The sequence below is a fragment of the Onychomys torridus genome, chromosome 8 (assembly GCF_903995425.1).
Source record: "Onychomys torridus chromosome 8, mOncTor1.1, whole genome shotgun sequence".
Taxonomy (NCBI): Eukaryota; Metazoa; Chordata; class Mammalia; order Rodentia; family Cricetidae; genus Onychomys; species Onychomys torridus.
In genome coordinates this window covers 56,867,193-57,155,550 of record NC_050450.1, presented here as the reverse complement: position 1 = coordinate 57,155,550, position 288,358 = coordinate 56,867,193, and the positions used below count along the sequence as shown (strand labels likewise).

The window sequence follows — 288,358 nt, the reverse complement described above, 5'->3', positions numbered from 1 at the left end:
TAAGTTTTTATTTTTATACATGAGTATTTTGCCTGCATGTATGTAAGTGCACTATGTCCCCACAGAGGCCAGAGGATGGCATCAGGACCCCTGAGAAACTGGAGTTCAGACAGTTGTGAGCTGTCAAGTGATGTTGGGAACTGAAGCTGGGTCCTCTGCAAAGAAATGTTCCCAAGTGCTGAATCATCTCTCTAGTCCCCACGTCCAACTTTTCACAAGTGTGTTGGGGACTTGAACTCAGGTCCAAACGCTTACATTGCAAGCACCTTACTTTAACTGAGCCCAGCCCCAGGGTTTTAAATTAAGTACTTTACTTACAACTGATGCCCAGCCCCAGGGTTTTAAATTAAGTGTGTTTTCTTAAGGTTTTCGTTTTTTGAGACAGGATTTCTCTATGCAATACCTCTGGCAGCCCTGGGACTCACTCTGTAGACCAGGCTTGCCTTGAGCTCACAGAGCTCCACCAGTGCTGGGATTAAAGGTGTACACCACCATTGCCTGGTCCTGTTTTCTTATGCTCTGGGAAGTCAGCTTTTCTGAGTTATCTATCTGTGCTGGTGGGGTCGGCGATCAAAGAACTGGTTCTCAAGTCCCTTCCTCCCTCCTCCCCATTTTTGGCTTTGACTCTTCCTGTCTTGGAATGTTATTCCACAGAGCTTCCAAGTCAGCCACTTTCTGAAGCTCTAACAACTCCAGCTCACCACCACCTCTCCTTCACTGAACAGCCTGCACCACTTGTCGAAGCCCTCTGGTTTTACATTCTCAACTGGCTGAGGAGTCTCTCTATCTGCACCCCCTCATGGCTAGGGTGCTGAGTACAAAAGGTGTTCAAGTCATGGTCAAAGGCATAGCTAAAGCATTTGGTAATGACGCAGCACACCCATGTCTACATTTGAGAATCCACTGCTTACTGGGGTGAAGCTACTGACGCTTGTGCTCTTACAAAAACGTAAAATACAACCAGGCATGGAGACCTGAGTCTGAGGTCAGCCTGAGTAGTTAGTACCAGGACAGCCAGAGCTACATAGTAAGACCCTGTTTCAAACTGAGGAAATGCTAGCAATTCTTCACAACCAGGTTTTGATAAAGCACTTAATGCAGCATCCTGCAAAGAAAGCCAACTTATTCCTGAGGTTTAGGTATGGTCTCAACTACCCTCTGCAGCCTGTTTATTCCAGAGTGGGTTTGGGCTATCTCCTTATGCTAACCCACCTGTCCCAGGGTTCCAGGCTACCAGATTTACTTTTGGTTTTTCAAGACAGGGTTTCTCTAACAGCCCTAGCTGTCCTCGAACTTGCTCTGTAGACTAGGCTGTCCTCAAACTCAAGAGACCTGCCTACCTCTGCCTCCCCAGGGCTGGGATTTAAAGGTGTAGGTCACCATGCCTGGTCAAGGCTGCCAGCTTTCAAATGCTGGCAAAACAGCAGGACTTGGGAATTGGACACACAGCCATCTCACTGCTGGACCCTGCCCACCTCTGCTGCAGCTATGGACATCAGTGTACTTAATGTTCCAGTCACTATTCCTCAAGATGCCTGGCACAAACTCTCCAGACTTGGTTCAAGAACCATGATTTGGGAGCTGGAGGACATCTTGCTAATATGACCCAGGCTAACCTCAAAATCCTTTTGCCTCCAGCTCAGCTGGAATTTCTGATGTACCCTGTTTGCTATTTAGACATTGTTATTTCATACCACAACCCACACGTTAGCTAGGTCATCTAACAGCACAGATGCAACACTACTTCAGGAAAACGATCATTTCTCACTGTAGTGAGCTCACAGCAGCCACTGTCTAAAGCTAGACTTTCTATCCAGTTGCAAATGTTTCTCCAAGCCAGGAGAAAAGGCTTAATGGTTAGAGTGCCAGCTGCTCCTCCAGAGGACGTTCCATTCTGGGCACTCACATTTGGCTAAAGAGGATCTGATGCCCTCTTCTGGCCACCAAGGCAAGCGGTGCGCATACATGCACAGACAAGAGCCACAAGGGTACATCTTGGTTTTTTCCTCCAGTGAATTTCAAGTAGTTTAGGCCTGCGAGAGATAGAATCCACCCACAAGACTGACCACCTCTAGACTCACAAGATGCGAGAACTACACTGACCTCCATCCATGCACCATGAAGTCTGTCCTTACCCCAAAGTAAAATGTACTTTATTCAGACACCAGCCCATTGGCAGTGCTCTCAACTGGCCATTCCTGCAAACCTGCTCAATAAGCTACCTCAGGATACAATCCATCTACCCCTTACTAACAAATACAAAACCCCCTCCCGTAGTAGATGTTTGGGGTCAAGCCGTGAGTGGCTGTCCTTTCCAGATCCAAAGACTGACGGACAGGAGCAGAATAAGCCACGGGCAACAAGGTACCTTTCAAAACACCACACAAACCAGGACTTTTAAGCAGTCTTTAATGAAAGCTGTGCAGGACACACCCCTACTCTTGCATCTTCTCAATCGTTTCTTCCTTGTATTTGCCCTTCTCCTTTCCGACTTGTCGAGACTTGGCTTTCCTTTCCAGGATCTTTTTGCGGTCTTTGTCCAGCTTTAGCCTGGTGATAACCACCTGCAGAAAAAGAAACCACCCGATGCTTTGAGCAATTACCTAGGCCCAACTAGAGGTGCTATCCATTTCCAGTCCAATGAGGCGGGGATGCTTTTGAAAATTCTACAAGCGATCAGTTTTGGAACAGAGGCCCATTAGCCTGTGTCTCCAGTCCAGAGCGGAATGAGAGAAGCCAAAGACCCACTGTACCAACACTGCACTCAGGACCAAAGACCCAAAACTGGCCACTGTGCTTGTAACCCTGAAAACCAAGTTTGTGGGAGGCAAAAAATATGATTGGAGTCTGTTACAAACAAGAATGTTCTTGCTGGTAAGAGACACCTCCCCAAGAGGTGATGTGCTGGGCTGGAGAAATGACTAACAAACTCAAGTGCATATATGTGGTAAATAGACACACAGAGCAAAACACTCATACATAGAAGAAATTTCAAAAGGTGATGGGTCATGACAGTGCAGTGCACTATGTGGTGGGGAAGGGAAAACGCAGCACAACTTTAATACTGACATGGAGGTCTTAATTACATCTTTGCACTAAAGCCTAAGCCCTAATACTCGGTATTAAGTGGCCACTGTGTTCATTACCTATACATTAAAGACTCAATCACAAATTTGTGATAATTGACATGAAGTCTAGGACAAGTATCTATTATGGAATGCTCTATCTTGACTTAGACACAACCAGTTTGAGATCACAACCTCAGCTTTAGGTTGCTTTCCAACACCGGTGGCTTAACCCACCTCATAAGGGTGTTAGAAACCGGCTTCTGCTCACTCAGTACTACTGGACATGGGCAATCAACCAGGGCTGAAGCTCTACTCATCCCATTTCTCAGACTTCAAGGACACTGATTTCTGAAGGCCTCAGCAACCTCAAATTTCAGAACTTCAGTATTGCTCTAAGACACATTCTAGCACACCTAGCACAGGGCCACTCCCAGGGAGCCCCATAAATAAGCACCCCAAGTGCTGTGGTTTCCTTTCCTCAAAAACACCCACCTTGCTGGGGTGGATGCCCACATGGACAGTTGTGCCATTAGCCTTTTCTCGCTGGACTCGCTCAATGTAGATGACGTACTTCTTCCTGTACACTTGGACCACTTTGCCAATCTGCTGGCCTTTGTAGTGTCCTCGGACAACCTGAATGCAAATTAAAAAAATGTGATATGATAAAGAGCTAGAGTTTCACGGTATAAACCAAAACATCTGAATCCATTTGCTCACCCCCCCCTTTTTGCTTTTTTGAGATGGGGTTTCTCTGTGTAACAGCCCTAGATGTCTTGAAACCCGCTCTGTAGACCAGGCTGGCCTTGAACTCACAAAGATCCGCCGCTCACCTTTAACAGATCCACGTATTTTCCTTTTGGGAAGTGTGTGTGGGGGGGTGTCATTAGGGCTCAAATCCAGGAACTGCATATACTAGGTAAACACTATTAACTAAATCTCCAACCCTAAACCCTTTGGCCTTGAAAGATGAAAACACACCAGGCCACCTGGCTTTAGCAAAGGCAGGCTGTTGAAAGGTAAGAGCCCACTCTGGCTTTTTGCACACTTAGTCCAGACTGTTTCCAAGGTCTATTGGCAAGTCCGGAATTACCAAGGCAGAGACCCATGGCTGTTTTCAGCCCATACTGATCATATCTGGGAAACTGTCATTTTATTTGAATGGGCATTAACCTCATGAACAGTACTATGGAAAAGTTTTAGGGACTGTCAAAATTTACCAGTCACTAGTTGAAATGACACCTACAGAAATGTTCACACAAACAACTTTCCAATTTACCAGAGAACAGAAACCCCTCACATAGATTAGGGCATTAGCTGCCAGAACAGTTACAGCAAGAGTTGAGGTGGGGACCAAAAAGCAAATCTTCCAAACCTAAATGCAGACATGATTAAATAAAAGATAGGAAATCGTTCTTGTGGCCTTATATTTGCTCACTGAAGACAGTGACTAGTAAAGAGACTTGTCGGGAATTCTTCTCCTATCAATAATTGGAAAGTTCTACTAATACTCAGCAAGGATTCATACCTGAACTTCATCATCCTTTCGAATGGGCATAGACCGAACATTGTACTTCTGCCTCAGCTCTTTGGAAAGGGGGGAAGACATGATCTTCCTCCGAATGTGAGAAGGTGCATTGAAATGCCGTTTGCGGTTCTTGCTTCGGTCGGAAGTCACAAAGGGATTGAACTTCATTTTGGCTAAATCAACAACAACAAAACCCCAGAGACCCGTTAATGCCTCAAGTCTCAACCGGTTCCCCAAGCAGCAGCAATTCCACTCCGAAAGTAGAAAACGTCCCCTGGAAGATGCCACGTTCGGCTACTCCATCAGACCTCGCCATCGGGAGCACAGCTGTCTTAGACCTAAAGTGTCTTGTGAGGGTGGAACTTTAAAAAAAAACCTCTTCATTAGGACAAAGCACGCCGACAACTGAACTCTGCATACAGCTGACGTTTCCACACGAGTCTGCCTTCTACCTTCACATGGGCGGACGGCATTTTGCACGTCCAAAGCGAACCAACGCCGGGGCTCCCCGCTTGAGCCTGGGAACTGGGGCAGATCGCGCATTCGCGAACCCTCCCCACCGGCGAGAGGACTAACAAGCACATGACTCGGGACGATTTCACTAACTCCGTCTCCCCTGGCCCCCGGCGGCCTTCGGGCCCACGGGTCCGTTCCCCGCCCCTCTCCAGCCCCGCGGTCCCCGGCTAGGACACAGGCTGAGCTCATCCCGGCATGGCTCTCCGGCTGATGTCGGGCCAGCAAGGCGGGCTCGGGGCCCCGGGACAGAAAGCCACGTCGCCTAAGCGCGGATGGCACCGGATGACCCGCAACAACCCGCCATACACTCACCGGCTGCGATCCAGCGATGGCCGCAGAAGGAAAGAGGTCTCTACCCGACTTCCGGTTCTGTAAGTTGACGAGAGATCTCGCGAGAGTCTCGGGAGGAGAAGGGAGAGGAGGTTGAGCGAGAAGAGGAGACTAGGAATGGAAGGTCGGCGTCCCCTAGCGGCTCGGAGGGGAACTGCGAGGGGCCCTGGTGTCCTCTCTTCGAGGTGTGGGTGCTAGGCTGAGTCTCTGGCGAAGGGAGTGCCGGGGGCATGGAGAGGGCTGCTTAGGGTTCGTAGGCCGGGAAGATGGGGAAGATAGAGGACCTGGGCGACCCCAACCTTACACTCCTGGGCGCCGCGCGTCCCCCTAATCGGGAAAGCGCAAGTCCTAGTTAGCCGCCAAGTGGCTCTGGGACCTTGGCCAGACGGTTCCCTAGGTGACTTGGCACTCACCGTCCCAAAGGCGTGGGCTCGGCAAGGAGTTAGACCTTATAATTAGCTCCAGCCCTCCGTCCCCAGATCTGGGTAGGTGCTGACTGCTCTGGGTCTTTCTCCGAGATTGCGATCGTCCCCCACCTGGGTGGTCGGAACTAGAGCTTGGCTCGCTAATGATGCCAAGGTGTTGGTTCAGATCACGCTTAAGGAAACAGACATGGGGAGGGCTGTCAGTGCAGACTAGTGTACTCTCTAAAACTACAAGTACAAAACACTTCCGCCTGCTCTCACTTCCAGATCGGGTGGAGGCAGGGCAAGGGGGTCTGCTTCCTTGCAAATGGATTTTGAGGCATCGGTTTCTGTTGAATGAATAATATAGGTGTCATACTGACAGGAGGTACACATTTCACTCTTCTACGCCCTTTACATTACGAACGTCTTTATGCTGATGCGGGTGTATTGTCCTCAGTGTACAGATTAGGTAACTGAGCCACAGAGCCATGAGAGGAAGGACCTATGATTTACAGCAGAACCTATAGGCTGGTTCTCCGGGCATCCCTGGAAACTATATGGCTTCGTTTGCAGGAACCTCCTGTCAAGTTGAAGACAGAGAAACCATACCTTTGAGGGTTCAAAGTAGAGTCATGTATTTTCATAATTTTAAAATAGTTGTGCAGGGTTGGGGATTCAGCTCAGTGGTAGAGCGCTTGCCTAGCAAGCGCAAGGCCCTGGGTTCGATCCTCAGCTAAAAAAAAAAATAGTTGTGCTATCAAATATTCTGTAAATAAAGGAGCACCAATTTTATATGTAATTGAAAATTTGAAAACTGGGCGGTGGTGGAGAACATCTTTGATCCCAGCACTTGGGAGGCAGAGGCAGGTGGATCTCTGAGTTTGAGACCACCCTGGTCTACAGAGTGAATTCCAGGATGGTCAGGGCTACACAGAGAAACCCTGTCTTGAAAACAAAACAAAACAAAACAAAACAAAAACAAAAAAAAAAAAAGAAAGAAAGAAAGAAAAGAAAAGGAAAAAAATTGAACAAAACCAGCAATTCTAGTCAACAAATGCTGATTGCACGCCCTTCATGGGCCAGCCTTGAGCCATGGAGTGACAAGATAATTCTGGATTTGTTCTAGCAGGAAGTCATGATCCAAGAGGTAGATAGATATGGGAAGCAGCAAGTTCAGGATCACAGGAAACTGGAGCCAGCTGCCCTTAGCTCTAGGGTCAGGCAGACTTCCAGGGTGAGGTCAGCCCTGACTGAGTTTTGAAAAATGTTAAAATTAGCTCCACGAGTCCAGGTGGTGGTGGCACACGCCTTTAATCCCAGCACTCGGGAGGCAGAGACAGGCAGATCTCTGTGATCCGCACAGAGATGCAAGTTGCCAGGAGCCCGGTCTTATAGTCTGCTTATCACAGCCAGTGCCTACTGGGTGTCCTGGCTCCACCTTCTGTCTTTTCATCCTTCTTCCCAGACCAAAAAGATCCTTTAAACTGATGCTGTAGGATCATTTTGAAGCAGGTCTTTGTAAAGCTGAGATGCATCGAAGCGGGTTTTTTATCCAGATTTCACACCTAAATTGAACTATATATGTTTTTCTAGACACCAAGGCACCATATTCATTCTGTAGGTATGCATTACACAAATTTTATTTTTTATGTCGCTCATCTTCTTTATGTAAGCACTCACTATTTATTAAATTCTTTTTTTTTCCTTCTGAGACAGGATTTCTCTGTAACTTTAGAGCCTGTCCTGGAACTCACTTTGTAGACCAGGCTGGCCTCGAACTCACAGAGATCCACCTGCCTCTGCCTCCCGAGTGCTGGGATTACAGGCCTGAGCCACCACTGCCCGGCTTACTATTTACTAAATTCTGTGCCCAATTCTGTAAGCCCTAGCCTCCACTGAAGGAGCACTTTGCCCAGAAGGAGGAGACACAAGGCAACAAAGAGACATAATACAATGGTGCCAGGAAGAAGATGGGATGAGTGTGTGTAGGAAATACAGCAACAGTCAGTTCACCCGAGGTAGGGTGCAGGAAAGTCTCTGGAGGTCACCTTTTCATTGTTTCTGGAGAGTCAAGCCAGGGAAGTAAGTTCTATGGCCTATCTATCTGTCAAATTTTATCTTCCTATGCCTTAAGCAGCTACCTTTCCCAAGATAGTTGCTTAAGTGATACAATTTTAGGAAAATAAAGGAAAAGAAGAGAAAGGGGAACCAAAGCAAACACATTGAAGCTGGGGTGGGGGGTTGTTGCTGTTGTTGTTGTTGGTGGTGGTGGTGGGCGGCAGTGGCCCTTAATCCCAGCACTCGGGAGGCAGGGGCAGGTCGATCTCTGTGAGTTGGAGTCCAGCTTGGTCTACAGAGCGAGATACAGGACAGCCAAGGCTACACAAAGAAACTCTGTCTGGAAAAACCAAACCAACCAACCAAACAAACAAAACATATTGAATGATGGAACCTAAAGAGATCCACAAGAATTTAGGATCGTCAGCAGGATGAAACATTTCTTGTATTTCTTGGTACCTGTTATGAGAAGACATCGTGTGTCTAAATCAGACGAAATGTTCCTACAGAGCCAATCCCCGACACTCTTAGACCACAGGACCAGTGCTTCGGCAGGTCTCAATGATCTTTTTAAAGGTATTTGTAACTTTAAATATTTATTTTATGTGTATATGTTTTGCCTGCACATATATGTTTATGCAACATGTCCATGCCTGGTGCCTGTGGAGACCCGAGGAGGGTGTTGGATGCCCCGGGACTGGAGTTCTAGATGGTTGTGAGCAGCCTTGTGGGGGCTGGGAGTCGAATCTGGGTCTTCCAGAAGAGGAACCGTCGCTCTTAACTGCTGGGCTGTCTCTCCGGCTCCACTTGAAAATTTTGTTAATGTAGTGTAAGAGTGTTTGGCCTGCATGTGTACAGTGTACATCACATCGTATGTCTAGTGCCCATGGAGATCAGAGGGCTGGAGAGATGGCTCAGTGGTTAAGAGCATTGGCTGTTCTTCCAGAGGTCCTGAGTTCAATTCCCAGCAACCACATGGTGGCTCACAACCATCCGTAATGAGATCTGGCGCCCTCCTCTGGCATGTAGACAGAATACTGTATGTGTAATAAATCTTTAAAAGAAAAAAGAAGAGGGCATCAAATCCCCTGGAGTTGGACTTACTGATGATTGGGAGCCACTGTGTGGGTGCTGGGGATGGAACACATGGGTTCTAGAAGAACAGTAAGAGCCATTTCTCCCATCCGGGAAAGAGGAGTGTTCACTAAAGACTATTATTTTTCAATTGTATTTTATCTATTTTTCTTTCTTTTTGGTGCTGGGAATTGAACCCAGGGTCTATCTCCTGCTAAACACTTTCTCTACCACTGAGCTATCCTCTCTGCCCTCCAATCAGGTTCTGAATAAACATTTGCTTGACTGAAAAGTCTGAAAACACGGACTGGAGGGTAAGAGCACTGGCTGCTCTTCCAGAGGTCCTGAGTTCAATTCCCAGCAACTACATGGTGGCTCACAACCATCTATAATGAGATCTGGCGCCCTCTTCTGGCCTGCAGTCATACATGCTGCATACATAATAAAAAAAACTTAAAAAAAAAAAAAAGTCCAAAAACATAAAAGACAAAAAGAGGTCTTTTGTGTCCCGTCAATTTCTCTCCCTTTCAACAATTAATCATTGTATTAGTTGTTTTTCTTTTTTCTGTTTTCCCCAGGTAATGCACATATAAACAAGTAGGGTTTTTGTTTTGTGTTTTTTTTTTTTTTTTTCTCAAGACAGAGTTTCTAGGTGTAACAGTCCTGGCTGTTCTGGATCTCACTTTGTAGACCAGGCTGTCCTTGAACTCACTGAGATCCACTTGCCTCTGCCTCCCAAGTCCTGGGATTAACAGCATGTGCCACCGCCCGGCTGGAATATATTTATTTATTTTCCTTTCCACATAAGTCATAGTGTCCAGGACCCAGTGTCCTGTGCCTGGCTTGCCTCTTTAGGACTGTAGGCCCTGGGCCTCAAGGTTAATAGTAGGTGGCTGTTGATGATAACTTCGGGGTTTTCTAACCCTTTGTTATTACAAATACAACCACAATTATGTAACATTGTGTGTGGGCCACCACCCATCTAGACAACTGGACCAAGAAGACACATTTTTAGAACACAAATTGCTGGGCCAAAGTGGAAATTAAGTGATATGTGTCAGACTTCATTTGATAAGGCTTTACAAATATGCATTCCCACCAACAATTTATCTGCTGCCGCCACCCCCAGCCTCACTGGCAGAGCAAGATTTAATAAGCTAACTGGTAAACGAAGGCCATTGGTTTAGATTTCCATTTCTTTTACAAATGAGTGTCAGTGTCCCAGGGGCTTTGGGATCTGAATATTCAGTCTAGAGAATCATTTCCCAAGTCTACACACATTGCGAAGCCTCTGGACTCTGAGAAAATATATACTTTTATTTTACAAATAGCTTTAGACCTTTTGTTGAAACTGAAAGAAGTAGCTTCTACACGTGGCAGCTGAACAGTATGAAACATCACAGGTAGTTTGGAAAAGACTCGGCACACAGGACAGACTCTGAGAGGCCTTGAATCAGTTCCCTGGAAGCTCATGACACTGCTTAGTCTGCCTGCCGAGGTGGACTCCTAAGACTGCAAGGTCATGTTCCTTTTGTTTCTCGAATAAATACTGTCCACCTCCCACAATCACCTGTTCCCGCCACATGCCCACAGCACCTGTGTTCTCTCATCTTAAAAGGAGTATGAAGCAGCTGGTGAGTAGCCTACAGCAGCCCTGCTTTGTCACAGACATCCCCTGTAGGATGAGCCGCTTCCCTAATGGTCCCCAGATGTCAGGCATGCAGACATCTGAGAACTAGCTAAGAGTTCTTTCTTTCCACACAGACAGTAACCTTCTGAGGAGAAGCGTATAAGTGGCAGATGGGCTTAGCTCCTGGCACACCCTGGATGTCAAACCCCTCCTATGTGTGACAGTAGCTGGAGGTCCCTGTTGTTTTCGGTCATAAGGGACTAGCTTCCTCCCTCCAGGACTTCCTCAAGAGAGGACCTGCTCTGAGGCTGTCCTTATAGGCTTCATCTGTGAGGTACCCAACCACTCCATTGTGCAGCGCCTGGTTCTCAGCATTTGTTGAGACAGCAGTGTCGCTGACGAGCACAGCTGTTTCCTTCCCCACCCTTCCTCACCCAGCTCAGCCCTGGAGAATCCACCAGGGAAACTGGCCCAGCTGGTGTGGCCTCTAATGAGTGGTTGGGTCATGAGGAGGTGGACTTGGCAGGGAGGGAGGCGGGAGCCCCCAGGGGTTAATTTGCTCACATAGCTCTCGGCTGACTCAAGTCTCACTTGCAGGGCGTCCCCTCCACCCCTTGTCTTTTTTTTTACCCTTGAGAACCCCAAAACTCAAAATCAGGTCTGCTCCTTGGGCAGGAGCAGGTTTGTAGAAACCCTGCCTCTGTGGCCATTCTGCCAACCGTGGCCTCTTTCACGTTGTCCCCTGTTGTGATCTTGACTACCCAGAAACCCCTTTTTCTGTTGCCCCTCACCTCCCTCCCCGGTCCTGAGATCATCTTCTCCCTCAAAGAAGACCTTTCAAGATGGTGGGTCGGAGACCAGAGGAAGACTTAGCAGCGGGATGCTTAAGGGTCATATCTGGAGCTAAGATGCCGGGAAACCGGAGTTGGGACCCTGTATCAACTTCTGTTTGTTCCTGAGAGCACAGTAGAGAATCCTCTGAGGGAGGGAGTTCTGGCCTGGAAGAGGCCTTCCATGAGGCCCCACCTGGCAGGGCCGGCCAGCAGTACTTGCTTATGCCTAGAAGGTCTACCTGGCTTTAGATTGGTTGCTTGGCAGGTAAAGTCTGTGACCCTAGAGGAGGGCAGTGGCCACCCACCTTCTAGCTTGCTTAGTTCCAGCCTAGAGAAGGGGTGCTTACTGGGGAGTCTCAGAGGCCACACCTGGGGAGTCAGCGCTAGCCCAGGAGGATCTCTGCCCCTCCGCATCCCAAAGCCCTCACTGACAAGGGATGGAAAGGCTGGAGACAAAAGCCCTTAAACTTCCAATTTAGCCCCACCCACTCGGAGCCTAGCACCTTCCTTTGGAGCGTGCTTGTAGCAGGTCTGCACTGGGACCCTCCACCCTCTTCCAAGCCGTGGCCCGTGCAGCATGGAGCACAGCTCCGACGCGGGGCCTCGCTCCTCCGTCCTCGGCACGCCGCCACTCAGGCCTGCTTCCTCACCAGCAGCACCCAGGGCAGGATGGCAGCTACCACCGCCACCACGGCGATGAGGGTGATGAGCAGAAGCGCCCGAGACCTGCAGCAGAAGGAGCGGGTAGCGCTGGGAGCTGGGGACGCCTCCGAGATCTCCGCCAGGCTGCGTCGGGGCAGCACACTGTCCTGTTCCCCCAGCGGCATCCCATGGCGGCTGATGATGAAGATCTGTGACTCTCGGGGCAGGGTGGGCAGCAGGTCCAAGGGGAGCTGAGCCCCCTGGCTTGGCGATTGTCTCCAGACCTGCTGGGAGACAGCCAGGGGGTTTGTGTGGCCCCCACGGTCCGGTGTGGGCATGGAGGGCAGGCCCACGGGCACGGTCAGGGTCTGTGAGCTCTTGTCCAGCATGGAGGGCCAGCGGGAGCTCTTTTTGCTGAGGAAGGTGACGTAGCGGCAGATGGGGCAGACAATAGTCCTCTGCACCTGCCCATCCACCCGGGTGGAGAGCAGGTACTTGACCAAGCAGTCGTGGCAGAACACATGGCCGCAGCTCAAGGTCCGGCTGGCGCCCTCGAGGTCCCGGAACTTCTCGTAGCACACAGGGCACTCGCTGCCCGAACTGTCCTTGCTCTCCCCTTCTGACATGGCCCCTCAGAGAGAGCAGGCTTCAGCTGGGGACGGGAGGGGGGAGGGAAGGGCTGTGAACATCTGGGAGGTTTTCCTTCTCCCCCCCACCCCCTTCCTGACTCCCGCTCACATCCCTCTCCACCCGTTCTTTCTCCTGTTGGCTTTCTCCTACTCTTTGCTTTTCTGGTTCTCCTTGGAGGCCTACCTGGATCAAACTAAGACGGAGGGCCTAGGATCCATAGAGGAGTTGTCCAGGTTCTCCCGGGGCTGGCAGCAGGAAACAGGCAAGAGATCCCAATAGTGCTAGGCTTGGGTAGGAAGTGTGTGGAGTGGGATGAAAATACCTGAAGTACCCGATGCCTCACCACAGCTATGACAAGCACTGTTGACATCACCACCTCACCTCTTCCTGATTCAAGGACTGACCTGGCCCCCCGGGGCAAATAGGGGCTGAGGAGATACATGGCCAGATGCATAGGCAGCCTTAGTCAGGGTTTTGTTTGGCTCTACGCTACATACAGACATGTACTATTCCTCAAACTCCCTCGGCAGGGCTTGGCTGATCTGTGCCTGATAGGATGTCTCCTATCACCACTTCCACAGTTCTGTTCCCAGTGGCAGCAGTAACCATAAAGCATTAAAAAATAATAATAATAAAGCTCAGAACTTACACATGCAAATGCCTGCTGGGCCCTGAGTGGTCACACACCAGCCACGTGCAATCATTCTTCAGATTCTCCTTGTGTGGTGACCAGAGGTGGGCAGAAGATTCGGATCAGCCTCAGCAAAAGTAGATTTTCACTCTTGGAGGATGTGTCTGACGTTTTGGAAATGGGCAAAATCACTGAGGTCTGAGTCTGGTGATAAATGAGCCGTCAGAGTCCTAGGTTTTGAAATCAAAGCTATGGAGTCACCCTGAAGTTCACAGAGGGTTTCAAGCCGCTCTGAGAGGATGCGGGAGACCGAGCAACTCTCTCAGCAGGACTGTGGGTGACTCTGAAGGGGAACATCTGCTTGGATGTGTGGTGAATCCAAGTCACTGTGTATACGTGTCTCTGGTGTCACAACTGTGTAGCCTAAACGTATCTGGAACAACCTTTTGGGAAAGAACCAAAAGGCTTCTAACTGATATATGGTACCATCAGTGACAAAGACCAATGACCCCAAGATTCACTGAGGACTGCATGGCTGCCCTGAGGTCTGACAGATGACACGGTAAGAACAGGGTTAGCTACCCTGGAGGAAGAATCGATAAAGATCTCAAATCTCTTTGGAACCACTCACGCTTCCCTCCCTTTGTTTAGTTAAAAATCCCCTTTGTGGAGTTAAAAATGCATTAATAGTTAAACCTTTTTTTTTTTTCCCCAGAGCTGAGGACCAAACCCAGGGCCTTGCGCTTGCTAGTCAAGCGCTCTACCACTGAGCTAAATCCCCAACCCCAACTTCTTTTTTTAAAGGGTAGTGGTGATGGGACCAGGAGCCCTAGAATCAGTCCCAAATCTTTGTGGAGGTGTCTTTGGTCTCTAAGGTGGCTAATGTGGCCTCCAGGCTGGGAGATGGGAGACCAGCACTCAGATGGTAGAACTGGGTTGAATGTCTGCTCTGTTGTATTACTATCTACTGTATTACTGTCTGTCACAGCCACGGCCACCTGTTAACATCTGAGCCCCAGTTTCTCTGCAGAAGGACACTGAGAGCTGGACATGGTAGTCCATGCCTTTTACATACTGAGTTCCAGGACAGTCAGGGCTACATAGTGAGAGCCTGTTTCAACAACAACAACAACAACAACAAGAAGATGAGATTGACAGGCGTACCACCTTGCTCCCAGAACTGGTGGTGGCATTAGTGAGGGAAGAGTATGACACACAGTAAGTGCTCACTAACGAGGGAGAATGTCAGCGTCAAGATGGCTCAAATCCTCTCTTTTCTCCCGGAGGGGGCCTGCAGATCCCTGTCTCGTTTGCAGAGTCACACCCCTTGACAAAGGTCGGCTCTTCTCAAAGTGGAAGAACCAGACAAGACGACAATGGATCAGGTACCCATGGGCAGAGGGTGGATTAGGTCAGCGACAGCAAATTGTCAGCCTTGTTTCCTGATGGACATGCAAAGTCTTAATGGAATGGGCTGCTATCAGGATGGTTTAAAAAAACAAAAACAAAAACAAAAACACAACACAACCAACAACCAAACTGTTCCTCTGCACTGCATAACTAACTCCCCAGGAGATACAGCGGCCCTTCCTTCTGTCTGCTCTTTCGTCCATCTGTCCACCCATCAGAGTTCAACAGCTATTTGCCAAATACTGAGATTGTACACTGGGGATAGAGAGAGATTACAAAATCCTTCATGAAGCCTAATGGACTTCATGTATGAGTTTTCTTTTTCTTTCTTGCTTGTTTCTTGGAGACTGGGTCTCGTGTAGCCCAGGCTGGCATGAACTAGACTCTGTGGCTAAGACTGGCTTGGGCTCTTGGTCCTTCCTGCCTCTACTGGATTTCAGGCAGGGACCGCCATGCTTGGGTATGAGTTGTTTTTTTAATAGATTTGTTAGAGGAGGGTTGATGATCAGTAACATAAGTTGTTTGAATAACTGAGAAGTGGAGTTCAAGGTAGGTGAGAGACCTTGTGTGAATAAAGGAACAGAAGGAGGAAGACAGGGTTTAGTATCGTTTAGTCAAAACTTCTAGCTTTCTAAATCGGGATATTCAGCTTTAGAGATGGGGGAGGGATGTGTGTGTGACTCAAGGTCACCTGGCAGTGATGGAAAGAGAGAAGAGAAGAGAGATTCGTGGATGATGCAGAGAACGTTATTAGGCCCTGTTGACAGACTGGGTGACTAGACGTTAGCCAGGTCAGGAGTCGTGCTAGGCTGACTGGGGGCGGAGGAGTTTGTGTTTCTCTGAGTTCTAGGAAAGTCAAAAGGCAGTCCAGGGAATGTCAAAGACACATAGGGTCCCTTTTCTCTTTCCGCTCTCTTCCCTCCGCGCGGTCTCTCTGTTTCTCTGTTTCTCTGAATCTCTCTCTCTCTCTCTCTCTCTCTCTCTCTCTCCCTCCCTCTTTCTCCTCCCCTCTCTCCCAATAAAGCTCTAGAAAGGTTAAAAAAAAAAAATCTGGGTTATGCACGGGAACCTCTCACACTCATGTGCCTCAGGAGAGCCACACCGTTCGTGCTTGGGCCGTGCATGTCCCCCACCTTTTCAACTTCAGTTCTTGGCATTTTCCTGACCCCCCTCCTTAGTTCCTCCTTTCTCCCATGCCATCCATGCTGAATGCTCTAGGGGATAGAGCTCTGTCTTCAGAGCTGGGGTGTGGGACAAACAGCGTAACAGACAGACACTAGGAGCATGCTGCAGTGGGGGCACAGACTAGGTACGTACCATTGGAAAGCATTCTATACCAAAGACATCCACCCCCACCCCCACTCCCCAGCGCCTTTAGGAACCCGGGGCAAGGGGAGGACTAAGAAGTCTTCCTGGCTAAAGTGAGACCAGTGTTGAGTTAGTAATAAATAATTATAACAGCGGCCGTTTATTGACCACTAATTACATGTTTGGCATTTTGAATCCCTTCCTCACTTGAATCCTGACAACAAGTTTGGGAGGTAGGTATTATCTCCATTTTACAGACAAGGAACCTGAGGCTTAGGGCTCCAGTAACTTTGTCAAAGTCATAATACTAGTATAGGGAAGACCTAAGACTCGAACTCAGGATGACTTAGCTTGACAGCCCATAGGACATATTGCCATCTCTACTGGGGTTCAGAGAGGCCTCCATGGAGGACCTTTGAGACTTGAGTAGATGATGCAGCCCCAGAAGAAAAGTGGCCACCCCAGTTTCTCGAGTGACCCTATACAAGGCTGTCCCTGTAGCTAGCTACTTATGAAGTGAGGAGAAGACAGTGGTTAGCTAAAGGGAGCCAACCTCATGAAGCTCCTGTACCCATGATTCTTTACAGGAACATCGTATTTCCAGGACAGAGATGAGGAACAGGTGTCACCCACCTAAGGACACCCCACCACCACCACCACCACCACCACGAGACAGAGTGCTACTTTTAGACACCTGAGGTTCCTTCCCAGAGCCCTGGTGCAAGTCGGGCAGTTTCAGCTGACGGCTTCCCCACCCACAAGCAGCACACACATTTGCGTTCTGTCTCCTTTCTCTCTCACATCTTTCCAGTTCACGGCGTTGCCCCGCTCCTCCCTCCCCCCCAGCCAGAACCCCCCCCCCCCCCCCCCCCCACACACACTTGGACTGGTACCTGAGCGGTGTCCGTCTTTCTGTCTCCACAGAGCAGCTGGAGCCACCCAGAGGCACGGGGCTGACAGCGGCTGTCACCCTACCGGCTGTGGAGGCATTTCCTAATGACTGAGCAGGTCGGGAGGACAGCGCAGGGAAGTGAATGCTGCCCAACCCGTTTGAGGCCAGGGGTTGGGCAGCTGCTGGTGTCAGGTGATCCCAACGAGGATGCTGAGGAGCCCTGGCCTGAGTCAGAGGGTCTCATCATGGAGGCAGTTACTCAGGGTCCCTTTGACCGGGGCTTCCCTGGTCAGGGGGTCTCCCCATCCAGCAGTGGGGAAAATCACACATAGGGATCCCCATCTCTGACCCTAAGCAGAGTAAAGGGGTCAATAGGTCCGAGCCTATGTAGGCTGTGACACCCAAAGTCCTACCCTAAGTTTGGTGTGATGTGCCCATGTGCAACTGTTGTTCATTAAACAGAGAGGCTTGGAGTGCCAATAGACCAATCACTACCATCATAAACAGGCATAAGCTGGCTTGGGGGAAATGACTGTGAATGTTCCAAGGTAAATTTGGACAACTATCATTGATAACATGTATTTCATAATAGCTACTAGAGGGTTTTGAATGTTCTCAACACAGAAATGGTTTATCATTTATATCTGAATTTATGGGTATGCCAGTCACGCTGATCTAATCATTAAAGATCGAAATGCCACACCCCACTCTCTACCCCTTACATGTGTACACTTACGTGTCAATTGAAGATGAAAAGTTATTAAGATAGTATTGAGGGGCCTGGGGCTGAAGATCAGTAGGTGAAATGCTTGCTCAGTGTGCACAAAGCCCTGGGTTGGATTCCCAGCTCTGTATAAGCCTGGTGGTAGCACCTGCGTATAATCGCAGCACTGGGAAGGTAGAGGCAGAAGGATCACATGTTCAAGGCCATCCAGCCTGGGATACGCCAGACTCTGTCCCTACATCACTTTTTTAAAAGTTGAGGTAGGGACTCGTGGTTAAGAGCTTGCTCTGGAAGAGGACCCAGGTTTGGTTCTCAGATCCACATGGTGGTTCTCAACTATCCATAACTCCAGTTCCAGGACATTTGATGCCCTGTTCTGACCTCGGTTGATATCAAGCACGCACATAGTGCACATATGTTCATGTAGGCCAAACACACAAATGTAAAATAAAATGAATAAATATTTTTTAAAAAGTTAAGCTGGGCGTGGTGGACACACCTTTAATCCCAGCACTTGGGAAACAGAGGCAGGCGGATCGTCTGTTTTGAAAAACCAAAAAAGAGTTGAGGCAGGGAAAAAAATAAAAAAAGCAGCGATGAGCACATCCACAGAAGTCATTGACCGTGGGACAAAGATTCAAGTGTCGGAACTGTCTGTAGGAATGACTAATGCGTGACAAAGTTTATAAGGAGAAATCGAAAGGGAGACATATAATAGGAGTTATCTTTGAAGGGATTTTTTTTTACCCTGAATATGTCTTTGTTTCTTTCTTTTTAATTTTTGGGGGGAGGTGTAGGTGCCGCTGAGCACTTGTGGAGCTCAGAGGGCAGGATGACGTGACGTGGGTTCTCTCCTTCTACTGTGTGGGACCAGAGGACACACTGAGGTCATCAAGCTTGGTGGGTGCTCTTATCTGCTGAGCCATCTCACTGGTTCTCTCTCTCTCTCTTAAAAATCATTAGTACTATTGTGTGTATGTGTGTGTTTTGTTGTGTGTGGGGGGGAGTTAGAGGCACATGTACCATGACTTGCATATGTTGATCAGGGGACTTTATGAAGTTCCTTTCATCTTTACCTGGGCATGGGGATGGAACGCAGGCATGGGCTTGTGTGGCAAACATCTTTACTCCCAACCCATCCTGCCAGCCAGTAATGTGTGCTTCTTTTGAGATCATACAATCAAGAATAAAGAAAATCAAAGATGAGGGAACTGGAAAATATTTTGGGGACATTCCCTCAGGAGTCCCCAAAAGCCATTTATTTTTCTTTCTGAAAGGAAAAAAAAAGGTTACTAGATACAAAGCATAGCCAGGCGTGTGTGGCCCCTGGGGAGACCGTTCTGCCCATCAGCCACAGGCCTGTCTCCAGGGGCATCTTGCTCCCAGACGAGGACATTCCAGAGCATCTACTCACTTCACTAGGGACACACGTCTGGGCAGGAAAGCTGTCATGGTAGTCTCTCATGCTCATTTTCTGGGAGTCCCAGATTTAGAAAATAAAATCACAATATGCCTAGATAAATCTGGTTTACAGATAGACACCAAATGCTTTTTGTCATCTATCTGTCTGCCAGAGTCACACCTATACTAGAAACTACATAAGTATCTGGAACCCGAATTTAGTTGGGTCCTGGTGGCACAGCTTTCTTGAGACCCTAAAACAGGCAGATCGTAAGTTCCAGGCCAATCTGTGCAATCTAGAGAGACTTGTTTTAAGTAAAAAGATCAAAACATCCAGGGATAGAGCTCAGCAGTATTTAGCATTCTTGAGGTCCTTGGTTCAAAGCCTGTCCTACCACCAAAAAATCATCAGATAAAATTGCAGTTTTCAGATCCTTCAGCAGTTTGGCTTATAACTCTGTCTTGGGATTTCTGGGGGTTCCTAGGAAGTACCAGTCCCCATTGCATCTCCCAAGGAGGGGACTGAGTCAGACCCTGTGATCTGACTTGGACTTGGACTTACTTATCTGATTTTTAGAGTGATAGGAAGCTCCTAAGTCTATTTCCTGCCCCCTCCCCACCTGCTATGAAGCTTGACTTGAAGATGACCCTTAATAGATAAAGATTTATTATCATACTCTATCATGGTGCATTACATGTGTCCATACCTAGTAGTGACTAAAGGGAAATGCGTGTCCCTTTGGGAAACATGATCTGTCTGTACCTTGGTGGCTTCACTCATAAAAAATGGGGATAATGGCATCTACTCTAATAGAACTGGGGCAGTAAAATGAATGATGCACATGTGTCTGGAAGAACTTGGGTCTGTTGTAGGGTCCTGTCAGTGCTGACATCATCATCATCATCATCATCATCACCATCACCATCACCATCACCATCACCATCACCATCACCATCACCATCACATGGCAAGAAGGGAATTGAGGGGTCATGGCTATCTCCAGATTCCAGTGGCCTGGATGCTCTGGTCTTGGAGTAGTAGATAAGATGCCCCTTCAAACTAACAATGTACTGAGATATCTTGGTTTTCTCTGCACCCCGAACTGTGGGAGCAGAATTTCCAGCTCTGGAGGGATGGAACCAGGCATTTCTTCTCTGGACCAGCCACACTGCAAAGTTGTATTCTATTCTGGAGCTGCATTGGGTGTCCTGTTCCAGGATTTCTGATGCACTGATGTGTTCTAGAGAAGAGACTGGCTGAGAGTGGATGAGTCTGGAGACTTTATTGGCTCCTAGGAGATAAGGTCTTCCTCAGAAGCAGCAGGGTGTGGTGGTGCCTGTAGTTCTAGAGCTCAGGAGGCTGCAGGAGGATCACTGGCTATAGAGGCACACACCTTTAATCCCAGCACTTGGGAGGCAGAGACAAGCTGAGTTCCGTGAGTTCAAGGCCAGCCTGGGCTACAGAGTGAGTTCCAGAACAGCCAGGGCTTTATAGAGAAACCCTGTCTTGAAAAAGAAAGGAAGGAAGGAAGGAAGGAAGGAAGGAAGGAAGGAAGGAAGGAAAAAAGAAAAGTTGAGCTCTATTTTATACTTCAGTGCCTCATCCTTAGCATCCATACCTTAAGAATATACATACTTTTCAATATCCGCAAACACAGCAGCCACGCCTTAGAAATGCCTTCCGTTGGAGGAGTCCAACTATCGATGCCACAACAATCTATCTCCCAAGCCTGGGAGTTCAGGTTTGCAATTCTAATTTTGTTTTCAATAAATGGTAAAATTAACACATACTTTTAGGTTAAAAACAAGTTCATGTGGCTACCACCTGAAATCGTGGTCTACAAACCTTGGCACGCTCTGACTTGGACACGTGACTGAATGTTGACTACTTGAGAGCCCTGAGAGTAAGACTCAGTTTGGCAGCCAGTTATGGCGGGTCATGCCTGTAACCCCAGCTTTTGGGAGACAGACACAGGAAGGACCAGGAGTTCAAGGTCAGTCTGGGCTACAAGGTGAGACCCTGTCTTGAACCTCAAACACAAAGAAAGAAAGACGACTTCTGGACTCCCTGTGGCTGAGCCCAAGGTCAGGTTTACATACTTGACCTGAGAGCCCTTGGGACCAGGAAGTTCTAGAAGACAAAAACAGCTTGGATGCCAGGAGAAACTAACAAGGACGGCCTGTGTCCGGGAAGGAGGCTGACCCAAGGGTTGGGCACCGGGGAGCAGGCTAATGGCTTGGGCTTACACTCAGCCCACCTGCGTGGGGCCGCCTTCCGCCTCCCTGACGCTCAACTGGGCTACCCATGCTCCCTGCCCTCTGACTGCCCCTCACTTGCCAGCCAAATGCCCAAGTGCAGGTGCAGGGACGGTGAGTGACAGGTGCAGGAGCAAGCCCAGTGAGGTTTGTCCTCAGGAACGCTGGAGTGGCAGCCGAGCAGTGGAAACAGAGTGGGAGGTAAGCTGCCTTTGGGGCAGGATTTAGATAGTCCATCACTCCTCACCCCAGGACCTAAGTGTTCTTTGACAGCTGAGAGGCCTCAGCTTCTGAAGCCGGTCAGGCCGAGTCAAGGACAGGATAAGTACTTTAAAAAACAACTTTTTTTTTCCCATGATAAAAATAGCACAACATTGAAAATGAATGTGGAAAATTCATAAAAATACAGACACAAAATAAAAACACAGGAAGCATGCCACTTCTGCAGATAACTAGTCTTACTATTTTGGTGTTTATTCTTCCAAGATAAAACACAACAGCACACAACATAGTGTTATGCTAAAATAACTATCTATTACATGCTCACAGATAATATATAATTATTTTTAAGAGAAGTGGGGTCATATTGTATACATTCTTTTAAGACCTCATTTTTTTTCAGCAGTTATCATGTGGACCCAATAAACATTCCTTTGTGCCATCATTTTAGGTTTTATTGTTTATTTACTTTTATGGTACTGGGGAGCTGAGAGCCTTTTGGATGCTTTGCAAGAGCTGTGCCATTGTGTAAGCCAAGCCCTTTCTCCAATTTCTCTCTTTCTTTCTTTCTTTCTTTCTTTCTTTCTTTCTTTCTCTCTCTCTCTCTCTTTCTTTTTTTTTTCTCTGTGTAGCTTTGGAGCCTGTCCTGGAACTCACTCTGTAGCCCAGGCTGGCCTCGAACTCACAGAGATCTGCCTGGCTCTGCCTCCTGAATGCTGGGATTAAAGGCGTGCGCCACCACTGTCCGGCCAATTTTCTCTTAAAAAAATTATTTTATATGTACAGGTGTTTTGCCTGCAAGTATGTCTGTCCATTGTGTGTGTGCAGTGCCCATGGAGAAGAGGGCATCCGATCTCCAGGACTGGAGTAGCAGATGATTGTGAGACACTGCGTGGGCGCTGGGGTTCACATCTGGTTCCTCCAAAAGAGCAGCCAGTCCTCTTAACCACTGAGCCATCTCTCTAGCCCCATTCTTTTTTCTTAAAAAACTTTTTACTTTGTGTGTGTGTTTGTGATGCACATGCCACAGTGTGCAAGTGGAGAACCTGAAGTTGGATCCTAGGGATCAAACTCAGGTCCTTAGGCTTGTCAGCAATTGCCCTTGCTTGCTGGGCCATCTCCCTGGCCCTTCTTTTGCATTTAAAAAGTTTTATGGTAGCCAGGAGTGGTGGTGCACACTTTTAATCCCAAGCACTCTGGAGGTAGAGGCAGGGGGATCTCTGTGAGTTCAAGGCCAGTCTGTTCTATATGAGGATATGTAGTAATAATAATAATAATAATAATAATAATAAGAATAAGAATAAGAATAAGAATAAGAAGAATAAGAAGAAGAAGAAGAAGAATAGAGCTGGGGATAGAATTTGGAATCTGCTGGAATTCACATAAGGGCTCTGTTTCTGGGCTACACCCTCAACCATGGTTTTTATTTTATTTATTGTTTTATGATTTGTTTTTCTTTTGTTTTTCTTATTTAAGTGTACCTATTTCTCTGTGACTGTGTGTGTGTGTGTGTGTGTGTGCTCACTGAGGCCAGAAGAGGGTATTGGATTCTTTGGAACCGCTGAGCCATCTCTCCAGCCCCTCAGCCATGGTTTTTCATAGACTGTAGTAGTTAATTAATCTGATGTTGATTGATGTTCAGGTTGTTTCTGATTAGTCCCTATTGTAAAATTTCTCTGCAATAAATGTTTCTATTAAAAATCTTGGTCTTGGGACTGGAGAGATGGCTCAGCAGTTAAGAGCACTGGCTGCTCTTCTAGAGGACCTGGATTGAATTCCCAGAATCCACATAGCAGCTCACAGCTGTCTATAAATCCAGTTCCAGGAGACCTGGCACCCTGACACAGACATACATGTAGGCAAAACACCAATGCATATAAAATAAAAATTAATTAATTAATTAAAAATCTTGGTCTTATGGTGATGTGTGTTTATATGAGGCATGCAGAAAATGTTTGTGAAATCTTAGTTATGATTGTAGATTGTACATGATGGCATTGCTTAAGAATGCTTTGCTTGTAAAATGTGAAGGTACAATCAAAGACTCCTGTTCTGATTTTCAAGAAGGCCTCTAAGGTATCAAGCTGTGTCCTCTTGTGTGGTACTTCCTAAACAACTCTTGGTATTAGGCATTTGTATCTAGTTGCCGAACAAAGTCACATTAATTCACCAACTTGAAAAGACTATTTGGCGAGGGTTGGGTATACAATTTTTAAGCCTTCTTTACATCCCAAGGTAGAAAGATTACATTTATATTTACACTTTTCTATTCTGTAGAAGCAGGAGAGAAAAAGAAATCATACAGAAAATAAACACACCATTCTGGGTGTTTGTGTGAAAGTTTGGTTTTTATCTTTAAAATGAATGAATGCCTATTAATGGATTTGCTACCCCAAGGGTTCATATCTCTTTAAAGATGTGATTTGGAAGCTGGGCGGCGGTGGTGCACACACCTTTAAACTTGGTAGGCTGAGCCAGGGGGAATCTCTGTGAGTTCAAGGCCAGTCTGGTCTACAGAGCGAGATCCAGGACAGGCTCCAAAAAAACTACACAGAGAAACACTGTCTCAAAACAAACAAACAAACAACAACAACAAAACCTAAAAAAAAAACCAATGTGGTTTGGGCTGTCAGCCTTCTTTTCAGAACGGTGGTACCAATTTCAGCTCCTCCAGCAGCATCGAGCACCGCCTCTGGTCACCCTTTTAAGCCATGTGTATGCAGGCATGACTTTAGTGTCACCAAAAGACAGAGGCCCATAGTCTCCCACTCTTGTTGTCAGTGTCAATATTGTTGCTGAAGATACCGTAGGCTGCGTGTCTGGAGTTCTAAATATGGCCTTTTAGCTTCTCTTCCCGGTCTCTCTACTCTCGACTCACCCTCCCCACGGTCAGTCTCCCACAGAGTGGCCAGAATTACCTTTTTAAGAAGTGTGCGTTCTATGACTTTACTTCTGTCATGGGTGGATTGTGTCATCAGATGTGGATGCCTTCTGAGAACAATGTAAAAGATCTCCAACAACACACACACACACACACACACACACACACACACACACACACATACACACACGCCCACGAAGCTGCTTTAATTCATCAGAAAGCAGTCAACTTGGATAGCACTGATGTAAACAATTGTGGAGAGAGGAAACAGTTTGAAGCGAGGGAGATCACTTCTATTGCTTTGATCGTCAAGCGATTTGTCCATTTGCTGGGAGATATTGAGGCAAGGCAGAAAGTAGCCTAAATCCTTGGCAATATTGCAGGGCTTGAAAACTGCAGTCCACTGGCTGGCAAGGTGGGCTAGTGAGTGAAGGTGCTTGCCACCTTTCCTATCCTGAGTCCCAAGCCTGGAGCAGACAGCTGACCCCTGAAAGTTATCCTCTGACCTCCACATGCAGGCCATCCAAATGCATTTTTAAAATGTAATTTAAAAATTGGAATCTGAGCTGGGCGGTGGTGGCACACACCTTTAATCCCAGCACTCGGGAGGCAGAGCCAGGCGGATCTCTGTGAGTTCAAGGCTAGCCTGGTCTCCAAAGTGAAGGAGATGAATTTAGGTGCATGTCAGATGCCAAGGAGACACGAAGGGAGTCATACATTTAGAATGAAAGAAAGGTAAAAAGCCATGAGGCAAAATGTAGATTAATAGAAATGAGTTAATTTAAGTTATAAGAGCTAGTGGTACAAGCCTAGCTAAGGCCAAGCTTTCATAATTAATAAGTCTCTGTGTTGTTATTTGTGAGCTGGCGGTCCAAAGAACAATCCGACCACACTACACAGTGAGTTCCAGTACAGCCAGTGCTACACAGAGAGACCCTGTCTCAAAACAAAAACCAGGGATGGGGATTTAGCTCAGTGGTAGAGCGCTTGCCTAGCAAGCACAAGGCCCTGGGTTCGGTCCTCAGCTCCAGCAAAAAACAAAAACCAACCAAAACAACCAACCAACCAACAAACAGAAACAATGGAATCCAAAGCAACCAGAATTTGAGGAACAAAGACTAGATAAAAAGGGCACAAGAGAAATGAGCCCCACATCCCAAGTAGCCTTTTCATTCAGATAATTTGCTAAATCACACTTGATCTGTGTGGGGGAGGGAGGATGGTAAGAAAGCAGAGGGCTACTGTAGAGTAGCTTTTGGCCTCAGAGAGTGGCAGGCTCAACCCTGATGAGAAGGCAGGGTCTGGAAGCTGACAGGGTGGCATGTCCCTGTGATGCCAGCACTCAGGAGCTGCAGACAGGAGGACCTGAGTTGAAGTGCCAGCCTGCACTGCCTCTCGAGAGCCAGGGGAATGCCCCGAGCAGGAGTAGCTGTTCCTCTAGAACAGGATTTTCCTTATCACACAGGTGCGACATCTTCCTTTAAGAAGGAAGATAAGGAGACACACACACACACACACACACACGGAATCAAGTGTGAAAGTAGATGGGGTAGAAGAAAGGATTGTAAAATTGAAGACAGGTCTGTAGGAAATAGTCAGTGTAAAGCAGAGAGAAAAATACAGACAAGCCCATAACTGCCGCAGGAGCATAGTGTAAGGTTTGAATACGGCAATTAGAATCTCTTAAGGAAGCAGACAGGAGTGCTAGCTGGGGGTGGTACTGACTGAATCTTCACTAATGGTGGAAGACACTAAACCGTAGCTTCAAGAAACTGTAAATCTCGCCGGGCGGTGGTGGCACACGCCTTTAATCCCAACACTCGGAAGGCAGAGCTAGGCGGATCTCTGTGAGTTCGAGGCCAGCCTGGGCTACCAAGTGAGTTCCAGGAAAGGCACAAAGCTACACAGGGAAACCCTGTCTCAAAAAAACCAAAGGAAAAAAAGAAAGAAAGAAACAAGAAACTGTAAATCTCAAGCAAATAAATACAAGACTCCATACCCAGAGGTACTGTAGTAAGACTTCTGAGACCAAAGTCAGAGGCATGCATACCTTTAGAAGTACATACAGGGCACTGGACAGGTGGTGCAGTGGTTAAAAGTACATGCTATTCTTCCAGAGTACCCAGGTTCAATTCCTAGCACCTACAGGGCAGTTCACAACTGTCTGTAACTCCAAGATCTGACTCCCTCACAAACATACCTCCAGGCAAAATATCAAATGCACATAATATAAAATTAAAAATGGAAAAGAAATAGAAGTAGGTACAGTAAGAACACTGGCAACTCAAGGCAGATTACAACAGATGTTAAGGGCACACACTGTCATCTTCAAAAGGCTGAAAGAAAGTAGGTATCCATTTAGATTTTTCCCCCTTTTGAGTATCCCAGGCTGGCCTCAGACTCGCTGTTGAGTCAAGGATGACCTTGAACTCCTGGTCCTCCTGCCTCCACCTCCCAAGTGCTGGGATGACAGGTCTGTGTCTCCAGGATCCAACTCAAGTTAAAGACTCTTAACCTGCCACTTCCCAGCCCTAAAGGAAGATCTTCAGGCAGAAAAATGACTCCCAGGAAAGCACAGAAATACAGGAGCAAATCACTCCAAAGAAGTAAGTGTAGAGGTAATACCAGACTGCTGTCTTGAACTAAAACTAACGTCTTCAGTCCAAAAACATATGAAGAATTCTTACCCATCCATCAAGATGGTCTTTCTTTTTGCTTTCTATATCATGTACCATATATTCGCTAGGCTGGGGAAAGTTTAAAATTTAGCACTTCCAATATTTTTAGGCTCTCTAAAAGTAGCCTTAGATGAATAACAATAGCTACTATTGAGGATATTATTCATTACCATGTATTTTATTTTCTAAGAGAATCTACCTGAAATTAGGGTCAGGAAAAGCTTTTCTTCTTAAGCAACCAGAAGATTTAATATTATGGATAAATATGTCCCTCTTTTCTTTCTTTCTTTCTTTTTTGTTTGTTTTTTAAAGGTTTATTTATTATGTATACAAGTATTCTACCTGCATGCATGCAGGCAGGCCAGAAGAGGGCACCAGATCTAACTACAGATGATTGGGAGCCACCATGTGGTTGCTGGGAATTGAACTCTGGACCTCTGGAAGAACAGCCAGTGCTCTTAACCTCTGAGCCATCTCTCCAGCCCTGTTTGTTTGTTTGTCTTTTGAGACAGAGTTTCTTGGTGTAGCTATGGCTGTCCTGGAACTCACTCTGTAGCCCAGGCTGGCCTCGAACTCACAGAGATCCACCTGCCTCTGCCTCCCAAGTGCTGGGATTAAAGACACTTACCGTCACTATTGGCCCTAATTTTTTATATATATTTGGATTTTTAAAATGTTTTATTCAAGCTGGGCAGTGGTGGCGCACGCCTTTAATCCCAGCCCTCTGGAGGCAGAGGCAGGTGGATCTCTGTGAGTTCGAGGCCAGCTAGGGCACACTAATGAGATCCTGTCTCAAATATTTGTTTCTGTATGAAGAATTGACAACAGCTAACAGGCAGAGGCGGACGATTTGATTTAAATGACAAAGCTTTGTATTGCCTGAGGAATGGTAAAATACTAGTTATAATAGACTGATAATTTAAGGATAAATGTAATCTCCAAGACAACTATTAAACAAGGCTAATAGAAGAGTGTGCAACTAAGTTGATGGAGAAATGAAAAAATATTTAAAGTTCTAATTATTATCAAAGACAGGTGTAAACTAAATAAAAATCACAAACATTCTTTGAGACAGGGTCAATATCTCTATGTAGCTCTGGTGGTCCTGGAACTCAATATGTAGACCAGGCTGACTTCATGGAGATCTGCCTGTCTCTGTTTGCCTGAATGCTGGGATTAAAGGAGTGTACCACCATGCCTGGCTTAAAGTTATTTAGAAAGATTTATTTTATTTTATGTGTCTGAATGTTCTGTCTTGAATGTCTGGTGCCCTGGGAGGTCAGAAGATGGTGTTGGATCTGCCAGAATAGGAGTCATAATGGCTGTGAGCTACATGATGGGTGCTGAGAATCAAAGCCGGCTCTTTTGCAAGAGAAACACGTCCTCTAAACTGCTGGCTCATCTCTTCAGACCCAAAACTAAATAAAAAAAAAAAAAATTAAGTGTCTTTTCCTTTTACGTTCTTTCTGCTATGAGTCTGTGTCTTTCATCCAATTTTCTTTTTCTTTCTTTTTTCTTTTTTTTGAGATAGGTTCTCACTATGTAACCCTGGCTGGCTTGAAACCCTCGATGTAGACCAGGCTGGCCTGGAACTCACTGAGATCCTCCTGTCTGCCTCCCAAGTGCTGGGATTAAAGGTGTGTGCTGCCTCGCCAGGCTCTTAGACGGCTGTAAACGTAGGTAACTAGGGACATGTGAATGCTAAAGATGTTTCATTACTGGACCGATCAAATCGTTATGCTTTTATTCTTCGTTGGAACATGAAGGCTGATGACCCTAGTCGAAGGGTGTCCTCGGCAAGTCTTAATGCTTTCCCTTCTAGTACAAAGGTCTGATGGACTGGACCGAATTGAGGAGTCCGAGGAAGCAAACGCGGAGCGATGCACTGTTGTTATATAGAGAGTACGGAATTGTCTGAACCAGTCAATTCCTGGAAAAGGAATGGCGAATGTTGAAGGAGCATAAATAAACCCCCGCGAGAAATATTCAGAACCCCGGCAGAGCTGCGGGGAGGCGACACCCCAGCAGAAATGAGTGGCTAGAACCAGCAGGTGGCGCTCTATATCGTTCCAATTTTAGTATATGTGCTGCCGAAGCGAGCACCAGGTGGCGCTCTAAAGACATCCCATCGCTCTCCAGATTTCCACCCTTGCCCAAGGTCTCGCTGGCGTATCCAGAGTGTTGAAATTGAACCGGGTGTGGAGAGTTTCCCAGTTCTAGCTTTTGACTCTATGCTTCATTCAGGGGTGAAATTCTCAAAATCCAGAGCCCTGTGAGGTTTGGGGTTTTGTTTTCTTATGTTTGCTTTGCTTCTGGATATCTACAGTACCAGCCATCAACTCAGTGTGAGCCTACGTGGCCTCTCTTTGAAGAGCACGCAGAGTACCTGGTTTTTCTGTGACGATGTAAATTCTGATAATGTAGCTGTTGGGTGGGGCCTGATTCTGCTTTTCTTTCTTTCTTTCTTTCTTTCTTTCTTTCTTTCTTTCTTTCTTTCTTTCTTTCTTTCTTTCTTTCTTTCTTTCTTTCTTTCTCTCTCTCTCTCTCTCTCTCTCTCTCTCTCTCTCTCTCTCTCTCTCTTTCTTTTTTTCCCCGAGACACGGTTTCTCTGTAGTTTTGGAGCCTGTCCTGTATCTCGTTCTGTAGCCCAGGCTGGCCTCAAACTCACAGATCCGCCTGCCTCTGTCTCCTGAGTGCTGGGATTAAAGGCGTGCGCCACCACCACTGCCCGGCCTGATTCTGCTTTTCTAACAAATTCCCTTTTTGGTGATGACTCATGCTCAGAAGTTCTGAGTTTAGTGTGGGCTTACCGTGCAATGTCCTGTCTTTGTGAAACGGAATTGAGAGGGAAGCACAGCCGGGCTCTTCCCTTGAAGACATTACAGCGTCCCAGAGCAAATCTAAATTCCTTTTATTGTTATATTCATTTATTGTGTGCGTGCTCACTTTCAGAGGCACCAAGGGTTGAGCTAAAGATACAGGGGGTTGAGAAGATACAGGTACAGTACCAATTTGGGTACTGGAAACTGAACCTCAGTCCTCTGGAAGAACAGCAAGTGCTCTTAACTGCTGAGCCATCTCGCCAGCCCCCACACAGTTTCACAGATGCATGCAAATGATTACTTGGGATCCACTCACTGTGTGAGCTTGGGCAACGTTTGTGAACACGTTGGCTCTCAGTTTCTAGATCTGTAAATAGGAACAGCCTCTGTGTTGCAGAGTTTCTTGACGTTAAATCAGGATAGTTAAAAACAAACAAACAACAAAAACCCCTTAGTGCAGTGCCTAGCACATGGTACACTTCAACAAAGCTTGGAGAATTGGATCCAGGTGAGCAGTTCTGGTGGAGAAGTCCATTGCAGAAAGCAAAGCGTGGGCCATCATCAAGCAGAGCCCATCCCAGCTGTCAGGACAGCCATCATCTGAGAAGAAGGGGGTCAGGGAGATGAGGGCAGAGAGCCAGGGGCCAGGTCTCTTGGTCAGCAGGTAGCAGACCTGGTTTGGGGGAGAGTTGGGGCTTGGCAGGCTAAGCAGGTTTCCTCTGGGGGTGGACGGGGTGAGTGGCAGGAGGCCTTCAGGCAGCTTGGCAGCTTTGGGTGTACACCCTTTTCTCTGCTCCTCCTCCATCTTGGTCTTTTTTTTTTTTTTTTAAGACATAGTTTCTCTGTATAGCCCTGCATGTCTTGGAACTTGCTCTGTAGACCAGGCTAGCCTCAAAATCAGATCTACCTGCCTCTACCTCCCAAGTCCTGTAATTAAAGGTGTGAACCACCTCTACCACCTGGCTAGGACACACCTTTTTCACATCTTTCAGAGCTTTGGAGGACCTTGAGAATGGCTTTTAAGGAATACCAGAGTGGCCTTGGCCTTGCCTTTATGCAGGACTTTGCCCTAACCTACAAAACCCTGGCCCTACTGCTATGGATTTCTCGGCTCAGGTACCGAACGAAGCTTGTCTATGTACTTTTGTATGGATTCTTTCTGACGTGACCACAGCCATCTTGAGTCATAGCCACCATGATTGCCCTTGAGTAATCCCAGCTGGTTTTTCCTGTATTGTCTCCCAACAAACCACAAATAGATAAAACCATTAGAGTCAAGTATGGGGCTTGACACAGCCAGACCCTGGTCCCAGGAATGCATCCAACTCTTTGATATTAAGATAAACAGGGTACATTCCAGGCAGGATGAAGTCACTTTTGTCCCAAACCATAAGTACACTCCTCTTTCTGACCTGGGTTGTGGGCTATCATTTGTTTTACCGATACTCAAGATTATACTTCCCTTAGCAAGTCCTACAATAAATTGCTCTCTGTGTAACCAAGATGTCTACCTACCCGTCTGTGGTATCATGTTGCCTTGGGATCAGTTCTCATACAGTAGGACTGGGCTGATCAAGAACAGCTTTAAATGGGGGCCATGTTTCTATCAGATCGACAGGATCCACGCATATGTATCGACTAACTTCAGGTACTTGCTGGCTCCTCCTAGGCACAGAGAGGCAAATATGCACAGCCTTGCTTCCCCTGGGTAACCTTGGGAAGAAAGACGCCCACACGGGGAAGGAATTTTCAGTGACGCGCACTGTGTGGTGTCGTTAACTGCAGATAGGGCATTGTTTGTTCTTCATTAGACGGACATTGGTAGGCTAAACATACCAGCCAGTAACTTTAACATGTAATCAGTGCCCACTCTTATCAGTGGTTCCTGTTCTAGTTGGTAAGACTAATGGGCATGGAAGAATGCAGTCACTGTGGAGGCAAGCCATGTGGATGGCCTATGTGATCTGATAAAGACTTAGGGGATGGTCCAGCCTTGGAAAGGCCGGCAGGGGACAATAGGGACAGCTCAAGGGACTCAATGGATCTGTGGAGCTAGTCATACACATTATCCCCTTTGAGCCACAAACAACGCCAGGAGTCAGTACTGGTGTTATCTCCGATTGGTAAGTGGGACCTTGAGGCTCAGCAATGCTCAGTCTAAGCTAGCTGACTTTAAAGATTGCCTTCTCTCCTCTCTCTGTGGTTTGCTTTGATTTTCAGCCCTAGGCACAGAACCCAGGACCTTACACACAGGCTAGGCAAGTAGTCTACCATTAAGCCACACCCAGCCCTAACTGGAGCTCTTACAAGTTATGCTATGTGCTGCACTGGGTTCCCTGGCATAGAGATAAAAGCATCGACAGCCCTTTATCTCCTCCACTAATTTAGCTAGATGGTTCTTTCACTCGTCTCTGCCCTCCCAAATTCAGGGACTGAGGCAAGAAGGTGGGTGAGAGGGCAGGCACCCAGCAGCTCACACGCATACTGTAGAGGTGGGGAGCCTTGAAGCTCAGGCCGTCAAGCTATGACTGGCATTTCTTACTCCCTTTCCCAAGCTCTGAGGTGTTGCTCAACTCCAGCTGAGTAACAAGGCTGGCAAGGTTACCTCACTTCTTGACAGCAGGCCCCAGCCTTCCTGGCTCAAACCCACTTCCTGTCCCAGAGTCCCTCGTCAGACATGATTGATTCTCAATCTTCCTGTTGACTTCTGCTTTGTTCCAGCTGGCCCCGGGTGGCCCCCACGTACTGCTGTGAACCAGATCAGCTGAGGACCTGGGACCAGGTGCCTTGTGATTTCGGGGAGGTGGGATGAGGGGAACGGAATGGGTGGTACCCTGGGCCTAGCCTGAGAGAGAACAGAGGGGAGGCTTCTGGTGCCTGAGGACCCTTTCTGCCCATATCACCAAAGACTGAAGTTAGTTAGTAAAGGTCACTATGTCCCTAGTGGCAGGTGACGCGAGGAATTTGCTGTGGTGAAGTTTTCTGAAACCACAGTCTCTTCCCTCATCTGGATTCTATTTCCTTTCTATTTCCTGGGTTGCCTGCTAGTATTTCTTCAGGGGCTGGGGAGCTCTTTGGGTTCAGACCAGTTTACCTGGAGCTGACAAGACACAATCAGGGTAAGGCACTGGTGTCATGCTGGACTGGACAAGTGAGGGGCTTGTGTTGAGATCTTGCCTACTTCTAAATTGCTTCACTGCTTATGGGCCAGTTGCTTCCTTCAATATGTTTTCTTGTCTACAGATGGCAAAGAATCTTTACTTTATTTGAACTTGTGTAGAGCTTGTAGGAAAATGGTTGTGAAAATGTTTCCTGGACTGTAAGGTTGTGAAAATGTTTCCTGGACTGTAAGGTTGTATTTTTTAATGCTTGGGGCTATCTTTCTTTTCTTTTTCTTTTTTCTTTTTTTTTCTTTCTTTTTGGTTTTTTGATTCAGGGTTTCTCTGTGTAATTTTGGTGCCTGTCCTGGATTTTGCTCTGTAGACCAGGCAGGCCTCGAACTCCCAGAGATCCACTTGGCTCTGCCTCCCGAGTGCTGGGATCAAAGGTGTGCACCACCACTGCCCAGCTATTTTATTTTCTAAATGGAACTAGACATACTTTTTCATGATAATATCATATTTGATAAAAATCTAAACAATACAGTACAGAGACACTGCCAATCTTTGTATAAATGTGCCCCTAAATATGAACATTTTGACATATAAGCTTAAAAATTTATCTATTTTTGTGTGTATGTCTGTGGGAGGGTATGTGAACACAACTGTGGGTGTCCTTAGAGGCCAGACACTCAGATCCCCTGGAACTGGAGTTAAAGGTGGTTGTAAGCCTCCATGTGCATGCTGGGAACCAAACCCAGTCTAGCAGCAAGTGCTTTTAAGCATTCAGCCATATCTCTGCCCCTCCCCCACCTTTGCTACACAGTCTCAAGTCTATAAAGTCTTGGCTGGTCTAGAATTTGCTACGCAGACCAGGTTGGCCTTGAACCTGTCTTGATTTTCCTACCTCTAGGTGTGCACAACCTCACCCACTTTCAACAACCTCACTTGGCTTTAGCATTTTGTTTCTGAGACAGATTATTATGTAGAGCTCAGGCCAATCAGACCCCACTATGTAGCTGAGAATGACCTTGAACTCCTGCTCTTCCTGTCTACACCCACCCAGAACTGGGATTACAGGCATGAGCCATCACACCCAATTGACCTACAGGCTTTCAGTAAAAATTTTAATGTTCGAATTCTATTTACTGTCCTGGAACTTCTCTGCATTTAATGGCTTCTGAGTCATCTCATGTTGATTCACAAATATCTACGCTGTCCTTCTGTACTATGGTTTGTTAAGGTAGACTCCTATCAGTGGGTATGACAGGCTTTCAGTTTGTGTCTATGATAGTGAACACTACTACAGAAAATACCTGTAAGCATACAATCTTCCAGTACCAGTTCCAGCATTTCCTTAGAATGAGTCCTTAGGAGACAGATTGTTGGGTAAATGAAACATATATATACACATATGCACACACACACACACACACATATGTATGTATATATATATATATTTCCCCCCCACACACCAGCTGAGGACGGAATCCAGGGCCTTGAGCTCTACCACTGAGCTAAATCCCCACCCCCGCATATATTCTTTATATAACATATATATATTTACAGTTTTACTGATTTGTTCAGGTTTCATTAAGAAAGGTCATTTTGGGGCTAGAGAGATGCTCAATGGTTAAGAGCACTTGCTGCTCTTTCAGAGGACTGGATTTAGTTCTTAGCACCCATATGGAGGTTGACAACCATCTATCTGTAACTCTGTTTCTAGGGAATATGATGTCCTTTTCTGGCTTCTGTGGGTACCATGCATACAGGTGGTGAACAGACATACAGGGCAAAACATCTATACACATAAAAAATTAAGACTGGTCGGGCAGTGGAGACACATGCCTTTAATCCCAGCACTCAGGAGGCAAGGGCAGGTGGATCTCTGTGAGTTTGAGGCCAGCCTGGTCTACAGAGTGAGTTCCAGGACAGACTCCAAAGCTACCCAGAGAAACCCTGTCTCAAAAAAAACAACAAAAAATTAAAACTTAAAAAAAATAAAAAGTCATACTATTGAATTTAAATTTGACACCTGCCTTTATTAAAGCAGCACAAATCTTACAATGACAGATAAGACTCCCCTGTTCTCCCTCTCCATTCCCAACTTTTCTTTACCGGAGACAAATAGTTGGAATTGTTTTCTTTGTATTTCCAAATCAAGTGCCTATGTGTCCCATATGGTTCGATTGCTTTTTCTGCCCTCCCTCCTTCTCTCCCTCTCCTTCCTCCCCTCCCTCCCTTCCTCCCCACTTCTTCCCACCTCCCTTCTTTTCTTTCTTAGACATAGCTTCACTGTATAGTCCTGGCTGGTCTGGAACTTGCTATGTAGACCAGGCTGGCCTCAAACTCACAGAGATCCCCCTGTCTCTGTGCTGGGATTAAAGGCATTTGTCACCACATTTAGCCTATGTGGCTATTTTCCTTTGTTTGTTTTATTAAGAAAAGGCAAAGATACAGTACTCATCTATCAGCTACCCATATTATTGTTCCCATCCTTCCAATACTATGATTTAGTTAATATTTATGTTGATGCTGTATACATCATGTTGTTTCTGTTTTCTGAACTATTCGGATGGTGATAGTGATGATAATGGTGTTAATGTTCCTTTTCTTTGTTTTATATTTTGCTCCTGGAATTGATAGTTGGCTCAGGTTTCTTTTCTTTTATTTAGTTTTAATAACTATTTATTTGTGTGTGTGTGTGTGTGTGTGTGTGTGTGTGTGTGTGTGTGTGTGCTTTCTGGCTATTAGGCCTGTGTGTAGTAGGGTGCTCCAATCTGGATGAGGCTGTGTGGTTGGGAGACCCTTTGAAGAATTCCCTGAGGTTTAGCCGAAGAATGAATGTGGGTAGCACCATCCCATAGGCTGGGATTCCAGACTGAATAAAGGAAACAAATAAAAAGCAGGCTGAGCGCCGGCCTTCATCTTTATCTGCTTCCTGACTGTGGCCACTGCTTCCTTGGCATGGACCAGCCGCCTCACGCCCCTGCTGCAATCCCTTCCCTGCCAGCATGGACGGCCTCCTCAAACTGTGAGGACCAAGTAAATCCTTCTGCCAGCGTTTTGAGGGGTTCCCCAGGGCAGGGGCAGAGGCATCATGGACTTGGAGGAGTCTTTTCTCCCCGCACCCACTTTCTCTTTGCGGTGAAGTGATTTAACTCTCCTGCTGGGTCTTCTCACCTTCTCCTTTTGGGTGGGAGTGAGGCAAAGGCTTTGGTTTACCTGTTACCTGGACTGTCTATGTCAGCGGTTCTCATCCTGTGGGTCACGACCCACTTGAGGGTCAAACGACCCTTTCGCAGGGGTCACCTAAGGCCATCAGAAAATGCAGATAATTACATTATGATTCATCACAATAGCAAAATTACAGTCATGAAGTAGTAATGAAAATAATTTTTATAGTTGGGGGGGTCACCATAACATGAGGAACTGTTCTAAAGGGTTCAGATATTAGGAAAGTTGAGAACCACTGGTCTAAATGCTCTGTAAACACACTACCTCCAATACAGCCTCCTAATTTTCCCATTTTATATGCTTTCTGAAGCAGCTAGAACCCCTACCTCAGGGGCTTCCTGGAGTCCAGAGACATTGCTCTGTCTAGCTTTCAGCTTCCAACTGTTGCCAGCTTCCACTCCTTCACACACTTTCAGGCTTGCAAGATCGTGTGTGGACATCTCTTTGGTTTTTGGGGGTGTTTTGTTTTCTTTCTGAGACAGGCTTTCTCTATGTAGCCCTGGCTGTCCTGGAACTCCCTATGTAGACCAGGCTGGCCTTGAACTCATGGAGGTTCTTCTTCTGTCTCTTGAATGCCGGGATTAAGGTTGTTTGCTACCAGGTCCAGCAAATCCCAGAGTCTTGCTCATGCTAGGCAAGCAGTATACCAACAAGCTCGAGCCAGCCGTATTTACTTATCTGTTTAGGAGACATATATACATACATGTATGTATGTATATATGTCTTAAGGCTTGCTCTGTTGTGCAGGCTGACGTGGGTTACAGCAGTCCTCTTGCCTCGGTCTCCTGAGTGCTGAGATTATGGACATGAGTTTCCAGGCAGGCAGTGTTTATTTGGTTGCTAAGGACTGAGTTTAGGGTTTCATGCATGCATACATTCTACCACTGAGCTGGAGTCCTAGCCTCTATTTGTTCACTTTTTGTAATTTAAGCCCTAGACGTAATGATGTAAATAGCAGTTATACTCGTTACTACAAGTAGAGTGTAGTGAAGGGCCTTGTTAGGTGATTGTTGACCATTTATATTTCTTTTATGATCACCTATTTACTTACATCCACTAAGTTAGGGTAGTTGTTAAATTGCATAGCCAGCTCTGTAAAGAGACTATGGTTGGTCTGTTTTCTGTCTGCCTTTTCTTTCTTTCCTTCCTTATTTCTTTTCTCTTACTTCCCTTCCCTTCTCTCTCCCCTTTCTGCTTGTGGGATTGCACCTAGAACCTTCCAGATGCTAGGCAAGGTCTCCAGCACTGAGCTAGATTCCTTTTTCTATGTTCAGACTCAGGGACCAGGCTTCAAAAAATATCAACTCCTAGTGACATATCTAAAGTGTTTGATGATTTTTCATCCCTTAGATTGTGAAAGCAATACAGGCTCATTGCAGAAAACAGAAAATAGAAACAAACAAGAAAGTATCGCTGCCCCAGAGCTTCTTACTGTGTGTATGTACCCTTCTAGTCTTTTTTCTGTGTAGGTCTGTATTTGTAAAAATAGAGGTGTGCCATTCACTTGCTAAATCATATCATCACCACAGTCTGAGACATCATTTCCAGTGCTTGTACAGTATCCTATTTATATAAATACGGTTACTCTAGCTGATCCCATATTGGTGATATTCACCTTCTTTTGTTTGTTTGTTTTGTTTTTTGAGACAGAGTTTCTCTATGTGTAGCCTTGGCTGTCCTGGAATTTGCTCTGTAGCCCAGGCTGGCCTCAAACTCACAGAGATCCACCTGCTTCTGCCTCCCAAGTGCTGGGATTAAAGGCGTGCGCCGCCGCCACTACCACCTTCACCTTTTTTTTTAAAAAAAAAGATTTATTTTTAAAGTTTATTTTCTTTTATTTATTTTTATTTTTTGAGATAGGGTTTCTCTGTATAACAGTCCTGGTTGTCCTAGAACTCACTTTGTAGATCAGGCTGGCCTTGAATTTACAGAGCCCTACCTGCCTCTGCCTCCTGAGTGCTGGGATTAAAGACACACTTGCCACCATGACCAGCATAAAGTTTATTTTCTTATTAAATATGTGTATGTGTGGGTCTGAGCATGAGTGTGTCAGTTTCCCCGGAGGCCAGAAGAAGGTGTTGGCTTCCCTGGAGCTGGAGTTACAGGTAGTTGTGAGCCACCTAGCACAGGTGCCAGGGGGGTCCTCTGCAAGGGCAGTATGTGCTCGTAACCGCTGAGCCCTCTCTTCAACTCTATTTTTTTATTTTTAATTATGTGTCTGTGTCTGTATGTGGATTTGTGCAAGTCTGAGTGCAGGTGTCCTTGGAGTTCAGAAGAGGGCATCAGGTTGCCTGGAGCTAGAGTTACAGGCAGTTCTGAGCTGCTTGACTTGGGTGCTGAGAGCTGAGTTCGGGTCCTCTGCAAGAGTGATGTGTTCTCCTAACTGCCAGAGTCATCGCTTCTTCCCCCAGAACTGCAGTCTAGGCTAAGATTTTATTAACAGGCGTCTTTTCTCATGACCTCACCTAATCATGTTTCTGTGAAGTAGCTGCTTTAATCTGTTTTTTGAGGGTAAAGTTCAATCCTTTTTTTTTTTTTTTTTGGTTAAATTACTACTAATTCCAGGAGCTGGAAAGACGGCTCAGTCATTAAGAACACTTGTTGCAAGCTCGGTGGCGGTGTGGCACACGCTTGTAATCCCAGCACTCAGGAGGCAGAGGCAGGCAGATCTTTGTGAGTTTGAGGCCAGCCTGGTCTACAGAGTGAGTTCCAGGAAAGGCGCAAAGCTACACAGAGAAACTCGAAAAATAAAAAAAAAAAAATTAAAAAGGCACTTGTTGCTCTGGCAGAGGACCTGAGTTTGATTCCCAGCACCTATATGGCGGTTCACAAACACCCATAATTCCAGTTTCAGGGGGTCTGATACCTCCTTGGGCACCAAGCACATATGCAGTGCACGAACTTACATGCAGGCAAAATCCTCACACATAAAATAAAGTGAATACATCTAAAAAATATTTTAAAACAATTATTATGTATTCCAAATTAACGGATGTAGATGTGTGGAGATTTTCTAGCCTTTTCCATGTTCTTTCCTGTGCCAGAGGAAAGCACAGAGAAGGGCCAGTCTGGGAACTCCTTTGCTACCTCCACAGCTGCCCTTTAGCCTGGAAGCGATACAGGGCAGAGCATCTGGGAATTAGTGGGGTATAGAGGGCAAAGAGTGACCAAGTAGGAAGCTAAAGAAATCGAAGCTTCAAGCTGGGTGGTGGTGGCGCATGCCTTTAATCCCAGCACTTGGGAGGTAGAAGCAGGAGGATCTCTGTGAGTTGGAGGCCAGCCTGGGCTACAGAGTGAGTTTCAGGCCAGCCAAGGCTACATAAACCTTCAAAAAACAAACAAACAAACAAAAACCCCAAACCCCAACAAACCAAAACCAACCGACCAACCAAACAACAAACAAAAAGAAAAAGGAAGTTGTCATAGCTTCAAAGAGAGGCCATCTGAAGGAAGGGAACTGGGTTGAGTTTGGTCTGAGGTTGATGGGCTGACTCTGTCCCTGAGTCTGCTAACTTTATGTCCTTGGGCAGGTTGTTCAATGTCATAGTGTTATCACTTGTCCTCTTGGATTTCTGAAGTTCTCTAAAAATCAGCTTTGTCACAGTAACTGTAATCCCAGAGAAAGTCCCCTAACCTCGCCGACACTGAGTCTCCTCATCTGTCAAAGTGGAACACTCATGGGTACTTCCCAGGGCTGGTGGGAACTGATGCCGCTCAAGCACCTACCACAGGGTCCAATCCATAGTAAGTATCCAATTCACGATAGCTATTTTTATTACATGCTGAGTGTTATGTAAGATGAGGATAATTATGTCATCCCTCACTGTTTATAGAAAGAACTCTGTCTTCTCAACAGTAGTTTCAGAGTTCAATCTGCTGGGAAAGATGCCAAGGGCCATAGTACAAAGTCACCGCTGGCCACTGACTCCCCTTTTAGGCTTAGTCCTCTCTAGGATCTGGCTGCTGTCCAGATGTGGGTCAAGTAAATAGGCTACTGTTGAACACAGATAAGTCAGATCCTCAGATGTAGGTCGGCGGGGGAAACGAAGGGAAACCCACTCCTGGAATAGAAAACAAAGCTCTGGGTACCTGTGAGCGTAACAGAAGGGAAGCAAGCCAGGGCTTATGTGAATGAGGGTGCCTGGGATGCTCATCAGAAAAGCTGATGTACCTTCAAGTTGTGATTAATAAGTACAGAGACACAAGGCAGAAGTTGTGGGAATGGCTGAGGTCTTGCTGGTGTGCGTTCTCAGACACGCTAATTTTTTCCTGCAAAACCAGGAAGCCGGATTCTATTTACATTCCCTGAAGGATGATGGTCTCTGTACTACTGGTGGCATGTGAGGTGATTTATGTGGTATAGAGATGAACATTTGAAATCTTGATAGTTACGTGTTTCTTTTCTCCAGTCAAAGGGCTCCGATTGCTGTCAGCTCCTTGCTTCGTTGATGTGGCGGTTTAGGATGAGGCAAGGGTGGGTTTAAGTTCATTTTTTTCAGACAGCTGCATCAATTTAAAGATGGTATGCAGAAATAGCAAAGATTGTACAGGTGGTAAAATGGGAATGTCCATCGTGGGAGGCAGAATAATAACTCCTTAAAGATGTCAACGCCCTAGTCCCCAGACCTGTATGTTATTGTGGACATCAAAAGAGACAGCATATATTATGAAGGATCCTGAGATGGGAAGATTGTACTACATGAGATGTGTGGACCCCATGTAGTCTAAAGGTCCTTAAAGGAGGGATGTAGGGGTCCAAATGGGCAATGATGGATGCAGCACATGGTGTGACGTGCCCCAAACCTATCCTGTGGCTTCTAGAAACCAGGAGAGCCAAGGAACTGACTGTCCCCCTGGAACCTCAGAAGGAGCCAATACCTTGATTTTATAGCTCTGTGTGCCTCATTTGGAATCTGTGACTTCCAGAAGTACAAGAGAATCTGTATGTGTTGTTTGAAGCCACCCAGTTTGAGGTCATCTGTTACCATAGCCACAGGAAATGAATACACTGGGTATTAGAGGAATTTAAAGTGATACATTCTGCAAGTTCAGCATTTCCCTAGGGCAGAGGAAGGGACATTGGTCACCTAATCCATCCATCTATGAGGAGACTGGCCCAGTCATCGTGTCTGGCAGTCTGGACAAATGTAGGGAGAGCCCTCATTCCTGCAAGGAGAATGCTTGGGTGGGTGACATAAGGAGCCCTGACTCATGGACACTGTCAACAATGGCCATTTAGTTCAACCGGCTCAATTCATACATGGAGAAACTGAGGCCTAGGAATGGGAGGTAACCCGAGCAAAGTTACTAGCATTGGAGCTAGTTAGGCCTGGATGAAAAAAATATGGCTCAGTTCCTAAGGCAGGGGAAAGGAGTGGCACCCTGCAGAGACAAGCCTGGGTTCCCAAACTAGGGTGTGGACCTGGTGAGGGTGGGGCCTACACCTTTGGCTGAGGGTGGATCATTCCACTCTTCGGTCATCTCTGTGTGGGCCTCTGAGTCTCAAGTCCCCCCTCTTCTATCTTTTAATAAGGGTTTTAATAGCCATTCTGTTAACACGTGATCTTTAGAGCTGTTGAAATAGTGACATGCTGGGAACAAGAACTCCTCTGCTCATCCTGCCCCAAACCTGAAGTGCTTCTGGGAGTTTCCCTGTGCTTGGCCTGTCCGCTCTGCAGGGATGCTCATTTCCCTTTTATAGAAGGGACATTCTTCTGTGGTGAACATGAAACCTGCCTGGATGTTTCATTTCTGTAGCTAAGCACAGGGAATCAAAATTGGCTTCTGTGGTATGAACACTCCTGAGTAAACCAGATTCCTAGTTTTGAGCAGAAAATATTCTCCATATGATGCTTTTAATCCCAGTAATTAGGAGGTAGAGGCAGGCAAATCTCTTTGAGTTCCAGGCTAGCCTGGTCTGCATAGTGAGTCCTTATGGAAAAAGAAAAAAAAAAAAAAAAAGAAAAAAAGAAGAAGAACTGAAAGATTGCAGGGTGGAAATTTTACGTCTTTAGACCAAACATATGTAACTACATACATATAAGGTAATGAGCTGCACATGCATCAGGTTGGACTAAATTAAGGAGCCATGGCAGAAGGGTATGAATTCTTATGAGTCAAGCAACAGAACTGGGAAACTTCCCAAGGAAACTTCAAGACCATGAAGGCCCAGGCCACTCCTCCCCTGTCCCCCTACAGTCACCAGCTCAAAGGCTGCAGTTTGGTTTATTTGTTTTGCTTTATTTTTGAGATAGGGACTTGTCTTATGGCCCAGGCTGGCCTCAGATTTACAGTCTTCAGGCCTTAATCCACTGACTGCTTTGGTTACAAGTGTGAGCCAGCATACCTGGTTCAAAGGCTTCATTAAAATCAAGTTCTAAACCCACCAGTTTGAGAAACTGCAAGAGGAAATGAGCATACTTTAAGTTTAGATGCGGTATTGTTGTATGCGAATGAAAAAATTACCCACTTAATATATTTTTGATCAAAATGCAGAAAGAAAGGAGAGGGAAAGAGACAGAGATAGAGAGAGGGAGAGGGAGCGAGCTGTACTCATGTCCTGAAGATGACCACTCTTGATGTTTGATTGACATCATTTGATTTCTACATTTCTAGACCTTTTTTCTAATGTACCATGTATGTTTTTCTATGTTAAAATGGAATCCTATACTGCTTTATTCATTTAGCTGAACATGGGGACATTTTCATTGTCAATATTCTTCTGTAACAACATTGTGTTATTAACATTATTCAGCTTGCCTCTCACATGATTCTCCATTACCAACCTTGCAGTCTAGCTTCTTTCTTTCCTTTCACTAAATATGTTATGTGTATGAGTGTTTTGTCTGCATGTATGTCCATGTACCACATACATGCAGTACTCATGGAGCTCAGAAGGGAGTGTTGGGCCCTCTGGAACTGGAGTTCCAGATGTTTGTGAGCCAGCATGTGGGTGTGAGGGAATTGAACCTGGGTCCTCTCACAAGAGCAGCTAGGGCTCTTAACTGCTGGGCCATTTCTCCAGCTCCTGTCCACTGTTCCTTGTTCTCACTTTTTACTGTTTTATTAAACTAGAAGAATCATTTTGTAAAGGAAAAGGCTAGAGTAGGAGAAGAGAAGCCGTGGAAATGAGTTGGGTCTTGAAAATATCTGAAGGCCTTCCCTTCCACAAACATTCAGTGTCTCCCGATGCCAGGCACTGGGCCTAGAGGAGAAACTCATGGCTGTTGCCCTAAATGCTGCTTTTCTTAAATGCAAAATATTGAAAAGCTAATGGTTATCCCCAGTAAATATCCCTGCCTGACATCCCAATGTGACTTCGGCACTTTCTAGTTCCCTTCTTCCCTTTCATTGTTAGAAAACCTGCAGGGAGTCAGCTGGAGAGATGGCTCAGAGGCTAAGAGCACTGGCTGCTCTTCCAGAGGACTTGGGTTCAATTCCTAGCACCCACATGGCAGCTCACAACTGTCTGTAACTCTAGTTCCAAGGGATCCAGCGCCCTCCCAGAGCAAACCAATAATGCACATAACACACACACACACACACACACACACACACACACACACACACACACCCCACAGGAAACTGGGCATAGTAAGTACATGCTCGGAATCCCAGCACTTAGAAACCTGAGGCAGGAGGGTTGAAAGTACAAGGTCAGCCTGGATTACTAGTGATGATTTGTTTCAAAAATCCAAACCAATAAAAATGGAACCCAGAAAACCTCCAGGAGGAAAGGGACTTGCTTCTTTTGTTAGTTGCTTCCCCCGGGGCTAAGAACAGTGCTAGGCACTCAATAAATATTTGTCGACTGGCTGAATACGTAATCTCTGGGTGGCAGTAACTGACTCATCGGCTTACCCAGTAGTGGGAATTAGGCTGAGATTGTGTGATACAATCAGCTCTGGCTGGTTAGAAACATTCCATTTCTTTTCTTCCCTGTCATTGCACAGTCTGGGTTGAGAGCAGGCAAAGCAGGTGCCCGGCTTGTCTGTGTAAGGTATGTGAACAGGCACCATTTTTTTTTTTCTCCAGGGACAGTCACAGTGTTTATGTAAATGTGATGTCAACAACTCTTGGCGTTGCCAGGTGTTAACCAAATTAGCCTTGAACAGTGTTGGCGATTCTTTCCTGGGCAGGCAGTTGCCGCTCCAGGGTCTAGGCTATGGTTGGAACCTGGGCCGAAGACTGAAGCTTGGGAGACTGAAGGCTCTGCAGCTGGGAAAGTCACACAGTTCCAGGTTCGGAAGAAGTTCAAAGCCAGGTAGGCGCCTGGGGAAGAAATCAGGACAGACTCCAGGAGTGACGGGTCGATGGTAGTACATCGGGTTCCACTGGGAGAAGATAATCTTTATCTTTCCCGATAAGAAAGAGGCTGGCTCTTCCCTCCCAGGGACCAGCCGTCAGGGCCGATCTGTGAGAGGAAGGTCTGCTGCAGCCTCAACCTAAATGTCCTTCCATATCCTAGCCTTCAAGAGCCCCCTTTCAGCAAGGGACACCCGCAGACATGCAGAGGGCATTCATTCTCCATCAGAAACAGTGGCAAGGGAAACAGGAAGGAGCTTTGGAACCTAGAACAACATATACTGAGTGCAGTGACATATGCCTGTCCCTTAGCCACTTGGGAAGCTGAGGCAGGAGGATCACTTGAGCTCAAGGTTTGTTTTTTGTTTGTTTGTTTTTGTTTTTTTTTTCCGAGACAGGGTTTCTCTGTGTAGTTTTGGTGCCTGTCCTGGATCTCACTCTGTAGACCAGGCTGGCCTCAAACTCACGGAGATTTGTCTGGCTCTGCCTCCTGAGTGCTGGGATTAAAGCTGTGCGCCACCGCCGCCTGGCTGAGCTGTTATTATTATTATTATTATTATTATTATTATTATTATTATTATTATTATTATTTGCCAGAGCTGAGGATCGAACCCAGGGCCTTGCTCTTGCTAGGCAAGCACTCTACCACTGAGCTAAATCCCCAACCCCAAGCTCAAGTTTTGTTAAACATTTTTTCCTTTTTAGATTTATTCATTTGATTTTGTATATATCTGTGTTTTGCCTGCATGTATGTTTGTGTACCGTGTGTGCCTGGTGTCCTCAGAAGTCAGAAGAGGGCATCAGACCCCCTGTAACTGGAGTTGCAGATGATTGTGAGGTATGATATGGGTGCTGAGAATGGAACCCGGGTTCTCTGCAAGAGCAACAAGTGTTGGCTCTTGAACATGGAGCCAACTCTCCACTCTGGAGCTCAGGAGTTTGAGGCCCCCTTGGGCATCCCAGTAAGACTTTGTCTCTTAAAAACAACAACAAATTCGAACAAACACACCACATAGTAAATTCACCACCTCCAGCTGCTGCCTTCTTGCTGGCTTATGGACAGCTGGAGTTTGCAGGCAGAAGTTCTGACGGAAAAGCTGAGGTTGGAGAGAGGGAGCTTCTTTGCGTAGTGTGTAGATATCGTCAGGTCAAGAAGGCCCAGTAAAAACAAGTGATGGAACTTTCCTTCAGGAAATACCCCATGCACACTGTCTGTGGCTTTCCTTCTCTTCCTTCCTTCTCTCTCTTTTTACTTTGGGGGCGGGCTCACTATGTTGTCCAAGCTATCCTCCAACAATCCTGTTACCTCAGCTTCCTAAGTAGCTGAGACCAGGCATGCGCCACTCTACCAGGCTTAGAAGTGGGCATATTGGTATTAACAATATGTTAATGTAATGTTAATGAACAGATGACGTTCACATCTGTTAGGTGTGAGTGACAACCAATTGTCATTCACAGTCTTGGAAGAGGAAACACATTGTCTGGCCAAAGGCTCTGGCGTTCTGTAGATAGTCATTCATCACCATGTTTATTGAGTGTCTAATCCATGCAAGGAACTGTGATGAAAACGTATGATATATTTCTTTAGCTAAGACATCTGGATATATTTTTAACTTATTTAGTTTTACGTACCTTTTGTATCCTCTTGCTGAAAAGGTCTTGACAACTTAATGGAAGAAAAAAAATATCCCATGGATATTATGTCCTGTTTTCACTCCGAAAGCAGGTTTTTCTGAGCCGGTGTTTCACTGTGTATCCCAGGCTGGCCTTGAACTCACAGCAATCTTCTTGCCATGCTTGGCTAGGGAGCACTTTCTGAGCCTGTGTCCATTGGCTTAATGACTGTCTTCTCTGTTAGAATATAAACTCTAAGAGAGGGTGGGGAGGGGAGTATATTTTAAAGTTGAGGTCGGATCTCCAAGGCCTAGAAGAGTGTCTTGGACCAGTAATTGCTAAACTCATGGTATATGGTTGTCAGGTTTTCTTCTCTATACAAAACCAATTCTTGTCTGAGAACCCATGTTTGTTTGATTCTGTTTTTCCTGAGACAGAGTCTCATGTAGTCTAGGCTGTCTTTGCACTCACTAAGTAGCTGTGTTGCTGAAATGGCCTTGTACTTCTAATCTTCCTGTTTCTACTTCTTGGTGCTGGGATTACAGGCATACACCACCATACATACCTTGTTTGTGCAATGCTGGTGACGGAGCCCAGGCTTCATGCATGCCAGGCAAACACCCTACCAATTGAGATACATCTGTAACTCCAACTATTTATTTTTTATTTTTTGAGCTGAGGATGAAACCCAGGTTGACAATTTATTTTTTAACAGTAAAAAACTAATATTATTATTGTCTTCTCTCTCTCTCTCTCTCTTTTTTTTTTTTTGAGACAGAGTCTCTATGTAGTCCAGGCTATCCTGAAACTTGCTATGTGGACCCAGGCTGGCTTAGAAATTACGGGAGACCTACCTGCCTTTGCCCCAAGGGCTGGGATTGAAGCCATGAGATACTTCAGTCTTGTATTACTGTTATCTTAAATGGCGAGAGTATAGATGCTAAAGATTAGGTTTAAAATGTGAATGAAGGAAAAGGCCTAAGTTATGGCCTGAGTCCTAGTTCCTCTACAACCTGCTCATGAAGCCTTTTATACAGTTGAAAATCTCTGTGTGAGTTTTCAGGATTTGGAACATTTTCCAGAAAGTTCTGTTAGTTTTGCATTAGAGTTATAACTACCTAACCATCAATTCATTCTTTTATTTTTCCCTAAGCATGTTAAATGAGTGTTTGCCAAGTGCCTGGTGCTATGGGGATATTACAATAACTAACATGCCCTTACCTTGCTAGAACTTAGCGGGTATTTTTTGGGTGGTGGTGGCAGGGGGTGGTTATCTCTATGACTAAAAAGTAGTATTTAAATTTTTTTTAGTATTTATTATTATTATTATTATTAATTTATTTTTGAGACAGGGTCTTACTAAGTAACCTTGACTGGAACTCAGTATATAGACCAGGCTGGCTTCTACCTCCTAAATGTTGGGATTGAAGGTTTGCAACACCACGCCTGGCAATATTTATTTAAAATAATTTTTATATGTGTGTGCGTGTATATGTCGTGTGTGTGTGTGTGTGTGTGTGTGTGTGTGTGTGTGTGTGTGTGCTTATAGAGGTCTGAAGAAGGTGTTGGATTCCATTGAGCTGCTGTTACAGATAGTTGTGAGCCACCTGATATGGATGCTGAGAACAGAACTCAAGTCCTCTGGAAGGGCAGTGTGTGCTTCACCAGTGAGGCATCCCTTAGCCCACATTGGTTATGTATTTATTTGTGTGTGTTGTCACGGCACATATGTTGAGGTCAGAAGACAACCTGACCAGACAGTTCTTTCCTTCTACCATGTGGTACCCAGGGATCAAAGTCAGGTGGTCATACACTGTAGGCTAACAACTTTACCAGCTCAGCCATCTTGTTGGGCCCCAAAGGCAGGGCTTGGAAGTTTTCTTTTAACTATGTGGCACTCTCGTTGTGTTTTGGATATCAGGGAAGGCTTCTTGGAGGAGGAAGCTCGTGAATGAGCCTAAAGAAGGTAGAGAGAAAGGTGACAGACCTAGCTTCGGAGGTAGTCACAGTGCACAGGGTGGTGGGAGTTGATAAGATGGTACTTGAGAGGAAGGAAACTGTCCTTCGGGGGTGTGTCTTAGTTATTGTTCTAGTACTGTGAAGAGACACCATGACCAAGGAAACCTATAGAAGGAAGCATTTAACTAGGGGCTTGCTTATAATTTCAGAGGGCTAGTCCATGATTACCGTGGTGGGAAGTATGGTGGTAGGCAGGCATGGCCCTGGACGAGTAACAGCTTGCACCCTGGTCTGCAGGCTGGATGCAGAGAGAAAGAGTAAGACTGGGCTCACCTGGGCCTTTGAAACCTCAAAGCCCTCTGCTGGCAACACACCTCCTCCAACAAACAAGCCCACAACTCCTAATTCTTCCTAAACTAAGTCCACCATCTGGGGAGCAAACATTGAAATACAGGAGCCTAGGGGCCATTCTCATTCAAACTGGGGGGGACACAGTGGTCAGTCTGCTTAAACTCAGGTGAACTGCAGGCTGCAGACTGCTGGGGTGGGTTGGAGCTGCTCTGTGGGCTCTGATCACCAGACTGTAGTTCACCTTCACCGCAAAAGTAACAAGGAGGCAAGTCAAGCTTTCAAGCAAGGATGCTCTGTTTACAGTGGAATTTTAGTGATATTGTTCTGTTAGCTATGGAGAGACTGCTAGGGTGGAACAAGACGTCAGTCAAGGGAGGGGAGTTTGGAGTGGGAAGTACAGGTAAATAGGAGGCTGTGGACTGGGGGGAATGCAGGGAGAAAGAAGTGGGAGAGGAAGGGACTTGAGTGTATAAAGGGAAAGTCGCTGGAGCGTGGTGATCACATGAGTGAATTGTAAGTCAGTGAGGGGGACCATTAAGATAGATTTGATGAAGGCTTTGTGCTTCAGTGACTAGAAGAACATGGCACAGTTGACAAACATGTAAATCATTCTAGAAATTTCGGTTGAAACAAAAGGAAGATCTGTTGGGGTTTAGGCATGACAGACATCAGGTGAATATATGAGGCAGATCATTAGCAACCAGCTGGCTACTGAGTCTTCCTCACTCGACCTCATCTGTACCCTTAAGAATTACCAAAAAACATACTGATTAAAGGGATATAGAAAAATTAGACTGATTGAAGTATTCTCTGTGTGTGTATGCTTAGGTTATTTTATTTTATTTTATTTTTTTAAGTCAGGTGTTCTTATGTAATGGTTTAGGCTGGCCTGGAACTTTCCAGGATTTCAGGCATGCACCAGCAAACCCAGTGAGCCTTTGATTTTGAAGTGTCTTATTTATGTTTTCCAAGACAAGGTTTCTCTATATAACAGTCCTAGCTGTCCTGGAACTCACTCTGTAGACCAGGCTGGTCTCGAACTGAGAGACCTTTCTGCCTTTGCCTCCCGAGTGCTGAGATTAAAGGTGTGCACCACCACTGCCTGGCGGGGTGTCTTATTTACTTGATTAGTTAAATATGTTCCATCTCCTCAAAGTTTTTGTAGCAGGTTTTTATGCACTGTATTATTGTGCTGGCTAGTCTTATGTCAACTTGACACACTAGATTTAGAGTTACCTGAAAGGAGGGGATCTCAATTGAGGAAATGCCTCCATAAGATCCGGCTGTAAGGCATTTTCTTAATTAGTGATCATTGCGGGAGATCCGGGATTCTATAAGAATGCAGGCTGAGAAAGTCAGGGGGAGCAAGCCAGTAAGCAGCACCCTTCCATGGCCTCTGCTTCAGCTCCTGCCTCCAGGTTCCTGCCCTGACTTCCTTCAATGATGATATGGAATAAATAAACCCTTTCTTCCCCAATTAGCTTTTTGGGTGTTTCATCATAGCAATGGTAACCCTGACGATGACAATTAACTTTTTTTAATATGTGATTGGTCAAAGTCCAGCGTTCTCACTTACTGGAGTATGGGCTTGGCCCCAGATCTCCCCTCCGGTAGCTGATCACCCTCTACCCGTTTGAGGAGTGGAAATTGATCTCTGTTTCTTGTATTTTGGAGCAGGGAAGATGTGGTGGTATTTAAGCATATTCTCAGAGATTGTGACATTAAGCTTTCTGGCTCAGTACCTTGTACTGGAACCTATGCAAATCGCTTTGGAATGCTTTATCAAGGTAGAAGGGTACAACAGTCCTCACTTTTTCTACCCTTACAAAGCTGGTTGTATAACTTGTGCTTTTTCTTGAGACTGATTGGCATAATGGAAGAAGGTGGGGTAGTTTGCTGACTCTGGCCCTATCCCAGCCCCTGGGCTAATGAGGAAGATCAGAGCAGGGCCTTTGACTTTTGAGAACTCTGCCAAGCTAAGCCCATTCATTAAGATGGGGATGACACAAAGATATTGACAAACACCAGTCCTAGGGCCAGAGCAAATGGGAGGGGCAGCAGCCTGTGAGATGATGTCAATGTTTTTTGAAGGGCCTGGCTTGCCATTAGGTGACTCAGTGTGTTTCTTAGCACCTCAGCCAGGAGGCAGGATAAAAGCTGAAGCCTTTATCTTTTCTTCTTCCGGGTGGAATGTTCGTGTCTTGGCACTGGGTCTATAGGAAAGCCTTCATTAATCCCTTCCTTGCCTGAGATCTGATTAGACAGAGCACAGCTTCGAGCAGGAAAGCAGAGCTCCAGTCTGAGTTCCAAAGCTGTTTTAGGCCGGCCTGGAGAGTACACCTATGAGTCTTAGGTTACAATATAGAAAATAGAGCTAATGATTCCAACCTCATAGGTTGTTCAGGCTTAAAGGGTAGTGTATGCAAAACACTTAGCACCGTGGCCTAGCCCAGTAAATGGTGTTATGTTTCCCTTGTCAGTATAGCAGTGGATAATAGCATGGTTTCTGAGTTTGAATTCTTGCTGTAGTTGAGCGACCTTGGGGCAACTTCATCTTGCTGTTTCTTTCTTGTACAATGAGAATAACATGGAGGGGTTGGTACAGCTGCCAGAACAAACCGCACAATGAATTCATAATCATTTTTTAAAAACCCTATAGACTTCAGTCTAGTTCAAGGTGCTTCAGACCCCACTAATCCTCCTCTGCTCCTCATCGATTTGGGTTCTCCTTAAAAATCCATCTTGTACCTTTTTTGTTTATACTCAAAAGTGTAACTGGGTTTCTTGGGCTCACCTGGCGGTACATCTTAGGCTATGTTGTGTCTCCAACCTGAGAGCTGAAATTAGAATTACACTGAACATGACACAGCAAAAGTCCCTAAAATTGTTCCCCAAATCCCTTTTGCCATTTACGTTCCCACTCTCTGGACAGTTGCACATCTTTCCTGGCTTGTTTTGGAGCCAGTACTCCTTGATGCCTGCTTGCCTTCTTACTCTAGGGGACTACCCTCGACCACAGCACAGCTTCCAAAAACCGAAGAGGGCTAAAACCTTGCAGGGGCCTGGGGGCGCCTGCGCAGGACTGTGTCGCCGCTCTGACGTCAGCGCGCAGGGCTCGGGTCGACACCGTGTGACGCCTGCCCTCCCACAGCTCCTCCCCGCACCCTCGTGTTTCTGCGCATGCTCTCGACTCCGCCCCCGTGCGTCACAGAATGGCCTCCGACACCCTGGGAGCCCCTGACGTGTCGGGGAGGAGCCCGGTGCGGGGGTACGCGGAGTGGAGCTCAGGGCTGCGGAAGGGAGCAGAGCTGAACGGCTGGGCGGGCCTGGCCAGGCCAGCGGAGCGGAGACGGCGGCCGAGCGGCGGCGAACATGCGCTTTTGACACGTTGGCGGTGAGCTCCGTGCGAGGGAGTCCCCGGGGCCGAGCCGGGCGGGCGGCGCCGAGGCCTGCCCCCGGGGAGCCTGCCCGACCGTCGGCTGAGTCTCAGGCCCCGCTGGGCCGGGGTGGGCTTGGGTTCTGGGGCGGCCGGTCCGGAGACAACTGATCCAACCGCTCTAACTGTCCCCTCCTCACTGTCGGAGGTGTGGCCCACCCGGGGCACCTGCAAGAGAGCGAGTCCCGGGCTTCCCGAGGAGGGACGGAGGCCGGGACGTGGCACCGGGGGCCCGAGGCGCTGACGGCCCGAGGAGTGGCCCTGTTGGGGTGGCAGCGGCGCGCCCAGCTTCTCGCTCCACCCACCCCGGACTCCCTTGAGCCGCCAGGGTGGTTAGGAGCCGGGCTGGGTTTTGGTTTCCCAGCGCCCCTTACGTGGGAGGCGAGAGCGGGAGCAGCCCGCGTTGGCAGCGACTGGCAGTCTCGTGACTGCCCGCCCCGACCTGCTAATCACCCGCTTTGGAGTTGGGGAAAGTATCACCACCAACCGGCTCCGGTTGCTTGGGCTCGCCTCTTATTTCTCTCTGGGAAACGATGAGGTAACTATAACTCCTTAAGTTTAAGGCGAGTGAGGGTTCTTTTCATTATTACGGTCCATTCCTGTATTGTTTGTAAACATTTGTTGTTGGCACTTGTGACGGATTCTGTAAGTCACTCTTTGATGGATGGGGAAATTGAGTCCAGATACAGGGGCAATTAAGTGATTTTTACTTGGGTTCCATCAACTGGTGAAAAGCTCATCTTGGGTCAGAGTTTACCTTTTTAGGCTCAGGGGTCCGGTTTCTGTTTTCCTTTTCCTTCTTCAGCCAGAAAGAGGCCAGAACATTGGGCTTGTCAAAGATAATACCAGAAGTTAGGAGGTGACTTATTTATTTTCGAGTAAGTTGATTAAAAAAACAACAGCAACCATTCGGTTATTAGAAAACTGTTACCTGGAGCTTGCTCCTTCCTGAGTGGCTGTTTATTAGTCTGACAAGTAATGTTGCTTTCACCACACTTGAGATAGATAGGGCAGTGTCTGCCCAATGAGAGCGTTGATAGGGTAAAACTCAGCATGAAGCCCAGAAGCCAAAAGAGACAGGGTTGGGGGTGTCTCTTCAGAATTGTTGCTAAAATCTTTATTTAGACTAGGAATGCATAAGAACAAAGACAACTTTCAGCTACAGTTAGAGATGGACCTAATCTCAGTAGAAGTTGCTAAATCTGCAGTGGCGCTGTTTTGAATTAGATAAGTTGAAGACAGAGCATTTGAAACAAAAACAAACCTGAATATGCTTTCATGAGACCAACACAACTTATTTTCATTTGTATTTTAAGCCAGGCTAAAATAAATCTAAGGACTGAGGACTAAAGTTAAAATTATTTTTAGACACTTCCTAAGAGAGAAAAGTTTTGATGGTACCTACTCCATTCTGCACATGTTAATAATCTAACATGTAAAATAGTTTTTCTTAGTGCTGTACAGAGTGTCTTTGCCAGTAAGGTATGTTGGGTAGGCTGTTTAAAAGCCAAGTGAGTTAATTGTCAGTTGTTAGACTTCCGAAAGTCATACAGAGTTGGATAATGTCTGATGTAAAAGTTGTAATTTTGAGGCTCAAACTCCATGTGAGACATAGTATTAAGGAAAGATTGAGAGGAGCAGAGAATACTTGTCTGCCTGCATTGCAGCTCCAGAAGATATAGATGGGCCATTTGAGCAGTTTTTTAAAGCAGTGAAAAATTGACATTGGCTAACTTTGTGCAGCCTTAACTTTCTCCACTCACATAATCTCAAATGACAGTGAACACATCCGCCCAGTGTAACTGGGGCACACTCCACACCGTCTCTGCAGTCTCTCAAACAGTATTGGGGTTATCTGCAGTGGTAGCACATTTTGTTATTTATTTATTTATCTACCTACCTACCTACCTGTCTGTCTGTCAGTCTTTTATTTTTGTTTTTTGACATAGAGTTTCTCTGTGTAGTTTTGGGGCCTTTCCCGGAACTCGCTCTGGAGACCAGGCTGGCCTTGAACTCAGAGACCTGCCTGCCTCTGCCTCCTGAGTGCTGGGAATAAAGGCGGGCACCACCACTGCCTGGCCTCTATTTTGCTATTCTAAATATTCTACTTATTTATTTATTTATTTATTTATTTATTTATTTATTTATTTACTTACTTACTTACTTACTTACCTATGTTCATAGAAGAGGGTGCCAGATCTCATTACAGATGGTTGTGAGCCACCATGTGGGTGCTGGGAATTGAACTCAGGACCTTTGGAAGAGCGGTCGGTGCTCTTAACTTCTGAGCCATCTCTCCAGCCCCTGTTTGGTATTCTAAAGAACCTGATTTTTGGAAGGATAAAATTGATGAACAGGTGTAGTGGGTTAAAGCTGGTACTGCCAGGCAAGAAGCAACAGAGTGTGACTGAAGGGTAGGAGCTCCTGCTTGGTTTTTAATCTAGCTCATAAAGCATATTCCAGGAGAGAAGTTTCAGGGATCTTTCTGTAATGAAATGCTTTTGAGGAATCATATGTGTTTTTAAATTTGGAAGTCTGTTTACCTGTAGTCTAGTCTAACTTTATAGTCCACTCCTGGCCCACTAGCTTCTTATAACTGAATTAACGTTTATGCTGTGTTCGCTATGCACCAGACTCTGTTCCAAGTGGTGTACAAAAAGTAATTCAATCTTAAAAACACACCTCGTTTTCTGTTTTATAGGTGAGGAAGTGAGGTACTGAGTAGCAGGATAATCTCACGGTCATCCAGATAGTGTGTAGTTTGGCTTTGGGTTTTTAAGTAAGCACTTTGTATGCTGATATTCTGGCTTAATTTTCTTTGTAAAATTGTGTGTGTGTGTGAGAATGTGGGTAGCTACAGAGGCCAGCAGAGGAGCTAGAGGTACAGGGGGTTGTGAGCTGCTTGATGTGTATGCTGGGTACCAAATTCTAGTCTTTTGCAAGAGCAGCAAGTGCTCTTAACCACTGAAGCATCTCTTCAGCCCCCTTTGACTTGTTCTTTTAAGAGTTATTGTATTTAATTCTGTTTAGGTGTGTGTCTGCATCTGGGTATGCTCATGTGAATGCAGTGCCCACAGAGGTCTGATCCCCTGGAGATGGAGCTATAGACGGTTGTGAGCCACCTGATGTGGGTGCTGGGACCTGACTCTGGCCCTCTGGAAGAACAGCAAGTGCTCTTGACCATGGCCATCTCTATTCCCAGAATTTTTTTTAAACTTCTTTTTTTGGAAAGAGTCTCATGTAGCTTAGGCTGAGCCTCCAGCTTGCCATGTTGCCAAGGATGACCTTAAACTTCTGATCCTCCTGCCTCTATGTACTGAAGGCTGTGATTACAGATGTACCCTGCTGCTTTATGCAGTGCTGGGGTTGAACCCAGGGCTTCCTATGTGCTATGCTAGGCAAGTGCTTTACCAGCGGAGCCACATCTTTAGCTCTCCTCTGACATCTAGAGATTAGATGTTCTTTTTTGTTCTTTCGAGGCCGGGTTTCTCTCTGTAGCTTTGGAGCCTGTTTTGGAACTCGTTCTGTAGACCAGGCTGCCCTCAAACTCATGGAGACCTGCCTACCTCTGCCTCCTAAGTGCTGGGATTAAAGGTATGTGCCACCACCACTTGGCTTTGATTAGATGTTCTTAATTTGGGTTGTTTTGTTCTGGATTAAAAAATTTTTTTTGAAACGGTGTCTTACTGTGTAGCTCTGGTTGACATGAACCTTGGTGTGTAATTGAGGCTGGCCTCAAATTTGTGTTGACCTTCCTGTCTCTCTGGGTCCTCTTTCCTCTGTCTCTTCAGTGCTGGAATTACAAGCATCCACTGCCACACCAGGTTTAATGATGATCATTAAATAAAAGAATTTAAAAAAATTCTAGCATAGGTAATGGTATGTCTTGAAGGGCCAAAAGTAAGCTGTGCGATTAGCTTGTTAACTAGAAAAATCATGGTGAACATTCAGTTCACCCAAGATTTATCAAGAAAATTGAGAAGCACGTGTGGAGTAAAAGCATTAGAAATTTGCTAGAATTATTTGATACTGAAGTACTGGGACAAAGATGATAGAACAGCTAAAACTGTATTTTCAAGAAGCTGTGTGCAAAGACTACTTAAAACCTGCATCTTCAAGACTGAATCCCAGCACTTAGGAGGCAGAGTAGAGGAAGGTGGATCTCTGAGTTTGAGGACAGCCTGGTTTACTGAGGCCAGCTAGGGCTGTCTAGTGAGACCCTGTCTCAAAAAACAAAACAAACACCTTGAAGACAACTCTACAAAACCAATCTGTGTCATCAGGGGATACTGAGAGGAAAAGTTGGTGGTTATATTAATACATCCTTTTGGACTGGGGAGCAGCTGCTTAGTTGGTAATGTGCTTGCAAGGACTGAGTTCAGTTCTCAGAACCCATGTAAAAAATCCAGGCGTGGTCATGGGAGCTTATAATCTCAGCACTGTGTGTGTGTGCGCGCGCGCGCGCGCACACACACACACACACACACACACACACACACACTTCTGCTTACATGCACATGCACAGAAACAGGTGGATCACTGGTGCTTGCTGGCTAGCCAGTGTAGCCCAATAGGTAAATTTTAGTCCAGTACCAAAACCAACCAACCACCAAACAAAACTCAGAAAGTAGATAGCATTCATGAGGAGTGACATCTGAGCTTGTACTCTGGCCTCTACATACATGCACACAAATGCATGCAAATCTGCTTATAAACATGCCTCGTGCCTCACCCCCACATGAACATACACAGAAGGACACAAAAATAATATAAAGGAATATATAGCTTTAGACAGTAATTCTGGATTGTAAATTTTGAAGAGCTGCTGGAAAGATTTTGAAAGTTTTCACTAGAGAGGGCTGATAATTGATGGAGGAGAGTAGCATGCAGTGTATTCATATATCAAACATTACATGGTAGTCTGTTGATATATACAACGTTTTATGTTTTCTGTGTAACTTAAGGAAATAGGAAAATAATATGCCCCTACTTAAGACCAAAAGTTGGAGACAAATCATAGTTTAGAGCATGTGCAGAAGTGTAAACAATGTTCTTCCCCAGGGACCATTGCTGAGCTGAATGCTCTTCAAAGCAGTAGCCACCAGTGGGTCCCTTTATATTGTATATCAGAGTTCAAACAACAAAAACAACCTCCACACAGAAAAGTGAATGGGCAAGTGAATAAAATTTATAGATAAAACTGATTCGGAACTTATTTGTAGAAAGATTGGTTCCACATTCAAACACCATACATTAAAATAAATTTAGCTGTCCAGGAAGGCATTAGCAGCCACTAGAAATGCCCATGAGGACACTGGTCCTTGGTACACACAATCAACAATAATAGCAAATGTTGCATAGTAACAAAAGTATAGAAAACTCAAAAGGAAATGTCCCTGCTGGTGAGTAAAATGTCAGTACTCAAATGTAGCACTGGTTCAAAGATACGTGTAATCTAAGAGCAGTTAAAGTATGGCAGAAAAGTAGAGGCTTGAAATGGCTGCTGAATAGGCTAAAATACTCACCTAGGGGAACAGCAAGACTAGGTCATTATCATCAGTGTCTACCAAGATCAGACAGGGTGCAAAATGGAGAACACAGACTTACATATTAAATCCTGGAAGCAACATACAAAATTTAGAATACATTCAAGGGTGAAAATAGAAAGTTTGTTGATGGCTATGGTTAATGGACTTATCCCAGTTGTTTAAAAATAATATGTAGGGGTTGGGGATTTAGCTCAGTGGTACAATGCTTCCCTAGCAAGTGCAAAGCCCTGGGTTCAGTCCTCAGCTCTGGAAAAAAAAATGTAATCTATTGAGTTAAAAATTTTAGATTTGTGGGCTGGAGAGATGGTTTAGTGGTTAAGAGCACTGATTGCTCTTCCAGAGGACCTGGGCTCAGTTCCCAGCACCTACGTGACCACATAACAACCATCTGCAATTCCAGTTCCAGGGGATCTGATGTCCTCTTCTGGTCTCTGTGGGCCCCAGACACACACATGGTACACAGACCAAAAAAATCCATACACAGGAAATAAAAATAAATAAGGCTCTAACAAAGATGAAAGAAATTAGATTGGAAATCATGAGTTAAAGACAGTCTTAAATTGTCTCTCCTCTAGAGGTAGGTAGGTAGAGATGTGTGTGTGTGTGTGTGTGTGTGTGTGTGTGTGTGTGTGTGTGAGAGAGAGAGAGAGAGAGAGAGAGAGAGAGACCCTAAAGCATTCAATTACAGCTTTGCTAATTGACAAAAGAGTAAGCACTTTTACTTTGCATATTTAAACAGCTTTGTAGTCATAGTACCTATACTGTGTGATTTTTTTTTTTCCTCCCTGTTTTCAGAGCCATCTCAATATTTGAGCCACTCTGGGCTATTGGCCTAGGCTTTATCATGGGACTTCATTGCAGTCTTGCGTTGGAACTGCTATGTTCTTCAGCCTGTGCCTTCCAGGTCATTTATTTCAAGTGATAAGGAAGATCTTATTTATAACGAGGAACTAACTAGAGAGATTAGCCTTTAATTCTCTTCATTGGTTTCTTGTGGAAGATAGTGTCAGCAGCACAGTGGGACTTTGCTCCTTATGCTGTCTCTGGTCTTTGTAACATTCTAAAAATCTACAATTTATTGCCTTTTATATTAGACATTTGAGTTCCCCATTGACACATGGTTGCCAGTATTGAAATAATTAAGTTTGGGGCCAGGGTTGGATTTATTTGTTTGTTTATTATAATAAGGATGAAACCCAGGGCTGATACATGCTAGCTAAATGCTCTACCACTGACCTATATTCCCAGCTCCAAGGAGTATTTGTTCTTATTTTCATTTTTTTTTCCTCCAAGACAGGGTTTCTCTGTGTAGTTTAGGTGCCTATCCTACATCTCGCTCTGTAGACCAAGATGGCCTCCAACTCACAGAGATCCAGCTGGCTCTGCCTCCCGGGTGCTGGGATTAAAGGCGTGTGCCACGGCCGCCCAGCCTTGTTTTTGTTTTTCAGTGATTTCATGTATATGGGTATTTTGCCTGCATGCACTACTAGCATGCCTGGTGCCCACAGAGACCAGAAGGAGCTGCTATGTCCATGCTAGGAATCGAACCCTGGTCCTCTGGAAGAGCAGCAAATGCTCTTAACTGTGGAGTGCACTCTCTGGCCCTTGTTAAATAGATTCAAATTTATCACAGTTTTTGGGACACTTTGGGAAAAGACCTTATGCAGTGCATTAGAGGAGACAGGGATTGTTGCTTTACTCTAGGTGCTACCACACATTTCCTGTAATTTTGTCCTCGTCTGGATTGTTAGATTACCTAAGGAGACGTCAGTATTAACTCTGAGGAGTTTCTAACACCACAGGATGATGCCTTACTTTGAATCTTTTGAAATGAGTGCCTCTGGCTGCTGAAGAGCCAGCCCATCCTTATCCATAGACTACCAGAAGTCAACCAGTGACCTATATTTGGGCAAGTGAAGTGGGAATTTCTGGAACCTTGACAAAGGGACAGAATTAGAGAACCAATCAGTATTTATTAGTCAGTACACATACTTGAAATAGTTAGCCACCCCAGTATAGTCCACACCTTTATTAGATGAAACAAACAACTGAAGCCCTAAGATAGTAGGCAGTTTGTATAAGTAATTTAATGGCAGAATTGGAACCTAGAACCCAGCCTCAGCAGGACTCCAAGCCCTGTGTGGTTCGCATATTAAAGTACTCATGTTTTAAAGACATCTCTAAGAATAAAGTGATACCGACAGACCTGTGCTAGTGTGGGTGTAATCAGATTAGAGGACAGTGTAGTCGGCCAATAAATACATAAATAATTAGTGCTTAGTAATATCTTACTAGTATTCGGTAAATGATTGGAGCATTGGGTGCCTTCTCTTAGCAATCTGTTGTACTTAGTGCCATGAAGGAATACAAGGTGTGCCAAGAATCTAGCTCTTTGAAATAACTTTCAGGGGGATTGGCAGTTTAAGATAACTGGAAGATTTATTAATTAGATGTCAAGATAATAATAGATAGTATGATTAGCAAAGACTTGGTTTAGGAAAAATTGGCACTGTGGATCAAAATAATTAAACTTAGCATATCAAGTTATTTTTAGTTTTATCCCCACTAAACATCATTCTCATGCATCTCTTGTGTACCCACCTGAATCTGGAGTTCTGTAGGTGCTATGGTCTGTGACTGGGTTATTGCGAAGCATCTAAGGGAACTGTTGAGATGAGTTTTGAATTCTCTGCATTTCTAAGGTTTGTTAGTTTGTTTTGGATTGTTCTTCAGTCCTTACTGGCTGGCACACATTGTGGTTTAATTCAGTAGACATTACTGTGTATCTGCTGTGTGGATGTGGTGCTGGGACAGAAGTAAAGAGGGGATTGTAGGAAAAATGTGGCAGGAATCTGGAGTGGGCCAGTCATCTTGGTGTTTTTAATCTGTACCACGATCATTAGGGAGTTTTAGGTAGTTGAAATGGCAAGAACAACTAACTAGGTCCCTCCTTCTGTGAATACCTTGGGGAACACTGAGACGAAGATTATTCAGTTGGAGATGAGTGGACCTTTGGAGTAAAGTTGGATTGAGGGATGACTGAGGATGCTTTCAGAAGTATGATTTGAGAATGTGGGTCTTGCCTGATGTAGTAGTTTCACTTGGCATGAGGGCTCTAAGCAGCTTTCTTCCCTCCCTCCCTCCTTTTCCCTTCCCTTCTTCCTTCTTTCCTCTTTCCCTCTCGAGACAGAGTCTCATGTAACCTAGGCTGGCTTTGAACTTTCTGTGTAGCTAAGGATGACCTCCCACGTCCAATTCTCAGTGCTGAGATTTCAGGTGTTGCCAGAGGCCAAACCCTAGGCAAGCACTTGAACAGCTGAGCCACATCCCCAGATCCCCAGGGAAGTGTGGAGTGACGGATTCTCTGATATTTGTTTGTTTCTGTTATTGGATTCCCTGAAGACCAGTTGGCCATAAACTAACTGCTGGAATTGGAGGGTAATTCTGTGGGTAAATTATCTAGAACCCAGTGCTATAGCTGAAAATGCCTCATTCCCTCTGATCCTGTTGATGTCATCTGCTGCCATGACCTTATCCACAGTGTTGGTTGTCCCTGAGTGAGGTAGGATGTGTGCTTATGTTTTAGAAAGTTCTGGCCACTCCTAGAACCTTTGAAACTACCAAACACAGTATCATGCTTTCACTTACATCCTGGGTTCTTTGTCTTTAACGTCACAGGCTTTCTTGACCATGGATGGTGAAGATATACCAGATTTTTCAAGTTTAAAGGAAGAAACTGCTTATTGGAAGGAACTTTCCTTGAAGTATAAGCAAAGGTACTGTTGAAAAACTGTTAAAATAGGGGTGTGATTTGTAATATGCCATGCATAGCTTGCCCATGTTTTTTTTCTTTTGGAGTACAAGGCTAAATTTAGAGCTTCAGATTTAGGGTTGTGATTCCATAGTCATAACAATGTTTGTATTTAAATAGTATAGAACTACCAGCAATCTTTATGTTCTTCACATTGAAATAGCAGGAAGCTGTGATTTCTTCTGATTGCTTGCCTCCTGTGACTTGTCACTAGGCTGTCTTTGGCCTTCTGTGTGTGTAATGGTGCTCCCTCATTTGCTCATTTGAGATGCTTAAAACAGCCTTTAGTCTTTCCAGGCATGCATTATTAATGTTGGGAGGTAGCTGAGCTTCCAAGATATAGAGCATGTTATAAAATTGCTTTTATAAATAATGTTTTCCTTAGTTGGGAAGAAAATAGCTCTTTGGCCTCAAAACTTATCTTAAATTTATATTATTTAATGAATCTTTTTATATATATTCACACACACATATATATACATATACATGTATATACATATATATATGAAGAAAAAAAAATATTTTTTTTGTTTTTGTTTTTTGAGACAGGGTTTCTCTGTGTAGCTTTGCGCCTTACCTGGATCTTGCTTTGTAGACCAGGCTGGCCTGGAACTCACAGAGATCCACCTGCCTCTGCCTCCTGAGTGCTGAGATTAAAGGCATGTGCCACCACTGCCCGGCTTATATATATTTTTTGAGATGTATTTGTTTTTATTTTATGTGCATGTATGTTTTGCCTGGATGTATGTCTGTGCACCATGTGCATGCCTGGTGACCATACAGACCAGAAGAGGGCGTTATATCCCCTGGGATGGAGTTAAAGATGATTGTGAGCTGCCATGTAGAAGTTGGGAATGGGACCTCTGGTCCTCTGGAAGAGCAGCCAGTGCTCTTAACCACTGGGCCTTCTCTCCAGCTTTGAAATCTTACTAAAACAATTAGACATTTTCCTCCTTTGATTGGCAGAGTTAACAAAGCTTTACCAAATCTCATTGTTCTTTCCTATGGTTGTATCAGGCCAAGGGGATGAAGATGCTCTGTGTCCAGCAGAGGTTCTTCATTTGTTCTAATGTTACAGATTCCTCCAGAGTCAGGGAAGCCTGTGAACCCTTCTTAAAATGCAATTAAATGCAGGAGATTAAGTAATGCCTTTATAGAGCAAGCCAGTTACTGAAGAATTTATCTAAATATTAAGCTGGTTTGTAGTATTAAGGTAATGTATTAGTGCATTAGGAAAAAAAAGATGGAGAAGCATAGTAAACTGCCCAGTTTTGAGTTAGTGGTAAGAGTGAGTGATGCACCAGCCGTTGTGATTTAGAGTATGTGTTGATGTCTGTTGATTAGAATTGAAACTAGGGGTTGGGGATTTAGCTCAGTGGTAGAGCACTGGCCAAAAAAAAATAAAATAAAATAAAAAAATTGAAACTAATGCCCAATTGAAGTTCCTTAGTACAATAAATGGAGGAAGACGCTTGCAATTCTGAGCCATGTAAATATTGCAATTACTGATTTATGTAGGTTTTTTGGGGGAGGGCATATAACTACTTTTTTATTGAATCCTGAATATATGTGGAGCAAGAAGTATAAGACATTTTCTTTACTGTTTAATATTTTATGAGAACATTAATTTTCAGTCAGAAATTACTGAATTGATATGTTATATGAGAGGACTCAACTATTAACATGTCTTTCCTACTTTGCTTCTGTTTAGCTTCCAGGAAGCTCGGGATGAGCTAGTTGAATTCCAGGAAGGAAGCAGAGAATTAGAAGCAGAGTTGGAGGCACAGTTAGTACAGGCTGAACAGAGAAATAGAGACCTGCAAGCTGACAACCAAAGACTGAAATATGAAGTGGAGGCGTTAAAGGTAACCGTGGCAGAAGCTACTTCCCTGGCTGCAGTACTGTCGAGTGGACTGGCTTTCGTTAGATGAGAAATGGAGGGCCAGCCAGATGGCTTGGTGGGGACAGGCACTTGTCACTAAGCCTGACAACCTCACATGGTGGAAGAAGAGAAACTTTTTCTTCAAGTTGTTTTCTGATCTCCACACATGTGTGAAAGTGTGTACACATACATGAAATTTAGTAATATTTAAAAAATGAGAAATGTATTCAGTAGTCTGAAAGAAGCAAGCAACCAAAAAAATATTTATTTTTAAAAAGCTTAAGATAGACTTTTGAATTTTTTTTTGGAGCTGAGGATTGAACCCAGGGCCTTGTGCTTGCTAGGCAAGTGCTCTACCACTGAGCTAAATCCCCAACCCCGACTTCTGAATCTTTTTAAAAAAATAGAACCGAGAGGTGGTTCAGAGTTTAGGAGTTCTTCTTGGAATGTTATGGCTGTCAGTTTTCTGCCTGTCATGGTCCTCACGATATTTCAGTTCCTATATTCTCTAATGCTTCCTAATATTTGTTTAGACAAATTGCTTGCCTTGTTGTGTATTACCTTAAAATGATATTTATATGACATGGCATTCCTTTTTTTTTTTGGTATTGTTCCTCTTGAGTTTTGGAATTTAATGTGGGTTAGAAATTTTCCTTCAAAAAGGAGTTTTCAGGCCTTGCGGATGGGGTTTAGTGGTTGGTAGAGTGCTTGCCTAGCATGTGCATTCCCTGAGTACAGTTCTTCTCTTCATCAACTGCCTTAGAGGCTTAATAGAGTATCCCTCCCCCCCTTTTTTTTTTTTCAAAGACAGGGTTTCTCTGTGTAGCCCTGGTTATCCTGGAACATGCCCTGCAGACCAGGCTGGCCTCGAACTCACAGAGATCCCCTCTGCCTCCCGAGTGCTGGGATTAAAGGTGTGCACCACCTCTGCCCCACTGTATTTCTTTTTTTTAAATAGAATATCTTTTTTTATCCTTGACCATTCCATATAAACGATGTATTATGATCACGTTCACCACCAGCCTCTCTCCTGTTCCTCTCAACTTGTTCCCTACCCATTTCTTGTTTCTTTTCCCTCCTGTAACCCATGAGTATAGTTGGTTCTGGCTCTTGTGATGCTAACTGGTCTTGTTAGTTTGCTCTGACATAGGTCTTATGGAACCCTAGCTGCAGTGATTGCAAGGGTCATGTTATATCCAGGGGACAACTGTATTTTCAACATTTTCCAGAACTCTTGCTCATCTTTCAGCTCTTACATCCTTTGCACTATCTCTTCTGTGGTGTTCCCTGAGCCTTGGTGGTGGGGTGGGATGATGGTGTTGTTAGAGATCTCCCATTTAGGGCTGAGCACTCACTAGTCTCTTTCTTTGGCTAGTGTTGAAGGCAGTACTAGTCTATGGGTATAAATAAATAGATAGACATATTTTTAAGCAAAAAAGATATAAGTAGGTTCCTTACTAGGGCCTGTGACCTTTTGACCAGGTTTATAATACCAGGCTTGAATTCCCTACCATGAGGTAGGCTTCAAATACAATCCAAAAGTGGTTGATTCCTCCTCTAACCTTCATGCTGTTACTGCATCAGTAGGCACATCTGGCCTGGCAGGTCAGTACTGTTGCCTGTGGGGCGCTGTGCTGGGTAATACCAGCAGCCTGTATGGCAGCTTCTGGCACTGTGAAAGCTAGTCAGCAGAAAGGAAGCTATCAGTACAGTTCCAGCTTGACTTCTCTATGTCCTGTAACCAGTATGTGCTGTGCCTTCAGTAGCAGTTTGTTTTATTTTTTATTTTATTTTTATTTATTTATTTATTTTGAGACAGGTTTCTCTGTGTAGCCTTGGCTGTCTTGGAACTCACTCTGTAGACCAGGCTGGCCTTGAACTCAGAGATCTGCTGCCTCTGCCTCCCAAGTGCTGGGGTTATAGGCCTGACCACCACTGCCCGGCTAGTAGTGCAGTAGGAGTACTATCAGTGGCCTGTACGGTTTGAGGGCCTCTCGGGTCCTTGAGAATATTTGTTGGGTTGTACTCATCTGCAAACCTAGAGGTTACCCAATCAAGTTTGTTTCCTTTTTAAAGATTTAATTTTAAAATACGTGTCTGTGTGGCTATGCCATGTGAATACAGTCTTCATGGAGGCTGAAAAAACATTGGCTCTCTTAGAGCTGGAATTACATGTGGTTTGGAGCTGCTTGACATGAGTGCTGGGAATCAAACTCTGGTCCTTTGCAAGAGCATCACTTCTCTTCACTTCAGAGTCCTCTCCAGCTCCCAGGGTTAGATTTTTGAGGCAAGGTTTCTTTCTTTCTTTCTTTCTTTCTTTCTTTCTTTCTTTCTTTCTTTCTTTCTTTCCTTTCTTTCTTTCTTTTCTTTCTTTCCTTTCTTTCTTTCCTTTCTTTCCTTTCTTTCTTTTCTTTCTTTCTTTCTTTCTTTCTTTCTTTCTTTCTTTCTTTCTTTCTTTCTTTCTTTTTTTGGAGCTGAGGATTGAGCTAAATCCCCAACCCCCAAATGTGTAGCCTAAGCTGGCCTCGAACTCGTGATCCTCCTGCCTCCGCCTCCTTCAGCAAATCCTACCAGCGTGCGCCACCACAACCGGCTTGTTTTGTTTTTAGAGACAGGGTTTCTCTGTGTAGTTTTGGTGCCTGTCCTGGATCTCATGCTGTAGCCCAGGCTGGCCTTGAACTCACAGAGATCTGCCTGGCTCTGCCTCCCGAGTGCTGGGATTAAAGGCGTGCACCACTGCCACCTGGTGGTTTCTATTATTTTACTTTTCAGAAAGATTTTTTTTTCTGAGAGAGAATAGTTATTATGTAAGTTTTACATGAATTAAAGACATCTAGAATGGTTCTGTCCATGTAGTTTTAAAAATATTGCCAGAAGGAGGTATGTGCTATCAACTCAGATTGTGGTGAAGTCCTTTGATGTTTTTTTCTCCTTTGCTTTGGACAATTCTTTTATTAATAGATGATTCTATATTAATGATGCATCTTTCTCTGCACCTCTTCTTTCAGGAGAAACTAGAGCATCAGTATGCACAGAGCTACAAGCAGGTCTCAGTGTTAGAAGATGACTTAAGTCAGACCCGGGCCATTAAGGAGCAACTGCATAAGTATGTGAGAGAGCTGGAGCAGGCCAATGATGACCTGGAGCGAGCAAAAAGGTACAGGATCCTGTGCATTGCATGAGGATAACCATTGTCAGCTCAGGCCTTCACCTGGACCTTAGGAAGAACCCAGTTTCCCACTTCGGAATTGAAAGGAACCAAAAAAATAAACCAAACCAAAACCGCAAGCCAGGCTTGGTAGTGCACAAGTATAAACCCAGCACACGGGAGACTGAGGCAGGTGGCTCTCCTGAGTTTGAGGCCAGCCTGAGCTACATAGCAAGTTACAGACCGGTTCCAAAACAAATTTCCTTAAATCTTCCTAAATAAAGAACTTCACATGCTTTCGCCATCCTCTTGTCTCTGCTTTTCTTAGTGCTGCGGTTACAGGCACACACAATATCATACCCAGTTTGGTATTATTCGAGATGGTGTAACAGTCCAGGCTGTCCTGGAACTCACTTTGTAGATCAGGCTGTCCTTGAACTCACAGAGCCACCTGCCTCTGTCTCCCAAGTGCCACAGCTGAGTATGGTTTGTGCCTGTAATCTCAGTACTTGGAGACTGAGGTGGGAGGATTTCTGTGAGTTTGAGCAAAGCAGAGATGTGCCTCAGGCATCCTTTCTTCCTTGTGTGTTCTCATTACCGACCTCCTGTTCTGTAGGCCTCTGCATCTTAAGCTTGGATTCAGTAGTTATCTTTACACTTTAATATTGACCAATGGATCCTTTAATTACTGCTTTCATCCTTCAGTGGCTTGTTGTTACTATAGTCAGGTTTTTATGTCTCTGTATTGTTTCACTTTTTTGGTTTCTCTGAAGTTTTGGTGCCTGTCCTGCATCTCATTCTGTGGACCAGGCTGGCCTTGAACTCACAGAGATCCCGCCTGGTTCTGCCTCCCGAGTGTTGGGATTAAAGGTGTGCGCCACCACTGACTGCCAGCTGTTTCTTAACCGTTCTAAACCTACATTCTAAACCTAACCACTACGTTATAATTATTACCTAGCACTTTTTTTTCCCTTTTTGTTTTAGAGATTTATCTATTATGTATGCAGTGTTCTGTCTGCATGTTTGCCTGTACGCCAGAAGAGGGCACCAGATCTCATTATATAGATGGTTGTGAGCCACTTTGTGCTTGCTGGGAATTGAACTCAGGACCTTTGGAAGGAGAGTCCTGAGTTCAGTTCCCAACAAGTGCTCTTAATCTCTGAGCCATCTCTCCAGCGCCAAGCCTACTACTTTTCTTTAGTATTGACTCTTGATTGACAGGATGCTAGTCACTGTCCTTGGAGCTGATCCCTAAGAACTTCTACTATAATAAATGCTCCAGTAAGAAGGATGTCCAAGGCCTGTGTGAACTGGGGAGCCTTTTTACAAATTGGAGTTGAGTCTGCAAAGAAGGAAAGTTAACTAGACAGAGAGACAGTGAAGAGGCTGAGAGGCAAGGAGGTGTTTGAACAACTCCGGTAATAGGCTGCTTTGATTGGCAGGTCTAGTGACAGCTGAAGGGTGTAGGAATGGAAGGTGCTTGGGGCCAGGTTGTGACTAACCCTGTGTGCTATGATTGAGAGTCTCTTTATTTCTTTGACAAAACAAAGGGTAATACCTGAGTTTGAGTTGCGAAGACAATACTGAGAAGTTTAAGTAAGGAGGAGATATAGAACCATTAGGCAGTAGTCCCGATGAGAAAAAGAACTAAGGCAGGAGAGGGGAGACTGTTGGGGCCAAAGACTAAAGAAGAAACGCTCTGGAGAGACATTTTGGCAGCTGACTGTAACTGATAAGATTGGAATTGGCATTCTGAGTTCTAACTTTAGTTGGGGAATTTTATTTCGGCAGTGGATAGCAGGGAATGGGAGGCTACAGAATAGGTGCATGCTAATTTTTGTTGAATGGAGTGAGATCATTCTCCAAATTGGGTCAGGCTGACTGGGTCAGGAACAGCAGGAGATAAACTGACTGCTTCCTTTTGTGCTTGCTGTTTGTACATGTTGTTTAATTCATGGGCTTTTACATTTTTTTTAAAGGGCAACAATAGTTTCACTGGAAGACTTTGAACAAAGGCTAAATCAGGCCATTGAGCGAAATGCATTTTTAGAAAGTGAACTCGATGAAAAGGAATCTTTGTTGGTCTCAGTACAAAGGCTAAAGGATGAAGCAAGAGGTAAGTGTTAGAACTTAGCAAGTATTTATCCATTGCCTTGTCCCTGAGCCTGGGAGGGTGATCGTGCTGGGGAGTCAAACCCAGGACCTTGAGCATGCTAGGTAAGCACTCTGCTTCTGAGCTATGTCTCAGCCTTCAATTTCTAAGATGCTCTAGTTTTACATGCATTTACATGCCTTTTAATCATTGTGCAAAGTGCTTTTAACTTGGTAATTTCTTTCACACCCATACATCAATGCTAAGAAGTAGGTATGACCTCCATATTTTAGATGAGAAAAGTGAGACAGAGTTTTTCCAACACAGTACTTCCTTCAGTTGGGATTTTTTTCTTTATTTTGATTCTATTTAAATATCTTCATGTTATTTACGTAGAACCATGTATGTGTATATGTTGCTGTTTATACATGTAGCTAGTACACACTTTAAGACTTCTGTCTCTCCTTAGAAGCACAGTAAAAATCAGAATATTAGAAAAGCCCACTCACAGTGTGACATATTTGGTTCAGTTTTTTATGGTGTACATGATATGTCCTTATATTTTTCTTTATATAACTTCTGACTATTTCCTATGGGCAGACCAGTAGACATACACATTCCCTTTTTTCTGTTTATATACATGTCATTGCAAGTTTTTTAAAAACATTTTGTGTGCATTGGTATATGTCTGTGTGAGGGTGTCGGACCCGCTAGAAGAGGAGGTACAGACAGTTGTGAGCTGCTGTGTGGGTGCTGGGGACTGAACCTCTGGAAGAGCAGTTGGTGCTCTTAACCGCTGAGCCATCTCTCCAGTCCTTGCCATCACAAGTTTTTAAAACAGGTTTGGGTCTGGAGAGATGGCTCAGCAGTTAGGAGCATTTACTGTTCTTGCTCTTGTTTCCTTTATAATAGTCTGGGGTTGGGGATTTAGCTCAGTGGTAGAGCACTTGCCTAGCAAGCGCAAAGCCCTGGGTTTGGTCCTCAGTTCCAAAAAAAAAAAAAAAAAGTCTGAATTTTCTTGTGTGTCTGAGGAGAGAGGAAGTTTTAAAGGAAGTGTGTTTTAACTCTATGTAATCTCTTACAGATTTTCAGAGCCTTTTTATTATCTTTTTCCTGAGTGTGATAACATTTGAAGTTTTTTATTAGAATTTTAAAAAAGATTTCTTTTTATTTTTGTGTAGGGTTTGTTTAAGTTGTAGTGACAGGATTTCTTTTTTTATCAAAAATTTTATTTTATTACTGTTTTTGGTGTGTGTGTGAGTGTGTGTGCGCGCACCTGCATCTGCCTGAATGAGTGCAAAGGCATGAGTGTGGAGTTTAGAGGACTTTTGGGAAATTGTTCGTTCCTCTTTATTTAAAAAAAAAAAGGATTAACAATTCCCTTGCCCAGGTTGGTTTCTTTTCCTCCATGACTGGGCTGTGGGGTTGCTTGCCTCTCTTGTCCTTGTGGACAAGGTAGTTGTGGATCCAGGTCATATTCATCAGTTTGTTTTTATCTTTGTTGAACTCAAAAGTGGAGTAACTTAGTATCCTTTTTTTTTCCTTTCTGGTTTTTCAAGACAGGTTTCTCTGTATAGCCCTGGAACTCACTTTGTAGCCCAGGCTGACCTCGAACTCACAGAGATTCACCTGCCTCTGCCTCATGAGTGCTGGGATTAAAGGTGTGCACCGCAGCCACCCAGCTTGCCCCACGTTTTTAAGTTCTAAGAGATAGATTATTTAAATTGTAGAGCTCACATCTTCCTTCTTGAGATGACAATTTTTAGATAGGAAGTTCATTTTGAGAAATACTAACTTAGGAAGGATATCTTTATGTTTTGGTTGGGACTTTGCAGGAAATATTTGCTCCCTCTAGTGAGAATTCCTGCTTTTGTTTGCAACATTTTGCAGATTTAAGGCAAGAGCTAGCAGTCCGGGAACGACAACAGGAAGTGACCCGAAAATCTGCTCCCAGCTCTCCGACTCTGGACTGTGAGAAGATGGATTCTGCTGTCCAAGCTTCACTCTCCTTGCCTGCAACACCTGTTGGGAAAGGAACAGAAAACAGTTTTCCTTCACCAAAAGGTTTGTGTTTTCTCCTTGAGGCCATGTTAGAGGTCAGTTTCAATGCATTTGCTGGTGGGACAGGAGCTGCTATAGTTTAGTTACTCTAAGTGTCCGTAAAGCAAAGGAAGGACTCTTTTCTTTTCCTTTTTTTTTTTTTTTTTTTTTTCCTTTTCGAGACAGGGTTTCTCTGGGTAGTTTTGGTGCCTCTCCTGGAAGACCACTCTGTAGACCAGGCTGACCTTGAACTCACAGAAATCCACAAGTGCTTGGATTAAAAGTGTGCACCACTGCCGCCTGGCAAGGATTGTTTTCCTAGGCCATTGATGTGTAATCGTGAGATGAAGCCTGCAGTTAAGATAGGGGCAACTTTAGCGAGATTTTTAAAAATGTAAAACCTTTGTATTTATTTTCCAAGACAGCCTTTCTCTGTGTAGCCCTGGCTGTCCTGGAAGTCGCTCTGTAGACCAGGCTGACCTCTAACTCAGAGATACGCCTGCCTCTGCCTCCCGAGTACTAGGATTAAAGATGTGTACCACCATTGCAAAAATACATGTTCATGCAGGTTTTTAGTTTTCCTTTCCTTTTTTTTTTTTTTTTTTTTTTGTATTGTACTGACTCTGGTCTATATTCCCAGGTCCATGTAGAAAGTTTGAAAGCATAGAAAAGATAAAAAGTTAAAGATTATAGAAGGTTTTATTTATTTATTTATTTTAAAAGATTTATTTGTTTATTATGTATACAATGTTCTGTATGCATGTATACCCAACAGACCAGAAGAAGGCAACAGATCTCATTACAGATGGTTGTGAGCCACCATGTGGTTGCTGGGAATTGAACTCAGTACCTTTGGAAGAGCAGTCAGTGCTCTTAACTTCTGAGCCATCTTTCCATCCTGGTTTTTATTTTCTTCATTAGAGTTTTTCTTTACTATGAGATTGTGTGTGTTGAGTTTGTATGTGTACATGTTTCTTTGGTACTATAAGTTGGTGTTTGGTTTTGAGACATGGTCTCATACATCGCAGGCTGGCCTGATAATGAACTAATTCCTGATCCTCCTGCCTTTTCTCCCAAACTCTGGGATTATAGGCGTGTGCCACCATATCCAGTCTCTCATACTAAGTTTTTTGTTTTGTTTTTTTAGAGACAGGGTTTCTTTGTTTAACAGCTCTAGCTATTCTGTGACTCTCTTTGTAGACCAGTCTGGCCTTGAACTCACAGAGACACCTGCCTCCCTAGTGCTGGGGTTAAAGGTGTGCACCACCACCACCCAGCTTCATACTAAGGTTTTTGATCATACCTAAATATAATTTTATTTCTTGCTCTTGGTATGTCATGGAAAACCATGGGCATTACATACAGGTATTCAGATTGATAGAAGCTTGACTCTGGTAGAACTTTCTGTTAATTGCGATATGATCTGCCCAAAAAGGTAACATTCAGGGGAACTGATGAGATTCATCAGTATAATTGCTAAATCCAGTATAGGGGTAATCCATTTTGTAGCCAGTCTTAGAACTTTGAAGTGCAATCCCAGTGCCTTTTAATTCCAGTGTAGGTAGTTTGCAGTTCCTATCTCAGCTTCTCCACTCCCCCATGTTTCTTTCACCCTCGACTGAAGCTATCTGTCCTCTTTTTAAAATCCAGACTGTCGTCCTCTAGATGACAGGAGAAGGTTCTCCGGCTACTTAAGTTTTCTGTATTTGTGCTGCTCAACTAGCCACATGTGACTTGTTTGTTTGTTTGTTTTGGTTTTTGGTTTTTGGTTTTTGCTTGTTTCGAGACAGGGTTTCTCTGTGTAGCTTTGCGCCTGTCCTGGAACTCACTTGGTAGCCCAGGCTGGCCTTGAACTCACAGAGATCCACCTGGCTCTGCCTCCCGAGTGCTGGCAACATGTGACTCTTAAAATTTGGATTAACTTAAATGAGTGGTGAAAATCCGGTCTCTTGCATTAGTCACATTTCAAGTCGTTACAGAAAGCATTATGCTGATTACTGGTTTGGTGCAGTCTGTATGTCAGTCTTTCTTTGCTTTTTGTTTGAGACAGGGCTTCTCTGTGTAGCCTTGGCTGTCCTGGAATTTGCTCTGTAGATCAGGCTGGCTTCAAACTCAGAGATCCACTTTCTTATACTCAACAGAGATAGATCCACTTGCTTTTACTGCACCCAGTGTGACGTAGTATTCTTTTATTTGTTTTAATTTGTAAATAGTTTTTTTTAAATACAGTGTATTATGATCACGGTGTTCCCTTGTGTATCTGTTCCCAGATCCTCCCACCCCCAAGTCCACACCTTCTTTCTCTCTTATTTAAAAAAAAAAAAAATTAACAACAACAGAGCACAAACTAGAATAAAAGAAAACTAACAAACTAACAAGAAAAGAACCAGAGGATGAGAAACACATGTATACGCAGACAGTCACACACACACACACACACACCAGCCCATAAAACACAAAAGCAGAAGCCATAATGTACAGTAAAACACCAGTAAGGTTAAAAAAAAAAAAAAAAGCCCAAAGCAATATGAGACAATAAAAATCTCCAACAATACCTTTGAGTTTGTTTTGTGTTGGTCATCTACTACTGCTGGGCATGGGGGCTGCCCTTAAGTGTGGTTTATCTACCTGTGAGGCTCCCCGGGCATGGGGCTGCCCTTAAGTGTGGTTTATCTACCTGTGAGGCTCCCCGGGCATGGGGGCTGCCCATAAGTGTGGTTTATCTACCTGTGAGGCTCCCTGGGCATGGGGCTGCCCTTAAGTGTGGTTTCTCTACCCGTGAGGCTCCCCGGGAAATTACCTTTCCTTTGTGGGCAGTTCTCAGTTGGAGATAGCTTTTCGGTTACTGATAGGAGCACATGTCCACTGTCCTTCTCAGCACTGGGCCTCTTTCTGCCTGGGACCTTTGTAGGCCTGTGCTGCCATAGTCTCAGAGTTCATATGTGGCAGGTGTTCTAATTGGAATATCTTGGTAGTGTCTGTTAAGGACAAAGTGGGCAGCCCTCTGCCCTCACAGTTCTAGTGTTAGGATCTCCAGAAATACCTGTTGAGATGGTTAAGGATCTTTGTTCTTTCAGCAGTTTGGAGTAGTGACACATTTTAAGTTATCCACTAGTTGTCAGATGGTTAAGCTGCTTTATGATACCTCTCTTTTATATGCTGTCTGTATCTTGAAACAGGATGGTTTTGTTTCAAATGTGTTCTGTTTGTAATATCACTACAATTCAGTATAAAGGAGTTTCTGATATCATCACTCTGCTTTTCTTTTTCTGTAGCTATACCAAATGGTTTTGGCACCAGTCCGCTAACTCCTTCCGCTAGGATATCAGCACTAAACATCGTGGGGGATCTCTTGCGGAAAGTAGGGGTAAGCATTTAATTATTTATCACCAGGTGTTCCACTGCTGGGGTATTGTTGAACTGTTTCTTTCCTGTGAGGAGAACCCTGATGAAGCTGAGAAGCATCAGCATCCACCGACTGATGAGCCAAGACCAGACTAGAGAAGCAGCACAGCCCTAGACTAGGCCATTTCTGGAAGCCTGGGTTACCTGGGGGTTACCTGTGGACACTCTTCCGTTTTCCCTGCTGTGCTGTCCACAGTGCAGCTCCTCAAAGCCTGTCCTTGGCCCCAGCTCTTAGCCTTCTGGTTCCCCTCATCTTGTATGCTGTGGGACAGTGTCTGGCTTGGGCATGGCCATTCTTGACTGGGTCTCATTGTTCTTGGGCTACCTCAGCCTCAGTACCTCCTTCATGCTTGTTTGCAGTAGCTTGGCCTTTGAAATAGGAAGCTGGTTTCTTTATTAATTTTTAATAAATTAATATTCAATATTCAAAATAAAATATTTATTTATTTCATTATTTTATATGTATGAGTTGCATGTATGTCTGTGCACCAAGTACCAGGTGCCTGCTGAGGGTGTCAGAGTGATCCCTGGAACTGGAGTTACAGATGGTTGTGAGCTGCCTGCCATATGTGTGCTGGGAAATCAAACCCAAGTCCTCTACGAAAGCAACAACTGCTGTTCACTTCTGAGCCTAATCTCCAGCTCTCGTTTTTCTTTTTCTTTTTTTACAAAAAGTTTAAAGTGTGTGTGTGTGTGTGTGTGTGTGTGTGTGTGTGTGTGTGTGTACATATGCACACATGCATGCACATGTGCATACATGCACACATACATGTGAAGGGCAGAACAACATTCAGGTCTAGTTTCCACTTCTACTGCTTGGATCCCAGGAGTCAAACTCAGGTTATTATTACTTGGCTGTATAAACCCGCTGAGCCATCTCACCAGCCTGAAGCTGATTTTTCTGCTGATGGATTTTTGTTTTTTGAGATAGCATCTTGTTAGTCTCAAATTCATGAGCTCAGGTGGTCTTTTTTCTCAGCCTCCCAAAGAGTTGAAACAATAAAGTGTGCTCTTCTTCCTCAGTTTTTACCAAGAATAGTGCTGTGTGCTGGTCTTTATCAGCATCTCTTGTGTTCACTTTTTCCTACTCCTTCAGGACTCTTCATATTCATTGTCACTATTGATTTTATAGTGTCCTCTTGGTACTAGGGGAGACCAGCCATCTGGAATAACTGAACACGTGGATTACTAGAAACAGTTATGGGACCTTGTGGCTTACTCTGTTGCTGTACAGTCACTATGGCTAGCTTTAGTCACGGATTTCCATCAGCGACTTCTTTTTAATAACCAGCCCTTGTAACTTCCTACCATTTGTCACTCTGTCACTTATTTGTATATGTGTTCATGTGCGAGTGCAGGCATATACATGTTATAGTCCGTGTGGAGGTCAGAGGACAGTTGTGTGTATTCATCTTTGCCTTCCACTGTCTGTGTAATCAGGCTAGCTGACCTGTGAGCGTGTCGTCTTTCTCCATCTCTTCCTCCATCCCAGATGACTGCTGGGATTATAGACACTGAGCTGTTGGATTGGAATGTGGCTTCCCGGGATCTGAACTCACTCACCAGTTTGTGCAGCGAGTGCTTAACCCACTGTGCCACCCACCCCTTAGATTTGTGGAGGGCACTTTGTGAAGAAAGCAGAGATTGGACTGTACTTTATATAAAGAAGAAATGGGCTGGGTGTGATGGTGTATACTTACAACCTCAACACTCCAGGAAGCTGAGGCAGGAGGATTGTGAGTTTGAGTCAAGCCTGGTCTACACAAGACCCTGACTAGACCTGTAGGGGAAGAATGGTCTTAAGACACAGGGTCCTGTGTTTGCTGCCCTGATCCTCGCTCTTAAAGTGGATTATTTTCTAGTCCTCACATCAGCTCCCAGCCATGCAGCAGTCCCTCCTCACTCCTGAGGTGGTGGTATTTTTAATGCTATTTGTTGTAAGAGTTGTAGTGTTCATTTCCATAATTTACAATGATGTGTTTAGTTTCTTTCTTTAACTTTAAGCAAAAAAGGAAACTTAATCTGTCTCCTCTCAATCCAATTTAAAAAAATAAGTTTATTTATTTATGATGTTAGAGGTGGAACCCTGGCTTCACATAGTAAGTGTACATTCCACTCTTGAGCTCCATTCCCAGTCCTCATTAGTTTGGTTAAATCTTCTGAGTTTGTTAGGTTACATCTCAGTTCCCTCTTCTCTCCCTCCTCCCACCTACTCCTTGAGCTCTCTGTTGTCTGACTCTGTAAACTGAAAATGAGTCAAGCAGAGTTCACGATATGATGCTCATGTATATGTCATTCTTCATATAATCATAAAGGAGGACAATATTTTAATTATTTTTGGTTTCATCATGTAGCCCAGGCTGGCCTTAACTGATATCCTCTTCCCTCCCTTCTCTGCCTCTGGAGATCATGCATGATCATGCCCAGCTCTGCTGTGTATTTTATATGTAATTTCTGTGTGTGTGTGTGTGTGTGTGTGTGTGTGTGTGTGTGTGTGTGTGTGTGTTGAATTAAATCTAGAGCCTCTTTTAAAAATAGAGGGCTGGAAAAATGGTTTAGTGGTTAAGAGCATTGCTGCTCTTTCAGAGGACCTGGGTTCGACTCCCACCACCCACATAAGGGTTCTTTTTTTTTTTTTTTTTTTTTATCTTTTCCCCAAGACAGGGTTTCTCTGTGTAGTTTTGGTGCCTGTCTTGGATCTTGCTTTGTAAACCAAGCTGGCCTCGAACTCACAGAAGTTTCAGTTTGTTTTTGGTACTGTTTCATATTTTGTTGAAATGTTAGGGTAGGATGTCCAAACAGATTCTGAAATTTTGTATTACCTATGGATTTCCTTTAGTGTTGTGAATTTGAATGGGCTGTATCTTTTTCTCCATGGCCTACCTTTTCTTTTTTTAGGGGTCTAGTAGACAGATACTTGATTTGGGAGAAATTTTGTTGGGGAGGAGGGATTTCATGATATCCAAATGTGGAGAAATGAGAAGTTCCTCTTGTTTTCATATCATCCATTTTCTGGTAGAGCATGCATGTGATAGGTGTAAAGGAAAGATAATTAGATTTAGAGGTAAAGGATAAAGGGTCAGTATCATTTACAGATGAATTAATTATAGACAAAGGGTCAGGTATATAGTTTACAGTATGATACCGAAAGAAAATGGTTTCGTTTTATGTGGGAGTGGAGCAGATCTGTCTGATGCAGTGAAAAGTAGACCGAAGAACCTATACAAAGAGTGGGCTGCATTAAAAACATTCTTACGTGATAATTTTTTTGCAGAACTTAACAAATAATGGATGGGTTGAAAGATCTGGGGTCTTTCTCTACCTTCTGGTACCATGGTTTTCTTAGTTGTAAGGTGTGCATTGTATCTGTGTCCCTCAGTGATACTGAGAGGAATTAGTTAAATGTCTGAGCTCATGAGAAGGGGGCAGTGTAAATGTTCCTTGTTCTACCAGAAAGACAAATGATCTTAACTAATGACCATTGTCCTGGAGGGTAAGGGTTGAAGCCTGAAATAGAAAGGATTTGAGATGCAGGTGTTTTCTGTATGGCCAATGTTTTGACAGCTATTTCTTCTTTCTTTGTAGGCTTTAGAATCCAAATTAGCAGCTTGCAGGAACTTTGCAAAAGACCAGGCATCCCGAAAGCCCTATATCCCAGGGAGCGTTAACTGTGGGGTGATGAATAGCAATGGTCCTGAGTGCCCAAGGTCAGGGCGTGCCACCTTCTTCCATAAAGGGTAAGTCTTTGACTTTTTTTTGGCAGTTCTAGGGATATCACCTAGGGCTTCATGTGTGCCAGTTTTTCTACCACTGAGCTACAGCTCTAATCCTTGGACTCACTGATCAGTTTTAGTAAGTTTACAAATTCTTTTTTTTTTTTTAAAGATTTATTTATTTATTATATATATAGTGTTGTTTGCATGTATCTCTGCAGGCCAGAAGGGGGAGCCAGATCTCATTACAGATGGTTGTGAGCCACATGTGGGTGCTGGGAATTGAACTCAGGACCTCTGGAAGAGCAGCCAATACTCTTAACCTCTGAGCCATCTCTCCAGCCCCAAGTTTACAAATTCTTATGTGGTGTTACTGAAGTCTTGAAGGTCACTTATGCTGATGAGCCTCCCTGAGATCATCTTATTTAAGTTCCAGAGGACAGAGGTCTGTTGTTGTCTTCTGGTCCCCAATGAATTTGTCACCCCTGGAATCTGCACCGACTGTCCTGGGGTTAATCTCCTAAAGACACCTGTGCTGGGTTCAGGAGAACATGCAGGGTTCCTGTGGGCCTGTTCTCCAGGTGCTTATAGCTTGGAAAACTCTGAGCAAATTCTTTTAAGAGAAGGGGAGAATACTGCAATTATTTGTATTCAGACTGTATGGCAGACCTTTTATTTGAATAGTTTAGAAAAATACGAAGTCGTAAAGTCTTTAGACACTGGGTCAAATACAGGTCAGAGTTCAAGATCAGCCTCCTATACCTAGTGAGTTTCCAGCCAGCTGTCTCAGAAAAGAAAGAAGAAACAAAACGAAACAAAGAAAACAAAGGGGAGGGTGTGTGTGCATTCAAATTTTAAAAAAGTTTTTAAGCTTGAAGCAGTGGTATGTCGTTAGTGTAAACAATTTCAGTTGGCATAGAAGTATGTGAAGTAAAAAATAAGTTTTCTACTTTCACACTGTTTTTGTCCTTTCTTAGAGGTAATTTTCAGGCATGTAAAAGCAGATTTTTATGCATCTGTTATAAGCTTCTTGCAGCACATCTCCAAGAGTGCACTGTAAATATTGCCTGTTTTGATTTCCATTGCCAGCGTCTCTCCATGTCAGTGCCTTTCATCTTACTTGTTTTCTCTCTAATGCCATAGCTATCTTCTTGTTACGGGTGGGACTTACTCTAGGGAACTAGTTGGGACCTGTAATCTGTCTGTTGACCGTTTACTTTAGGTAGTTGGTACTGGAACAGCAGCTGATGTGCTCATGATCTCTTGCTATTGTCTCTTGTGAGTGGAATAGGCAGCTTTAAAACCAACAGCAAAGCAGGGACAGCTCTAGAACACGTCACAAGATTTTTAAAGGCACTTTTATTTCCTGATGTTTTCAGTATTTACAGCTTGTTTATGAAAGACCTGATTGTTCTATGTAGTCTACTGGTTTTTAATTGTTTTTTTGTTTTTGAGACAGGGTTTCTCTGTGTAGCCCTGTCTGTCCTGGAACTCATTATGTAGACCAGGATGACCTCAAACTCACAGAGATCCTCCTGCCCCTGCCTCCGAGTTCTGGGGTTAAAGGCGTACACCATCATGCCTAGCTACAGTCTATTCTTAAAAGTTTTATTGTTTATCCCTGTAGTGGAATATTCTGGTCTATTGCTGTTTCTTTTTTCCTTTTTTTTTTGAGCTGAGGTGAGGATTGAACCCAGGGCCTTGCGTTTGCTAGGCAAGCACTCTACCACTGAGCTAAATCCCCAACCCCTATTGCTGTTTCTTATGACATTTCTGTCCTGAAGGTTACAACAAGGACCTTCTATTAAAATATCACTATATAAGTCTATCTCTGTTCTATCTCTTAGGGTTTCTCAGGTGGATAAGTATTAAATTAACTGTCATCAGGCTTGGGAGTGCCCATTTTTGAGCTGTTCTGGAACAAGATGACATGAACAGGCATTTTCTCATTAGAATAGCCATTCCCCGAACAATACAGAGAAAGTTTGGAGGAAGTCTTCAAGAGTGTTGAAAACTTGTGATTACTGAACAGAGTGGTTACTAACCTCGCTGTCTCTGGGACTATTTCTTGGTGGGCAGCAGTTGGCATCTGATGGTGTGAGAGGAGACATGAGGCAGAGATGGACTGTAGGCCTTTGTGGGAGAGTGCCGGCAGGTGGTCATGGTGAGGGGGGACCAGGGCAGGCAGTGCTCAGAGCGGGGAACCTGCCCTTGGATGTAGAGCATCAGGTTAAGCTGAAAGGAGAGACTGTGGGTCTCTGTTCCCAGGAACAGCTGGAGGCAGTGTTTCCCTGCTTCCTGAACTGGATGCTAGGGAATGTGCTTCCCGACAGACCCAGACAGCTGTGTTTCGTCTTAAATGATGAAAATTTATGTTGTATTGTTTCTACCAACAGTGAAACATGCTTTTATGGATTGGCTCTTGGTACAGTGTTTGCTGTATTTAACAAGTGCCTTGTGGATAGACACTGCAGTGTTCACCTGCTCTTGCTTCCGGAATCCTTGTCTTCACCCTGCTCTGGAGGGTGGGCTGCATCACTGCTTCCTGCTGCTTTGCTTTCGTGTTGTCAGCCTGCCTCTTCACCTGTTACTAGATGAAAAGGAAAGGACAAGCTGCCCGACTCCAGATACATTATTAGTTCTGGCTTGTCAAAGAAAAGCCAGTCTTTGTAGAAATAGGGAAGTGTGGCTTGGGACTTGAGCATGTAAAAAGCCCCATCTTAAAAACCTTGGCTGTGGTGCTGGCCTTTTGTTCTGAGAGGTCTCTGTCTGTAGCTCCATCACTGTAGCTAACTAGTGGACTTCAGACTAACAGGTGCATTTTCTCAGGAAGCCTTCAGAGGCAGTTGAGCCTTGCCCAGGAAACTACACACACTTGAACTAGCTAGGTCCAAGGCTTAAGTGAGTCACAAATATTTGCAGATTCTGGTTATCTGAGGATTTCTTAGAACAGGAATTTGTCCTCTGGGGTTTCTGCTGGCCCCTCAGATGCAGGCTGCTGTGCCTGGTCGCCCTACCTTCTCCTACCACTGACACTCTATATTCCAGACTAAATTTGTGTGCAGTTTGGGTGTTAGTTACTTGAATTTTCTTTAAAACACTTTTTTTTCCATAACTTTAATCTGGTTTTATATGTATCGCTTGTGCATGGTGCAAATGGTGGGCAACCAGGCAGGTTTTTCCAGTTGTCTGTAGGTAGGTGTGGGCTCATTTCAGGGCATGATGTGAAATGTGTTTGTATTGTTGTTTAATGATTTTTTCCTTTTTTTTTATTAGGCAAGAAAAAGTCATATTTCCCACGTTGTTCATGGGTAACTCAATTTGTTTGCTGTGCTATTCTGTCTTACTCATGCTGTGTGGTGGAAGACACATTAACACACTGGTTTACTAACTGCATGGGGCTGACTCAGCTTTAGCCAACTTTTAGCCCATGAGTGAGCTTTCTAGGTCCTGTCTGACTTGATTATGCCATTGCTGGGAAGTCTGTGTGTACGACAGTAGTCCGCCAGGAGTGAGTGCCTGTGCTCTCAGTGGTTGGTGGCTGAGGCAGAAGGTGGCCTGAGCTCAGGAGTTGAGACCGACAGGAGTGAGGAAACCACTTCAGCAAACCAAACCTCAGTGTCGTGGGTCCTGGGTGGCAGTGAGAGTTGGCTGTGGCACTCCCTGCTCCATGGCTGGGTGTTGTGTGAGTCGAGGGTTGGAGGTGATGCTAGGCTCCAGGATCACACCTCACTGTCTGCATGGGGAAGAGCTTCCTCCTGTGTTCTCCTATCGGAAGCTGGTGGTACTGAACTCCCTGCTCTGTGCTCGATGTTGTGTTCTCGTTAATCTGGGATGGTAAATGAGAGGTGTGTAGACTCTACCTGCCCTTTCTGAACTGTTTGGTTGTTGACATAGCCTGGGTAGAGGCCTGGAGCTGCCTGGGACTGCTCCATGCTTCTGTTTACATTCAGGGAGAATTGGGCTGTGGATGTCCATTCTGTCCTGTTCTTGCCAGTCAGCTCAAGCTGCCCCCACCCCGCTTTCCTCCTCACTGCCCTCAGGAGCAGGACAGACTGAGCTTTGATTTCTGTACTGGTAGATGGTGGCTCTCCTCACTAGCCACAGAGGTGCAGTTTCTGTTGTTACAGTCAGTTTTTCCTTAGCTACATTTGGGTTGTAAGTTCACTGATTGCATGTTGAGAGCCTTTTTCTGCATACTTGATTCCCAGGGCTGTCTCCCTCCCTGCCTGTGCCCTTCCTCTGTGGCCCCCTGGGCATGCATTTCTCTACACCTGCACCTGGTGTATTCAAGGCTTTTCTCCTCTTGGGTGACTACGTTTTACAGTTTCCTGAAGGGGCCTCTCCAGACCAAAGCACTCTTGGAGGTCAGATTTCTTTTCTGGTTTTAACTTCCTACCTCTTGATTCAGAAGAGAAGTGCTAGGTGAGGCCTCTGCCCAACCCACCTCCAAGTCCTCCCACCACACAGATGCCACTGGCTTCCCACCAGAGCTCATGTGTACCGGGAACATGGAAGTGGTTGCTCACTGAGGGCTCCTAAGTGGCCTGGGACTGGAGGAGGCTGGGAAGGGTGGGATATCTGGAGGTAGTTGGGTCTCAACAACTCAGTAATAATAGCTTGGTGAGTGAGCCTGGGCTAATGACTGATCTTCTCTTGGTTTCCTCTCTAACAATGGAGATGAACTTAATGCTGCTTTAAAGTGTATTTAATTTAGTCCTGCACCTGTTCCATGTGTGGGACTGCCTTCGTGGCTGCTGCTTTGCACACCCCAGTTGACCATAGAACAAACTCTTAGCAGCCTACAGTGTGGCCCTGTCGGATGAGTTGGAGGCTTTCTGTAGTGTAGCTTGCCTGTCCCTGCTGAGGACGGGTGGAGGTACGTGGGTTGGACACTGGGTCCCCTGTGTGCTTCTTCCTATGGTTGTTGGAGAGCATCTGCAGCTCTGGGTCTGCGCAGGCAAAGGACAGATGGGGCTGTGAGGCGGCCGCTGCCCTGGCAAACAGACTGTGGTCCTAATGCCTCAGAAGTAGAGGCACGCGGCTTTTGGGAAAGATTTAAAGAGAGAAAACTCTGCTGTCTAACATGGAAGTGGAGCGAGGCATGGGGCTGGGAGCTGGAGAGTAGTGTGTATTGGGTGTCCGGAAGTGGAACGAGGCATGGGGCTGGGGGCCGGAGAGTAGTGTGTATTGGGTGTCCGGAAGTGGAGCGAGGCATGGGGCTGGGGGGCTGGAGAGTAGTGTGTATTGGGTGTCCGGAAGTGGAGCGAGGCATGGGGCTGGGGGCTGGAGAGTAGTGTGTATTGGGTGTCCGGAAGTGGAACGAGGCATGGGGCTGGGGCTGGAGAGTAGTGTGTATTGGGTGTCCGGAAGTGGAATGAGGCATGGGGCTGGGGGGTGGGTTAGGTTGTGTAGGGGTGTCCTTCCTGCTGCTGTTGGTTTCTGTGGATGGCTTGATTGCAGGTTCCAAGTATGCGCTGTGTCCAGTCTCTTGAAACGTGCACTCTTGTCTCCTGAAAGTGGTTGGGCTTCTTTGCCAAGACCTCGTGAATGTTTGTTTCTGTGTGCCATTAGTGACTATGCAGGGAATATGTGGCTCACTTTTTAGGGAATGTCTCTTTGTGAGTCTGTGTTCAGCTCCTTGGACCCTTCCACAAGCACGTGGATTACAGAGGTGGGCAAGAATGGTGGGTGGTGCAGTGTGGTCTCAGAGTCGCTAATAGGATGGCTTCACCTAGGAAGTGTCTTAGAGCAGAAGGGCTGCAGTTGCCTCCTGAGATCTTGTGCCTCTCCCTATCCTTTTCCCTCCCCCTTGCTTCCTGTGGCTGCATGCTGGTGGGTGGAGTGAGTGGGGGTGCCTCCACCTTGCTGGGTGTGCCTGGATGTTGGTGCTTGTGTGGAGCTGGGTTGCTATACAAAAAAACCCAACTCTTCCCATCTGGCTTTGCTTGCTAAACATTAATTTTTTTCTCCTTGAGATACTGGTATTGCAATAGTTATAAAATAATAAAGTATAATCTGGGGTTGGGGATTTAGCTCAGTGGTAGTGCACTTGCCTAGCAAGCACAAGGTCCTGGGTTTGATCCTCAGCTCTGGCAAAAAAGAAAAGTGTAATCTAGTAAAATTGATCTATAGCCCAGAGAAGAATAATTTTGTTAAAATTCCCTTCTATGGTGTAGATGATTTCATTACATATATGTGTATATGTAATATAATCCACACGTTGTGTATTTGTGTGTGTGTGTGTCTAAAGAGTTATTCATTCTAGATTTAACCGCATAAGTCCATAGTGTCTGTGTAAGAGGCTGGAATAGAAGAGAATCTAGGCTATCCACTGCTTGCATTTTCTTTTTCCTTTTGTTTTTAACATCACACTGAAAGGCGATTTGGGTACCTGCCTCTTTTTCCTTGTATCATTAAATACATACATTTCCCCTTGCTATTAAAAAGTACTGTAGAATCCATTCTTAATAGTTACATTTCATTGTTTTGTTGTAGAATTATTTATCTAGCTTTCTATAGCCAGATATTTAGACCTTTTGATGGTTTAAAAAAAATCAAATTTGTGGTTATAGTGGCCCATATGTCAGAGTTGCCTAGAAAGGGGTACATGGTCTCAGTACCCCAGGACTGTGAACTATCTATCCATTCTCTTATCACCAGTGCCTTCTGGGCAAGCACTTTGGGATTCGGGATTCTACTGTGGACAAGAAAGAACACTAGTTACAGAAAGCAGCTAAGTTTCCTATGTGCAGAGTGATTTTAAATGAGCCTTTTTCTTCTCTTCTTCCCTTGCTATTCTGGTCACCCCACAGGGCGGTAAATGGCTTCGATCCAGCTCCTCCTCCTCCTGGGCTGGGCTCCTCACGGCCATCATCAGCACCGGGTATGCTGCCTCTCAGTGTGTGAGTGCCCGGCCTCCAGGTGGGGCCCCTGCTCTCCTCCAGCAGCCCAGGACACCTACGCCTTGTCCCTCGGTCCCTGGGTCCAGGCCTGTGCCCCCCCTGTCTGCCTCTTGACCGCTGGCAGAGGGCAGGCTGCATGCAGTGGCGGCTGCTGGGCCCTGCCCAGCCCCAGGGCTCTGCGCGATATCAATACTGGCTATTTTCGCTGCTCGCCGTAGTGCCGTTGGTCTCACATGATTGCACTTTTGGGGGTCACAAGTGATACATACATGTATTACTCCATCACTGGATGTGGAAGGAAGGACCCGTTCATCACATCTGCCTCATAGCCCCCATTTTGCTGTGCTGATAGGATTTAGTTATGTTTAGGACACTGCAGATCTTCTAGACGTTCTCCTCAATCAGGTTGACAAGACCCTTCTAAGGTCCCACCCAAGCATCTTCAGTGCTTACAATCATGTGTCCCCCAATCTCACCCTACAGTTCAGACCGTTTCAGGCAGAGTCAGGAATGTCTCTGAATTAGGGAACATTGTCTGTACCTTCTGACTTTATGTAAGCAGCCCATTCCATAGGCTTGCTTTTAAAGCAGCAAGATGCCTGTCTGAGCTGCAGGAGGCAGGGGCATCTGAGACCTGGGCACTCCAGGGCTGAGCCTCTGTGTGCCTCAGACTCAGAGGAGACAAGTGGCAACTTCCTCGCCAGCTTTCTGGTCCCTCAGTTCAATGACATCTCTGAGAGCATTTTTATTTTCTCATCTGAAGGTCCGTCCAGTTGCATTGGGAATGGTTGAGGGCCCTGATTGTGGGCTGGCTGGTGCCAGCTCCTGGGGGCAGACTGGCCAGAGTGTTTGTCTCTTTCCCCTTTGTTCTTCTCATGCTGCACTTACTGTTTACATTTGTTTTATTGTACATAGGTTTGTAAACATTATTGCCTAAGATATTTGTATATAACTTGGGCTTTGTAGCTTTTATTTATTCAGACTCATATGGCATGTTAATTAATGACTTATGATGGTGTCCTACTCTGGGCAGCTGTATAGGATCATCATGTGGTTAAAAGAAGATACTTCCCTCCAAAAACAAAAAACAAACAAACAACTTTTAATGTGGAAACAATAAATTTCACAGAAAAAAAGGGTCGAGATTGCTTTATTTGGTTCCTGACATCCCATGAGAAAAGAACATACAAAGGCAGTTCAGCGTCTCTTCCACATGGGACGTGTGGTGGTGAACAGACAGGAAATGAGACCGAAGATTGAGGCTGCTGAAGATGCCTTACTCATGCATGTTTCTAGTTGTGTATCATTTCCAGGGGCAGCCTGAGAATGGTCCAGACTCCACAGGATAGTAGGGAAGTCCAGGACTGGTGAGTTTGCCAGGGCATGGAGTACCTGCATGGACCCAGGAAGCTGGTCTCCAGTTGCATTTCATACAACATTGTGTGCCTGAAGTCCTGGGATTAGAGCGATTACATGGACAGGAGCCTCTCTCACACTTCTGACCATGGGTTGATGGTAGCAGATGAAGAAAGTTCCAGGTGTTCGGTAGCAAAGTTCTAGGTGCCATGTTGAGGAAACTGCAGAATGGGGTAGGTAGTATGCGTTGTGTTCTGAGCCCTGCCTGCTTACAGCAGCATTAATACAACGGCATCCTTTACAGCTTCAGCCACAAGTGTGCTGCTGAGTGTGGTGGCAGAAGCAGCTGATCTCGGTTCGAGTTGGAGGCCAGCCTGGGGTACATAGTGAGCCTGGGGACAGCCAGAACTATGTAGAGAGACCTTGTCTCCACCCTCCTCCTCAAAAAACAAAACAATAAAACAACAGCAAAAAACCTAAGTGAATGAAGTTAAGGGAGCCGGATCCCTAAGTGAATAGGAAACATTAAATAAGTAAGATGAACCTTCAAACTTTTTCTGTTAACAAATGACAAGAATATCTGTCGTTTGTTTTTGGAGATGTTGTCCTAAGCTGACTGACCAAGAGGCATCTGCAGTCATGTGTGTGAATGATGAAAAACAGTCTGCACTGTCCCACTGATTGCCCTGAGTGGTGGAAAGCAGTCTGCACTGTCCCACTGATTGTCCTGAATGGTGGAAAACAGTCTGCACTGTCCCACTGATTGCCCTGAATGGTGGAAAACAGTCTGCACTGTCCCACTGATTGCCCTGAATGGTGGAAAGCAGTCTGCACTGTCCCACTGATTGTCCTGAATGGTGGAAAACAGTCTGCACTGTCCCACTGATTGCCCTGAATGGTGGAAAACAGTCTGCACTGTCTCACTGATTGCCCTGAATGGTGGAAAGCAGTCTGCACTGTCTCACTGATTGCCCTGAATGATGGAAAACAGTTTACACTGTCTCACTGACTGCCCTGAATGGTGGAAAACAGTTTACACTGTCTCACTGATTGCCCTGAATGGTGGGAAACAGTTTACACTGTCTCACTGATTGCCCTGAATGATGGAAAACAGTTTACACTGTCTCACTGATTGTCCTGAATGGTGGAAAGCAGTCTGTACTGTCCCACCTATGTGCAGCACCCTTCAGCTTCCTGCCAAACTGCCTTTGGAAGGATTGGATTAGGTCAGAGGTTTGAGCAGTTAGCAGACCTTTGTGGAAGCAGGGCGAGGCTGAGTCCTCATCTCTGGCTCCCAGGGATTTCTCAGCTGTTCTGAGGCTTTGTACCCATGGGTTTATCCAGACTGCTCTGTCTATTGCTGCTCTCATCGGGATGAAATGCTACTGCTGCTTTGGGTCTAGGTCCAAAGAAGCAGCAGTGTGTATTATATGTCCTGGCTCTTGTGGAGATGGCCACTCAATCTAAAACAAAACAAAACGTGCTTGTAGCAAAAGCACAACTCCAGGAGGACACTGGTTGATCGTCCTCCTTAGCACTCTCTGAGATGGTTCAGGCTACTTTGTACTTGCTGGCCTAAGTCTGATTCTCAAAACAGTAGTTCTCAACTTTTTTTTTTTGGTTTTTTTGAGACAGGATTTCTCTGTGTAGCTTTGCACCTTTTCCTGGAACTCACTCTGTAGACCAGGCTGGCCTCGAACTCACAGAGATCCGCCTGCCTCTGCCTCCCGAGTGCTGGGATCAAAGGCGTGTGCCACCACCACCCTGATCCTGTTAGCTCTTTAGGAAGCCTTCCCTGAGACAGATGTGACCTACCAGAATGGAGTTTAGACTTTTCACTGACTTGGCGTTTTGTAAGCAGGTGCCATACTTACTTGATTGCTATCTCCACTAATGTCCATAGGTAGAATCCTGCCTGGATTGTGGTCATGGCTGGATGCCAGGCAGGAGAGCGGGGCTCACTTGTGTTGGGCTGGCAGTGTGGGCCTGAGTAAAGTCAACCTGTGAGCATTACACTTAAGTGAGGCTCAGTGACCAAGCCCTGCTGCTCCAAGGATGGAGCTAGGAAACACTTATTTTCATAAGTGTTAGTTAAGAAAAAAAGTGTCTGAATATTGATCTGTTGAGGGGAAGAGATGTACTTTTGAGTCACTAATTTCATTATGTTATTCTCCATGGCTTAATCTGGCCTCACAGTATGATAGTTATAAAAGCTTGCTTTTGGCATTATACCCCCAAGAAATTGATAAACTTCAATAAAGTAAAATAAATTTCAGTGTCTGGTGGCAGGGGATGGTTAGGATGGCTTACTATTATAGATCCAGTGCAGCCATGCAGTGCTGAGATAGCCAGTGGGGAGAGCACACACAGCAGTAACACTAAGTGCAACTACAGTTTAAAAATGAAAAATCAAAGAACTGACCTGAACATTCTGCCTGAGGCCAACCCAGGGCCCAGCTGCCCATCCTGCAAAGTCCAGCAACTTGGCCCTACAGAGCAGCCTGTTCAGCTGAGATCCATTTGGGAGGAGGGGTTTCAGAAGCCGGTAGCCTTCAGTCTGAGAAACCAAGATCAGCTGAGGAGTTGGTGAGCAAGCAAAATGCAACCTGAGAAAGCAAGAGAAGGAGCCGCCCAACCACTGAACCAGATCACCAGAATCATAAGCCCACCCTACACTGACTAGGAACAGGTAAGGCCCTATCTCTGGACTGGCAGACCAAGTCTCTAGCCCCTAGGCATGAGCCATCAGAACCCCAGGGACCCTGCAGGCAGCTTCCTTTCCTTGTTCCCTCACCAAAAAAAAAAAAAAACCCAAAAACCAAAAACAAACAAAGAAAAAAAAAACCCCAAAAAACCAGCCCCTGCGAACCTAACAACCACTGGAGCCATAAGCAAACCCTGCACCAATTGGGAACAACTGCTCCCTGAGACAGAACCCACTGACACTGATGGGACTAAGCTGCTCCTGGAGAAACAGCCCAGCAGCATCGATTTGACCAAGAACTAGTGGACCAAGACTATCAATTAGAACAAGAGAGGCACCTTCAGACACAAACACCACCTGCACCGAGCAGAGGAAGAGATGAGTGGACGCCAGTGCAAAAACACAGGCAACAACATGAAGACCTACATGACAACATCACAACCTAGTGACTCTACACCTGCAATACCTCAACATACCAACACAGAAGAAGCAGAAGAAATCAATCCTAAAAATGACTTTAAGAAGATGATAGAGGCCCTTCAAGAGGAAATGAAAAACTCCCTAAAATAGGAAATAAAAAATTCCCTTAAAGAAATGGAAGAAAAAACAAAAAATTGGAAGAAATCAAAGAAAACCAAGAAAAAATAATGAAACAGATGAAGGAAATAGTTCAAGGTTTGAAAATTGAACTCGAGACAATAAAGATACAAACTGAGGGAATGCTGGAAATAGAAATTCAGGAACTACAGATACAAGCATAAGATACAGAATACAGGAACTACAGATGCAAGCATAACCAACCGAATGCAAGAGATGGAACAGAGAATTTCTGACGTTGAGGATACAATAAAGAAAATAGATTCATCAGTCAAAGAAAACACTAAAGCCAAAAATGTAACACAAGACATCTAAGAAATTTGGGAGCCAGGCGGTGGTGGTGCACATCTTTAATCCCAGCACTCAGAAGGCAGAGTCAGGCAGATCTCTGTGAGTTCAAGGCCAGGTTTACAAAGCGAGTTCCAGGAAAGGCACAAAGCTACACAGAGAAACCCTGTTTCAAAAAACAAAACAAAACAAAACCCCCCAAAAAGACATTTGGGACACCATGAAAAGACCAAACCTAAGAATAATAGGGATAGAAGAAGGAGAAGAAATACTAACTCAAAGACACAGAAAATAGATTCAACAAAATCATAGAAGAAAACTTTCCTAACCCAAAGAAAATACCTATGAAGATACAAGAAGCTTACAGAACATCAAATATCCAAAAAAAGTCTCCATGCCACATAATAATCACAACATACAGAACAAAGAGAAAATATTAAGAGCCACATAGGAAAAAGGCCAAGTAACATATAAAGGCAGACCTGTCAGAATAATCTCAGGCTTCTCACTAGAGACTATGAAAGCTAGAAGGTCCTGGACAAATGTTATGCAGACACTAAGAGACCATGATGCTAACCCAGACTATTATACCCAGCAAAACTCTCAATCACCATAGAAGGAGTAAACAAAACATTCCATGATAAAACCAGATTTAAACAATACCTATCCACAAATCCAGCCCTACAGAAAGCACTAGAAGGAAAAATCCAACCTGAGGAAGTTAAACACACCCATGAAAACTCAGGCAATAGATAATCCCACACTAACAAATACCAAAGAAGGGAAACACAACACTATCACAAAAAAAACAAAAAAACAAAAAACAAAACAAAAAAACCCCCAAAAAACAAAAACAGGAATTGACAATCACTGGTCATTAATATCCATCAATATCAATGGTCTTAACTCACCCATAAAGGCACAGGCTAACAGAATGGATAAGAAAACAGGATCCATGCTTCTGTTGCATACAAGAAACACACCTAAACTTCAAAGACAGACAGACTACCTCAGTAAAAATCTGGGAAAAGGCTTTCCAATCAAATGGACTAAGAAGCAAGCTGGTGTAGCTATCCTAATATCTAATAAAAATAGACTTCAAACTAAAATCAATAGAAAGAGATTGAGAAAGAATTACATATTTATCACAGGGAAAACCCACCATGATGAAGTCTCGATTCTGGACATTTATGCCCCAAATACAAAGGCACCCACATTTATAAAAGAAACATTACTAAAGCTTAAATCACATATCAAACCCTACACACTAGTAGTGGGAGATTTCAACACACCACTCTCACCAGGGGACAGATCTACAAGACCGAAACTTAACAGAGAAATAAAGGACCTAACAGATGTTATGACTCAAATGGACTTAACAGATAACTACAGAACATTCCACCCTAACACATAAGAATATTCCTTCTCAGAACCCCATGGAACCTTCTCAAAAATTGACCACATGCTTTGTCACAAAGCAAATCTCAAGAGATACAAAAACATTAGAATAATCTCCTGTATCTTATCAGACCACCATGGCTTAAAGTTAGACTTCATCAACACCAAAAACTATAGAAAGCCTACAATCTCATGGAAACTGAATAATGCCCACCTGAAACACCAATGGGTCAAGGAAGAAATAAAGAAAGAAATGAAAGATTTCCTAGAATTCAACGAAAATGAAAGTTTAACATACCCAAACTTACAGGACTATGAAAGCAGTGCTAAGAGGAAAATTCATAGTACTAAATGCCCGCATAAAGAAGTTGGAGAAATCTCATTCCAGTGACTTAACAGCACAACTGAAAGCTCTAGAACAAAAAAAACCTCAAACTCACCCAGGAGGAATAGACATCAGAAAATAATCAAATTGAGGGCTGAAATCAATGAAATAGAAACCAAGAGAACAATAAAAAGAATCAATGAAACAAAGAGTTGGTTCTTTGAAAAACTCAACAAGATAGACAACCCCCTAGCCAAATTAACCAAAAGGCAAAGAGAGAGCATCCAAATTAACAAAATCAGAAATGAAAGAGAGACAAACAATAGACAGCAAGGATATTCAGAGAATCATCAGGTCATACTTCAAAAACCTGTACTCCACAAAATTGGGAACATCTGAAAGAAATGGACAATTTTTTGGATAGGTACCACGTACCAAAGTTAAATGACCAGATAAACTATTTAAATAGACCAATAACATCAAAGGAAACAGAAACAGTCATTAAAACTCTCCCAACCAAAAAAAAAACAAAAAAACCCAGGACCAGATGGTTTCAATGCAGAATTCTACCAGACTTTCAAAGATCTAATTCCAATACTCTTCAAATTGTTCCACACAATAGAAACAGAAGGAACATTACCAAACTTTTTATGAGGTTACAGTTACCCTGATACCCAAACTACACAATGATGCAACAAAGAAAGAGACTTACAGGCCAATCTCCCTCATGAACATTGACACAAAAATACTCAACAAAATATTGGCAAACCAAATCCAAGAACACATCAAAAAAATTATCCACCATGACAAGTAGTTTCATCCCAGGGATGCAAGGATGGTTCAACATAAAATCTGTCAATATAATACACCATATAAACAAACTGAAAGAAAAAAAAACCAACACATGATCATCTCATAGATGCTGAAAAAGCCTTAGACAAAATCCAACATCCCTTCATGATAAAGGTCCTAGAGAGATGAGGAATACAAGGAACATTCCTAAACATAATAAAGGCAGTTTACAGCAAGCTGACAGCCACTATCAAATTAAACAGAGAGAAACTCAAAACGATACCACTAAAATCTGGAACAAGGCAAGGCTGTCCACTCACCCCATATTTATTTAATAGGACTTGAAGTTCTAGCTAGAGCAATAAGACAACAAAAGGAGATCAAGGGGATACAAATTGGAAGGGAAGAAGTCAAGCTTTCACTATTTGCAGATGATATGATAGTAAACATAAGTGATCCCAAAAATTCTATCAGGGAACTCCTACAGCTGATAAACTCCTTCAGTAAAGTGGCAGGATACAAGATCAACTCAAAATAATCAGTAGCCCTCCTATACACAAATGATAAAAGGGTTGAGAAAGAAATCAGAGAAACATTACCCTTTACAACAGCCACAAATAATATAAAATACCTTGGGATAACACTAAACAAGTGAAAGACCTGATTGATAAGAACTTTAAGTCACTAAAGAAAGAAATTGAAGAACATGTCAGAAAATGGAAGGATCTCCCATGCTCTTGGATAGGTAGGATTAACATAGTAAAAATGGCAATCTTACCAAAAGCAATCTACAGATTCAATGCAATCCCCATCAAAATCCCAACACAATTCTTCACAGTCTTGTAAAGAACAATACTCAACTTCATATGGAAAAACAAACCCAGGATAGCTAAAATAATCCTGTATAATAAAGCAACCTCTGAAGGCATCACCATCCCTGACCTTAAACTCTACTATAGAGCTATAGTAATAAAAACAGCCTGGTACTGGTATAAAAACTGACATATGGACCAATGGAATTGAATCAAAGACCCTGACATTAATCCACACACATATGAACACCTGCTTTTTGATGAAGAAGCCAAAACTATACAATGGAAAAAAGAAAGTTATCATCAACAAATGGTGCTGGCATAACTGGATGTCAATATGTAAAAGATTACAAATAGATCCATATCTGTCACCATGCACAAAACTCAAGTCCAAGTGGATCAAAGACCTCAACATAAATTCAGGTACACTGAACTTGATAGAAGAGAAAGTAGGAAGTACTCTTGAATGCATGGGCACATGAGATCACTAACTATAACACCAGCAGCACAGACACTGAGCATAACAATAAATAAATGGGACCTCTTGAAACTGAGAAGCTTTTGCAGGGCAAAAGACACAGTCAATAAGACAGAAAGACAGCCTACAGAATGGGAAAAGATCTTCACCAACCCCACATCTGACGTAGGACTGATCTCCAAAATATATAAAGAACTCAAGAAACTAGACATCAAAATACTGAACAATCCAATTAAAAAATGGGCTATAGAGCTAAACAGAGAATTCTCAAAAGAAGAATCTCAAATGGCTGAAAGACATTTAAGGAAATGCTCAATATCCTTAGTCATCAGAGAAATACAAATTAAAACGACTCTGAGATACCACCTTACACCTGTCAGAATGGCTGTGGTCAAAAACACTAATGACAGTCAATGTTGGAGAGCAAAGGGAACACTCCTCCACTGTTGGTGAGAGTGCAAACTTGTACAACCACTGTGGAAATCAGTAGGGTGGTTTCTCAGAAAATTGGGAATTGATCTACCTCAAGACCCAGCCATAACACTCTTGAGCATATACCCAAGGAATGCTCAACCATACCACAAAAATACAAGCTCAACTATGTTCATAGCAGCACTATTCGTAATAGCCAGAACCTGGAAACAACCTAGATGCCCGTCAACTGAAGAATGGATTAAGAAAATGTGGTACGTATACACATATACATTCTCAGCAGAGAAAAACAATGACATCGTGAAATTTGCAGGCAAATGGATGAAACTAGAAAATATCATCCTGAGTGAGGTAACCCAGACCCAGAAGGACAAACATGGTATGTACTTACTCATTAAGTAGATATAAAGCAAAGGACAATCAGACTATAACCCACAGATCCAGGGAGGCTACCTAGCAGGGGGGACCCTAGGATGACTGTGGCTTATAGTAAGTTTTGGTTTTACCCAATCACTGAGCAAGCTTTAGTGCAACATTTCACTATTAGGATAAGAATTTGTACTGTATCAACCTGATGGAAGAAAATGCTGGCCATACTTTCAGGAGGGGAGGCTAAAATCTTTTTAGATTATGGATTATTCTATAGAAAAATGCCTCCTGTAAATCAAACAGTGAAGGGGAAGATCAATAGGAATCTCAAAATACACAACTTAAGTAAAACATAGCTCTTTGAACAGATGAGGACAGATTTCTTCTGTATTCCAGAATCTAATCAGTATTTATATGCATAAATCAGCTATCATTTGGCTTAAAAGGGCTTATTGGGAAATGTTATCATTTATACTATCATCTTCTACAGAGAAAATATTTTACTGTTTAAAATAACCCTGGACTTCTAAATTATAACCTGTTTTCATTTTCAGAAAAATAAAATAAATGAAAAATCAAGTGATGAAAAGTATGTAGGTGGCTTACTCTCCAGATTTTAAAATTGCCTCTAAAGTTGTTCAAATTAATTTAAAAAAATCAGTCAAAATAATAACACCAGTTACTGTGCAATTTTGGCCTGAGACCTATGCTGAGAGGTAGCCATGCTGTCTACCGCTGAGCTGCCCAAATAGTTATTACAGAGTATTAAAATGGCTTCCCAGTTGTCCCAGAGCCCTGGACTCATGAAGAGAGGGCCATGTAGTTTGTAGAACCTGAGACACTAGTGGTTAGAAGATGCTCCTTTGTTTTCTGAACCATCGAGAACAATGTGGCAGTTAGGACTATGGAAATGCTCACCACTTAAGACCCTTAATTATTTCCTGTGTATGGCTGTATGTATGTATGTATGTATGTGCAAGCCTGGTGCCCTAGGAGGCCAGAAGTTGTCAGACCCCTTGGGATCTGGAATTACAGATGGTTGTGAGCCACCATGTGAGTGCTGGGTCTTCTAGAAGAGCAGCTAGTGTTCTTAACCACTGAGCTGTCTCTCCATCCCCCTCTTAGACTTTTTATATTGCTGAAAGCTTTGAATGTCTTCTGATAGTCCCCAACCCTGACAGATTTGTTTTTAAGATGAGTTCTCGGTAGATGCGTGGCCCTAGGCTCTCTAGTGCTAGGGTTAAAGGCATGTCTCACCACACCTGGACTTCACATTTCTAATCCTATCAGTTTATATACCATGCATGAGAAGGATGAGAAATTCCTAGAACTTGACTGTGAGCCTGTGTTCTAAATCATTCTTTTGACCCAGAGTTGCCATTGTCCATGCTTCCCCAAGCGGCTTCATCATCTTTCATACTGTGGTGTTGGTGATGAGGAATTCCTGAAAAGCACATTCCTCTGTCACTCCCAGAATTTTCTCCTAGGTGGCTGACAGCCATTCTGCAATTTTGGATGCTGAGCCTTATTACCACGAGCCAGGCAACAGCCACATCGCAAGAGCCACCTACTGACAGTGACTGTGAGTTGCATGAGATTTTGGGCATTTTAGCATTTATACCAGTTATGTCATCTTTAAAGGGTTTCATGACATCAAGTTGGTTGGAATGCCCATTGATTGTTGGCTCGATTTGAAAACAGAGAAGACCACACTGCTGTAAGGAGTCAGACTGAATTTCCAGCTCAAGGGGGTTGGAGGAACTCTGCTCACTTCTTGGCATAGCACATAGGCTATTGAGAGCAGCACCATGAGGTAAACATACCCTTCCGTAGCTTCGTGTCACATTCCTGACAGTTAACCATTTCACCAGACTGGCTGCAGGGTCTGGTCCTGAGCTGGTCTAGGACAGCCTTGTGGTGGAGACTGTTGTTAGTGTCTCAGGAGGGTAGGGAAGCAGATAGGCCAGGCAGCCCATGCTGGCCACAGGCTTTCTTCTCAGACCTCTTGGAACTTGGGAAGAGAAGCCACCAGTTCTCCCTTCCAGAGTCTAATGTCTGGCCGTTTGTTTTTGTGAGGGAGGTGGGGCAAGCCTGCCTGCTTTCTAGGGTTCTTCCTCTTGTATTTAACACCTGTCCCGCAGTAGCATTGGCTTTGGGATAACAGGCTGTGGGTCAGTCAAACCAGAGCAATAGGGCTGTTGGATAGAAGGACATCTTAGCTGATGAGGAACAGAGGGCCTGGAGTTTTCCTGGTATCAGGACTTTGGAAGTGTGCCTTCAAGCCGGTAGGCTCGGAATCTGCGCAGTGTTGTGATTACAATGTGCCTAGTAGTACAGTAGAGATCTTCAAAGTACATTGAACTACAAAGTGAGGAAGTGTTTAGGGATCAGTGGTTCCTTTTACTTAGTGTCTCTGTGGACTCAGGAACTAGACTCGATCCACAGAGTCTGTCTCTCCTGTCTTCTCCTGTGCTTGGAACAGTTTCCTACGTCCTTGTGTTCAGGAGGCCTAAATGTACCTTCCTGGGTTTGCACGTCTACTAGGCTTACACTGGAGTCATCGGCGTGCTCACCTCATGCTTCCCTGGGGTTTCTCTAACCCCAGATGGTCCACACTAGAAAGACTGCCTGTGGGGAGCCAGCAGCTCCTCCCCAGTTGTGTCCCACATGCACTCTGTCTAAACATGCAGTCCAGACTTCTAGGACCCCTTACAAACATTCTGACCTAGTCTTCACTGATGGGGCCAAGCCCTCCTCCATTGTTCCCTGCTGACAGGCATCAAAGGCTGCAAGCATTTGCTGGTTTCTGGGAGACCTGGTTCAGGAATCAGGTGTGCGTAACGCCCCCTCCAGTCAGGTCACAGATGGTCAACCAAGAACAGAAGGTGAGGAAACAGATTCCATGTTCACATGATTATTCTTGTTTATTGAGGTCTGTTTGTTCTCAACGGGTGCTTTTTCCTCCAAGTAAACAGAGCAGGCGCAAATATCTATAATGAATAAATTTATTGTCTTACAAAAATCATTGTCTAGAAATATGGGGGTACAAGAAAAGATATTTGCAGTCAGGTGTCTGGTGGTCAACAGCCAGGACATCCATACAGGGGAGATCAAGGATTCCAAACCATGTGACAAATTCTTCCTAACAGATGTTAAAGCTTTTAACCCAAAAGGTCTGTGTTTTCCAGCACATTGCCAAGGATCGGGATTTGTCATTAACACTGATTTGCTGTCACTGAATGTTTGTTTATACTACTTTACTAGAGAGGTACATGATATGAAGCACAGTCAAAACTTAATACATTAAGTTGTTATAGAGGCAAATAATATATTTAACATTGTCTTAGTACTGTAGTGTCTAAGGCACTTTCTGTATGTCAGTTTGCTCAACTATCAACCAAAACCAGAATGCTAAGTGTCCACTGTAACACTGTCCAAAGGAAGGGAAAAGGAAAAAGGAAAAAGGAAGGATCACACACCCACTGGCATGTCAACATTCAGGCAGATGGCATCTGGTTTCGAGGTCCTACACCTCATTGACAAACGTGGAACACACCTCCGATACAAAACCAATATTCCCGTTTTGGGCTCAAAGCAGTGGCTGAATTTGCAAGGTCAGCAGGAGGGGCTGGCTGGCTGGAGAGGACTTCTGTGAGCTTCCCAAGGGTCACAGTGGTTCCTCATCCCAGCAAGCCAGACACTTTGGGAGATGGCCTGGAAGTCACTGTGATGGCTGCCCCCTGGGGTGCCTGTGCTGTGCTGTGGCCACTACCCTCTCTGTGCGCAGACAGCCCTGGGCCAAAGACTATTCACATGAGATGGTGGGGACACCATAAATTTGAGGGGCAGGGCCACCCCTTGGGAGATGGGCAGGATGACCCCAAATCGATGCTGCTTCCCCAATCCAACCCACCCCTCCTAAGCCTCCAAAGCCCCTTTCACAGTTTGCTCATTAGTCAAAGGAAATGATACAGCGAAGGAAGGATCACAATGTTCTAGGAGACTGGGTGGTTGAGGGGTCAGGGCCACATGAACACAGAACTAAGGTACCTGTCAGTACGACAGAGCATGCAGAGCAACTGAGCAACGATCCTGGGGCAGCCCCAGGCCCAGCGACTGGCAACCAAGGGTCTAGAATTTGTTTCAAAAAGGGTTCTCTCCTCTTAATGTGTCATAAAGTGGTCTCTTGATGAATACATGGAAAATAGATGCAACCATGAGACAGTCTGTTTAATACGCATGTCTGGTGGAGGTGTATATATAAAAAGGGGGCAATTGTACCTAGTCTGAAGCAGGATACAGTCCGAGCAGGCCGCAGAGCCTTAAGACACAGTTGATCTGCCTGTGAGGAATCCCGGAGCTTGCCATTCCCGAGGGCAGGGCCCAAGCAGGCTAGCGCTGGGTTGAGTTCCGGCCTGTCCTGTGTCGCCTCCAGCCTCCCACGGCTACTCTGACTGGGGTGGCTGCGTCTCATTGACGTCACTCGCCTTACTTTCTGTGTCGTCGTCCGATAGCTCCAGTGACGCCCCCTCAATGTGGAGCTGGCGCCGGCCAGATCGGCTTGAAGAAAAACTGATTGGGCCACCCCGCCTGGGGGAGAGGGTACAGGAGCACGTGCTGTTGGGCTGTCCAACCCCAGACAATGCTCATTCTCCTCCCCTACCCCTACCCCAGCCTGGGGCATCGCAGCCTTGCAGGTAGAGGTGGGGGAATGCTCTACCCTGAAGGCCTCCGATAGATTTGGTAAGGAAGACTGCTTAAGGTGAAGCTCTGTCTCCCCACAGCCCTCCTTGAAAGGCCAGAGAGCCAAACTTTAATAAGCTTTGTTTTTGTATTTCATAGTCCTTAAAAAAAAAGTTTCAGTTTACTGGCCACACAGAAGCAAGACACTGCAGCCTTTGCCCCTAGACAGAGGCCTATGCTGGCTCACCGGCTTTTCTGGGCAGTGTGTGTGTACCTTTCACTCTCATTTTGTGACCTCCTCACTGTCCTGCAGAGGAGCAGTGAGGAGTGCTGGTGTATCAGGTCCTACCAGGAGCTCTTGCCCTGCCCGTGTGGAGGTATGGCTTCTCTTCCAATGTAGATGTCTGGATGTGGACCAACACCAGGCCAGACTGCAGATTGATGTGTTCCGCTGCTCTGCCTCTCTGCTTCCCCCACTCATTACTACAAAGGTCATTAATCTTGACTGCAAGGGTTCCAACCATGAGCCTCCACAGAGTAAGCCTGCCAGCCCACCATGTCCTCGCTGAACACTTACCTGAGCCGGTTCTTCAGAGTGCTGACCTCACGGCTCAGGCCCTCATTGGCCTCGGTGGCATCGTCCAGTTCCCTTTGGAGTTTACGCCGCGATGCATTGGCACGTGTGGCCTCCTCTTCAGCTTCCTCCAGCTGGCGTTTAAGCTGCTTCATCCTGGCGTTGGCCTTCTCCATCTTGGGGAGTTAAAGGAAGGAAAGGCAAACAGAATCTAGGTCAGCATGACTCTGTGTGACATCTTGTGAGCATGCACATGGTTCAGGGCTGGTCCAAAGCTCTTCCATATACCTTCAATTAGCAAAAGCCAGTATTTATAGAGCAAGCTACACAATCAGGAGCTAAAAACTGCCTAACCCCCGAGTTTCTGTAGAAGAAACAATCTAGTTTTCTATCCACACATGTAGGCCAGTACGCTGGACAAAGACACTGTCCAGATGCCTCCACCCTCATGAAGCATGGCTGTTCCCACAGCACACTGGATTCAAGCCCAGCCACCCTGGGAGAGTGCAGTACACACCACCATGGCGCCTAGACTTCAGGGACTACTGCTTGGTGCCTTACGGTTACAGCTGGTAAGTAGGGAAGCAAAGGCCCCGAGGGTCTTGGCCAAAGGCAGCCATCCCCCAGCAGTGTTCAAAGTGTGCAGAGACTGCAGGGGAGGCATGCACAGGCTGCAGGCAAGGGGTGCTCTTGACCTGATCTTGATCTCTACTGGATTCCAGGCATGTATGGGTGAGCACTTCAGTATTGTGTGTTCGGAGTAGGGTGTGTGCACCAGGACATGTGCTCTTCACACACCCCCAGTTTCTGCTGTTTACCATCTCCCAGTTTACCTCCATCCAGCTTCCTGAACTATTCTAGGCACAGAAGTGAAACTGGGAAAAACTTGTTTGCCTGTGAAGCAGTTTAGTGGAAGAAGCTGAATGTGACTTTAAAATTTGGTCCAGGGCTCACACCTCAAAGCCTCAGTGGTTCTTTCCTCATTGTAACTGGTAGAAACATGGGATGTTGCATGCCAGTTGAAACACCACAATTAAGAGTTTTCAAAAACATTTTCTCAATTCTGACTTGTTTCCTGAAGCATTTCCGGGGTGGCGACCTTCACCCCACCTGGTTTTCTCCCACCTGCTCTTTTTCCGAAAGAGGGCATCAGGTCCTATTACAGATAGTTGGGAGCTGACATGTGGTTGCTGGGAACTGAACTCAGGACCTCTGGGAGAGCAGCCCGTGTTCTTAACTGCTGAGCCATCTCTCCAGCCCTCTCCTACCTGTTCCTTATACTGATCCGCATGTCGCCGCTCATCTTCAACCTGCATGAAGATTTCTTTCAGTTTCTTCTCTGTTCGACGGACTAGTTTGTTAGCAGCTGCCCGTTCCCTGTCAAAATGACCACAGTGGCTTTAAGTCTTGAAATTAATCTTATTAATTAATTAATTAATTATAATTAATTGTTTTGGTTTTTTCGAGACAGGGTTTCTCTGTGTAGCTTTGCGCCTTTCCTGGTTCTTGCTTGGTAGACCAAGATGGCCTCGAACTCACAAAGATCCTCCTGCCTCTGCCTCCTGAATGCTGGGATTAAAGGAGTGCACCACCATCGCCCCCCCTTTTTTAAAAATTAATTTTAAATGGGGAAATACTTTTGAAGTTCTTTTTCTTTGGAAAACTGTGCACACTGGAATGCCTTTTTAGACCCCCCACCCCACCCCCCAGCCTGAAGTAGGGGTTGCCTTTCAATGTAACACAGCATTTATTTGTTCCTGTGCACATAGGTATTGAGTGTCCTGAACAGTATGTATCACGTACACCTATTAGTCATATTAAACAGACTTGTGGTCATCACTTAAAAAGAAAAAGAAGCCGGGCAGCTGTGGCACATACCTTTAATCCCAGCACTCGGGAGGCAGAGCCAGGAGGATCTCTGTGAGTTCGAGGCCAGCCTGGTCTACAGAGCGAGATCCAGGACAGGTACCAAAACTACACAGAGAAACCCTGCCTCAAAAATCAAAAATGCTGGCAGCTGTTGGAGCTGATGAAAACCCCACACCCCACACCCCACACCCCACAGACGTGGAATCAACCACCACTGGTCCCTGGGACTGCTGGCCATCTAGAGGCGGCTGGCAGGGAGGGTCCCTGCAGACGGGAAGAGTTGCCTCCTACCTGGATCTGGGCCTGGTGGGTCAGGTCAGCCGGCAAGTTAGAACTTGTCAGTCAGTCAAAGCCTTACCCACATCTCACTGATCCCACTTGCACACACTCCTGCCCGATGGAGTGAGAACGCAGTTCTGGGACTGCAGGTAGGGAGGGTGCTGGACTCTAACACAGGTCCTGCACTGCTGGGTCCCATGTTCCCCAACAAGGTGGGTCTGTGGGGTGCTGTAGCCGTCTGCTCATTCTGTCCTGTGCAACACTCAGTTTCACCATGCGTCATTGGTGGGGGGTAGGATAAGTGCTTTTGTGCTACATTGCATTTCTAGTCTGCTAGAGAATGAGCACCTCACAGTGAGGGTGCTGGGAAGTCACAGGGCAGTAGGATGTCTTCCAGCAGGGGCCAGGCAGAGCATCAGCCTCTGAGCACTTCTCTCACAGGGCCTTGTACTTCTTATGCAGGGCACAGGCTAATTGTGCTACCACATCCCCTGCACTGGTGCTCCTACGGTACGGGGCATGCCCTGCATTGGTGCTCCTATGGTAAGGGACATGCATGCCCTGCATTGGTGCTCCTACGGTATGGGACATGCCCTGCATTGGTGTTCCTATGGTAAGGGGCACTTCTGTGTCTTAATGTGGCCTGGAGCCTGGTCAGCCCACAGCAGTCAAGGCAGGCAGTCTGAGGCCTACAAGAGCATCTTACTTGGCTTCCTGCTCAAGCTGCTCCTCCAGCTGCCCAATCTTGGCTTCCAGGGCCGAGATCGTGGCCTTGAACTTGGACTTGACAGCCCCTTCTAGCTCCTGCAGCTTGGCCTTCAGTTCCTTGTTTTGTCGCTCCAGCTGCTGACGGGCATTGTCACTCTTCTGGGCTGCGCTGCGCTCCGCTGCCAGCTCTGTGTTTAGTGTGTCCACCTATGAGAGACGAGATGGTTAGCTAACCCGCGTGGGAACAACGCGCGGCTCCCAGGGACAGGCCGCTCGCACCTGGAGTGTGGTTTTCCGGAAGCGGTCGTTGAGCAGCTCCATGTTGCTCTGCTCCTCCTCCAGCTCCTCCTCCAGCTGTGCAATCCGAGCCTCCAGGCGCCGCTTCTCATCCAGCAGGGCAGACCTAGGCACAGGAAGGGCATCAGCAGAGACGCACAGCCTGAGAACTGTGAGGTCACTGGATGACCTGGGCATCACTCCTGAGGGTGTCTTCCCCCCATCTATCCCTGAAACATGGACAAGCCCCAACCTCACCCAGTTCTCTTCCCTGCCCACATCTGTCTTCCTGGTCCTGGCACTGTCCTCTGAACCAGTGTGATGACTTGCCAGTGACCTCCCTGCTGCTACCTCTGCCTCCAGAATGCAGCCAGGATATCTATCAGAGCAAGGTTATAAGGAAGCTACTTGCCAAGCCAATGAATCTGAAAGTGAGGCCTTGGAGTGCCAGGTCAGTGCAGTTTATGGTGTCTGTTGTGTGTGAGGCCACTGGACTGGCACAAGTGTGGACATACATGTGTGTTGTGTGTGACAGGCAGTGCCTGAGTCTATCCAGACTTGTGGTCATCTTTAGACCTGAACAGATGAGCAAGCCCACTTAACTTTTGAATGTCGGGTGACTGTCCCCAGCCTTTGTGAGTGCACATGCTTGAGGGCAAAGAAGCATGGCCCAAGAGGGTAGGCTGAGTGCCGGTGCTTCCTAGACACCCATCCCTGCTGCCCGGAGACTCACTTGCCAGAGGCGCTGTTGGCAATCTCATCAGCCAGCTCATCTCGCTCTTGCTCGGCGTGTCTGCGGGCTCGCTCAGATGAGGCCAGCTCCTATATGAATTGACTGAGTTAGACCTGCTCATTACCTCTTTCCTCACTCGAGTCATGCTTCCCCACACTGCAGTCTACAAGAAAGGGCTGGCTAAGTGCTGAGGTGAGATGTGCTCCCAGACCTCTAAAAGAAAACACCACCAAGGAAGTGTTGCACTGTACTGGTGTGGTGGCTATATCCCAGTATTCTCGCCTGTTCTTTACAATTACGGAGCACGAGCTTTAACCTTGAGCCCCATGGAAACCCTGGTCACACCAAATCACAGCATGTTCTAAGCCTTGGAGCTACTGAACTAGAAAGCCACAAAGAAAGTAAGTGCCATGTACTTGGAAATGTAAGCCACACTTTTAAAGTAGTGGATTAAAGAAGCCATTGCTGGAAATTAGAAAAATACAGAATTAAGTTTGACAGTGAAATCACCCTGTATCAAAATCTGTGTGTTTTCTGTGAATGATAGACAAATGTCTCCAAGCTCAGGAGTCATCCACTTAGTGGTAGAGTGCATCTTCTCAGCATGCTGGAGGCCCTGGCTTCACTCCCAGGAGCATGCGCGCACACCTCGCAGAAAGGGAAAATTACCCATGGGAAATAGACACAAACAAAAAACAGAATAGCAAACATGAAAGGACGGAAGCTGGCGTGCAGGGTAAACCTGGGGGTTCTGCTCCATGTTTCATCCGGGTTTCATTCTCCTGTTCTCGTTAGCCCTGCCTAACTGTGTCTCCCCAGCTGCTGTACGCCTGGACTGGTGCTTTCTCATAGGAACCGTTTTCACGCCAATATTTCGGGTCACTATCTTTTGAGGAGATCTTGAAAATATATACAGAGATGTATATACTCAAGAGTGCCTTATTACATGACTTGAATTCTATTCTACATGCTACACATGATGGAGACCTTAAGAAAGGGTGATTGAAAATTACTTGTTTATGATGTTCCCCTCTGGAATGAATGAAGCCCATGTCTCTTACTATAACAGAACAGTACTTCTGTTTGAAACAGCAACTGGGGTGCTGACTCAAAGCTCCCACGTTAAATAATGATCTCTCCTTTCTCATGGGGGCTGTGGACAAGTTACTAATCAGCTCTCCTGCCTTTAGCCAGTAGAGGAATGTACCCGAGCAAGCAACAGAGTGTAGCATTTGTGCTGAACTGCAGCCATACCACAAAGGTGACAAAATAATAATAATAATAATAATAATAATAATAATAGTAATAATAATAGTAATAATAATAATCGCAGAGTGGTCCTAAGCACAAACATCTGCTGAATGTGTGGACGACCAAGAAAACACACCTCCTGCAACTGAAGGATTTCTGCTTCCAGACTCTTCAGTTTCTTTTCACTCTCCTTGGACTGAGCAAAAATCTCATCTCTGGATGCACGAGCTTCTTCTAGGTCGCGCTGGTAATCCTTCATCTGTGCCTGAGGTTAGATACAAAGGTCGTGCGAGAATCGTTTTCATTCTCAGAATTGTTTCATTGTACAAGTATACAGAAATAAGAAGCTACCACAAAATCACAGCCTGATGCGCCGTGTAAATACTGTAAAATCCTCACAGGAGCAAACACGCTGCATGGAAGCATGTCAACATGGAATCTACCCCAGAACCAAGTGGGTCACCTGTTGTGTGACAGACACAAATGCATCAATATAAAACCCATGTCACCCCAGCATTTGCAGGTCGAATCTGATCTAATCACCTCTTCATTATAACAATATTCAACATGCACTGAAAAGAAGGAGGCTTTCATTTGAAGAGTAGGGAGGCCCAGTCTCAAAAGCTCCTGCTTAACCCCGAAGTGGAAAGCCCAGATAATTCAACAAGACAAGAAAGACACAACCAGGGAAGAAAGGAATAAACCTAGTGGGTTTATGGCATGGCCTTCACTTAGGATACCTTCATTTAGGATACTAAAAAAGCCATTACAGCTAACAAGACTCCCAGGCAGGATCAAAGGACATTTATGTTTTTTAAATGTAGAGACAGGAGGATTCCTGCAACCTGCTGCCAGGAGTCCAGCTAAGTCTCTGAGGTCCAGGTTCAGTGAGAACTAAAGAACACCAAGGTGGGGTGTCAGAGGACGATGGTGACATCTAGCCTCAGTACCCATGAGCATGTGCACACATTTGAAGGACACAAACCACAATGCAGTACCATTTCACACCTACTGAAATAGCTAGAGCTAAATAATGCAGATTAGCAATGTTTGGAAAGGACGTAGAGAGAACAAAATGCTTTTATGTTGTCAGTAGCAGAACAGTGCAGCAGTCACCATGGATAAAACCGCCAAAGTTAAAACACAAAGGAAGGCTTGGTGGTGCACACCTTTAATCCCAGCAGTTAGGAGGCCAACCAAGACCACACAGTGAGACCCTGTCTCTAAAAGCAAACAGACATAAAACCAAAAGTTAAAAACAAATATTGTGTTATCTGGCACTCAGGTGAAAGAAAAAGATCAGGAAACTGAAAACACACAGCCATACAAATGGATGGGTGTGGTGTTTGAATGAGAATGGTCTCCAGAGGCTCATAGATTGGAGTACTCAGTCCCTAGTTGGTGGAACTGTTTGGGAAGGACAAGGGGTGTGGCCTTTCAAAAGCCCACATCCACATCATTCCCAATTAGTGCACTCTCCCCCGCCCCCTCTGCCTTTGGCTCTGGCTCCAGGGGGTGCTCTCAGCTGCTGCTCCAGAACTGTGCCTGCCTGCAGCCATGCTCCCAAAAAGATGGTCATGGGCTCTAACCCTCTGGAACTGTGAGCCCAAAATTAAACGCATTATTCTGTAAGTTATTTTGATCCTTCTGTCTTAGCACAATAGAAAAGTAATCAGACTGTGTTCATATTAGTGAAATTCATGATAGCCAAAAGGTAGAAACTGCTCACTGCTTCTAGCTTTGAATGGATGAACAAAATGTGATGTGCATATGTTTCATCTATATATCCATACAATGGGATTATTCAGTAATAAAGCCACAAAATGCTTATTCATGCTACAACATGGATAAAGCTTGAAAAGCATTACATGAAAGAAGTAGCCACAAACATCCATCTATTGTAGGATTTAATTTCTATGACATGGCCAATGAAGACAAACCCAGACACACCAAGTCAGTGCAGCACATTTGCATTGGATGTGGCAGAGATGGAGATGGTAATGGCAGCTAATAGGTATGTGGCTTCTTTGGGAAGGGCTGTAATTAGCACTGGGTTCTATAACTCAGGATAAACACACAACTCAAAACCCCAAACCAAAGGAAATGAAACAGGTTCTATGGTATGTGAACACATCTCAATAAACAAGAGCCAATAAAAACTCAGTATTTCTTTTCCTTTTTTGGCAATCAAAAAAAATTTTTTTTTTGTAATTATCAAGCCAAAATAAAAATGTTTGTATTCAGCTTTAAATCTTTCTTAATTTAAAGATGGTTGGTGGTGGCACACACGTTTAATTCCGGCACTCATGAGGCAGATCTCTCTGAGTCTGAGCCCAGCCTAGTCTACAGAGCTTGTTCCAGAATAGCCAGGGCTGTTACACAGTAAAACCCTATCTTGAAAAACTAAAGACAAAAAACAAAAAAACCAAAACAAAACAAAACAAGTTTGTGAGTGTTTTGCCTGTGGGAGTGCATGTGTACCACATATGCATGCAGTACCCGTGGAGGCCAGAAGAGGGCAACAGATTCCCCTGGAGCTGGAGTATGTCTAGTTCACGTGAGCCACCACGTGGATGGGTGCTGGGAATCAAAGGTTGGTCCTGGGCAAGAGCAACAAATGCTCTTATAACTTCAGGCCTCTCCTCAGCTTTAAAGAAAGTACACAAAAGCAAAGCCACTGTCCACAAAGCTGCTGTCCACAGACAGTCTCCCACAGAGGCTTTGTCTGTGATCTGTCTGCACATGTGCAGTTGGAAGCAACAGTTCCTGTGGCATCTCCTCTGTCAGGCGGCTTGTCCCGCTGCTCTTCTGCACACACAGCCTGTCAGGCAGTGGCTGGTGGCTCATTTACATTTACAAAGGCTTTGGCTGAGAGAGTTGCTGAAGGTCAATATGTGGAATCACAAAGTTAAAGGAAGGAGAATTTCCTCAAGTTTTGCTCCCAGCTCACCCCCTTTCCTAGCAATGCCTATGCCCAACCTCAGAAGGAGAGGTGCCACCCTGCACTGGCTTGGTATCATGAATAACTAGAGATCTCCTTTTCTCACTGTGGCCATTAAACTGTCTTCTGGGCAGCAGAGTGATGATTGGAGCTGTCTGAAAAGATCACATTCACAGCCCTGGAGGAGGAAAGTCACATCCTTTTGGGGATGTGGCTGGGTGGAGAACATTACTTGAGCATGTTGAGGGACACAGGACCAAATTCCAGCAAAGACGTTCCTCCTGTGCCCCCCCCCCCCCCAGTTCTGTCTCAAAGGCAAATCCAATACCCGAGGAGACAGCAGCAGCTCAGTGTGACAGTTGGGTGCTTGCACTGTCTCCCAGCTCCAGAGTTTCATCTTGTGTAAAAACCACATGCTTGGCTCTAGTGAGGCCACCGGACCCTGTCTGCAGAGCTAAGCCTGCCACACCTACCTGAAGTTTGCGAAGCTGCTTGACCACTTCGTCCCGGGCTTTGTTTGCGGCCTCTATCTGAGCCTCCAGGTCCTTCAGGTCTATCTCCATCTTCTTCTTTGAAGCCACAGCAAGCGCCCGCTGTTTCCGCTCATCCTCCAGCTCTGCCTCCAGCTCCCGTACCTGAAGGACAGTGCTGGTTTACAAGGGGAGCTTGTCTTTCTGCAGAGGTCCCTGTCACCCACCAGTCTCTATTGTATTACTAATGTGATATAGAAATGTAGGATGCAGATATAATAGGATGACTCGGCTTTTAAAAAGCAGCACCTTGTTTAAAATGCACTGAACCCACCAGCACTCACTACCTCACAGGAACTGGGACACCAGAAATGTGGTTTTAACTCATGAAATTTGTGTAACTTACCCAGCAATAAAGAACTAATCAAGTTAATGTTAGTAAAACAAAACCAGTAAAATAAAATTAAATATAAATGAAGATTTGTTCCCATGAACTCCAAGGGACACTTAAAATATCCAAAATTAGTTTTCAAAGTAAACCTCTCGCCCCCTCTATCTATCTATCTATCTATCTATCTATCTATCTATCTATCTATCCATCCATCCATCCATCCATCCATCCATCCATCCATCCATCCATCCATCCTTCCTTCCTTCCTTCCTTCCTTCCTTCCTTCCATCCATCCATCCATCCATCCATCCATCCATCCATCCATCCATCCACACACACATTAAAAATTAAGTACCAAGCCTTTTCTTTTCCTCATAAACAACCTTTAAGGGCAGGGGATGTTGCTCAGTGGTAAGGTGGTTGTCTAGTGTGTGCAAAGTCATGGGTTTGATCCCAGTCTGCTGGGGTGGGGTGGGGGTGGGGTGTGATCTAAGGAGGCCATGGGACCTAAGTGGTGGGAATCTGCAGTGTGCCCCATCTGCTGGGCAGTTTCCTCCCTCTCTGTACACCTGAGCACCCTGACGGCTTTCCTCTCACAGGCAGCCTAGTCTAAGCATCAAGGACACTAGAGAAAGACAGAATCAAACCCAGTGACAGCCAAGTCCTTCAGTAGTCAAATTTTCTCCAGCTACTGCTCCCCAGCGTGAACTGCAGGGCTGACTGCTGTGCCAGCTGTCGGAACGCACAGCCGGGCTCTGAAGAGCACGCCTTTCCCAACCCACCTGCTTAAGTAGCAGCCGCTTCTTCTCCTCACTCTGCTCATCTCTGGTTTGCAGGTCTCTCTCAAACTGGGCCTTCATGGCCTGCATGTTGACCTCCAGGCGGAGCTTGGCATCCTCTGTGGCCTGGAGTTCGTCCTCCAGCTCCTCCAGCTGGGTCCGCATTTCCTCCACCTGTTGCTCCAAGGCCCGCTTGGATTTCTCAAGCTCATGGACCTAAGGCAGGGGGAGCATCAGAATTGGTGAGCAGAGGCTGCTAGGCTTCTGTTTGGAGATGTGACTTAAAACTGCAGTTCTGACTGCTGTGAATCACTCCACATGAGTGAATCAGAGAGCTCCACATGGAGCTGAGGCACGGGTTGGCGTACCTGGGTGCTGGGGCACCCGTCTGCTGTGTGAGGCTACAGGAGCCTCAGAAGAGATCATGCACACGGGCAAGGCTCACAGCAAACTTGTGATATAGGGGGTTAGTCTGAAAAGCAGGCATGGCCACAGGAGGCCTGACACTTCTCTGTGTCCTCCACAGACGTGAGCCTTCTGACCTGGTGTGTACTGAGTGCTCCACCTTCTGCCCCAGCTGGCCTGCCCAACCTCTTGAAGCAGACCTAAGTGCTGACTGTCACACATTCCCTTTGGGGACTGTGGTCATGTTAGCTTTCACAGGGCGAGCAGAGGAAACCTTAGGAAGTAGCATTTGGTAACCCAGCAGTCACCCAAACCACAGGGCGTGTGAGTGTTGGTTAGGCAGGGACTATGGAACCACTAGTGAATTTTCTCTTCACTTTTACGGGGTGGTATCTATCATGGCTAGCCTCTCCTTGGCCATGGAGCTGGTGTGCAGAGGGCCTAGTGGGACGAGGGGGGTCTTCCATCACTCACGGGGTGGTAAGAGGGTCCACAAACCCATGCAGACGACACCCGCTCCTTCCTGTCACGCAGCTATGGGCAACTTACATTCTTCCCCACATCATCTTTGGAACTCATCAGGTCTTCCATGTCTGCTCGGAGCTGCTTATTTTGCCTCTCGAATTCTTCCTTGGCCTCCAAAGCTTCTTCCAGGGCCCGCGCCAGGGAGAGAGCTTTGGTTTCTTTCTCTCTGGCCTCAGCTTCAGCCCGGTCCCGCTCTTCTGCATAGCGAGCAGAGATTCCCTTCTCTTCTGCCAACAGCTACGAAGAGCAGATGGGCACAGTGAAAACACCACTCACTAATGGTGCAGCCTTGCTCACCCTAAGAATACCACCACAGGCTGACCATCCCTATATGGACTTCCAAAGCTTTCTGAGTGCCAACAATGCCCAAGAGGAAAATTCCACATCTGCCTTCATGTAATAGGCCACAGTAAAATACAAAGTGTGTATGGGCTGTAAGCATGGGCTTGTGTGAAACATGAATGAATTTCAGGTTGACACTTGGGTGCTGTGCACAGTGTATCTTTATATAGACGAATTCCCAGACAACACACTCCCAAGCCTGACACAGTGCTCATGCCAAGAACTCTGCATGGTGGGTCTTCACCTGTGCAGGATGCAAAGGCCTTCTCCTACTTCCTCTTTTATGTTTTCTGGACATTGTATTACTTTTAAGCGAGAAAAGGTTGTCTTAAACCAAAACCAAAAGCACAAGCTTGGCCAGGATGTGGGGTCTTGGAGGCCTGGGACATGGGTGCAGCCCTCACCTGATCGAACTTCTTCTGTTTCTTCTCTAAGTTGGAGACGATCTGGCGCTGGTGGTCCAGGTCCACCGTCAGGTCGTCCAGTTCCTGCTGTAGCCGGTTCTTAGTTTTTTCCAGTTTGTCATATGCCAGGACTTTCTCCTCCAGCCGCTGGCTCAGTGCCTCCACGTCCTTAAGCAGCTTCTTTTTGGCTTCTTCCAAACTCTCAATTGTCCCCAGGTCATCGTCCACTTTCTTCTTGGTGTCAGCCAACTAGGTTTTGGGTAAGGAAAAAAGGGTCGGTATAAAAACTCGTCTGATTTCTGCATTTCAAGAATAAAAACACTTGCTTTCCATAGACCAACACTGACAAGGAATCCCGGGAAAGGGGCCCTTAGCTAAGCTGTCAAATGGCAGCTGGACTGAAACCTCACAGAAGCCACGATTCTGCCTTTAAAGGTTGCAACGTTAGGAGGAGGACATGCAGTGAGCTTAATTAGTGCAGCCTAATTAACCGCCCCAAATGCAGTGGCAGAGTCCCACACGGCCGGCCAGCCGCTGTTCACAGCACATCTAGGGCACACTGCTCACCCCCCCAAAAACCACGCACCTGGGACTGCAGAGCCAACACCTGCTTCTCCAGGTTCTTCCTAGCCTCCTCCTCTTCCTCCTGCTGCTCCTGAAGGCTGTTCTTCTCCTCCTCCAGCTGCCGGATCCGACTGCTCAGGTTCAGTTTCTGGCGAGTCTCTTCCTGCAGGAGCTCCTGTGTGTTTAAGAGTGAGTGTAGGCTACCCCATCAACAAACCTGGGCTCGAGCCCCGCCAGAAAATCAAAAGACCAAACAAAGAGAACTCGCTCTTGACAATTGCGTCATGAAGAAGAAAGTACCTCTGTGGACAGAAATACCCAGTGACACCAATGACCGCCCAAGGCAGTTCTGCAGCCATCGGCCACTCAGACCCCACTCTCAGCGAGAGCCCAGGCCAGGTGACACCACTTGGCCCTCACATGCCCTGAGCTGCACTCCCTCCAATCTCCTGCTTTGTACTCCCCTGCCTCAGTCCCAGCATTTGGCAGGCATTCCGATCCACAACCAGTCTCAGCCACCCCATTAATCATTTTTCCTTTCTATTTTTAGCTTGACTGCCCCCCATCCTCCCATACAAATGCAAGCATGTCTTTGTTGCTTTTGGATTGGAACATTTTTACAGCTTGTGTCCCAGGGCTCTTGCCTCCTTTGGTCTCACTGACGAGGGAGGCTGTGACAGCGTCCGCACTGGGTGCTGAACTTGTCCCTCACAGCTCAATTACTCCGCTCTCTATCCGAGACTTTTACCCCCATATCCTGAGCCCCTCACCCAAACCCGGAAACAGTGTTTGCCTCATCAGCTGTGTCATCACAGAAATGCACTCAGCAGACGTTCTGGGCAGAACTTCCTACCAGTTCGCCAAAAGTCCTCTGTTTCAGAGTCTAGCACACACCTACTCCCTCCCTCGCTCCCCCAGAATACCTGTGTGTCCTGCAGTTGAGACTCGAGACCCGCTGCATCCTTAGCAAATTTAATACCTTTCTTCTCAGCTTCTTCCAGAAGGGTTGAGACATTGTCCAGCTCATTCTGCAAGGAGGTAAGGATGAAGTTCAGTTCCACAGTGAGAAAGGATCTACCAACACAGCTCCTAGAGAACAGAGCAGTGCATGTTTGTGCACGTGTGTGGTGCCTCTGTGTGTGTGAGAACTTTAACTAGCACGCTCAAGGCCTGCCTCCCACCTGGAGTAGTGCTAACACCCGCTCTCAGCCCCTCACCACAGTCTCCCACTGAAAGGGCAGAGGCGTTTGGACGCCATGCCCACGCCTGGCTTCACTTTTACCACGAACAGACAAAAACCGAAACCACAGCTTTTGGAAGTCACTGCCGTGGCTGTGTGGTGGGCCACTGTGGGCCAGCAGGCGTTTTCTGTTGTGTTAATCTACATGAGGCACGTGCTGTGGGGCACACAGCATTTAGGTTCTTACAGAACTTGAAATTTTCTTTAAGGGACTCCAAAGGAAATAAGCATCCTAGTAATCAGCCAAAAATCCTCCCAGCTTTTAAAATCAGGACGAATATATAGCTGTTGATGGCCAGACTCTAGGGATAAAGTGATACTTCCTTTTCCTCCTCAGTGAAGGGTATCTCCAGAGAGATGGCTCAGAGGGTAAGAGCATTGGCTGCTTTTCCTGAAGAACGTCCCCAGCACCCACATGGTGGCTCATGATGGCCTGTAACTCCAGTCCTAGGGACCCCAATGCCCTCTTCTGGTCTTGGTGGGCATCAGGCACACAAGTGGTATATGTGGATAACAAAACACTCATAAAAGTAAAAAAATATAGCTTAAAAATATTTTCAAAAGAGCAAAAAAAAAAAAAAAAGTCCCTATGGTTTACGATGCCTTTTACTTTATTTCTGTGAGTGTTGTGGACACAGGTTTGGAGGGACTCAGGAGGGACAGCAGGCCACCCTTTGTCCTCTGCTTGTGCTGTCACAGAGGAAGTGCACAGAGGACACACCGCACACCTCACAAGACAACCATGTTTCTATTTCCGCTGGTCTAGTAATGCCCTTCAGAGAACTCTTTTGCTGCCCTTGGGTACAGGGAGACCTCTGAAAGCTTCCGTGACCTTTCTTGCCCGGCAAGTGGAGCTGGAATGAAGAAGCAGCAGGGAGCACCCACGTCCACAGGAGCCTAGCGCTTCCCAGGAAACCACCCCCATCGCTCACCTCACCTCCGAGCCACGCAGAGCTTAGAGGACTGTTTCTAGCAACCCCCTTTCAGGAACACCTTCAGAGATCTGCGAGCCCCCACCCCTGCCCCCCACAGGCACAACAGGTAATTTTGTACACAGCAGGCCAGAGGCTGCTCTCCCTAAAAGGCCTGCTTGTGACATCCCTGGTCAGGATGCAGAAACCTGGGTTTCAGGTCCTACAATTCCCTAAAAGAAAAGCATGGCGCACTGTGCTTAGACTATCTGGGCAGACAGTGTGGCCTGTGCTGAGATCCCGCTGTCCTTCCAGGCACAGCACCCACACGACCCACCTCAGCAGGGACCCATCACTTGCTGAGTGTCTGATGGGATTCCTGAAGGGTGACACTTGACACACTGTCACCACCCTGCTGAAGGAACTGAGTGCATGCTGGGGACTGGGCTGGAGGTTCTCCAGATGCACACAGCTGACCACCACAGGGTCCGTTAGCTCCAGCGTCCTTTCCTGTCCCGTGTTCCCAGACTGGAGCAAACCACTGAATCACTGGGAGAACCTGAGCCTCTGCAACAACCAACATCTGTATTTTTTTTCAGTGCAGCAGCAGCATAAACATCTCTTCCAACCAAAGATTCGTCTGTAAGCTGCTCTACTTGCCGCACCGACGGCCCTTACTAGACACTGAAGGTATCTCTCTGATCCAATGCTTTACACACACACACACACATCTCCACAGGGAGCAGCTTTAAAGCTGAACCTGTGTGTAGCTTTATCTCTCTAGGATAAACAACAAAGACACCGACTTTGGGGGTGGTGGTCCAAGAGTATTCCGTTTTATGGCTTATAATCCACAACTATCAAACTAGGAAAAAGAAGCTGTACCGATATACCCTTTAACCTCGCGTGTAAAGCTGGCCTCTCCAGTGCTCTAGTTAACTAGACTAACAGAGAAGATGAAATTGTGCTTAAAAACACCCACTACAGCCACAATTCACAGTAGCACCAGGCAGGTCTAAACAACTCACATGTCTTAATCTTTAAAGTAAGGATTATTTATTTCACCAAACACACTCAAGAGCTGCCATATTTCACTGTGATGATGCTTTCCAGGTACCTAGCAGAACATTCCAGAACCAGCTTACCTGTAGCTTGTTTGCTTTCTCAGCCAGCTCTACCCTGAGCCTGTCACCTTCTGACACCTTGGCATGGAGCTCCTGGACCTGGGCATCCAGTTTTTTCCTCTTGTGCTCCGACTCGGCCTTGACCTGCTGGAGTACCTTCACCTCACAGGCCAGCTCCTTGTTGTCCGTCTCCAGGCCCTGCTTGTTCTTTTCCAAATTGGCTTTGAACTAGGAGAGAGGAGGAAGAATTCTTGAGCTTTTGTCTTTCAACACTCCATAAAAATCACTCTCTTGTGTCTGCAGAGTTCTGTGGGGCACACCGGGAGCCTACAATCACCATGTGCCGGAGAAATGCATGAAGACACCCATCCTGAGCAGCCAGGGTTCTGGATGGGGCACACCTCCGGCGTTGTTGGGGCACTAACTATGGACTGTGAGATACTTGTCGTACTGTGTAATTCTTCTTGTCCATATAGGGCAGAAAGAATCAACTATGTGCAGTGAGTAACAAGTTGTTAGTTAAAAACATTTTTCCAAACTTACTAACCTGAGTTTGGAGCAGGGTTGGGTCTCTCTGAGCACGGCTGAGGGGGGAGATGACACTACCCGGGGCTCTGTGGCCACAGAACGTGGCTTTACTCTGCCTTTCCACCCTAGCCGGGTGACCCTAGCGTGTGCTGCTGAGCCTCAGTTTTCCTTTCCTTTAATGCTGAAGCCAGACTCGCAGCAGAGACTGGCCCTCACTTAAATGCTAACACCCTCACCCTGTACAGTGTGGGCGGCCTGTGGCTGAGCAGAAGGGGAAACAGAGGAAAGCGGCAAGCGGGAGGAAGCCTGTGGGGAAGAACGAGGATGGCTGCCCACCCTGGAGCAGGGGAGAGGCCGAGGTGAGCACAGGAGAGCAGGGCTAACGTGGTGCAGTGGCTGTTGGCCTCAGCTGAGGGCCGGCAGGGCTCTACAAAGGCTGGGGCTAGCCAGTGGGAGCACATCAACAGATGACTAGGTCTGTCGGGGTGTGGGGGGTTTGCTGCGACACAACCAGACAGGGTCCTCACCCTCTTCGCCTGTTCCAGCTGTTCTGAGAGCTCCTCCAGTGCCGTGGCGTGCCTCTGTCTCATGTCCTGGATCTGAGCGTCGTGGCTCTTGGTCTCGTCCTCGAGGGCCTTTTTCAGCTCCGCTACTTCCTGCTCACGCTTTGTGCTAGGGACACGTTTTTAAAGTTTGCCGATCAGAAATGGCTAAGCGGTTACACTAAAACACATTTTACTTGTGGTTTGGGCTTAGTGTAAACCTACGGCAAGTCCTCTGACAAACACCAGACATGCTGTTTCCAGGAAGTGGGCACGTCCATTACTGTGGCATCAGAAATCCTAGAAACAGTGCGGCCTGCCCTCCATGTGGACTCACGACCGTTATCACTGTGACGTCCACAAGGGTTGTCAAGTCCTTCTGTGCCGTCTGGCCTCACTTGTAGGTCAGGAACTGTAAACACGTGATGCCAAGCCGCCTGCCTCAGTTCAGCCAACCTCTGAAGTACCTCAGTCCCAAGAGGCTTGTAGCAGCTAGGCTAGGAAGGTGAACTAGGACCCTGCACCACACCATGAGCAAGCCTCTTTCTTTCTCATTAGCTCTGCGAAGCAGCAGTAAGTACCTAATGTCTGTCCTTAGCTGCAGCTGGGGAGAGGTAGGACCAGCTCTCCTGGTGTACAGGTGAACGGAGGGGTGTGGGGAGCATCTCATCTCCCTAGCCCATGCTGCTGTGCGACAGATGAGTAGTGGGCCAGCTCTCCCATGCTCACACCCTCAGGGCCGGCTCTCCCATTTCATGTTTTTCCGAGAAGTCATTTTTTGAAATCTGCCAACCTGAGCATCATGCTTACATGCGTGGCTTAGAGCCTGAAACCAGGAGCTGCGATACAGCTCTGTGGTAGAGCTCTTGCCTGTCACGTGGGAGGCCCTTGGACTGCCCACCTCTCTGCGCACTGAAACGAGTAAGGTGAACCCGCTCTTGCCAACACCCACATTGGCATGTCTTGATTGTCAAGCCCCACAGCCACCTTGAAGGGCATCTCTGGATGACTGTTTGCTTTCAGATGCATAACCCACGTCGACTGACTCCCAATGCCACGTTCCCCTTCCTGTTCTCACCAGTGGAACAGCTGAGACCAGAGGGCAGAGGTCACTGCCAAGAAAGGGCCGCTGCAGCTGCCAGCTCTGTGGTTAAATGTAGTCTCAACAGAAGAGTCACCAAAGCCCAATTCAGCCTCAAGGCCTGTTGGCTCAGATAGTTGGTCTGGCCTGTTCTCCTCCAGCTCTCCACCAAGATTACTTCAGCCTACCTGGTGGTCAGGGTCCTGCTTATCAGACTTCCAGTAAACCCAGCTACCAGTTCAACCACTTGTCAGTTTGATCCTGGTCTCTACTGGACCCCAAAGTCTCAGAACTCTAGCTCTAGCCTCTCCCCCAGACCCAACAACTTCAATTCCTATGGAGTTTCGGCACAGAAGAGAATCCCATGACCACGATACAGTCAGGGAAAACCAGCAGATGATGCAGGGGTGAGCAGGCACTCTAACAGGTACACACCCAGGCTGCAGGACAGCCACAGCTATGCCGAGTGTGTGCCACAACTGAGCACACGCTTGGTACAGAATTTCTTTCTAGCCCAGGCTAGCTTCAAACTCATGGTGGGCACTCTCCTGCCTCAGTCACCCAGGCACTTGGGAGTTACAGGTGTGGACTATTCTCAGTATAGGTTGATCTTTTCAAGAGACCAACAGGAGAATGGTCAGAGTTGTGGTCAAAAGCCCATCTAAGGGGCCAGAAACCGACTCTGCAGTTAAGAGTGTATACTGCTCTTGCCAATGTCCCGAGTTCGGTTCCCAGCACCTCCACCATGTGGCTCACAACTGCCTGTAAGTTCCGTTCCAGGGATCTGAGCTTATAGCTCTTCAGGTATCTGCACATCTGCACACATGGGCACATACCTCAACCCTTGTTAAGAAATGAAAGTAAAACGGTCTTTTGGGAGTGGGTACTTCTGCAAATTTAGACTTTTATAAAGCAGAACCTTTGGAAAGCAGGCCGGAACCTAAAATGCTAATGCACATTGAAGGCCCAAATCCTGGGCGATGTGTTGGGCTGGCCGTGAGTGTCTTTACTGAGTGCCCCCGAAGCCTGGGTCTGACCTCGGTCTCACTGTTCTCCAAGGTCAACCTGCTATCTAGACACCGTGACATGTCATTCTTCCCAGGGTTCCTGGTCTATGAGAAGATCCAGGCGTCACATCCTGACTCTTCTGGGAAGGGGGAGAATACTGGTTTTCAGCACTCTAATCCTCCCTTCTGGTGCTCGGTTCCATTCCTACGTCTCCTGATTTCTGTATTCAAAACCAACCCACCCCCCTTCACTTTATCCAGTATTGCAACCTCACACCAGGGCAATGGTGGCTCCTCCATCACCCACATCCTGGCCACTGGCGTGTGTGCACACCAGGCTGACTCACTAGTCTAGGCAGTGTGGGTTCCCTTCTGCCTGGATTCAGGGTACCCGGAAGGAACAGTGGTAAATAGAGGCAGAGACAAGGTGGGCTGTGTCCCGGTGGCCTCACGATGACATCTACATGCCAGTGGCCCTGCCTATCTGAGCTGTGACTGTCTATTGGCCGACAACTACAGGCTCCTCCCTGGGACCCTTCTCAGGCTGTGTCCATCTATGCATGTGGGGATAGCCCCTGCCTGGCTCCTGGGGGAGGGGACACTGTCTAGTGCATACCCATGCTTGAGGCCTGGGTATCCCTCTTCTTTGGTGCTGGGGACTGAGCCCAGGGCCTCTGCTTGCTCAGCAAGCACTCTTCCTCTGGGCTGCCTCTCCAGGCTTTTCGTCTGTCCCCTCTCCTCCTCATCTGCCTGACTTCCACTGTACATGGCAACTGCAGCGCCTGTAGGTGCCAGGCCACTCCATTGTGTCATGTTTATCCCGCCTTCCCCTCTGGTCCCGTTGCTTGTCCTCTATACACCTCTCTGCAACCCTTCTGGGTATGGCTACCCCGTCCTTCTGACCGCAGCGCTGACCACATCTCACATCTCTCAATTTGCTGTTTGGTTGGTCACAACCACAGCTTCTTCCTCACCAATTTCCCCGTCATCCTCCCAAGGCGAAACAGGCCATTGGATGGCATCTTGAAGCCATGCAAGGCACAGCAGCCCCTCACACTCACCGTAGTTCCTGCTGAGCTGCCGTGGTGTCCAGAGTGTCCTCCAGCTCTGTCTTCAGGGCCTCCAGCTCCTCACTCAAGTCCCGTTTTTGCTTCTCAGCCTTGTTCCTCGAGGCCTTTTCGGACTCAAAGTCTTCCTGGAGCTCAGCGATCTGGGCCTGCAGCTCCCGTACGACTTTAAGTGCGTTGTTCTTATGCAGCGTCTCATCGTCCCCTCTGTCAAAGATCCAGGTACAAGGCACTCAGGTGGCGCGGGGCTGGGCTGTGTCCTCCCACAACACCAATGCTAGTGACAGCACCCCTCTGAGGGCCCGCTGGGTGCACTAGGTTCCCAGGTAAATGACCGTCGAAGGTCCCGAACCAGCAGTCGGGGGCAGTGAGAGATGTGTTTCTCTACTTTAAAGTGTACTCAGAAGTGAGATGTTATGGTCGGAACCCTGCTGGAGGGGGCTGTCCCACCAGCGGGAGCACACCCGTGGTCCAGGCCTGCAACCTTCACACCTTCTAGTTCCCTCTCTTTGGCATATCTTTGTACTTACACGCATGGTTTCAGTGCTGGCAGAGGGTTCTGGTGGGGAACAGTATTTAATTCTAGAGTTTCCCAAGTGAAAAGGCCCATTTCCAGGTCAGAAAGTATTTGGCTGGACTCAATGTGGCAAGGCCCAGGAAATTTTAGTAAGATGTTTTTCTCTTTTTTTCAAATTTGAGACATGGTCTCATTGAACGGTGAACTTTTGATCCTCCTGCCTCCACCTCCGGGATTACAGGCATGCACCTTTACACTTAGTGCTGGGGTCAGACTTGGGGCTTTCTGCATGGCAGGCAAGTACTTTACCAGCTGAGATACATCTCCAGCCCCATTACAAGTCATTCTTAATTAAAACATGTTATAAATTAAGCTCCAAGACCATGTAGTCATGTAGTTCACTCTTTAAAATGAGATACTAGACAGAAATAAATATCTGAAATGGTTTCAATATTTCAAATAGCTTTGGACTAAATATCAGATCATAGAACAAGAAAGGAAATATTTCTGAAATGTTATTTCCTTGAACGTTCCAAAACACAGAGACTAATCTGTAATGCACAGAAAAGAAAATATCTGGTGTGGTAAAGGAGCTTGCTGTCTGGTGTGACCCTTCCAGGATTTTGAGATGTGACAATTATTTTAAGTGTAAATATTGACAGTGGTTTATGAGACCTTGCTGCCCTGATATAAATTATGTACCACTAGGCTGGGTTTTTTATGAACTTATGTCATAACCGACATTAAAGAAGCCACATCTTGTTCCCTGGGCTCTTCCATGCTCCCAGACATGGGCTGAGATGCAGGAATGCAGGCTGCCCATCCAACTGTCCCCGAGTGTGCTGGCACTGCAGACCTGGCCAGTGCTCCCTGAAGCTCCTCTTCCTTCTTGGCCAGCTGGATTTTGAGCTCATCGACCTGTGCTTGCAGCTCGGCAATCTGGTCCTGCAGGTCGGTGGTTTCACCGTCCAGCTTCCGTTTGGCCTTTTCCAGCTCCTGCCGTGTTTTCTCCTCCTTCTTCAAGCGTTCTGCAAGGCAAGAGAGAGCAGCCCTCACCACACTGCAGACCACACACAGTGAGTGGATGTGGTCCCTGCCTTGCTAACCCCAAGTCAAGTGCTTGGTCATCTGAGACCTACCAAGATTGCCTGGAGGTGAGATCAGTGAGTATGTGGATAGAATTTTAAGAGAAACTGGGTAGTGTCTAAAGATCTCCCCTTTTGGGGAAGTGAGTCTACATTGTTAAGAGCCAAGATGATCTGGAAAGGGCACTAACAGGGGAGGGCTACAGTCACTGCCTAGCCCTAGTTCCCTGGTCCTAGAACCCTGGTGACAGAGGAGTGGGCAGAGGCCACGTGTCTCCCCAGCCTCTCTGCTACAGAGGCTGGCGACCAATTCTGTTCCCACTGTTGGCTCCAGCAGTGTGACCTGTGAGTCCTGAATTCCTTAGCAGGAGCTCTCTGCTAAAAGCATGCCACAGGATAACTGGATGGACACATCTGTGTCATGGGCACCTCTTCAGCAGAAGACCCAAAGGGTAGCAGAGAAGTTTATACTGACATTCTATCTTTTATCTATACCAACCAACCAACCAAAACAAAAAACCCAAACTACCACCACCAAAAAACCCAAAACCACCAAAAATCCTCTCCAACCCTGAAATATTTAAAACAAACAGACAAAACACAATCCCATTTTTCCCCCCATTGATAAAGTATGCATTAAGAAAGCTAGTAGCAGGCCGGGCATGGTGATGCACACCTTTAATCCCAGCACTCAGGAGGCAGAGACAGGTGGATCTGTGAGTTCGAGGTCAGCCTGGTCTACAAAGAGAGTTCCAGGACAGCCAGGGCTGTTACACAGAGACACCCTGTCTGGAATACGAAAAGAAAGCTAGTGGGCGCTGGAGAGATGGCTCAGCAGTTAAGAGCAGGGACTGCTTTCCCAGAGGACCCAGGTTCAATTCCCAGCACCCACATGGCAGCTCACAACTGTCTATAGTTTCAGTTTCAAGGGACCTGACACCTGTGGCAAAACACCAATGCACATGAAATAAAAATAAATAAGTTTAAGAAAAGAAAAAGAAAGAAAAGAAAGCTAGCGGGCACACCCCTGTGGGGCCTGAGCAGACAGCGCTCACTAGCTGCGGGACCAAGGACAGGCTTATGTGCCCTTCACTGCCTCTGTCCTTTCTTCTGCAGCTGTCTCATCATGACATCATTTCTGCCAGAGCTGCTGACACTGCTCCTCTCCAGGGTCTCATCTGGCCAGTCCCTTGTGAGGTATCCCCTGGTGCTTCCATGCAGTGTTGGATCAAATGTCCAGAATGTCGCTGGCCTATGGAATCAATTTCCACCCCAACCAAGTTCACCAAAGGCAAGTTTAAAAAGAAGGAAACCATCCTAGTTCGATTCCATCGGACACTAAGTGACGCGACCAGAAAGATCTACGGTAACAGTGATGTCCTTGTCACAGCAGTCACCGTGCCCGCTTCCCGAGACTGTTCTGACGCCAGCACCCTGAGTCCCTGTCCTGAGCGTCTCTGGCTGACACCAACCTTCTAAATCTGAGATCATCACTTCTTGCTTGTTTCTGACTTTAGCCAAGTTTTTTGCCTTTTCTTCCTCTTCAGCCAGCTGAGAGGAACACTCAGCAATGCGATCTTCCATGAGTTTCTTTTCCTAAGTAGAAAAACAACCTATTTCAGAAAAGATATGCAAAATTACACCCTGAGTTTGGGATTACTGTGATGTGAGGAAAAGTGGGTAACTGGGCCCTGCTGATCCAGTGGCCTGCATCTCCCCAGGGTAGCCAGGCGCTCTCCTGGTGCCTGCCTGGTGCTTAGAGCCCGAGTACCAGGTGATACAAGTGGCGTAAATGAACAGACGGGAAAAGATTGTAAGGACATCTGACTGTCTTCAGAACTCCAGACAGGAAGCCTTACAGAGGAAGTAAATGCAGCTAAAATTCTCCAGAACTTTCTCGCCCCTCCTTTTCAGTTTGAAGCCACAGTTGGTGAGTATGCCAAGCTCTCCTCTAGATTCTACTGCATGGAAATGGTCTTACTTTGATAAATTTGGAATTCTGGTCCTCAAGAAGCAGAACCTCCTCTTCCATCTTCTTGATTTTGGCCTCTGCTGTCACCTTCTCCAGCTGCAGCTTCTGCCGAGCCCCCTCCTCCTCATCCAATTGCTCTTCTAGGTCCTGGTGAAGAAAAGCCTACGTCAATCTTCCCAGTTCCACTGCCAGACTCAGGCACACAGCAAGAGCACACAGGAGGAGCGATGCACTCATATTGTGGGTTCGGTGGGATTTGAAAGAATGAGGCGGATATTTGTGCCTTCACAAGTGAGAGTACAAACTGGGTCAATCCTTCGGAAGCCGACATGGCAAGCTCTGGAAACATGCCTCCAAATACAACTGTCGGAAACTGTCAGGGTGATTTGGATTAAAAAAACACACTATGAGCTGGGGGTCGAGGTGGTGGCTGTAACTCCGGCACTCAGGGCTGAGGCAAAGGAGATTGTGAATTGCAGGCCAGCAACACCAAGCCAAACACTTATAGCGCTGTTTCCAATACCAGGAAAACTATGGGAAGAGGCTTTGCAATTACGCTTTGGTACATCTGTGGGTTGGTATAACACACAGTAATTAAAACTCACGTTGTACAATGACAGTAACATGGGAAACATAAATGAGACAAACACACACGTGTGTAGTGAAACTGAACGAACTCTAATGTTTACCCAGTTTTACTCTACTGTTCTTATCTTTATCCACATCCTATGTTGTTGTATATGATAATAAACATGGATCAGTGGATATGGTTGTACATAGTAACCCAAGAATAACTTGGCTTTAAGATTTTACTTATGGTTAATTTCAGAATAAATCTTGTGAGGTGTAATGATGCCCTCTCTCAGAAAAGCTCCAAGCACATTTCCAAGGGTACAGAGCAGCATAATACGCCTCCATGCCCCCTGAAGTATAACAGGAGTCAACTCATGACCCATATCCTTCATGGGGACCTCCACCTCCTTCCTTTGGCTTATTCTAAAATAAATCTCAAGCATGCTATTCCATCCAAAAAGCCTTCAGGCTACATCTCTTTAAAAAAAAAAAAAAGGCTCTTTAACAAATCCATTTTCTGGTATCAAAATCTATATAAATCCCACAGGCGGTGACTGACAGGCCGTTTAAGCCTCCTCCATCTCTAGGTTGCTCTATCTATCCCCCTCTCCAGCTATCAGCCCCCGGCTCCCTACTGCCTGGGTTTTGTTAACTCCATCCTGCACCACACACTCCCATGGTGGCAAAACCAGGCAACACAGCGGTGTGTTCAGTATCTTTTCAATAAGTAAACAACTGTGCATACTGTTTCAGATAGCTCAAGAGGAGTGATGGGGGGGGGGGGGGGGGGGGTGATGGGGAGAGGGCCCCAAGTACTTTTGTATGTTCTAGGCCTTCTACGGTAATCCTATTAATGCTAAAACCAAGAAACTCATCTTTAAAACCCAGTATAAAGACAGTTCTGGTTAAAAAGGGCATCAGAAATCACCCAAAGTCTCAGAGGCAGAGAAAAACCAAACCAAACAAAACAAACAATGCATGGGGTCAAAATGGGGGTCTCTGGGCCACACAGCCGATTTAGAATCTCTGACATCCCACAAAAGAGAAAAACAAAGAACAAAAAACTCCTATACCTCATAATTTCATAATGCCATAAATAATTTTAGACTGCATTGGAACGAATGTCCAGGTAAATTAAAACACTGATGCAGAAGCCTGTGTTTATTCAGGAGAACATGAACCTTAACATCATGAAAAGACAAAGCAGGAAGCTAACTGCTTGTACAAGGACATAGCTGTGTTTTAAGTAAAGAAACATGAGCCTTTGGATAAAGGAATGCAAGCATTTCTTAGGAAGTGGTTAAAATGAGTGTAAAATTTAGTGCAAAACCCAGGCCGGTCAACAGGGTGGGGGCAGTGAGATGGTTCAGGGGAAAGGCCTCTGCCAGGCCTGCCGACCCCTGGTCCCGCACGGTGGAGGGGCTCAGCTCCTACAAGCTGGCCTCTGCCTGCGGTAGCGTGGGCACACACACAAATGCAGAAGTCTGTAGTAAAACACAGGCTATGAGGCCGGTGAGACGCTCTGCAGGTGAAGGCACTGGCTTCACAAGCCTGGCCATAACCCCACAGTCACCCCCTGACCTGGCCTCAGTCCCCAGCACCCCCTGACCTGGCCGCAGTCCCCAGCACCCCCTGACCTGGCCTCAGTCCCCAGCACCCCCTGACCTGGCTGCAGTCCCCAGCACCCCCTGACCTGGCCTCAGTCCCCAGCACCCCCTGACCTGGCCTCAGTCCCCAGCACCCGCTGACCCCACAAAGTCACCTCCTGACCTGGCCTCACAAAGTTACCTCCAAGCTCCATATAATACTCCCAATAAAGCTCCAGAAAGGTAACCATGGCTCGTGATTCTTCTGCCAACCAGCACACCCCTCTGTCGGCATGGCCGCCGCAGGCGGTGGCCAGCCACCAGCAGCACCAATTTAACCAACATTTAATAGTGTGATATCTGTGCCCCAGCCCGAACTAAGATTTAACAGAATGCTAAGGTCTATGTAGTTTTGATTGGATACACCTTCTGTAGATCTCTTTATTAATGGATTATGAATACCAATGGAAACAAGTATACTGCATCTCACACTTAAACAGGACTGCTAAGGTCTGACAATACCCTGTTTGTGAATAACTCATTTATTGTGACATACAATCTTAGATTAACAGTATTAAAAAGCCTGTACTTGTACAGCTTTTGTGGCACTCCACTAATTTTCAGACTATTTGAAAACTGTCTTGAAGAGAGACGTTACCTGGCTGACTCAGTCCAGTGTTTAGTCGTTTTGATAAACATCTGATTGTGCACTGCAATCTCACGAGCTACGCAGTGAGAATGTTAAGGGAGAAATGTTCCTGCCTGAGTTTGGGGCTGGCTTCTCAAGACACGGACACCAGAGACCGAAGGGGTGTGATTAGGGCAGTGGTGGAGCAAGAACAAAGGGAGATGTGTGTGTGTGCATGGGCACAGCCAGGACACCCACTGTCTGGGCCATCTGTCTGGGTGTTCAAGCACTGGGGAGCTGCTCTGTGACTTGAGCTTGTGTTTCAAGGCACCAGGGCAGGGCTAATTCTTCTCCATCAGTGCTGCATACTTCTTATGAACGAACGCAGTTAGGAGAGGCCCGAGTAACAACTGGAATGAGTATAAAAACCAACAACATGAAGGATCACCTAAGCTCTAAGGAATGCTCTAGTCCCTGGCTGGTTTCTGACTTTGTGTCTCCACAGTGCAAGAGGCCACGTTAGAACACAAAGAATTCCTACTTGAAATAATAAACCCATGTTTGCAGAAACCTTGTTAAATCTGTGCTCCAGATGAACCGTTGGTACACGCGACCTGTTCTCTGTAGATAAGGAACCCACATGCTCCCCAGACCCAAGGACAGTTCTAAGAGCTCCAGGCACCTGAATGTGAGCTTGCATCTTTTTCTTCTCATTCTGGAGGATCTGGTTTCTCTCTTCTTCCTCCTCCACCCTGGACTCCAGGTCGTGGAGAATCTCCTCAAGCTCCTGCTTCTTGGCGGCGAGTCTTGCTCTCATCTCTTCCGCTTCAGCAAAGAGCTCTGTCTCGGCCTGTAGCTGCTCTGCAAGGATGTTCTTCTCTTCCAGCAGCTGAAAGCACAACACAGGGGCCAGGGCCAGGGCTCAGCCAGAGTGCACACACCACAGACTCCCCACGACTTCCCAGTCAGTGCCCACTGCCTCAGACACAGCAAGTCAAAAATATGGGACACAGAGACAGGATCTGTGAGTTCCAGGATAGCCTGTCTACACAGAAAGTTCCAGGCCAGCCAAGGCTACAGAGAGACCTTGCCTCAAAACAAACAAACAAACAAGCAAGCAAACAATATCTGACAGAAATTTCAAGTATGTCTTGTGTGCATGTATAAAATAAACGACATGAAAATATTTTTGGTTGTTTCTGTTGCCATAAGTTATCTTGAATAATAGATACTAAGTTTGCCAGGTGGTGGGGTGGTGGCGGCGGTGCATGCCTCTAATTCCAGCACTTGGGAAGCAGAGGCAGGTGGATCTCTGTGAGTTTGAGGCCAGCCTAGTCTACAAAGTGAGTTCTAGGACAGCCAAAGCTACATACAAAGAAACTTGAAAAACCAAAAAACAAACAAACAAACAAACAAACCAACAAGTTCTCACCACTTTAAGAATTATAGTTTGTCCATTAAGTTAGGAAGGGACAGATATTTGTCCATTAAGTTAGGAAGGGACAGATAAAGAAGAGAGGGGACTGTTAAAGTGTTGTAATGAGCCAGTTCAAGTGAATATTCTTGGCCTTCCACACCAATGCTGTTGCTGTCACTCATCAACACTCCTTGGCTTTATTTTTCCAAGTGCCCGCAGAGGGGCACTGCCTCGGGGTTGCCAGAGAAGCAGAGTGGGGCCTGGCTCAGCCACACCATCCATTACTTTCTCTTTCCCTCACAAGCACACAGGAGGCAGCAGGGGAGCCCCTCTGACGCAGGGTTAGACCTGGGCTTCACAGCCAGTGTGATCCACTGTGTGTTCAAAGGAAAGGTGTGGTGGATTTTAACTTACACAGATCTAGACATAAGTCCCAGCGTGGCTGTTAACCCTAGTGAAAACACATACACTTTGAAAATGAGTGAAATCCTCACACGATGATGTGGCGGGCGTGGCTATTTATAAGGAATGTTCGAGCTGCTGGCTCTGGGCGGGCAGCGCACTAGGTCAGGACTCAGGGTGCAGAGGAGGGCGCACACACCTGCTGGTGCTTCCTCTCCATCTCCTCAAGCTCTCCTTCCACCTTTGTCTGCTTCTCTTTCACCTTCAGCAGCTCCTCGTCTTTGGCCTGGAGTTCTTCCTCCTGGCGGGTCACTTGAAGGAGGGGCTTCACCTGTGACAAGTTAAACAGCTCGTCACTCCCGCTCTGGCGCACTCCTGCTGGCCCAGGTCTGCAGGAGGAAGCCCTCAGCCCAGCCCACCTTGGTGAAGACGCGCCACCATTGCCAGTGCCGCAGCTTGAGGTAGGCCGCGCAGTTCCGCTGCAGCACCTTTAAGGCACTCAGCTGCTGCTGCTTCTTGGCAAAGGCCCTGAAGAACAGAGAGGAAAACCCGGTCACAGGTGCTCATGGGAAGGCCGTCCTAGGCAGCCAGCCCTCAGGGATGGCTTCCCCGGGACCTCAGCTGAAGCGGAACTCCAACCCTTTGGTTTCTCTTCTTGGCTCTGTGTGCTTTCCTGGTGACAGTGTGTTGTTTAGGATGTACATATGTTCCCCCAGATGCCGCTCCCATGGGAATGCACCTTCCACAAGGGTAGAGCCTGTCAATCTCATGCCCTCTAGCATCATGGGTACAAACAAATGCCCAGCCCAAGAATGTGCTTCAGAGGTTCTGGATCCACAAGTCCACTTACTTTCTGGCGAGGTAGCCTCTGCATACAGCTTGGAAAAAGATAATGATATCGGTGATTTTTAAATCTCTTTCTTCTTCTAAGTGCGCCAAAACTCCAGCTCGGAAAAATATCTTGCTCTGTCCAATTCTATACAGGTTTGGGTCCAGTTCTAAAGCCCGGATCTAAGAGAGAAAGATCCTGTTTATTTTTGCTATAGGAAAGTAATAACAACAACAACAACAACAACAAAGAATCCTGGTGTGGTGGCGCACACCTTTAATCCCATCATCTGGGAGGCAGAGGTAGGCAGATCTCTTGGAGTTCCAGGATAGACAGGGATACACAATAGAGACCCTGTCTCAAAGACCCAAAAACAACAACAGAAAAGAAATCTTACCATCCGCTCACAGGCCTGTTTGCCATCCATGAATCCTTTAGGAATAGCATTGGGAGTTAGGATCTCGTATCTGGAGAAAGAAAAAGGCAGAAATAATGACAGGGAAGATCAAGACGTGGGCCGATGATAACCCCAGGCCTCTGCAGGTCCTGTTCCTACTTAGAAGCTGGAGTAAAACAAGGTTAATTCTCTCAGATCAAAGCATAGGCTTAGGGGTCCAGCAGAGAAGAATCAAAGCTGGTATTGAAAACCTGGCGCTTTTCTTTGTTTCCCATAAAACGCCCACATCTTTCAGATGAGAGGATCTGGCTCTTTGTACTTTCAGCCAGGCAGCTTGTAAGCATTTAACAGATAATAGAAAAGGCTGCAAGAGCAATCCATGAACCTCTGTGTGGAACCCCAGAAGACAACAGGGTGACATTCAACAGGGCATTAGTATGGGTGTACTTATGGCCACTGAGTTCTGTGCTTAAAATTCAGCACCTCGTTGTAAACAGTCACACTTCAGCTAGAAAAACTCTGCAGCCAAAGGCGGCCATTATAACTTGGTACTCCAGATGCCATTAATGTCTTCTTTCCCTAGCAATAAAAAGTGACCACCAGACAGTGGGGCTCCTGACAGCCTTTCCCGAAGACACCCAGGACTGCAATAGCCTCTTGAGTTGATTCTTCGGGGATGAGGGGTGGGGAACATGGATGGATGGCGACATTAAGGCCATGGGGACCCTTCTTTGACCTGGAAGCCCCTAATTATTTTATGGACCAACAATGGGTATATTTTGAAATCTGGTTTCCAGAAGAAAAAGGAAAAAAAGCAGCCGAGGTACCAACTTTACAAAATCACTTCCCAAAGCATTTCCCACCATGTCTTTACCAGCTGCCACTGCATACCCATCAATCTCTTCCCTTCAGTTTCTATCTTAATCATTTTCTAATCTATCCACTTTCCTATTATCCTTAGAGGTCTGTCATTGTGTGTACAAACATATGCTGGAAACATTTATATACACAGATTCATTTACTGAAGAAAGATGGGACTATCCCAAAATATTGTCAGAAATCATTACTGGAGTATTTTGAACTTCTTTTTATTTTATTTGTATTTTAACATACACTACTCATCTATCCTTACAATACCTGCTATATTAAAATACATACTAAAATTTCAAGTAGACCTGTCTGAACGAACAACAGTTAAGTTGCCGGCTGCTTGGCTCATCTCCTAGCTAACTTCCAGGCTCTGAAGATGAAGCCTGTCTCAGTGCTGAGAAGAGGCCTTTCTGTGCAGTAGGACAACCCCTTCCCTTTGCAGGGAGCAGAGGAAAACCTTCCTCCTCATATCAGCATTTTCATTCATGCTAAGGTAGCTAGGACACAGAGAAAATAAGTGAAAGTTAGCGGTACCTCTGTCTGAATTCCTGGAAAACTATCCGGTTGGGGAAGCCCTGGCGGCAGATCCTGATCCCTTCCAGGACACCATTACAGCGGAGCTGGTCTAGCACAAGATGCGGGTCCAGTTTTCCGGCCTACGAGAGCAACAACAGTTTCCAGTTTAATCTCAGTGGCCTGGCCCCGGTCAACTCAGAACCCGAGCATGCGCTCTGCCTCACACATACCCGCTTCTCGTGGTTTGGAATGATGCAGCGGACGAAGTTGGGGTTGGTGTTTCGGAGAGTTGCCATCAGTTTGGTGAGAGACTCTTTGTAGAGCTGACCGACAGTTCGGAACATGCCTTTCTTGGTTTTATATGCAGAGCCAAAGGCTGTCTCAGTCATACCAGTGACTTGATCCAGACCTACGATTCGGTCCACTGGGGAGAGGAGAGGACAGCTGTGACCCAAGTGTGACTGAGGGGAGGGGACAGTGATAGTTCAGCAGCACAAGCTTTGTGAACAGATGGTGAGAGGTGCCGTCTAGGAAAGGCAGTCAGCACATTCAGACACTGCACAAGCCGAGGAGCTAACAGCCACACACTTAGACGGCAGGATTTCGCAGTGCCTCCACAAATGCCACCTACCACACTGGGGGTGGGTGCCTTCCACTGCGCTGGGCTCAGGGACCCACTGTCTGCTAAGGTCCTGCCTGTGAGATCTGCCATTACTTGGCAAATGGAAGGATCTCTGGCTGGCATTATTGATACACAGACTGACGCTGGGAGAGATCTCACAAGAAGAAATGGCTCATCATCTACTCAGAAAGATAGTGACTGTACAGATCCACTCAGGAGATATGCTCAGGGTCAAGGGACCAGAGTTCGCCTGAGCCAGCACCTTTTCAGTCAGAAAGCCATCTGAAGGGGGGACAGGGAGGAAAAAAAGAAAGCCATCTGAACCTGAGGAACATGCAGGAAGACTACCTCACTTGGACTGTGAGCACTGTGTGACCCTCAGCTGTCTCTTCAAAGGACAAGTAACACAACCACAAACCGGGAGGATCCCTCTGAAAACCGCTGACTGAGCCTCCTCAGACATTCCCAGATCATTAAAGCGGACGGTGTTTCTGCAGATCTCCACAACACAGCCTTCTAATGATGAGTTGTAAGAGTGCCAGCCACTAGCATGTCTGCTGCACAAGATGCTCTGTGCTTTCTTGAACATTCGATGAGAAATCAAAATAGGAATCGACCTGTCCTTACTAACCCTCCTCATCTCTGACAGCCACCTCGTTTCTTTGTGGGGACCTGGCCCTGGGTAGTGGCTCTATGTACAAGATCTCAGTTGATTCTTGACTTCCAGTGAGGTCTTGGAAGAGGAGCTCCTGGTCCAGGGGTAAAGTACAGGGTAGCAGCAGGTCTGGGATGGAAGCTGGAGGATGGACGAGAAGAGCTGTGTGGCTCCCGTGAGTGTAAGCTGGCCCTCCAAAGCCAGACTTCCGAGTCAGAATCAAAGTGACTCCCTGTGCTTGCGCCCTGGAGTTTCACCCATCATCTACCACTGAGGACTCACTCTTCTCTGTGCCTCAACCTCCCTCCCTTTCCCTGGCACCAACCACCCCTTCCTAATGCTGTAAACGATATGCCTCTATCAACTTTGTGTTCATGCCCTTCTCTTTTGGGATCCCAGAGGCCAGCTTCTTTCTGGGGGGCACGTTTCTCACTTGTCACCTTCCTCCACTGTCTTCCCAGCGTTCATCTGGCCACCTGGGACCTGAGCTTCTGGCCACTCTTCCCGTCCTACCCAGTATGCCCGGGCAGGGAGGGACCCACCTGTTGCTAAGGCAACGGATGCTGCCCTGTGCTTGTTTTCTTTGATCCCAGATGTTTCCCTACTGGCCATCCTGAACACTTCTGGCTTTAATGACCCAGCTATTCCCACTCGCAGCTTCTCCAGGACCTCCCCACCCCCGCCTCTAGCTCTTCCTATCTTTTTTTTTTTTATTTTATAATTTAATTTACTTTTACATATCAGCCATGGGTTCCCCTGTCCTCCCTCCTCCCACCCGCCCCTGCCTTCCCTCCAGCCAACCATAGCTCTTTCTATCTTGTGATCCAAGATGACTTCTTCACCTATCCTGTCCATCTTGGCACTCTAGGGATCTAAACTCATGTGAATCCTTCTAGGATATGGCAAGAGATGAGCACAGACGTTAGCCTTCTTGTCTCTCTAGATGCTCTTAGCCACGTGATTTCACTTATGACTTTAAACTACATATGCCTGACTACCAGCACCCAATCCCCCGAGAACTATGTGTTTTCTCCCATCTGGAGATCACAAAGATACCTCTCTCTGCCTTCTCCAAACCCTTGTGAGGTCCCCATCATGTCTGCTTTTATAGTACTGAATCTGGTCTCATGCATCTAGTCACATCTGTTCTAACATTCTGAATTCATGTGTTAGTGAAAGAACAAAGTATATTTTTAAATATATTTAAATCACAAAGTGGGAAATGCAGTGACATAAAACAGCAAATGCCGAGAGAGAAAAGCAGTTCAGAGATCTCACATTACTATGTGAGAACTAAGGATGAGAGTGTGGGGGAAGAGATTCAGGGCAGGAAGGGAGTGCCCAGGAGACACTGAGCCGGGCCATCATGAAGATCGAGGCTCCTGGGATGAGGGCAGTCTGAATGAGTGACAGATATCACAGAGGAGATGGCCGAGAAGAGTAGAGGTATATTCTGATGGCAGGACACTTTGCTTGCATAATTAACTCAATGTGAAAAGAAGATGTGCCAAGGACAGCTCCTAGAATTCCAGCTTGAGCAACTGAGTGGCTGGAGGTGAGACCCTGGGTCAGCTGGGAGAGCAATGGGCTTGTGGCTGGGTAGGAAGGACCTAACTCTGCAAGTGATATGCCTGTAGCCTCTGAAGCGGAGGTGAGGTACTGAGGACAGGCCAAACGCTGCAGCATTGCTAAAAGGAGAGGATGGGACAATGAGGCAGACTGGGGATTGTCCACAGTTGTTCAAGCTATGGGGCTGGTAAAGCTGCCCCAGGGGAAAACAGACACAGATGAGGGCCTGGGACTGCTCTCTAAGCTCGACAAGGGAGGAAGAGGGCAATGGTCAGGAGGAAGGGGACAGCAGGAATAATAGTGATCCATCCTCGGCCACCGTCTGTCCCAGTGTGAACAGTGCTCACTCCAGGTAGAACCTTCTATTGTTGCCTGGCCCTGGCTCTTCCTGCGACTGGGTTCTGTGACTCTCCTACGTCCCACTCATCTTCTGCCTGGCTGTCACACTCTTCCATCCATTCACCTTCTACCCCAGTGGAATGTGTAAGGACGAAACTGGAATTTCTCCCAGTCTGTCATACAGAGACACCTGCCACCTATGAGCCGTGGGATTCATGGTAGCGTCCAACTCCAATTGTAGTCCCTCCCCTGAAACAGCCAAGGAGATGCGCTTCCTGGTGAGGTGGTATCTCTAGGCCTCACTGCTGGCATGCTCCGGCCACTTTCCCATACAAGCCTGCATTCCAGCCAGCCAGACTGTTCAACCTCCAAGGTACAAGGTACAAGGTACAAGGTCCATCCTTCTCCCTGCTCTCCCCTGCTGGTCACATGGCCAACTCCCCTACACTTGTAAGTCTCCATTCCTTAACTTCCTCAGAGAACTTTGGCTCTTGACCCCACAATGCTCACAAGGCAAAACAAACTTTCTCTCCTCTGACCTTTGAATCTTAGAGAAAAGTTCCGAGAAAACACCCCCCACTGTTCTATGCATCTTCTCTGCTTGACTCAGCTTTCTAAGGAGGACATTTCCCCAGCACCTCACATCCTCAGGGGCTTGGGAGCTGTCCCATGGTCACTCTGACCTCTGACCGCTGGTCAGGATGACTGTTACTGCCTTCCTGATCACCCAGTGCAGGCCAGAGCATGGTGTGGGGACCTAGTAACTATTTAATAAACAATTCCTGGTGGAAAACAAGGATTAGCTAAAGAACAAATTATCACTATCACAAAAGAGAGATGGTGCTGTGTTTACTTTCCAAGGATCCAATTACATTAGCTTTGCAGTAGGCTAGTGGTGGGGGTGGTTCTAGAATTCTGCCCGCCCGCAGAGTCCAGTGCACAATGCCAATAATCAAAAGCACTGTTGCCATCAGCCTGATTTCAAATTTAATAGGTTTGGATTACTCTTTAAAATTATTCAGGTTTACTAAAAATTAATGCTTTAGACTTTCAGGTTGTTTTGATTTTTAAAATTTACCATTTAAAATTCCGGGTTGGATTCTACCACTGAGAGAAACTAGCTTGTGGGTAGTAGAGAAACATTTTAGGAAAGTCATTAAATGACCTGGAGCACATCACTAAATACATGATTTCATTAAAAATCACCACTCATAAACATATCTTAGAAGGGTCTTTTCTTATGCAGATGATCAGGACAGAAGCAGAGAAAGACAGAAAACAAATTCAGACACAAGAGCCAGCGCCAGCAAGCTACAGTGAGCAGTACCCTCCTCCTCCATGCCCAGCTAGGGCTGGTGGTGGGCACGCAGCTCCATCATGGGTTCCCTAGAAGGTGCAAACAACTGCAAGTGTTTTGACCTACACTTTATTATCCTATAAAACTTCAACAGTCAGAAACTAGATGGGTTTTATATTTATAATGATAGAAAATGGCATGTCATTTATCTCACCATAAAACCGCCATCACCGGTTTTTACAAAGGGTGATGTTGTCTAGGGCCAGGATTCTTATCTGGCCCTTCCTGTGGAGAACAACCTAGAGATGAGGAGGAACAAGATGTTTTCAATGTCTTTTTCAAAAATCTGCAAAAATATTAGTGCTTACTAAGCTTTTTGAAGTATTTGAAATGTGTGGTAGCTAATGTAAGTCAGAAGAGTGAGGAAACCCGTTCACTGTCCATTTGAAAGCCAGGCAGGATGGCTGAGCATACAGACTATTCTCCTGGCAAGGGCCTCACTCAGCAAGTGGGAGGCAAGCCCCCGCCGGGTCCTGCAATCTTTTCAGAAATTGAATATTTAACTGCTCTGAGTTCTGAGAAACAGCTAATCACATATCTTTATGATACCTATACAACAATTACAGATTCATAACCAGTACAGAATTGGTGCTTAGAGCCAATCTGTTAGAATAATTTTAGCAGAGGTAGAAATTTTTAGGAAAATTCCAGGAGTAGCGAGGTTGCTAAGATCATGTGATTTGAGGAAAAAACACTAGTAGTGAACTGAACTGGCATGGCTCTCCCTTCCCTTCATGCCTCCCCCCTCCTCCTTTGAAAGCCTTTCTCACACAGGCAACTGCTTTCTGCCTCTCTGTCAGGTTGGTCCTAGGATTTATGCTGATAGGTCCAGCTTGACTGCCCATCAGCTAAACCTGGGGACACTACGAGCTAATGTGGATTTGATTCAAAACAAAACAAAACAAGAAAACAGACAGTTATTATTTTTCATAATTAAAGCAGCTGCAGCCATAGCAACATGCACATTCCTGAACATCAAAAACTAGGGCATGCTGGGTGGTGGTGACGACGCACGCCTCTAATCCCACCCAGTACTTGGGAGGCAGAGGCATGCAGATCTCTGTGAGTTCGAGGCCAGCCTGGTCTACAGAGTGAGTTCCAGGAAAGTTATGGCTACACAGAGAAACCCTGTCTGGAAAAAAACAAACCGATGAACAAAAAGCTAGGGTACTTCCCATGCCCCTGCTGACCCTGAGAGGCCAGTGTCCTTGTCGGGTATCAGTCACCCCAGACGCAGTGCCTACATGATATTCTTCTTTGAGCTTTTCAACTGGTGATAACACTCAAGATAAAAAAGTATCAACAACAAAATCCACTCACTGAAAATGATGATAATTTCACTAAGCACAGACTTGGGACAGACCTGAATCCCAAACCCTAAGATGATACTTAGAACAAGTACTCTGGTCACTGGATGAATCTGCAGGTTCAGTGGTCATTCTTTTGGCCTTTTCTAACTGAAGCGTCCACTAATGCTTCTTAAAAAGGGTTTTGAGAGGTCTCACTGTGTAGCTCGGGCTGGCCTTGTGATCTTTCTGCTTCTGCCTACCCAGTGCTGGGCTACAGTATACACCACACTTTCAGGCTCTTTTTACACCTACTGGACAGGGACAAGATTGCTTCTGGAGTGAGTCAGAGGATCCCCACGGTCAGGGTTTAAACACGGCTCAAGTAAAGCTCTCCCCTAAATTAAGGTAACTCTGACTCTCAGTTAAGAGCTGCTGCTGTGTCTCAGGAGGCTCCTCTGTAGGATGGGAGCTGGCAGGGAGCCTGCCGGCAATTAAAACCCGCTTCATGGCACTTCCCACATATGTGTTATTTTTTTCTCTCCTGGCACCTTTCCAGGTCTGTTGGTTGCAATCTAACACACATGGGGCTCAAAACCTAAATGGTATTGTATGTAAAGGACATGTCAGGGCAGTTCAGTGCCAGGGCAGACGGTTAGAATCCGACCTCAAGTCCAGAAGCACTGAGCAGCCGTCCCTGCCATCACTGACTCTGAGGTACTGTTCTCTGCTGGCTCGGTGGACTTGCATCCTCCAAATCTGCTTCGTCTTCAGAGATCTGGACTCCCACAATATACACAGGGAGATCATTCCTGGAGGCTATGACGGAAGCCTGCAGGACCCACGTTTATGACAGGGATCCCTCTTCAGTCTTTCCTTCTTCCTGTCTGTTTTTGGTACTTTTCAACATCTCTTTACCCTAGGATCATTCTTATCCTTGAAATCTTGAAAACTTATTTCCTCAGTATTATGACTACATTTGTTTTTGTTTTGTTTTGTTTTTGAGGCAGGGTCTTGGAGGCTCTTGCTACAAACACACTTGGAAGCACAGCACATTAGCTTGCTGGGCTGCCGGTGTTTCCTTACAGGTCAGCATGTCATAGCCATCCACAATCAGTCCCAGGAACTCTGTCACTGTCTTCCAGGAAAGCACCAAAATACAGCATCTCCAACTGACATCTTTAAACCCTCATCTTCCCCTGGGGTCTCTTAGACCCAGAAACAAGTTTTGAGGAGAGAAAAAAGACTTTGCTGGAGAATAGTCACAAATTCAAGGACTGCACACACCCACGGTGGATGGTGGGTGGTTCTGAGAGAAGAGTTTGAGACCTTTGAGACGTCAGGATCAGCTGAGGAGCTCAACCAAAAGCCATCATGCCACAGCACAGGAGACAGAGCCAGGGACAGTCTTTGGTGCTATGGTGGGGATGTGATGACCTAGCTGCTTGTTACTGACATGAAGACACAGAAGAGGGACTCTACTGGATCTTGCCAGTACAAACAGATGCCTGGTCTGTGCACCCGAAAGATCAAGTCTCACAGGAGCAGGGTTTGGTCAAGCTGCACGTGGAGACTGGTGTGTGGGGTTGCAACTCACTTTAGCAACTTCCTCTATCTTTCCATGGTATGTTTCCCAATGCCAGGTGCTGGGGAAATGAGGGCACTTCGCTTTGGGGGCTGTCCTCAACAGTCATTGCTAAGTTTTCTATTGTTCTGAGACCAGGTTTCATTCTACAGCCCATGCTGACCTCAAACTTGTGCCTCAGCCTTGCCCAAAATGCCAACCTTCGACAAAGCACAAGTCATAAGACCAAATAAATCTGAAGAATTGCTTCAGCGTGCCTTTCTTGCCTTCCTGAGCATCCCCAGGGCTCCCCAGGGCCACAGAGAGCTGGGCTAAGGGACTCTGCTTGCAGAACTGAGGCGTTCTCACTGTGGGCTGCGCTGGCTGTCATATTCTAGTCTTTACTCCCACTCCATGCCTGCACTTGGCTTCCCTCAGTCTGCCAGCTAGACCTGAGGGCAAGCATCTTGACATGCATCCAACAGCACAGCCCTGTAACATTTCCAAAGTAACTTCTGAGATGGGTTTAGACTTTAGCATTCTCCTGTTCCAAATTCATACACTTTAGAAGATGAAACTGACTTTACCTTCAAATATTGCTACTTTACAGGTTCATCAAAAAATTGGAAGACTGGGTGAGTTTCATATTATCCTGGGCTTTTGGGAGCCCTCTAGTTACTTCTAGGATATATACCTGAAAATAGGTACAAAAATCTAAACATTTGGAGCTCAATTTTAAGAGCAAAGTATATAAGAACATTCCACTGGACCTCAGTCTCAAAATGAATACATCAAGCCTTACAGACAGGTTCATTGACTGTAGTTCAAAAGGAAAGGCCAACAGCCAGATAACATCCCAAGTCTAAACCAAAAGAACAATGACGAGACCAACAACTCCGAGGTAAATACAAGTATTTGTTCACAAAATGTAGTAGCTTAAAGAGAGAAACTTCCTTCTTAGAATTCCTTAGGAGCTGAAAACTTAAAGGGTGATTCAGGCATAAAAGAGAGGCCATCTAGCAGGTCAGTTCCTAACAATTCGCTTAGAGAAGTGTGTATCAAAATGGCACGATTGGAAAAGGTAGCGAACGACATACCTTTTACTATGAAACACGCTAAGTGCTATGCGTAAAATAAGAAGCGATGTGTAGGCAGTAGCGACTCGATTGTTTATGCACTCAAACAGTTGCCTTGAAGTATAAGAAAACGGAGCATGAAATGGGACGTTCATGCAGGCCTATGAGCAAAACGAACAGAAAACCCCAAACCAAGCCCACCTCCCAGGCCACCCTGCCAGCCCCCCCCCCCACCACTTCTCCTGTGGCCTTAAAACCCTTCTGTTTTGGAGGCCCTGCAGGCTGTATACATTCACCTGGCGGCTCATGAAGACCAGAAACACTGTCATAGAAAGAAGCTCTCTGAATATTCTGAATCTCTAAAGCAGAGAAACAGTGAAAACAGGACAGAAGAGCAGATACACAAACACTTCGGTTAGTGTGAGAGACATTTGACATCACAAGTAAACTCTGAAATGGTGCTACAAAGTAGCCAGTCCAGGGCAGATCCTATGCAGCAATTACTGTTTCGAGAATCTGTGCATTTGGATAAAGTTCTTTCTATAATAAATTTAAGCTAAATCAAAAGAGCATATTCCCAACTCCAGGTGTGAGCATCATGCCATATTGACAATATTTAAGAGTAATGAGGCACTAATTAATCTGTCTTGCAATCAGTAAATCTGGGCAAGACTGAGGTTAAATCAGAGCGCTAACAGAAATGAAAAGGCAGTGGCTTTTACCGTTCAAATTTCCAGTACAGATTTTGGAAACATAATTCACTTCAAATACAAACTTCTAAAAGATTGGTTAACTACTGGAGTTCTGCTGTAGCAAATGCCAAAATAATTTTAATGTTTTGACCATGCCATTACTCATGAAAATGCCCTAGCAGGCACTGTACACAATACCAGCTTTAGTTGTTATGTTTATACACATAAGGAATGGGGAAGGGCATGAATTCCTATGGAGCTGGTGGAAAGATCCCCAAACAACAGCTTGAATAGAAGGGCACTATGAATCTCTAGGGCAGGGCTGCCATCAATACTTTTATTCCTTTTGGTTTGGCCTTGAGAAAACTGTGTGAAACTCTCATACAATCTGGATTTTAACACAAAATGTCTTCAGCTCAAGGGACTGTGCCACCCTAGGCAAGCTGTATGCACACATTGTATATTCTCCATTTGTGGTCAACTCATCATTTCCTGTTTTTGCATTCCAGCAGCACAAAAGGAAAAAAATTGTATGTTTCACCAGGGCCATTTTTTCCTAAGGAAAAAGTTCCTCTTAGCTCAAAAGATCTCTCCATCTCGAGGGACAGAGATGAGACTCTACTTTGGCTCCCTCATCTAACTTCTGAACCCGCCACTGACCTTGTATGTGAAACACAGTCCTCAAACCTGGAAAAGCCTGGGACTGCCTCTCTGCCTGTATTCTGCTCTACAGCAGCATGTGGCCTCTGAGATCTCTTGTCTTAGATTTAACCAACTGTCCACCTACGCTGGTGGGCAACAGGACTTCCAGGCAACAGTGACTGTCAAGCAAGCCAACACTGGATTACTCTAGAGTAGAAGCTAGCAGAGTCAAACCAAACTTGGGGTAGATAAGACTTCTCACCCTATTCTGCCAAGAGTGACCCCTGCACTCAAGCCCATCTGTAGCAGGGCAAGGGCTAAAAATGGCTGAGCATATATAGTGCAGCCTGCACGGTCAGACTAAACACGGATGAACAAGGTTGGAAGGGTGTGTCAGCACTCGGAAAGATAGAGGTAAGGATCCTCCACGCATGGCCCCAGCTAAGATCCATCGTCTGTGTTCCCTTGTACACTCATCACACAGGCCACCACCCCCAACCTTACCCACCAAATCTTGGATTCTAAAACCTGTTCCTCTCCAGTATCTGTGACTAAACAAGGGTGGATGGAGGAAGCCCAGGGAGCCGGGAGAAAAGACAAAGACAAACCCAGTTTGCCCAGATTCCTCACTGCATGACAGGCTTGTTCAGGGCAGGGTACAGATCTTTCCACTTTCAGATCATCTCTCAGGCGCTTAGTGGAGCATCAGTGTGGCTATGTACACAGGCTAAGTGCTCAGCCAGGGGCTCCCATGACAGTTTGGGTACAGAAAAGAGACAGGAGGTCAAAGGGAGTTCACCAGAGTGTGTGTGAGCCCAGTACTTAGTGTCTCTTATTCAGTCTCTGGGGCCTTCGTAGGCCTTCTCTGCCCCCTTCCTGTCACCTCCTGTACCCCTCACTTCCAGGGGGTTTCACCCCATCTACCCAGGAAACAACCCACCTTATTTACATATAGACTAGACAACCCTTTATTCAATGAATTTCTCCATCTGGGTCAGGCCACGAGGGTTGAGTCTGGCCTCAAACATCACCCCAGCCTCACTTCCTACCTTACTGACCCTTCTGCCCAGCCTTACTATCCAGCCAGGATGGACTCCTGAGTGCCAGCTATTTCCACACCAGAGCATCCTACCCGCTTTCCTGCTCCAAGCCAATCCTAACTTGTTCTTTGACTGAGGAGGACGAGGAGGGGCTGAGTATGACCTACCCCCTGGGGCAGGCAAATATTTACGACAGCCAGTACTCCATGCCACTCCTCTGAGAGACTTTCCATAGCCACACTGCCAACTCTTCACCAGGGCCTGGAGTGACCTGAGCCTAGTCCTTTTTCCTGCTTCATATTCAGCTTCTCAGATCCCAGGGTGATAAGATTTAACACATCACAGTCCAGAACAGCCCCACTCTGAAACTGTGGACTGAGCAAGGCCCAGCATCCTCTGCTGAGTATTCAGACAGCACTTTTGACTTAAGCAGGTCATTGCAAGGGACACAGCACACTTGCAGGAGAGCCAGCCTTCTTCTAAGGCACGTCTTTGTACAGTCTCAGGCACATCACTTCCCAGGGCACAGGCATGCATGGGAGGGGTATGCCCCACCCCCATAAGCTCCCTCATAGTCTTGCCCTGCCTGGTACACATGGTCATTCATGGGTAGACTGCCCTTCACATGGTCGCTGTTCCTCTGAAGATATTCTCTTCATCCCTCTTTCCTATCGCTTTCCTTTGCCTTAATTGCCCAAATCCCTCCCTGTCTCTCGTGTCTCTCTCTCTACCTCTGAGAAGATGGCTGGCCTAACACACCTTGGGATATTCTTAAGAAAGCAGAAGTGAGTCAGTTGCTGAGTTAGTGGTGGTCACCTGAGGCCCACATAGGAACAGGGACATAGCCAGGATGAAAAGTGGCTGACTGCTACCTCTTGGGGTGTGTTCCTACTAGGTCTAAAGAAATATGAGTATTTTGTATCCTAGTAAAAATCTAGCCTGTGGTAAATGTCACCAGAAATCAGAAATCACTGAGGTTTCTACACACAAAAGGACTGTGAAGAGTAATGAAAACAGGCAACTGAGCTGTATGCAGGCTATCCAAGTGTGAACTCACTAGCAACTGTGTGTGCCTGCATGTGCACATGTGCATGATGCAAGCCTGCTAGACCTGGGTCAGCACCAGGAAAGGATCTTCTGGAGTTGTCTGTGCCTGTGCCTTTAGGTCACAGCCTCAACCGTCACTGGGGCAGCTGAGAGATCCTGTAGCTTCTGTGGCCCTGAATGTATAATGCTTCCATACTCTTCACAGCATCTGACTAAGGGGACAGGAGTCTACATTTCTTAATCCAAGTATTCATAAAATGGGCAACTTCTGATAACGGCAGCCCTGCTCTAGGGAAAGATTTTAAAGTAATAAAAACATATGGATATATACAAACACACATATATGTGAGAGAACCATAAGTAAACCTTAACTATGAAGATTCAGGCCAAGCTTAACTACAAACATGAGCTCGTTCTCACCATCCTTCCAAAGCTCAGCCACGAATCTATCGGATGACTGGTGCAGGAGGGTGGCCACGTTGTCATTCAGAGGGTCCATGTTCTTCATCAGCCACTCATCTGCCTTATAATCCACCTGCCGCACACCAGAGCCAAGTGGGATGAAATGGAGAACACAAAATCAAACACGAAAATCATTACCACCTCAAGTCTTCATCAAAAACTTTCACTAAACAACCCCTAAACTGGACTGTCTCCACGGCCAGGTATATGCAATAATATATTTAAAAATGCATTCATGTTCATCACCACCTTATACCACAAAATGTACCAGGATTAAAGATGTGCACCACCATGCCCATGTGGAACCCAGGTCCACTGAGCTATACACCACTCTCTAGCTTACACTTTGAGCAGAGTCTCCCACTGATCCTATAGCATGCCATTTCAGCTAAACTGGCAGTGAACCCTAAGGACCTATTTCTCCACCATGCCTCCCAGCATTGGGGTTACAGGTGTATTCCATCGTGCCTGACTTTTATGTGGGTCTTGAAGACCCACACTCAGGCCCCATGCTTGTGCAACAAGCATTTCACCTGCTGAGCTCCCCGCAGCCCACCAAGCAGCATGTTAATCCAGCTGCTCAGCCTAAGGGCTCTCACCTTCCCTGCATAGTGGATAATGCAGAAGTCAGCTCTGTCTTTCAGCTGCCGTGGCTTCTGAAACTTGGAGTGGGAACCTTGCTCCTGAACCAGTTTTTCAACAAAAGTTTTATCGGTGGCTTTAGGGAACCAGCACTCTTCATCCAGGAGGGCCAGCACACCAGGAGGATTGGCCTGATAATGAAAGGCGGTGGGGACGACAAAGTTGACATTGGTACCGTGGGGCGACAGCTTACGGATAAACCCATTAGCTTTAGGAAGAGCTAGAGTGGAAAGTATGTCCAAGCCATAACAACTTAGTAATTCAAACATGATCATAAACTGCTATGATCCGTATAGAAATGGATAAGTAACCGAATAAGCCCTGCAATATGTACATTGTAAGTAAACTAATTACAGGGAGATACTCCACAGAAGCATCAACTACAGCCGTCAGAAAGGAGCTGAGGGAGAGGAAAGTGAGTATTTTATGTCAGCGGCTGACCAGATACATGGCGACACTCAAAACTAACCGGCTACCTCAGGCGCTTGACATGCTCAGCAGCTTCAGTTTTTGATTAATGACTAAATAAGCGATATCATTTCTTACTGGGAAAACACCTAAAGCTATTACTAAGTACAGCACCGTGTGGCTGTCTGAATGAAAATGTCCCCAGACTCTGGCATTTGAATAATCAGTCCCCGGTGGGTGGTGCTGTTCGGGGAGGCTTGGCCTTGTTGGAGGAAGCACTTGAGGTTTCAACGCCATACACCATTCCAAGTTCACTCTCAAGCTGTTCTTGCTACCACAGTGGCACTCCCATCCCCCGAAACCATAAACCCCAAAACCTCTTCCTTCTATAAGTTGCCTTGTTCTGTCAGAGCAGCAGGAAAGCGCCTGGTGAATCCTGAGGTGACACCGTAAGTCACCAGTCACTTTAAAAGGCCTTGGCAAACCCAGAAACAGAAGAGATAGGGGCGATAACATGCTGGGTGTGGGGGCTGTGGATTTTAGTGGGGTGAGGTTATGAAAACGTAGAATTAGTTGTGATAGTCACCCAATGCTATGATATAGCACAAACCCACACTGACTTATAGCCTTAATAGGTAGACTGAAGTATGTGAATTACATGGTTTTTTTTTTTTTTTGGCCAAGACAGTAGTCTGTGTAGTTTTTTGGCGCCTTTCCTGGATCTCCCTCTGTAGACCAGGCTGGCCTTGAACTCGCAGAGATCCATCTGGCTCTGCCTCCCCAGTGCTGGGATTAAAGGCGTGCACCACCACCGCTGGTGTGAATTATGTCTTAATAGATAGAGTGGCCTACTTGGTAGTGCTTCTGGGCCATCATTTACTGCTGTAGGCTAGCATGGCCAGCATGTGACAGTACAGAACTCACATTCTGCACCATTCTTGTAAAAAGGTACAACACTTTAGAATCTTTTTTTAAAAGAATTTACTGGGGTGAGGAGCTAGTTGTATATACAAATACTATTCGAAAGGCGAGTAGTGTTTATAGTTAAGTATAAATAAAGCAAGGTGATGACAGACAGGCAGAGGCACCAGCTGACTGGTCTACAAGGTGCATGGGACATGGGAATCCTACAGCGGGGCCCTTACTCCAGGCTCCTTCTCAAAGAACTTTCAAGGTTTCTGATCAGTTCAAGAGGGATGAGAGTCCATATTATCCAAGATGGTCATAGTGGCAGGCAGTGAGGGCCCCTGAGCCAGGATCACAAGGTGGGCAGCTGGGGCTACTGTCGGGGTTCTGAGAAATAAAGCACTGCACCGATATTGAGGTCACAGAAGCAGCCGTCTTTTACTATACTTTTCAATTTCAATCCCCTTGAATGAAAACATCCCTAAATTCTTGTTTGTTTTAGATTATTATTTGAGTCTGAGCACATGCATGCAGGTGCCCATGGAGGGCAGGAGAGGGCAGGGAGGAGGCAGAGAGGAGAGAAGTGGGAAGGAACCCCTTTCCTCCTGCCAGTGAGCGCCTAGGCACCTCTAGTTGCTGTGACCACTGCACCTACCCAGCCCAGTGCTTTCTAACATGCCACTTTCAGTGTGATGGCTACTCACTAAATTCTGTCAACAAATCTGCCCTACAATCTTCTCTCACTCCCTTCACAGCATCTGCTTCTGAGAAGACCCTGTCACTGCCCTCAGGCTGCCGAGGCTCTGACTTTTCTTGATACATGGCGTATCATGTAGAGCCCACGCCATGCAAAGCTGTAAGCTCCCACTGTGATCTGTTCTTTGGCCTCAAGCCTGGGACCTGGAGGAGCATTGCCATGCCCGAGGCTCTCCTGTAAGCCCCTAGCTCCCTCACCCTGCATTTCTAGGACATACTCAAGAGTCTTTAAACTTTCCGTCCTCATCCAACAATAGTCATAGTAATACATCTGTAAAGATAACTGAACACATGATGAGCAAATCCTTTCTGCCGACTTACTATTTGCTATGAGCTAATCCGTAAGACTGAAATGTTTCTGGAGAAGAATGCTACTCTAACTGGTGTTTCAAAGTACCTAGAAGCAGCTCCCCTCACAGCCAAGGTAATCCAAGACTTTCTGTGCTAATACACAGCTGTGGTGCTTGGAAAGGTAAAATGATTTCTTTTGTGCAAGCCAAATAAATAAAGTTTTCTGCCATAGTCCTTAAACTTAAATTTATAATGTATAAGATAGAACTACCACACTAACTGGGGTGACTGTTTCCTGGGCTCATTTTCTTCCTGACAGCTGGACCATTCAAGGGCCAGGCGAGGCCTCTGAGTTGTTGCTAAATGGTTAGGAAGGTCTGTAAAGTGTGGACCCCACTGCAGGAGGCTGTGGAATAGGCCCAAACACCACAGAGCAACAAAGTGATGTCACTGTTTAATCATGCTTACTTTTTCCTATGTTTTGGCTGATAACCAAAATAAAATAAGTGAAGTTAATAGTTTGTTGCTCCAAAGCTAACTGCCAGGCAGGAGAGACCCAAGTCAATGAGAAAGTAACAAAAGAAATAAATTCTGATGCTAAGACTGTCCTCAAACACGTATCTGCCAAAAGAATGCCCTGCCAGCATACTTCGGAAAACAAAAAACTGTCAAAATAAAAAGTGCTTACAAAAGGACGGGCTTGAGTTCAGATATTTAAAAACTGAATTTATGTGACACACCTTGTCCTCAGCTAAGTGTCCCTGTACTGTCCCTGCAGTTCCTAGGAAGGAGACGTACCCAGTGGAGCTCCACATGTCCTCTGACAGGACCACAGCACATCACCCAACTGCAGGATAAGCTTGAGCACAAGGACAGACGGGGCGGTGAAAGCCGCATGTAAGGAGACCTAAGGAAGGCCCTGACCGCAGGAACACTTGTGTAGACACAGACTGTCATTTTCCTAGCCTGTCTCAGGTTATAGCAGAAGAGAATCAAAGGCCTTGCTCCAACAGTGCAGGCGGCGGCAGGGAGGGTGCACTCACAGGCCTCTCGATGAGGTCGATGCAGGGCTGCAGGTCGAGGCCAAAGTCGATGAAGTTCCACTCGATGCCCTCACGCTGGTACTCCTCCTGCTCCAGGATGAACATGGTGTGGTTGAAGAGCTGCTGCAGCTTCTCGTTGGTGTAGTTGATGCACAGCTGCTCGAAGGAGTTCAGCTGCAGGGAGTCATCGTCCAATCATGGGAGGGAAGACAAGGGAACTCGGTCATCGGGTGACCCCAACACCACCACTTTCAACGTTTGCTGTTGACGATACTGTTTAACGCTAATGCTACACCAAGGGAGGGCTCTGTCTGTCTGTCTCTCTCTCCTGTCTCCCCAACCTTCACAGCAGTTTCGAAGAGGTGGGCGGGCTGGTGAGATGGTTCAGGGAGGAAGGGTGCTGAGAGCCAGGCCTAAGAAGCCAAGTTCAATCCCTGGGAGCCATGTGGTAGAAAGTGAACTGACTCCTGTGCGTGTGTAAGCGCACACACACACACACACACACACACACACACACACACACACACACGAAAGAAAAGGTAAGAGAGAACAAAAGACAGACAGCCACACCAGCAGTGTGTGTGTGTGGGCAACATCACAGGGCCTTGAGAGGGCATGACACAGACATGCCATGTGAGCTTGTGGGCCTATGAGCTCAAGGGAGCTACGAATTGCACGGACTGCGTCCCATTCTCCTCTCCACTGGGGCAGCAGGCTCCACAGTGATGTAAAAGACAATTAAGAATCAGCTAATGAAGCTGGGCAGTGGCGGGGCACGCCTTTAATCCCAGCACTCGGGAGGGAGGCAGAGGCAGGCGGATCTCTGTGAGTTCGAGGCCAGCCTGGTGTACAGAGCGAGTTCCAGGACAGGCACCAAAACTACAGAGAAACTATGTCTCGAAAAAACAAAACAAAACAAAACAAAACAAAACAAAACAAAAAAATCAGCTAAGGGGTTGGGGATGTAGCTCAGTGGTAGAGCGCTTGCCTACCAAGCACAAGGCTCTGGGTTTGGTCCTCAGCCGAGGGGGGGGGGGGGATCAGCTAATGAATTGTCACTGGGAGCACAGCCTGAGCCTGACATACAAGCCTTTTTCTCACTTTTCTATGAAGGTTCTCTGGGTACCAGGTGCCTGACCTTAGCCAATATCACATGTGACACTCACCGCCCTGCTGTGTATCTGAGTGTATGAAGTGTATCTGAGCAGCCTGCATTCATTACTGCCATTGCTCTGATGTTGCCCCTTTTCTACTGTTCTGTTGAGTGGATAGATTAATTAGGACATGTCATTTTCATAATTTACCCATCCTGGAAGCACAACTCATATTCTAATTCCATGTTGTTCACATGAATAGAATGTACCTATAAGTAACCTCTTTTGTTATAAAAAGTGGCTTTAAATTAGAGGCTCAATCAATCTCCATGGAATATTATCCCATAGCCCATGATGATGGTTTGCTGTTTAGAATAAGATGGTTTGCTGGGAGGGCACATTGCTTGTCTTCCAACACTTTATATTACTAAGTCTCATAAAGACAATACTTGTCTAAGTGTTAGGTTTGTTTCTGTCCATATAAATGGATTTTGCTTTGCCTCTGGGTTTATGACATGCTATTGTATTCAATTACATGCAATAGAGTCTAAAAATAATGAATATCTATAGTTACACTACCAGCTATATTTTAAAGATTTAATTTTATTAAAATCTTTGTGTCTGTGTATGTATGTGTGGCATGTGTGTGCAGGTGCTCACAGAGGCCAAAAGAGGGCCCAGATCACCTGGAGCTGGAGGTACAGGCGGTTGTGAGCTGCCTGACGTGAGTGCTGAGAACTGAATCTGGATCCTCTGGAAGAGCAGCAAGCGCTGTTAAGCACTGAGCCACTTCTCCAGACCACGACTGATTTTAAAGTAATTCTGGTTGCAGTGTTTGAGCCCTGGTGTAAGCTTGCATGCACTCTACCACCCAGGTAGATGTGGTGTTACTGTGTTTCTCAAAATATTGTGCACCCTAATAAACTTATCTGGGGTCAGGGCACAGAACAGCCATTAGATACAGAGGCTAGAAAATGGTGGCACTCACACCTTTAATCCTAGCTTCCAGAGGCAGAAATCCCTCTGGATCTCTGTGAGTTCAAGGCCACACTGGAAACAGCCTTTAATCCCAAGAAGTGATGGCAGAAAGCAGAAAAGTATATAAGGTGTGAAGACCAGAAACTAGAAGCATTTGGCTGGTTAAGCTTTTAGACTTTTGAGCAGCAGTTCAGCTGAGATCCATCTTGGATAAGGACACAGAAGCTTCCAGTCTGAGGAAACAGGATCAGGTGAGAAATTGACAAAGTGAGGAAGTTGTGGCTTGTTCTGCTTCTCTGATCTTCTAGCATTTACCCCAATACCTGGCTCCAGGTTTGTTTGTTTTTATTAATAAGACCACTTAAGATTCCTGCTACAGGTAGATCCCCAAGTTGAGACCTGGTTGGGTTGTATTATTATTATTATTATTATTATTATTATTATTATTATTATTATTTCTTTTTGGTAAGACTCTATGTAGCCCTGGCTGTAGACCAGGCTAGGCTGGCCTTGAACTCAGAGATCCGCCTGCCTCTGACCCTGAGTACTGGAATTAAAGGTATGCACTAGCAACTCAGCCTATATTTTTTATTATTTTTAAAAATTATTATTATTATTATTATTATTATTATTATTATTATTATTATTTTGAGGCTGGTTTTCTTTGTGTAGTCTTGGCTGTCCTGGAACTCACTCTGTAGACCAGACTAGTCTCCAACTCACAGAGATCCACCTGCCTCTGCCTCCCGAATACTGGGATAAAAGGTGTGCGCCACCACTGCCCTACAAGACTTGGTTTTAAAATTAATAATGCATGGCATCAATTTTAGATGTACAAAGAGCTACAAGGAGACGTAAGCATCAATTCAATCCAACTTGTACTTTCTACAATCAGCTGATCACTCACTTCTCATGACCCTTCTAGAAATAGTCTGTGTACTCATAAAGGTGCAAAACCTAATTCTTTCCTCTTTTATTTTTATCAGTACATAAAACCACCTCATTTTTTAATTATTTATATTTATTATATTCACTGTAATATTTTTAACTTTCAATGATATAAGCAAACATTAGAGAAATTATTAGTAAGCAACACAAAATAGTAGACATAATCTGTTTGGTAAACAAGGTGTTATCTCAGTCCTGTATGAGACGTTTTAGCCCACCTTCCACAGAAGGTCCTCTTTAGGCAGAAGCAACACTGTCCTGAAGACATAACTGTTACAGCCTACCAGATCTTAGGCCTTAGCAGAGGGACGAAAAGGTTTCCAAATCTTTTAGACTGTTCACATATACTAAATCCTACTAATTGCAATTGCAAAAACCAATCCCTAACATCCATTATATAACCTAATATCTCTAGGAATAGCTTCCAAAGTAAGAAATTAAGGGATAACATCTAGGTGAGAGGACCTGTATGCTTTCTAATAATGGCGCTCCTTTGGGAATGTGGCCTTTCTGATTAAATGCTACTTGGCCAACCCTAGAACATAAATTCTTATTAAGTTAACATAATTATACTTTTTAAAGTACAGCAATCAAAACAGTAAGCTTCATATGGGTATGAAATCTTGTTTGGTTAGCCACTGTGTCTATCATAATGCCCGCCTAATCCTGAGAGGCGCAGTGTCTACTGAATGAGCAACTCCACAGGGTTTTGTTGAGGTATTTCAGTTATAAGCACTCGAAAAGATGTGGGTTAGCTGTAAGTAGACTAGTACAATAGGACACTAGGTACACTGGAACATGGCATCCTGTTTTAGGAAGCTCAAGAGTTTAAAGGAAATTGAGTGGGTGGCATCCAGGTAGAGGATGTGCATTGTACACTGGTTATCTACTCTCTCCACGGCTCTACGAACCTGCCACTACGGCATCCTTTTCAAAGAGTCTCAGATTCTTAAGAAATAAAGAGTTTCCTCTTTGGGCAAGTTTGAGAGCTATTTCTCAGGTTATTTACACGTCATTTATACTAAGAACTCCCACAGTGGTGTAGCAAACTGAATGGAGAAAGCTGCTTTCCACAGCGGTCCAGTTTTTAGGAGGCTAGACAGCATTTTCAAACAGGACAATTCAGTACTCAATGGTGGCCAAGGTGACACTCGTCCCAGCAGCAATGATCTAAGTCACACCTTCTACACAGTCTGTCAGAGGTCGGCAGCCCACACCCGCGGAGAGTCTCTGAAAACTCGCAGCAATGTGTGCCCAGAACCCTTTGTTGTGGTGGTGGTGTTTGGTCAATGACGCGGTATTGAAACCCTTACCACACTGTTTTCACAGGACACAGGCCACCATCTTGCCATGTACCCCTCTCAAATTGCTCTTCTTGGACCCACTGCGTCTGGCCCATCACCCTGGCCTCCTCAGGGTGGCTCTACTTTTACATCTGTGGCCCACTCTTCCTTTGGCCAACTCTGTCTAGACGCAGCAGCTTTCCAGCAACTTCTAACCTTTGATAAACACAGAACCATGGGACTCTCCACTCAGAAAGGAAGGCTTTCTGAACTGGCAGCTTCTTGTCCTTCAGGGATGTCTAACTGCAGAACACTCACGCAGCAATCTCAAGGCCCTGGGTAGCATACTCAGCACTCCCACCCGACCTCACACACACAACATGCCCATCACCACTCAGCACTCCCCGAGCTTTCGGCCTCAAGGTGCCTCCCCAGCTCTCTGGATCCCAGCACTCTGTGAACTGAGTGGTTATTTGCTGTCTACTGTTCGGCTCTAATCAAAGAGCAAGGAATATACCTGCTTATTTCTGACTGCCTGGCACTAAACTGCACACATAAGCGAACCGTAACATGTTAGGAGAACGAACAAAAAGCAAAAAAGAGCAGAAGGGAGGGAGGTGAGGAATACCTCAAAAATTTCAAAACCAGCAATATCCAGGATTCCGATGAAAGACGCTCCCTGGCGTTTGGTCCTATCCAGGGCTTTATTGATGCGGTGAACGAGCCAGCGGAACAGCCGCTCATAGGTAGCCTTTGCCAAGGCTTCCACTGCAAAATCTGCCTGTAATTAGATAATATCAACCTTTCATCCAGGAAGTGGTCTCAACAAAACCCTGTAGCTGTAATATGGCATTCAACGCTACACAGAACTCAAGCACTTCAAATGGCATTTACTGCTTAATTATATCTCACTGTTATATATCAACAGAGGCGTTAGCACACTTAACAGAACTGTGGCTAATGACTTTAGGGAATGAGCAAAGCCCCCCCTGGCTTTAGAGCCCGGGGGAACAGCATCTCTTATCAGCCTGGTTTCTTGTCAGTTGCCTCTGGGGGTGAGGAGGGGGTGGGTAGGTGGGGGATCACTTTCCAGCTTCTTAATCTAAGCTATTAATGTCCTTACAATCAGCACAACTAAACAGTAAGAACAACCCCTCTGTTCTTGCTGTGCTACCCTGTAAGACAGCACAGTGGGAGCTTTGGTCTCGTCTGGCTGCTGTGGAACATCAGATCTCTCTACCAGATTATTTGTCAGCTAGGGGACAACTGGAGGTGACATTTCAAATTTACTTACAAAAATCAATCTAAAATTTCCTGAAAAAAAAAAAAAGTAAATAAATACACAAAACCCAAACTCATCTACCACCACGGTAGCTCCATGCGCTCTTATTAACTCAGTTTGGTGCATGCTGAGCAGAAGGTTAAAGCCACAGCTTATCATTCCAATGCACTTGGGAGAGTGGTCACCAACTCACTTGTTCTTTGGTCTGGGCTTTCTGGACGTAGTCTCGGCCGACCTTGATCCGGGGGGTGAGGATAGCCCGAGTGAACTCCATCACGTTCATCCCAAGCAGATGGCAGAGTTTCTGGGCAACTGCAGTGTAAAAGTTTCCTAAATGTTCCATTTCCACTCACGGTCTAATCATGGCATGTACACAATGGAAACCTCTAGAAACTCTTGAAGTCTCTCTAGAAAGTCTTGAAGTGTGACAAAGCTTTAAGTCTGATGAAAAATGCTTTCTGTTCTTCTGGATCAATAACACATCAGGGAGGACAGCAAGCCGTTGCTCTCCTGGCCTGGTAGAAGAGTGACCTCCTTGTCTACCTACGGCTCACTTCAAGATCTTAAGCTGAACTGTACTGTAACATGTCTTACCTTAAATCTGAAATCACTGCACTAAGTTGGACGTGACTGGGAGAGAGGCACACGGTGGGTGGAGCCCTTCTGCTGATCTAACTACATGACCAAGTGATACACAAAAGGGTCCTTGTGGTCAAAAGTTCAGGAAGGTGGCCCACAGCCTGGTCAAGAAAAAGAGACCATGACCTAGGTATGGTGGCGTACGCCTTCAATCCCAACACTCAAAAGCAGAGGCAAATGGATCTCTGGGAGTTCGAGGCCAGCCTGGTCTACATAGTGAGTTCCAGCACAGCCAGAGCTACAGAGAGACCCTGTCTCAGAAACAAAACAAGAGATAGTGATCCTGATACAGGCGGAGAGTCAGTCCCTCAGGAGTCACATGGAAATAAACATTATTGAACCTCAAGTGGGTTACCAAAAAGGGCTTTGGGGGAGGAGGTGTCTGTGTTCATGTGTATGTATGTGCTCATGCATGTGGAAGCTACCAAGAACCCTTGGGTGTTGTTGCTCAGGTGGCCTCCACCTTACTTTTGAGACAAGCTCTCTCTCACTGGCTCAGAGCTTACTGATTACACTAGGTTGGCTGGCCTACTCCCTGACCATAGTGCACTGTGGATGCCCCTGTGAAGGCCACTCACTGGCCACAGTACACTGTGGATGCTCTTATGAAGGCCACTCCCTGACCATAGTGCACTGTGGATGCCCCTGTGAAGGCCACTCACTGGCCATAGTGCACTGTGGATGCTCTTATGAAGGCCACTCACTGGCCATAGTGCACTGTGGATGCCCCTGTGAAGGCCTACTCCCTGACCATAGTGCACTGTGGATGCTCCTGTGAAGGCCACTCACTGGCCATAGTGCACTGTGGATGCCCCTGTGAAGCCTCCTTGGCAACAGGGGTTCATTTCCCTCAGAAACAGTCTGGCAGTGCCCAATACCTGCAACCACTTCCTCTTGGTGTTCAAACCTTGTGTTCCTGACCAGTGTTTATTTAAATCCACTTTCCACATTTAGAAACAGAAAATCTTCACATCAGAAAATCTAGATTCCCAGTGAGTATGGCACATCCTGCATCCCTGTACTCAGGAGGCTAAGGCAGAAGGATGCAAGAGTCCGAAACCAGCCTGTGGTACATAGTGAGACCCTACCTCAGACTCCTAAGCTAATGGAAGCAGGCAGAAACAGTGTCCATCAGTTTACCTGTGTTTTCTGGCATGGAAGCTTGGTCGGTGTTTCTCTCCTTTTTGAAAGAGATGTTTCCAAACTGCAGCACTGAAGACACGACCTTAAGCATTGCTTTAAATCGATGGAAAGAAAAACAGAAAAAGCCGTCAAAATGTAGCAGAGACATACCCCAACTTATCTGGTGCTAAAAACTGGCTCCGTGTGACTTTTCCATAATTCTTTGGGGTTTCATAAAACAGAGGCCATTCTCATTAGCTTCCCAGTCACTTTCTAATTTGGGTTACTTATAGCAAATCCCCAGGAGTTCTAACAGTGAAGACGTACAGAGGATCTCTTCGTGGGAGAAACCCATTATGTGCATCGCTTCCATGGTCTCCTGGAAGTTATCCTTGTCCTGCTGTCCAGGGATGGGGATATAGCCATTGGAGAGGAATCTGTAGTTATTAAAACCTTCGAGGAGTAAGTCAGCTAAAAGGAAATACAACAGGATAAAATGTAATTCATACTCATCGGCAGACTGAAATACTCTACTATGGACATTGAGAACTCAGGAGAATGGGCTTGCCATCCAGCCCATCTCTGGCACACTTTTCCTTGTTAATTCATGTGTGTAAACAAACAGTTTTCCAGTATTTGTTTCAATGAAGGAAAAAAAAGATGTGAACATGGAAACATATCTGCAATCTATTTTTTGGCATTAGTGACTTGTACTATTCTATTTGAAACTGCATGACTAAGAAACAAGTAAAATTTCCAGATTTAAAAAATTTCACCATCATTTGAATGAAAGCTTTGAAATTCTTATTCTGTATTTTTATCTTAGCAGGTACCTGGCTCTCTTGCTTTTCTATAGAGAATTCCCCTGGATTATTCCTTTCCCCGATTCTTAACTATATCACATTGAACTTTTAATATTTTTATTTTTTTTTCATTTATTTTACATACCAACTAGTTTCCTCTCCCTCCTCTCTTCCCGTCCACCCCCTCCCCACCTCTCGTCCACCCCTCCCCCATCCACTCTTCCTTGTTGAGAAAGGGGCAGGCCTCCATGGGAGTCACAACGCATGTCGTATCATGTTGAGGCAGGACCAAGTTCTTCCCCCTGCATCAAGGCTGGGTGAGGCACCCCTGCATGGGGAACAGGTTCCAAAAAGCCAGCTCATGTGCCAGGGACAAGTCCTGATCCCACTGCTAGGGGTCCCACAAACAGACCAAGCTACACAAGCGCCATCCACACTGAACTTCTATGGGAACCGTTTGCTTCCCTCACACCTTCCAACACTTTGGAAATCTTCTGATTAATTCCAACTGCAGAGTCACTGCCTGTCTGCAAAGGGAGGCCTCAGAGTTTCGTTCTTTAAAATGTATCATCTTGCTGTCTGGTCTCTTTAGCAGTTCTGTGTGTGGCAGAGCTTTTACCCCTGCAGGTTTCCCACTCAGTTTTCAGTCCCATGTGTTCACAGTATTTTCTCACTAGGTGAGAAAAGTCGATTGCACCATGCGTCTGCACAAAGCTACGTAATATATATAGTAACTGCAGAAACACTGAACCTAGGACTCAAGGAACAAAAAAGTTGTACATCTCCTTTCTTCTTAGTGTTTTTGAGTCAGCAAAATTCTTGCCTTAGCTAGATAGGGTCTCACTGTGTAGCCCTGGCTGGCCTGAAGCTCACTATGGCTGGCCTCAGATGTACAGAGGTCTACCTGCCTCTGCCTCCTGAGTGCTGAGGTTAGACCACACTTGGATTTAAATGTTTTTATTTTCAAGAATTTTATTTTCTACTCTTCCAGCTCTAAGCTTCCAGTCCTTGTGATTCACACCAATATACAAATATCTCACCACTCACTCATTCTAGTGCAAATACAGTCTGTATTTAGTTGTAAGTCAGGGAATAAAAGCTTTATTCTACATTTTATTAAGTAATCCCCTCCCTCCCCCCTTTTCCATTTTAAATGTTGGAACAAAATCATAAAAGATGGCTTTTAATTTAAGACAGGGTCTCTTTATGTATTCCTGGCTGTCCTGAACTCTCTATGTATACCAGGCTAAGCTCGAACTCACAGAGATCTGTTGGCCTCTGCCTTCCAACTACTAGAATTAAGGGTGTGTGTCAGCATATCCAACTCTAATTAATTTATAGAAAATTTCAAAAGCTAATACAGCAAAACTCACACACCTTCAGTGCAAGAGTCAAAAAGCTGATGAATGCAGAGGAGTAGATACCCAGTTACTCACATTTCAGGTGCTCCCCTGCTCCAGATAGCAGCTGGTAAAAGATATGAAACGTACGTTCATCTTTAGCTTGACGAACAGCACGAGACTTTTCCAGAAGGTCTGAGCAGAGAAGGTTAAGGATTTAGTTACTAAGAGGGGGTCCTTCTACAGTGTCTACACACAACTTTCTTTCTTGGCTATATATCAACTTTGTTACAGTGAACCAATCAATCTGTATGAGACCAAAAAAAAAAAAAAAAAAAGGCAGCTTATGATTCTTATTAATTTTCAGACTCACTGAAAAGATTGAAAGATTGCAGGTGTTTCCTTTAACCCCATTGCTATTCCACTCACCACGCAGTTCTGTGGGCTGTGTTAAAAGAACACAGCACAGGAAGTGAAGAAAGCTACTAAACATGAAGGGTAGATGCTATGTAACACCAGACCATCACAGGTTTACAAGCAAGGAACAGGCGCAGAGGAAAGAGCAGGAGGAGACAGTCAATGACCTGGAATGGGTACCTTCCCTCACTGCTGTGGCTCAGTTTGCATCCATCATGGTGGGGAAGCCATGGCGGCAGGTGCATGAAGCCCGTGGTCACACTGCATCCAGTCAGGAAAGACAGATGAGTGCTTGTCCTCGGCTTGTTTCCCCCTTTTATGAGATCCAGGACCTCTGCCATTGGATGGTTCCGCCTACATGTAAAGTGGGTCCTCAGCAGAGACAACCCCTCACAGGCCTGCCTAGACAGTGTCTATGGTAATTCTAAATCATATTTAGCTGACAATCAAGATTAATCATCACAGTGAGACTCAAAATTTGTGCTTGACCACTCTGCTCCTGTGACACCCCCTTGTTAAAAACCTTGCATGTCTAGGTGCTGGCCCTCCATCTTTGCACACGGAGTTCTTCTCCCAAGTGCTTTGGCATGTAGCTATGATCAGATGACATCCTTGCTACACTGACCACTGGGCCTTTTGTTCCCTGCACTGAAGCATGAGAGACCATTGCCTAAAGCTCGAAGCTATCCACCTGCCTGGGTTTCCTAGTGCAGAACGCCGTGGAAGCAGCACCCAAATTTCAGACAAAGAACACCCATCTGTAAATGCAGGGCTCAATGTAAGACTTGCTGGGGCTCTCTGTACAGTGCTTAGATGCTGCTGTAGTGTCGAAGAGTCCACAGGCTCATGGAATCTGTTTCATCGCTTTGCAAACCGATAACATCTTCTGGGGGCATACCTTTCCTGGGGCTACCAAATGAATTGATTCTGTAAGTGCAAAATGCCTCAACTTTTATTTATACTAACTCCACCATGATCTCATTTGGTAAAAAACCATAGTCTGATGGATGTTATTAACAGAACAGTATGAACAGAGCTAAATGACCAATTCACTATATCATCATTCCCACCCTGGCTTCAAATGTATAAAATTCTAGTCTTAATTCACAGGAACTTTTCCACCTAGCCACCATATATCAGATGAATTTCTATTACTGGAGAAATTTATTATCTCACTAACCAAAGAGTAATTTTGTATGTAACGACAAGGTCAAATCTAGGGCTAGGCAAATACCTTACCAAATATTCCCTGCCCCCTAAATTTGTTTATATAGACCTATTATTCCTTTGGGCCATTCTATGCAATGACATTTCTTAGGATTATTCTATGTATCTGACGTGTCCTGTCTTTGCTATAACTTTATTAAATTATTTTACCTCCATAACTCCATAGGTTTGTCTCATTGAACAGAGGCACAGCCTAGTATCGTCATAAGAATATGGTAAGCAGTGGGCAAAGAGCCACAGCTGTCCAGTCATATACCAGAGAGTGTGGGACTCTCCACTCTCAGGCCCACAAGTTTGTGGCTGGTTTTAAAGATGTTATATTTATGAATACTTGTGGGGGCCTGTGTGAGTTTATGTGCATGCAGGTGTCCACAGAGGACAGAATGGAGTTACATGCAGTTGTGAGTTGCCTGACATGGATCCTGGGAACCAAACCAGTGTCCCCTGCAAAGAGCAGTATGAGTTATTAACTTCTGAGCCATCTTTCCAGTCCCTATGGCCTGTTTTACCACCACCACAACCACCACCACCACCACCACCACCACCACCACCAACAACAACAACAACAACAACAACAACATCGACACCATTTTGGAGCTGACAACCAGAAACTGGAAGCACCCACATGTGTCACATGTCGTTCAATCGTTTAAGTCCTCCCAGCAGGTTTGATATCACAGATGGCTGCTTAAGGAAAGGAAGCTGTTATTTTGGACTGTGCAACTGTGAAAAAGGATACATGTTTCAATGTTGGCCCCAACAATATAGCCAGTTACATCAAAGTTGATCCGAATAAACTTGCCCTGAAAAGAGAGAGAGAAAACGAGGTAAATGAGGACACGGAGGACCTGGGCACTATAGTAAAAAAGACAACACACCCTCCTCACATACAAGGAAACACCTCATCGATGGATACAAGCAGCAGGAGGCTAGACCACTGTCCTGGACTGTGACACAATAAGTCTAGAAACTGTCAAGAAAGGATAAGACAAGCTGGAGAGATGGATCAGTAGCTAAAAGCACTTACTGCTTGGAAAGCCCAAGTTTGGTTCCAAGAACCCACATCAGGTTCACAATGGCCCATAACTCCAGTTTCAAGGGGCCCTGCACCCTTCTCTAGCTTCCAAAGGCACCCATGTGCATGGCACAGATATACATACATACACATAAATGAAAAAAACATTAGTAAAGTCTTAAAAGGTAGAAGAAAAAGTAAAGGAATGAACCCCTGCCAGTTAGAACTTGAAAGCTTTTCTAAGTAGTCTGAGGCAGGAGGCGTCTCTGAGGAACACCATAGCTAGATTTCAACTGTTTGGTCTGAAGTTTTCAATAGTAGAGATGATTTCTGCAGAATAGAAATCCATTAAAAAGTGGAGAGTGAGGGAACTTGAATAGTTGCAATTATAAAAAGTAGCAAGGCAGAAAAATGTCTTCTAAAATGCTAAAAAGTTTTATAAACACTAAGCAACCTGACCCCATTATATACCCTTGGGAGAGAGAAGGTGGGGATATGGCTCAGTGACAGGCGGTTGGCCTAGCATGCACAAACTGAGTTTGTGTCCCTGCATTCCCGCCAACAGACAAAAACATTTGGAGAGAGAGAAAGCAGTGATTGTTTCGTAACTCTTTGACAGTTGTTATTACACTGAGTACCCAAACTAGTAAGACGGAGTGAAAAGTAGAAAGGTGAGGCGAAGATGAACCAGACTGCAGCTTTCTCTATTTCCAAGACCTAAAAGGCCAATGAAGTATTGCCTAAGGCAGGAGCATGCTGGCGACTGAGGAGGGCTCACTCTAGAACTGGTAAGAAGCATTGTCACTGGTGAAAAGATACTAAAATTCACCAGTGAGGTGTTAGAAGCCCTCCTCTGAGGGAGCTGCTTCTAAACTTCGGGGAAGTGGAAAGGACTTTGGTTACTTGCCATATGAATCACACACACACACACACACACACACACACACACACACACACACACACACACACACAGTTGCCTTTGACATCTGTTCACTGTGAACCTCACCACATCCATTTATACATAAGAGCATACAAGACAAACTGGTTTTTCAATTGTGTTCCTCGAAAGTTAAAAGTAGCTTACGAAAGGTATCTCTGGTCCTCTTCCACACCTCCTCACATACTGAGAAACGACAGGTTTTGCTGGTCTGCATGAGAACGGCCCCACAGGCTAATAGATTTGAATGCTGGGCCCCTAGATGGTAGATCGTGTAGGAAGGACTAGGAGGTGTGGCCTTGTTGGACGAGGCATGTCACTGGGGTGGGCTTTGAGCTTTCAAGTCTTGCTTTCTCTAAGTGCTTCTAACTTGCAGATCAGATCAAATGTGAGCTCCCAGCTACTGCTCCAGTGCCATGCCTGCCTGCCTGCCGCCACACTCACCACGGTATGATTAACCCCTGAAACTGCAAGCAAGCCCTCAACTAAACCCTTTCTCCTGTTAGCTGCCTGGGTCGAGGGGTTTCCTCACGGCAACAGAACAGTACATAACATAAGCCAACGTAAAGAGGATGATTAGCTGGCACGGTTGGTCTCTTAGGCAATCCCATTTTTCTATTATTATTTATTTGTATCTGTGTGTCCCTATTACATGGGTTTATGTGTACCACATATATGCAAGAGTCCAGAGAAGCCAGAAGAAGCTATCAGATCCCCAGGAACTGGGGCTGCAGGTTGTGTCTGAGCCACCTGACATGGATGCTAGGAACCAAACTCAGGTCCTCTGGAAGAACAGCAAGTGCTCCTAACCATTGAACTATCTTTCCAGGCCCCAATCCCATTATTCTTATACTTTTAAACTTCAGGGGTGGGGTTCTGGGTCTTGAACTCAGGGTCTCGAACATGCTAAACAAGCATGCCATCAACTGGGCTACATCCCCAACTATTATTTTAATCTTTTTAGCATAGCTAGTAATACTTATAAACAATGATCCAATTCCTTGGATGATGAAACAGCACAATGTTTCAACACAGAATAAAAATAAGATCACTAATACTCCATCTGTTTCTAAGATTTAGAAAATGGTTCAGTGGATCCATATGGTCATTACAAGACAGTGCATTTTATTCTACTTTAAAGATAAGTTTATTTTGTCTTTGTTCCTGGGAAGGACTCCCCTACCCCCAACCCCCGCAAGAAAGAATAAAGTTAAACCATTACTCCATATGGGTAGTTAACTGTTCAAAAAAACTCAGAAACTGAAATTGGGTCCTGATGTTATAAAAGCGGATTCAAATGCTCCATGAATTTTAAACAGCTGTTCCATCCACACCATAGCTCACTGAGTTCATGAAGAAATGCTATTTTAAGACAGTAGTCAAAAGACAATGCTCTCGTTCCAAGGCCGTAACACATTGCCAGAACTGCCCAAGCAAATAGTTCTCAAGCCTCTTGAGAACCACAGGAAGGTTCAGCAAAACAGTCGGTATCAGCTAATTCCTACTTAAGAAAACAGTCCACTTACAAAATTCATTCTATCTAGCAAGTAATGCCAACTTACGGCTTACACCAACATGTCTAACTTCTTCACTGAGTGCATAACATCACACTGTGTAACTAAAAATAGTACTACCACATGACAGCTACACCAGGCCTGGGTACATACCCAAAGAAAACGAAGTTGGCACACAAGGAACACCTTCATACCATGCTTATCATGGCAGTATTCACAAGGCCAGGACACAGAGTCAGCCAAGGTGCCCATCAATAGATGTATATGTAGATAAGTACATACAGTAGAGTTATGTGTCTATGTACGTACAGTGGAGTTATGTGTCCATGTACATACAGTGGAGTTATGTGCACATGTACATACAGTGGAGTTATGTGTCCATGTACATACAGTGGAGTTATGTGCACATGTACATACAGTGGAGTTTGATTCCTGCTGAAAGAATGGAATCATGCCATCTTCAGGATGATGATGGATAACTGGAGGGTAATGTGAGACAGCAACACCATGGGAAGAGGAAATGGGTGGCTGGAGACAGGATATCGGAATCCAAGGGCAATGGAAGAAAATTAAGGTTCTGGCTTTCACAGTCGCTGATCTATGAGAGAAAGTCTTAAAATAATTCAGCTGTCCAGTGTTTCCAGCATGCAGTGCCCAGTTCCATCAGCAGTCCCCAGGTCAGTTTCCTTTTCCTAACTGGGTCCACAGTAACTCTAGTCATTACAGTGTGAGCCAGAGAATGATCCTTGGCATAAACGTAAAGAACTGAGTAGAGTCAGAAGGGTCCACAGAAGCAAGGATGTAGGAGTGAAGGACGGAGGGACCAGGAACATCCTCTCCCTTATGCTTTTTCTAGATCCCACTCAAAAGGAACTAGTATTTCTAAAATCAGCACATGTTTAAAGTCAAAGTTCTAGAATTAATTCTATCTCCAAAACATAAAACAACAACTTTATGAAGCTGAAAACTGCCCGCTCTTAAGCCAAACGGCATTTATGAACAAAGACCCTTAAGGGCACAATAAAATGAAATTTCAAAACTCAACATTTTACTGAATATCTTCAAATAACCCAAAACTTAAATCCCCCTTAGTGTTGAATATCCTGGCAAATTAGGTGAAAAGCAGGCCAGAGGATGTGCCACCATTCCAAGTGAGGCTGCCAGGAACTCGGGTGGATGAGAGATGACATTTGCCTTTGGGGATAAAAGGGGAACAGAATCTGTAAGTTAAAAAGCATTCTCTTCAACACACACACACACACACACACACACACACACACACACACACACTCTCTCATTCCCATTGACTGTTTCTAGTAAATCCAGACTAAACTGAGAAACAAATGTCTTAGTTTTATGTGGGTCCTCTATCTCTTAGATATTATGTGAAGAAATTCATGCTAAATATATATACCCTCTCCATAAAGTTGAGACTATGGTACTTGGTCAACCAGACTCTCACCAATTTAAAAAAAAAAAAAAAAAGGAAAAGGGCATGAATATGACCATCCACTGTATAGTAGTCACAGCTATACTTGGCATTGGGTGACATTTACAGCTGTCCTTGGCTGCACATGGCCTGTTGGAAATGCCTGTTGAGAGTACCCTAAACGGAAACTCGGAACTCTGTCTACATGGGAAACATTTTCCCCCTAGCTTAAGGACTAAACATGAGACCTTCCAAATGCTGGGCAATAATGCTGAACTACACCCCAGGCTTAAAACACAAGCTGTTAGGAATTTCATTTTAACAGGACAACTTGGATACTGCCCATCTTAACTCTATAAAGAAAATTTAATTACCTTATCTAGTTAATATTTGTTCTAAACTGACAAACTTTTCTGGGAAAATTTTCTGGAGTGGCTATCAAAGCATCTGGAGTAATTAAGCCTAATGGATTAGTGGTTAGCAGCTACTACAGGGGAAGGCAGGTTCATTTTGCACTTTGTTATTTTCTCCTTCTAGTTTGGCACCTAATCCAATTCTATGTGAGCCATGTTTTACTTTAAACACCTGAGCATAGACTGTGATGTGTATGTACTATGTTTTAAATTCCATTCTGGAGGTAACATTTTCCTCAAACAAAAGAAAGTCATTTAAGGAGCAGTGGCTAGGGTTTAATCCAAAGGCCAGATGGCCACCTCAAATGTTTCAATTATTCTAAACTCCAGAAGCTTTGCTGTTACTGAAATGAGTGTGCATGTGAACTAAATGGCCTGTTACTTAACATGATGGATATCAGACGCTACCTGGATAACTAGAGCCGCGTTAGGAGTTAAAGATCAACATGACTAAAAATGCACACTCTACCTAGGTGTGAGTAAGATGTCAAGACTCCAGTCAGCCCAGAAGGCCTGGCGCTTGGAGCTCCATAGAAGGCTAGGCTCTAAAAGGGTGAGTGTGTGCACAGTGGCTGATCTGGGATGCTGGGTTTTTGGCACAGGCTGTACCTCATCTCGGATACTGTCACATGAGCTACAGCTGACCTTTCAGGGACAGCTTTGGTCAGTGGATTAGGGGTTTTTGATGTTTGTATTACATGTGAAGGTGTAAATCTGTGACTTCATTTCATTATAATCCAAGAATCAAATCAGAAGGATAATCTCGTGCCTCTTCACCTTGCTCTAACTACGAGGCTAATTATCTACCAGAGGGCACAGCAGAGCTGTGAACTGTTAAACCGCCTCAGGCCTGTTTAACAGTGAAACACAATTAATAAGGAAATAAAGCACTTGTGCAAATAGCTTTCTGAGAGACCTGTCTGCGGCTTCAAACAACCACGTTAAGCTGAAGTCCTGTTTCAAAGTTTCATTAGGAGAAAGCCATTGTCTATAAATGGCCTCCATCTGGAATGCATTTCCCTTCTCATAAACTAACTGTGGATGATTATTTTCATACTGTAATGCTCTCCTGAAGAATCCCTTAACACGAACCACATGCTAGCATCTTTAGAAGAAAAGATAGTCTTCAGGAAATTAGCCAGCTATATCAGATCAAAGAAATGGAACCAAAGGCCTTCTAAAGCTCACGGAGTTTATAGTTTCATATTTTCACTGTAAGCATGTAAACAATGACTGCATGAAATCTTACTGTACACACAACTCATCTTTTAACATCAAATCACTTTCAAGATGTAACCAATCCTAAGCCAAGGCCTGTCCTGTCCATGGAGCCAAGTGCCTCCCACATAACTCCAACCCACACTTCTAGAACAGGAACATGCACATTCTTAGCGGGTGTAACACAGAGGGAGCAACTCCACAACATGGCAGGTCACCGAGAATATTAATGTTTAAAGGGAAAGGAAGGTGAGTCCTATGGGGCAGGACTCTAGGTTGCCCAATAAGACATTGCCCAGGCCTGGGGTGTAACTGGCATTTAGTGGCATTTTGGTTAAATGGATCCTCTAAGTTTATCTACTTACACTGTGAGGCACAATGCTGGAACCAAGTACTCAGTGAACAAGGCAGACAGGTCCCTCCAGGCTGCGCTCGCTCTCATATTCTCACGGGAGAAATGACAATCACAATAATTGGCTACTGACTGTGGTGAGGAGACTGAGTGTAATCACGGACTGCAGGAGCTCTGGGGGAAAGATGCAGGTTGCAAACGGGAACGCAGAGAACTTCTCAGGTGGCGTTCAGACAGCCGGGCAGCTGGGAGAAACATGGGTAGACCTCCCACATGTTCTGGAGGTTTAACCAACTGGATTCACTACCAGTCGGTTAAGGGCCAAGAGAGAAGGTCTGAAGTCCTAGGTATTTTGACTTCCAGCTTTCAACTTAAGCAGCTGTTTGATTCAATTTATTGATGTAAAACATAATGGAACAAATTCCGAAAGAAGAAAAATTTTCATTTGCAGTATGTAAAACCTTAAGAGATCTAGAAGACATTCACAGAGATACCAAATGAACAGCAGAACTTCTTGGCAAAGAATAGATGCTTAATAATTAATAACCGGTACTCAAAGTTGAAAACTGAGTTATGATCACTGGTTACTTTTAAGTCCCCTAAGAACCAAAGTCAGCACCTACATAGGAATACAGAAAGGGTATCTTAACTGACTGGCACTCAGTCAGTGAAGTTAATTATATAATTATGTTTTATGAGAGGACTAAAATCAGATGGATACCTGTTTTAGTGTTGTGTAGCTAACACCTATGATACCAGCAGAAATCTACCAAACCATTCCTAAGAAAACAAATGAGCAAAGAAATCCCCAATACTGTACAAGAACATCAACAACTGGGAAATGTCTTTGCTTTTTGGTTGACTCAGAGTTGTATCTAAGAATATTGCCTTACTCACTCAGGCAGAAATCTGCAGACAGGAACTGAAGGAGAGGCCACTGAGGTGTTGTTCACTGACTTGTTCAGCCTGCTTTCTTATACAGACCAAGTGCCCCTTCCAAGGGATGACACCACTCACAGTGGGCTGGGCCCTCCCACGTCAACCAATCATTAATCAAGAAAATGCCTATAGACATGCCCACAGGCCAATCTAAGAGGAGCAACTCCTCCTCCCTCTCCCCAGGTGACATTAGCTTGTGTCAAATTGACAAAAACCAACCAACAACCTCAGGTATACTTTACAAATAAACTCCAGGAGTGTTAGTTTGGTTTGATCTATATGAATGTACAGTCAAGAGCAGAAATTTTCAACTTCTGCATAACTGACATTTAAAGCCAGGTAGTTCTGTTGTGGGAACTGTCCTGTGTATCACGGGATGCTTATCAGCATCTCTGACCTGTACCCAACAGATACCAACAGCACACTGATACCCTCCCCCATGGCTGAATGTCTCTTGGGAAGCCGCTAGTTAAGAACCAGCAAGAGAAACAGCAAGGCTGGAGATGGCTCAGTGGTTCAGAGCACTGGCTGCTCTTCAAGAGGACCCAGGTTTGATTCCTAGCATGCACACTGCAGCTCACAACCATCTGTAACTCTGGGCCCAGGGGACCTGACCCCCTCCTCTTGCCTCCATGGGCACTAGGCACATTGGCACATGGTACATACTTACAAGCAGGCAAAATAAAAATACCCCAAAACTGAACAAAACTGGGCAGTGGTGGCATATGCCTTTAATCTCAGCACTTGGGAGGCAGAGGCAGGCAGATTTCTGAGTTTGAGGCCAGTGTAGTCTACAAAGCAAGGTCCAGGACAGCCAGGGCTATTGAAAAAACAAATGAAACAAAACCAACTAAAAAGGAGTAATGCCAATTCAGAACCCACTATATGTCACCAATGGAGACCCTTTAAGGATTTGGGGTAGATTGCAAAATGCCCCCATCACTGGCATTCCATCCTTTCACAGATCTCCCCTCCCGCAAAGTGTCAGAGCACCAGAAAGGACTGATAGACTGATATGCTACTTTCAATAAATGTTTTAGTACCAACTTCTCTTTTATAGGCAAAAATAAGACTACTGTGTACTGCACAGTCTCTCTTAGATTTAGGTGTGGTTAGGGATGGGCAGGGAATGGGTGGGGAGAGGGGGGAGAATCAAAGATGGGTAGCTTGATTTATGTGGTAAAATGAAGGATTTCCCACAAAGCTGTACTTGAAAACCCTCATGAAAAAAAAAATAGCATACCAAAACTGGGAGCTCACTATTTCTCCCACCCCACCAAACACCAGGCTTTTCAAGGAGGAGAATTCAAGATTCATCTGTGGCAGAGACTACTGTGGACGATCCAGGGAAGGACGGGCCTCTAATTCGAGTCTCCCTGGACCTTTCCTAAATGCAGACACAGGCATTCTTACCCTACTTCGGACAAACAATGCTAAAGGAATTACTAAATGAATTTAGGATTAAGCCAACCTTCAAATGTTTCTTACTAGGGACAAACAATATTCCAAGCAAACAAATTTCTATTTCCTAAATAATGTGGAAAGCCTGGCACACTTTAGCTCTTGAGACTGAGACAGACCAACAGTGCTATCCCCCACCTCATGTTAAAGTTCTAACTTCAGTACTTCAGGATGTGACCGTATTTGGAGGAGACGGTCTTTAAAATGATAATTAGGTGAAATGGCCCTAAACAGACAGGTTTCCTCCGAAGAAGAGGAGAGAAACAGATGGAGAGTGGGATACAGGGAGAAAATGGTCCCATGACAGCCAGGGCTACAAGAGAGACCCTGTCTCAAAAAACAAAGAAAAGAAGTTGTAAACAGAAGCGATACTAGTGAGAACCATCCTGTCCACGGTCCATAGAAATAGCAAGTTATGAAAAGGAGAACTCACACACCCAAACCAACGTCATACTACTTACACCCGTTGATGTGCTAAGTGCACAACATGTACACCACTTGTCTTAGGGTTATTATTACTGTGATGAAATACCATGACCAAAAGCAATTTAGGGAGGAAAGGAGTTATTTGGCTTGTATATCCGAAGTCACAGTTCACTGAGGGAGCCAAAGCAGGAACTCAAGCATGGCAGGAACCTGGAGGCAGGAACCTGGAGACAGGAGCTGAAGCAGAGGCCTGGAGGGGAGCTGATTGCTGGCCATTTCCTCATGGCTTGCTCAGTCTGCTTTCTTATAGAACCCAGGACCACCACCACCACCACAGGGGTGACACCACCCAAAATGGGCTGGGCCCTCCCCCATCAATCACTAATTAAGAAAATGCCCGCCAGGCTTGCCTACAGCCCAGCCTTATGGAGGCCTTTTCTCAGCTGAGGCTCTGTCCTCTCAGATGACTGTATGTGAAGTTGACATAAACCATCCAGCACACCACACTATCTATACCAGTCCCATAACAGAATGACTGGCAAAGGTAAAGAAGTAAACACAGAGCTCTTACACAATTATGTGTACATATCAAAACATACAAACTGAAACACAACTAGAACTACTTTCCTATGTGGCTGCTAGAGGTATGATTACATCTATTACTTAGCCTTTCTCAAAATCTAAAGAGAAAAATCAATTCGTTTGCTCAAGTCATAGTAGACATTTCATGAGAAATCTGAAGACGTCCAAGTTTTTTGGGCTTTTCAACTTACAAAGCGAGATGAGTTATCATTTTTCACAGTCTTCGCATTTCCAAATGATTCCAGAATTGGATTTGCTTGTAAAAGCTGCCGTTCAAGTTCCCCCTAAAAGACATCACACATATACATAGACATACACACACATAAATAAAAACAGATGTATGTTAATCTGTGTCTGTACTTCAGTCCTTGGGGTGAAAAAAGTATTCCAAAACCATCCTCTTCCTGGCTTTCATCGTGTTAACCATCAGTGACCTCTGCTGGTTCCTTACTCCTGGTTTTGATAATGGGTTCTGCTGAAAGAAAAAACCCCAGCATCTAGAAGGGAGGGGGTCACCGGAGAAGAAAATGTCATGTTGGAGAGATAACAATTTAAATTAGGCAGACAATAAAACTTAGCAACTGGTTTCCATGAAATGAAATTGAGTGTAACACTCTGCTTAAGAATACATTACCACTGCTGTTAATTTTTATTTTGCTCTGTGTGAAGGATTTAAGGGGCTGACTGAATAATCTCCACTATATTGCTATGCATTTCCATCCTCCCAAGTGCTTTCACATCATTGTCACAGTGCAGATGGGACAAGAGTCCCACCTCTATATCAGAAGTGGGCAAAGATGGCAAGGCCCTGCCTTCACTAAGAAGTAGAACAATTGGCATAGCACACACTTCAGTCAATCTTTATGTGCAAATTAGGCTACAAAACAGACTGCACAAATGAAACCCCATGGAAAGCCGCAGGAGAAAGCATGATGTCAAGCCTGGCCAAGGAAAACACTAGGAAGTGATGTTGTGTTTCTGGAATGTAATTTCAGAATTATCTTTTATGACCTAACTAAATCTGTTCCCCTCACCCAACACAAATATTTTCCCTATACTTTAAACTACCCACAATATTCTAGACCTAAAGAAAACAAACAAATAGAAGCTTCTAGCAAATGTGATTCTCTAAGCAAAAAAGATGAAACAAAGAACCTCATGGAGGATTTCAAACTAGTGGTCCTCAAGTGATGCATGCTGCATGCCCCACTATCAAATCTCAGAACAGGAACAAAGCGTGCTGTGCTATTGCTTCACTATTCATGGATCTGGGGCATCAACAAGGCCAACCCAAGACCTCAGTTTCAGCATCCCCCTGGTGGGAACTCTGCGATGTGATGCAGTTTGAAGGGCAGGGCAGTGTTCCCAAGGCACCAACAAACATTTGGACATGCTTCTGCTGTCAGTCTGGACTGCCCAGGTTCTCACAAGCCCTAACCACAGTCTACCACTGTGTTCAGCTGAATGCAGTCAAGAACTGCTCCTCTCTTCTAGTCACTGTCTAGTATCACTTCCCTTTCTGGGCATCAGGTAGCCTCTCTGTACAGTGAATCTTACAGTTTGTTGTCTGATCAATACTTAGATTGTTTTTATGTGAACCTCTTTATATGATATGCTAACAAATTTTCTTTCTTTTTTTCTCTTGAGACAGGGTCTCATTATGTAGACAAGGCTATCCTTGAACTTACTATGCAGAATAGGCTGACTCGCAACTCACAACTGCATCAGCCTCTTGAATGCTGGGATGTTACCACCCAGCCACTAAATTTTCTTAAAGATGGTTGGAATCCTGAGCTAAATTTGATTACTGAGAGCTATTATTACTAAGGTCTAGTATGGGCTAGGGATATAGCTCAGAGGCAGAATGCCAGGCATGTGCCAGGCCATGGATTCAACTCCTAAAGTGCGGGGTAGCGGGGAGATTGTCTATTGCCATTCTGTGAGCCATCACTTCAATCAGCCTGATTGTGACTGAGACCTTGTAATGCTTGTAGCACAATAATTTGTACCAGTTATTTGAACCTCCAAAGGCCTCCTCTTCCCCTTGCTATTCGATTCAATTTGTGGGATTAGAATGCAGTAATTGTCAGGGAAACTGATGCTCTGGTAAGTGAAGTACCTACTGTGAGACGGAGATCTGAAATACCAATTCTTTAAAATCATGTACCATCCTGCCAAGTCATAATGAAAAGACTGATAACCCATCTTAAGGTGCCTTCCTGACGTGGAAGAGAAACAAGAACAGCATTCCTGGTTTCATTCCCTAGGCATGGCATCAGGGACTCTCCGGGTCACATTTCTCTCACCAATTCCCTTCCCTTATGTCAGTATGTGGTCAAAATGACATGGCCAAATGTTTGAGTGGATGTACAGTACGTCCTAAAACATTCAGTAGTGCCTGGAAAGGGGGTGGTGGGTGAGCCAAAGGCAACTCTGTGATCTGGGCTGAGGTCCCCAAAGTCAACATGCAGCCTAGAATTCTGTCACTCCTGTTGGCTCTACTCACGGTGTCATGGAGCTGTTTTTCTCACATCTGAGACATTGGTGAGATCAAGTAAAGATCTTACACAAGGCTAACATAAAACCACTACCACAGTCTTATAATTACGACATTAATTAGGTAAATGGTACTCCTATCTCTAAAAACTAGCAGGGAACAATGACTATCTATATCCCCACTGGAACTAGGCAGACACTCATCTCTGCTTCTGTTCTAGAGGCTATCAATAAATGTTCTCAACGTTTACAAAATTCTAAGTATTCAGTTATATATTGTTTTAAGGTTATCAATCATGGCAAAAACTATAATCTTGTGTTTTTCTATAGTATACAACACTGTTGGTAGAAGATGTGTTTGAAGTGTTCCAGTGCATTCTTTCAAAACTCCCGGCCAGCCAGCCAGCCGCCGTGGGGCAAGGACCCGCTGTACTGCACAGGACCCCACAGCACAAGTGCTCCAGAGCACGAGGAGGGTGAGCGTAGGAGGCGTCACCACAAACGGAAAATCATATTCCAATTGCAAACAGCAGGCTCTAGTCTCCTTCTCTGTGGCGTCACCTTTGCAGTTAGGGCACTGAGGAGGGCAGAGGTGCCGAGAGGCAGGTGCATTGGCTCGAAGGCATCATCTTCAGAAGATGGTAAGTTTTGAAAATTCCCAAATCTACTCTGCAATGGAGATACTGAGGCTCAGAGCAGCAATGGACACATAAAACCTCTGAGTGACCTGCTAGGAGGAAAACTTCAGTGGTACTGTGCTTGCAGCTGCCTGGTGGGTGGTACTGAGGGCGTAATGCCAAATATAACTTTCAATTATGTTATAAAACATATCTAAAAGTTCACAGATAAATCTTTGCTTGAAGTTTCCTTTTGTAACTTGAATTTTGAAAACCAGTGTTTCTTTTATTTACTCATATTTTCAAGGGAAACGATGTGCCGTAGCACTTGGGTGGTTATACTAAAGGGCAGACATCGCATTGCCAAGTATGGAGAGTACACAGAGACAAACACTCCTGTTTGCTCTCCTGTTTGCACACACGATCCAGCAATGCCATTCAAGGTGAGTGCCCAAGATCAATGAAACAATGTTCCCACAAAACAGGTACTTAAATGTTCAAAATGGCCAAACTGGAAGCAACCCAGACATCTGTCAACTACTGAGTGGACAAATAAAATGGGGGCATATTTAATACAACAGGATATTGTAGGCCATAAAAAAGAATGCTCTGCTTCTAATGTACACTGGAGGCCAACCCTTGAAAGCATTATGCTAAGTGAAAGAAGTCGGAGAACAATTCTCCTTCATATACAATGTCCAGAATAGACACACAGGTCACAGAAAGTGCCTTGGTGGTTGCCAGTGCAGGAGGAAATGGGAGGTGACTGCTAGTGGACGGACGGGTTTCTTGTGGGGAGACAAAATGAAAATGTCCTACACTGGTGATGATCCTGAACTGTGTAACCGTGAATATACAGAAGCACAGAGTTGTGTATGTAAATGGGGAAATGGTATAATATGAATTATACTGCAATATGTGGTCAATAGAGCTCCTTGTAAATCAGAAACCAGTGGAATAAAGGAGGAGGATGGGAGAAAAAAATGAAACTAAAACTACAATAGGGGCTTCGCAAGGCACAGTCAGCCCTCTGCAGGCTCTGTGCCCACAAATCAACCAAGAATGCAACTGAAATATTCGGTGTTGGGGGGTAACACCTGTTCCGGACATACAGGTTCCCCCTTATCACCGCAACAACTATTTACACAGTATGTATGTCATAATGGACATTTTAAGTACTCTAGTGTACCACATAGGTTCCATGTTATATATGGTACCTGAGCATCTGAGGATTTTGGAGGAGGATAAGGAGCGGGCCCTGAAGCCAATCCTGCTCAGGTATCAAAGGACTACTGTATAAGCTCGTATTTTTCCGGGGGTTGGAGACCAACTGAGAACCAATACTTGCACATTTCTAAACGTATCACATAGCTACTACAGATTTGACTAAGTAGCAACAAACATAGAAAGGCAGCCTTGCAGCTTGTGCACACAGCTAACACATGCAGAGACATGCAACTCAGCAGGGACAGCGCAGCCCAAAGCAGCAGCCTTCTCTTTGGGGAGAATTTGCTTTCGGGGATGGACTGGAACCCCTGAGACATCCAAGTGTGGCATGCTGCTCACGGACAACTGGGATGCACTGTAGTTTACAATGACATCAAAACAAAATGTAAACGACGATGGCTTCTGTGTTTCAGAGAGCCTGGAAAATCTGAAGTTATCTTGCTTCTCTAACACTATCTCATTAGTGTTCTGGGGACAGACTAAAAGGCCATAGAGCGTGCATCTTGAATGCACAGAGAAAAGCTGGTTTCTTATCCCTGCTGTCTTCCCTCAAATACTAAAGAAGCCTTTACATATCCCATAGCATGAGAACTCATTCATTAACTCTTCCAAGCTATACTGCTGACCTGGATTGCAGTAAGTCACAAAAGACCACTCCAGGCCATCATAGATAAACAGAGCTCCACTGATGGACAATTTCTCAACTTAAATGTTAAGAAAGATACTTGAGAGTCTCAGCATCGATGACAGTTCCTCTGGGTGTGGAGGTAGGTATGATCTATTTTATATGTATTAATAGATCAACTATATGACTCAACATCACTGCTTCTTGCTTTAAATTAATGACACCATCATGCATGTGGAAGACATAAACCTAATTGTTCCCATCTTCAAGGACTCCAGCTCAGTTCTGTCCTCCCTCTCCAGGGAAGCAGAAAGTCTGGCTCTGGTTTGTGTGGTCTGTCCAATGTTGGGCATGCTAGGCTAAAAGGCAGGCAGCTGATAACTCTTCCACTACTTGCCCAGAACAAAGAAAATTCTAATTTATTGAGGATATTAAATACAACAAGGCAAGCCTTTGGGCTGAAACAGACACAGGCATAAATTATACAATGCCACCAAAACTTGTTAGAAATTTAGTTGCCCCAAAGGTTGTGTCCCCAATTTAAAATGTAATGTGCAGCATAAAACAAAGTTTTCCTGTACTTGCTAAATAGTAAGATAGCTCCACCTAATATGACAAAAGAAATCATCTTCGGTTTGAAGACTTCACGAACATGCATTTCAATGTCATGATAAAGGGAAAATATTCAGATTATCTAGAACACAATCTAATGCACAAGTGCATGCTGCTCCATGTGAAAGAATAAGACTCCAGCAATACATTTGCAACATTAAATCTGGTTTTAGAATAGATTCCGCTTGGAACCAAGAGTGCCACATGTTTCTAGGAGAGGCTTGCTCTAAAGACAACAATCAGGGCAGGCACTCAAGACTGAGAAGCAGAAAGAAAATCACTTGCCTGGGGTTTCACTGGCTTAGGCGATTCCTGCTGCTCATTACAAACAGATAAGCAGACATTAGCACAGAGCACCAAGCCAGCGTGCAGCGGGAGCTGGTTTGGCTGGCACATGAAAGCTCACCAACTACCACAGCACCTCAAAGCACAAGAGGTTCACTGACACCCATATTCTGTGTTTTTACCTTTCTTACCATCCATCAATCTTCCCACAGATCCCCCAACCCCTAGAGCTGCCATAGGCAGCAGCCAAAGGCTACTCTGTAATCTGGAAAGAACCACTAAAATCATTTACACTCATTTGGCATAAATAAGAAATCTTCATAGGCACTGCTTATTAATTTATAACCATTCTCACCAATCTCTGCCACAAATTGGGCCTTAAGCCACAGCCAAAATTCCCATTTGCCTTGTGAGAAAGCCTAGTTAATTTCTGTGGACTGTGCCTGGCTCCTCCAGATTGGAAGGAAAAACAGGGCTGCTGGGTGTGTGGCCAGGGAGCTGCTAGGCAGAGCAGTGTATGGAGTAGCTGCGCTTTCCTGGTTGGCCTCTGTTATTACAAAGGAATGAAATGCAGACAAAAGGAATGGAGCAGAGACTTACAGGAATATTATGGTCCTTTCTTCCTTTGTGTGAAGAAGCAACATGGGCAAGATACTGAATGACCTTCTTTGTATTCTCTGTCTTCCCGGCACCCGATTCACCCCTAAAAGAAATATCAACATCAGCCACTGTAAAAAGAGAGCTGAGTACATGTGTTCCAAAATTACAACTGATAAAACAAAACCGAGCAGAGTAAGAATTAGGAGAAGAAGAAAAGAGAAAGACGGCAGGAAAAACCTACAGGCAACAGTACGAACAGGAAGGAAAGGGATTGTTGCTGCTTCTCTGTGTTTTAGATGACCAGCTCTCTTTCCGAAAGCTGACCTTGCTGTCCACACCACCATCACTGAACTGTCTTGAAAACCATATTCTTTCTTGTATGTATCAAAAATAGATACAGGGGCTGGAGAGATGGCTCAAAGGTTAAGAGCGCCGACTGCTCTTCCAAAGGTCCTGAGTTCAATTCCCAGCAACCACATGGTGGCTCACAGCCATCTGTAATGAGATCTGGCGCCCTCTTCTGTATACATAATAAATAAATAAATAAATCTTTAAAAAAAAAAAAGACAATGAACAGTGAGTTCTGGCTTGCAAAGGAGAATTTACTTCTGCACCTCTCTTTCATCTGCCATTCAATAGGCACACAGAAGCCCATTTTCAGGGGTGTGTCTGTCTCCTACTGTAGCCAAGTCTAGCTGGCCTGGAACATGCCATGTGGACTACTCTTTCGAAATCACCGTGATCCTCCTGCCTCCGCCTCCAAAGTGGTGGGATTAAAAGATTAAGTCACACCGGCCGATGGTGGCACACACCTTTAATCCCAGCACTCAGGAGGCAGAGGCAGGTGGATCTCTTTGAGTTCAAGGCCAGCCTGGTCTACAGAGTGAGATCCAGGACAGGCTCCAAAACTACAGAGAAACCCTGTCTCGAAAAACCAAACAAAACAAATATTAAATCACCATGCCTGACTAAAATTTTAAAAATGATTATTTTTTTTAAAAAAGGGTATTAAGCCAGGAGTGGTAGCTCATGCCTTTAATCAATCTCCGCACTCAGGAGGCAGAGGCAGGCAGGTCTCTGAGTTGTTCCAGGACAGTCAGGGCTATACAGAGAAACCCTGTATTAACAGAAAACAAAACAAAACAAAAAGTATTAAATAAATCCAAATAAATATCACTGGTAGTACTCATGAGAGAACAAAGGAAATATATTTTTCCTGTACCTGGGGGTAAGAGCTTCCAAAGCAAAGAGAAATGTATTAAATGCTCATGGAAAACAAAACCACACTGCACTGGAAATGTCCCCTAGCATGACAGAGAAATCCCCAAACACTGCTTTGGAGACCACAGTCTGAAGGAACAGACAGCTCTGGACACTTGTCGCTGGTGCTCACCTCCAAAGCACTGAGGGTCCTCCTAGGTCAGAACCAATGTTGCCCCCAGCACACACCTTGAGAGAGCCTTTCCACAGGTAGTGGCCTCACACACGGGGCTTCTCACTGCATGACCTCACGGGTTGATCTGTGTCTGAACCCACATAACCTTGTGATGTATGACAGTATGATACTTCATATTCTGGACTAAGCTTGAAGTACTGATAGCCCTCTGGGTACTTAGGCACACCCAATTTCTTACCTCTCTGCTCAGAATAGTTCAGGTCTCCACAAAATGAGCAATGGCTTACTCTTTTAATATATGATTATATAAAAAATTATATAAAAATACCTTTATATATTACATACACAAGATTATATATAAATGACTTGAATTATACGAAGACATTTCATCTCTAAGTAAAATTTTAAACTCGGTTCACCTGCACAAGTGCACTAAATGCTTTAGCTTGCCACTAACTCTCCCAGCAAATGCTGGCTCCTCTCCTTTGAATTATATTTGAACAGTAGTATTGGAACAGCCGACGCCTCAAGTTTCCAGCAGGCTTCCTGGTTGCATTGTCTCCACAGCTCTCTGCAGCTGGTCAACCTCAGTCTCTACCACAGGAGAGCTGAGCAAAGGGATCTTAGTGACCAGCTGTAGGGACTGGCGTAGGAAAATATCGCTGAGCTTTCGTATCCCAACTCTGACAAGTGGAGGCAATGGATTTGCTTCCTCCCAGTTCCAAAATCTGATGATCCCAGACACAAACCCCTTGACAACTTATAGTCACACCACATACTGATGCCTGTGAGGCTGATCTTGGTTGTCAACTTAATTCACATACATCTGGAATCAACTAAAACCCAAGCAGCTTGAGAGCACACTTGTGGGGGATTTTCTTGACCGGATCATCTGAGGTGGGAGACCAACGCTAAATCTGGATCATCTGCAATCAGCAGACACACCCCAAATCTAGCTACACCTTCTCGTGGCAGCCCACCTAAAAAAAGGACATGGAAGGAAGCTTTTGGTCTTTTGTCCGCCTGCCCTCACTCTGGCTGGCAAGTTCATCTAGCCTGCTGCTGAGGAGTCCCTTCTTGGTGTTAGAACCTACTTCTTCAGGATTCCAGCATATACTGAAGACCAGCTGAGACATCCAGCCTACTGCAGTAAACGACTACTGGATTCCTGGCCTTTCCATCAGGAGACACCCATTGTTGGACTAGCTGGATCACAGCCTGTAAGGCACTCTAATAAATCCTACACACACACACACACACACACACACACACACACACACCAATTCTGTTTCTCTAGAGAACCCTGACCAATACAATAACCACCTCTACATCTCCTCCTAGGAGTTTCTGAGTCTTAGGTACTCAAACTACCAAACTTTCAAAAAGGTTTCTGCCCACTTTAGAAAACATTTAAGAATATTACAACCTTTAAATTATCATTTTATGTAATTTGTACCATTAAATCTATCTGTATTTTCCTTCAGACCTTTGATAAGTTTCAGACTATGACTCCTTGATTCTCCATCATAATATAGGAACAATGGCTCGTACATATAAAGTTCTAGAAGAAAAACGAGCAGTAACTAAAGCAACATTGTAATGGGCAACACTACCTGTAACGCCCACTCAGATGTTGACTGATTAAACACGAGGTAGCTTGAAATCCTACACTAAGTGGCTTTACGAATTTATAGTAATGATGAAGTGGTTAAGACTGTGAACTATGGAATAAATATGACCTGCCTAGATTTCAATCTTCCCTTTACCAGTTTGGATATTGAGTGTCCCTTGAAGGCCCACGTGTTGAAGACTTGGTTTCTGAGTCATGGCACCACTGGCCCTTATAGATGAGACTTAGTGGAAAGGGAATTAAATCATTGAGGTCACATCTTTGAAATTAAGTCACATCCTTGAAAGGGATGTTGGAATCCAGGACCTGCTTCCTTATAGCTCTGGTGCAGTGCATGTTCCCTACCTTAATGCTCTGCATTGTCAACAGGCTCCAGACAATGGAGCCAATGAAGCAGGGGCTGATACCATGAGCCCAGTTAAGCCTTTCCCCTTTATAAATGGGTTTATCTCTGTTGTTAAATAGTAAGAGAAAGACCAGAAACACTATTCCTACCTCCCGTGTTCTAGATAAGGTACTTGCTCCTCTGAGACTTAGTGTAGAGATTAAAATGAGAAAAAGTTATTTCGAGAACTGAATTAACATGTAAGCATTCAGAACTGTGCCTGGCAGTGGTGTGAATCGTGATGATGATTAGGATGACAATGAAGATCTCAACAGGAAGTAACAACAAAGAGATTTATGTTAACATGGGCAATCACAGAGAAATTAGAACACAATTTTGGGAAAAACAACAAAATGAAACACAATGGGAAATGATGCATCTCAACAGACAGAAGCTGAAGAAATAAAAACATCCTAAATGAAAGCAGAAGGAAGGCTGGAGAGATGGCTCATGGGTAAGACCACTGGCTGCTCTTCTAGGACAGGGGTTCAATTCCCAGCACCCACATGATGTTTGTAACTCCAGTTCCATGGGGTATGATGCCATCTTCAGGTCTCCATGGGCACTAGGCACACAAGTGGTCATAGGCACACATTCAGGCATACCCATACCCATACACATAAAATAAGCAGAATGTAAAAGTACTGGGGAAAAGTAAAAGAAAGAACCAAGCAGGATGTCCAGCAGACTTCTGCAGAGGTCAGAAAGACCCCGGAAGAATGGGCGTGCACTAGCCCAAGACCTCAGACAGGAGGCAGCAAAGAGACAGGCTTCATTTCCACCAAGAAACTGGTGTGCAAGGCAGCTTCAGCCTTGAAATGGTGTCATGTGTTGCTGTGTTCCCCGGTGGCCCATAGTAAGGGAAGGGAGGTCATCTGGCACCATGCACCCCTTTTCTGCATGTGTGAGTGTGAGTCAGAATACAAAGTTAATCTAAGGCCAAAAAAGAAGCTTGGTTAAGGTCCACGTCTGTTGAAGTGCACTGGACACAGGAGTTTTTAACCTATTTTCACATTTTCTAGAGAGCGCTCAAGCCTTTGTTAGATCCTCAGAGGGATGTACAATCGGAAACAAAAACCTAACACAAAATAAAAATAAAAGCAGATCACTAACACACAGCTACTCTGGGGTCCTTCTTTGTATCCCTCTGGACCCCAATTCTGCCAATAAGAAAGCTCTTTCCTTGTTCTTATTCTCTGGATGTGTGTCACATCAAAAGCATCCCTGGCCGGATAGCCTTGCCTTAAATAATCTCAATTTGGAGATCATCACCTACCTCCTACAATGACCATCTCCTGGACACAGCTCTTTCTGAGGAGCACAGGCTCCTCACTTTGCCCTGCAAGGTGACTAAAAGCAGGACAGAAGCCTGGCATCTTTGTCTGTCTCCTTTACTTTTGATCAGTCACCTGCTTGACTGGGCCAGGTAACCAGGCAAGGCATGGCTGTCTAAAAGTTGGTGATTCCTGTATCATCTCACCCCCTTTAAGGCTGAAGGTGCCAAGAGAAAGGCAACTGAGGTTTCTCCCTGTCAGCTTTTACAAATGCCTGTCTCAGGTCCTCTAAAAGATGCCCCAAGTCTCCAGAAAAACCTGCATTCACCTTGGTTTCCAGGCCTGTCAGAGCTTTGCAGACTTATTACTTCATGAGTTCACCCCCAAGCTGGAGTTCTCCAAGGAACCAGACTGCTCCCTTCATTAGGAAGCATTAGGGTTTCTTCAAATCACCTTGCAGATCCAGAACTAAGATGGCTGTCAAACGGACCACACTGAACACACCTGCTTCACTGCTTGCCTCTGAGCAGGCTCAGTTCTTCCTCTATTCAAACCGAAATCTCTGGTCTGGAAATGGACTGGGGAGGGACGTCAATGGACCCCTTTCCTCTTCACACTGTACCACGCTGGCTCCATCTCTTCCCTCTGGGCTTCACCGTATTCATCTTTCTGATGGGTACTTTCAGATGGGTAGGCCAACCCAATTAGTTGGGACTGTAGGAGTCAGGACCTTTTACCTTAAAACCCTGGCTACAGTGTCCTCTTTTCTATATTAAGTGTGGGTATAATATATTAATAAATGTTTTCCCATAATTTCAAAATTAACATTATATTTTTAATTTATGTGCTCAACCAACATTTACTGTACACACAATATAGGCAAACAAGTTTTCTACACTTTCAAACTTTAGTCTAAAAGTAACTATCTGTGCTAGATGTCCACAGTTTTCTAGTTTCGGGTGATTTTCAAGCCATATTTTCTATTTCTCTAAACAATATCCTTCCCTTTTCTTCGAAATGTAAACCACTATTAAACTGAAACAACTTACATTTTATAAAATCTTTAAAAGTGAGTTACCAAAGAAAACTGTCAAAGACACAAACACCAGTCCTTTAGAAGGCGGCTTCCTAGCAGGAGACTATAATGGAGACTGGGTGTGTTCAAGGCCCCTTCCACCACACTAACACTGGCTCCACAGAACACTTTATGGGTCCTAAAGTGACAAGTGTTGGGGACAACAGGTAAAGATGTTAGCTTCTTTTCTTTGCCTAGAACATTTCCCCCCATCTTTTTTTTGAGACAGGGTCTCTCTATGTAGCCCTAGTTGTCCTTGAACTCAGAGATCATCTGCCTCTGATTCTAGAGTGCTGGGATTAAAAGTGTATGCCACCACGACCCACTATTTCCCCCCCAACTTCAAAAAAGTTTAACAAACACATATTTCTACCTAGAGCTTCTTAAATTTCTCTCTACCAGTGGCTTCATGTGCTTCCCACCCCAATCCCACTCTTATAACTTAGTTACAATTTAAAGAGCAATATGAAAATTTCCCAAGTTGTATGGCTTGAGGACATCTAAAATAGAGTCCCCAGAAAAGCAAACTGGGATCCAGATGGCTATGTGATGGTGATCACAGACTGGGATAAGATCATCAGATGTCCATCTGATGATAAGATGGCCTTTCAGCAACGCTATACTGTCATCTTAGCTGGCCTAGGCTATCTTGAAACTCATTAGGTAGCCCAGATTACAGGTGTGCCCCACCACGTCTGGTTTATATGATGCTGGGTATCAAAACTAGAGCACTGTACGTGCTGGGCAAGCACTCTACCAAGTGAGCTACATCCTTAGTTCATGATTAATCAATTCTATCCATTTGTTTATTTTGAAACTTTTAAGGAATGCTACTCTTAGCAACACCCAACTGCCTTCAATACAGGACTCAACTCTGGACATTTATATATGGTAGATAACCACTTTTCAAAAACCAACACAAAACCATAAATGTCACATCTTGACTGGAGACAATCATTACACTATACTAAAATATATTTAAAAGGAAAAGAAATTTGGGGCGACCAGCTTGACCAAAATCAGAGTAATAAAGTTTCAGTGTTCTCTAAAGAAGGGACTAAGGGTAACTGCTTTATCAACCTTAATGCTACTGCCATGGAGAGCCAAGAGGAGGGTTTCACTTTCTCTTCCAGTTCAGCAGTGGAGTCTGAACATGAAAGGCATGACTCTCTTCAACAATATCTGGTGTGCCCTCACAATGACCAGCAGTGGGTCTGCAGGCTCACACTACCAGGTCAGTCTTCAGAGCTCACCCTTGGAACGTGGGCAGAAGAGGTTCAGGGAATAAACTGGAAGTTCAGCCTTTGTAGGAAATGCAAATTAGAAACTGAAGGACTACAAAAGTAAAGCTTAAAGATAAACCATCAAACTGTGTACATACTTTTTCTATGTATTTGTTCTTATTTTATATGTATGCCTGTGCACCACATGCATGCGGGCCCTCGGAACCCAGGGCTGCAAACAGCCACCACGTGGATGCTGGAAATCTAACCCGAGTCCGGAAGAGTGGCCAGTGCTCTTGCCGCTCTCTCTTGAGCTCTATCCACATTCTTCCTTATATAAACAAACCCATTGCTTCTACTTGTGATCTGTGTAAACAGGTAGGTAGTCTAGAACAGTTAATAAACAACGAACACAAAATAACTAGTAATTTGCATACAGAAAACTTTAGCTTGGTTATGGACCAACGAAAGGCAGGTGTGAACACACTCTTGGAATACTTTACTTGGATTCTCAAAAGCACCAAGGAACATAGAATATTTATTAAATGTGGGATACAATGTTTCACATTTTCATATTTTTGGTCCACAATGTTATCTTAGAATATAAATATGAAAGCTATAAAAAAACACAATTGTGGTGTCTAAGAACAAAAACAATCAAAAGGCAAGGATGAAAACACCAAGACGCACATTTACTGGTGTTAGTATTCTGACCCGCCCCTTGGAGACCCACCCGGCATCCTGATATCATCTTACTTTTCAAGTCCCCTGGAGAGGAATAAATTCCCCACCCCCGGCCCCGCCAGAGGTAGCACCCACCTCTCTCTCTCTCGTTTCTCTTTCTTTTCTCCTTCCCTCCATTTCTCTCACCTCTCCCCAAACTCCAAAATAAACTTGCCACATGGATGTGGACTTGTGTCTGCCATGTGAATAACTTTCCACCTTTTTCCATACCCGCATGGCATGTCTCACCCGCCTTGGGGCACCCTGACTCCAAAACCTGCCCAGCCTCCCAGTGCTGCGCCGTATCATTACAGCTGGGACAGCTAAGTACCTTGTGGGGTGACAGGACTGTCTTCTGGGTCCTGACTGAGGTTTAGCTTCTACAAATGACTCAGCAAAAACTACACTTAGGATGTGAGAACCCCATTATATGGATTTTGCTCCAAAAGAAAGGATGAAAACACTGGACTTTAAATAATACTGTCTATATACCAAAACATTTAGGGAGAAATGTACTGATCTGTTAACAACTGGACTTGAAAAAGCACTAAGTAAAGGGAATTGTGGCTTACTAAACAAGAGAAAACTACTTTAACCTACATATCTAAACATCTGGTAGCCACCAAATAAACACTGCCTAAACTTAGAGGAGCCTCTGGACATGCGCAGTTGCCCTCGGGAAAAGCTGTGGTAATCCTCCAGGCTGCCCAACTGAAGCCCTGACCTCCTCCACACCATTACAGTTAAGATCTTTCAGAGAGCTGGAGAGATGACTCAGCGGTTAAGAGCATTGCTTGTTCTTCCAGAGGACCCGGGTTCAATTCCCTGCACCCACACGGCAGCTCACAGTTGTCTGTAACTCCAGCTCCAGGAGATCTAACACCCTCTTGCAGACATACAGGCATAAACAAACAAAGGGTTCGACCTTTCAGACAGCTCCTGCAGGTAATGCACCTGAATTAGGTTCCTATTGCTGTGCTAACACACTGACAAATGCAACTTGGGGAGAAGAGGGCTTATTTCATCTTAAACTTCTAGGGAACACTCCATCACAGAGGGAAGTCTAGGAAGGAGCTCAGGCAAGGGCAGGGACCTGAAGGCAGGAACTAAAGTAGGGTCCACAAAGGAATAGTGCTTACTCACTTGCTCTTCATGGCTTGCTCAGCCTGCTTTCTTTTTCCTTGTTTTCGGGCTTTTTTTGTTTGTTTGTTTTTAAAGATTTATTTATTTATTATGTATACAGTGTTCTGCTTGCATGTATGCCTGCAGGCCAGAAGAAGGCACCAGATCTCATTACAGATGGTTGTGAGCCACCATGTGGGTGCTGGGAGCTGAACTCAGGACCTCTGGAAGAACAGCCAGTGCTCTTAACCGCTGAGCCATCTCTCCAGCCCCGTTTTTGTTTTTGTTTTTGTTTTTGTTTTTGAGACAGGGTTTCTCTGTGTAGCTTTGGAGCCTGTCCTGGAACTCGCTTTGTCTACCAGGATGGTCTTAAACTCACAGAGATCCGCTTCCCTCTGTCTCCTGGGTGCTGGGATTATAGGCTTGCACCACCACAGCCCGGCTCAGCCTGCTTTCTTATTTAGCCCAGGAGACACCACCCACAGTGAGCTAGCTTCTCCCACATCAATCATTAATTAATACAATACCCCACAGACTTGCCTACAGGCCAATCTTATAGAGGTATTTTCTTAATTAAGACTCTGTCTTCCTGGGCAGGAGAAATGGCTTACTAGGTACTAGATGCCAAGCCTAAGGACCTGAGTTTCAGTGCCTGGGACCCACAGGTAGATAGAGAGAACCAGTTGCCACAAGTCACCCTCTGACTTACACATATACTCTACTGCATGTGCACACTCTCACACATGACAAATAAACAAATAAATGGTAGTGATATGATACATTTTTTAAAAAGGCTCTCTCTTCCCAGATATGTCTAGGTTTGTGTCAAGTTGACAAAAACCAATCTATCATCCTTGACAATTATTTTATGTGTAAACAAAGCTTCTCCTTTTTCTTATTTTCCTGGCCCTTCCAGTAAATATGCAAGCCCCAGACCACTCTCCCTCCAACATAAACAGAAAGATGGACTGACAGGTGGAGGGATGAACAGACAGATACGATAAAGCAACTACAGTAAACTATTACGATTGAGTCTGCGTGGTGTGTGCATGGGTGTCCACGATACCTCTTTCAACTGTGCCTCAGGTCTGCGAATATTAATGACGAAGTGCTGGGAGAAAACAACCATTGGAAATAGAATGAATGGGTCATTTCTTATCACCTGAATCATGAAAGAGAATATAGAGCTAATTGTTTCTCTAGTCTGAACTCTGTCCCATTTTTCTCATGTTTGGGTAAGTGCACACACATATATCTGACAGAGAAACTGTGACATGCGATGTGAACCTCCACACTTGAGATTGGCTGTTCTAACTGGGTAAAAGCTCATTGAGAGGCACGGACTTCGGGTTTGGTTAGTTTTGCCGTGTGAAATTTTTTCCAAGTTCTTTATAATGAATTTTTAATCAACTTTAAAATGAAAAAAGAATGGAAAACAAAGCAAACGTTGTTCTTAAGCCAAGCAGAGACAACCCAGCTGCCAGGACCCTAGCTTATGAGCACAAACCCACTCTACAGGATGCCACCCTCTAAATGGAAGTGCTAATGCCTGTGATGGTCATTTAGACAACCAAAGATCAGAAGCCACCAGCCTTTCATTCTAAAGGGTATGTTGTTTTCAGATATTTTCAAAGATTTCCATGCAGTTGAGCCTGGTGGCATAGCCTGTAATCTCAACTACTAGGTAGGCTGAGGCAGGAGGACTGCAGGTTCAAGGCCAGCCTGAATTACAAAATAAGTTCAAGTCCAGCCTGGGAAACTTAGTGAGAACTTGTCTCAAGAGAGAGAGAGAGAGAGAGAGAGAGCGAGAGAGAGAGAGCGCAAGCTGGGCTATATCTCAGGGGGAGAATGCTTGACCATTATCACAAGGCCCTTTAGTTCAACTCCCAGTAACAGGAAAAAAAGCAAGGTCACCCCAATTCCAAAGAACACCATGTAAGAGGGTACTGAGTGTGCCACCTTTTGTTGGCTAGATGTGGTTTTATGCCAGCACCCTAGGAGGGTGGACCGCAGCAATGGCTCATTGTTCCATACTTTACATTGTAGTGGTTCCCAGGTGGACTCGGGCCATGGTTGTGTTTGGCTTGGTAGAGGGACACAGTAGAGATAAGAGCATGTACCTCTTGTTGCTTCTGGAATACAGCTGTCCCATTAGAGCCAGCATGAGAGGACACGAGAGAAGCCATGGCACCCTGTCCAACAGTTGGCCAGCTACCCATAGCTGGCTACAGAGGCAGAGTGAGATGGCCAAGCCTGGCCTATACAGTAGGACAATAAGCGAGTCCTCCAACACAGTTGCTGGGAAGCCTGCAGGACCATGCAACCATGCTGAGGTTTTGTTTTTTTAATTACTACTTTTATTTTATTTATTATTTGTGTGTGTTAAGTGTGTGGGTGTGTATTCCAAGGATCATGTGTGGAAGACAAGGGCAGTTTGTGCAGCTGCTTCTCTTCCTCCATCTTCCTTCCTTTATGTGAGTTCCAGGGATCAAACTCAGGTGGTCAGGTAGCAAGCAACTGCCAAGTCCTCTCACAGGACTGACCATGCTGCTGAGCCACGAGGCTTCAATGGAGAGCTCTGTATGTAACTCCTTGACGCTAAATGATGCTAGAAGAAAATTCACACAGCAAAGCAGACTCTCCCTTTTCTTCTCTCACACCTCTCTTCCCGCCACATACTACATATGGAGCTTTCTATTTCTTCCTCCCCACCCTACCCCCCAAAAAGGCAGAGGCAGGCAGATCTCTGAGTTTGAGGACAGCCTGGTCTACAGAGCAAGTTCTAGGAGAGCCAAGTCTACACTGAGAAACCCTGTCTTGAGAAACCAAAAATAAATAAATAAATAAGGCGACATTAGGAGAGTGTTCTCAATCCCCAGTTCTCGGGGACCTTCTTTGGGACTGTGGACATTGCTGTAGAGAGCTGTGGTACCTTCCAGCCTACCAAAATCTCCTTCCCCCTGCTGCTCTTGACCACACTCTCTCCTCCTGCTGCATCTCATCATGGCCACATTAGAAGCACAATGAGGTAAGAACTCTCTGCTGACCTCTCCCTATCAGTCAGCTATTGTTCCGTTCACATTCTAGATGTGAGAAACAGTGCGTCTTGGTTTTCTGTCTGTTTTCCCTAATTTCTTTTTCTCTCAGCTCCAGTCTGACTTCCAGGCCCTCCCCACCCCATCACTCAGGTCGTTTTAACATCCTCCATGTTCTATGGTTTCTGTTTGGCTCCCTTAGTATCAGGAAGCATCAGACCCGCTAGCACTCCCCCTTTCTGGAAAGGCCCCTGTCCCCTGGCAATGCCACATCCTTTGGGTCATTCTGGACTGTAGCTCTTCCTCCTCTGGTTTATCTCCTGAGCGCTGGTTGTCCTGAGGCATCCACAGACAGCACACAGCTTCCACCATCCACACTGCAGGTCTCTCTCCTGAGTGCATCTCCACACTAGTGGATGTGCACAGACACCCACCAGCAATGTGGCCTAAACCAAGCTTGGTATCTCCCACTCGAGCGTGCTCCCAGCCAGCCTATACTTAGACATACAAACCAAAGAAGTCTCATATAGGGAAACAGCTTAATTCCATCGAGAAATCTACTTATTTTTTTGAGCACATAAACCAAGTCCCAGTAACTTGGCTCCTAAACTGAACAGCACTTAAGCTCAACTGCTTCTTTGAAGGTCCATGACCATCTCCTTGCCACTGTCACCACAGCCGCCTAACATATCTCCTCCAGCCCAAGGTCCATGCTGCAGGCAACGCCATCTTTCCAATGTGCACAGTGAATCAAGTCCTGCCTGAATACTGTTCTATCCAGTGGCACACAGTATGCAGGCACAAGATGATTGATAAATAGTGAGTAAAAATGATATACTGCTGAACTTTCCAGCCAGCCTATACTTAGACATACAAACTAAAGAAGTAAATTGCACAGATTTAACTCTTGAAATGTGAAAAGTCTTGTCTGACAGCCGAGCAATAGCAGCAGATGTGAGCATCCTGCACACTCTTAGCCTGAGGATAACTGCAACATTTAAATCACACGCTTGCTCAACTCCCTCCCCCAAAACAAAAAGGCAATTCTTAACTTTCTAAAAGAATCAGAATCAATTCTGAATAGTCAAGATTTACTTACGTGCAAAGAATTGACTGGTCCTCACGATCTATAAAACAGAATAAAACAAAGAAGTGACCATTTGCCTGATTTGATAATGTTTTATATAATAGAGTTGCAATAACAGACTATAAAATAGTAGTAATTGTCCTTTCAGGTCAAAGCTGACTCTGCCACAGCTTCATCACACAAAGTTCTAAACTTAATCAAGATAACTTGCCTCCCAGTGCTGGGTCACATTCTTTGGGGTAACAAGGACTCAGACAGGAAAACACTGCTTTCTGGATGATGTCATGAATATCTACTGCTAGTGAGAACAGTTTATATAAGGCTTAACCATAGTCTCAAGTCGAGTTATGCCTGGTTTTTGGTGTTCTGAGACATGGTCTCATATAGTCCTGGCTGGCCTTGAACTTACTATGTGATGAAGGATGACCCTCTGGTCCCTATCTTCTAAGTGCTGGGATTATAGGCATATGCCACCATATACAGCTGTACCTGTTACAACTTGAATCTGGAAAGTTCCCTGAAGGTTCTCATGTGTCGGGTTTCAGTTGCCAGCTGATGGGCCTTGGGAACATGACTGGGTTCTCTGGGTTCTACTCTTGTCAATGGATTAATTCTACTCTTGTCAATGGATTAATTCCTTGATAGACTCATAATATGATAGTATTATTAGGAAGTGGGATCTAGGTGGGGAAAGTGGGTGCCTGGATGTATTCCCTGGAAACACCTCTCCCTGCTTTGCTCTATATGCTCCCCGCCATGGTGCGGCCTCACCTCTGGCCCACAGCAGAAAGCAGAACCGGCCAACCACAAACAGATCCTCTGAAATGTGAGCTAAAATAAATCATTTCTCCCTTACATCATTTTTCTTGGGTACTTGTAATGGTGATAAGAAGCTAACAGATTCCAAATATAACAAAAGAATGTACACTAACATCCTAATATGGTTTAACAATTATTCAGTTTTTAATATTTCAAAGTGATTTAATGATTTAAGCATTCAAATAAGCACTCAATAACTGAACCACATCCCATCCATTGTGTCCTTAACAGAACTGAACAAGTTTGCACTGCTTTAAGGGACACTGTGGGTCACACAGGTCCTGTTCCTCTGGTAGATGCCACCAGGTACCCAATAAATTAAACAAATCTGTTCATATAGTCTATATTTAAACTGAGTTACAGAAAGAACATGTTACTGTTCTGACCCCCCTCAAGTTTTTTATTTATTTTATTTATTTTCCCCAGATTCTCTCAATGTATCCCTGGCTCCTGTGTCAACCAGGCTGGCCTTGAATTCACAGGTATCTACCTGCCTCTGTCTCTCAAGTTCTGGGATTAACGATGTGTGCCACTCACCCACCTGGCTCAGGACCATCTTTTTAAATAGTTTTTTTTTTTTTTTAAATTCTTACAATTGTACATATATATGAGATACAATGTGACATTTCAATGTATGTATATAACATATCATGATATGATTGGGGTGACTGGTATATCCATCAACTCAGACAGCTACCATTGCTTTATATTGAAAACATTCAAAATCTTGTCTATTAGCTATTCTGTAATCTACCATTTGCTGTGGATATCGCTCTGTATAAATAAAGTTCTGATTGGCCAGTGGCCAGGCAGGAAGTATAGGCGGGACAAGAGAGAAAAGAATTCTGGGAATAGAAGGCTGGGGAGAGACACTGCCAGCCACCGCCATGAAAAACAACATGTAAAGACACTGGTAAGCCACAAGCCATGTGGCAAAGTATAGACTAACAGAAATGGGTTAATTTAAGATAGAAGAAGCAGATAACAAGAAGCCTGCCACGGCCATACACTTTCTAAACAATGTAAGTTTCTGTGTGCTTCCTTGGTTGGGTCTGAGTGACTGTGGGACTGGCGGGTAAGAGAGATTTGTCCTGACTGGGCCAGGAAGGAAAACTCTAACTACAACCATTAATTGTCAACCATGGTCACCCTACCACGCTATAGAATTTTTAAAATGATCTCTTCTATCCTGCATTCCTGTACTCGTGAACAAGTCTCTGTACCTCACTTCCATTACTCAGTATTTGTTGTTTTAACTGTAGAGGCAGCTACTAAGCTGGCCCTGAACTTGGGATTCTCTTGTAGCCACCTCCTGGGTACCAGAACTACATGTGTATCATCACACTTGGGCCAGTAATTAATTCTTACTATTATCTATCGACCACTAACCTTCACCTTGGCTGCCACTCACAACAGTCACATTAGAGATTGAAAGCCTGTCCCTGAGGCCCCATGTGGCCTCTCCTCCCATATGCTTTCTCAGATCCACAAAGACTCACGTACCTCCTCTGTGAGGCTCTGCTTACTCAATGCATTTCTACCCCTACAGGAAACTTTTCCAACACCCTCCTCGGGTTCTTTCCTTCCTGGAGGTATAGACTGGACTAGACTGGACTAGACAGACAGTACTGCCATCGGCTCCCCACTAGAAAGCAATGCTTGAGCTCCAAGATGTGGGGCTTTAATTCTGGGCATTGCCAGCTTTGGCAGGCCATCGGGCTTTTAATAAAAGACCACTGGAAGAAATCTAGTGTTGGGCACCAGGCTGGTGCTGGCCAGATGGTGGCCCTGCGCTCTTCGTCCTAGGCCTGACTTGCTCTAACTCTCTAGTGATCACTGCTCTGGCCACCTCTTCACCTATGAATTCACGCTTTCAGGGAGTCTCTTTTCTACCTCTGTCTCTAATGTTTTAAAAGTCTAGAAGAAGGAAAGGGTCATGTAAAACTGTGAAGAAATTCATGACAAAGAATTCAAGAAGACTTGTAAGACCAACAGAACAGGAGCATGGTTTACCAAGGCTGCTATCTACTGTCTTGTTTCGAGACAAGGTCTCTCTACGTAGCTGTGGCTGCCCTGGAACGCTCTGTGTAGACCAGGTTAGCCTCAAACTCACAGAGATCTGCCTGTTTCTGCTTCTCTGCTGGGATTAAAGGTGTGCACCACCATATGAACCTTCAGAACCCCTGAACTCTCCTGGTCTGAGCAATTCCTACACAACACCATGATATTAAGTTTTAAAACATTTTTTCTTGAGAAGGGTATTTTTTCCCCCACATTAAAGAAACAAAAACACTGGGTTAGGGATGTAGCTCAGTGGAACTGTATTTGCCTAACATGTTTGAGGGCCCTAAGCTCAAGAATTCAACAGCCAGTACAAAAGAGAAAAGAAAAAGGGGGAAGTATAAGGAAAGAAAAAGAAACCAAAATACACACATCCCCCCCCCCCCCATCAAATTAAATAGCTTCCTAATGCATTCGTAAAAGCTGCCCCCTGGACTGCACACCCCCTACCATTGTCTGGAACTGACGACTTCCACAACAGTGTGCCTCCAGACCACTGCCTTCCCCATGACGGCCACTCACCCCTCCAGCCGCAGTAACAATGAACTCGCTTCCACCCAGACTCATCTACTTCACTGTCTTTGACCTTGTATTAACTTTGAGCCCGTTTCTCTATTAAGTAGAAAGGGGGACTGGGCCTGAGAACCTTCCAAGAGCCTTCCAACTCTATGATACTGTCCCCTCATCTGGGTTCTATTTCACTGACTAGTCCATCCCTTAAGTGCCAGAAGAAGCACTATGACAGTGCCCAGTGATCTGAAAACCTATCAATGTATCCAGACAGTGACATTTATGATGAAAATATTTTAGTTCAAAAATCCAACTAGCCTTCTGAGGAGATGTAGGCTAGCGCAGCAAGCTCAGTGTTTTCCAAAGCGCCTTCCAAAAACCACAGGAGAAGGAAGGCACTCAGTATCATTGACATAAACCACATACTCAACAGTGGGACTGTTCAAATCCACAATCTCTGCTCCCACCATAAAAGCCTAGGAAAAAGCAAAGGAAAACCCCAAAGAGGAAAGGAAAAGAACAGAATGTAACAACCCTGTGGAAAACAGGCTGAGGGACCTTACTTCAAAAACAGAACCAAACAAAAACCCCAGTAACCCAAAGGGCCCGATTACAACTATCCAAGAAAGTGACTGTGTAATTAAAATCCTTCCCATTGAAAAGTGAATTTTGTGAAGTGCTGAAGACTGGCCTAACACTGACTTTCTACAGTCTTCAGGAAATAAAGAGGGAGAAACAGTCCCCGGCCTACTCTAAGAGACAAGGCTCACTTTAGCCAGCTGCTAAACTTGGAGGAAAAAATGTAATAGAAATATATCTCATAAATACACACACAAAAAATCTTAACAGAGTGATAGAAAATAACATCCAGCAATAAATAAAACAGGTCAAATAATGGGAAGTGCTGCTTCTGCTTAATTTAATTCACTGGGTGAGGAGATTAAAAAGGAAAACCACAGCTGGGCGGTGTGGCGCACAGCTTTAGTCCCAGCACTTGGAAGACAGAGGCAGGCAGAGCTATCTCTGTGAGTTTGAGGCCAGCCTGGTCTACAGAGTGAGATCCAGGACAGCTAGAGTGCTACACAAAGAAACCCTGTCTTGAAAAACAAATGAACAAAAGAAGACTACTTTGTAATTGAATAAATATAGAAAAAGCATTTGGGAAAAAATTCATTATGATTTTAAGGAAGGAAGGAAGGAAGGAGGAAAGGGAGGGAGGGAGGGAGGGAGGATGAACTAGAATACAAAGGAATTTTATTCTGTAAAGGGTTTTGACCTAAACTCCTCCAGCTCCTATTATCTTGTGAATGATATACATCTAAGACACGAAGAAGGCAAGGCTACCTGTCCTCACTACTTCCTTTTAATATGGAAAAGCAAAAAGGAATAAAAGGTAAAGGCTCAGAAGAGAACAGTGCTGCTAGTTGAGGGGAGATGACTATCTGGTACAAAACCTCAAGGAATCTTCAAAAACAAAACAAAATACCCACCCAGAGTAAATCAGTTTTAAAAAGTCAATATAGGGCTGGTAAGATGGCTCAGTGGGTAAAACGGCTTGCTGTGCTAGCCTGATGACCTGAGTTCGAACCTGGAACCCAGAAAGTAGAAGGATGGATTCGACTCACAAACTCAACTCAGACAAGCTGTCCTCTGACTTTCACAGATGCATTCACAATTTTATATATACACTACACACACGCACACACACACACACACACACACACACACATGTGTACACACACACACACACACACACACACACACACACACACACAGAATTAGAAACTACAGCAGACCTATGAGAGGCTATAACTTAACTAGCAACATCCAAAGCTGATAAGCTTTGGAAAACCTGGAACTCACCCACTGCTGGAAGGAACACAAACTATTTTGGTAACTTCTTAGGATTGTACCAACACTAGCATGTAGCGATGCCAGCTCCAGAGTTGACCCAGGTGAAATGTGTGTTTCACACGCATGCAATTTACTTAGCTGCCCAAACTGGGATATCGTCTAAATGTCCTCCATGGGAGAATGAGTAAACTGTGGGACACACACACAGAGGACTACTTCTCAGCTCTAAAGAGAAGAGAACTACTGGTGAATGAGTTCAACTGCAGTATGCTAACTCAGGAAGCCAACACTCAAAAGGCTGGCCTGTAGATGATTGTGACATCCAGAAATTATAAATGACAGTGTGCAATCCTAGCACTCATCTCTCTTTGGCTATACTGAGGTATTGCTGAAAATATCAAATAATTCTTCTGAAGTCAATTTCTCCCCACCAATCCCTTCATTCTCTATACTCTTCCCACTTCTCAGCTTTCTTCATCATATTTACCATTATTTGTCTCTCCAATGACATAAAAGTCCAACAGTGTCTGTCACTAGAAGGGCTCCCCTACATCTACCTCATGCTTTGTAAGCTGAAGGGATCGCTCCTATTGTGCACTTCCAAATCTCAGAGGCCAGAGGTGGCTATACTACTGATAAAGAGTCATTGCCTGCTATAAAATCCTCCTTTTTTCGTATTTCATACACATTTATGTGTTTTATGGTGTATACAAGTGCTTTGCCTGCATGAACGCCTGCACATCAGAAGAGGGCATCAGATCCATTACAGAAGGTTGTAAGCCAACATGTGGTTGTTGGGAATCAAACTCAGGACCTCTGGAAGAGCAGAGCAGCCAGTGCTCTTAACCGCTGAGCCATCCCTCCTGCCCCTCTTTTTTCCTTATTTTTGCTTTGAACTGTACTTGTAACAGGTACTTCCTTTTTGTATGCTAAGGGTTGAGGTGTCTGCCCATCCTCATTTTGAGATATTCTTCTTAGAATAGGTGTGTATTTGTTGTTAGGCTGTCTCCTATTGTTGGGACCGAAATACTTGGTGTCATAGGTTTTGACTCCCTGAATGTCTTGCCTCTAATTCTCCTGATGTAGGAAACTCGAATTCAATTTCTCGGGTTATTTAAAGTTCCAAGAGCTATTTCTGAAGTGCAGCAATTATTTTCTTAAGGTGCACACACTCTTAATAGGAGGGAAGGGTATAGGTGCCTGTCATACTAGGCAACATGGCACCTGCCACAGAAGAGCATCCTCTAAGTCACCACTGATTAGCCCAATGATGGGTGGTGTCTAGGATTTGTCAGGAGTGACTGAGGTTATCCTCCATTCAAAACAAACATGGCATCCATCACTTAAAAATACAACCAATGAGAGAAGCAAGGGAATTCCTACTAGAGATGATTCTGCAGCGAGCAGTCTAAACTCCCTCAGAGAACAGGAGTAGCAAGGCCTTTAATGTAAGACTCTCTAAAACTCTTCAGGCCTTGTGATTTAGACATGAAGGTGGACTGTTCTCATTTCCCAAGCCGTTCAGTACCCCCCAAGGGCATTGCTCTGGTTAAGCTTGTTATGGGACAACTGGATTTCTGTTAATGATGCTATAGCCTTATTCTGGTGGATCTCTTGGGAACCCTTCTAACTTCTAGTTTATGGTATATTCACAGTCAGCCAGTTTTACCTCCTAGTTAAACGCAGAGTCTTTTTATACATTTCCCTTTGTGTAGTCCACTTTACTGCTATGCTTTTGAGGAAAGCTTTTTTACTGTGAATGAAACACAGAATAGCTCACAGGCCCACAAATGGTCATAAAGTATCTTTTGTCTTTCTTGCTATGTAAAATGCCTAACTCTGCTATAAATTTTTGTTGACTAGCATTTCTTAATGTGACTTTTGCCCCAACTCTTCCTTTAAAAAAAAATTATGTGCCTTGTTGTTTTGTCTGTACCTGACTGTGTGAGAGTGTCAGATCTCCTGGAACTCTAGTTACAGTTACAGACAATTCTGAGCCGTCATGTGGGTGCTGGGAATTGAACCTGTGTCCTCTGAAGAGCAGCCAGTGCTCTCAAGCGCTGAGCTGTCTCTCCAGCCCATCTCTTCCGGTTTTCTTTTCTATGATGCTGTGCTGCAGTCAAGAATCAACAATACACTTCCTGATGTCCTCTCTCATCAAAGCCCATACAAATACACGCCTAGAGTGAAATAATAAGAACTCACTCCACACACTCCCACAACAGCCAAACCATTGGGAAATCTTTTAAGCATTAATATTGGTCTCATTAAACATGGTCAGAGAATGTGACCCGTCACTTCTTCTTGTAGGACTGAGGTTTTTATTGGTGGCCTGCTTCAGAATTTGTTCCAAGTTTGCAAACGTGCTTCTTGATTGACAGAGAGCTCTTTTTCAATCCCTGCTTGCTAAACTGTTCAGTTCCATCTTTTATACTCTTTAACCCTACTTAACGCTAAATTCTGAGAAGCATGTGGCATCTCCCTCTAGGATCTCGGTTCCCATTTTCTCGTTATCTGTCTCTCTGGATGATCATGGCACACATTTCTGCACGCCATCTTCACTCCTTCCTTCACGCTTTCAAACACAGCCTTGTTCTCACATTCCTTGAGAAGGCAGAGAATTTTCGAGTTTCTACCATGGACCGCAGCAACCTGCCTAACCACAGATAATGCTTCAAAAATCTGACAGTGAAAAGAAGGAGAAAAGATGATACATAATTCTTTTACTTTTTAAGTAAGGGGAAATGATTAGACGTCTAGTGCTCTCGGGAAGCTGTCTAAAGCAAGGCAGCAGACAGAGTGACTCTCAAGACAACTGGCACTGTGAGATTCCTGGAGAGAGATGAAGGGACAGGCAGGACCAGCCTTGGACAGCAACAGGCACAACAGCACATGGTGTGTCCATCTAGATGGGGAATCTGGGACAGTTCTCTGGTGACTTCTAAATTCTCCAAATGAGAAATAAGTTGCTGTATGGAAAGCCAAGGAACACATAGGAGCCAGAGGTCTGAAGCACACAGGGACCCAGTCATTAACAGAGAGTGTCAATCATCTCTCTCCAGGCAGAGAGGGCAAGCTGTGCTAAGGGTAGAGTCATTTCAGTCATGAATTTGCAGCAAGATCAATCTGATCACTTGTATGACCATAACTCCAGGAGCATCAGCACCCCAACGAAGAATGCCAAGAGGCACAAATAGCCTCATTCATCCAGCATAAGAATTCTGACAAACAGGTACAACAGAATAAAAGGACAAAGGAGCTAGGGTATGAGAAGACTGCAGAAATGAGAACATGAAGTCACTCTGAGCGACCACTACGCAGGGATCCACAGGAAGCAAGCACAGTTAGTCTTCCTGAGTGGAGCAACAATCTGGAAGTCCATTGCAACAGAATTTATGAGTATTAAAAAACCAGGTGATTCAACAAGATGTAAAAGCCTGCCACATAACCACAGAAATTGGTGGCACAGATGAAATGAAGCCTTTGGGTGGATATTTCATGAAAAACTATGTAGGTCCTAAAAGACTCACAGCAAAGCTTGAGGGAAAGAAAGCCCTTGGGGCAGGCAGTGGTCAGCGCCATGGAAGAATCAGGGGAACAGAGAAGATAGCTTCAAGGGCCGGAGGAAGGGTACAGCTTTCCCAAGGGGTAGATAGAGAAGGAAAAAATTAGCAGAGATAAAGGGCAGTTAAGTACACAATTCCCATCTTCTGGGACACAGAGTTTCAACTGTGGGGAAGCCTTCAGGGAGCACTCAAACGACATACTCAGGAGAAAGCCAGCAGTCAATTAAATCCTGGAAGAGAAATCAATGGACATTGAAGAGAACATCTGGGGAGGCTGGCATATCAGAGAGTGGGAGTTACCTGAGACAAAATAAAAAGGAAAGCAGGAAGCCATCCCAGGCCAGAGTGTGAGGCCAGCCTGGGCTCCATTAGACTACTGGGGAGGGGGAAGAGGGGTGAGGTGGGGAGTGCTGACACAGAGAATACTACAGGAAACAAAGTAGAACAAGATATTTTGGGTTTCATTCTAAGACTTCAAAAAAGCAGTACGCTCTTAAATAGTTATGGTATACAAGAAGGAGGCCACTGAGGCCACCTTTCTGTGCAGCTAGATCAAGAGGTCCTGACAGGGAGCTTTCTGGAGTGGAAGGTGTCAGGAACAAAGGGAGAGGGGCCAGATAATGTGAGCCTGTGCAGAATCCAGGCTTGGGTGACCTAAAAGGGACACCCTACGTACACAGGGAGATCACTATACTACAGCCTTTGGTTTCTGAGTCGCAGTACTATAAATGAGGTCTGATACTAACTTAGCTTCCTTTCCATGAAGAAGATCCTCTGACCCTGGGCTGTCTGCCAAACTACGTAACCTCTGTTCAATGTCCTACCTGGAAGATTGGTCTTTTCTTTAGCTCGTGTGTGTGTGTGTGTGTGTGTGTGTGTGTGTGTGTGTGTGTGTGTGTGTTTCCCCAAACAATCGTTTCTAACGCAGGACTAAAAAAGGCTCCATGTCTCCACCTCTCACAGGTTCCATCCCTCCCTCCTTTTTTACATCTAGTTTTCAGACAGACTGCTTTATTCTCTCACTGTGTCAATATTGCTGTCCCAGCTTCTACTGAACATGTGATTATTTTTCTGCAGTCAAATTCATGCCCAATTGGGCAGTGTGGCAAATGTCTTTAATCCCAGCACTAGGGAGGCAGAGGCAGGAGGATCTCTGTGAGTTAGAGGCCAATCTGGTCTACAGAATGAGTTCCAAGGCAACCAGAGCTACAAAGAAACCTTGTCTCAAATAAACCAAAAACCAAAAACAACCAAAAAAACAAAACAAAACAAAAAAACCAAAAAGGCACACCCAAGAGTTTGCTTCTGCCCATTCATTCAACAAATATTTATTGAGCAACCAGTATGTGCAGATACACTCTGCATTTTACTGACATGGTATCCCTTGACGCCAAACCCAAGGAAAAAATAAGGTGTTTTAATAATTTATTTATTCCTTTAGTCATTCATTTATCTATCTGTCTGCTTTTTATATGTGTATAGGTGTTTTGCCTCCGTGTATGCTGTCACTCACAGTGTGTATGCAGTACCCATGGAGGTCAGAAGTGGGCGCCTGATCTCTTGCAATTGGAGCTACAGCCAGCTGTCCGTCACCTGTGGTGCTGGAATTCAACCTGGGTCTCTGGAACAGCAGTCAGCACTCTTAACCACTAAGCCATCTCTCCAGCTCTTATGTTTCTTAAAAAATAGAAACCTTTCAACATTTTTATCAGTAAATTTGAAGATGCAAAATGTGTGCCCAAGATAATTACACATGACATGAACTTGGAATGATATTTTACAGATGAAAGAAACAGAATTTTAAAAGATCTAGACAGGTTAAATGGGGAATTCACTCTAACATCAAAGGTGAGAGGAGCCCTATGCTCTAAAATACCCACATAGCCCCTCTCAAGCCTCTGTTCACATGGTAACTGAAGGCCTAAACTGGATGGACTGTGTGAGCTTTATCTGTCCCTCCTTCTTGTGGCCAGTAGTATATAAGCAGGAGCAAGAAGTTCCTCCCTCAGAGAATGGAATACAAAGGTAGTTTTCTGTATCAAGTTTAAAATTTTTATATGAGCAATGAATCCATTTAATGTAGATTAGAATGTTTCAAGCCATGTATTCCACAGCCATGTGTGGAAACTCAAGCCCATAATCCTAGCACTCTGGAGGACAAAGCAGGAAGATCGTGAGTTTGGAATCAGCCTGGGCTACAGAGACCCTAGCTCAAAATCAAAACAAAACAAAACAAAAAAACACCATGAAAAATGTCATGTTGCCCAGTTTTTAACCCTATCTCATACTTTTCAACAACCTACATGTTCTTGGTCAAATTATTTAATTTTTTTGTGCCTCAATGTAACAGAGATAAATATGAATAAATATCATAAATTTTCATAATACACATTATTATGTCTAGTTCATAGCAATTTTCAATGAACTGTCCATTCTAGCATTAGTAATGACAATGATATCACATGCTAGCAGACCACATCTTCCTCATATCTTTCTCTTGTCAAGCAGACTGGTAACCATTCACAGGACATAACATTTACTCTCGTAAGCTATTATAGTAATGATAGTATATTAGAGTCAGCTCTCCATTCAGCCAGGAAAAAGATTTAAAAGTTCTGTGTCTTTTCCTCAGATGTACTTAACTATCTCTGAGTCTCATGTCACCCACCAATTTTAAAGGCACACATCCTCCATCCTCACATAAATTGATAGAAATGTTGATAAGGACACACACCCCACTCTGGAACACATCTGATAAGCCCAGGCAACTGCATACATTTATTAGCAGCTCTAGTACAATTCAGCAAGGATCACACAGAGGACTATGGACTGGTGTAGGACATGTGTCTCAACTGATGAAATTGTTCAGTGTTTCTTTTTGCTAATAAGTCAAAACTAACATAGCAAATAGTCATCTTGTTTTTAAACTGACCTCATTCTATTAACAACAGTCTGTACTCCTTCCTGGTATGTACATTATGCTCAGAAGACTGCAACGAATTCAGAATCATGTACAGGAGAGCCCATCCCCAGCCTTCTGGAAACTTTCCTTTCCTATAGTAATCCAAGCAGCAGAGAGACAAGAACCGCAGCAGAAACAAGGGCTCACGGTCTTGGTTAGGGGGCACCCTTCCACTTCTTGTCTCATGAGGAACTGTATAGGTCAGACTTTCAGGAAAGAAAACCCTTCCTCCAATCACTGTGCAAAGTCAGGGTTCAAATGAAGAACCCAGCAAATCTATCAGATTCATTCTGATTCAGGAGCATTAATGTCAACCAGTCAACACATTTTTAAGACTTTTGTTGTCTTTATATGCATTTAAACTACAAGTAAGATTTCACAGTTCTCCCTCACTCAATGATGTATCCACCTTTCCTATTATTCTTGTTGGTTTTATATGTATTTATTTAGCAGTACTACAGACTGAACCCAGAGTCCTCTACATGCTAGGCAAGCAGGCTAACTACCCCTGAATTACACCTCCAGCCCATAGTTTTATTCTGAAACAGTGTCTCACTAAATTACCCAGGCAGGTCTTGAATTTAGGTTTTTCCTATGCATCTGGAATCATAGGCCTGCACTGCCCAGCTGGGTTTTATTTCATATTATTTAGCAGTGCTGGGGATGGATTGAACCCTAGGCTTCACCTATGCCAAGCGAATGTTCTACTACTGTACCACACCCTCCCCAGCCTTTCCTATTGATTTTTAAAGCTGAATACAATGGAGTAGTACTTGTACTAGTTTGTGGTAGAGATCAAACATATATTAAAAACTTGATGCTTTTTAATATTAAAAAGCACATGAAGCATTGCTATGAAGCAGCTTCCTGTGGTAAATAGCCTCATCTATTTTAATCTTAAAAGTTAATAACTTTTCAACAATAAACATTTCATTGATTGATTGATTGAGACAAGGTCTCACAGTGTAGCCCTGGCTGGCCTGGAGCTTGCTATGAGGACCAGACTGGCTTCAAACTCAGAAATGCACCTGCCTCTGCCTTCTCAATACTGCCATGCCTAGCCCACTTCTTTAATTTTTAAAGGAAAATTAAAACCTTTTATCGGTCAGATTGAGACATTAAAACCATTATCTAACACATTCAAAGTGTTTCTTATTCTTGTGTTTCCGTTTACCTTGAAGCATGCATCTGTAAGCAGACTCAGATATGGCATAGATGTGTGGTGGCATCTCGTGACGTTTCTTCCCTCTATACATTTCAATAATATTCTCAGAGTAAATGGGAAGGTTCTTGTAAGGATTTATGACTACACAGAAGAGTCCAGAGTAGGTCTAGAATAAAAACAAATACAGAGTTAAGAAACAGAAAACAGAAACAACACGGCACATAACAAGAGACCTTTGTTCCTCCAGGAACTCATCCCCCCACATCAAGTCATCTCACCAGGACAGCTTCCTACAAACCCCAAGGAGTTTTAACATAGCATTTACTTAAGGCACTGTTCTGAGGTCAATTCTGTAAATTACCCCATCTGAAAAATACATACACCATGGCTCATGACTTCATCAGAGTCCAAGGCCATATCATCGGTCTTTTCACATTTACTCTCTCATGCAAACACAAGTTAAGAAAAGCTTCTTAATGTAGTTTAGATTCCAAGTTACTTTCTTGAAGAAAATACCATTTGCTAAGTTTTAGTACAAGGCCAAAAAGAATATTCCCAACTTATCTGAAAAGTGAGTAAATATTCCTTAAAAAAATTCTTTGTAGATTTATTTAAGTCTATGTACATGAGTGTTTTGCCTGCAATCTGCATATGCCCCATGTGTGTGCCTGGTGCCCAGGGAGATCAGAAGAGGGCATGGATCTCTTGGAACTAGAGTTAAGATGGTTGTGAACAATCAGCTGGATGCTCAGAATCAAACCCAGGTCCTCTGGAGGAGCAGTAAGTGCTCTAAACCATGTTTCCCCACCCCACCCCCCAGTATTCCTTTTTCTCAAACATCTACATAAAGCAGGATTTCCTTCAAGTAACTTCACAACAAATCGGATACAGAAGCAGACACAATAATCCAACTCTTTGTTAAGACATTAAAGAGACTTACCAAAAAAAAAAAAAATAAAAGTTTTTACTCTGCAGCTCTTTTTGGTTTTGAAAAATATTTTTCAAAAACAAAATAACTGATATTAACTTTTTTTTTGGTTTTACAAGACAGGGTGTGTAATAGTCCTAGCTATCCTGGAACTCACTTTATAGACCAGGCTGGCCTCATTGAGATCCGCCTGCCTCTGCCTCCCAAGTGCCAGGGTTAAAGGTGTACACCACCACACCTGGCCTGATGTTGACTTTTTAGGGGTTTATTACTTTAAAGTGAGATAATAGCATTAAATTTTGTGTTTCTAGTATGGTATTGCATTGTCACCACAATCCAAATACTCCTCCACAAGTTTCATGAAGTTTTATGAAGGTTTAGAAGACTCCAGGAAAGATTGCTGACCAATATGGTAGTCATCTTTCAGAAATGACACTGGGGCTGGAGAGGCGGCTCAGCGGTCAAGAGCACTGGCTGCTCTTGCAGAGGACCTGGGTTCAGTTCCAAGTATCCACACAGTGGCTCATAACCACCTGCAACTCTAGTCCCAGAGGATCTGATACCCTCAATGACTTCCTCAGGCTTCAGGTCCACAAGTAGTATCCATATATACAAACAGACAAAATACTTACACACAAAATAATAGAACATTTTAGAAAAAACAATATGCATTTCAGAAAAGAAGAAATGACATGCTGGGCATGTATGACTTGGTTTTCAATCTTTTCACAGACTGACTTCTAAGAATAGTCTATAAAACTCACTATTAGAAAAGCAAAGACAAAGAGGCCAGCTTCCAGCTGTGCCAGGCCTCTGTGGGACTGCGGCATGTGGAATGGTCATCCCGCTGCATATAAGGCAGACTCTTATTTGGTTAGACCAATTAACCAACGAGGAGATGCTATAAAGTGCTGGAGTGGTTAAAAGTACTTGCTGCTCTTGGAAAGAGAAACTTTCTGTTCCCAGCACCACATGACAGCTCACAATCATTGTAACTCCAGTTCTGGGGATCCAACACCTTTTTCTGGCCTCCACAGTACCAGACAGACATGCATGTGGCGCACATACATACAACATACAACCAAAACACTCACACACATGAAGTAAAAATAATAAACCTTTTAAAGAAGATGGGGAGTGTCTGGAAGATAGGCGAGTTGGCTGGAGCTGTGCAGCCAGCTCCCCCAGGAAGGCTGAGGGGGGCTGTAATGAACAGCTGTGCCCTTAAGGGCTGAAACCTTCAGTGGTTGCTGCAGAAAGCCTTCTAGAGACCACTCTAGCTCGAGTGCTGCAGTTATTAATGCTAAAACAAGAGCGAAGCTCACCAAAGCAATCCAAGGGACCAGGGCCATCTCTGTCACTGTCTTCACAGCTGTCCTTGAGGCACCACAGCAGGGCTGTCAGGGGCAGCCTGCCTGGAGGGCGCTGATGTGGCCTTGGCTAATACCCTGCATCTGACTTGACAGATAGGAACCTGCCCCTTGTTTGCCTGAGGCTGGCTGGGTCTATGCTTGCATCCGACTACTGCTCAAGTCCTCAGACCCTGGACCTTGATTGCATATACGCGGGTGACCTTAGCTTGTGCCTGGCCTTCCCAGACCATCTTCTTGCACTTTCTCAAGTGAGTCTCTCAATTAACTAATTGGGTCTCGGATGACAAAACACAAGCACAAATAATAAAAACAGACTTCCCAGCAATGATGAAGCCCCCTGCACTATGGGGTGACTTCAGAATGGCTAGAACCATGGATTCCCAAAGCTGGAAAAGATTGATTATGAATATGACAAATGCTGAGACAGATATATTTAACCTAACTACACAAAGTATGCATGTATGGAAACATCATTGTGTTTTTAATGTGTCCATTACAAAATAAACTTAATTTTAAAATTATGTTAGTAAGGGTGAAACAAAGGAAGACTATTTCAATTGTTAATGTGTTTACATTATCTATAGTGATATAAGTCATAGCCACACACCAACCTCTCTTTAAACATATCATTTTTCATTCAAAAGTTAGGTCATAGCCTATCAAGACACTACAGCATCTACACTTCATGTTTTTAAGCGATAAAAATTATAGGATGGGAAACAAACAAACAAAAACTCTCAAAGTTAAAACACAAATTAAGAGTAATATTCCACAGTATGGATGGCACAGTAATGGATGGACATATTTAATCAGAACTAAGTCCAACATGCCTTAGGCAGTTTTCTGAGGACAAAGATGAGTAAGTCTCACAAATATGAATTAAGTCATCAAAAAGAAAACATTAAGGCACACGTGTGAAAACAGCAGGCCCAAACTACACAAGCCAGTCACACCATGAGGCAGCGAGTCAGGAAGAGCCAGGTAAACAGGTGTGTTGGCAATGGAGAGAGCTCTGGCCACAGCACCCAGTAGAGCCCCCGGCATCTGGTCCAGAGCCACGGAGCTAGACACAACAGCCCCAGACGGTCTTTGATGCTGTTCTCCCCTGAGAGGCCATGAGGTCCAAAGGAGGGTGAAGAACCCTAGTAAGACAGGGAAGGCTTACAGAGACAGGCTGAGAAGACAGTTTGTACGCTGGAATGTGAGAAAGGCTGAGAGTCACACTGAACAATTTAGACTCTGTCCTCCCAAGGTGACGAGGTGTCAGAGCTCAGGAGCCAAGGGTGACTGAGGCAAGAAGGACTTTAGACGAAGCCCAGATCTGGCAGCCATCTGGACTAGCGATCACAGCAGGAGGAAGAAGGAAGGCAGCAGAGAGGAGGCTGCGGCTGGGCAGTCCTGGAACAGCAGACAGCCTAGATGAGAGAGAGAGCAACCACCCAGACAGAGATAAGCCACGGAGAAGCTGGACACAGGCCTCCCAGACACACTGAGAAATGTGCAGGCACAGTGATGAAGGCCCAAGTCAAGGAGGAATGCAGTTCCTGAGCTTGAGAGACTGGAACAGTAACTGAGACAAGAGAAAGATAACGCGCTTTGTGGGGACGATACCATAGTCTCCTTTCAATGTGTTGAGACTGTGGCGTGGCAGACGAGCCAAGTGGGATGCTTAGTGAGCCGTTGGCCATATTGAATTGCCAGAGCCACAGGAAAGTCCTGAAGAACTGAGGAGGCCTGAGGGAAAAGTCTATGTAATAACCTGATTGTACATCTTACCTAAGAGAAGCATACAAAATTATTGGTACACACAAAAATTCGCAATTTGTGGGTATGTTTATATTGTATTATGCTTCCAGGCTCAGCCTGGTCTCAGCTGATCACTGCCTAGAATGCCATCCTCCCTGTATGCCACTACCGGAAATGTCTTGTAAGTGTCAGGCTAGTGTTTAAGAAAGCTGGGCTTTGCATATGCATTGTTTCAGAGGATCAAAAGACCAGAGAGTGAGGAACTGGAAGCAGGTGCAGAGGCCAATGCCAGGAAGCAGACACACAACAACAGTCTCTCATCAGGAACATCAGATCATCCTCCATCCTAACTGTAGCTCTCAGGAGGAAGCCGTGCAAAGGAAAGTCTATGCCGCGGATGAGGAGTGGGGTGGGGGGTGTCACATGTATATCAAAAAGCAAAGACATCTGGACAAACAGGAATGCGCTACATGATAAGGAAAAGACGGTCAGAGGATTTAGAGAAAGAAGGGTGTGGAAAGTCTAACAAATAAGCCACAAGAGAACCTCAGGGGGTGGGTTTACATCTGCAGAAAAACAGTCTCCACACAGCACCAGAAATGCAAAGGAAAAGAACCAGTGGCCAAGGCCACGAGACTAAAACTCACACTGCAGGAAAGTAAAAACATCATGGAGAGGAAGTGGGCACACCCCAGTACTCAGGAGGCTGAGGCAGGAGGACTGACTGCCAAGAGTGGGCGGCCAATCTGAACTATGCGGTGAGTTTCAGGCCAGTCTGAGCTCCACTGCGACTGTCAACCTGACTGGATTTTGAGTCACCTTTGAGCATGTCTGTGAAGGTGTTTCCTGACAGATTCAACTGAGGGAAGACGCTCCCCGACTGCAGCGGCACCATCCCATGGGCTGAGTTCTGAACGGAGTAAAAGAGCGAGCAGCATCACCTCCCTCTGCTTCCTTTCAGAGAACTCTAGCTTGCATCAAGCTGACTGAATGCCAGCCAGCACAGGCATTCAAGTCTTTTTATTTATTTATTTTATTTTATTGGGCAGGGAAGGTGTTTCAAAGCACATATGTGGAGGTCAGAGGACAACATTCAAGAGGTAGCCCTCTCCTTCCACCATTGGGTCCCAGGGATCAAACCATCAGGGTTGGTAGCAAGAACCTTTGCTGCTGAGCCATCTTGCCATTCTCTCAGAGTATACTTTTGTTGGCCAGTAATATTGTCTTGGATGTTAAAGTATGTAACTAATTAAAAGACAAAGTAGAGAATTCTAGTACAGAGTAGAAAATTATTCCAATAAAACCCAAAAGAAAATTCTAAAACTGAATAAGATGGTAACTAAAACAAAGAATTCAATTGAGATGCTGGCAGAACGCAGATACAACTGGAGAATTAGTTATGGACATTTTAATCAGAAGCAATCACCAGCCTGACCCTAGTAAATACAGCTGAGTGTGAAGAGGGTAACAGCCAGGAGGCCGAGCAAGGTGAGCCACACAAGGATGAAGGAGAGGGTGGAGCAGACGCAGATTCCAACAATAAACAGCCAGGCATTTCCCCAAAACCTGCAAAAGGTAGCAAGCCACAAATCTTCAGTACCACCAATGCTAAGCTGAATATACAAAAGGAGTGTTTACTAAGCACGTCATTGTAAAAGTGCTGAAATTCAAAGGTGAGAAACTTTTAGGGAAAGTTGGGAAGAACACACTCACCTGCAAAGGAGCAACAGTAACACTCTAAGCTGAGGGCTGGGGAGATGGCTCAGCAGTTAAGATGACCTGCTGCTCTTGCAGAGGACCTGAGTTTGGTTCCCAGCACCCACATGTTGGCTCACAACCACTCTGAAGAGACAGGGTGTCTCTGTGTAGCTTTGGAGCCTTTCCTGGAACTCACTCTATAGACCAGGCTGGCCTCAAACTCACAGTTTTGTGGATTTTAAAATATAGAAAGTTAAAATAGCCAACAATAACATAAGTTGTGAGGAAGAGTACAGTTACTGAAGTGTCCTCAGGCTCCTTCATTCTCTATGACTCTGTAAGAATTCTACTTTGTATAAATGATTTCTCAGTCCTTTGGCTAAGATCATGTGTCACATCATTTGCAATAGGCCAAGAATACAAGAATGCACAACCACTAAAAAGAACTAAAGTGAACAGTGAAATGGATAATGACAAATGGCTCAGCGGTTAAGACCCCTGGCTGTTCCTGCAGAGGACCAGGGTTCAGTTCCCAGCACCCACAAGGTGGCTCACAACCACTTGTAACTCTAGTTCCAGGGGATCCAGTGCCTTCTGGTCTCCATGGGCACCAGGCACACACAGAAAAGTCCTTTCCCCCAGTATGAGATGTGAACAGATAAAACAATGACAATTCCTTGGGTTGGGGGGAAGGGAAGGAAGGGGAGGGGAGGGGAGGAGAGAGGGGGTACAAAAGAAAGAAAAACAATAGAATGCTTGCATGTAAGTGTGAGGACCTGAGTTCAAGCCCCAACAGTCACATAAAACCAAAGAGCACACTTGTAATTCTAGCACTGGGAGGGCAAAGAGAAAAGGACCCCTGGAGCTTGCTGGCCAGCCATTCTAGCTCATCAGTGAGTCCCAGGTGCCAGTGAGAGAATCTAACTCAAACAACAAGATGAGGGGCCAGCAAGATGACCCTGTATGTAAAGGTGACTGCCAACAGGACTGAGTTTGATCTCTGGGACCCACACTGTGGAGGAGACCAAATCCTGCCAAGCTGTTTTCAAACCTCCACATACACACACACACACACACACACACACACACACGCACACACAAGCACGCACACGCACAAGCACACACACACACACAAGCACACACACAAGCACACATACAGAAAACAATTTAGACAGTAGATTAAATGACACATATTAGTCATTATAAGAAATATTCTGCCTTTAAAATACTGTCAGACTGTTGATGAGCAGCCTACTGTAGCCTGCCAGATTACTCTGATTTCTCATTCTCCTTGTTAAGATCTGTTGATCAACTCCCAATTCATTACTGAATAAATTATAACTCCCACCCTAAAATAAGAAATAAAGATGGTCAGACTCAGGAAACCTGGGGTAATGATGCACAACTGCCATTCCCTTGAGAAGAAGGACAGGAGAGATTCAACGCTGGCCTGGGCTACAGAGTAAGACCATGTCTCAAAAGAAGAAGACAGAACATTGTCAGATTCGGGACAAAAATAACAACTATAAAGCGTTTGTAGGAGACATATCTTCAGTCTAAGCACAAACAGATGCTGAAAGGTTGGAAAACAATGAGTCACATGACTGCTGGGGCGGTGGTGCGGCAGGTAAGAGCACAGGGAGAAGCACGGGCCTGAGTTTAAATCCCCAGAACCCAAGGCAAGAGGTAGGTGTGTGCGACTGAGTGTCCTGTAACCCAGCACTGCCGGGGCGGAGACAGCTGGCCTCCACACGCATCCCCACACACATGCTTGCTGGCTGTCAGCCTGGCTCTGGGCTCAGTAAGACACCCTGTGTGACAGGAAATAGATGGAGAGAGTGACAGAGCAGGACGCCCTGTATCTTCCTCTGGCCTTCACCAGCAGTCATACATACATACATACATACATACATACACACATACATACACACACAAACACACAGAGTACTAATATTGAAATCAAATTAGCAAGTATTGTCACTAAAAACAGAGACCACTTCATGATGATTCACCAAAAAGTTATAAAATCTCTATATCTCTCTACACATAATAACAATGTGAGTGTGAGCAAATACTGACATGTCTAAAAAAGGAAAGATTTCTTACAGTAACTGACAGAAAAGCAGATTTTAAAAGGATTTTTAAAAGATTTTTAAAAGATTTAAAATCAGCCTGGCAGTGGTGGCATAAACCTTTAATCCCAGCACTCAGGAGGCAGAGGCAGGTGGATCTCTGAGTTTGAGGCCAGCCTGGGCTACAGAGAGAGTTCCAGAACAGCCAGGGCTACATCCCCCCCCCCCCCAAAAAAAAGAGAGAAAGGGAAAATCGTAAGACTTCTAAGATCAAAAGGCACTGCATACATACATGCCTAGGCCCAACAACTTCAGGGGACACATGATTTCCAAGCTTAACTTCTTCCACCCAAGTGACCACACAATGCAAGCTAAGGAGTGATTAAAGGACTTAGCTCATTCAGGACACACTGTCTGATCATGAGGGTTTATGTTGAAATAACAAAGTAAGCCTGAAAATCCCCTATGTTTGGAAATTAAGCAGTTCATTTCTAAATAGCCCATGGAATCAAAGAAAACATTCTCATTATTTTTAATTGAATGGTAATTCAACATAATAAAACTTACAGAATACTGCCAAAGCAATAGAATGAAATTTATAGCTTTGAAAGCATTATTGGAAAATGACCACTAAAAAAACGACAACGAGGCACTTATGGTAGAGTCAATAGTGAACACACGAGTCACAGAAAGTAAAAACAATTGTGTAAGAGCAGTACAGACACACAGGTAGGAAGAATAAATAGAAAGGGTCACAACAAATCAAATATCTAGATTTGAGCCTCAGGTGAGAGTCATTTTAAAAAGTAGGAAAGATTGCGGATTTCAAAAATGAAGGGCCAGGAATACAGCTCAGTGGTAGACTGCCTGCCCAGTGCGTGAGGACTCTGCTCCGGGTCTAGCCCAGGATTGGAGAAAGACAGAAAGAGAAGGGAGAGAAAGAGAGATCACTACAAGTTAAAAACTCCCCATAAGGGAATATTATCAAACATTTACACCAACAAATTTAAAAGTGTCTGTGAACTGGACAAACTTCTAGAGAAATATAATTATCAGCTGAATCAAAGTAAAACTCTGGGATGCAGCAGATCTATCGAAGGAAAAGAAAAAAAAAACCGCCCCTAAGGAAAACTCCATCATCGTTTTTAAATGAACATGAGTCCTGTGGTGATTTGAAAGAAAATTAAAAAATAAAAGATGCTTTTTAAAAATATGAACATAGCTTTTGTAAAGAAAAGTATAAATAGAGAAAAATAAACAATTGAATAAAAGAGTTTATGAAGAATTAAGGTTATTTTTGTAAATATCTAATTTCTTCCCAAGATGGCTTGTAAAAATCCCAATTAAAATTTCAACAGGGTTTTATGCAGCATGTTTGTGAAAAATGACAAGTGACACTAGAATTATATTGACCTGAGAAGGACCTACCAACCAAAAACACTTGTCACAAACCAAACCGAGGGCCCGCTGGGCGTGGTGGTGGTGTGCTCTAATCCCAGCACACCCAGGCAAGGCAGGAGCCAGTTCCAGGCCAGCCAGGGTGATGAGACCTTGCCTCAAGAGGGGGCTGCTACACTGGATAAGACAGACTGTCAATATACTAATGATGAGGAGTCAAGAACATTTATGGGGCTGGACAGTGGTGGTGCACGCCTTTAATCCCAGTGTGGTGATATTTTATTTGTGCGTTAATAAACAAAGCTTGCCTGGAAATCAGGGGGAAAAGGCCAGCCATTTTAAGTTAACAAAGAAGTCAGGCAGCACAGGCCCTTCCTTAATCCTTTAGCTGGCAGGATCTCTGTGTGTTCAAGGACACACTAGGGAACAGAGCCAAGTGTGGTGACACACGCTTTTAATCCCAGTACCAACCATAGAGACCTGGAGGTCTGTACAGATAGTGACAGAGCTGTGTAGGAAGAGGAAGTGAGGTAGCTAGACTAAGAGCCAATGAGAGGTCAGAAAAGCAAGGCATACAGCCTGGGCAGACAGGAAGTCGTGCTCCTTGGAAGCTGTCAAGTTGGTGAGGTGAGGTTAGCTGGCGGCTTTCCGTATTTCCCTGATCTCTCTAAGGCTTTAACCCAAATTTCTGGCTCCGTGTTTTTTATTTAAGAAGACCATTTAGAATTTGTCTACATCCCAGCACCCAGGAGGCAGAGCCTAGCAGATCTCTGTAAGTTTGAGGCCAGCCTGGCTTATAGAGCAAGATCCAGGACAGGCACCAAAACTACACGGAGAAACTGTGTCTCCAAAAACCAAAAACCAAAAACCAAAAACCAAAACCCCCCCCCCAAAAAAAAATTTAACCACCAGATGTGGTGGCACATGCCTGTAATCCCAACACTAAGGAGGTTGAGGCAGGAGGATCATGACTCCAGACCAATCCCAGTTCCACATCTGTTTCTGTATTTAATCTACTGTGATTATGCTGTGTTGCCTGAGCACATGAAGGAAATCAGACTCACAGATACTTGGTTGGGAAAGAGGAAACTGTCCCAACAACACACAAATAATTACAAAACCCTCAAATTCTACAACTGATAACAAAATACTGTCGGCTTTTTTTTTTTTCCAAGTAACAGCTTCACTTTATTTTCAAGAAAATGTCTGCCAAGTCCCCCTGTGTAAGCAACCACAATTTACCTCTCTACCACATAAAAATGTAGCCTATGAAAACAACAGCCAGTGTAGTTTATAATTCAGATTACGACACACACACTTGGTTAGGCAACCATCACATGCCCTTACACAGCAGAAGCGGTAACGCACACTCGGTGTTTCAGCTGGGACATTAAAAAGATGTATTCTCAAGGGGTGAGATTTAATAAAATCAATCATTTTTCTTGCTCTATCCAGGACATTCTCAGGTAAAACTGGATTCGTTTTTCAAACGACCCACAAAGCTCGGTGAAGGAAAGAACCTGTGAACACAGCCAGAAGTCACAACCTGCATCCATGAGAAGGTGTCATGATTTAATGTCATTGCTACCTTGGGACCATACGAATGTCAGAGGCGAAGGGAAATGACAGAATGATCACAAAAGTGGTTTTGACCTCTTGGTTCCCTGTGAAGGAGTTAAGGAAACCTCACTGACCACACTAGGAAAACCACTGAACTACATCAACACAGAACAATGCGGCTCCATTTTTAAAATGTAGCGCCAAGCAAACAAAAACCACAGACACTGCATGAGACTCATTTACATGAAAACATAAAACCAGGCAAAACTAAGCTATCGTGTTACAGGTGCGCAGCATCATGAGGTAATAAAACACACCGGGAGATTTTAACACATTTCTCTCCTAACTGGCAAACTGAGCCGAATATTAGACTTCAGAAGTTTTGTGTCTGCAGGTGCACAGACCCTAGGGAGGACGGAGGACAAGCTCCAGCCTTGTTCCTTAGCCACTATTTACATGGTTTGTTTATTCATTCATTCATTCATTCATTCATTCATTCATTCAATTAACTTTTTGAGATTGGGTCTCTCACTGGCCTTTCTTCCTTCCTTCCTTCCTTCCTTCCTTCCTTTCTTTATTCATTATTCATTTATCTGAGGTCGGGTCTCTCACTGGGCTCAGCAAGCCCCAGGGATCATTCATTCATTCATTCATTTATTTGAGGTCGGGTCTCTTACTCAGCAAGCCCCAGGGATCTATATGTACCACCACACCTGGCTTCTTTATGTGAGTTTTGGATGCTGAGTTGAGGTCTTCAATAAAAATAAGGATCTAGCCAGTCATGGTGGTGCAACACCTTTCACCCAGCACTCAGGAGGCAGAGGCAGGGAACTCTCTGCGTTTGAAGCCAGCCTGGTCTACATAATGAGTTCCAGGACAGACAGAGCTACATGGTAAGACCCTGTCTCAAAACAAACAAACAAACAAAAAAATAGACAAATTACAAAAATATAGATTGATATATGAACACTATTTTTGCTTTATGATTACTTTAAAAAACAATAGTGAAAAGATAACGAAGACTCACTCTGGAAACTAAGCATGGTGGCACATGCCTGTAATCCCAGGACCTGGGAGCTGGAGCAGGAGCAGCAGGAGGTCTAGACCTGCTTTTGTTACACAATGAGCTTGAGGCCATCCTGATCAACAAAACCATGCCTTCAAAAGCCAAGAAACTGGGGCAGAGGGGACAGGTCAGTAAGTGCTTGCCTTCGAAGCATGAGCCTGGACCCCCAATACACTCATAAAAAAAGTTAGGCATAGTAGGATGCATCTCCAATCCTAGAGCTGGAGACAGGTAGACAGATCCCTGGAGGTCACTGACCAGCCAGTCTGGCCAAATTGATGAGCTGTAGGTTTAGTGAGAGACCCTGTCTCAAAAAATAAGGTAAATGGGGGCTGGAAAGATGGCTCAGTGGTTAAGAGCACTTACTGCTCTTACAGAGGACCAGGATCGGTTCCCAGCACCCACACAGCTGCTCACGGTTACCTAAAACTCCAACTCTCTTCTGGCCTCCACAGGCAGGTAGGCAGGCATGTACACAGCACATGTACATACACGCAAACAAAACTCTCGCATGTATAAAATAAAAATAAATGTTTTTTTAAAAAATAAACAGTGATTGAGAAAGAGACCTTCTGTTGACCTCTAGCCTTCAGTCACACACATGCATGTGCACACACGAACATGTACATAGAACACTCACACAAACAAATAACAGGAAAAGTAAAACAACCACCAAAACCCAGCCTGTAGTCCAGCACTGAGGAAGCAGAGGCAGGAGAACAGCTGCAAATGTGAGACCACCCTGATCTATATAACAAGCTCCAGACCAGCAAAGGGCTACATAAGGAGATCCCGCCTCAAAAATACCAGAAACATAGCAAAGCAAACAAAAGGGGAAAAAAAACTTTGTAAATGTTAAAACCTCACCTTTAATGTTCCAAAGACTGAAGAAGTCAACAGAAATTAGAAAATACTAACACTGAGTAACAAAACATCAAATCTGTGAGGTGAGCTAAAGCAGTACTGAAGAGAACTTTACAGTTTTAAGTGGTTTTGTAGGAGGGAAGATGGAAATTAGTGATCTGAGAATTTGGCGATCAGGAAGAATAAGTCCAAAGAAAAGTGCCCCCCCCCCCCCAGCCATGCCTGTCCGCAGGAAGCTGTTTTATCTTACCCACACAACACGGGCAAAGCACAGACTATTTGTCTCTACCACGGGCACCTTGGCTGACAGTTTCAACTACCCCGTTAATTCCAAACAAGTAGAGGAAGTCAGGGCAGCAGCTCTCCCGACACCACTGTCAACTGCTCCAAAAGTTTGGGGTGGGAACCTTTCTCCATCCTCCCTAACCCCTGCTGTGAATTTAACACTTGGAGAAAAAAACTCAAAATTGTCCTTTTGTACAGTCCTAGAAGCCATGGCTTGAAAAGAAACTCAGAAATTCATTTAGATTATCCCCAAATTAGGTTGGAGGAAAAAAATATATATACACACAAAACAGCTGCAAAGACTTTGAATTATCATGAAGAATGTTTACAAATTTCCATGCATGTATATGCGCTTGTGTGCATGTGTGAAGAACAGAGGTTGACATCAGATATCTGCCTCTATTGTTCTCAATTTTCATTTTATTTTCTAGATTTATTTATTTATATGAATGAACATTTTGCTGCACATATGTACAAACAACACAATGTGCTCAATTTTTTTGAGGCAGGGTCTCTCATGGAACCTGCTCACTGATTGGCTAGACTGACTGGCTGGCAAGCCGCCCCCTTCCCATCCCCCTGGCTCAGCATTCGAAGGCAGAGCCAGGCATGGACTATCACCAGCTTTTCATGTGGGTGCTAAGGACACATCAAGCAATTTATCCACTGAAGTCGCCTCCTCGGCTCTTTTTATCTTATTCTTTCCCTTGTACCTAGGCAACCTTTCCATCCCCCCCCCTTGCAGCTATCCACAGTACCCACTGAGGGAATGAAGGTAAACCTCCTACAGACGCAGCCTGGCTCCTTTCCACACTGATGCCCTTTACAGTGTGCACACATGTGCGTGCGTGCGTGCGTGCGTGCGTGCGTGCGTGTGTGTGTGTGTGTACGTGTGCATGTACGTGTGCGTGTGTGTGCACACACAGGCATGTACAGGGTATAGGTCAGCCTCAGGTGCTGTCCCTCAGGATAGTAGTACTTATTTTTGTTGTTATCGTTTTTGTTTTTCAAGACAGCGTTTCTCTGTGTAGCTGACTGTCCTGGAACTCACTTTGTAGACCAGGTTGGCCTGAACTCACAGAGAGCCTCCTGTCTCTGGCCCCCCACCCAACCCTCACAGTGCTGGGCTTAAAGGTGTGTGCCACCGCCACCACCCAGTTGTACTTATTTTTTGAGACAGGATCTTTCACTGAGACTTACGGCTCACCAATTAGGCTTGGAGGGGTGGCCAGCAAGCCCTAGAGATCCTCTGTCTCCACCTCCTCAGAGCTGGGACTAGGAGCTTGTGCCACTGTCCTGAGCTTTTCTGTGGGTTCTGGAATCAAACTTAGGTCCTCATGCTTACGTGAGCAGTACTCTATGTTAGAAGCTATCTTCCCAGGCCCTTAGTACTTCTTGGTTGTGTTTTCCACCTTTCCAATTCTGCCTAAGTCACTGCAACAGGCTTCAATCTAAAACTGATGTGTTCTCAAATCTCCAGAGACCATAAACCATCTGACGGCAACATCCTAAGACTCCTTCAGTCTCATGAACTCTGTCTTTAGTGGTATTCAAACCACAGTCCTTGATCACTGTAGTTTGAATGAGAATGGCCCCATATGTTCATATATATGAACGTTTAGTCACCAAAGAGTGGAACAGTTTGGGGAGGGTTAGAAGGTGTGGCCTTGTTGGAGGTCTGTCTTGGTCCTCCCCCCACCCCACCCCACCCCTCTCTCTCTCTGCCTGTGGATTGGGATGCAAAGCTCTCAGCTACTGCTCCAGCGTCATGCCTCTGCTTCCCACCATGATCATGGACCAACTCTCTGTTAAGCAAGCTCCCAGCTGACTGCTTTCTTTTATAAGAGTTCTCACAGCAATAGAACAGTAAGACAATCTCTGGCCCTTCAACCCAGACCTTAATCCTCCTCAGCCTGAGTCTAAGATGGTCACCAAGCTGCACTCTCACTGGGCTAGCAATACAAATATGAGTTGCCCAGTCTTCACAGGCCTACAGCTAAACCCCACAACACAGCCAGGAAAAGCCACTGTTCCTCCATCTCTGCTGGATTCCCACCACTATTCCTGGGTTGTTCTCTTTTCCTGGCCCCTCTTCTTCTCCAAGGCTGTCTGCACTCCCAGCCCTGCAGGCTACCTCTTCCTCTCTTTCTGTATCCTACCTCACAGAGGAAAAGGAAGAGGAGATGGAGGGGGCTCAAACCTCTCATTTTTCAGCCTCTCCTCTGCTGGTTCCCTTTAGCAGCTAGACTCCACTCCAAATGCTGCCTTGCCAAAGAGCTCTTCACCGACCCACTGGGGTACCCATTCTGCTTCTAGCCTACTTTATAACCCTGTTTCATTTCCTTAGAGGGACATCGCACACAGGGCACTGGGTTGTACCCAGACGACAGTATGTGCTTGGTAATACTACTTAAATGCACTGGTTCCTTGGGAACACTGGTTCCAACTGACTGAGTTTTGAATTACTTGTGAGTTTCAAGTAGCATATTTTTTGGTATAAGTTTCAACCACCTTTTCCCCATTTCAGGCCATTCTTCTGTCAACGTTTCTGTGTCTCTTCCTTTTACATTGGTCCTGGTCTCATCCCCACCACTGCTCCACTTTGGGTCAGTCACCTGCCTGTGATTTACTCAGACCTATTCGTCACTCTAGATTTGCTTGGTTACTATTTCTTCAATGTTTTACTCCATGTGTACAGGTGTTTTGCCTCCATGTATGACTGTGTACCAATTGTATGTCTGGTGCCCAGGGAGACCATAAGGAGGGTCTCAGGAGACCATAAGGAGACTGGGGAGGGCATCAGATCCCCAGAAACTGAAGTCACATACAGCTAGTTGTGAACCCCTATGTGGGAGCTGAGAATCAAACCTGGGTCCTCTGGAAGAGCAGCCGATGCTTTTCACCCTTGAATCGTCTCTCTAGACCTTGCTGCTTTCTGAAACAGGTCTTACTCTTTAGCCAAGGTTGGTCTCTAACTCATGGAAATCCTCCTGCCCCGTCCCCGTAGGTGCTGGAGTAACAGGCAAGAACCATGACATCTAACCCATTCTAGATTCTTTGCAGTATTTAGCATTCTTCCTCTGCCTTACCCTAAATTATTTTCAGCAACTTTGATACAAAGACATGATCAGTAACTGCAACATAAATGTCACCACAGGACAACTACAGCCTCAATCTCATCCCCAACCATTTCCTCTTAAAAGCCTCAGCATTCACCCTTCCTGCTTCCCTTCATCCAAGTGAAACTGTTCTTGCTCTCCACCCAAGCCTTTGAGCCCTCTGGGTCCTCCTGGAAATGAACTCTCAGTTATGAAATTACCTAGCCTTTTAGCCACATGCTCCCTCACATATCTTCCTCCAGAGCACCCTTTAAAAGTCTTCAAACACCATTTCATCATATCTAATCACAGACGAAATCACTTAAACCTAGCATTGTTAAAATCTGAAGAAAATCAGGAACTGTTCAAGCAAACAAATCTTCCCATCTTTAACAGAAATAAAATGTCAAAAGGGTGTGGTACTCTCTATCAAGCAATGTGTAGAATGTAAATTACATAACTTCCCAGGTAACCCTCCCTGGGTTATTGACAAGAAATACTCACGTAGATAAGTCCTGAATAGTAGCGGTCCTTCAGATTATGTAAAACAGAAGCCTCATTCAAGCACGTCAACTCTGCCATATCCTCCACCTTGGAGAACTTGGGTGGGTTCATCTTCTGAATGTCATCTTTGTTGACCATTGCTTTCTTGCCATTCTCTGCCAGCTCCACCATAACTTCATCACCCCGTTCTTCTTTGATACTAGCTGCCTCAAAACCATGGCGTTCTGATGGGATCCACACCAGCTTTTTAGCTGTCCAATCAGCTTGAGTGGCAGGGTTGTAGATGACAGCCCTGTCCACAAAGAGATACCTCTCCGGATCCTCCAGTCCAGTTCTCTGGGCCATTGTAAACAGAAGGATCCAAAAGTAATTGTCTCTAGAAGAGAAGGGCAAAATTAGATGCTTATGAAATATAAAATAATTTACAAGTTTGACTTTCTAAGAAACATAAAGCAAAAGCCTCAATAAACATAAAACATACAGTTAAAGGGCCAAGCATCCCTCCCCACAGCCACACTACTCCATCTTCCAAGGTAAACTTCAGGGGTAACCACTAATCATGACTCTGGTTGTCTGATGACCAGTCAAGATCTGCCCTCAGTTACCAAATGCAGAGGCAAACAACCGGGCTTCAGAGTGACCGCTTTCCTCTCTATGTCCTCCTTCACCCTCACCACAAATGAAGCACAGTTATGAAGGGGAAGGCAAAAGAGGAAGAATAAAACGAAGATACATAATAAAAGGCCTCAGAGTGGTACTGGAATCATTGTGACCACAGGCCATAGCTACAAAAACACATACAATTGCCAGAGAGTAAGGAAGCAGGTCCAGGGTGTAGCTCAGTGGTGGAGCATTTGACTGGCATGCACATGACCCTGGGCTCCATCCTCAGAGTACAGAAGTGGGGAAGAGAGAGACAGACACACGCAGTGAGACTATATGAATGAATGAAGAGCTAAATTATGCCTTCCAGTTCACCCTCAGATAAGAATCATGACAATCCCCCTATAGCTTCCCTGTGGCCCTTTAATCTGTCACACGGGAACCACAGAAGACAATTACACCTTGGCTTCCACCACGCCTTTCAAGTATGTGGTGGTGCCTATTCAGGTCTCCAGCTGTACCCACAACCGCTCCCGCTCCGGCATCTCACCTGAGCGTCCATGTGTTGTCTAACAGTTTCCTCCAGGATGAAAACATTCCATCCTGCAGGAAGCTCCTTTAGCAGGAAGGTAAATAACTCAAAATAGCTTCAGGAAATCCCTGAAACTGACCAGATTCACTAGGCCCTTCCCTGCCAGAGTAAGCAATAAAAGCCGAGAGTCCCGTCCCATCCGACGTGTCATCTGTCCCCCCACTCCCCAGATGCAATAGAGCTAAGCTATAAAGAAGACCCTCCCACAAGCTAAGGGGCTAAGAAGACTCTGAGGCCAAACCAGTTGCCTGGAAGCAGCAGGAACCAGCCAGGCTGCCTGGAAGAGGCTTACATCAACTGAGAAAAGCACCTGGGAAGGGCACTCCAACCTGCTGAGCTGCCTGCAGGCTGTGCAGTGTGCTCCAGGTTCCCAGCTTTGTGAGCGGTCACCCGTCCTGGGCTTTGGGGATGCAGCTGTCTTTGAGTCATTTCTGCCCCTGTAACCTCTCACCCAGCCCTATAAGTGACCCCAATAAAACTCATTAGTTCACCAAGTTGAACTTGGGTGGTATCTGTACTTTGGTCTGTCATGGGCTCCCTGTCTGGGGTGAGCAGTTGGTGTGTGCTGTATCTCCCGAGAAAAAGTTTTATAACACAACACCATGTCTTCCATTAACAGTGTGTGGCCCCAAAGCAAACCTAATATTACAGAAATGATCTAACCAGTACAGAAGAGAAGAATCATTAGTAACTTAAGCCATATTGAGGAAAGGTCTGTTCTGTGACTGTTACAACAGTCAGAGCTCAAAATATAATTGGTTTATTTAGTGCTCACTGACTACTGGTACGTAAGATGCTAAGCAAATCTCTAGGCATGTCAAAGTGAGGCACCTCTCCTACACCTGGGCAATCAGCCTTCTGGATCAAAGGACATCATGCACCTCTCAGATATCACTCGTCGTTCTTTGTAACAGAGTCTTCCTAGAATCTGATACCATATCAAACATTCCTTGCTATTACTCCAAAGTCCAAGTTATTCCAAACTTCATAGGAAGTTCCTAAAACTTCATCAAAATCAACCCAAGAAACCAAGTACTGACTTTTACTCTATCAAATTTCTTCAGCTTCTCCCCTTACCCCAGCACACCAGAAATATTGGGGACTCTTGGTAGGCAAGAAGATCAATATAAGGCATCCTTTGTAGGTTGTATGGGAAAAGAAATCATAGTCATCCAAAGTTGTAAATAGGTCATTTGCCTTGAGTCTATAAATAAACTTCAAGCTCCACGAACTCCCTGAAATGGTATAAACTATGCAGTACACTTCATGTGTGCATCTGTGCATTACTCTAAGGAGACCACCCATAGTTTTCTTCAAATTCTCAAAGGGCTATCTACACCCTGAAAGGTTAACTGCTGACAGCAGGCACAGCTTTCTAAGCCATAAGAAGAGTCTATTCCAGTCAAACAGTCATGATCCTTCAGAAAATAGCTGTTACAGGTAATGCATTGTAAACTCCTATGCTCTGAAGCAGCGGGTCTCACACTGGGGCATGCATTGGCAGCACAAGGAAGGCTTATTAATATACTGATTGCAGACCCCATCCCCAGAGTTCTTATTCAATAAGTCTGGGGTGAAGCTTAATTTCTATATCCCTCCCCTACCTTTCCTTTAATCTTTGTTGTTATTGTTGTTGTTGTTTTTGAGACAGAGTCTCACTATGTAGTCCTGAGTATCCTGGAACTTACTCTATAGACCAGGCTGACCTCGAACTCAGAGATCCACCCGCCTCTGCTTCCTGAGTGCTGGGATTAAAGGCATGGTGTCACTACACCTGGCTTCCCCATCTCTTGAAAGAAAGAAAGAAAGAAAGAAAGAAAGAAAGAAAGAAAGAAAGAAAGAAAGAAAGAAAGAGAAAGAGAAAAAGATTTTATTTTATATGTATGAGTATTTTGCCTGCATGTATGTATGTGTACCACATGCAAGCTTGGCACCCATGGGGGCCAGAAGAGGGTGTCAGATCTCCTGAAACTAGAGTTACAAATAGTTGGGAGCCACCATGTGGGTGCTGGGAATGGAACCCTGGTCCTCTGCAAAAAACAAGTGCTCTTAATTGGTAAGCCATCTCTCCAGCCCAAACTCTGTGTCTCTATCAGCTGATGATAATGCTACAGGTCCCAGACCACTTCTGACAATTGCTCTCACAGTTTTCTCTCTCGACCACAAATACAGTCACTATCCTATTTTACAACTTAACCCTTCATTTGCTTCTTAGGCAAACACAAAAGAGAGGGCAATACAGAAAATATTGTGGGCACACGTACAATCAGAAGTATGGTGGGGACTGTGCTTAGCAGGTTAGTAACACGTCTCTCCAGTTTTGACTGCACAGTGGTAAGAAGTGTGGGATTGGGATCACCTCAAGAGAATTTGAGGGAAATAATAGGTCACACACTCCACATTTTGGAAGTGCAGACTATTAAAAGTGGGAAAAAATTCAACTATAACAAGATGAGTTTATCTTATTAGTTGGTTAGACTGCATATATGGCACTTTGGAATGCCTCCTGCTGCCTGTAAGTCTACATACATTAACGTAGAAACAATCTTAAATTTGATAGGGAGCTAAAAAGTGGAATAACTTAAGTCATTTCTATAGCAGGTCTAGAAAATGTAAATTGTGAATTTTTTTGTTGTTGCTTTATCTAATGGGGACATTTAAATTTTATTGGTACATGTTTAAGATGCTGACATGTTAATTTAATGTAAAAAAAAAAAAAACCCTAGTGGATTATGAAATTGCAATCACCACATGCTTCTAGTTTTCTGGGGAAAGATAACATACACACACCTTTTCGTTTTTTGAGCCCCAGGCAGAAGTTCATGTACAGATGAGGCTGGTTTTGAACTCCTAAAGTTTTTGTTTCACCTCTAGGATCCCAGGTATGTACCACCGTGCCCAACTTCATTTATTTTTTTAAATGAAGTCAATTCTTTGGGTCTTCAGTTGAGCAGTATATTACAAATTATTTTTAGCACTTTCAGATTTTTCTGCAACTAAACCCCATGGGGATGGTTAACTGTTCCTTGCTGTGTGGCACTGGTCAGTTAGCCTGGTCCCTGGTACATGACAGAGAATCCAGATCTACTTTACATAAATGGTCCCCATCTTTAAATTTCACTTAAACTTCCCACAACCAGAAACCTTCCCTCCTGACCCAAATGCTACCCTTTCACACTTTCTTTTCAGGTCAGTGTAGCAATTTAATCCTTCCTTCTCCTTCACCTCCTCGCTGCTCTGCTGGCAGTCTCCTCGACCTACCTAGCACTGCACCAGAAGGCTTACTAGGCAGGTAGGAGGTGCTCCTGGGGCTGTTTAGTTCATAGTCTGTGAGGCCAGCAAAGATGTTTCAGTGAGTTGAACTCTTCACTTGTGCTTGCCAAATATACTGTATTTTTTCACTCCGTCGCACATTTGGTATTAGATCTGATTTAAAACTGGCATTTAACGTGTACCACTTGCAAATATTTTGCTTTGCTGAAAGGCTAATACCACAATTTTTAAAACAATCTTGTTATGCATCCCTAATTACATCCAGGCACTATTCTAAAGAGTTACACATATCAAGGCCTTAATCCTCACAAGAGGGGTACAAGGTAGCTTCCATTAATAACTCCATTTCACAAATGAAGAATCCAAAGAATTCTGAGAATAGACAAGTAACAGGCCCAAGGTCACATAGCAGAGGTCACAAGTAGCAGAGGAAGTCTTAAGCCCTGAGACCAGGCTACAATGATCAAAGTGAGTGGACAGGAAAGAAACTTTGAAGGATATGTAGCATCCATATTACTTGTTACCAAATTAAAAAATCCTCTCTACCAATAATGGTTTAAAGATTATAGGTTCTGTCAATGAGCACATTAGCACAACCTGGCACAGACTTTATATTTTGAAGGAAAATACCTACATTTAAGAAAAAGGAGAATGAATAAAAAGGAACCTCTGTAGTAGACAGGCGTGGAGAGAATTTGGAGGTGTATCTGTCATCTGAAGTAACTATATGTCTAATTATAATTAAATCATTTATCCGCATATATATAAAGTTGCCTCCCACAGAGGCAAAAGGCTCATCCCTTGCACTGGTTGTCCAACCACCCCTGGGGCATCCACCCAGCTCATTTCTGACTTCCAATGAAACGCCACCCAGCAAAATTCTCGGCTGCCTCCCAACACCCAAGGGCAGAGGAAAACAATTCAATTTTATGATCAGACTCAATACAGAAGAACAGATAAAATAATGCCAGTTAGCCATCCTGGAAGAAGCTTCTGGAACAGATGAACCAAATGAGAACTGCCCCGATCTGGGTAACGCTATCTACTACCGAGGTCCCTGGCATTAAACGGCTGCACCCGTCTCTTAATTTATCAAAATTCTACTTAACCAGACAACCACAGACACAAAAGGCTGCCATGAAGCCCTGCACCAATTAATAAAATACTTCCAAAACTTGGACCTTAAACCAGGGGTTTTAATTCCTCCTCTGTGGTAACAATGTACATCAAAGGCTGGAGCATATGGTCATTCATCCTACATCGGTGCCCTTCAAATTTTCCTCCCTCTCACTCTCTATCTAGTCTCTTCATTGTAATGATCTCCCTAAGGAGCCCAAATACTCGGCCAAGCACTCACAGGTCACATCCTTTTTGCTGCAAAAGCTTGTGGTATATCACACAATTGCACCATATGCTTTCTGCCGATAAGGATGGGAAGAACGGAATTTAAGATGCACAAGTAAGGAGATACATAAAATGGCCACTTTTGCAGAACCGGAGACAGACAGGGCATACTTACACATCAAAAGCATGGAGCTACAAGAATAGTTAATAGAAGCAGATTGATGAAGGGGATGAAACAATGAATTAGATTATAAAGTTTTCCAGAGTCAGATACTAACAGGAATAATTAAACCTCATCCAAAGCATCCCCTAGTTTCAATGTTTAAAAAAAAACAAAAACCAAAATCTTAGCATAGCTCAAGTATTATATTTAGTATTATTTTATTCAGCAAAAAAAACCGGCAGTCTTTGTTCCATCCGCAGTCTGGATCTACCCCGCCTGCTTTCCCCTACCCCCCCCCCCCCCCCCCCCCCCCCTTCCATCCACCGCAGTGATCTTGAGGAGAGCTGCAGAGGTCCCAAGAAACAAGAGATAACGGTCGTAGGTTACCCATACCTCACCAGCTAGCTCGGGTCAGACCCGCCGAGCGGCCACCTCCTCCCTAAGGCCCCAGTTCCTAGGCAGGCCTGAGTGGGGGCCTCTCCGGTCCCTGGGCCGCATCCGCCCACCACAGGCCCACAAAGCCCCGCCAATGCCAAGGACTCCACGGCTTCAACTTCCCTCCGACCCAATTCCACTGGGATTTTATGGGATCAGGGTGTGACCCCCCCAACTGCAGAAGGCCAGGGAGGGATTCTCCGGCGAGCCACTACCAGATCACTTACACAATAAAGCCATCCAGAGGCGAGGGCTGACCCTCCCCCCCCCCCCCCGGCCGCTCCGCTACAACGCGCCCGGGCCACATTTCCCGCCTCGTTCCCCCCAACGGCCCAGGCCTCGCCCGGCGTCCACCTCCCGGTCCTCCACGGTCCCCAGCAAGCGTGGCATGCCGTTTAACTCCCGCCCTCCTTCCCTGAGCCCGGCTCTGGAGCCCCTCGCCCGCCGCACGCTCCCCAGACCACTTCACCCTACCGGCCCCCCAAACCTCACAGATGCAGGGTCCGCCTTCTGAGTCCTCGGAGAACCCCTCAGCCGCGCCCGGGGAAGCCTAACTCGGCCTAACCCACCATGCAACCCAGCCAGGGGCCCTTCCTTCCCGCGCCCCGAGCACCGAGATCACACCCCAGGACTCAGTCCACTCCTAAGAGGACAGGCACGCCAGTGGCCCCTGGCCTCTTACTAGGGCACTCACCTCCCAACCTCACGCTTCCAGCGATCCAATGCAACTAGGAGTTGGTCCCGACATTCCCACCCCCTAGATCTCCATCCTCATCCCCTCCAAGGATCGTCCCCACGCACACCCCGGCCCTCATCTCTGCAGGGGGGTCTCACTCTCAAAAACCTCATTTCCTATCCCTCCAGAGGGTCTCTCCATCTCCAGACACTGGGGTCCCGTCACCTCCACAAGGTCCGCTCTCCACAGCCCCGTCGGCTTTTTCCCAGCTCGCGCTAGGGCTCCGGTCTCTGTGCTCTAGAGTCGCCGGGTCTCCCAGCCCGGGTTCCTTTCCTCCTGGTCGCCCAACAGTCCCCGCTCCCGGGGACACCGCACTCGGACCCAGGCAACCGCACCTCTCACCTTCAGCCGAAGATGGTGGCGCCAGCGCACGTCCCCAGCAGCGACCACAGATCCAGCGTCTTAGTTCCAAACCCACCGCTGCCTCCGCCGGGCTCCTTTAGCACTGCCGCTCGCGCCTGCCCCACCCACTCCCACCCTCATTGGGCCAGCTCCACGCCCATCACCGCCGCCCCCAGACCCACTGGTCGGTTTGCGCGCCCATCTCCCAGGAAAGACGTTAGCAACCCGAACGAAGCTACCTTCCCAAGTCCGGCTCCCTCCACCCACCTGGAATGCTGCTCATTGGCTCCCGCTCCCGACCTAAGGCCCACAGGCTCCCAATCTCATAGGCTAATCCTCATGCCTGTCAGAGACGCCGGGAGGTGCGGCCGGGGCAGTGGCGGGCGATTGGCTGGCTTCGGGGGAGATGGACAGCTGAGACTAACTGGGAGCCGGGCGATCCCGCGAGGCAGCGGGCGCCGACCCTGCTGGGGCGTGCGCGCTGCGCTAGTCAGGGCTGGGGGACCTGGGGCAGGTGTGTCACAGCCGAAGCCCCGGTCCCCTACTGATCGCGTCTCGCTGTAGCGTCAGGACGCCGCGGCAACCCACTCGAGCGTTCCGCGGCCCGTCGGCTTGCCGCAGCCACTGTGTCCCGCAGCGGGACCCGCTTCCACAGAGGAATTGCCGGCCCCCCGAGCTGCCTGCAGGGGCGGGGCGGGGCGGGGCGGGAGCGCGGTCCTGAGGCCTGACGTCACCCTGGAGCTTCAGGGGGTGGGAGCCGCTGCTGGGCGGCTCACCTGCAGTGGGGGAGGGTTGCCGCTCGGCCCATGCGCAAATGCTCTGTTCTGACCCGGCTGCAGTCAGCCAGCCTGGAACACTGTGGCCCCTGGGATCCCCCCCCCCCCATTTTACTGATGCTTTTTCCGGGCATCCGTCGGACACCTTCTTCTAAGGCCCGCCACGGTTAGATGTTTGCAAACGGATAAGACCTGCTTGCTCAACCTCTTAGGCTGGACTGAGGATTCCAAAAAGAATCTCAAAAAGAATCTCAGAGAAGACGTGCAAGCGACTTCATTAGTTCATATGTTCATTCACTCATTCATTCCAGTTCCCTACAGAAGAGGAGCTGGGTAGGGTCTGCATGCAGGATTCCTGCGGTGTTGTATCCCTTACAGCCAAAGAACTAGTGGTTCAAGTGCCTTAGAAAATGGCTAGGACCTCAGGTGTGTGGGTGTGGAGGGCGTTCCTTAAATAAGGAAACTGGAAAGTTGAAGTCAAAATTGTAATGAAGTGTCTGCAGAATCTAGCCAACTCTTAATTATACATGCATATAAATATTATAAAGTCAAAAATCACAAGAGCAAAATGGATTACTTGTTCTTATAAAAAGAAAAAATATTTTCAAAAAATAATGTCTCAAGAATTTTCGTATTTAGTATTGGATATATGTGTGTGTGTTCATAGATACCTTGTAAATGTCTGGGAAACTTCTAGACTTTTTTTTTTTTAAGTGGAAAAAAAATCGAAAACAAGGCAGGAAGTGATAAGAAAGGGTTGGTGGAATTCAGAGAAAGCTCCAAGGCAGCTGAATACAGAGCCCTTCGGGTGGAAGTCAGAATTCGTTGTCCTTTGTTCTGATCCATCTGGTCCCCACCCCCACCTGCCCGTTGGTGTGGCTGCCCCCTGTCTAGGTGTCTTGTGTCTTTGGCACCAGGTGAAGAGTTCTATCCTTGTGAAGTCTGCAGAGGAAGTATAAATTAGCTGTACAGAACATGTCAATGATAGCCCCCTCTTCTAACTGTTTCAGCATTTAGAAAAGACTCTGCTATCTAAGGCCTTTGTCGCCCAGGGAAGTCATTTCTAAATGCAATATTATATGTAGGGCATCCACACGGATAGCCCAGGTAAAGCCATCAGACCTATGGTTTCTCATTAATTTCAACACTTCATAATTTTACAACAAGCTCAGTGGACCATCAGAAGAAGAGAACAAAAAGTTCACAAGAATTAAAACTCACAAAGACATTTGTCTTGATGAGAACTCCATAACAAACTGTCCCCGAGTATATCTCTAGCACTGGCGTCTCTTCCGTGTTTTCATCTGCCAGATATCTGCCATCCGAGTACTGATCAAGCCTGGTCCCACTTTCCTTCTGGGATCAAACAAGCTCTGGCATGATCAGAGGAAGGCGTCCATAGATATCTGCACCACATCTCTGCCCGGATAGGAGGGAAATGGCAAAAGTAACAGGTTCCAAATCTACCTTCTGCCCATCCATGCTTCAGCCCACTGCTTAGGGCTCAAGCATTCTTCCAAAGTTCCCTGACCTGCCTCTGGGCTTCCTTCTTCTCCCTTATTTTCACCCTAGGCCCCCAGTCTCCATCATCCATCCCAGACAGGCACTCCAGCCCTCACCAGCACAAAAGAATCATAGGACTTAGAATACAACTCTGTCACTATACCAAGAGCCTAATCTTTGACAAATTACCTCATCTCTAAAAGGAGATATAGAGATGTACTTGAAAGACTCATCTATTGAATATGTTGAATTGGTGGGTTACTGAATAAAATAATGTGACATTATGCATTAATAGATTGAAAATTGCCTTTTTCTACTGTATAAGTTCATTACAAAGAGGGAGGAAACCCTTGTCTTTATTTATAGTAATTTTATCTGGTGACGTAGGCTGCTTTTAATTCTAAAAGCAAACATTCACAGACCATTGTTTGGCAGACAGTAGGTCAGAAGTCCAAACTCATTCCCTCAGGGCAGTTTGAGCATGTGAGCTCGTATGGTTTCATATGTACAGAATTGATAGGCAGCTTTTTTTTTTTTTTTTAATGAATTCCAGCATTTGAAAATTAAGAGCTAACCAATGTTGTTAGTCATTAAGGAACTATAAATTGAAACCACAGTGAGATCTACTTCATATGCACAAGACTACAATGAGAAAGTTAAGGGTAATGGAATGACACCCACTAGACGCTAATGAAAACGTAAGGGCGGTAGCACATGCTGGCAAGGACCTAAGAAACAGGAACTCTGCGGTCATTGCTGGCAGGGATGTAAAATGCTGCAGCCACTTTGGAAAATAAACATTTTCTTTAAGAGCTAAATGTGTTGTGTGCTTTTGTCCATAATAAAAAAAAGAAATTACATATAGATTTACCATACAATCCCACAATTCTACCCTTAAGTATCTAAAAAAAAAAAAGTGGGAGGTTGGGGGAGATCCTATATGGATAGAAAAATGTACACAGAAATGTTCACACAGCATCATTTATAATAGCCAGAAGATATAACAACCTAAATGAGCATCAACGGATGAACGGATATACAAAAGTGGTAGATTCATGCAACAGATTACCATTCAGCAATAAAAAGTAATAAACAACGGATGCAAGCAACATGGATGAACCGTGAAAACTTTATGCCCACTTGAGAAAAGCCAGACACAAGAACACATACTGAACTATCCCATCTGCATGAAATGCCCATAAAAGGCAATGCTAGAGATAGAAAGTAATACGGTATTTGCCTGGGGTGACATCTGGGGTCAGGAAGGAGGGACACACAGGATTCAACAGTAAATGAACATAAGAGATCCAAATCAGGCAATGAAAAGGTTCTAAAACTGGCTTATGGTACCAGTTGCACAACTTGGTAAACGTGCTAAAAACAACAGCAACAACAACCCCCCCCCAACTATTCAATTGTGTACTGTGAATTACATAAGTATGTAAATATACCTCAATGAAGTTATTTTTTAAAATAAGAAAAAGGAGCTACCACACAAAAACCTAGATTTCCAGCTTTTCTGTAAAAATTGAAAGGTCTGGAAATCCAAAAGCCATTTGTTGATGTCTTAGCTGTCGCTCATTTTTAGACAAAGCACATATTCCTTGGGATGCTCTTGTTACCACCCCTCCCTGCTGTCTCCTACTGGAGACCTGATTTACTCATTGAATTTATTTGTCTGGTCATTATTGCGGTTTATTTGTTTTGTTGTTGTTTTCTTTTCAGCGTTGCGATTAAATTGAGGACCTTGAGTATGTTAATAAATGCTCTTCTGTTTCTCTGTGTCCCAGCAGCCACTCCCAAATATCCACTGGGAGACTTAATATTAATTATAAATGCTCGGCCGATTGCTCATGCTTATTACTAACTAGCTCTTACAACTTAAATTAACCCATTTCAATTAATCTATGTACTTCCCCTAGGCTTGTGGATTTTACCTCTCCTGTATGTTTTGCTTCCTTTTCCTCTGGTTGGTGACTCCTCTGACTCTGCTCTTCTTCTTCCCAGCATTCTCTCTGCCCCCAAATCCTGCCTAGCCATTGGTCAACCAGCCTTTTATTAACAATGAGAGTAATACATATATACAGTGCACAAAGATTGCTCCATAGCACTCTTCCACTGAGCTACACCCCAGCCTTCATAGGCATTAATTTAAGTTTTCAGGCCCTTGGTTACTTGCTGGGGGAGGGCAGAGGATTCATGGCAAATCATCCAAGAGGTATGAGAAAGGTGTCTTTGAGATGAGTTGTTTCTGTTACAGCTGTGAAGTAGTAGAAAGCTTAGGGAAGAGTCTGCAAGAAGTATAGACAAGTCCATCCTATGAGCATAATTTGTGGAAACAGAATGTGAGATACACACTACTGTGATACTCATTTCTCAGTCTACCAAAGCCAATACTACCTAACCCAGGTGAAAGGGTCAGTGAGTATTCAAAGAGGATTTTAAAACAGAAAGAGCCATGACAAAACAGACAACTCCAATGAGCAAAGAAAGGAAGAAACTTCCAGAATCTCCTTAGGTTCCTTAAGCTCTGGGGTTCTGAGAAAACCCACAAGAAGAAGTTCCTGAAACTTACTAATTTAACATTTTCCATCAATCTTGTAGAATCTGTCTAAGTCATATCTTACTTGATTTATAAAACCTATGGCTGGGAATGGACCTCAGAATGTGCTTAGGATCATGAAACCCTGGGTCAACTCTAACACTCAAAAATAAAAAAGAAAGAAAAAACAGACTTGATCATCCTTGACCTTAAAACAGCAAGCTATACCCATGACAAATGCTCATGGACTATCTTTTGTGCCTAGGGCCTGTGCTAAGTACTGAGATGACAGAAATAACACAAACATGGTCCCTGACCTCAAGGAGATCCTAAGCTAGTGGGAAATATGAAAAAATTGACAAACAGTGGTAATAGAAGAGGTGTTTCTTTTGGTAATATATCATGAATTCATACAGGGAAACCTACAGGGTTTTAAGGGTTCTGAAATTATGTGCAGATTTTATTGTGTGCACTTTTACCCCCTGGAGAGATTTATAGCTTTCAAGAGTAGGTTCCCATAAAGGCCTCTGATCTAAATGGTTACAAGCATACAATACAGTATATTCATTACTTAGGTGTATTGGAATTTTCTTTGGGCCACTAACCAGCTCCCAAATGAAGACACAGAGACTTATGCTTGGCCCACTTAATTTAACCTGTTTCTCTTCATCTACATTTTGCCTCGGGTCTTTTACCTTTCTTTCATTCTCTGTGTCCTACTTTCCTGCTTCCTCCCTGTGGTCTTCTTTTCTTTCTTTTGTTTTCTGAGCCTAAATTCTTCCTCCTACTTACTCTCCTTGCCTGGAAGTTCTGACTATACCTCCTCCCTTGCTATTGGCCATTCAGCTTTTTATTAGACCAATCAGGTGCCTAAGGCAGGCAAAGTAAAACAGCTAACACATCTTTACATAGTTAAACAAACGCAACACATCTTTACATAGTTGAACAAATGCAACACATCTTTGCATAGTTAAACAAATATTCCACAACACATAAGGTTCTTTAGAAGAACAGAACTGATATAATTATAAAGGGAGCAATTTATCTTATTAGCTGACACTATTAGAGACTGACTAGTCCAATGACAGCCATCTTTATCCTGGAGACTTAGAGAATCCAGCAAAAGGAAGCTTCAGAGCAAGAAGGACCACTGATGCAGTGCCCGTCTGAAGCTAAAGTCCTGAAAGAGCTCTGGGGAGTCACTGGCAAGAGTCCACACTAAGAGGCTGCAGAAGCACAGCCTGGCATCCACAGATGATGCAGCAGTAGGTAATCTTGATCAGGAAGAGTAGAGAGTACACATACTGACTAGCCCATTCCCCCATCTTTGTTCCATTGGGGCCACTCGCTTGTTGAACTATTCCATCCATCCCAAGGTGGATATTTTCCCTTAGGTTTACCCACATGTCAGTCTTCTCTGGAAAGGACCTCCCAGACACATCTAGAAGTGTATGTTACTGATCTAGGTGCTGGATCCCACCAAGTTGATGAAGACTATGAACCATCACGGTACTACATCACAGAAGCACATCAGAATCCGAGGACAAGTGATAAAGACACTGAACCCAGAAGAGTATGGCAGAGAAAGAGCCCTGAAAAGTAATTTAGAGGAAGTAATATTGAAGATAAAAACTGAAGAGTAAATGTTAACCAGATGAAGAAAGGGGTCATCCTTTCAGAAAAGGTGGGGGATAGAAAACCCAGGAGGGAGGTAGGCGGGGGCTGGATCTCATTTATGCCCTGCCAAGTGGAATAAGATGGTAGAAGACAATGGGGAACCGTGAGAGAATCTTAATTTGAGGAGCAACACAATCAAGTTCATGTTTTATCAGGCTCATCTGGCCATAGGTAGAAAATGAAAGACAGACTGGGAGCAGAGTTCTGACCGGCTGCTGCAGCAAACAATGCAGCTAAGGGACAATGGGTTTAGATGAGGGAGGAGCCAGCAGGCCAGAGAGACAAGGTCAGATTGAGGAGATTGCTGTTGCAAGGATTACAGGAGATATTTAAAGTGCCAAGCAAAGTGTGAAGATATTAAAATGCCTATCATCACACATGAGGGTATTTATAGTGCCCAGCACAATGCCTGACACATTTTAGGTTGGTGCCCTTCCTCCTTCTCATGGCCTCATGAACTAAAAACAGTCCTGCCCTGTGCCCTACACTTTTATAAACATGCTCATGATAAATACCAATAACTTACTTTCCTCCATCTGTGTACATCCCTGTAGCCTGTCACAAGGCCAGCTCAGCAGACGTAGAAGGTGAACCACCAGTGCCAGCCACAGAGATAATTAAACGTTTTAGTAGCTCTGTCTAAAAAAGAAAAGCCATATCACTTGTACTCACTTTAATCACGCTATCAAGTTCAAATACATCAAGACTATAACATTTCAATGTAAAGCCAACTAAAGGTCATTTGTTGTTTTTTCAGCTCTAATGCTGTCATGGATTTTTCATTTTCGCTGGTGGATAAGTACATAAAAATATATTCAAGAGTGAAAGCACAAAGTCCATTTGTGAAGCTCCCCAGCTTCAGAATGGCCATTTTTAAGTGTATAGAAGTTCACTGAGATGTACAGACTTTGGGTGGGGTTCGTTAGTATGTGATGTTATTAGCTGGCAGGTTTATTTTATTTATTTATTTGTTTGTTTGTTTGTTTGTTTGTTTGTTTGTTTTTTTGAGACAGGGTTTATCTGTGTAGCTTTGCGCCTTTCCTGGAACTCACTTTGGAGACCAGGCTGGCCTCAAACTCACAAAGATCTGCCTGCCTCTGCCTCCCGAGTGCTGGGATTAAAGGCGTGCGCCACCAACGCTGGGACAGGTTTATTTTTATAATAAAGTTTATTTAAAAAAACACATTAGGGTTGGAGATTTAGCTCAGTGGTAGAGGGCTTGCACAAGGCCCTGGGTTTGATCCTCAGCTTAAAAAAAAAAACCAAAAACCAAACAAACAAACAAAACAAACAAATAAACCCCACACATTAATAGTAGACTGGAGTGACAGCTCAATGGTTAAGGACATTTGCTGCTCTTCCAGAGGTCCCAGGTGTGATTGATTCCCCACACCCACATGGTAGCAGACATCTGTAACTCCAGCCTCAGAAGATCTGATGTCCTCTTCTGGCCTCTGAGGGTGCCAGGTACAGACATGCATGTATGTAGACAAAATACATAGACACATAAAAAAAATGTAAAAGGTTATTTTTAAAACATTAATAGGATGTTTCACCTATCATGTTAAATGTCCCCAAACTCAATGTTTGTAGTGGATGCATAGTAGATATATAACATGTGTTTTTTTAGACTGGCCACAATTTTAAGCGCTAAAATGGCACACCTGGCTACCACACACAATGCTGGACTGTCAGTTCATGTCAGGTAAAGCCAGCTTGTATCCCTAAGAACTAGCTTAATATTTGACAAATGGTAGATTCCTAATAAAGGATAGAAGGGGGCAGGATGAATGAGAGAGTAAATAGAGGGGTACAAGGTGGGGGAAGGACGAGGTCCCTTTCAGCTCTGAGGAGGAGGTATTGCAGCTGAGCCCGAAAGGGGAGCGGGATGTCCACAGCTAAGGATGGGAGGCCGAAAAGAATCAAGGCATGAGAAAAAGTGGAAAATGGAAAATTTCCAGAAAATGGAAATGATAGAGTTGGGCTAAAGAATGCATACTACATGAAGAAGATGTGAACGGAACAATCCTAGAAGTTCCTGGAAATGCTCATTATCAAAGGTAACTAATTGCAATGCTAAACATTTTTGGACACCCCAATTCAGACCACCAAACTATTCATGAAGCAAATTAGAAATAACATGTATGATAATTAGAAAGTCAAATGCTGATTAGTTATTGAAAATGAATGCTTTTTTTTTTTTTTTTTGGTTTTTTGAGACAGCTCAGGCTGGCCTTGAACTCACAGAGATCCGCCTGGCTCTGCCTCCTGAGTGCTGGGATTAAAGGCGTGTGCCACCACCGCCCAGCTGAATGCATTGTTTTTAAAGGTGTAGTGATGGCATTTTTACTCTACAAAAATAATCTTTTTCTTTTAGTGGTGTACACAGCAATATTTACATATTTAAGGCTGTAATGCCTAGGCTGGAGGTGTAGCTCAGTGATAGAGCATATGTATGTATGGTGTGCCAGAAGCCCTGGGACTATAGTGTCTGGGGTTTGCTTCAGAATATCATAGAAGATGGTATAGCAGAGTTTGGTGATGAACTGTTGGGACTGGATGATAGGAACTCTCAATTTTCACATACATTGGAAATTCCTTATAACCTAAAATTGCAAATTAATCTTCTATTGATAACCACTTCTACTTGGAGGGCTGAACTTAAGGGGGAGGGGCTGGAGAGTTGATACTAGGTTAAGAGAGTTTGTTGTTCTCCAAGGAGACCCACGTTAGATTTCTAGCACCCATACAGCACACAGCAGTCTGTAACTCCACCCCTAGTGGATCTGATACCCTCTTCTAACCCTGGTAGGCACCAGGCAAGTGTGTGATGAACATACACACATGCAGGCAGAACACTAATACACATCAAGTAATAAAATAAAAAAATTTCTAAATTGCCGGGCAGTGGCAGTACACGCCTTTAATGCTAGCACTTGGAAGGAAGAGACAGGCAGGTCTCTGAGTTTGAGCCCAGCCTTATCTACAGATCGAGTTCCAGGACAGCCAGGACTACACAGAGAAACCCTCTCCCCCCTAAAAAAAACAAAAACAAAAACAACACACACACACACACACACACACACACACACACACACACACACACACACAATTAAAATTTAAAACATAAGAATACGAGGAAATAAGCATCCTGAGGAAACAGATCCCTCGCTTTGTTCTTCATGGTCCTCCATAATCTGGAGGATTCCTGCCTCTTGCTTCTCAAGTCCACATCTCAAAACCATATCACCTGCCCTTTGACGCGGTGATTTCTCCTGGTAATCCTCTTTCCTTGGTCTACTCATCCTCTCTTCTTTCTGCTATCGTGTCCCTATGCTCAGCCTATTTCCTATTAGATTTTTCCTCCCCAGATTCACCAAGCCAAGTCCTTTCTACCCCCTCAAGCTGCAACTCCAAGTCCACCTCTGAGACATCCTGGAACAGCCAGAATGTCTTTGGATTCCTACTGAACTTAAAATTGTTGTTGTTGTTTATTCTTATTTTCCCTAAATTAAAATATGAGCATTTTTAGGTCAGGGGCTTTCCAGTCTTGTAGGCAGGCCTAAGTCATGCTTGTTAGTTCTTTGGCGGTGCTCTTACCCTGTGAGGAAATGTCATGAAACATGACAAAATCCACTAACAAGAGTTTTGTTAAGACAGGAAAGATGTGAACAGGCCTGTGGAAAACACACGTGGATCAAGAGTGAAGCCCTGGAATATGGCGCCGGCTTTAAAGGCTGGAGAACGCCTACTAACACAGGCTCGTGTGGCTGCTCCATGCATGCGCACAGATCACACAGTTGCGCACTGTGTGCTTTATGAAACCACGCAAAGCCATGAGGTCCTGGTCATGCGAGACATTTTGACCCAGAAATGGCTATTTTGACCAGGATATGGCTAGGCAGAAGTGTCTACGTCTACCGGGCATGCCCAACTGTGGGGGCATATTATGAATTCATATCAATGCTTGCATCCATCAACCTTCTGTTATTGAAATGAACTGCCTGGGGCCGTATGTAGGGTTCTATTGACATCTGATTCTGGAGATCCCAATACAAGCCTGACTCTTCTCATCAAGCTAGTTCATTTTCTTCTCGGAAGGTCACAGGCAGATGGAGAGCCACCCCAAGAGTAGCCGCGTCCTGAAGTTGGAGAGACTCTTCTTTGGTTCCTGCCACTTTGGAGCTCTTGGTCTGTGTGGTGGTTAATATGGATTGTCTACCTGACCTCTGGGAGTCATCTGTGAGGGAGTTCGTGGATCTGATGAACTGAGGTGGTAAGGGCAGCAGTATTCAACAGCCTGGGGTCCTGGAATACAAAGGAAAAAGCAAGCTGAACACCAGCCTCTGTCTCTCTCATAACTACGGATGCAATGTGACAAGCTGCCTCGAGCTCTTGTCACTGACATGCCGTGATGGACAGTGACAAAACTGTGAGCTAAGATGAACCCCTCCTCCATTCGGGTGCTCTTGTCAAGTGTTTGTCTGAGAAATGAGAAAATAACTAAAACACTCTGAGCTGTATCACTGGGAAGCAAAGCCCCATTTCCCTAAAGCTGCTCAGCTCTGCAGTTGTGTGCACACTAGCACACAATGGTGCTTGTTCTGTTCTTACGTGAACCTGTGAGAGGAAATTTCCTAATTTCCTTCTGATGAAAGCGCTAATGGTTGTGAGCCCACTCATACTATTTTCCATCCCTGGTTTGTGAGAGTTGGCTGGCTGGCAGACAGGAGACATACAGAAATGCTCTCCAAAAAGAGACTTCCTCAAGGGACTCCAGAGCCCAAGCCTGCCCTTCCTGCGAACATGTAGGAACCCAGACCTCTTCACACAGAGGAAGCCATAGGTGCTTCCTAGCCATCACATCGCTAATGAAGTATGGAGAGGGCGCCGTCCCAAGGTCACAAGCAAATCAGGGAAGAGCTGGGACTCAGTCCTAAGTCTCCTGTCCACTATCCATCCAACAGTTCTCTGTGAGCCATCCATTATCAACTTTGATGGGACATCTATATATGGAACACTGAGCTACACTGGAAAAATAAATACAGCATGTCTCAAAGTCTCTAGAAAATGATTACGTATTTCAGCAGGCTGTGAAGGACTGTAGGAAAGAACTCAGGGACAGAACTTACGTCTAATCCAGGCTGAGTGGACACAGGGTGCCTCAATGATGGCAGCCAGATCTAGAAGTCTGTGGGAGATTTACATAAAGGGCTGCCCACACTTTTTCCAAAGCATCTATATAAAAACCACAGAAAGCCTCCTCTTTCCCTCAGTGCCTGCCAGTTGTGAAATGCCTAAAACTTTTTCCAGGTCCCACCCAGAGAGGGAAAGGTTCATGGCCAATGCTGTAAAAACAGGTAAAATGCAGAGAAGTTCTGGTGCAGGAGTTAAACAGAGGCACTTACAGGACAAGCAGCCTGGGTTCATGTACTAGCCCATGGCCTTAGGCAGATCACTAAGTTCGCTAGGTCCAGGTCACAGTGCAAGTGTGAGGAAACCACTGTACCCTGTCTACCACACAAGGAACCTCTCGCTAATGGCAGCCCTTATCATTGCGGTACTTTCCTGTTCTGTCTCCCAAGCCTGGCTCATCCTGAGTCAACAGGAAGTTAGCTTAGACACAGGGAAGCTCCCCCAGAACATACCTGGAATAAGTATCTATTAAAAGTCTATCTCTTCAAAGTCACGTCTTTCATTTCAGGGGGAGGAAAATGAAGGGCTAAATTGGGAACGGAAAAGTTGCATCTGACCAAAGGTATGTGCAGACACATGTTTGCAAATGAGGTCAAGCTTTCAAAATACCCCAGCTCAGACAGATGAGGAGAGCCCCAGGCAGTGGGCTTACTATTTACCACATATGATGGCACACTTCTCTCCGATGCCCATGGGATTGTTTGGCAGAAGTTATATTTGAGGGAGTTACTCATTGGAAAACGTGGCTGAATTGCCTAGTTTGAAACAGCAACTTGGACTTCCAGGGATTTCACCAAAATAAGCTGAATTCCTCAGTTAAAACTGTCAAAGAAGCGTAATCAGGAAATCTGTGTGCCAGACCAGCACTGATTTGGGGAGGGTGGGTCCAGGCAGAGGACTGGCCTACCTCCTAATGTTATCAAATTGGAGTTAGGATTTCAACATGTAAATTGGGGTGACAGGACACCTTTTAACCATTGGAGTGTAGCTTGGGTTATCTCTTATCGGCAATGTTTAGAGCCTGAGGTGTTTTGGATCTCAGTTTTTTTTTTTTTTTTTTTTTTTTTTTTTTTTTTGATCTTAGAATATTTGCATACACATGATGAGATCCAAGTGTATGCATGAATTCATTTATGTTTCATGTATACCTTATTCACATAGCCCAAAGGTAATTATATTCAATATTTTTCATGTGCTTGCATTTTGACCGCAACCAGACATACATGAGGTCATGTGTGGAATTTTCCTCCTGTGGCATCATATTCTTACTTCCCAAAGTTTCAGATTTTGGAGCATTTAGAATTTCAGATTTTTGATTTAGAGATGTTCAACCTAGATTATCAACCAGCAGAGGAAAAAACTTTAGTTCATGATACAGCTGAGATGTGTGGGAAATGCGGGTCTCTTATTTTGTATCCACTATAACTTATCTTCCTTTCTTCCTCAGCTCCTTCTGTGTTAGCATTAACTGACCTGAAAAAGAGTGTCAGTTTTTCTGGATGATTGTCTTTATCAGGTTGGTCTATGGACATGTCTGTGAGGGGCTGTCTGGATTGTTAATTGATTTGGAAGTCCCAGCTCATTATGGGCTGTCATTCCCTGGGCAGGTGGTCCTGGGCTGTAATCCCATCCAAAATGCTCAATTTCTCTCTTCGTAAGAATAGTAAAAGATGGGGCTGGAATGATGGCTCAGTGGTTAAGAGGTCTGGCTACTCTTCCAGAGGACGCGGGTTCAATTCCCAGCACCCACATGGCAGCTCACAACTGTCTGTAACTACAGTTCCAGGGGATCTGTCACCCTCACACAGACATACATGTACACAAAACACCAATGCATACAAAACAAAAATAAATTAATTAAAATTAAAAAAAAGATTAGTAAAAGAGCTGGGTGGTGGTGGCACATGCCTTAAATCCCAACAGAGGCAGAGACAGGAGAATCTCTGAGTTCGAGGTCAGCCTGGTCTCTAAAGCTAGTTCCAGGACAGCCTGGGCTACACAGAGAAACCCTGTCTTGAAAAAAAAAAAAAAAGTAAAAGAAAAAAACTACACAGATACTATCTCTAACTTTTGGGCTAAAACCCAAAAGTTTTGCAATATACTCTCAGCAGGGCAGTCTGGAAACAGGCTCACTCCGCATTAGCAGGAAACAGTTTTATTCTCTAAGAATCTACTGAAAGGGCTGAAAAGACAGCTCATCTGAGGTGCTTACCATGAAAACATGGGGACCTGAGTTCACTCCCCAGCAACTACATCAAAGGCTGGGTGTGGCAGCACACACTTGTGTGTACACACTTGTAATCTCAGTGCTGGGGAAGTGGAGGAAGTAGATCTCTATGGCTGACTGACAAGCTGCCTAGCCTGATGGATGATCCCCTGGTCCCAGGAGAGAGCTTATCTGAAAACAGTCAACAACAACAACAAAAGCCAAGGTAGACAGGTAGCTCCCAAGGAATGACGCCCCAGGCTGAACTTTGGCTGTGTCTGCTTGCCAATGCTTTCAATCCCAGGGCTTGGAAAGCAGAGGCAGGATCTCTAGAGTTCTAGACCAGCCTGGTCTACATAGCAAAAAAAAAGGTTAACATCTGCCTCCTCACACTTGTGCCTTTGTGCCAAGCGGAAGGATTTGACGTGGTAGTTCATTAGTCTCCGCTCTTCCTTGAACACCTTCCTTGTTCAAATCTTCCCAAAACTGCAAATCTGTGCCCATCTCCATTGTTGGCAGAAGCACAAACCACACACACATTCATGGCAATAGACACAGTCTCCACTGTTTCCGAGCCTAAGGGCAGGAGATGAGAAATGCTGCCCCATATGCAGGCTGAAAAGTACGAGTTAGGAGAAAGGCATCTCACTGTGACAGGGTGACTGCAATTAACCGAGGCAACTGTAGGCTCTTTGTGAATTATTGCTTGCATCTTTAAGGGCAGGCCTCTTAAAATGCATGGGTCAGGAAGAGACCTCTCTTCGTTAGGGTTTCTATTGCTGTGAACAGACACCATGATCACAGCAATTCTCAGAAAGGAAAACATTTAATTGGGGCCGGTCTACAGTTCAGAGGCCAGATTGTCATCTTGGCGGAAAGCAAGGCAGGCATGGTGCTGGGGAATGAACAAGATTCATTCCTGCATCTTGACCTCAGGCAGCAGGAAGAGAATGCCACACTGGGTGTGGCTTGAGCATCTGAGACCTCAAAGCCCACCCCAAAGCCACACCCCCTCCATTAACACCACGCCTACTCCAGCAAGGCCACACCCCCAGAGCCACACCTCCTCCTTTAACACCACGCCTACTCCAGCAAGGCCACACCTCCTAATTATGCCCCTCCCTGTGAACCTATGGGTCCCATTTTCTTTCAAACCACCACAGACTCAAAATAAGAATGCCTGTGGCAAAATTCCAAAGGAATTTCTGTTTCAGAGTCCCAACCAATGAAAAGAAGCAAGTAGAGAAAGATACACGTAGGATTTATGAAAGGTGTGTGGTATGTGTGTTTGCAAAAGGAAAACTACCCATTTTTATAAGACATGTACAGGAAAAGAGAAGGCCTAGGATGGAGAGACATAGAAACTGTGCTCCTCCATTAGGGGTGGAGGCTACCGAACCCTTCTCTCCTCCATGCTAGAACTCTGGCTGACCTGATCTTGTGCAGGGAGTCTGTGCGTGTAGCGTTCCTATCATGCCCAGAGGACACTGTTTAGCTCTGGCTCTTATATTCTATCTACTCGGCCGTCTTCTTCGATGATTCCTGAGCCTTGTGGGGTGTGTGTGATGTCCTATTAATGGCTAAGCGCGCCATTGACACTTATCCTCTGCACTTTAATCAGTTGTAAGTTTCTGCGTTAACCATTGTTCGCTGTACAAAGAAACTTCGCTGATGAGGTCTGAGAGGTAAACCCATCTGTGGGCATAAAGAATGAATTTAGAAGGCAATTTGATACCATTTAGCAGAGTAATAATAGTAGTAGGTTCACCGCTAAGACTATGAACTCCCCACCCATGGGTTCCTGGCTAGGTATATGTTTCAGCCTGTGGACTGGGCCTTGAATAGAATCAGAAAGTCATTGGTTACCACCATAATTCCTGCCACTAATGCATACATGAGTGTATATTGGCCACACTAGTCATTATTGTAGTCCACAGTTGGGTAAGATTGTTAATAACATTTCCCCCCAGCAGCCTACATAAAACCTGTGAAAGCTGACAGGTCGTTCTTAAAAATCTAAAGCAAAAAAAAAAAAAAAAGAACTTAACTTTTTATTCAAGTTGATATCTAACCACATGAGAAAAAATTATTTCAAGGAACTTTTTTTTTTTTTGACCTGAGGATCGAACCCAGGGCCTTGCGCTTTCTAGGCAAGCACTCTACCACTGAGCTGAATCCCCAACCCTGAACTTTTTTTTAACTTAAAATTTACATTTATTGGGTTCTGGAGAGGTAGTTCAGCCATCTTCAAGAGCTCATATTGCTCTTCTAGAGAACTTGAGCTCAGTTCCTAGTACCCATACCCGACAGCTCACAGTCAGCTATTATTCAAGTTCCAGAGGATCTGACACCTGTAGCCTCTGCAGGCACCTGCGCTCTTGAGCACATGCCCCACACAGGCACACACATTTTTTAAAAATTGCATTCTTTATTATGCCAAGTATAGTGGCACATGCCTTAAATCTCAGCACTTGGGAGGTAGAGGAACACAGATCTCTCTGAGTTCTTGACCAGTCTGGTCTACATAGTGGATTCCAGGACAGCCAAGGCTAAGTAGTGAGACCCTGTCTCAAAAAAGTTAAAAATCACATTATTTGTTGTATACACATACATATGCAGATACAAGAGTAGATGTATACATGTGGAAGTCAGAGAACAGCTTGGAAAAATCGGTTCTCTCCTTTCAATGTGTGAGGCCCAGGGGTCTAACTCAGACCTGGTGTTTGGTTGGAACCTCCAGCTCTCTCTTCTGTGGTCTGGAAGCCCCATTCCTCTCTCTAAACCCCACTCACTCAAAGAATCTCCAAAACAAAGGGAAGGCACCAAAAAGGCCAGTTTAGCATTCTTAGCAGGTATGGCAGCTCCTCCCCAGAAGTTGCCAGCCACTAAAGTCCCCAACTAAAGCGGTCAGCTTTTGACCATACTTGGGCACAAACCCATCTTGATGGACATGTCATTACCTCTCGCCTCCAGCCTATATACTCTCCCTGCTTTAGTTCCTGTCTGTGGCTTCTCTGACCTTGATCATCTCTGGGACTGGAGAACCTACCCAGGAGCTGCTTTGCTAAAAAAAAAAAAAAAAAAAGCTGTTATTCTGCATTTCCAGTTTGGGTTGATCTGGCTTACTGCATGGGTAAAGAAACCTTTTATAGGGGTACAGAAAACGTATTAGGTGGCAAGTGCCTTTATCCACTGAGCCATCTTGTCAGCTCCAAGTGAATGAAATGAATTCCCTTTCTTTCTTTCTTTCTTTCTTTCTTTCTTTCTTTCTTTCTCTCTCTCTCTTTCTCTCTCTCTCTCTCTCTTTCTTCCTTCCTTCCTTCCTTCCTTCCTTCCTTTCCTTCCTTCCTTCCTTCCTTCCTTCCTTCCTTCCTTCCTTCCTTTCTTCCTTCCTTCCTTCCTTCTTTCCTCCCTCTCTCCCTCCCTCCCTCCCTCCCTCTCCCTCTCTCTCTCTTTCTTTCTTCCTTTTTTGAGACTTTCTCCTTTGTAAACCAGCCTTATCTTGAATTCATGAGCCTCTTGCCTCAGTCACCCTTGTGCTGGGATTATAGGCCTGTGGCAGCACACTAGGCCTCTTGTCTATCCTTTTAGTTACATTGTACTGTTTAACTATTATAGACCACATCCTGTTTCAAGTAAGATTAGCCTAGATATGGTCTTAGTAGACTATATCCTAACGATAACAAACAAACAAATAAACTTATCTGAAAAAAGAAGGAAACAAAAAGACGAAAAAGAAAAGCAAACTGGAAGGCAGGCACAAGAAATCATGACCCATTTTGAGTGATCATATCAATGGTGGCAGCATTGTCCTGAAGTGCTTGTGTATATACTGCGGGATAAAGCAAATGAGTGATTCTAGTTAGTTATTCAGTGCAGGAGAAACAGGTATCTATTCAAGACAGATGAGGTTAATATTTTGTAGCACTGAATTTGAACTATAATTTTTTTCATATGAGTTGATAATACATAATATTTTGTTATTAAAAATAAAGTCCCAGGGGCTGGAGAGATGGCTCAGAGCTTAAGAGCACCGACTGCTCTTCCAGAGGTCCTGAGCTCAATTCCCAGCACCCACATGGTGGCTCACAACCATCTGTAATGAGATCTGGCGCCCTCTTCTGTATACATAATAAATAAATAAATTAAAAGAAAATAAAGTCCCAGGCTGGAGAGATGGATCAGCAATGAAGAGCACTGGTTGTTCTTCTAGAGGGCCTGGGTTCAATTCCCAGCACCCACATGGCAGCTCACAACTGTTTGTAATTCCAGTTCCAGGATACTGGACACCCTCATGAAGGCAAACCACCAATGCAATAAATTTCAAAAATAAATAAGTAAATAAATAAAGCCCCAGCTCTGTTCACCAAAGAGTCCTGAAATGATGGGTCTCCCCAGGGTTGTGCGTACCCCTAGTGGGTATAAACATGAGCTTCCCACCGGTGAAACCAGGGCTCTTAAAGAAGAACCTGAATTCACATCTGAGTGAAGAAAACACGCAAAACACATTTGGAATGTTTTATTATAAAAGAAAACAAGGAGAGAGAAAATGAAATATGACCAAGCTATGAGAAAGGATTGAGAAGGGAGGAGGACCCTGTTGGCCACAGATGGGAGCAAATTCAGTACCATAACTATGACGACGGCAATAAAGTGAGACATTAAATGTATTTAAGTACACAGACTCATAATGATAAAAAGAACTTCATTGATGTTATGTTTTGAGGAGGAGTCCTACTACAGTCTGGAATTTGCTATGTAGATCAGGCTGGCCTTGAACTCACAGAGATCTGTCTGTCTTTGCTTCCTAAGTGCTGAAATTAAAGGCATGTGCCACTGTACCATCACCATCTGACCTAAAAATAATCCATAAAATGCTGGGTGTTGTGGGATGTGTCTTTAATACCAGTAGATGGGAGGCAGAGGCAGGCAGATTTCTAAATTCAATGCCAGCCTGTAGAAAGCTCTAAGCCAGCCAAGGTATCAAAAAAGAAAGGAAGAAGAATTGGTGATTGGTGGCTGGGGATATAAATTAGTGGTAGCATGCTTGCCTAGAATGTACAATTCCCCAGTTTCAATTCCAGAAGGAAAAAAAGAAAAACCAAAAAGATTTGGTTAAATAGGGGTGTGCTGAATAATTTTATGCCAGCTTGACACAAGCTAAAGTCTTCTGAGAGGAGGGGACCTCAATTTTATAAAATGTCTCTATAAGATAGGACTGTAGGCAAGCCTATAGAGCATTTTCTTAGTGATTGATGAATGAGTAAGGGCCCAACCAGTTATGAGTGGTGTTATCCCTGGGTTGGTAGTCCTGAGTTCCATAAGAAAGCAGGCTAAGCAAGCCATGAAGAGCAAGCCAGTAAGCAGCACCCCTCGATGGCCTCTGCATCAGCTCCTGCCTCCAGGTTCCTCCTCTACTTGCGTTCCTGCCCTGACTTTCTTCAAGGATGAACAGTGATACAGAAGTGTAAGCCAAATAAACTCTTTCTTCCCCAACTTGCTTTTTCGTTATGGTGTTTCATTGCAGCAATAGAAACCCTAATTAAGAGAAGGGGGTAACAGAGACATAATAAAATTATTTCTTATATATCTTTAGATATCTCCAGAAACATGTTTTTAAAAGAGGGACTGGGGGAGCCGGGCAGTGGTGGTGCACGCCTTTAATCCCAGCACTCGGGAGGCAGAGGCAGGAGGATCTCTGTGAGTTCGAGGCCAGCCTGGTCTACCAAGTGAGTTCCTGGAAAGGCACAAAGCTACACAGAGAAACCCTGTCTCGAAAAACAAAAAAAAAAAAAAAAAGAGGGACTGGGGAAACAGTTGAGTTGGTAGCATTCTTGCCTGGGGTGCATACAGCCTTGGGTTTGATCCCCAGAACTGTATAAACCAGGTATGGTGGCATAGGCCTGTCACCCCAGCGCTAGGTGGGTAGAGGCAGAAAGATCAGAAGTTCAAGGCCATCCTCAGCTAAATAGCGAGTTGGAGTCCAAAAACCAGATTACTAAAAAGGAAGTAAAATTTTAAATTTTCTTTTCTTGTTTTTCAGGAGTCAGTCACATAATAAAGACTTCTATAAAGTGGGAAGTAAAAAAAAAAAAATCTGCCTCAGCCCCTTGGCTCCTGAAAAATGATTGAGATCTTTTTAGACAGAGTCTTACTATGTAGCCCTGGCTGGCCTTGAACTTCCTGTGTACACTGGCCTCAAACTCAGAGATCCACCTGCCTCTGTCTTCTCAGCACTGGGATTACAGACCTGTATTACCATTCTTGGCCCACAAATGGTTCAATAGGTGTGTGTGTGTGTGTGTGTGTGTGTGTGTGTGTGTGTGTGTGTGTGTTAATTTTTGCTGTGGTATACATTGAGGCTTTTTTTGTTTTTGTTTTTGTTTTTTGAGACAGTCTCACTTTGTAGCCCTGGCTGGCCTGGAACTCATTATATAGACAAAGCTGGTCTAAAACTTGTGTAGATTTATTTGCCTCTGCCTTCTGAGTGTTGGGAAATGTACCACTATATCCAGCCTGAGACTTTTAAAAAAAAAGGGTTAGGTTTTAGTTTTATTTCTGTGTCTATGTGTATGTACCCTGCATGTGGTACCCACAGAAGTCAGAAGAGGGTGTCAGATCCTCTGGATCTGGAGCTAGAGGCAGTTGTGAGCTACTTGGAACTGAACCTGGGTCTTCTGAAAGAGCAGCAAGCCTTATTAATCATCTCTCAAGCTCTATACATTAAGATTTTTAAGGTCACAAGTATTTGATTTGTGTTTTAAAATGTTTACTTATTGCTATTATTGTGTGTGTGTATGTATGTATGTATGTATGTATGTGTGTATGTATGTGTATATGTATGTGTGTGTGTGTAGGTGCTTCATGTCACATGTATGGAAGTCAGAGGACAACTTTGTGGAGTCAGTTCTCTCCTTCTACCTTTATATAGGTTCTGAGGATCTCACCAGGCTTGCCTGACAAGCACCTTTACCCGCTAAGCTAGCTGGCTAGTCCTTTGCTTTTTGAGACAGTGTCTCAGTATGTAGCCTAGGCTGGTCTGGAATTTGCAAAATAACCCAGGTAGGCCTGGAGCTCCTGATCCTTTACCTCAGCCTCCCGAGTGCTGGGATTGCAGGTATGTGTGCTGGATAGTTTTATGTCAATTTGACATGAACTAGAGTAATTTTGGAAAGAGGAATCTCAATTGAGAAAATGCCACCACTAGATTGTATTAACTGTTGTTAAACCTGTGGTTCTCTTGATTGATGATTGATGTGGGGGGCCCAGCTCATTGTGAGCAGTGCCACCCCTGGACTGGTGGTCCTGAGTGCTATAAGAAAGCAGGCTGAAGCTGGGCAGTGGTGGTGCACACCTGTAATCCCAGCACTCAGGAGGCAGAGGCAGGTGGATCTCTGTGAGTTCGAGGCCAGCCTGATCTATAGAGCTAGTCCAGGGTGGGCTCCAAAGCTACAGAGAAACCCTGTCTCGAAAAGCAAAAAAAAAAAAAAAAAAAGAAAAGAAACAGGCTGAGCAAATGAAGAACAAGCCAGTGGCACCCCATTGTGGCCCCTGCATCCATTCCTGTCCTGACTTCATTTGATGGTGGACTGTGATATGAAAGTTACAAGCTGGAATAAACTCTTTTCTCCCCAAAGTTTTTTTTTTTTTTTTTTTTTTTTTTTTTATCTTGGTGTTTTTTTTTATCAAAGCAATAGAAATCCTAAGACAGAATCTGTACCAGAAGTGGGGTGTTTCGGTGACAGAAATCACTATGTGTTTTTGGGAGGACTGTAGTAGCATTTGAACTTTGGGCTGGAAAGGCCATTGAGTGCTCAGAGTTCAGTGGGCTGTTCTGTTGGTGCTTGGAAAATAAGATTATTGAGAGAAATACAGACAATGGAAGCTTGTCTTATGGAATTTCAAAGGAGAGTTTGAGAATCCATCAAAAACTATCAGGGCTGTTATGTGGTATTTTGAATTAAAAACTACTAAAATAAAACTTTGCTTTGCTGGGACAGTTGATACTGGTCAGTTTAGGTGGAAGAGTCAGCTGTGATTAAAAAGAGACCAGCATCAGTGAAGCAAAATCTTCTGGGAAATGTTTTCTCACGGTCAGCACATCGAAATTGTGTTCCAGAAGGGACCAAGATTATATCTCCTGATAGCAGCGGAACTTGGCAGTATGAGTCACACAGTCCATACTTGTTTTGAAGGCATGAATGGGTCAAAGACAGCAGAGGAGGCTTGGAGAGGTGTGTTGGGGTGAGAGTCTTTGAAGAGAGGCTGGGAAAGGCCATTGGTGAAGTTGCAGCCTCAATTGCAGTCAAAGCCCCAGGATTTAAGGGGTCATGGAGAGAAGTTAAGGCTTTGCACCATGTGGTAGGGACAGAGTCCCTAAAGAAAGCCCAGGAGAGGCTATTGATGAAGGTACAGTCCAATTGCAAAGACCACAGTATGGCATTTTGGAGATGCTATCACCATGGGACAACCACCAAGGACAGCAACAGCCATGGAGTAGACCCAGCCTGAGCCTAGGAGACAGGCTGTGTGTATTGTAAATGGCAGGTGTCTTAGTGAGAGTTTCTATTGCTATGAAGAGACACCATGACCACGGCAACTCTTATAAAGAAAACATTTAATGGCTCGCTTACAGAGGTTCAGTCCGTTATCATTATGGCGGGGAGCTTGGTGGTGTGCAGGCAGACGTGGTACTGGGGTAGTAGCTGAGTGTCCGGCATCTTGCAGGAAACAGGAAGTTGACTGAGACACTGGACAGTATCCTGAGCATAGGAAACTTCAAAGCCCACCCCTACAGTGATACACTTCCATACCCACTCCAACAAAGCCACACTTCCTAATAGGGCCACTCCCTATGAGATTATGAGGGCCAATTACATCCAAATTCCCACAGCAGGTCTGAGAAGTGGAGCTACCTGCCTGGGACATTTGGAACCCAGAGGAAGAGTGGGTCCCAGATGTCAAGTACTGAGCTTTTTATATTGTTGACCTTAGCTTTTTATATTGTTGACCTTTGGTTTTGCTTTGATTTGATTATAACTGTGTCCTGGTTCTCTCTTCTTGGATTAAGAAAGTATTTAACTTATTATTATTATTATGAATTATTAATCTTATAGGAGTCCACAGTTAATCAGACTTTGGAATTTTAGAGAGACTGTGGATATTTTAGAGAGGCTTAAGCTTTGAATTTTTTTTTTTTTTTTCTTTTTTCGAGACAGGGTTTCTCTATGTAGCTTTGTGCCTTTCCTGGAACTGCTTTGTAGACCGGGCTGGAACTCAGAGAGATCTGCCTGCCTCTGCCTCCCAAGTGCTGGGATTAAAGGTGTGCGCTGCCACCACCCAGCAACTTTGAATGTTTTAAAAAGGAGTTTGCATTTGTGAAGACTGTGGGACCTTTAAAAACTGGAATATTTTATATTGTGCATGCCATATGGGAGACAAATAAGAAAGGAAGGGATCTAGTAGAATAGTGATGTGTTTGTGAGTCAAGTTGACAAGGGGTCAATAGTGCTGGCTGGTTTTATGTCAACTTGACACAAGCTAGAATCATTTTGGAAGAGAGAGGCTTAATTGAGAAAATGTCCCCACCAAACTGTCCTATTGTTAAGCTTGTGGTACATCTTCTCTTTCTTTCTTTTGGTTTTTTTTTTGGGGGGGTGGGGGAGGGGATGTGTGTGGTTTGTGGTTGTTTTGTTTTGCTTTGTTTGGTTTAGTTTTTTGAGACAGGCTTTCTCTGCATATTCCTGGTTGTCCTGGAACTCATTCTGTAGACCAGGCTGGCCTTGAACTCAGAGAGATCCACTTCCTCTGCCTTCTAAGTGCTGGGATTAAAGGCATGAACCACTACCACCAGGCATGGTGCATTTTCTTGATTGATGATTGTGTGAAAGGGTCCAGTTCATTGTGGGCAGTGCCACCCTTGGCCTGGTGGTCCTGGGTGCTATAAGAAAGCAGGCTGAATAAGCCATGAGGAGCAAACTAGAAAGCAACATTCCTCCTTGGCTTTGCTTCAGTCTCTGTCCCCATCTACCCCTCATCCCATCCCTCCCGCCACCACCCTTCCTCCTCTGCTTGAGTTCCTGGCCTGATTTCTCTCAGTAATGGACTGTTAACTGGAAGTATAAGATGAAATAAGCCCTTTCTTTTCCAAGTTGCTTTTGGTTATGGTGTTTTATCACAGCAACAGAAACCCTAAGACAGACACCATGCTCAACTTACAAGTGGCTTAGTCCTGGACCATAACATTATCTACCCTGACTGCCATGGTACCCTCCCATACCTTTTCCTATTCACATATAAATGCAAATTATATACACTGAATTATTTTTTCACAAAATGTGTTTTACACACACACACACACACACACACACACACACACACACACAAGATTTTGATTTTTTTCAAGGTCAATAATTTATTTGTAGCTATTTGAATCTACTCTGCAATAAAACTAAGATTGAAAATGCCCCCAGATAGTTTTCTAAAGTTATAAATTTCAGTTTCCTGACGATGAGGGATCTAGGGAGAGGCTCTCAGGTTACAGTGCCAGAGTGAGTGGAGCTGAGGGTGAATTCCAACCGTAGACAGCCCCGCTCCTGGTTACTGGAGTGGTATTCCCATGATTCCCCATGCCTTTCCTGTCCATGGAAGGCAGGAAATCTTTGAGGCTGTTAAAGTTGCCCGTCTTTCTCTCTAATCTCACAGGCCCTGCTTGTGGTTTGCAATAAAAAGTCTTGGATTTCCTCAACAGCTCGGAGTCGGAGGGCGCCAGTCCTGTGGCTTTTGCTTTCAGTCCAGTGCCAGGAGACCTGAGCACTTAGTTTCTTGGCTATGCTATCACACTTGCGTTCTAATTGGCCTGCTGGATGCCCGGTCCTGATAACGGCACCACCGTGCTGCCGGGGACAGCCAGGAAGCTCGGCATATCTTTCACACTCCAACTGACTTGCCTTAGAGCTCCTTGGAGGTTTTTGTCTGTTAGATTTACCACTGTGCCATCAATGATTATAATACTACGCAACGTAGCAAAAAAAAAAAAAAAGTCCACAAATAAACGACTCTACAGGGTTGATAAGTTTTATGAATTCTCACCCTACAGTTTACCTTCTATTTGTCACTCTGTCCATTTCCAGGGACTGCTCACAGTAAGTCAAAGATTATCCCAATTATTTACAATGCTCCCAGGACAGCCAGGGCTGCTACACAGAGAAACCTTGTCTTGAAACCTCCCCACACCAAAAAAAAAAAAAAAAAAAAAAAAAAAGAAAGAAAAAGAAAAAGAAAAAGAAAAAGAAAAAGAGTCTTATAGTCTTATATTGCTAGATAGGGCCAGAGGGCCTGAAATTATGTAGTGAGGAAGGGGGTTCAACTCAGCTCATCCCCCAAAATATTTCTTCCAAGAAGCCAACCACGTGAAAGAAGTAATCTCGGATCCTTCAGACCATGTCAGCCTACCAGCCAAATACCACTGAGTGACTCTTAGAAACACTCTACAGCTGAACCCCCCCCCCCCAAAAAAAAAAAACTTCTAATGGACGCACTGCAAGTTTTGGTGAAATTGCTGTCATTTTTGAGCCCTAAAGGTTTTTATTTTTGCTGTAGACCCGATAACAATGTATTCTATGGCTTGTTAAGTGGAAGGCTCTGTGGCTCTGTGGTAACTGTATTGTCTAAAAGCTTATGGCCCACTAGGTTAAAAGAGAAATGCCATAGTAAGACAAAATGAACCCCTAGGAGAAGCAACGTGCTGTGGATTAGAGGAAAGTCTGATGGGAAGGAATATGATAGGATTATGTATACAATGCCAGAGCATTGTGGGATTTCTGAGAACTTTACTGAAATTTCCAGTAAAGCATCCTTGTCCTTCTTGGAGTTCTGAAAAAATGGAGAACACAAGGTCGCTGATCCATTAAGTTGTGGGGTGATTTGGACAATAGTAACTGGAATGTTGCCCTACCCAGGACCTTGTAACAATACAACTTCTTGTTCTTCCTCTTGCCCTTCTTCCTCCTCTTCCTTCTACAGGCCTCACCAAATGGCCCTGGTTGCCCTTGAACTGGTAGAAATCAATCCATCTACCTCCGCTCTTGAGTGCTGAGATTAAAGGTATGTGCCACACACACTGCTGGCCTTCTAACTTCTTGTTTGAAATACCTGATCCCTCAATTCCTCAGTCTCTTATATTTCCAGCAGCCTTCCATACTGCTCTGGTTGGTTTTCATGATGAAGCCATGTGGGGCACATGCTTTAAAAATATAGCATCGGGACAATCACAGTGGGAAAGGCACTTGCCACCAAGCCTGATGACCTGAGTTCAATCCCTGGAACACACGTGGTGGAAAGACTCCCACAGGTTGTCTTCTGACCTCTACATGCATACTGCAGCACACACATACACCTGTACACACACACTAAATGGACAATACAATAAAATAAAAATGTATCATCCTCAGCAGACGCCATGCCCACCTCAGTACAACCCCAACTGCCTTCCAAAACTCTTCCCCTGAACTCATCTTTTCAAGCTTTCCTGTCTTTCCCTTGGTATCTTTTGTCCAAGACATCTCTAGCTCTCTGCTGATCTCCTTGGCCTCCTGCTCCTGCTCCCTCTGTTCCTGGTCCACCTTTCCCCTCACTCAGCACCCACATCCTACTTGCCTTCCAAGGATGTCCATGAACGTCCATCCTCCCAGTGAAAATAATCATGCCCTCCTGACTCTCCACAGCACCACATCTGGGCTTCTCTTGAAACTCTCTCTTTGCTGACTTTCTAAGACTGTAATTGAGGACCATATCTTTAATATTCCTCATAGACTAGAGAATACTTGAAGGCTGGATTTATGTCTTACCTATTTTAAAGTCTCTTTTGAAACTGGTCAAAATAAAACTCCCAAAGACCCTGGCTTTTGTAAATCCTCAATTGATATCTCTTGAAGAGATTTTTGGGTAAGTGATAAATTGGGTCTAGCCTCTCTTTGTGCTACTAGCTCATCAGTACACACTCCAGGTTTGTCCTCTCCCGAATCACTGGGTTCCTTTCTTCATCTGGACATTGGTGGAAACAACACCAATTATAACATCAGTCCTGCTTCTCTTTCATGGTTGCTTTGAAGATCAAATGAGATGTGATAGCTAAGAAGCATCGATATATAGAACGTATGTAGGGTCGAATAAAGCCATGGATAACTAATGTAACAGATGACCCAGTTAGTCACAGCAGGCTACAAAGTTCATACAAAAGTCTAGGGAAGTCTCCACTGCTACAGCTTGAGGAGATTCTGGGTATATGGTCATCAAGGGACTACCAACAGATCTAGCCTCTCTTTTTATCTCTCAAGATGCTTGAGAGCAAGAGGAGAAGCAGAATCCCATAGCCTTCTGCCCAACACATCAGAGGCTGCTTGGGTTCACTCCAGCCCAGAGTCTGTCTGGGAACAGCAGCACTGTGGAGTGGAATCTGGACCCTTCTGTAAATCCAAGAAATCCTTTTCACAAAGCTAAATCAAAGAAAGAAATCAACTGGCTTAGGAGGATTCTGGAGAGTGGCTGGGAAGACACTCTAGGTAGGCCATGGCCAGATGCATTTGCATCAGCCAGGATTACTCTAACCCTGTTCCCTTCTATCCCTATTTGCTTCTGGGGCAGGCTGTCGTCCCATGGGGTGGCACAGACAGTCCCTAGCAGTCTCACACAACCTACAAGGTTTGCACCCCTCCCCCAAAGTGGAAAAGAGCATTTCTCTTTCCCAGTGGTTCCAGCAAAAGTGTAAGGATCAGGACTCACTAGACACACTGGAGGCCTTTCCCTAAGCCTGACACAATGGCCCAGGGGCCAGCTCTTCTGTTTGCCTACTGATGAGATACCTGAAGATTCCAGGAGCTGGAGTTGGTGGTGACTGAGAGTCACTCTAAAGGAAAAGGATGGCACTGTCCCCAGCATCAGAAGAGGGATGACAAACAGGATTTGGGTGGCGGAAACAGATCCTGCCCCACCAGTCCTGGTAGAAGATACCAAATGGTACATAAAAAGGCTCTTCTCAAGCCTGATATTGGACATGTGTGCTTGACCTGGCCCTTTGAAGACACCTGTCCCAACCAGGTAACAAGGTGTCCAGGGCACATCACAGAACTACTCTATTGGGACCACCCCCTATCCTATCCCCACCTTTCATCCCAAATATCACTAATTTCCTCTTTATCCATTTTGTGCTACATTAACAAAACACCCGAGGCAGGTTAACTTTATAAAGAAAAATGTCTAAAAGTTCAAATAACGTGGCCCAGCCTCTGGCTAAGACCCCAGGGGCAGTGTAGGACACATTGTGGGAGACACAATCATATTTTGAAGCAGGAAGAAAAGAGAGTGGGCTCCACAATCTCTCCTGAGACAGGCTCCAGTTGACCTAAGGATTACCTACTAATCTGGGCTTCCTATGGGACCGGTCTCCCGATGTCATCACACTGAAGACCAAGCTTCCAACACTCAGTCTCTGAGGGATAAAACAGCATCAGAATGGGCACTTGACAACCATGTCTGGCTCTGCTCTCCCTAATATACTATGTGTGCTCTTGGCCTCCATCAACATGAAGCACAGAAACTGTTTCTTGCCTCTTCTCTGTCTTGCCTCCCAGGTGCCATTGCCGTGTTTTGTGTTTGTGGGTTTCTAGCGCCACCAGCCAGGAAACCCATCTGAGCATCGAGGAACTCTGGATGGTGCCGCTTGAGTCATTGAAACCAACTATTTCTTTAGGGTTCTCCCACAGGCCCTGATACCTGTGAATGTGACTTTCTTTTTGTCTTAGAGTCACTGCAGAGGTAATCAAGTTGGAAAACAAAAAGTCCCCTCTATCCCCTGTTGTTTCAAACTGCACATGTGTGTGATCATTTATTACAGCAGCTCCAGGGAATGAAGACACCTTCTCATTCTGTGCTCCTGTTTGGTAAGCCAGTGAATTTTCTGGCTCCTCGAGCAAGATGATGATTCCCTTATGTATAGCTAAAGTCTTTGAATAGTACAGCATGTTACCTACACCATGCTTTGCACTAAGGATGCAATGATAAATTAGGCCCTGCCTCGCCTACCTTTGAGTCGCTCGTCCTGGGGCCAAACCAGGCAAAAGGACAAAAAGGAAACTGGAGTCATTTGGAGATGGCCACATCTGACCCCCGAAAAATGGAAGTATGTATCTGACACACAGTTACAGCTTCACACCTTAGCCTGGCATTAAAGGTCTGGGTCTGCATCTCCAACCTCATAGTTCATTCACCTCTTCCTCTCCCACCTCCTGCCTTTTAGTCAAGTGAAAACATTAATTTATTCCCCTAACACTCCATACGCTTTCAAAAGATATTGTGTTTACTCATCATGACTGTCCAAATAGAGTATTTTCCAATAACTCAAAACCCTGCCGTCAATACTAGTTTTCCAGGGCTGCAATAAAAAAGCACCATAGTCCAGGCGTCTCAAGCCTCCTATGCGTCTAGAGGCCAGAAATGTAAAATCAAGGTAGTAGCAAGCCAGGCTTTCTCTGAAGGCTCTAGAGCAGTGATTCTCAACCTGTGGGTCACAACCCCTCTGGGACTGCGATCAGATATTTACATTACAAGTCCTAACAGTAGCAAAATTACAGTTATAAAGTAGTAAAGAATTAATGTTATGGTTGGGGGTCACCACAACATCAGGAACTGCATTAAAGGGTTGCAGCCTTGGGAAGGTTGAGAAGCGCTGTCCTAGAGAGACTCCTTCCTTGCTTTCTCCAGCTTTTGCTGGTTCTAGCAGTAAGTGGCCAACCCTGACTTGGAGACACACCTCCTACACTTTCTATTGCCACACGACACTCACCATGTAGCCATGTCAGTGTCCAAACTTCTCTTTTTACACAAGAGTGCTGGTCACTAATCCCAAATGATCCCCATCTTAACTTGAGTTCATCTGTAGGGACCCAAGTTCCAAGCATCGCCATATTCACAGACAGCGGACACTAGGATGTGAACAAATCTTGTTGAGGGAACATAATTCGGGCCATAGGATCTGATGTCACCCTCTTTAGACGCCACCATCACTTACTCACATCACAAACATCTGGCCCTCCCTGGCTCTGGGGCAGGTTACCACCTTTGGCTGCGTTGTGCAGTGGCTCTGCCCTTGTGAATTGACTAACAGAGCTTGTGAGTGACAAGATCTAGTTTCAGTCCTTGCGTGTGGAGCCCAGAGACCCTGGTCAGTGTCTACTTCATCTATCAGTAAATGATCTATAAATGCTTGAAATTTTGAATTGAACTGATAAGGATGAAAGAGATAAAGTGAAAGACTAGCTGTAGAGAACACTCTGGAATGGTCTGGAAGCCGTGCGGAGAAAGATAATAAAATGAAAGCTGTCCTAATAAGCACTCCAAAACAAGTTGTTCCCCCTGAATTTCTCCTCGCAGTCTTCAGGGCTTTGATCCCTTACGCCCTCTAAATGGCAGAGCTTTGGAATGTTCTTGGAAGCTGAGACGATTCTTTGAGACCCCCTAACACTCCGGCCTTGAGGCTCAAGAACCATAGGGACGACAAAACAAAACAAGACCAAATCCCCTTGCCTGTAGCCGAGGAGAAAGCTCGGTAGTAAAGTGTTCATCTTGCAAGCAGGAGGACCCGAGTTCAAACACCAGAAAGCATGTTTAAAAGTCAGGTATGGTGGCTCACACTTGTGCCCCCAGCACGGGGGAGGTAGAGACAAGCAGATCCCAGGGGCTTGCTGGCCAGATAGCCTAGCCTAGGCTAATGAAATCCTGTGTTAAAAACACTCTCATCTGCACACACACGCGCACGCGCACACACACACACACACACACACACACACACACACACACACACACACACACACACACACACACCTTCCTTCCCCTGATGTAGTGTCGGCTCCCAGATACAGATTTTGACCATATTGTTTTTGTTTTTGTTTTTTTTAATGTGGAGCTGAGGATTGAACCCAGGGCCTTGCGCTTGCTAGGCAAGCGCTCTACCACTGAGCTAAATCCCCAACTGACCGTATTGTTGAAAACCCAAAACCAAACCCATGCCAGGATGAGCTTACCTGTGCTACATCCCATCACAGGACAGTCTGTGTGCCTTTAGAAATTCATGGAAAAGTTGTCAGCTACATGCTGGACCCAGATAATGCTACTCGCAACATTAAGAGGAAACAGAATGGCTGGCTCTGAGCCCAGGCTCACTCTCTCCATAGTCTAGGCATTTGACAGAAGTGGAGCTATTCCTGTCTGCCTCCAGACAAGCAAGTTAAGAATAGCTTTGCAGAGGCTGTGCTCCACAGGCCTAGTCCTCCTGAAATAGCTGAGACATGATGGCCTGTTACCTTGATGCCTGTGCTTCAGGGAGGCACGCCGAGGGCCAGGAAAACAGTGTTATTTTCTTCCCCCTTCACGGGAATGTTTCAACGAGACCCTGGATCAGGCTTTGAGGTCAGAGTCCAACTGTTTGGTCCTAAGCGTTCCTCCTTGGTGTTTTTTTGGTGGTTCCTGCTAAATTGGACAGTTCCTGATGGAGGGGCTGTTTCAAATCAAGGGTTGAGAGCAATTGGCTTCCTAAGGAAAAATGCCGAATAACCTCAAGTGGAAAAAAGGTGTAATAGAAAAATAGCCTATTGTGCAGGATTTGCAGGGCCTTGTCATGTGACATTTGAAGCATTTTCCATGTGTAGGTACTGCAGTAGTCCCAAACATCCTCTTGTACCTCTCTGTGGGAGACTTACATCCTTCTAGCATGTGGACATGAAGTTTAGCCCTGTAAATTCCTTTGGCCAAGAAATGTAAACAGAAGGGATAAATGTTATTTTTGAAAAAAAAAAAAAAATCGAAGCCTTAAGAATGATTCTGCAGATCTGCCACCAGCCCCTCTCTCTTGCTGCCATGCAATTAGGAATGTTCTAGATAAGGGCTTCCCCTTCAGTTTAGTCCCAGAAGGGAGAGCCCAAATCGAACAGTGATGGCCGCAGCTGGGTCACTGTGAAATAAGTTTAAAAAAAAAGAATCTTGGTTGTTGTCAGCCACAGAGTTATTGGGGTTTGCCTTTGTGGCACAGCTTAGCCTAACTTGCTGAGTGTTGCTCCAATTTTGAAAACAAGTGAATCAAGGCACCCTGAGATTGTGCAACTTGCCCAAGGTCTTCCAAGCAGGAAGTGGAAGAACCAGGGTTCAAATCCAGACCATGCTCTTAACTACTTCAGCGTGTCGTACCTATTATTCCCTTTCAAAGTCCTTCGGCTGGCAATGCCTCCGTGAGTGCCTCACTTCCCACGGAGGTCATGAGGAACACCACACAGCTCCTTTGATCTTCCGCAGGCCCAGCTGGCCAGGTAGGCAGTTTCTGCACTGAAAGCACGCATACCTGACTATTGAAGGAGACAGACTCATTGGTATTGCAAAACAGGAAACAACTTTGTTCCCATGCTGCAGGCCTTGCAGGAATTAATGAACTATTTATTCCTCGTCGGAGTATGAAAAACTGAGATCAAATCTAATATCAAAACTCTAGGCTCTGAAGCACCAGAGGGTGGTTTGGAAGTCCGCAGCAGGGAAGGGAGTCACGGTTGAAGCCCTCTTGGTTTCTTTACAGTAATCTTCCATGCCTCCTCCACTCACCTGACTGCCTCGGGCTCCTGCAAAAGCCAGACTGGAGTGGGATGAGGGAATACAAGGCCGGGGATGTCTCTCTCGGTTCTAGGGCTTTGTGGGTGCTGCTTTTTTTTGTGATAAGGACCTCTTTTTTTGGATTCCCCAAAGAATCTCCCATTGGGCATCACTCCTGGTCCTGGCAATGTAACTTTCTGACCGGCCGCTTATGGCATTCTGAGTTCTGTTCAAATTCCACCCTGAGACATCCTCATCTGTTTGCTTCCTTATACTATTGATTGCTTTGGTTTTATCTAAGTGGCATTTTATAGACTATATATTCTTTTAGGGGAGGCGGGACACGTGCATGTCATGTTCCACACAATAGAATTCTTTTTGGATTCACGATGGCATCCATTTCCAAGATCACTTAAGATGGGATAATTCCCAAGGGAAAGTCCACTCTTCTGTGACTGGTCATAAGGCAAGTACAGCCTGTCCCTGGGCAGCTGCCCTGGATGCTTTTACCTTGGTTTTTCAGGTGTGTCAGGAGCCAAGGGAAGGCCACTGGAGCGTGTTTGCGCAAACTCTCTGAACTCTTCACTTGGTGTGAGGTCAAGGAAGGCATGGCCTCCCTGATGTGGACATTGCTCTGTGTAAATAAAATTCTGATTGGCCAGTGGCCAGGCAGGAAGTATAGGCGGGACAAGAGAGAAGAGAATTCTGGGAATAGGAAGGCTGAGGGGAGAGACACTGCCAGCCGCAGCCATGAGAAGCAACATGTAAAGACACCGGTAAGCCACAAGCCATGTGGCAAAGTATAGACTAACAGAAATGTGTTAATTTAAGATAGAAGAAGTAGATAACAAGATGCCTGCCACAGCATACAGTTTGTAAGCAGTATAAGTTTCTGTGTGTTTACTTGGTTGGTTCTGAGCATCTATGGACCTGGTGGGTGAGAGAGATTTGTCCTGACTGTGGGCCAGGCAGGAAAACTCTAGCTGCACCTCCCGCTCCTTACACCTCATCCTAGCAGTCTGAACGAAGCCTTCCTGTCTTCTAGTTTTCCCTGCACAGCCTGCCGTGGTGGCTTCCTGGGCTCCGTTTGTAGGGAGCTTGCGTAGATGGCTTGGACCCTTCCTTTAAAGTACGTGAACATCTTATATCCCATGTGTTCCTAGCTTGGGGGTCTCTGCCTGAACAGATACAACTGGAAAAGCTGCATGCTAACACCCCACTCGGGTGAACAGGAAACTAAAGGAGACTCTTGTTTAGAAATGTCCTCGTTCCTCCAGTTGTGTTTGTGACTTGTACCCCTCTTCTCTAGCTTGTGAAGCCATGCTGTTGTTTAATGTCGAAATCACAATAGCTCAGAGCCCAGGCGCTTTGGCGTGGTGCCTTACCAGGTTTTCTTCCACAAATTTCGTAGAACATGAAATGTTCCCCAAAGCTGCCAATCCATCCCCTTCCACTAAATTGGACTTGAGATTCTGGGTCACACACACAAAGTCGCTCTATGCAGCCACGGAAGTGCCTGGAACTTACTGCGAAGACCAAACTGACCTGAAAAATCCGCCTACCTCTGCTTCCTAAGTGCTGGGATTAAAGGTGTGTGCCTCCATTCCTACAGGTCTTCATTTCTTGAAGGATTTGCTAAATCTAGGGACGGGATTGCAGGTCTCTCAGTGTAGGTTCACCCAAACATGGGTACCAATTTCTTTCTCATGTACAGAATGGAGGTACACTTGGCTGTTTAAAGATACTACCCCAAACTCAGAGTAACTGAAAAGACAATGTGGAGAACCTTCTAGATAAAATAGAGAATGGCCAGTTAAATTTAAACTCCAGCTAAGAAACATGCTTAACCTCAGTATGTCTGTGCAACATGTGGAACCAAGAAGCATTTGGGATATACTTATATACCAATGCTATAATGTTCTTTGTTATTTATTTGAAATTCTAATCTAGGTGGGGGACATAGCATCTTTTTTTTTTTCTGGCAACCCTGAACCTTCCATGGTGTCTTTCTGTGTCTTTTTGTTTTGTTTTTGTTTTTTTTTTTGTTGTTGTTGTTTTTGGGTTTTTCGAGACAGGGTTTCTCTGCGTAGCTCTGCACCTTTCCTGGATCTCGCTCTGTAGACCAGGCTGGCCTCGAACTCACAAAGATCCTCCTGGTTCTGCCTCCCGAGTGCTGGGATTAATGGCATGCGTCACCCCCGCCCTTCTGTCTCTCTGTGTCTTTTAATGTGTTCCCTGTTGTAAAATCCAACTCAGCTACCTCAGTGGGCGGTATTGTAGAAAACCCTCCCCAGAGCTGGAATGGTGGACGGTTGTGAGCCACTGTGTGTATGTTGGAGACCAAGCCTGGGTCTTTTGTAAGAGCTACAACTGTTCTTAAGCACAGAGCCACCTCTTTAGCCCCGTCCAGGCCCACCTGCCTACTTACAGCACCACCAAAGGTAAGCTGGACCCTCCTCTATCAATTAATCAATCAAGACAATGGTCCACAGATGTGGCCACAGGCCCTACCAACAGAGGCAATCTCCTGGTTGAGACTCACTCAGATAGCTCTGGGCTGTGTCAAGGTGATAGCTGGAGCTAACTAAGAGAAGCTGCGTCTTCCCATGCCCCACAGCTCTCTGAAGTTACCATTTTATCATTCTCTCCTTCTGTAAGTCTGAATAGTTTAGATTCCACATGTAAGTGGGGACAAGAGGTGTTTGTCTTTCTCTGCCTGTCTTATTTCACTCAGTGTGATGCTGTCCACTTCTGTTCATCTTGTCAGAAATGACAGGGAATTCCTGCTTTTTAAAGCTGACCAGTCCTCCACCATCTACACGTCCTATTTTCTGTAGCCATGCATCTGTTGATGGGCAAATACGTCTTGGAAAACCCCATGTTGAGTGTTTTGGGTAAGCACACCAAAGTGGAACTTCTGGGTCATATTGTATCTTAGTTATTGTTCTGTTGTTGTGAGGAGACACTGTAGCCAGAATTTACTCCAATCCTGCCTAGCCCCGTGGTCTGGACGAATCTCTCCCACCTGAGGTCCTGTAGCTACTTATAAAATAATTACCCAGAGTCTTAGTATTAGTTATCAACTATTTGGCCTATGGCTCAGGCTTCTTGCATCTTAACTCAACTGATTCCTACTAATCTGTCTTGCCACATGCCATTACCAGTCTGTTGACATCTTGTTGTTCCTTTGCAGTGGACTCACTTCTCTACCATCCTGCCTTTCTCTTTTCTGTACCTCTGCTTGGATTTCCCACCTGCCTCTAAGCTGCCTTGCCATAGGCCAAAGCAGCTTATTAACTAGCCAATGGAAACAAACTATATTTACAACGTACAGAGAGACATCCTACAGCAAGACACCATGACCAAGGCAACTTATACAAGGAAGTATTTAATTGGGAGCTTGCGTACAGTTTCAGAGGGTGAGTCCATGATCGTCATGGTAGGGAAAATGGTGGCAGGCATGGGGCTGATGTGATAGTTGAGAGCTCACATATGATCTGAAAGCTGGAGGCAGAGAGAGAGAGTGCTAGACTGGACCTGGTGTGGGCTTTTGAAATCTCAAAGCCCACCTCTAGTGACACACCTCCTCCAACAAGACCACACCTCCTAATCCTTCCCAAAGAGTTCTACCAACTGGGGACCAAACATTCAAATATGTGAGTCTAAGGGGGCCGTTCTCATTCAGACCACCACATATGGTGAATCTCTTTTTAGTGCTTGAAGAACCTCCATCCTAGTTTCAATGGTAACTGTACTAATTGCAGACCCATGAACCATGTGCAGGACTTGTTCTTTCCCATATGCATAATCTATGGTGATATTTTGTGTGTGCTCTAACAAATAAAGCTTGTCTGAAGATCAGAGGGCAAAGCCAGCCGTTAGCCATAGAGGGCAGGCAGTGAGTGGTGCATACACCTTTAATCCCAGCACTTGGAAGGAGGAAGTGGGAAGATCAGTAGTTCAAAGCCACCCTGGGCTACACAAGATTGATCCAATCTAAAAGAGAAACAGAGCCAGGCAGTGGTGGTATACACCTTTGATCCCAGGACTTGGGATCTCACATCTTTAATCTTAGCACCAGGGGGGTTGAGACAGGAAGTGATATGGCTGGGCAGAGAAAAGGAATATAAGGTGAGAGGAGACAGGAACTCAGTCTTTTTCCAGCTGAAGAGTTGGTAAGGTGACAGGTGGCTGTGGCTTGTTCCTTTGTCTCTCTGATCTTTCAGCATTTACCCTGATATCTGGCTCCAGGTTTTTATTAAGACCAATTAGGATTCGTGCTACAGGGGAACCACAGTAGGAGAGTCCAGTTTGCCTCTGGGAAATGCTATTTTGAGAGGCCCTCAGTCAGCTTGTGAGGCTCCCCAGCACTCATCCCTAGATCCCTGTCTGTCTTGGATATGACCTCATCATGCATTTTCCCAGAAGAAACAATGTCAGAAACAGGAGGGACCACCTTGCCTCTGGGAAGACAGATGCTTACATGATCATGCAAAACCACACAGAGCAGGTCCCACCCCACACCTGGACATCTGTATTCACAGAATCAAAGACCTGATAAAGCCCCCCCCCCCCAATCAATAATACTACAAGTTGCCTGTAGGCTCACCCTTATTTTCCATCAAAATGTGAAGACTTCCTCCACAACATTTACTGTATTCCCTTGAGGCTGGGGAGGCACCTCAGTGGCAGAGCATTTACCTAGCAGATACAAGGTCCTGGGTTTCATCCTATTGCCAAACACTAACGCACCAATCTTTCTACACAGAACCATCTAACTCTCATAACTTGGTAACTCTTCAGCTATAGCCATGACCTCATCCAGTCACCAGTTTGCACACCACAAGAGCAAGGACAGACTGGAAATCTTTGAACATCTTTGTAGGCGGTCTTAGTTCAGTAGCTAGGCTTCTTCAGTCACAAAGGTGCACCAGCTGTTACTTCTTCAAACGTAAGTGAGCCGCCTTCCAGATAACTGAAGTTTATCTTGACAGAAAGCAACCCTGGACTATTTTATCCATTTTGATTGGAATGTGTCAAAAATGTCACATTCCACCTGGGGAGGGGGGGAGCAGGCAGTGGGGGCGCATGCCTTTAATCCCAGCACTCAGGAGGCAGAGGCAGGCGGATCACTGTGAGTTTGAGATCTGGTCTACAGAGTGGGTTCCAGGACAGCCAAGGACAGCTAAAGGCACAAAGAAACAACAACAAAAAAGCCACATTCCAGCACTATGCCTGTCCTTGTTTTGTCCCGCAGCTTTCCTGTCTCCTTTGTCTTCAGGCGACCAGATGGTTTGACAATGCTGTGAAGAACAGAATTCGTCTGTCTTCAGCCCCTCCCATCTTTTACTTACTGTGACGATGTGTCAAGGAAGAATAAATACTATGTGGAAGTTAGAAACGTGGAGCAGCTGAATAAAGAATTGTTAGAGGTTGGGGAAGGATGGAGGGGCAGTGAAAGAGAGGCTGGGAGCGATCAGTGTACACTGTATGCATATGGTGAAATACAACACTGGACTCCATTAATATTTACAATTAATATACGTTAACAAATTAGTTTTGAGGGAGGATCTCAGGTTGGCCTTGGATTCTGTCCTCCTGCCTCAGCCTCCTGAGCACCTAGCTTCTCAAAAAACCACCACCACCAACCAACCAACCAACCAACCAACCAACCAACCAAACAAACAAACAAACAAACAAACAAAAAACCCTTGAGAGCCAGTGAGATGGCTCACTAGGTAAAGGTGTCTGTCTGCCAGAAAGCTGTAGAATCGGACCCACATTGTGGAGGAAGAGAACGGACTCCCCAGAGATTGTCCTCCGACCCTCTCCACACACACAGATGTTTCTAAAGACATTCTTAAGATGGGCTGGAGAGATGGCTCAGTGGTTAAGAGCGCCGACTGTTCTTCCAGAGGTCCTGAGTTCAATTCCCAGAAACCACATGGTGGCTCACATCCATCTGTAATGAGATCTGGTACTCTCTTCTGTATATGTAATACATAAATAAATCTGAAAAAAATTATTCTTAAGGTCAGCAAGATGGCTTAGTGGTAAAGGTGAGTTCAATACCTGGTCCTACATGGTAGAGGGAGAGGACCATCTCCACCACGGGGTTGTCCTCTGACTTCCACACCCATGCCATAGCACATACACACACAGTAATAAGAAAATAAATTTTAAAAAATGTAAAGAGTCAGCCAAGTGATGGTGGTACATGCCTAGGCAGGCTGGTCTCTGAGTTCGAGGCCATTCTGGTCTACAGACCAAATTCCAGGATGGCTAAAGCAGAGAGACCCTCTCTTGAAAAACAACAACAAAATATTTAAAGAGTCAATGCAATTTCCAAAGTCTAAAGATTTTATTTCCTTTTTCAAGTAGAGTTCCAGATATTAAAGAGAGACTTTGTGAAGATTATTTCAGGGATTCAGAAAGGGTTTGGCTTTGCCTTGTGGCTTACTCTTGGACTTCATCATTCTGAAAAGCTGAGGTTTCTTCCCTTCTGCATCAGTGGGATGTTATCATCATGGAATGTGTGCTATGTCAAGGGCTCCAAGTTAGAGCTGTTGTCAAGGGAACTAGGCAAAGCCTGCCTAATGTATAAACCTGGCTATTATATTTAAAATTCAAAGAGCAGCCAGAGATTCCTATCAGGAGAGGGGAAACTCTGCCCTAGAGAAGAGAGTGGAAGAATTCTCATCTCCCACAGGAAAGGAGTAATTCCTGAATTCCCCTTCAGAGGTGTAGGTGTGAACCTTTTGGGAGGGCTCTGTTTATAGGGAGAGCACTGGGAACAGAGGAAAGAGCAGGCAGATAGCAGATCTCTTCACAAGCCTGGGGCTGACTGAAGAGGGAAGGCCCCAAGACTGGAGCAAGTCCTGGAGGTAGAACATCTCTCGGAGAACTAGAGAAGAAGTGTGGCATCTGAAGCATTGAACTTGGAAAAGACCTAAACACCATTTATTTGCCTTCCTCAGAGAAGGTTGGGGGTAGGGTGGAGCTGGAGTGAAGACTCCTGTTAATGTAGCAGAGGACCTGAGTTCAGTTCCCAGAACCCACACCAGGAGGCCCACAATAGCCTGTAACTCCAGCTTCAGGGGATCCGACTCATTCTTCTGGACTCCAAGCATACCTCCACTCACAAGAGCACATACTCATCCATCCCCATACATCTAGACACACAATTAAAAATAAAATAAGTATTTAAGAAAAGAAAGTTAAGGGCCAGGGTTGTGATCCAACAGTAGAGGGCTTACCTTGTATCTACTGGTGAGGCTCAGCAGTAGGTGGGGTACTACCTACAGGCTCAGCAGTAGAGTACTACCTACATTCAGTCCAGCAGTGAGGGGCTGGAGATGAGGCTCAGCAGTAGGGCAATTGCCTTGCACATATGAGGCCCTGAGTTCCAGCCCCAACACTGAAAAATAAAACAAGTTAAAATGTGGACGTTGAAGCTAGATGTGAAGTGATTCCTTGCTGCACACTCAAATCCCCTCCCTCCCTGTTCCCCCCACTCTTACTCTTCACTCATTGCCCCCTGCTGTGGGAAGGGACCACATTAGGCCAAAGAATCTCAGAGCTCAAAAGCTCATCTAGGGTATCACACTTATTTAAATACTGCAGAAACTAAGCCCTAAGCCCTACAGAGACCTATCAGATCTAACCACCATGACACAGTATCACTCAGAGCAGACAGATTCCTGGGAACTTCCAGAATGCTCTCACTTCATACCATCCCCTCAGAATTATAAAAAGCTGGGTTTTTGTTTGTTTGTTTGTTTTTTGTTTTTTGGGTTTTTTTTTTTTTTTTTTTTTTTTTTTTGGGTCAACAGAACTGTAGCCCAAGAGATGCAATGTCATTTCTGAATTGGACAGATTTTTATATACCCCTCCTTGCTCACAAGAACAAACTTCGCAACAGCCAAAAGACAGAAACCACCGAAATGTCCATCAAGGGATGGATGCATGGGCAAAGTGTAGTATATTCACACAATGCAGAACCATTTGCTGACGAACCTTGAGAGTGTTATGGTGAGTGGAGTAAGCCACTGAGGACTCCTCTTGGAGGAGTTAGGTGGGGGATGGGGAGTTAGTGTTACTGTGCAGCAGAGTTTCTGCTTGGGAAAACAAGAAAGTTCTGAAGACGGACAGTGAGGAAACTTGACCAAGAACAGAAAGGCACTGGAGAGTAAAGTATGTGTTAAACGTACTGTCGTGGTTTGAACGTGACCTGTGCTCCGTAGACTCACGTGTTTGAACACTTGGTCCCCAGCTGGGGTTGAGGCTGGAGGTGCGTGAGTCGCTGGGGAAGGGTCTTGAAGTTTCCTTCTGACTGGTTGGAGTGTACCAGTCACCTCACTCCGTTCTTGTCATGGCTTCCCCACCGTGACAGGCTAAATCCTCCAGGGACTCTAAGCCCAGAGAAGCCCCTCCTCCCTTACATTTCTCTTTGGTACATATTTGATCGGGCAACAAGGTAAGTCACTCATACATGTATATATTACCATAAATGTATATATTACCATAATTTTCAAAGGGAAGTGTAAGAAGAGATGCTCCCCACTGTTGGATTGACCTACACACACACACTGACCTACACCACACACACACACACACACACACACACACACACACACACACACACACACACACGCTCGTGCCCTCTCACCCTGGCTAGTCACAATGCACATTTAATAAAAGACTGAGTGAGGGAGGCTCTATATCAAACACTGCTTAATTCAATTTAATCAAGCATTTCCTTCGCTGACTGTAGAACCATGTTCGTTTTTCATGGGACACTAACAGCCCACATCCCTGGTTCTTTCTTGGGGCATGCTGACAAAGAGCTTCACATTGCTCAGAGCATTTCTTTACACTGCCTCAGTGAATACTTGCTGGAGGTCTAAAAGGTGCCCGTCTCTACAGGTCAGACCTTAAGAATGCTTGCTTGCCAGACAACCAATGGCTTTCTTCATTGTCTTCATTTTACAGTGAAGAACTGGGCCTCAGGAAAGTCAACTCCTAATCTAATGGCTTCACAAAGCTGCCTTGCTACAGAACTGTCACCGAGCCAAACTAAGTCTCCCACAGCCTAACCCCTGTTCAGGGCTGAGTCCCTCACCTCCCTGCTGCCTCTCTGCAGCTCCTGGCATGTCCCAGACCTATGAACAAGTTCACATAGACCCTGGGGCTCCAAGGGGACAGAAGGACTCAGTGATCATAGGCATTGCCTCCCGATTCTCTTCCTTTGTCTAAAATAGGGAATTTGAGAAATGTCCTGTCACCTACCAGCTTGGGTTGTCTTATGAAAGGCATGTGGAAGACAGAGCTTGTTTTCAGACTTGAAGACTTTGACTGAGCAGGGCTGAGGAAGAACTTGGGAATGTTTTAAACAAACATCCCAGGGAATGCTATCCCGGAAGAAGTGTAGTACCCCTGACCTTACCAGAATACCTCCTGGCTTAGCACCTCACTCCATAGACTGCAGCCAGGGCTCACCAGAGCAGATATGATTGTGTTTTCATGGCGACTTTTGAAAAATGTCTTTAAAACACAGAAACAAAAGCAAAAGACATTCATTTGAAGAAAGAGGCAGGTTTGTAGTTTTTTAAGCAAAAAAAAATGACCTCTGCACACTTCTCTCTTTATCCCAGGAAACTGTGCTTCATTCCACTCTGCCAGACCTAGGAGAGATCACTCTGATACAGGGTCTCTGGCCTTTGGCCTGTGCAATCAGCTAAGTCCGGCCACTCTGGAAAATGTCCCAGCTGCCAGCTTCCTTGCTATCAACCCAACTCTTGATTACAGTGCTGGCCTAAGTTGCTTGCTGAGTCTTGATGGGGATCAAATGGTGTTCAGCTTTCCCCACCCACCCCCTTTCCCCTGAGCACATCTGACTGTTTCAGGCTCAACAGTCTCCAGATCTCCCAGGCCAGGGACTGACCTCCCCTCCCTCAGGGAGAACCTACGCCCCAGCTCAGTGTGTGAGATGGATGAGAACAGGCCGGGCACACACACAACATTCCCTCGTCATTTGGCAAGTCCTTGTGGAGAAGCAGATGGAAAAGTCTGAGGACACTCAATTCCCCAAATTCCTTTTCAGAAGGCACTATGCTTTGCAGCACCCTCCCCCCCCACCACCACCATTGAATCCATGAGTCTGTTCCGACTCCTTAAAACCCAGCTCCAACTTTCTTTACCTTGGGGCCCAGGAAGAGAAAGCAAGCATCTGAGAGATAGGAGATTGTGGTCCTGGGGATGTTTTTCTGTCTCCCTGTGAAGTGACAGCTCCTAACAGGAGGGGTGCGGATGGAAGCGTCTTTGTTTTGGGAGGTCTTACTGGAGGCAGGCACCCTGTAAGAGGTCTCTGCCATCTGTGGCCTCGGAGTCTCAGTCCCTGCAGGTCTGGTTGCACACCAGGGTCACTCTGAACTTGGGGCCTGTTTCTGCATCTGGAGACTGTATCAGCTTCACAAGGCTGTGCTGAGGATGAAGTGTTGCTGCCAGTGATGTGCAGAGGCTTATGGAACAGCAGGGACTGTGGCCTCCTGGCACTCCCAGGAGTCAGCTTTCCTTGGCTCCCTAGCACTGCATGGCACGTGGGACCTGGTTGGTGGCTAGTATGAGGGCAAAATCTGGGAATCCTAACTTATGTAAAATAAATGTGACAAATTAAAAAAAAAACAACAACTGAAATTCAACATAAAATTTATAATTTGATCTTTATTGCTACATTTTGCTCCAGGAAAGCTGCTTTAAGTTACAGAGCTTACACTGTACGAACAATGTAGTGAAATATCTAATTCCCTGACCCTGGGCCACATACACCCTAGGTAAGCTCTTGCTGCTGACATATCCTGTCCCCATAGCAGTACCTTAAAAAATTATGTATGTCAGTATATACATATGTACACAGATGCCATGGTGCACCAGAGGACAACTTCCAGTTGGCTTGCTCCCCCACCACGCAGTTCCTGGGGACTGGACTTAGATTGTCAGGTTTTATGACAGCCACCTTCACCCACTGATCTCTCTCTGGCCCTGGCCATCTGCACTTCTGTGATTTGCTTATTCATGCCTTTCGCTTGTTTTTCTAAGCTCTTTTAATTTATTATTGATCAATTCACAATTAATGGGAATTAATTAGCAATTAATTAGTCATTGATAGTTGATTGATTAATAATTAACTATTAACATTTATACACAAAAATATCAATCCTTTGCTGGTCTACTATAAGATAGTTTTTTTCTGCCTGTGTGTGTCTTTTAATATACTGAATTTCATGTCCTCTAAAGTTTTACATGTTTAGGTAGCTAAAGCCTTTTTTCTTTTATGGTTTCTGTTTCTGATATTATATCAAAATGACCCTTGCCTCAAGATTACATAAATATATACTTAGGCTTTATTCTAGTAGGCCCCCTCTTTGTTTGAGGCAAGGTAGCCCAAACTTGCCTCAAATTCTCGCTCTCCCTGCCTTAGCCTCCCAAGTGCTAGCATTCTGTTCATGGGCTTCCGTGTCTTAACACAGTAGTTTTTCCTGTAATAATTTTTTTGAAGCAAGCTTTAATTAAATACTGGCCAGGATGTTGAACTCTAGCCAAGTCCATTCCTGAGTTCCCAGGAAATAGCCCCTGTCTTAGTTAGGGTTTTTATTGCTGTGAAGAGACACCAAAACCACAGCAACTCTTAGAAATGAAAACATTTAACTGTGGCTATCTTACAGTTTCAGAGGTTCAGTCCATGTCTTAGGTGGGGCTTCTATTGCTGTGTCAGAACACCATGACCCAAAAGCAAGTTGGTGAGGAAAGGGTTTATGTGACTCACACTTCAGCATTGCTGTTCATCACTGAAGGAAAGTCAGGACAGGAACTCAAACAGGGCAGGAACCTGGAGGCAGGAGCTGATGCAGAGACTGTGGAGGATGCTGCTTGAGGATTGCTTCACATGACTTGCTCAGCTTGCTTTCTTATAGAATCCAGGACCAACAGCCCAGGGATGGCACCACCCACCATGGGCTGGGCCCTCCTCCTTTGATCACTAAAAGAGAAAATGCCTTACACCTGGATCTCATGGAAGCATTTCCTCAACTGAGGCTCCTTGCTCTGATGACTCTAGCTTGCATCAAGTTGACACACAAAACTAGCTAGTACAGTCCATTATGGCAGGGAGCATGGCAGCGTGCAGGCAGATGTGGTACTAGAGAAGTAGCCAAGAGTCCTACATCGTGCATTCAATAGGAAGTCAATTGAGACACTGGGCAGTATCCTGAGCATAGGAAACCTCAAAAGCCTGTCCCATAGTGACACACTTCCTCCAACAAGGCCATGCCCACTCCAACAAAGCCACATCTCCTAATAGTGCCACTCCCTGTGAGATTATGGGGTCACTTACATTCAAACTACCACAGCCCCTATATCACTTTTAAATCTTGTTTTATGTGTATGAATGATTTCTCTGCATGTATGTCTGTAAATCACATACATGCCTGCTATTTAAAAGAGTCAGACAGGGCTCAGATCCTCTGGAACTGGATTTACAGGTGGCTGTGGGCCATCTTGCAGGTGCTAGGAATTGAACTCAGATCCTCTACAAGAGCCAGTGCTCTTAACCCCTGAGCCGTCGCTCTAGACCCTCTTTCCTGTGGTATTAATAGGACTGTTAGTTTGTATAGAGCTCTATTCTTCGATGTGGTTGACACTAACCACAAATAACTGTTTAATTTTAAATTTCAGTCCATTAAAACAGAAAATGTGGTCCCTTAGTGCATGAGCTCCATTTAAGGTGTCCAGTAATTACTTAGAGTTAGGCTGCTAACCATGTCCCACAGCATAGCTACAAAAGAATCATTGCATCACAAAACCCTGCTAACCTGGTTATTTTGTGAACAAAAAGGAAAGAACCTAACATATTTTCCAAAATGTTCAGATGCTTCTAATACTGTCATTTGAATACTGTCCTCTGGTCCTGATCTGAGTGCACACATACACATTCACAAGTCTGGGAATATGTGCCGGGTCCATCCCCATGCTTTTCTGTTCCACCCACTTATCTCACTGTGGCCACAGTTTCAACCATACATTTTACATGTCTAAAGGCCAAGTCAAGCAATGTTTTGTTTTTTGTTTTTTTTTGCATTCTTTCTGTGTGTGTGTGTGTGTGTGTGTGTGTGTGTGTGTGTGTATGTATGTGTATGTTTGTGTGTGTGGTGTACATACATTTGTGTGTGTGTGTGTGTGTGTGTGTGCACATATGTATGTGCAGGTGTGTGAGGACAAGAGGTAGACATTTGGTGTTTTCATCAATCAATTTCTATGTATTTGTTTTCAAAGAAATACTTTAAAATGTTTTTATTAGGGCTGGAGAGAGGTCTCTCCCTGAGTCTAGAGCTCACTGGCTGGCTGGCTGGATGGCTGGCTGTTTGGCTCCAGAGATCTTCCTGCTTCTATACTACCTGCTACTCCCTACCCCTAGCACTGGGGCTCCAGATGTGAGGCACCAGATGTGGGGTTCCAGGTGTGAGGCACCAGATATGGGGCTCCAGGTGTGAGGCACCAGATATGGGGCTCCAGGTGTGAGGCACCAGGTCTGGCGTTCTTCTGTGGGTGCTGAACTCAGGTCTGTAAGCACTGTATCAGCCAAGCTACCTCCCAGACCGCAATAGCCTTAAAACATGTTTTTTGGTTATTCTGTCTCTGCTTCCATAAAAATAATTTTGTTGGTTGGGGTAGGAACTGTATCCATATAACAAGTCCACCCAGAAAGGGTTTTTTATCCAGGAATTATTTTCTCAGCCTCCTGTACATCCATCCCATCACACTCTACTCTCCAGCTAGACTTAGCCGCTTGCCCATCCCTGAAGGTACACACTACCCTCCTTGTCCCTGTGTGCTGCATCCTCTGCCTGGAACTCTCTCCCATGGCGAGTCCCTCACACTTTCATTCATTCTCTCAGCTCGAAGCCCGTTCTCTGGGAAGTCCTTTCTAATGTCTCCAGACAGAGGCAGGCGCTCCTCTCCAGCTACATCTATTCATAACTATTATCTTTCTATTTTGCATTGTATTATAAATCTATGTTTTCGCTGAGACAAACAATTTGAAGACAGAGACTACATCCTTTCAGTTTTGAATTCCCATAGCCTACCAGTAGCCCTTAGGCTCGGTCAAAGTGTGCCGACTCAAAGAGCACAGGTCAGGTTAACTTTGGGAAGGCTGGTGGTGACAACCCGTGAAAGCTCTCGGACGTGGGCTCTCTCTTGGGTGAGCTTTGAGCCTGGCAAGGGCACAGACAGCTGTGTTGTATTTACTTAATCTTTCTATGATGTGATAGGTGAATTTGAATGGGAAGTAACAAAGCCAAGGAACTAGTTAAAAGCTATTAGGAATGTTCAAGGCAGGCAGAGCAGAAGCCTGAGTCAGGGCGGTGGTCAGGGATTGGAAAGGGAGGGATATTAAGAACCACACAAAGGCTGAGCAGTGGTGGCGCACGCCTTTGATCCTAGCACTTGGGAGGCAGAGACAGGTGGATTTATGTGAGTTAGAGGCCAGCCTGGGCTACAGAGAGATATCCAGGACAGGCACTAAAACTATACAGAGGAACTTGTCCCCAAAAAACAAAACAAAACAACAACAACAACAACAAAAAAGAACCACACAAGGTTAATCAGGCAGACTGGAAGAAAAAAACTGTGACTAGGAAGCTGTCAATCTTTTTGTAATTTATTCTGTAAGTGGTTTGTGTCATTCATAATATTACAAGCTGATTATACTATAAAATCTGAACCAATGGCTGTACAGAACTAGCCAAGTTCCCTGAGTCTCTTAAGCTATTTGTATTTGTTTTGAGACAGTGTCTTATTGTGTAGTCCTGGATTGCCTGGAACTCTCTTTATAGACCAGGCTGGCCCAAACTCACAGAGATCCGCCTGCCTCTGCCTCCTGAGCGCTGGCATTAAAGCCCTGTGTGCCACCACACCTGACATTCAAGCTCTTTGTAACAGTTTCCTTATCTATAACATTTTTATCTTACGTTTCTGCCCCTGGTGGTACTGGCATTATAGGCATGTACCACAATGCCTGCTGTTTAACAGGGGGTGTCTCAGCTGGGTGGTGGTGACGCCTGCCTTTAATACCAACACTTGGGAGATTGAAGCAGGTGGATCTCTCTGCCCCTCATTTTGTCCTTTCTGAAAAAGTCTTCACAGTCCCACTGAAGATGTGCTCATTAATGCCCTGGACGTTCCTGAATTCCTATCAAGGTGACAGCTGAAACGAACTATGAACACACATGCAAATGGAGAAGTGGAAGAGGCTTCTCTGGGGAGACCCACCCACACTCCAGGAGCAGGCACTTTCCCACAAGGCTCTGGGTGAAGGAGCTTGGATGCTTCCATCCTCAACAGGGAGAATGTGAGTTGTGGGGGATGGGATGGTGGGGAGGGGTGGAGGGAAGGTGTGGAGGGGTGGGGAGGGGGTGGAGGGACAGTGTCCTGCTTCCCAGCATTGGCTGCTCCCCCCCCCCCTGAGGTTCTGGATTCAGTTCCCAGTACCCACATGGCAGCTAACAATCATCTGTAACTCCAGTTCCAGGGGATTTGATGCCTTCCTCTGGACTCCATGAGCACCAGGCACATATGTGGTGTACATACATACATGCAAATACACGTGGGCAAAACAGCCATACACTTAAAAATAAAATAAATCTTCAAAAAAGAAGGAAAGGAAAAGTATGCTGGTCCTGGTAGCTAGACTGTGGCAGCCCACAGACTGTAGCCACGGGGTTTAAGTTTTAGACACTGTTTTCTAAAATGCCCAGGGCCCTTAAGGCCCCGGTGGGGCTATTGGCTCCATTATAACCCATTCTTATGGATATTTTTAGTTTTTATTTTTTGAGATGAAGTCTTACTATGTTGCCCAGGCTACACTCAAACTTTTGCCTTAAGCAATTCTCTGCCTCGGCTTTCCCGGTAGCTGGGCTATAAGCACCCAGTGCCATACTCAACTTGCCATTCACCCTGCTGTCTTTCCCATAGAGAAAATTAAATTCTCCCTGTCTCGTGAGCAGAAAGTACAATATTCCGGGGTATCTATTAGAAATGACACCAACTGGCCATGATGGGGGCGAGAGGTACCACCATGTACTTCATTTCTTCTGTCTTCCTGCCCGGAATAACGATAGTGGTGCTGGACCAAAACCTCTGCGAATGGAGGTAAAAGTGACGACACCCAGCGCCCAGTCTGTCACACTGTCCTGAAACTCTCTCTCTCCAGGCCTTGTCCTCCTGCCTTGCCTGTGTGCTCCTCCAAGACAGGACTCTGCCTTGAGGGGTCTGGTTAGCATTGCCACGTTCATGAGGGGTCACACTAACAGTTAATGCCTTTGTGTAGGAACAAGGTCTCCACTGTGCCTCTTGGGGTGAAAACAAAGTCCCTAGACACAGAGCTGACTTCCAGAAAAGGCTCCCGCGCTAAGTCAGCCAACAGGCTCCAGAGCTAATCGGAACCAGATGCGAGTTCTTTCACTTAAATATATTACAGGTCACAGATTTATTTTTTGAAAGCACCTATAATAACAATTAAAGTCATAAAATGTGTTTTCCCTGCATATTTTCTCCTAGTCAACCAAGCAATATAGTCTGATATGTTGGGGGCAAATCTGTGCCAAAACCAACATATTTGCTTTGTTAGAACTCTGCAGAATGTGTCTGTCTGTGGAGGTGTGCTCTGGTCAGGCCTGGGACAGCTGCCAACGCACAAACAGTTTCCTAAAATAGGCCATGCATGTAAGAATGATAAGCAGACTCTGTAGAGTTGTAGCTGTGGAGTGGAGAGAGAAAGCCTGGGGGAGCAAAAGAGAACAAGGGGCGTTAAGCATAATTTGTGTAATGTGGCAGACACTTCCTGAGTCTTAAAAATGGAGCCTCTGAAGGGCTCTGCGGTGGCTAGCTACGTCTTCTCACTGTATTACTTCCAGCACCCCAACACACGGGTGGCTGTTCCTGGGAAGATCTTCTAGCCAACTCCCAGCTTGTCTTTCTGTAGTGTCTCTACTTGCATTATTCTGGAAGGAGTTGTCAGGACTGGTCCTCTGCCTTCTGCTAGCACCCTCAGCAGGGGCCACACTTGCCTGCCTCTGCTTGATCTCAACCCCACAAAGCGGTCTGGCTTCTAAATGCAAGCAGGTGGGGGATCTCCCTGCCTGCTGATAGCCTACTGGGTGGGAGGGTTTGTGCCTTTACTCGATGGTCCTATTTCTATTTCAAGAAATGCATGCCAATGCTAGTCTCTTTCTATGTTTTGGTTTTACAAGACAGGGGTTCTCTGTGTAGTGCTGGCTGTCCTGGATCCCACTTTGTAGACCAGGCTGGCCTCAAACTCACCGAGATCTGCCTGCCTCTGCCTCTCGAGTGCTGGGATCAAAGGCGTGCGCCACCACCGCCCAGCTAAAGATATTTTCATGGGGGAGATCTCTTTCCATTCTTCTTGTCACTTGTTTCCTTTTAGGGAAGATCCCCAATTCCCACTCCCACCAGGACTGATAACACTCCACCTCCACACCTCCAGCCCCACCTCCAAACACACACCCTGGGAACCTCAGGGGCATGTGCCTAAGCTCGATCAAAGGATAATGGGGATGGGTTCACTGAAGGTCTGGGCTTAGTGGAGGATTTACTCTTTCGGTCCTTACTCTTTACATTTTACTTTAGGGCAGTGAGATGGCTTAGTGAGGGAAAGTGCTTGCTACCAAGACTGCCAACCTGAGTTTGAGCCCTAGGGCCCACATGGTGGAAGACAGAACTGACTCCTCTGAGCTGACTTCAGACCTCCACACACATGTTGTGACATGAGTGCCCCCCATACATACCCAAACACCACACACACACACACACAAATTTTTTAAAAATCAGTTCCAATACTTAACACATTTACACACACACCCCCTTCCAAAATACAAGAAGTTACATGGTAATAAAACAGGAAACTCTGAGGCTATAAATTTAAAAATGAATAAGTTAAAATGTTAATAAAGAGCCAGATGTTTGCAGTCTCAAAGTGCTTCCCTACAAAAGATTCATTGGTTACAAAGGAGAAAGGGTCATTGTGTGGAATGCTGTCCCCCAGGGATGACACTAGAGAGGGGCAACAGTGGTTGACAGTAATTTATTGAATATTTCAAAGTAGCTTTATAGAGAGGCTTTTGAATGCTCTCAACACAAAGAAATGTGGTAAGTACACCAAATCCTCGCTGCAATGATTACACATTGTACATACACATTTGAAATCCTGCACTGGACCCCAGAAATACATGTAAAGTAAAAATAAGAGTTTAGAAAAAGGGAGGGAGTGGTGTGTATTGTGCATGCAAGTGTGTAGAATGTTCGCCCATGTACATGTGTGCAAAGGCTTTGTACGTGTCTTCCTCTACCAACCACCACCCTGTTGCCTTAAGAAAGGGTGGCTCCCTGGACGTGAAGCTCCTCCTTTAGCTAGGCTCTTTCCTTAAATTAAATTTTATTATTAAAGTTGTTCATTGGGCAGGGGGGGCAGAGCCATGGGGCACATGGAGGACGGAGGACAGCTTTGTGCGGTTGGTTCTCTTTATCTGATGAGTTCTTCTCCAGCCCGAGAGAGTAGATCTTAAATATTCTCATCACACCCACACAAGGAAAACCTGCTAACCATTTGAGGTGAGGGTATGTCAATGAGCATGATTGTGGTGAACATCTGACAGTATACACGTGTAACTAAAACATCAGGTTGATACGTACGTGTGTCTATGTAAACAGCTGTAAGTGTGGGGATGATGTACAGCATTTCAAAAGACGATGAGAAAGAGTAACCTCAGGGGATGCCGAAGGACGGGGAAGCAGGCAAAAGGACAAGAGCCAGGAGGGAGACAGAAAGCTGACTGCTTTCCTTTTTTTGTGGTGACTAAGTGCATAAAGATGTTATTGACAGTCAAAGTGTCAAGACCCTAAGCGAAGAGCCACGGCTTCCAAATGGCGACATAGCCTCACAGAGAGGCTCACTTCAAAGCATGGCATTTGGGACTTGGTGACTGCTTTAGTTTAACTGTGTGACGTTTTTATTCGCTCATGACAAAGTGATTCTATTAATTTTTTTTTAGTTTTATGTGTATGAGTATTTTGCTTGCACATATGTCTGTGTACCATGTACTTGCCTGGTACCTGGGCAGGTCAGAGGAGGGCATGGGATACCCTGGGACTGGAGTTACAGATGGCTGTGAGCCACTAAGGGGGTTCTGGGAATTGAACCCTGATCTGCAAGAGCAGCAAGTGCCCTAAACTGCTGAGCTATCTCTCTACCCCATGGTCTTTCTTCCTTCCTTTCCTCCTCCTCCTCCTCCTTTTTTTTTTTTTTTTTTTTTAAAGAAAACTAAACATCCTCTTACCTGGACAGTGCAGGATAGCTGGCTTGCTGACCAACTCAGCTACCACCCAGGCCCAGATCCAGGGCTTTGAGCTGGCCCACCCCAACACCTACCCCATCTATGAGCTGCTGAAGTGTGGGAAGGGGCTGGTCCTGTCTAACAAAAACTGAAGGATCTCCATGACTCAGAGCCACAGCAGGATGTCTAAGAGGGTCCAGTATTGGTGGTGTAGCAGAACCAGGACTGGAACCAGACCAGTGACTCATTGCCATGAGCATTTGCAAGGAAAGCTGTTTGGACAAAAGGGTGTATACTGGGTGACGTGCTGCGAAACATCGAAGCTTCCATGGCAAGACATTTTTCACCCCTTGGAACTCACTTTATATATCAGGCTGGCCTTGAACTCACAGAGATTTGCCTGCTTCTGCCTCCTGAGTGCTGGGATTAAAGGCATGTGCCACCACAGCCCGGCCCTTAATTTTTATTTTCTATTTTCTTTTGTGGGAGGCTACAAGGGTGGAGGGTGGCCATGGAAGGACTGGGACGTGAGTGGGATTGGGGTGCAGGATGTGAAATTCACAAAGAATCAATTAAAAAGTATAGTGGGGTGAGGGGGGGGAAGAAAAAAACATCCAGTTGTTTGCCATAAACCAAACATCTTATCCTTCAAAAAAGCTGGACAAACTTTAAGATAAATAAGTCAGAGATTCTTCTAAAACAATTAATCTATCAAATGCCATGAATTCATGTGGAAATCTGCTACATAAGACCCTCAGTTGGGGACATTTATATTGTTTTTGAGAGTGATATTTCAAAATTTTAGTTTGTTTTGTTTTGGGGGCAGGATTTTTCTTTGTAGCCTCCCAAGGACTAGGATGACTGGCATATACTATTCCACCAGGCTGAAATATTTAATTCTCCTGAATGTTATTTGATCAGTATCAGATAATTTCAAGCAAACGCAGTCACCAGCATCTGAGATTCCATTCTAGGTTATGACTGAGAGCCTGGAGGAAGGAAACACGACTGTGTGTGAGAGAGAGACCATTTCCTGGTGTCCTGGTGCTAGGGTCCCTGCTCAGCTGCTAACTGTACTGACCTCCAGGTGACTTTCCCTGCTCTGACCCAGGCATGGAGATGGGGGAATTTCCCTTCAAGACCAAGTCATGGGTGGCTTATTTAATGTTACCTCACTCTAATTCCTCATCTAGTCTCAATTCAAGACCTACATCGATATTCTCTGGAAATTGAATTCCAACTGTACCTAGTTACTTGGATGATAACCTCAAGTACTAGGTTCAGATTAGAGATTCTTGTTTCTTAGAATACCATGTGAGAATAGAAGGGGATGCTCAGAAACTCAACCACAGGACATCATTCTTTTCCTATCTCCACCTCCACCACACCTCACAGGGGGCCTGTTGTCTATAGCTAGAGGCACCCTACCTCACACCTTCCCGAGTCTCCAACAGACAACCCTGCCTTGGCCCTCTCTCAGGTCTAGAGCTGTGTACACTCTAACATGAAATCCCAGATATCTTGGAAATGGACTTGGGGGAAGTTAGACAGGCAATCTGGGGGCCCTACATTGGGAAGGATAGTCTAAAGGGAAGAAAAATACCAGATCAGTCCCTTAGCCTAGGGGATTCAGGATTTATCATTTGTGGGTAGCAGGAGAGGCAGGGCTAGGGTGAGGGCGAGAGGGTCCTGTTTCCCGGGTCCAAGCACAGAACAGATTGTCTTGATAAGTTGTGTTACTAGATTTCCTGATATTCATTCATCCTTGTGATTCTGGAAGGAAGCCTGCTTAGTCATGGCTTTTATATACTGCTGGATTCCATTTGCTAGTGTTCTACATAGGAATTTTCCATCCATATTCATAACTGAAATCAATCTCTAGCTGTCTTCATTTGCACTAATGCTGTAGGGTTTTGATGTCAGGGTTATGCTAGTTTTGTAAATTGAATTGGGAAATGTTCCATCATTTTCTGTGTTCTGTAAGCTATTTTCTTCCTTTTAAATATGTGAAGCATTTACAGAAACAGTCTCAGAAAAAATTCAAATCATATAGAAAAAGCAAAAATGCTCTTGGCCATTCCCTTCATGTTCTAATCTCCTGTCTAGAAATGATCACTGTTATCCATCTGCTGGATGGCTTCTGAAACTTTCATTTTCATATATACATGTGCCTATATATCATTTGGTACTTTTTTTTTTTTTCCTGGAGTGAGGACCGAATCCAGGGCTTTGCGCTTGCTAGGCAAGCATTCTACCACTGAGCTAAATCCCCAACCCCATCATTTGGTTCTTTTACAAACTTAATATATTACAATTTCTTACAATTTGTACATTTTTTTTTTTTTTTAGATTTAAATCTATGTCTTGGAGAATTAGCCGTGTGAGTCCATATGGAACTATCTCATTGTTTTTTTTTTTTTTTAAAGATACATAATATCCCACATAATGGAAAGCTGTGTATCCACATATATGTATGCATATATATTTAAATTCATTTTTGTATGCATACCATGCCGTGGGCGTGGAGGTCTGAGGAGAACTTGTGAGAGCTGATTCTCTCCTTCTGCTGTGTGGGTCCCAGGGATCGAACTCAGGCCATGAGGCTTGACAGCAAGCACCTTTACCCCCTGAGTCACCTCCCAGGGACTCACTGGAGCCTGGGCTGGTCTTGAATTCCTCCGGTCTCATTTTTCTAGATCTGCAGGCGCGTGCCTCCATTCCCAGCCTTAGAATGAAAATTTTTATCCAAAATGATTTCACTCTTGAGGGGCATTTGAGTTTGTTTTTTCTTCACTAATGTGCTATATTGAGTTATTTCCTGACAGCACCTATCGATGCTTGGCTGTCCTCTGTTTAGACGTTGGTTAGGGAGGTTGTTCATTCATTCTGATTGGGTTTCCTTTCACTGGCACCCCAACTTCTTCAAAACAAGACACTTGCTGAGTCACATGTGGTGGCACATACCAGCAATTCCAAAACTTGGGAGACGCTGTCTCAAAAAAACCAACGTCCAGTGTGACCTTTTTGCCTGTGCCGTGTCTGGTGTACACACATTGTGTCTGGCACGTAGTGGACATTCGGTTGGGATGGAAGGGGGTGCATCTCTGTGGCCAAGCATGTTGCTTCCTTCTGGTTAGGTAGCAGAAGTAGAAATGGCGATTCACAGGGCGTTTAAAAACTCAACAGAACAGAGCTGCCTGGCAAGCTGATCAAGTGACAGACAGAGAATTTCATCGCTCTTGCCTTCACATGCTGCTCACAATTTCTGCCCAATTGGCGAATGAAAACAAAAAAGTGTCCCATTGTTGTTTGAACTTGTATGTTAGTGTTGTTGCTCTTGGCCAGGGTTTTAGATTGCCTCCTTCTGCTGTGACAGAATTCTGGAGAGCAGGTGACTTTCAAAGGAAGGGCATGTGTTTCTCACAGCTGTAAAGGCCAAGGAAAAGATCAAGGCACCAGCGGGTTCTGTTTCCAAGATGGCGCCTTGACACTGTGTTCTCACGTCACAGAAGGATTTCAGGACCCAAGCACGTCCCCCCAGAGGCCCAGCTCCCAACACTTCAGTGAGGATGATGCTTCTTGACAGTTTGCTGGGCACATTGGTTCCACAGCAAACATGCTTTGTTGCTTGCCTTCGGGGGAACCCCTTTCTGTTACCTCTTTAGCTTGTTTACATGCTTTCTGTCCACCTCCAGCTTGTTGCTTGTGCTAATCTTACTGACTGGAAGGGCATTTTTACTCACATGGGTAAAAAAACAAAAACAAAAACAAAAACAAAAACAAAACAGCTTCATAGGCTAGAGAGATGGATCAAGGGTCAAGAGCACTGGCTGGCTGCTCTTCCAGAAGACCCAGGTTCAGTTCCTAGCACCCTATGGCAGCTCACAACTGTCTGTAATCCCAGGTCCAGGGGATCTCATGACCTCAATTGGCACCAGACACACATGTGGTACACAGACATACATGTAGACAGAATACCCATATGCATAAAATAAAGTACTCAAAAGTTTTATTTGTCAAATATCTGACCAATGCTTTCTTTTAAACTGTTTCTTTTGATTTATATTTGTTTATGGGGTTTTTCCAGTCTGTATTATATAGTTCATAATTTAATGAGTCAAATTTACTCTTTTAACTTTTTTTTTACATTTTCATTTATTTTGTGTGCACGCACACCACAGTACATGTGTGGAGCTCAAGAGACAATTTCAGGGAATTGTTTTTTTCTTTCACCATGTGGGATCCCGAGAACTCAGGTCATCAAACTTGATGGTAAGCACCCTGCAATCCTCCTCCTCTTCCTTCTTAAAAAAATATTTTGTGAGTGTGCATGTGCACATACGCCATGGCTTGGCACTTGATTCTCATCTTTCTTTCTTTCTTTCTTTCTTTCTTTCTTTCTTTCTTTCTTTTTCTTTTTGGAGCTGAGGATCGAACCCAGGACCTTACGCTTGCTAGGTGAGCGCTCTATCACTGAGCTAAATCCCCAACCCAGGCTTGGCACTTGAGTGGAGATCAGAGGACAACTTGCTGAAGTCTGTTTTGTTCAAGGATTGAACTCAGGTGTCAGGCTTGGAAGTGACATCTCACAAGCTCTCATTTCCTTGTTTATGGGTTTTCCAGGGTAAAATTTTAAATGTCTATGGACTCACATCGGTGAATAATGTGAATTATGGCTGTCATACTCAGCCATGATGGGTATCTTTTCAGACTGATATTGTGTTGTTGTTGATATATATATATATATATATATATATATATATATATATATATATATATATTTTATTTTTTATTGAGACAGGCTGTAGTCTAGGGCAGCCTTAAACTCATTGTGTAGACCAGGTTGGTCTCAACTTTCCTAATGTTGGGGATGTAAGCACACACACCCACACTTAGCTTCAAATTGGTAAGTCTTTAAAAACTTGTTACATGTTTGTTTGGAATGATAGCAGTAAGCTGTTTTTGTTTAAATTGTACTGGAATATGGCTTTCAAAACTATGTCACATAAGACAATTATCCCAAATGCTGCACGCATCAAAGCTCTTCACCTACTTGGCATTGTATTTCATTCCAGTCTTCCTACTGTTTGCAAAAAGAGTCACCACAGATACCAATGATCTATAGTACTGGCTGGAACCCTTCTTCAAGACAGGAGCTCAGAACACACACACACACACACACACACACACACACACACACACACACACACACAGGGTGCCCATAGGCCTCTTGGAGGGCAGAACCCCATTCTGGGCATTTGGAGATCTTAGCTTTGTTTGTTTGTCTGGACAGGGGCTGGAACACTGGCTGGCCCTGAAGTCTGTTACATTACATAATGTTCACTTACAAAGTGAGCGGTTTGGTTTCCTCATCTAAACTCAACAAACATGTGACTTGAATCTCTTGCTTCTCAATTTAACTCACCCTGGTCTGAACTAGAGCTTGGGACTCAGTAAGTATTGGCCTCCAGCCCACCCCATCCTGTTCCTTCTTCTCTGCCCCGATGTCTCCCCCTCCCTCCTTCTCCTCTCTCATCTTCCTCTTTCAGCCCCATATTAATTTTTCTCCTCCTTTATGTTATTATTATTATTATTATTATTATTATTATTATTATTATTATTATTTCTACACAGTTTCTGGTCCTTTGAGAAACACCCCCACAATCAAAGTCAGTAATTCTTTTTGTTTGATTTTGGTTTTGGTCTTTGATGTTGTATTTTAGAAAGGGGTCTCTCTCTCTCTCTCTCCCTTTCTCTCTCTCTAATTGTGGCTGGCCTGGAACTTCCTATGTAGACTAGGCTGGCCCTGAACTCACAAGGTTTGCCTGTCTCTGATTTCTAAGCCCTGGGATTAAATCCTGTGCCACCATGCCTGGCAAAGTCAGTGATTCTTAACTAAGGGGTGAGTAAGAGAATCACTTGATCTGGTTCCAAAGGAATTAAATAAATAATAAATAAATATACTCCTGGGCTCTCTCCTAGATTTGAAGAATAGATATTACCAAGAGAAAGGCCAGAAATTCCAAGATGTTAAAAATTCTTCCTTAGTAATTCTGATATGTGCATTCAGAGTCCAGAGCCTTGAGTTTTAATATAAGACTTTAGGTTTAGAGAACATTTAACTGCCTCGGGCAGCTACAGTCAGCCAATATGACTAATTCCAAAGGACACATGACCTACTTTCATCAGCAAATAAATGCCACGAGAGACATGGAGCAGGGGAGTAGAGACACAGATAAAGACTCAAAGGCAGTGTACAAACTGTGTTTGGATCCTGATTTGAAAAGACTGAAGCACAAATTTTGAAGATAATGAAGGAAAACTGAGCACAGATGATTGGATGTGAAGGGATTATTTGTGTTGGATCTGCCATTGGCATGATTGTGTGCAGAGCGGTTTTTATCAGCCAGTGATAAATATTGACTTATTTATGGGTGAAATAATATCTGATATTGCCTTTAAATGTTCCAGTAAAAGAAGGAAAAACCATGGGAAGGACTGATGAAGCCAGCCTACACTGAGGAGTGTTGAAACTGAGTGATGGGTGTGGGGGGCTGGGCTCCATTTTCTTCTGGTATGTGTCTAAAAATTCTAATGAAAATGTTTCAAAAGAATGTTGCGATCCATAAGGATTTGAAGCCCCAACTCTTGTTTTCTTTTTGTATTTTTCAGATGGTCTCCCTTTATGTCCCAGGCCAGTCTCTTAACCCTGGATTCTTCTATCTCAGCCTCCTGAGTTTCGGGATTACGGGCATGCACTACCATGCCTAGCTCAGAGTCAGCTTTTGGTGATCCAGCCTCACTGGGGTCTTGCCATTCCTACTGTGAGGTGGGTTATTATTTCCTTTATGCTGTACCTGATATGACCAAGAAACATAACTCAAGTTTTCATGTGGTATCTTTCTTTAATTTTTAAATTTACACTTTTTATTTATTTACTTATGCTCTGTGTGTGTGTGTGTGTGTGTGTGTGTGTGTGTGGTGTGTGTGTGTGTGGTGTGTGTGTGTGTGTGTGTGTGTGTGGTGTGTGTGTGTGTGTGTGTGTGTGGTGTGTGTGTGTGTGTGTGTGTGTGTGTGGTGTGTGTGTGTGTGTGTGTGTGTGTGTGGTGTGTGTGTGTGTGTGTGTGTGTGTGTGTATAAAACACAAAAAGGCAAGGTTTCCTCTCAGTGAAATCATCAGAGCAAAGAACAAGAATCATCCATCCAGACTTGGCCTTAGTAATTAGGGAGGAGGGGTGTGTGGTGTGGAGACAGGAGGAATCCTGGAGCACAATGGCCAGCCACTCTAGCTGAATTAGTAAGGTCTAGATTCAATGAGAGACCCTGTCTCAAAAAATTAGGTGGACAGTGACTAGGAAGAAATCTCATGCAGACTCTTGGCCTTGTATGTAGATATACAAGCACACACACACACACACACACACACACACACACACACTTCATGAGCATGTATGAGCTTTTCCTCATCATTAAGACTCCTTAGTCTCTTGGCCAGTGGGTTTGCTTGGAAGGACCTGAGGCTATCCTGGTCCTCCTGACTTGGAAGTCAGGTGCTAGTGGGCTCAGGTAGGCACCCCAGGATGAACCAGCCTGGTCTGAGGCTGTACACAAATCATCAGAATCACCTGAGAAGATTTTGGAAACAGATTGTTGGTGGGTGGGAGATGGGTGGAGAACAAAATATGATATGCTTAAGTTCCTTACATGAAGTATAGAGGTATTTGAGGCTGGAGAGATGGCTCAGTGGTTAGGAGCACAGGCTGTTCTTCCAGAGAACCTGTGTTTGATTCCCAGCACCCACATGGCAGCTCACAATTGTCTGAGACCCCAGTTCCAGAGCATCAGAAACCTTCTTCTGGCCTCCATGGACACTAGGCACACATGTGATACTCAAACATGCAGGCAAAACACTCATGCACATAAAATAAAATTAATTAAATATATAAAAATATTTGAATATTGTTTATGCACATCCAGTATACTTAAAATCATCTCTAGATTACTTAAGTCCAATGTAATATAAATGCTATGTGATAGTCGTTATACTCTATTATTTACAGAATAATGACAAGAAAACAAAGTCTGTCGACAATTAGGAGAATCACAATCATTGTAGGCCTAACTTCACAACACGCACAGGATACTCAGGATAAATAATGCTTAAGCAATGGGTGCTGAAGAGAGGTGTGCAGCAAATTTTGAATCATATTTTACTTGTAGCCTGCTCACTCTCAGAACCCCAGGAGGCTTGGTGGCCTCCTTGCCCTTGACATGGACATCCAAGATTTGGATGCTCCTGAGAACACCTGAAAGTTCACCTTCTCAAAGGTAAATAAATCTGCCTGGATGTGGTGCACACCTTTAATTCCAGAACTCGAGGCAAAGGCAGGTGGATCTCTAGTTCAAGGCTAGCCTGGTCTACAGAGCCAGTGACAGGACAGCCAGGGCTACACAGAGAAACCCTGTGTGTGGGGGGGGGGGGGGAGGTGAGGGGGGTCAAACCCTGTGTCATCAGGTAAGTGTTGGGCTTGCTGCAGCAACCTTTGCAGGTTAAGAGCTCCTTGGACTTGACTCTTGAAGCCTGGGAGAAGGTAAACTTGGGGAATCCTGATGCCTCACACTAAGCACAGAAAATGAAGCCTTCACCAGGGAATAGATGGTCCAAAGGATGAGGGAGACGGGGGATGGTTTCTGCTGTGCTTTCGGTGGACCACGAATTCCAATTCCGTACTCTTAGAATCTGAGGAGCTGGCTTCCTGCGTCGCCAAGTTTACCACCTTTATTTTCGAGTCAGGTTCAATTGACCCAGGGAATGGTAGAGGCATCTTTTGCCAGTCTTGGTCGGGTGGGAAGGGTGAGCCTTCCCAGTTCTGGAAACGAGGGGATTTTGTCTGCAAGCCCAGCTTCTTTGAATTCTGCTCAGCCTCTGCATCCCCTCTCCACCTGGGCAGCTCCACCTGGGCAAAGGGTTACCAGGGAAACCTGGGGACAATGCAAGGAGAGAGAGGGGGAGAGTTAGCAGGGACCTTCTGGAATGGGGGGTGGGGATGGGAAAGACTGCAGGGCGCCTTGGGGGAGGGAGATTAGATGGGGTGAGGGGTGGGGGTGGGGAGGCTGGGAGATCAAGGGAGTGAGAGGGCTAGCAGATCTCTCCTCCAACATTCCTCTGGAAATTTTTGGTCGTTTCCTTGGTTTTAGAAGAATAGCAATTAGCAAATTCAGTAAAAAGAGCCAGAAATGGAGACTGTTTGTGTATTTGGGGGCCAAGATGCATTAGTGAAGGAATGTGTTCAGAACTATATATAACCCCTCTCCGGGCCCACCCACCTGTCCGGCCGGGTGAGCGATGGTCTGTTTGCCTGAGCTGGTATGTAGTTCATTTCACTCTGGGAGCCCACCATCTGGGCAGGAGTCTCACTGCCAGTAGCTCTTGGTGACCATATATGGCAAAATGATATATGTGATAAAAAGAAGCCAAATTCTCCAGTTGCGTCAGCCCTGGGAGCGCTCGATCTGTCGGGCTCAAAACCCCTTCCAGGCCCTCTCTAGGGCTGCTACCTTGCTCCAGAAACCTAAGGGGCTTAGTGATTGGCTGGAGAAGGCCAGAGGCAGGGTCTCCTCCCCTGTTATCTTCTTCCGAGAGCTCAGGCCAGGGCTAACTTTGCCTTGAAGGTCAGCGCTGCAAGTGTGTTTGACCTTTGTTTTAAAACAGAAAGACTAGGACTTGTGTGATAATTCACCCCTGCCACCCCGCCCTCTCAGAAAGCAGCCTGGTGCGGTGCCTGACTGCTTGTGGCAACCAGAGGCAGACACAGTAACATCTAGGTTCTTCTTATCCCTAGTCCGAGGGATAAAATGAACCCCACGGCCTCCAACATCCCCTTCCATTTCCTTGAACCTTAACCCATTGTGATTAAAAATGTCTTTCCAAGTAACTTCTGGTGGGCCGGAGCAGGCAGGGAGAGGAGGAGATACTTACTATGTATGCTCCATCTCCTTCTATCCCCCACCCCTTAAACCTTGTTTTTCCTCTCAGCCCTGTCCAAACATCCAGACCTAATGTCTGCCTACACAAGGTCCCTGAGGTGGGTCCTCACTCTTGGTAGATGCTGGGGAAGGTGACCAGCACACCCAAGATCCAGGTTCTTAAGCAAGTTCACCCTGGAGGAGTGGACAGCTGCCATAGAAGGCATCCCGCCAACTCTTCGGAGGCTTCTGGAAGGAGTTGACACTTGAGTGAGCCTTAAGGGACAAACAGTAGTTTGCCTCTTGATGGATGGGCCTTAGGCTCAGAAACCCCAGCTGAGAGAGATCACCAGCAGATGAGTGGGGCTGGGAGGTAGGGAGGAGTCAGGCAGAGACTGGAGAGCGGAGGTGTTCAAGGGTCTGGAGCAGCTGCCCTCCCACTTCTTACTGCTGAGCCCACCATCCTGAACACATGTACACACACACACACACACACACTCACACACACACTCACACACACACACACACACACACACTCACACACACACACACACACACTCACACACACACACACAGAGTCAGAGCTCTGAGAGGAATGTGTGTGTGTGTGTGTGTGTGTGTGTGTGTGTGTGTGTGTGTGTGTGTTGATGCTTGCTAATGCCACATGCATAAACAAAACAAGGAAAAAGGAAGAAATGGATGACTTAGAGAGCGGAGGCAGGATTGGGTGAAGGCTGGGCCGGGATGGGGTCCGGGAGCGGGAAGCACATGTATGTAAGAACCAGGAGGTGGACAAGAGGACAAGGGCAGGGCTGTAAGCTCTAGGCACAGACAGGAGTGGGGAAAGCCAACAGAGGTGGAGAGAGCAAAGCATTGCTCTGCCCATCCCAGCTCAAAAAGTGTATGTCTGTGTGTCTGCATAGGCTCCAGAGCCCTCTGGGGTACACACACAGACACACACACACACACACACACACACACACACACACACACACACACACACACTCCTTACTAATACCCTGTGGGAAGTATGGCTCTCTTTTTAGACAAGTTTCTCTGAGCTGACCACAGAGGCTAGGGCCCTGGCTACAGGATGCCCAAGAGATAATGTTCATGTGGCCCAGGAGGGTACTAGGGCTTTTTTATACAAGTCCCTTTGTATACATGCTGACCAGATGTGTCCCCTGACACTGTGGAGGGCTTGAGAGACCATCCCGAAGGGATGTGTATGAGTCAGCTTTCTGTCACTGTGACGAAATACCTGTGACAAACAGCTTCAAGGAGGCAAACATTTATCTTGGCTCGTTGTTCCAGAGGTTTCATTCATTTGGCTCTGTTGCTTTGGGCCTGTGATGAGGCAGGAAGTACATCACAGAGAAGGGTATGGGAGGGAGGAAGTGGCTCCAGGTAAGATATCCCCTTCAGAGGCAAGCCCCCAGTCACTTCTTCCAACTAGGCCCCGCCTCAAAAAATCCCATCTTCCCCCAACATTTCCTTACCTATGAACTCATCCATGCATGGAGCCCTCACGATCCAGGTATTTGTCAAAAACATCTTCTAGTTGGGTGTGGTGGTGCACACATTTAATCCACCACTCAGGAGGCAAAGGTTGATAGATATCTATGAGTTTGAGGCCAGCCTGGTCTACAAGTCACTTTCAGGGCAGCCAGGGCTTATGTAGTGAAACCCTGTCAGAAACAAACACTGTTTCAAAACATGAAAAAAAAATTTTTTTTTCCAGACTTACTTATTCGTAACAGGGTGTCATTCACTGACCATATCTTCAGAGACCAGAATCCCCTGAGTAGACGAGGACAAGATTTTTTACCTCAGTAGAGGACATTGCTTCCTCTGTGGCTCCCCAGGGCTAGGTTGGTGCAGGATTCTCGGACAGGGAACGGGACAGGAAGCTTTGTGCCAGGAAGCAGTGCTGATTTGTACCAGCATTGGCTCAGTGGGCTCACGTGTGAAGGCTGAGCTCTGATGCAGCAGTGTTGGCTTCTGGAACTTCCCTTGGTTCCTTTTGCAGTTGAGCTGTTCTTGCCTCCACACATTCAAACTGGGTGGTCTGTGTTACAGGGTGGTGACAGAGTCACACATGCGAACACAGTTACTGATGTTGCCACACGGCCTTCTCTTTGTTCTGGGAGGCAAGTGGCCTCCCGTGTGCTCACTCAGAAATCCCAAGGCAGGGCAGGATCTGTGCCCAGAGTGAGGAAGGTCCATGGTGGCTCAAGGCCTTTTGTGACTCAGCTTCAGAACCTGCACATCATAGCTTCCACTATATTCTCTTCAGAGCAACACTGTGTGGGGATCTTGAAGGGCTGCTTTTGGATGTTGGTTACTGTCGTTGCTGAATTAGGGGGCACTTGGTCATAAAGTCATAGATAACAGATACAGGAGTGGATGTCTTTGAAAGGGTGCTGGGGCCCAGGGTGGAGGGCCGGATTTAAGCCTGTGAGACGGCTATTCTTGGTTGTCAGCTGTATCTGGGATGAACTGCAATGATCTGGGATCCTGTTATTCCCCTCAAGGGCTGGTCTCCAATGACCTAAAGTCCTCTCCCTCTTAGAGCTTCTACTGCCGCCCCATAGTACTTCACTGGGAACCAAGCCTTTACCACATAGACCTTTAAAGACCCATGACCCGAACACAGCACACACATAACAACATTTGACGTGGCAGAAACATATCT

General features: G+C 45.2%; 4 protein-coding genes across 11 annotated transcripts; 1 reads left to right on the top strand and 3 right to left on the bottom strand.

Moving 5' to 3' along the window:
- Positions 1–2,392: 2,392 nt before the first annotated feature.
- On the bottom strand, positions 2,393–5,504 carry Rpl26 (ribosomal protein L26). The gene is made up of 4 exons (XM_036196546.1): positions 5,422–5,504; positions 4,594–4,766; positions 3,561–3,701; positions 2,393–2,564 (listed from the first exon to the last, which is right to left on the bottom strand). Exons 2-4 carry the CDS (start codon positions 4,759–4,761, stop codon positions 2,436–2,438), a joined length of 438 nt encoding a protein of 145 aa, XP_036052439.1. The 5' UTR covers positions 4,762–4,766; positions 5,422–5,504; the 3' UTR covers positions 2,393–2,435.
- Positions 5,505–12,073: 6,569 nt separating this feature from the next.
- On the bottom strand, positions 12,074–12,709 carry Rnf222 (ring finger protein 222). Its single transcript, XM_036195082.1, has one exon. It carries the CDS (start codon positions 12,707–12,709, stop codon positions 12,074–12,076), a length of 636 nt encoding a protein of 211 aa, XP_036050975.1.
- Positions 12,710–51,702: 38,993 nt separating this feature from the next.
- Ndel1 (nudE neurodevelopment protein 1 like 1) lies at positions 51,703–85,623 on the top strand. 3 transcript variants are annotated; one of them, XM_036196462.1, is made up of 10 exons: positions 51,703–51,892; positions 61,162–61,259; positions 63,006–63,159; positions 66,185–66,333; positions 68,304–68,440; positions 70,307–70,480; positions 73,732–73,823; positions 77,447–77,598; positions 80,851–80,885; positions 84,390–85,623. In XM_036196462.1, exons 2-10 carry the CDS (start codon positions 61,174–61,176, stop codon positions 84,395–84,397), a joined length of 987 nt encoding a protein of 328 aa, XP_036052355.1. In that variant the 5' UTR covers positions 51,703–51,892; positions 61,162–61,173; the 3' UTR covers positions 84,398–85,623. The 3 variants fall into 3 exon arrangements, with proteins under 3 accessions (XP_036052355.1, XP_036052353.1, XP_036052354.1); XM_036196460.1 differs by lacking the exon at positions 80,851–80,885; XM_036196461.1 differs by lacking the exons at positions 51,703–51,892; positions 80,851–80,885 and adding an exon at positions 51,916–52,472.
- An 11,305-nt stretch (positions 85,624–96,928) lies between these two features.
- Myh10 (myosin heavy chain 10) lies at positions 96,929–224,275 on the bottom strand. Of its 6 annotated transcripts, none has more exons than XM_036198117.1 (43): positions 224,029–224,275; positions 216,274–216,649; positions 199,691–199,847; positions 186,757–186,784; positions 173,795–173,897; positions 173,195–173,224; positions 167,524–167,616; positions 157,786–157,849; positions 155,499–155,597; positions 153,587–153,730; positions 153,278–153,373; positions 151,692–151,810; positions 150,845–150,997; positions 145,914–146,087; positions 142,467–142,640; positions 141,826–141,940; positions 138,281–138,343; positions 129,747–129,940; positions 129,535–129,656; positions 128,131–128,200; positions 127,755–127,915; positions 127,324–127,432; positions 127,104–127,235; positions 125,768–125,974; positions 122,308–122,445; positions 121,799–121,922; positions 120,098–120,269; positions 118,719–118,931; positions 115,555–115,699; positions 114,521–114,727; positions 112,148–112,252; positions 111,247–111,399; positions 110,661–110,909; positions 109,939–110,151; positions 108,988–109,200; positions 107,818–107,979; positions 104,540–104,668; positions 103,153–103,241; positions 102,423–102,546; positions 102,142–102,350; positions 100,556–100,664; positions 99,291–99,463; positions 96,929–98,620 (listed from the first exon to the last, which is right to left on the bottom strand). In XM_036198117.1, the coding sequence occupies exons 2-43, from the start codon at positions 216,616–216,618 to the stop codon at positions 98,476–98,478; spliced, it is 6,024 nt and encodes a 2,007-aa protein (XP_036054010.1). In that variant the 5' UTR covers positions 216,619–216,649; positions 224,029–224,275; the 3' UTR covers positions 96,929–98,475. The 6 variants fall into 6 exon arrangements, with proteins under 6 accessions (XP_036054010.1, XP_036054007.1, XP_036054008.1 ...); XM_036198114.1 differs by lacking the exon at positions 224,029–224,275 and adding an exon at positions 223,762–223,985; XM_036198115.1 differs by lacking the exon at positions 224,029–224,275 and adding an exon at positions 223,585–223,682.
- Between the last annotated feature and the right edge of the window lie 64,083 nt (positions 224,276–288,358).

Coding starts and splice junctions, on each gene's coding strand:
- Rnf222 (XM_036195082.1), bottom strand. CDS start 12,709: ATGTCAGAAGGGGAGAGCAAGGACAGTTCGGGCAGCGAGTGCCCTGTG.
- Ndel1 (XM_036196460.1), top strand. CDS start 61,174: ATGGATGGTGAAGATATACCAGATTTTTCAAGTTTAAAGGAAGAAACT. Junction 66,334..68,303: donor GACCTGGAGCGAGCAAAAAG/GTACAGGATCCT, acceptor TTTTTTTTAAAG/GGCAACAATAGTTTCACTGG. Junction 73,824..77,446: donor ATCTCTTGCGGAAAGTAGGG/GTAAGCATTTAA, acceptor CTTTCTTTGTAG/GCTTTAGAATCCAAATTAGC.
- Myh10 (XM_036198117.1), bottom strand. CDS start 216,618: ATGGCCCAGAGAACTGGACTGGAGGATCCGGAGAGGTATCTCTTTGTG. Junction 155,598..157,785: donor TGGGGCCAACATTGAAACAT/GTATCCTTTTTC, acceptor TTCTCTGCTCAG/ACCTTCTGGAAAAGTCTCGT. Junction 120,270..121,798: donor GATGATCTCAGATTTAGAAG/GTTGGTGTCAGC, acceptor CTTGCCTTGCAG/AACGCTTGAAGAAGGAGGAG.
- Rpl26 (XM_036196546.1), bottom strand. CDS start 4,761: ATGAAGTTCAATCCCTTTGTGACTTCCGACCGAAGCAAGAACCGCAAA. Junction 3,702..4,593: donor GAAAGGATGATGAAGTTCAG/GTATGAATCCTT, acceptor ATTTGCATTCAG/GTTGTCCGAGGACACTACAA. Junction 2,565..3,560: donor TGGGCATCCACCCCAGCAAG/GTGGGTGTTTTT, acceptor CTTTTTCTGCAG/GTGGTTATCACCAGGCTAAA.